Source organism: Coccinella septempunctata, chromosome 6 (assembly GCF_907165205.1).
Source record: "Coccinella septempunctata chromosome 6, icCocSept1.1, whole genome shotgun sequence".
NCBI classification, from domain to species: Eukaryota; Metazoa; Arthropoda; class Insecta; order Coleoptera; family Coccinellidae; genus Coccinella; species Coccinella septempunctata.
In genome coordinates, this window is record NC_058194.1 from 21,338,625 (window position 1) to 21,558,823 (window position 220,199).

At 33.6% G+C, this 220,199-nt stretch overlaps 26 protein-coding genes across 32 annotated transcripts; 10 read left to right on the forward strand and 16 right to left on the reverse strand.

Moving 5' to 3' along the window:
• Positions 1 to 967: 967 nt before the first annotated feature.
• Positions 968 to 27,858, forward strand: LOC123315612 (putative carbonic anhydrase 3). The gene is made up of 7 exons (XM_044901372.1): positions 968 to 1,269; positions 22,980 to 23,021; positions 24,514 to 24,663; positions 24,855 to 24,975; positions 25,431 to 25,536; positions 26,173 to 26,400; positions 27,480 to 27,858. The coding sequence occupies exons 1-7, from the start codon at positions 1,215 to 1,217 to the stop codon at positions 27,681 to 27,683; spliced, it is 906 nt and encodes a 301-aa protein (XP_044757307.1). The 5' UTR covers positions 968 to 1,214; the 3' UTR covers positions 27,684 to 27,858.
• A 407-nt stretch (positions 27,859 to 28,265) lies between these two features.
• Positions 28,266 to 32,666, reverse strand: LOC123315293 (serine/threonine-protein phosphatase 6 regulatory ankyrin repeat subunit B-like). The gene is made up of 4 exons (XM_044900942.1): positions 32,447 to 32,666; positions 30,871 to 30,915; positions 30,107 to 30,427; positions 28,266 to 29,797 (listed from the first exon to the last, which is right to left on the reverse strand). Exons 1-4 carry the CDS (start codon positions 32,499 to 32,501, stop codon positions 28,623 to 28,625), a joined length of 1,596 nt encoding a protein of 531 aa, XP_044756877.1. The 5' UTR covers positions 32,502 to 32,666; the 3' UTR covers positions 28,266 to 28,622.
• A 2,137-nt stretch (positions 32,667 to 34,803) lies between these two features.
• LOC123314713 lies at positions 34,804 to 37,120 on the reverse strand. Its single transcript, XM_044900023.1, has 5 exons — positions 37,047 to 37,120; positions 36,861 to 36,995; positions 35,878 to 36,802; positions 35,429 to 35,678; positions 34,804 to 35,138 (listed from the first exon to the last, which is right to left on the reverse strand). Exons 2-5 carry the CDS (start codon positions 36,944 to 36,946, stop codon positions 34,891 to 34,893), a joined length of 1,509 nt encoding a protein of 502 aa, XP_044755958.1. The 5' UTR covers positions 36,947 to 36,995; positions 37,047 to 37,120; the 3' UTR covers positions 34,804 to 34,890.
• A 118-nt stretch (positions 37,121 to 37,238) lies between these two features.
• LOC123314714 (NADPH:adrenodoxin oxidoreductase, mitochondrial) lies at positions 37,239 to 39,012 on the forward strand. Its single transcript, XM_044900024.1, has 4 exons — positions 37,239 to 37,522; positions 37,593 to 37,749; positions 37,808 to 38,023; positions 38,167 to 39,012. The coding sequence occupies exons 1-4, from the start codon at positions 37,386 to 37,388 to the stop codon at positions 39,010 to 39,012; spliced, it is 1,356 nt and encodes a 451-aa protein (XP_044755959.1). The 5' UTR covers positions 37,239 to 37,385.
• A 7-nt stretch (positions 39,013 to 39,019) lies between these two features.
• Positions 39,020 to 47,692, reverse strand: LOC123314711 (anoctamin-5-like). Of its 2 annotated transcripts, XM_044900019.1 has the most exons (15): positions 47,345 to 47,692; positions 46,985 to 47,166; positions 46,601 to 46,790; positions 45,825 to 46,030; positions 45,517 to 45,674; positions 44,762 to 44,852; positions 44,219 to 44,345; positions 43,337 to 43,489; positions 43,141 to 43,284; positions 42,882 to 43,043; positions 42,541 to 42,676; positions 41,469 to 41,674; positions 41,282 to 41,381; positions 39,445 to 39,620; positions 39,020 to 39,397 (listed from the first exon to the last, which is right to left on the reverse strand). In XM_044900019.1, exons 1-15 carry the CDS (start codon positions 47,567 to 47,569, stop codon positions 39,221 to 39,223), a joined length of 2,433 nt encoding a protein of 810 aa, XP_044755954.1. In that variant the 5' UTR covers positions 47,570 to 47,692; the 3' UTR covers positions 39,020 to 39,220. The 2 variants fall into 2 exon arrangements, with proteins under 2 accessions (XP_044755954.1, XP_044755955.1); XM_044900020.1 differs by lacking the exon at positions 46,985 to 47,166 and having other exon boundaries at positions 46,601 to 46,786.
• Positions 39,913 to 40,974, forward strand: LOC123314715 (tRNA (adenine(58)-N(1))-methyltransferase catalytic subunit TRMT61A). Its single transcript, XM_044900025.1, has one exon. The coding sequence runs from the start codon at positions 40,011 to 40,013 to the stop codon at positions 40,968 to 40,970; it is 960 nt and encodes a 319-aa protein (XP_044755960.1). The 5' UTR covers positions 39,913 to 40,010; the 3' UTR covers positions 40,971 to 40,974.
• A 383-nt stretch (positions 47,693 to 48,075) lies between the features above and the next one.
• LOC123314712 (sphingosine-1-phosphate lyase) lies at positions 48,076 to 51,444 on the reverse strand. The gene is made up of 8 exons (XM_044900022.1): positions 51,205 to 51,444; positions 50,918 to 51,133; positions 50,144 to 50,352; positions 49,670 to 49,906; positions 49,325 to 49,584; positions 48,883 to 49,218; positions 48,585 to 48,705; positions 48,076 to 48,483 (listed from the first exon to the last, which is right to left on the reverse strand). Exons 1-8 carry the CDS (start codon positions 51,350 to 51,352, stop codon positions 48,349 to 48,351), a joined length of 1,662 nt encoding a protein of 553 aa, XP_044755957.1. The 5' UTR covers positions 51,353 to 51,444; the 3' UTR covers positions 48,076 to 48,348.
• Positions 51,445 to 51,992: 548 nt separating this feature from the next.
• Positions 51,993 to 53,220, reverse strand: LOC123314974 (pyrroline-5-carboxylate reductase-like). Its single transcript, XM_044900470.1, has one exon. It carries the CDS (start codon positions 53,083 to 53,085, stop codon positions 52,141 to 52,143), a length of 945 nt encoding a protein of 314 aa, XP_044756405.1. The 5' UTR covers positions 53,086 to 53,220; the 3' UTR covers positions 51,993 to 52,140.
• A 1,276-nt stretch (positions 53,221 to 54,496) lies between these two features.
• Positions 54,497 to 76,823, reverse strand: LOC123315797 (moesin/ezrin/radixin homolog 1). Of its 2 annotated transcripts, XM_044901656.1 has the most exons (9): positions 76,677 to 76,823; positions 75,876 to 75,910; positions 67,034 to 67,213; positions 58,060 to 58,334; positions 57,523 to 57,753; positions 56,891 to 57,292; positions 56,543 to 56,736; positions 56,246 to 56,490; positions 54,497 to 56,137 (listed from the first exon to the last, which is right to left on the reverse strand). In XM_044901656.1, the coding sequence occupies exons 2-9, from the start codon at positions 75,885 to 75,887 to the stop codon at positions 55,973 to 55,975; spliced, it is 1,704 nt and encodes a 567-aa protein (XP_044757591.1). In that variant the 5' UTR covers positions 75,888 to 75,910; positions 76,677 to 76,823; the 3' UTR covers positions 54,497 to 55,972. The 2 variants fall into 2 exon arrangements, with proteins under 2 accessions (XP_044757591.1, XP_044757589.1); XM_044901654.1 differs by lacking the exons at positions 75,876 to 75,910; positions 76,677 to 76,823 and adding an exon at positions 73,563 to 73,721.
• A 1,560-nt stretch (positions 76,824 to 78,383) lies between these two features.
• LOC123315800 lies at positions 78,384 to 83,014 on the reverse strand. The gene is made up of 3 exons (XM_044901659.1): positions 82,993 to 83,014; positions 80,446 to 81,315; positions 78,384 to 79,857 (listed from the first exon to the last, which is right to left on the reverse strand). The coding sequence occupies exons 2-3, from the start codon at positions 81,300 to 81,302 to the stop codon at positions 79,848 to 79,850; spliced, it is 867 nt and encodes a 288-aa protein (XP_044757594.1). The 5' UTR covers positions 81,303 to 81,315; positions 82,993 to 83,014; the 3' UTR covers positions 78,384 to 79,847.
• Positions 83,015 to 83,354: 340 nt separating this feature from the next.
• On the forward strand, positions 83,355 to 84,576 carry LOC123315799 (NF-kappa-B-repressing factor-like). The gene has a single exon (XM_044901658.1). It carries the CDS (start codon positions 83,447 to 83,449, stop codon positions 84,353 to 84,355), a length of 909 nt encoding a protein of 302 aa, XP_044757593.1. The 5' UTR covers positions 83,355 to 83,446; the 3' UTR covers positions 84,356 to 84,576.
• A 1,037-nt stretch (positions 84,577 to 85,613) lies between these two features.
• Positions 85,614 to 88,649, reverse strand: LOC123315798 (zinc finger protein 2-like). The gene is made up of 6 exons (XM_044901657.1): positions 88,364 to 88,649; positions 87,504 to 87,791; positions 87,138 to 87,387; positions 86,598 to 86,796; positions 86,205 to 86,490; positions 85,614 to 86,088 (listed from the first exon to the last, which is right to left on the reverse strand). The coding sequence occupies exons 1-6, from the start codon at positions 88,535 to 88,537 to the stop codon at positions 85,864 to 85,866; spliced, it is 1,422 nt and encodes a 473-aa protein (XP_044757592.1). The 5' UTR covers positions 88,538 to 88,649; the 3' UTR covers positions 85,614 to 85,863.
• Positions 88,650 to 90,061: 1,412 nt separating this feature from the next.
• LOC123315358 (protein takeout-like) lies at positions 90,062 to 96,893 on the forward strand. Its single transcript, XM_044901022.1, has 6 exons — positions 90,062 to 90,216; positions 93,755 to 93,850; positions 94,227 to 94,365; positions 95,311 to 95,444; positions 96,148 to 96,297; positions 96,704 to 96,893. Exons 1-6 carry the CDS (start codon positions 90,159 to 90,161, stop codon positions 96,877 to 96,879), a joined length of 753 nt encoding a protein of 250 aa, XP_044756957.1. The 5' UTR covers positions 90,062 to 90,158; the 3' UTR covers positions 96,880 to 96,893.
• A 1,084-nt stretch (positions 96,894 to 97,977) lies between these two features.
• Positions 97,978 to 131,651, reverse strand: LOC123314847 (antichymotrypsin-2-like). 4 transcript variants are annotated; one of them, XM_044900230.1, is made up of 7 exons: positions 131,528 to 131,651; positions 130,247 to 130,358; positions 105,474 to 105,964; positions 102,770 to 103,064; positions 102,349 to 102,496; positions 99,606 to 99,755; positions 99,040 to 99,263 (listed from the first exon to the last, which is right to left on the reverse strand). In XM_044900230.1, exons 2-6 carry the CDS (start codon positions 130,349 to 130,351, stop codon positions 99,622 to 99,624), a joined length of 1,173 nt encoding a protein of 390 aa, XP_044756165.1. In that variant the 5' UTR covers positions 130,352 to 130,358; positions 131,528 to 131,651; the 3' UTR covers positions 99,040 to 99,263; positions 99,606 to 99,621. The 4 variants fall into 4 exon arrangements, with proteins under 4 accessions (XP_044756163.1, XP_044756167.1, XP_044756165.1 ...); XM_044900228.1 differs by lacking the exons at positions 99,040 to 99,263; positions 99,606 to 99,755 and adding an exon at positions 97,978 to 98,200; XM_044900232.1 differs by lacking the exons at positions 99,040 to 99,263; positions 99,606 to 99,755 and adding an exon at positions 98,498 to 98,725.
• On the forward strand, positions 119,117 to 129,335 carry LOC123314844 (protein yellow). Its single transcript, XM_044900225.1, has 4 exons — positions 119,117 to 119,245; positions 125,338 to 125,584; positions 128,052 to 128,552; positions 128,659 to 129,335. The coding sequence occupies exons 1-4, from the start codon at positions 119,243 to 119,245 to the stop codon at positions 129,189 to 129,191; spliced, it is 1,284 nt and encodes a 427-aa protein (XP_044756160.1). The 5' UTR covers positions 119,117 to 119,242; the 3' UTR covers positions 129,192 to 129,335.
• A 1,800-nt stretch (positions 131,652 to 133,451) lies between the features above and the next one.
• Positions 133,452 to 150,165, reverse strand: LOC123315994 (adenomatous polyposis coli homolog). The gene is made up of 17 exons (XM_044901905.1): positions 149,996 to 150,165; positions 144,556 to 144,691; positions 143,856 to 143,921; positions 143,570 to 143,758; positions 142,429 to 142,654; positions 142,156 to 142,371; positions 141,982 to 142,100; positions 141,192 to 141,380; positions 139,777 to 141,036; positions 139,412 to 139,620; positions 139,111 to 139,309; positions 138,929 to 139,056; positions 138,659 to 138,866; positions 138,022 to 138,269; positions 137,281 to 137,324; positions 137,031 to 137,222; positions 133,452 to 136,979 (listed from the first exon to the last, which is right to left on the reverse strand). The coding sequence occupies exons 2-17, from the start codon at positions 144,676 to 144,678 to the stop codon at positions 133,885 to 133,887; spliced, it is 6,711 nt and encodes a 2,236-aa protein (XP_044757840.1). The 5' UTR covers positions 144,679 to 144,691; positions 149,996 to 150,165; the 3' UTR covers positions 133,452 to 133,884.
• On the forward strand, positions 145,136 to 147,751 carry LOC123315995 (zinc finger protein 711-like). The gene is made up of 2 exons (XM_044901906.1): positions 145,136 to 145,757; positions 147,208 to 147,751. The coding sequence occupies exons 1-2, from the start codon at positions 145,627 to 145,629 to the stop codon at positions 147,749 to 147,751; spliced, it is 675 nt and encodes a 224-aa protein (XP_044757841.1). The 5' UTR covers positions 145,136 to 145,626.
• A 246-nt stretch (positions 150,166 to 150,411) lies between the features above and the next one.
• Positions 150,412 to 151,360, forward strand: LOC123314848 (60S ribosomal protein L7a-like). The gene has a single exon (XM_044900233.1). It carries the CDS (start codon positions 150,478 to 150,480, stop codon positions 151,291 to 151,293), a length of 816 nt encoding a protein of 271 aa, XP_044756168.1. The 5' UTR covers positions 150,412 to 150,477; the 3' UTR covers positions 151,294 to 151,360.
• Positions 151,361 to 152,069: 709 nt separating this feature from the next.
• On the reverse strand, positions 152,070 to 156,289 carry LOC123314845 (antichymotrypsin-2-like). 2 transcript variants are annotated; one of them, XM_044900227.1, is made up of 6 exons: positions 155,992 to 156,289; positions 154,096 to 154,215; positions 153,436 to 154,015; positions 152,929 to 153,134; positions 152,686 to 152,827; positions 152,070 to 152,292 (listed from the first exon to the last, which is right to left on the reverse strand). In XM_044900227.1, the coding sequence occupies exons 2-6, from the start codon at positions 154,207 to 154,209 to the stop codon at positions 152,162 to 152,164; spliced, it is 1,173 nt and encodes a 390-aa protein (XP_044756162.1). In that variant the 5' UTR covers positions 154,210 to 154,215; positions 155,992 to 156,289; the 3' UTR covers positions 152,070 to 152,161. The 2 variants fall into 2 exon arrangements, with proteins under 2 accessions (XP_044756162.1, XP_044756161.1); XM_044900226.1 differs by lacking the exon at positions 155,992 to 156,289 and adding an exon at positions 155,806 to 155,949.
• On the forward strand, positions 154,223 to 175,228 carry LOC123314841 (nose resistant to fluoxetine protein 6-like). The gene is made up of 14 exons (XM_044900222.1): positions 154,223 to 154,907; positions 170,388 to 170,573; positions 170,653 to 170,855; positions 171,284 to 171,477; positions 171,541 to 171,620; positions 171,921 to 172,114; positions 172,165 to 172,325; positions 173,260 to 173,428; positions 173,504 to 173,697; positions 173,783 to 173,909; positions 173,963 to 174,152; positions 174,284 to 174,426; positions 174,480 to 174,579; positions 174,894 to 175,228. The coding sequence occupies exons 1-14, from the start codon at positions 154,826 to 154,828 to the stop codon at positions 174,998 to 175,000; spliced, it is 2,130 nt and encodes a 709-aa protein (XP_044756157.1). The 5' UTR covers positions 154,223 to 154,825; the 3' UTR covers positions 175,001 to 175,228.
• LOC123314843 (GPI mannosyltransferase 3) lies at positions 158,768 to 163,018 on the reverse strand. The gene is made up of 8 exons (XM_044900224.1): positions 162,748 to 163,018; positions 162,478 to 162,688; positions 161,478 to 161,628; positions 160,198 to 160,479; positions 160,036 to 160,137; positions 159,556 to 159,741; positions 159,122 to 159,325; positions 158,768 to 158,988 (listed from the first exon to the last, which is right to left on the reverse strand). The coding sequence occupies exons 1-8, from the start codon at positions 163,003 to 163,005 to the stop codon at positions 158,898 to 158,900; spliced, it is 1,485 nt and encodes a 494-aa protein (XP_044756159.1). The 5' UTR covers positions 163,006 to 163,018; the 3' UTR covers positions 158,768 to 158,897.
• Positions 163,090 to 166,802, reverse strand: LOC123314842 (integrator complex subunit 10). The gene is made up of 13 exons (XM_044900223.1): positions 166,562 to 166,802; positions 166,439 to 166,506; positions 166,065 to 166,198; positions 165,808 to 165,923; positions 165,368 to 165,589; positions 165,060 to 165,163; positions 164,771 to 164,964; positions 164,487 to 164,660; positions 164,235 to 164,416; positions 164,008 to 164,178; positions 163,773 to 163,922; positions 163,618 to 163,712; positions 163,090 to 163,411 (listed from the first exon to the last, which is right to left on the reverse strand). The coding sequence occupies exons 1-13, from the start codon at positions 166,697 to 166,699 to the stop codon at positions 163,252 to 163,254; spliced, it is 1,908 nt and encodes a 635-aa protein (XP_044756158.1). The 5' UTR covers positions 166,700 to 166,802; the 3' UTR covers positions 163,090 to 163,251.
• A 766-nt stretch (positions 175,229 to 175,994) lies between the features above and the next one.
• LOC123315640 (RNA polymerase II-associated factor 1 homolog) lies at positions 175,995 to 178,426 on the reverse strand. The gene is made up of 8 exons (XM_044901414.1): positions 178,203 to 178,426; positions 178,052 to 178,144; positions 177,868 to 177,998; positions 177,361 to 177,802; positions 177,046 to 177,221; positions 176,789 to 176,989; positions 176,622 to 176,732; positions 175,995 to 176,541 (listed from the first exon to the last, which is right to left on the reverse strand). Exons 1-8 carry the CDS (start codon positions 178,277 to 178,279, stop codon positions 176,090 to 176,092), a joined length of 1,683 nt encoding a protein of 560 aa, XP_044757349.1. The 5' UTR covers positions 178,280 to 178,426; the 3' UTR covers positions 175,995 to 176,089.
• Positions 178,427 to 178,870: 444 nt separating this feature from the next.
• On the reverse strand, positions 178,871 to 192,928 carry LOC123315996 (A disintegrin and metalloproteinase with thrombospondin motifs 12-like). Its single transcript, XM_044901907.1, has 17 exons — positions 192,755 to 192,928; positions 191,705 to 192,078; positions 191,166 to 191,370; positions 190,127 to 190,266; positions 189,860 to 190,074; positions 189,473 to 189,625; positions 189,251 to 189,397; positions 188,455 to 188,695; positions 186,751 to 186,960; positions 186,365 to 186,461; positions 186,183 to 186,307; positions 185,481 to 185,598; positions 185,094 to 185,220; positions 184,546 to 184,666; positions 183,735 to 183,994; positions 180,138 to 180,402; positions 178,871 to 179,649 (listed from the first exon to the last, which is right to left on the reverse strand). Exons 1-17 carry the CDS (start codon positions 192,837 to 192,839, stop codon positions 178,912 to 178,914), a joined length of 3,621 nt encoding a protein of 1,206 aa, XP_044757842.1. The 5' UTR covers positions 192,840 to 192,928; the 3' UTR covers positions 178,871 to 178,911.
• Positions 192,929 to 199,326: 6,398 nt separating this feature from the next.
• Positions 199,327 to 207,460, forward strand: LOC123314792 (A disintegrin and metalloproteinase with thrombospondin motifs 12). Its single transcript, XM_044900142.1, has 13 exons — positions 199,327 to 199,735; positions 200,767 to 201,071; positions 201,637 to 201,839; positions 201,985 to 202,204; positions 202,314 to 202,678; positions 203,195 to 203,338; positions 203,396 to 203,636; positions 204,111 to 204,426; positions 204,582 to 204,709; positions 205,247 to 205,497; positions 205,559 to 205,673; positions 206,006 to 206,353; positions 207,075 to 207,460. Exons 1-13 carry the CDS (start codon positions 199,615 to 199,617, stop codon positions 207,204 to 207,206), a joined length of 2,889 nt encoding a protein of 962 aa, XP_044756077.1. The 5' UTR covers positions 199,327 to 199,614; the 3' UTR covers positions 207,207 to 207,460.
• LOC123314791 (DENN domain-containing protein Crag) lies at positions 207,234 to 217,043 on the reverse strand. The gene is made up of 16 exons (XM_044900141.1): positions 216,579 to 217,043; positions 216,102 to 216,429; positions 215,625 to 215,967; positions 215,100 to 215,466; positions 214,750 to 214,871; positions 214,004 to 214,177; positions 212,970 to 213,348; positions 212,755 to 212,917; positions 212,400 to 212,693; positions 212,182 to 212,342; positions 211,155 to 211,491; positions 210,808 to 211,098; positions 210,173 to 210,492; positions 208,927 to 209,427; positions 208,443 to 208,575; positions 207,234 to 208,121 (listed from the first exon to the last, which is right to left on the reverse strand). Exons 1-16 carry the CDS (start codon positions 216,874 to 216,876, stop codon positions 207,782 to 207,784), a joined length of 4,551 nt encoding a protein of 1,516 aa, XP_044756076.1. The 5' UTR covers positions 216,877 to 217,043; the 3' UTR covers positions 207,234 to 207,781.
• Positions 217,044 to 220,199: the final 3,156 nt, after the last annotated feature.

The following is a 220,199-nucleotide window of genomic DNA, read 5'->3' on the forward strand; positions in this document are numbered from 1 at the left end:
TTCTTGGCAACATTTTTTCAAACCTGAAACTTCATTATCAGTGGTTAAAAATGACGAGCCCGTCTAATTTTTCTACAGCGAGGAAAATATTGGAAAATTTTGCGTTTTATGTGTTCATCCATTCATTTCTAAATAAATTGCTTCTGCGTAAAATCAAATCTGGTGAATAAATTCACCATAGAGTACTTACAAATATCCTCAAATTTCGTTTTTGTTATTTTCAACCCTTAATAATGAAGTAAGAAGATTCATTTAATAAATTCATTGGGGTGGTCATTCACAAAGTGATAAGATCTATTCTACAATTAATTTGTAACAGATTTCTGAAATTCATTATAATTAAGAAGATTTGGGGATTCTCGAAATTGACTGTTTTCTGTTTGGGGATGTGAAATGCTATATTAATTCTGTTGCTATAGTTGTGTAAGTCAGATAATTTAACTATATTTTCTTCATTCCCCTTCACATGGATGGAATATTTCAGAATTGAAATAGACGACAAAGTCAGGACACCATTGTTGATAAACAATAAGGGTCAACAGGACGAACGTGGGGGTATGAAAAATAAAAGAACAAAATGGAATTCGAATTTAATGCTATAAAAATGTCTGGTCAAGGTTAGAATTTCATAACATCCTCTTATATGGGCCTCATGATTCTTCCATTCTCGTGTCCTCGTGGGTCATCATCATCGTCATCGTTATAACGGCTCTGCCCATTGATTTATCCATAAGAATATCGGCCACATTATTATTATTAATGTTTCACCTTTGCGGACGAAAAACGATAAAATTCCCATTCTAAAACATGAATGAAGGGTCTAAAGTATTGAAATCAAATTTCAGTGTTTCCTTTGTTCCGGTGAACATTAGTCTTAGCCATAATGATAACCCCAGCACAAATTGATCCGTCGATATAAAAGACGTCATTCTCTCCGGCATCCACGAGCGACAGTCAACGGAGGGTCTTCATTCTATTTTGAGATCAGCAGGAGCTTCTACACACTGATATCCTGCTCTGCGCTGCCTCGCAGCGTGAACTTGGAATAGAGTGTGATACGGTACTGTCACATTGTGGGTGTTCACTAAATATTCGCGAGTATATTTCGCTCAGTACAAAACACCGGCTGTCTATAATGTTGTGTCGGTAGTTTCGGGTACTCTCTCCTTTGAACGGGCGCTCTCCGGTTACTACATCCGACTTTGTGATTCACCATGTTTTCCAAACAGACACCCTACGACACTGCCATTCTCATTCTAGTGTTTTCGGGTGAGTTTTTTCCCAAATTGCACACAATGAAACAATGTGCAGTGACGAATGGATGTGGAATATATTTAAATTCAATTACTTTTAGGATTCATACGAAACTATAAAAAATTCAAGAAATATGTCTAAAATCAAAAAGTCAATTAAATTTCTTCATTTTCGGAATGAAAAAAAAATCACGTTATGAAACAATTGCACTAATTGTTTGTTTATTCTTATCAACAAAAACAAAGAAGCCAAGTGGAGGAAAACTTTAAAAAATTATCATGTCTCTTTTCATTTTTTAATTTATGAATATTTTCATAGAATAAAATTAGAACCCCTCTCAGAATTTCCAGATCCCGGATGTGAAAAAAATCAAAAACTCACGCACTTATGACTAAATGCAACAAATTTTATTTCATATGCAAATTTTTTGACTTGAATAACTTTTTTTTCATAGGAATCTGAATTAATAATTCTGTTCTAAATTAAAAAAAAAATTGAAAATTAACTGTACCATGGAAGATATATCCAATCATTTAAATGATTTCCAAGACAGGTATTTGGATGGGAATAAAAAGATTAACTTTACACCCCCCTAACCTAAGGAACGCAAACTTACCCTCCATTAACTCAAATCTTTTTTCATAAAAAATTGATTGATTGTTCAAATTTTTCCATATAAATGTACCTACAAACTTGAATTTCCTGAAGTTAAATGAAATGACACTTCATTCCGTGGAATTTACAATTAAATTTCAAGTACACGCTGAGTAGGTGCGAGTTGGTTATATTGTACAGGTTGGTGACAAATTCACCACTACTAACAGATAGAAATTTCGTTTCTACACCAATGATATTTCAAAATATCTTTATCTATATCTTTTTCCATTTTTTAACAATTTTTCCATTGAAAAAATCAAACTTTATATTTTAATTCGTCATAACACTCAGTTTATAAAAATACCCCACAACCCCTCGTTATACTAAGAAGACCATAAATATTTTTTCAATTGGTGTAGGTACTCACTATGTATTCATGAATTCGAAAATAATATTCTTGACCTTCTTAGTAGTACTAAAGGTACTTTTAAAAATATGTATTGTTAAAAATTTTCTTTTGAGTTTTGGACAAACTAAGTGTAATGCTGATTTCAAATACTATAATCAGTATCCCTACCGATTTGAAAATAAAATTTTCATGACTTACTAAGGATGACCGGGGGTTTTCTTGTGAATTTGTACATATTTTCGAATTTCGCCTTATCAATTCAAATCTAGACGAATGTATATAGAAAATCAGGTACTTTTGTAAATAAACGTTTTTTTCAAAAATCTATTGGAGTTGAGATGAATAGAATATTTCAAACCGCAATGAATATTTTCTGACATTGATAATCGTTAGGTTCTGCATATTGTCGTATTTCTTCTTGATTTCATAACTTTATTTATAACTCCAAAAATATTTTCAACACACGATTTTCAATTATTTAAATAATTTTTCACTTGAAAACTAAAATTTTTGGAAACACTTGAATCTTCATTCATTGCCAATAATCACATCAGATGTTCTTTGTTTATTCAACGTATCATATCTTTTTGATACGAGATTAATTCTTGATTCTGCATTCCTTCTGTTCAACGTGATAATAAATTCGCCAACCATAGATTTCCAATCCACAATCTTGAAAAGTTTTGATTTTGTATTATTCACATTCTTAAAATAATTTTCATGATTTTATCCATGATATATATAATAACAATTTAACATTTCCATTCATCTTGAATATACTCAATACATCTTCTCCATTTGAATAATTTTCCAGTCGTTGTGCAAACAGAATAAGGTATCGTGAATCAACAGACTTCTTATTCTCAGTATCATTTCATTCTGATCATTCTTTCGATTCACTTGCAACAAATTGTCCCTCAATTGACTGAAACGCAATACGGTAGAAATAATAGGAAATAAACCTTGAATTCAATGAAATGCGTTATGTCATTCCAAACACTTAGGGTGTTCTGCAGAAAAGTATATCTAAAATCCTTTGATATATTTTTTATTGCCAGTATAAGTATTCAAAATGAGAATAATGGTAAATAAGTTTGAATTGAATGCTGATACCTTCAGTATTCGTTTGCAACATTTCACTATATTGTCCCTAAAAATATTTTTTATCAACATAATTATTATAATGCATCTAATAATCTAATAATACCCCCACTTTACTCAATAACGCACAGTTTAAAGTATACAATGTTGAATCGGTTTTATTACATTTAATTAATTAATTCTTGAATATTCAAACTTCAAAATGGGTCATTTCTTTTAGTCAATTATGTGCATTAAATTCTAATCTAATTTTCTAGATGTTTGAATAACAATTTTTTTCAAGAATTTCATGAGTGATTTCCGTAGATGTATAGTATACTTTGATTCGATAAAGAGATAAACAAAGCTCAAACGCTTTTTATGTTGGGTGACAGGTTTACTGAATTCCATTTCTGGTAGGTATATAATATATAAAATTGATTGCATATTCTCCATTTATACTAACTAGCCGAATTTTATTTTAACCATCAAAATCTAAGATCAATATGTTGTTTTATTGCAATTGAGTTCCTCAATATCTTCTATATCAGCGATTTCAAGAAATATCAAATAGTCAGAAGTTGGCATCAAATATCCGTATCAGCTACCCATATTCCAAATGCATTATTATCTTGTTAGATAAATAGACAGGAATCGGAAGATAATCAAAACATCATGGATCGAACTATGGAGTATTCCTATTGAAATGGAATATTCGGTCCTAATGAACCTGACCTGAAAACTAGAAGAGAAATTTCTTTTATTCAATTACAAGTAGGTGGAACCTTTTGAAATTGCGCTTTATACAGGATGTGTCTTTGACAAATATCTTAACAGTAGATAATTGAGGTAAAAGAAACACTTTTTTCCTATATCTTTTTTTCCGATTCGGCCCTGATAAAAAGATATAGCCATTTTAAGTTTTCATAATGATCTATGCCACCCCAGGAAAAAAGAAATTACCTTCAGAGTAATAAGCTACATCTGTGACACTGCACATTTGTAGATCTTTTAGAGTTGTATTCAGCCAGTACCCAATTAACAATTTTCATAGATACTTTTTAATTTTTGACTATCAAATTACTCGAAAACGGCTTATTATACGAGAAAATATGAGGAATACTTTCATTTTACATAACGTTCAAATATTCATTAGATAGCATCCTCCTTAGTTTCAAGAGTTAGGTTCTTTGAATTTTTGGTATTTTTATGGCACGTAATGGTGATAATGAGAAAACTGAAAGACGTGGGTGATATCTTGTGTTCGAAAAAGATTCATCAAAAAAATAAAAAACTGTATTCCGAAATTCCTGTCATTCAATAAAACCGTTTGTGTGTTTATGGTTTTTCAACAACCTGTATCTTTTTTACGAAGCCGATTCAGAAAAAATGGTAGAGGAAAAAAGTGTTTCTTGCGACTTCAAGAATCTACTGTTAAAATATTTGTAGGAGACTCACCCTGTATAGCTCTTCTTCCTCAGCTTTGAATAGAAAAACGACTTAAAAACATCATATCTACTTGAGTTCAATAAAATTTATTCCATAACTATGTAGTCTTTTTTTCAAGAAAAATTGAAATGATATCTTGCAATATTTTTATTAAAAAAAAACATATAGTGCTCGAAACTGAAGTGCATTTTCATTTCATATGATCAACGTGTTAGTAAACATTACATTATTAAACAATTAACAAAATATTTGGTGAAACCTGAGTATCTATCTTCTGGTTTGAATCTAGATTCTCGAATCTTTTTATGCTCGTAAAGTTGAAACCTCAACCGATTCCAGTTCTCAATAACAGCTAAAGATTGTGAGCATCACAATCGCTCTTCAACGCCAAACCCATTTCTTAGTAACAATGGATGAAAATAATTTATACGGAATAGGTAAAAGTTGTATAAGTAGAAATGAAGCAATGTAGTTCATACAGAGAGTAAAATTTAATTACTGTTTCGACTACCTATTGAGAGTGAAAACCCGCTGAACAGTCAGTTTCTATTATGGAGTTATGTAAATCAGCCTACCGTAACTCTTCTAATTTGCAACTCTTGAATGACCCCAAGAATTTCCGATCTAAGATAATCATCAACAAACAAAAAGAATCCAAGACAGTGTAAGGTGTTATGAAGATGATTTTTTAACACCTGCCTGTACATTAAAGCTCGCATTGAAAGTGTTCAGCGTGCAGAAAACGACAGTAACAAAAATAGCTAGCACAAAAATAACTTTTATCTTCTGCATAGCGGTCTAGGTCAGCCGTTGGGCGAATATGTAGCCATAAACAAATCGTGGGTTGATGAATTGTCAAAGATAGAAATTCATCCCGCAGAACAACAGACTAATCGTTCGTTTATGCTTATTGAGGAGAACTGGTTCTCCGAATTTGATGCTAGGCGTAATACGAGAGTTCTTCACTTCTTCGAGAAGCTTCTTTTGTTCGGCGATTCTCTGGTAACAATATTACAAAATTCCATTTATTTTCAGTAAAAAAGAAGCATTGAAAATGTGTCAATTGAAATAGTTCATTTCCATATAATGAAGATAAATCCAACTTTGGACGCTGTATGACAAAAACCCCTCGATTTTATATAGAATAGGTTCATCATTCTCAAAGTGCCTCAATTGTCTCGTCAATATTCACACACATAGTCAGACGTAATTGTTGGGAATTAAATTTGGTATTAATTGGATAATTTGCGAACAAATTGATTCATTTCAGTGATTCGGTTAATTAATAATTTTCCTACAGTTACTCTCCGCAAAGTACCTTAAACATTTTGGGAATGATAAGATTAAGAGAACAAAGTTGCCTTTTTGACTAAAAAAAAAAACATTTTACGTAGAAATAGTGAAATATACTTGTAGTTAAAAAAATTTGTAATAAAGGTACAAGGATTTCTAGGCAGAAAAAATTTAATTTTTGTGAAGCAGTCCTGTATAACAATGTCATTGACCTCAAAATTCCAAATAAATTAATTATGTACGTTAAATTTTACTCACTCTGTACACATTATCAGTATCTTCGCATAATCTTCTTAACAAGATATAAAAGAAAAGTTGACCCATATCGATTCTGATATGATATCAGGGTTACTGTACTGATATGGATTCAAAGCGAACTTGAGCCCTTAAACATCAAAAATGCCTCTAATTGTAATTGGAGTCTTGAGAATTTTCTTTGGTTCTGAGAGTTTATGTTGTATAAACAAGAAACAATGGCTAAAACAGTCATTAGCCAATTATATTTTGAGAATATTTTAAACTTACATCGTATTCAAGAGAAGTTTGATGTGAAAATGAAGCAAAAAATACACAATTTATATCGAGCCAAAAAGCTGCAAATTGGTTTATATTTTCGCAAGTCTCTGAAATATTAAGACACGAAATTAATGAAAAAAGTATGGAAAAAGATGAAAAATTAATTTTTGTTTAATTATTTAGATCAAATGTAGTGTTATTGTTTAAGCCAAATATGTTGTTATACCTAATTGTGTTCATGTTGGATAGCTGTTAAAATTTTTTTTCGAATATTTTTGATTTTCCTTATGAATTAACGTTTGGTTTGAGATATGTTCATGAAATAATACATATCTCCAATTCCAATTCCATATTGATTCCAAAGGAACCTGAATCTAGTCAAAAATTGTCTGACACATAATGGCCATATGCAACATTACTTCATATGATTTCCATGAAATAAAGATAATTTAAGATTTCAATATTTGTTCTATGAAACGGTGCATAGGGCCATATATATTGCAATTCCATTTGTAAGAAAAAAATCAAAATACTGAACCTCGCATTCCAGTCTTATGAAAGTACACAAAAGGGAACGAAAAAAAGAGGAAGATTAGAATACCCTTGAACCTTCTGTCCACTAAAATGATATTGGAAAAATTTCAAACAATCAAAGTGATGAAATTTCTTTTTCTATTGTTGAATCGTGAGCCATGAATTAAGCATTGATTATTCGTGGCATGTTTCAGTTTGCTCTAAATAAATAACTCATCTTCAACAACTCCACTCTAAACTTCCCTATTTACTCTTCAATTTTTCCCTGAATGAGAACTATTCCGAATTCCGATCATATTTGAACAGTTGCATCTCATCACACATACATGACTTTCTGAGTTAATAAATTGGAATACATATACCTACCTCAATTCTATTGTCTATAATAAAGGAGTGAAATAAATATTCACCTTCAAACTATATTGTCATCCCTCTGCAGGTGTATTAGACAACAAGCGTCTACAATCTGATATTCAATTTTATGCATTCAATAATATGGAGGCTAGTGGAAATCACGAGGTTGGTCTATTCAGAATACTGTTATCATAAGAACCGTGTCTTCAAAGTATGCAACGGATTCCAAGTAGAAAATTACAGAGATAATTCGTTATTCATGAAAGCTAATTTGAAATTATTGACCGTCTATCCGAAAATATGGGTTTTGTCCACCAATGGGACATCTAAAAATATCTTCACTCTACGGTCTTTGGCAAAAAAATTACAAATGTTTTCAGCGCAATAATAGTTATTTATACAACAAGTGAGTTAAATGAATGTTTATTCATGAGAAGAAAGAAAGTTTAACCCACGAGCCCGAAGGGCGAGTAGGTTTATTTCTTCGAATGAATAAACATTTTTGACTCACGTGTTGTATACAAAATTTTATTCCATTTCGATTAGGATACGAATGATAACACTTTCCAGAAATTATCTAATCTTACCATGTGGTAGGATCTGTAGGTCACGGTTGGGTCCTACCGAGGATCCTACAGTCACACGAGAGCACACAGTCGCAATTAGCCGTGAAAATTATAAGTCTGTTCGCACTTTTCTTTTCCTTTTTTTTTTCTTTTCGTTTTTTCCCTTTTTTGATCTTTTTGTAGATTCATTCCCGGCAACGGGATACAGCAATGAATGAATGAATGAATTAATTCAATCAATAGGGACAAGATCAAGATGACGTTTATCTAGTCAAGTTCATGTTATTTTATTTCACTTGTGATTTAAAAAAAATTCATTTCACTGAATGGATAAACGTCAACTTACCCTTGTTTCTATGGGTTGAGTAATGTCGTGTATAAACGTCAAAATGGAATAAAATAATAAAAGATAAAAACGTTGACGTTGAGCTTTAAGTCAAATTATATAATTTTTTTTTTATTTCGAATTAACGTGTCTCGACATAAATTACATTATTGATGTTGCCGATACTTGATGAAAATCCAGAATAGTTTACCTTCACCCACCTGAAGATTCTATTGTGATAACGAAACACGTGTCGTGGTATGAAAACTCATTTCTTTGAAAATCATGTATACCTACTGTTTCAAGTTCAATTTATATTAACTCAATCAATGGAGTTGACCTAGTAAATGTGTGTACCTATTTACTGAAAATTAAACAACATAAATTTTGTAAGGTACGTTTCGAAAAATAAGTAATTTCTTAGTGATAAATGAGTACCTAGTAATTTAATGATACTGAATTTATAAATTATAACCAGGCATGTTCAATTTGCAGCGTTTTTCCTTCAAAAATAATACTATAAAGAAGGAACGACTGGGAAATATATTAAATAAGGATCATAACCGGTCATTAGAACCGGATGGAGGCAGTTGAAAGTCATAAATTTTTTATTTCTACCCCGAAAATTTTTACGAATAACAAATGTCATTTAATCGATGGATGACCTCAAAAATTCCATGTATGGAATTCTAAATAACTAATGAATGAAGAAAACAAGAGCTTGGAGGGAAATAATCGATAAAAAATAATTTTCTCAGAGTTAACCATCTGATTATGGTTTTTATGTTGAATGTCATCGATCTTGAAAGTGATTACCATTTTTAGGGCAAATTATTTATTGTGGACATCTTGTTACTGGAAATTAGTCTCCTACCCTACAAACCTGAATAAACAATGATATAGTTTTATAGAAGCAATCGAACAAATATTGATGATGAGTTTGAATGGAAGTATACTGAGTATCTACCTGCCAATAATATGTATATGTAATAAAATTATAAAATATCATGAATATTTTCTAGAAAACAATTAGATTCAAATTCGTTGAAATTCAGTAGTGAGTAATTAACTATGGATTTCGAAATATTACTAGAAGCAAAGTGATAAATCAATTTTATATTTTTGGCAACATGGAATTATTTCTAGAAGTGTTCAAATTTGTTGTTGTTGTATATCTGATCTAGTTCACATGTATTGTTCTGTACTTAACAATTATCAGTTTCTTTGAATGTACTTAAAAATATCAAATTACTTTTTTGGTCGATCTCGAAAAAAATCACATTCTATGTCGTAACCTTAAATTGAGAAGAAAACTTTTTCTTCCATTTTTGTCCACCAATTTCGGTGGTTCATATCGCCTACAAAATATTATGAAAACGAATACCATCTAGAAGAGCTATCTTTTTAAAGTGAAATGTATATTTCATAGTTATTATTGAATCTTATATTCTTATATATTTTGTTGAATTTTCTCTTTCGAAAAGACGTTGAAATATATTCTTCTAATTCCCGAATAATGTCAACTGCAGAACGTATAATTACATAGTATATTCTTCATAGCTAATAAGGATAAAAAAGGTATATTAAAATGAAAATTAAGACTCCCCATCAGACTGGAGTATCCAACAGACATAAAAGTCATTTTCGAAGAATCGCATTGTCTTTCAGACCACCTGCAGTGGCATATGGTCGATCTCTGGTTAAAACCATCACAACCATTAAATTTGTCGAAAAAAGTGGCCTAGGTCGAAAAGACTCATAGATAAATTATGACAATTGGGGTATTTTGAAATCAGAATTTGATATAAAAATTGTGCATTCTCATTTCGAAACGCAGGATGGTACCGTGGTCCACTATTTTCGGGCCATCCTATAAAGTCTAAGTACAGTCGATTCCGCCGAAGTTTAAATCATTCTCCTAGACCAAAATTTCTTAGAGTTATCCACTGATCGAGAACTGTTGACTACGCCTGTGTATGTATACAGGGTACGTACACTTTGAGTATGTTCTTCGAGATTGACTGTGATGGAAATCCCTTATACTGATTTAAAGGGTGTTCCTTATGCTTCTGTCTACTACGTCTCACTCTTCGAATAATAACTTTCCATCCCACTAGCATTTGAAATTTACAATAAAATACTAGTGAAAATCAATCAATCGAATGAAACATAATCCACTTAGAGACATGCCATACTACAAAATAATGAATCAACCGCATCAAGTGTGTAAATCGTGAAATTTCACTCCTGAAATGGATTTCTCGATTTCTGGCTCACGAAGTATCATTTCTGCGATAGAAATCAACATCATTCTGTCGTTCATAATTCATTCGATGAGTTATGGTCACAAATACAAAAAAACGCCTCTGAATTCTTTATAAGAACAATGACTAAGTGTTGACGTCGCGATATGCTTCTTCATTTATGTTGATTCCAAATAATTTCATCCTTCTCTAGGAACATTCCTAATGCGATCATCAGATATCTCATCAATCGTTGAACAGAACTAATTTGGGTATTTCGAAAAGCATGGTGATGAGGATAGCTTTCAATAAACAGCCTATTCGTGAATGACTCACAATTATATAAATTGTGAGAGTTCTCTAGATGATATTTTTCGAATGTTTTGAACGGATATTTTATCTGCTTTTTAATTTAGTCTGAAAGAAAATAAAAGTATAATTCCAAAAACTGGTCAACTGACACACATATACTTCAATTTTTGTTTGAAGAAGGATTTCACTTCTAGAAATTCATAACCTTGCCCAAAGCTCTGGAATGCAGGACGAGTGACAGATGATTTCAAACTTCTCCAGTTGTTAAATGAATCAAAACGGCTTTCATTCAAATTGGCTTGTTAGCAAATAAAAGCAGAATATACCGTTGCTTATTAAAAGGAATACAGAATATGAGAGACGCCCTTCATTCATTCTATTCATTTTCAGGTTCTCAAATGAAATTCAGTATTATCTGAGTCCATAAATTAACTATTTATCATTTGCGATCAGTGAATGTTTTCGTTTCTTCTCTGGGAATGTGTTGTTAAAAAATAGGGTAAATATGAGAAAGAATTGTTCATTTTTGACTGGTACTGTGGAAAGTACCGCAGCATCTATCATTTGAGTATGTATTTCTTAAACATTTGACTTTCGCTTTCTCCTTATTTGCCCACATTATGTTCGAGGAGATATTGATTCGGTTTTCTGTCGTTTTCTCATCACAAGTTATCTGTACAAAGATCTACGATTATGTTGGAGGAATAACAACAAAATCTTACGATGTAAGTTAAGAAAAAGGAGATTTCACGACTCTCATTTCCATGATATGGTTTTCAATTTCTGGGAGAAGTTATTTGAGCCTCTAGAATTATTATGCGAAAAATGACACAATCGAACCTACAACACTGATAAGTAGGTACTTGAAATACCTATGCAAATTTGTTGGAAAATTACAAAAACGTGAATATACACTTTTGTGTTAGATACCCTTCTTAATTCATCGACCTAAATTAATGTTCACTTGAATATTAATGAAATTGTTAGAATTATTCTAACTGAGAAGTACGAAGTACCACACAAAAAACTAGTACCTACTTTATTATTACGGCGGTAGAGTTGAATGATAATGATGGCTTATAAACAATAATGATACAGAAATGTCAAGACAACTGTCTATTTCCTATGCAAAACAGTGAATATTTAAAGGAGTAATTTTTGACAAAACGAAGTAATATTTCTGATACCAAATCTCACTTTCGAAGATTAATGCATGACAAATGAATGCCTTATAGAGTTGTTCTTTCAATTCTACATTCATATCTCTTAATGAATCTCTAATGAATTCAGAGCTTTGAAAGTTTGATCTTTATAAGAATGGGTTCCGAATATTTCAATTTTCAGATTTTATTGAAATGGAATCATGAAAATCATTGAAAATTTGATAGAATATTTTTGTATACTTAAATTTATAGTAAAAGATAAACAACTATCGAAAATCTCCAAACAATGCTTTTTTCCTTTTTAAGGTTAATCTCTCATTATTGAATTGAAAGTTTTCATAAATTTTTGCATAAGTACATCGAACAGAAATTGCAAGAGATATGGCTACTTTGAGTGATATTTATGAAGATCATTGTTGAATACATATCATGAATGCCAAGTATACAGTTTTATACCGTATAACTTTTTTATTGTGGTTTCTTTTATCTTTGAAAGATTCTTATCTTATTCGTTAGATACCTACTTTTTTAGGCGAACCAAGTAGAAATCTGAAATATTGAGAAAATGTGTGCAATTAATGACAAACTCCATGTCTTAGAGAATATTTTCAAATACCTAACCATAGGCATAGAAAATTCTACAAGTCCATATTCCAGTTCAAAAACACTGTTCTTCTCCTCATTTTTTTTTCACTGGTATAGAGCATGTCTGGGTCTCTGATAAATACAAAATTTTACATATTCTAACACAGCTTTCGTTTTGGAAATTTGAATTTTTTTTTACTAAAAAATACAGGAGAATTAGTGTATAGAAATAAAATTTTTATTCAACTCAAAATGATCTCTCATATGATTTGATTTCTGGATAAAAGGATAAAGGGCTTCTCTTCGCAATTTCCAACAGTAGTCGTTCTTCATTTCAGAGTCCTAGCATCCTCTGTAAATCTTGAATCTTGATGGAATCTCTCACCCGGTTCTTCACTGAAATCAACCATATTTTCTCGGGTCGGGAATTTTTGCACCGGCATCTTCTTCATTGATTTAAAATTTCTCTTGCCTTCCTCCTCGAAGTTGCCAATCTAAAATAAAAACAAGAGAGAAAAAAAAAGAGGAACTAGCAATAATTTTTATAATTTTCATCGAGTCTATTACAACTTTTACAATAATTTATTATAATATAGATAGATTTCTTGCAAAATCATTTTATTCGTTCATTTATTCATCATTGTTTATGTTTACAATAAAAAACTAATTCAAAACCGTTTTAATAAATATGTAACCAATTGAGAATACAATAGACAAAAAATAAGCGAAGGCAATATAGATATTTATTTGTTGATTCATTTATTTATTAACTTATTCATTCTGCTGGACATTTTACAAAAAGTAAGCCTCAAAATTATCTTCAACAAGGATACAATCAAATTCATTATTAGAGTTCGATGTAATACTGGGAAAAAGCAAGCTACAACATTTCGTGTCCTAAATTTCACTTTACTAGGACAGATAAGCTTAAAAAAAGCTTGTGTATAGAACTTAACGTTCTTTTATTCAATTTTGCGTCAGACATCTAGTGTGGTAAATAGCTCAAAAGTTTTCCTTAAGAATTCATCAAATTACACGAGGAAGAACGTTCTATTGAACGTTCATGATATTTCATGAGATTGAAATCACTGCTAATAAAAATGTTACAATCTAGTACATAAAATTTGTCACTTCCTCAATTATTACAATTTGCGAGTATGATATGAATACTAATGACGATGAATTGATATGGATAATTTGATGAATAAGATTGGCTAGGAGGAGATTCAATTGTGGCAGCTTGCAGAGTAACAATGCGATCATGAAAAAAAAATATCATCAAGGTAAATTTAATTGAAACTTTTCACCGGCTTTATATGATTAAAAAAGGGCGGGGAATAAAAATGGATTTTGGAAAAGAGATTAAGAAATATGTTATTAAATTTACAGTTTTTCTTTTAAACTGCCTCTGTTTATGTTGACATGAAGAAAACTCAACAACCCTTTAACCATATCATATAATAGATGGTACATGACAATCTCCTGAATAATTATTGTTTTCATGTTTCGAATTTAATCAATTTTGATCTGAAAGAAATCCTAGAATCGTTCAGACTGATTTTTTTATCATTACCCGTGTTATAATTGTTTTATGATCGATTGCACTAATCCAAATAAGGAACTAACGAATTGGTTGTTTTTTTTCTTTAAAAAAAAAATTTCTTCGCAATTAAAATTCAAATTTCACTGAAATATGACAAAATCATTCAAGAACATCAAAAAATTTTGAACACAAATACAAATACGAATGAATAAATTTGAATAATTGCAGCAAATCAAATTATCGACTGAGGTAAAAATATTTGAGTCTCACCATTTGTTTTATCATTTTTTTAATTTTCTTCTCATTCAAAGCATCACACAATATCAAAAAAGTCATTGCCCTCAGATAGTGAAATAAAAAAATAGGAAATTTCATTCGAATAGCTATGATTCAGACCTACACTATCAAATTTATATTTGTTGCCTGATTATGTAACAAAAGAATGGTCCACAATTTCATCTGGTACTCTGTTCAGTCACGATACCACCTAATCGCGTGATTTCAATAATTGAGCGGAGTCATTGTCCATAATCGTCGAAAACACTTGATTATTGATAGATCTATTAGAAATTAGTGAAAGAAAATAATTTTGAAGGAAAACAAGCAATCGATTTCTAGAATGTTCGGTCTCATAACAATCCAAAAAAATTGTAGACTGAGCTAATCGAAAATTTGTTGTCACTCGTTTTCCGATTCCATTTCCTGTCATTGTACAACGAAAACAATCCCTGAACTTTAAAATTTCCTTCATTCATCCCTCTTGGTCGCAGAAAGAAGAAATAAAAGGATTAATAACCTGTGGACAGTATAAACAAAAAAAGTCAACCGTAGACATTGATTTTTATTCATTTTGTCATCATCTTTACATATTTTCAGCAACTGATGAGGGGCAAAAGCGACAAAGAAAAATTATGAAGTCTGATGGGGACCGAAATCCCTAACCATGTGTCTTCGGATAACTTTTTTTTATTCAGTCCACACGTTATTATTCCTTTTATTTCTTCTTTCTGCGATCCAGAGGGATAAATGAAGGAAATTATTATCATCTTAATATTCAGTGATGAAACTATATTTTATTCAAAGATAATCTTTGAATTAAGATAATAATAATAATATTAAAATTGAATCATATTATTGATTTATCTCAATCTATAAAGGTTATCCTTTCTCAAATTTAATTGAAATTATGCAGAATTAAGAAATATCCTCTAAAATCAATATACCTATTTATTGCTTTACACTGTACCTACATTTATCATAAGGTCAACTAACGGATGCATTAGTAGTAAAACTTTCCATACTAATATCTTATAAATTCAAAAAAAAAATAACTGTGGATCCTGACCAAAACTAGGTATACAGGGTGTCTATAAACTAATGCGAAGGAATTAGGGAGATGGTTCCTCGATGAAAATAAGCAGGTGTAGTTCCTATAAATTTTTCTCGAAATCGACCTTCCTTCCAAGATACAACTCGATGACGAGTTGACAGTTTTTAATTTTTTTTACGGGTTCTCAAAAATGCTGAGTCATAAAACTATACATTATATGAAGCACTAAGTAGATGTTAATCACAATATTTTTTTAGATCTCATAACTTTATTATTAGGGGTTGAAAATAACAACGAAGTTCTATGAGGCTGAGAGTTGATGCATATATTTTAGCGGGAGGTAGTCCATTCTATGGAACAATGGAACACTTGAACGATGGAATGGAATGAACAGTGATCAGAACTGCTTGTAAGTTTTTATTTATTCCGAGAAAAGTATCAACTGTATCGAAATTTTGCAAGAGACTTTTTTTTTCCAGAATTGAATGGGAAACCATACGAGAATTTTATTTTTCGAAAATCTATACCGCGAAAACAATTTTTGAAGGAAAATCATAAAGGGTTGTTATTTTCAACCCCTAATAATAAAGTTATGAGATCTAAAAAAATTGTGTGAGTAACATCTACTTAGTGCTTCATATAATGTATAGTTTTATCACTCAGTGTTCTTCCCAGTCAACCAGTTTCAGTCACAGGGAAGTTGTTGGGAATTACCACTGTGGAAATGCGACTTCACAATGTTGATTTAAAAAAAGGCCACCAGTACTTACTGGAGAGTGCTTAATGTCCGCAACATCGCATATCGCGGGTAATTACCCAGTACATCACATAGTAGGTGTAAAAAAAGCACCCTAGACAGCAACTTTGCGACTTCTCATTTTGGAGGTTTTTGGAACGATTATTTTGACAGAATAAACTACCAAAGTGTATCCTCTATTGAAGTTATATTCATGTTCAATTTGATAATTACCATCGTGGCAATCAATTTGCACTCTATATTCGAGGCGTTCCGAGGAAAAGTGACCCAAGCTACAATTTTTCTGAAATTGAATTAACAGTAAGAACTGCCTGAAAATGAATCAAAATTTTATATACTCGTAAACTCAATTTCAGAAAAAATGTAGCTTGGGCCTCTTCAGCTCTGAACGCCTCATTTGTACGTACCCTGTGTTTACTCTTTACTCTTACCTACATATATTTCGCATTCTGCTCTCATCCTCAAAAGGGAAATTGAACAACTATATGAATTACTGATATCTTTTTATTCAAGATTAATATGTTTCATACAAATCCAAATATATAAAATAAAGAACATATATCTTGTTATAAATCTTCATTCCACTTCAGGAACGGCATGGTCCAGCTGAAGAAGAAAAAATCAGAGCTGTATTGATAGTAATAAATTGAGTGTCATGAAAAATCTAACAACAGTAGAAGGTGATTTTTTCCAGCACAGTATCTAAAATAATAATTTGAAGTTCTCTCGATGATTCAAATCAATTCCAAGTTTGATTTTGAAGGTTGTAAATGTTACTTATCACCTAAATTCATATGAGGTATGTTGAAAGTTGAACGTTACAAAGGTGCAAAAATGGGGAGGATAAGAGGGCCAAGAAGTGATCATGATGTAGTCATTATTTCAATAGGTTATATAACTACTCACCTTTTACTGCACGTTAATTAATCAATCAACGTCAAGTAACACTTAACTAAAACGAAATTTAATAATAGAACAGCTCGGTTAAAAAAATTATTCTAAAAATTCATTCATAAAGATTTTGTTTGTTCATTCTCTCAACACAACGCAGTCACAGAACGAAACACGTCACACCACGTTTTGCATAGCGGGATTTAGGTTATGAGTTAACCTCGAGACCACGTGCTGATAAATAGAACATTTCAGACAGTTACTGAAAGTTTTTCTTAGAGAAGTCGCTGGGTAGAGTTCATCGAAATTTATTCACAACACATCATTTCATGTTCTAAAAATATCACAGATTCAATATTTCAAAAATATCAACAGAGAGAAGTCGCATAATAGTAGCTATGTTCACTTCATCGGAACATCTCGATATGATGTTACATGCAACCACTAGGGATCTAAAGTTGAGGAATTCGCAAAATTAACAATATGCGGACGTTAATATCCACAATGTGAAATCTTAAGTACATCCATGAAACTTCTCAAAGAAGCGCTTCAATGCGATATTTTTGGGTACTCCCTGCGACTTACTGTTACATTTCTGGTTGACTGGGTTTAGAACCCGTAAAAAAAATTAAAAATTGTCAACTCGTCCTCGCCTTTCGAAGGTATCCTAGAAGGAAGGTCGATTTCGAAAAAAATTTAAAGGAAGTACCCCTGCTTATTTTCATCGAGGAATCATCTCCCTTCGCATTTCTTTACAGACACTCTATATAAGATTTCCTTTAGAATTCGTTTTTTCCACATATGAATACACCTAAAAATCGAAAAAGTTTACGTAGATTCTTCAACATGAATAGTAAAAGAGATATCCCATTTCTCAACAATTGGAGTTCATGCAGTTCAAAACATCCGGTTTGAGTGAAAATCCCCTATTTTATCACAAACATGAATTTCAAACTCGACTTGAGTGCACCAATCAATAATTTCCGTTGAGTGAACAACTGAATATTCTTCTATGAATTCAAAGGATAATCATGAGTTACACAACATTTTAATTAGCAAAAGAAAAACATTCTAGATTACAGGTCTCAATCCGGTTCTCATTACACCTCAGATGATGATCATGTCCTTAACGTAGGTTAAGGTTTAATTAAGAAATTATTAAACCAAATCAATTGGGATAATTCTTATACTATACAGATTTATACATAGGAACACAGTACTTCGTCAAAGCCACACAAGAGCAATTTTTATGTATATTGACCACGAAACGTTGTAAAATGGTCTTAATCACATATTACGTAAATTATCAGAAAACGTGGGAAAATTCCTACAAGTTTGTTTGTTGAAATAATAAACACAATTATTCATGTAAAAGGGCAATTACAGAGTCATACTTTCTTGTACTATACCTTGATTTTCGTCTACCAGTATTCTGTCTTCATCTGTTACCAAAAAATTAATTATAATTCTATTTGATATACAGGAAATTATAAAAAAATGTATTCAAACCCCGAGATTCATTAGGGGAAGTCAATTGAACCAGTTCTTGAAATTTCTCTAATTGGGAACTGAATCGTTTCTATTCAAGAAAGGAACAAGTATAATTTTTTTTCTAATAACTACCATCCTCTCTTTTTGACACCTGAGTCCTTTATGCGTCATAAAAATCACTAGGAATTTTTCGTGCAGATGCGGAAATAGCTTCAGAAATATATCGCACCAAAGCTTATTTACGTAATTTGATGTGAAACGATAAAAGATCTAAATTTATATATTTGTTTATTGTCAGTTCTGATCGGATTGCTGATGATTAACTGGAAATATACCATTTTTCAGTACGTTAATAAACGAAATGAGCAGATATATGATATATCAACAGGGATTACTGGCCTGATGATTGAATTCACTAATGAGTTATTGCTCTTATTGTTGAGTCAACAGGATCACATCATAAATTGCCAAATGAGAAAAAACTAAATCCAATAGGGTTCAAACTCTCTAGACTAGTAATTGAACGCGTCATTCATCTGGTCAAATTCCGTCAAAACAAACTCTGCAATATACAACACAGAAATTCATCATTTCCCTTATACTCAATATTATATTTCAAATCAGAACCCGGTGTTCATAATAAACTATTTTCTCGAAAATTGTTGGAAATAACTACCTAAAGTTTCGGTAAAAAATACAATAACAATCCTAGAAGTTCCATTCGAATCTTGGAAATGAAACAAAAACTGTGTTTTTTGCCCTGATGGTAATTGAAATAAAAAATTCATCGAGAACCTATTTAGATTGTAAGGAAAATCCTAACGTGTTTTATATAACGAATAGACAGATTAATAGACAAGCTGATCCATCAGGAGACAATAATAGAATAAGGATCGATCCTCCTAATGGTTTCAACTAATCGTTCAAAGAATATTTGCCGAAATTACATGATATGAAGAAAAATTAAGTGGGTTTATTGTAGACGCCAATAAAATAACAGTTAATCGAGAGAGTTACACCATAATTACATACTTATCCTACCCATTTCAGAAATTCATAGAATTTTGAGAAGTTAACTGATGAAACTCGTGAACCTAATTGTTGAGTTGGATCCATGAACAATTTTATTGCCTGCTCTATTAATTTACCAATAAATTCGTTCATTTTTATGTAATGGAATTCGTGAGAATATTCGCTTATTATCTTTCAATACAACGACCAAGAAAATCTAACACTGGTTTCCAATTCCAACGAAAAGTATATAGGGATTTATCATTAATCCTCTGAGATACTATTTCAATTGACAATTTTCTACACAGAAATATCAGGTGATCTGGATAAATTTCGATAAATTCAGTTTAAAAATTTCTTCCTTAAGTTTAATAAAAAGTCAATTTATCTAGAGAAAATGAACGTTCTTAGAATATAAAGTATTCAAGTAAAAGAAGTAAATCTTTCTTTTCTTTTTTCCACTTTTCGAAAGTTTATAAATTAAAAAGTTCTGAATAAATCATCACATACCAATAGTAAAAAAATTCAAATGAGGTAATAGAATAGTTCAGCTTTTTCACTGCAGAATTTCATTTGGAATTCCAAATATTTTATTCTTTCGACAAAGTTTTCGTGACACTTCCCGGACACACTTTTGGATCTATGTTTTCGTAGACAGAAATTTTCATAATATATTTTATCGATAAATATTTGTGTTTTCAGAAAGTACAGTTTTATTTTCCGAAACGAACATTGTCATTTGTGCGGCATTTTGGAAATACAGAACTTATTAACGAAATCGAAATTAACTGATTCAAGGTAGAAAACCCCATAAATCTATATTATCAATTTTTAACCAAAGAGGCGCCAAACAATTCCTAAGCAGATGGAAATACTGAGCGAGACACTTCATATCCTGTCGTCGAATACAACTTCTATTATTGCTATGAAAATTTGTTAACGCTCAATATTCTGTAAACATTCGAAACGAATAATCTATGTGGTTGACGCACTAGAGACTTGAAAGATTTTGGACAATGTAATTGAAGTCATGAAAGAATAGCCCTTAAAATATGTTTATATGCCAATATACTCTTAAAGTTAAAATAAAAAATGTCCTTTAGGTTGAGGAATTATAGACTTGTAATGTTGTTATAGTACCCATACTTAATAATAAGAATTATGAATCATATTCATGTCACAAAGATGCAGAAAATACTTAATTCATTCATTTTCCACATGTTATTGCTCTCACTTTTCACCAAACAAAACATACTAAGGGTATTGACACTTCAATCGCACAACAGTTATTTTCTGAGAAGATTCTTAAAATAAATCTTCATCTATTAGCGTTGTTTAGCACATTAGCAAGGTTTAATGACTTGATATATGATTATATCTATACCCTATACCGCAACATGAAAAGAACTGATGAATTTTCAGAAATTGTTTGATGGAATGAGACTGTGATAGAATAAATTAATGTATGTCTAACTTGCCATCTTGAAAACATACATTGAATAACTTTATTGGTAGTTTTCTTTCTTATGTGTCTTTCGAAATGTAAATACTAGACATTATCTTAAATCAATAGAAAATAGAAATCACTTCACGATTCATGAGAAATGTATAAGTATTTCTGGGTGACGTTGTTTCTGTATGAAGAGGTCAAATGAATGAAATGAAGAGGGAAAAACAAGACTGAAGGTAGTTGTTGGAACTTCAAATACTTCTCATAAATGAAGATTTTCTTCAAATTTTAGGTTTGGTGTTTTCCAAATTGCGGATATTCTTTCCCTTTAGTGTTCCTAAGATATGAAAAAAAACTGTCGAAACGATGCTACTCCCCTTATATAAATTTTGTTTTGATTTTCGTTTGGCAATGAATAAAAAACAATTAAACAAATACCTTTTGACATTCCATTTATAAACTGCACCTGAATTATTTCATTGGGCTGAAAGAGATTAATTCATTTTTTGATTGATTAATATTCGTATGATCATTTTCCAACGAAGAGTCCTAAAGAATTTGGTACGAAAGTGTAACTTAATATACCCTTTAAGAATAGTCATCAAAAGATTAAGAATGCCATTTGAAAAATTACCGATGTCGTCATATTCAAGTTTGGGACATGCTGTATAACATTTTCTTGTATCAAAAAGAGCGCAATCTAAAAAACAAACTTACCTAACCGAGCCCGAGCATAATTCCTATAAAAAAACGTTCTCTGATATAATTTATTTACTTCAAGTAAAAGATTCGCACCGTATAATAAACTGAACTGATCCAAAATTATCTTTATTCCTGAGTGACAATATCAAATTGGTGAGGTATTTTGATGGAAATGTAGTTTCATACAGCAAATCGAAAATGAGAAGAGTTCGTCTTCAACACTTATTTCAATTCAATTATAACACCATTTTATAGTAAATTCCAAGAAATTGGAAACTGGAAAAACATGCTAAAGTTATCATTATAATATAAATGAAATATTTAATAACATGGTAAATTTTTACTCATTTGTGTATTTTTCGGCAGTCAAATTAGATACATATACCTACTCTGGAACTTATCTACTGGCACCTTCGCCATTTTGCAACTTAAATATCGTTGAATATTTGTAAATTTGTATTACTTACTGGATTCATCCACCAAGTCCAAGTGGACTGTAAATTTTCACATCCTTGAAAACACGTAAAAACGATTTTACTAAACAAATCCACATGCTACGAATGCATAGCCAACTTATTTTACCATTAGAATGTCATAACTCAAAACTGCTTCATTTTGTTCGAACCCATTGCATTAAACCTAAGAAAATGGTGGAAGAATACTTAACTGAAATAATTTTTTGGCAAAAAGATTATTAGACCCTCGGTATATAAATGACGAAAGAACATCCTTCTTATATGTGCATTAGAATATTTAGTGCACTTACAAATGATTTGAGAAAAAAAAGAAAAACTTGGCTCATAGATATTGATCAATAATTTTTTATTGAAAGTAGGCATATTGTGTCAATTTCATTTGGTATTTGATAAAGATTCCTCGAGATGAAATTATTATTAGTTTAACAATGTTTATGGAATTCCAAAGAAGTTTTCAGAACAATATTTTAAAATAATTTTACATAAAAGCGGGAAAAAATTCCTTCAGACTTTTCGTTAAATCATTCTGTCTGTTGATCCTGGAATCAATTTATCTTAGTTCCTCTATTGAATATTGTTCTGAAATCTCTAATGGTTATTTCAAAACTTTTATTTTTTATCGAATATTTGCTTATTTTTCTTTTTCAGGTTTGGTAGCAACTGGTGAAGGATGGCATTACGGACATGAAGGTAAGTCTAAATAGCGTAAATTTCAGTTATGATATTTCACGAGAATTCTCTTCTCGAAGAGTAGTAACATTTGCGAATAAAAACCGTCATAATAGACATCACTTCAACCCTATATGCACAGTTACTACAAGCCTAATCTAAATAGGGAAAAGTTTCTTAGTTTTAAACCTCGATCTCGACCCAAAAAGAATGTGAAAGAACTTGTATATGAGTTATACAATATGGTATTATAGGATTTTATGTCTCAAAAGATTTTCTTGCCTAAAAAAATCTTCTTATTGCATTGAAACGGGGCATCTCAAATCATTCTATTTGGAAAACCATTCATTCATTCATTCATTCATTGCTGTATCCCGTTACCGGGAATAAATCTACAAAAGAAGAAGAAAAAAAATTCGAACAGACTATGGAAAACCATATATGATGAAAATTAGCCTTATCACGCTTATTCAGAGATATATTAATTCATCAAGGAAATGATCCTCAGAAAACAATACCTAGAATCCGAACCCGAAATAAAATTCCTGGAAATGAGTTCGGGAAAGTCGATTTTAAAATAGCTAGTTACTTATCGAAGAATCAAATTCAAACAACGTATACCTTTGTTACATGCTTTCAATGTTTTTTTATTAGGTTTGTAGTTAGCTAGGAAACATTGTGGATAAATTCGTGACAATTTGAGTTTAATCGTTGAAATCTTGATCGTTTCATCGACAAGTTTTAAAATAAAAACTCATATTCGTTCTAGTACAGGATATTTGTCTCACCAGTCATGTATTTAGTGATAGTGCATTGCAGTATTGGGAAGCTAATATGGCTCAATAGCACGCAATTCATTAGTTCATTTTCCAGATATCAGATCGACTTATCCTGAAAATATTTTAATATATTTAGGAATTGATGTAAATGTGGTGCCTGTTTTCACTTGATAAAAACAAATGCGTGTCCTCTAATGAAAGTCAATTGATCAATTATCAACGCATACATACACTGAATATTTTTTGTGAAAAAACAGAAAAATTTTAAATAAAAATCGTTCCATGAAGTAGGTATGTTTCAAGAATATAAGGAATAGAACTTAGTACATTCTTTTCCTCAAATGAATCTACCGTACGAGTATACTAGTATTGAGAATCAAACTGATCAATGAAACACTACATTTTTCGAACAATCTCTGATAACTTGTGGCAATTTCAAATCGTCAACTTTGAAGCTGTTAAAATTCTAAAAAAGCTGTTGGGAATATTTTGCGTTATTTTTATTTATTCATATATCAGTTTTCATTCTATGTGGAATAATTTCAATGAGTAAAAAAGCACTAAACTTCACTTTGATTGCCTATACCTTGAAAGTGAAAATGATCCAAAATCTCATTTTAATTTTTCTGATAATTCTCACCATCTAGTTTATCAGTCGACGTTTAATTTCGGAGACATTCAATATTGGTAAAATTTTGCGCTTTTAATTTCATGTACCAATTATATTTTTGTAGATACCTGGCCACAAATGTGTAGAGAAGGAAAGAGGCAATCACCCATAGCAGTGGAGAGAAGAAAGGCTCTGAAAAAAAATTTCTCGCCTTTTATTTTCAAGAATTACAACAAAATTTACTCCACCATGTTGAAAAACAATGGCCATTCAGGTATGTGAAGGTTAATATGTATGAAAAACTTCCCCAATATATAAGAATCATAAATGTAATGATAACTTTTGTATCAAATTTGAGTCATATTTCTGAGGAAACCCCTTTGTGATAGATTGTCTAGAGAAAAAACTTTTTGCAGCCATATAGGTACATACATACATACATATTATTATTTAAATCATTTACAGCCGAAGTGAGATTGAAAACTGATGAAGTATTAACTGTGGAGGGGGGTGGATTACAAGAAGTATATATTTTGGATCATTTACACTTCCATTGGCAATCAGAGCATGTTATAGATGGATATAGGTAAGTCCAACGCTTATCTAATCTATTCGATACTATATAAATGCAGTTTTCTTTTCAAAAGCGTAATTAAGAAGTCAATTTATTGGCCACGAAGATTGTTGTCCAAAAGGATCTTTCTCCAATCCCATTTTTTCCGTTTTATACAAAATAAAGTGGGAAAATTTCAAAAAATAAGTCGGACACAAGAATTGTTAATTCCTGTCCTTTATCAAGAGGTTTTTATAGGAATAACCTCCAATAAACATTCAAATGTAGCGCATTTTTGTCCCCTCGCACTCTCTCAAGTTCATTATGTTTTATAAATAATGAATACCTACCAAATAGCACCATTTTATCTCATTAGGCAGGTCAATTTTTTAACTACATAATGAATGGAAGGATTGACTATTAGGGTTAGTGAAACAACTTCTTTCCTGGCTTGTTAGGTTGAAAATTTCTTAACTGAATTATTTCAGATATCCACTAGAACTCCACTTGGTACATTACGGAAAATCGTATGGTAATCTCAGCAATGCAGTGGGACACGAAAAAGGAGTAGCAGTTTTTTCCGTTCTTTTCGATGCAAGTACAATTTTCTTCATTTTATAGTGCATAATGTTGATGTAAAAGAGTAAAAACACCTAAAACATTATTTAAAAACGAAAAGATTTACAATAAGTGATACATGCATAATAGAGTATATCATGAATTTTCGCTCGTTTATGTCAGTAAAAATTACCCATATGGAATGTCTACTATTTCCAAAATGCAAACTGACAATTATTTCATATCTACGGTAAACTTATGGAAATGAAACCTGCATCTCTCAAACAAAACGTAGAAAATGAGTGAAAAATTCAAGGAGTAAGGGTTTTTTTATGCTCGTTTTTAAAATCATTATCGAAAAAGTAGTAGTTTTATATTTTGAGTTATGAGTTGAGGGCCCTTTTTTGTTCAAAGTGTCTTTTACATCATATACATTTTTTTCGTAGGTACCCTCTACATATGAGTCAACGAAATTGAATTTCTGATGTGTAAAGACAGTTTTTTGTGATGGTTCAATTTTTTTTCTTTGGGAGAAATAGGTTAAAAGAATCGATTCAAATTTATTCAAGACTTTTTTTTGTCTTTTATAATTGCTAATTATGTGGGTGATCTCAATCTTGTAGTAATATAAGTTGATTAATATGCATATACCTAAATTGATCTTCTTTACAGCTTTCCCCAGATGATGACGTTGAATTCACAGTTCTTATTGCCCTCCTGGATAAATTGAAAGAAACCTTGGACCAAGGAGAGCGTTTGGACGATTTCCACATACACGACTATCTTCCTAGGGACACTGCAGGTTTTTATCGGTACTTGGGGTCCTTGACGACACCAGATTGTAACGAAGGAATCGTATGGACCATCTTCACGAATACCATACCTATTTCCGAATCACAGGTAAGCAATTTCGCTGTTAAATCCATCAATTGAATAATTAGTAATAAAATGATTTGTACAAGGTTCGACTAAGATCTCTAGCTTCTTTCCTACCGAATTGAAGGATATTCATACTTAGGCTCAGTTTATTCGTCCTCTTTATAAATTGTTCGTTTGTTGAATTCAATGACTTATTGTGACTATATTCTGGTATATTCATTACCATTCATCGTTCTGCTAGTTACTGAAGAGATACCGATGAGTTAATGTTGTTTTACGATTTATTGACAGCTATCGTTGAACTGTTCAATAGGTTTGAAACTATTTTTTTCGATCTGTATTTTGGCTTGTTTTTGTGTTTTAATGTGAAGGATTGAGTATTACAATGTTCGTTTTGAATTGTCACGTAGGTTATATATAGGTACTGTTATGGTTTGCGTTTCCCCAATATAATATTGTTTTTGTCTATTATTTTTTTTTCCATGCCATCCAAAATTTCCTAGCATCTATGATGAATAAATTTCTTATAAATTAACTAAAATTTCTTCTAATTCCTAGTACTCATTGGACAAACCAAGCTAAACAATATTATATTGGGGAAACGCAAACCATTGAACCATAACAGTACTTAATCCGAAAAACAAGAATGTGCAATACGTATACATAAAGTTTCTAGAATTGCTTTGGGTTTAAAAGAAAACGAACTTGAGCACCTAAACCGCAATCATGCCTCTTTTGCTCCTTTTCTTTAACCCTCCGTTTGCAATAGGGGTTATTATAATGAAGGGTAACTTCCATAGGGCGCCTACAATGGTTTTAAGTCTTGTTTTTTACTGTCCATCTCTCTCTGAAACTCGTGATGTGTTTAATCACGTCAAACCACTTTTTCGTTTGATTTGACACTGAAAGCAATTCTTTGTTGCACTAATTGCAAATTTGCCAACAACAGTTTTATGTCTACGAGAACTGAAATATTACTGATTTTGTTCGATTTAATCCAAATACTTAAATAAAAATATTGGATCCTAGCAAATGTATTGATCACGTCAGAAACATAACTTTGATTTTAATCTTCAGTTACTTACCATTTTTTATTTCAGGTGAGGATATTCCATTCTCTGAAAACAGAAGAACACAAGGAGTTGACAAAGAACTATAGACCACTTCAAAAATTGAACGGTAGAAATGTGTACCTGAAAGTCAGTCCCATCCACAAATCTTCTGGCGGAAATTCTCTCTTGAATGCAATTAATCGTGATATATTTTTGATAATTTCTATGTTATCAATGATTTTATTACATTGAGTATTCATTTCGAAACTAGTCATTACAACGAATGAAACAATGTCATGCCATGATATAGTTTAGTTACCTGAATGCGTGATAAAATACTTTGTAAATATTTGTAATAAAATTTAGAATAGTTTGAACAGTTTACAATAGAAGTGTCTATATGAGATATTAAATTATTTTGTGGAAACAAGAATATTTTTATTTCCAACCTCCTATCACACTTGAAATGTCCTGCATAAAAAACTCCATATAAATAATTCATCATAAAGCCTTATAATACCTACCACGTTCCATATTCCACGAGGGTCATATTCCTTCTTCAATTGCCCAAGCATTAGACAAATTCATTATAATCATTTTAGATTTTAAGCGTTGCTGTTATCATACTCTCGCAGGTTTTATACAAACTGATTGGAACCAGCCGTATAAAATGAACCGAAGTTTATCTCTTTTTGCATTTTTTCTGAATTTGCATGAGGGCTAAGATATATTAATTTTCAAATTGACACACAGTATAGTAGTGAATACTTCCATATCTATATATTGAGATTGATCAGTTTTTTGAAAAACTGTTGAAATAATAAAACATCCATGGTATAAAATTCTTTATTTTATTGATTCGGACAAATACCGAAATAATAATCGATCTATCTAAAAATATTATATCAGTCAAAATATCTGTTACATGAAAATCTTATTTCTAGCACAGCCTTATAAGAATACACCCGTTAATTCAATGGAGGGAAGACATATTATGTTTTCATTGATATTTATGGACAAGTACCCATAACCAAGAAACTGAGAAATCTTAGTATCTTCGAAATGGACTCTTTTTCCGCTTGTTTGTATGTACAAACATCATAAAACTCTTCGTTCGGCAATGAAAGATTTTAAAATAATATTTCACGAAACAAATCCAACAAGCCTAATTGAAAATCACAAAGCAAATACTCAACTCTCGATCAAATCTCTCCAGACCCAAATATCTTCCGTGGATAAACATTGAATTATATTTATAACGCAAAGATACGGCAACCTATTACAAAAAGATTCAACCAAATACTGGGTTCCAAACTCAACAGCCTTCCTTCTTTCCAGAACTGCATCGAATTTCTGTCTGATGTACCTTCCGTAAAATGGAAAAACTGAGGGCTCTAGATCCCGGACGTGTCGGACTATTTTCTGGTTTTTCGTGTACTCCTCCAATGTGGATCTATCAGCAAAATAGATGTCTAAATAACTGACAGGGTTTTTCTCGGCGGAAAGTATGTGAAGCTCTGTCAAAAGTTTGGCATGTAGAAATATGAGGTGTACGCTGAGTTCAATCTGTTCTATGAGTTCCTTATGAACGTTTCCGTTTGTGAATTTGTTCAGAGCAATATTTTTCATGATTTCGACGACATGAGGATACTGCCGGTATCGTAGGGCTATGTCCAGTGGGGTTTGAGCCATGGAGTTGAGCATGTTAACATCAGCACCGTTCTCGAAGAGGCAAACTATAAATGTCTCAGTACCAAAACGAGCTGCCTGATGTAGAGCTGTACATTCCTTTGAATCTCTCTCATTGACATCGAATCCCCTGCTTATCAGTATTTTAGCATATTTTGCAGCATTGTCGCCGAAAATACTCTCTGTGGCTAGCTCGTGTAGGGGTTTGAATTCCTTCGCGGAATCTTCTATTCTGCAACCAGCATTTAGCAGCTTCATCAGCACATTATCTTTATTGCAGGGATGTTTTATGATATAAAACAAAGGGGTATGCCCCTTCTTATCTTGAACATTCACGTCGCAATTGTTCCTTAGCAGTACATCGATACAACCTTTATCGATTCTTCCGCAAGCATAATGAAGGGGTGTTGAGCCTTCATTGCATTGAGCGTTGACGTCAGCACCGAATTTTATGAGGTATTCTGCAATTTTTGGGGATCCTTGTGCAACAGCTAAGTGTAAGGGAGTTTTTCCCTCAATGTCTCGTTTATCTGGACTGGCCTTCATTTTTAGAATTTGTTTCACCAACCTTGTTTCTTGCCGAAAGACTAAGGTATGCAAAGCTGTTTCCAACCTCCTGTTCAAGACAGCATCAGTCTGTTTGTGATATGGTAAATAAGCTGTTATGGTTCTTCTATCTGAAATAAACAAATAATGTCCGGAGTTAATTTCAATAGATGTTGAATCACTCCACAGATACAGTGATATATGTCGACTGATAGGTATAAGATGTGTGCATCATTTCAAAAATTCTGGTATTTCCTTCAGGAACTAAATATATGCTAAATAAGAATCATTTAGTTTGTTTGTTCCCAACCTAGTGCATAGAGGAGGGAACAATTCATTCAAATTGCGGATATTTCTAAAAACCAGCGACGACGTGACGACGATGTGTATCTTTTCTTGAGTTTTTAGTTTGGGAGTATTACGGAAATATTAAAACTTACCACCGAAATAAAAGAGAACATCAGCCAATACGCCCCTGTCTTTTTTGTACTGGAACATTCCATCACCTCCACATTTCATAATAGTTTCAAAAACTTCATAATTGATGTCTTTTGGCAGTTTTTTTAACGCCACTCCAAGAGGGGTTTCCCCCAATTCGTTCTGAACATTAGGGCCAATTTCCAAAAGAAGACTTTCCAGAAGCGGAATATTGCATTTGTCTCTACCTCTTAGACTGCATTGTTTGAACAGTAACTTTTTCTTTTCTGAGGGGGGTGATGATATATGTAATGATTCTATACATTTTTGGTCTATTTCTCCATCTAAAAAATATTAATAAACAACATTATAGTATCTAAAACCAGTTTTAAGCTTAAGCCGCCGAGTTCTTATTCATTTCTCTAGTAAAAATACAAATGACTTGCAAAACTGAAAGACAAATTTGAATAAGAAAATACAATCAATAATATTCATTATGGAAAATATGAAATTAAGAAGACCAAGTTGGAATTTGGAATGAAACTATATTGTAATAATTTTTAATTTAATATTGGAATTTTTATGAATTCGATCAAGCATTAAGTACAATAATTCCAACCGAAATTGATCAGAAATCAGAAATTTTTGAAGTGATGATGAACTTTAAATTAAAAATATGCATTAGCATTTCTTCAGATTATAAATACAAACTATAGTTTGAGATTGTAAATCATTTTTGTCAACATGCAATTAGTATTTCATTCTTGAATTTATTATAAATACCTACCTGTCGTTTCTCCATTATCTCCACTAGATCCAGGTTCACTATTATCTGTGAAATAAGATTAAATTTTACGAATTTTATTTATTTGCTCAATTATTTTTCAACAAAGTAGGTATTCTTATTTTTATTTTTTCAGTATTCTATACTTAGTTCTAAATTTTAACGGTCGATATAGGAGGGTACCTACATTTCAAATAGGTATGCACCCAGAACCCAGAACTGAAAGATTCTTAGAGAAGATTTGTGTCTAAATTGCAAAGTAGGTAGGTACCAGAATAATAAAAGCTATGGTGAGTGTTTGGTACCTACTTGAATGAATAGTTGAAAATTATTAAAGCTTCGTTTAACTACAAAAACTTGGTGAAATATTTGAACGTTGGCTTATTTCCGCAAACTAACGATTCATCAGACGATTTATTACAAAAGAAGATCGCCAGTTAACAGTTATAGTATTATGATTTTTGTAATATTTCCCATATAGATCATGTAAATTTGCATGATTCTGATATTTGTGTTAATTTCAGTATAAACAGTCTGGGTATATTTTCACTAAAAATCTTGAATAATTATATTTGCCTTCGATCGTTCAAATTAAATAAATACCCAAAAATGGTTCAAACTGAAAGGAAAAATTTTGGTACTCCATATAGATCGATTAGAGTAGGTAGCTAATGGTCAAACCGAATATCTTTCTGCATACCTATATATATAAAATCCTTCTGGGATAAACGAAGTATCTATACAGAAACAACTTCAATAATTTGCTGATGAAATGTTATACTCAAACTAAAAGCGAATACAAAAACAACATAATCGACAAGAATTTTCGAAGAACGCATTTCAATAGAAGCTATTACAAAAGTTATGTGAGAGACAACAAAATTACATATATACCTAGATATCCTGTTCTACATGATTATTATGAAAGAAAGGGGATAATAAAATAATTTAAAATTTCATATTGAGAGAATATTTCTAACATCAACTCAAAATTAATATAAAAGTACTGCACGACCAGTGCATGAATTAGCACTCTGCATAAATAGTTAATCAATGAGTAGATAAATACTCAATAATATAATATAATATTCAAAAATCTTTTTTTAATTAGCTATTTCCACTGTCTTTTGATGTCTAAATACTAGCAATGAACATTAAAAGAATCAGGTGATAAATTCTTTGATTCTTATCAAAACATTATCTTGTCTAAATGGGGATGAAAATGAATCATCCATCAGACAATATTGGATAGACATGAGCTTGTTTTTTTTTAGAAACAAAAATAAACAGCTCCCAAATACAACTTTATAGTAGTTCATGGGAATATGAAAATATTTCGGAAGTGCAGTTATGATATACATACTTCATTATTTCGATTAAAAGCATTATTATAAATATATAGCAATACTTTCAATAAACTCATAAAAAGAGAAAAAATTCTGCAAACAATCTACATATAAGAAAACATAGGTAAGATACCTACATCTCTCCAATGTGAGAACTGTACTTGAAAGGCAATAAAAAGGATTTATTTATGGTGTACAACAAATGAAAACTTCGGGAATGACTCATATATTACCTTGCGGCTCTCGTGGATCAACCACATGATTCGACTTTCGAAAACCAGATACCATTCTGAAACTTTTTCCAACACCAAACAAATCACAAATTCATTCTATCGAACTCTTGGATCCTGTATCGATCTAGCACAGGTAACGGTTTCCGTTGATACTGACCTCAGATTTCAGGAACACCTTCAGTAAGGGTGGTTTGCAAAATCTCTACGTGGTAATGCTTAATCCATAGGCGTAGTCAGCATTTCGTGCCAGGAGGGTAGCGAGAGAGAAACCTATAAGCGCTGGCACTGAACTATGTAGGTAGAAAATTTTTCCCCACTTAAGATTTTTAAATTTTTTTAGGAATGGGTTGAGAACTTATGGTTCCCAACTCATATAACCATTATAAAATTATTCGTTTCGAAAAACCATAGCGATTAAGGAATCGATGAGTTCAATTCAATTAAACCATAATTCCATATATTTTTTATTTTCAACTATTTGAAGGTCAATCTACAAATTCACGTTTCCAGATAAAAATCAATTAAAAATCATCGGCAAAAATCGATCAAGATAAGGGAGAAACAAAATCAAGTCTTCGTAGCAACTCGTAATATATAACGTTATATACGAGATAAATTATTAATTTTTTATTACGTCATTTCCATTTCCTTTTTACGAATCAAGTGATTCAAAATCAATGTATCGTAAAATCAGTCCAATCGTAAAATTATAATAATGAGAAAAAAAGTTGAATTCAAAAAAATAGCTAGTGTTATTGCTCTGATTAATAGAAGAAAAAGTAGTAAGTAGTTTCAGAGTCACAGTGTTTCACTGATAACTGACTTGACTGAACTTTTTAGGAAGAAATAGGTAGGTAAGTACACCTTCGAATTATAAACATTTTGAGTATTTAATAATTTTAATATCAATGATATGATATACTTACCTACAACCTATTTATACTTAATGACAATACTCAAAATTTTAACATCTCAATCCTAGTAGGTAGGGCAGTCATAAATGGTGCTTTTAAAAGTGTTCACAGAGACAAGAGACTTTCCCTTTCTCTATGAGTGTTCAACTTATGCCACATGCAGCCTCCATAACCACGTGGTATCTTGGCCGCTCGTGCCGCCATATTGCAAAAATGGCGAATTTAAACATTTCTCTGAAATCTCCGACACATCTTACTATCGTAGATTATAGAGTCTATCTTTGCTGAAGTAGGTACGATAAAACTATTCATAAAAACATAATTAAACTTTAAACTAGGGAATATATTCCAAAATTGAACTTACTAGCAAAACAATTTGCAAAGGAGGCCCAGAATGAAACATTGAAACATTCACAAATAGCTTATTCCCGTTCGGAATTTGTTGCCTGCTGTATATGTTTACGGTGTAAAAGTGACAAAAAAAGATATCTTAAATGGTAACGCTGATTTCAATAGGAACTTCTGGATATCGTGAATCCACCCTTGGATGCTTCAGACTGGTTGAACACGTGCATTTTACAGTGCAAGTGGCAAATTCATACAATGTTAGTCAAAGTATGAAATCAAGTTTCCTCTCATGTTACTTTGCCACTGTAACTGTTCGTCAACTGAGCCATCGAGTATATGTATGGCCGGCTTACAGGGTGATTTTTTTAAATGTTTCATTAGATGTATTCGAGGAAGGAATTGTAATACAGATTCAAGATGTCGGTTTTTCGTTTTAGAGTACATGAACTTCAATTGTAAAATATTTTCAAGCGGAATCTACTTCCGGTTTTACCGGAAACGAATGTAATTTCGTTATTTCAAATGTTACACCCTGTATATTTATACATATTCCAATTTTTCGTTCAATTTTACACTGATTTGATATATTATATGCGCAACCACTCAAGCGATTTTTGAATTATAGCCTGAATATCAAATTTAAAAAAAAAAAGATTGTCACAAATTAGAGTCCATATCTTCAAAATCCCTCATTCTAAGAATTTCTTTTTGCGGAAGGGGAACAAGGGAAAGTAAGTTGATACTGTTTCTTGTATAACTTATGAGGAAATATTATACAAGGTGTCTGAAACAGGGCTCCAAAGTGAGCCTCGATAAAACTATGATATCTGATTTTTTTCAAATAGCAACCCTATAATTTTGTAATTCCAATCGATTGCCCAAACATTTCATGCCCTTAAAATCAGTAGTTTCGCCGTTATTGAATAAAATTCGAATTTCAGGAATAAGTCAAGGTCTCTGGATGTACCTCTAATTTTTCTCTGGTAAGGCTAGGTTGTATTACAGGTTCGTGGTTTGATTAAATTTTCCACCATTGATTTCATGTCAAAAACATTAAATAATGAAAAAAATTGTGTTGAAGTGACAAGAGAAAAGTTTAATATAAATACTTTATTACACAAAACCAACAATTCATAAATACTGTATCAATTTTGTTGCAAAAACTAAACAATAAAAAAATATTCAATTCTCTTCACTGCATTCCTCATTCACAGCAATATTCACGTCATTGACAAGAAATAAACTTGGCACTTTCCATAATTGAAAAATTTGGTTCTTCATGTCTTTTTCCTTATTCTCCAAAACCTGAAGATCTTTTCTTAGTTTCGACTCGCGTTCTGTGAGGGAAACTAACTGCTGCCAAATTGCCTCTTGGGACAGCCTAGATTCTTCCAGACGGCACTTGAGAGACTTTATCTCCTTCTCCCTCTCTGAAAACAAAAAATTCATTAATAGTTCATAAATCAAGAAGGAATAGTTTTCATCACATTGAGGCTAATCCAAAATTTGAGAGAAAAGGTAGATCTATTTTGTTTGAAGTTCATTCAAAATTATAGCCCCTTTCAATGCTGCTAAGTTGAACCATCAGAGTATTCAAACACTTCAAGTAAACATTTAAAAAATAATATGAGAGTATTGGATCAAGAAACTTCGAAACATTCAACTAAAAATGTGAATGGATGAGGGAAACTGTTAAAAAATGAAAAAATACCAAACTTACTGGATACAATCAATAGAAGCTGGCTTATGGAATCATTGACAGAGCCACTTTCGTGATCACGATTTATACTTTTCTCATCAGACTTTTCTGAACTTTGGGAGTTACAACTAATTATATTCCCCAATTCCTTTTTCATATCTCCAGCAACAGATTGAGTATGCTGCCTTCCTTGAAGGTGCTCTCTTTTATTGTGGAGGTTATGAAACCACTGATCACATGTTCTACAATAAAGTTCCTCATTGTCTTCCTCCTGAAAAAGTATATTAGCATATTGATCTTGAATTAATAAAATAGTGGGGTTGAATTCAGACATTCATGACTTAGAGCCTGACAAATTGCCAAATTGGTTACAAGAGAGCTGGCAAAGCATGTATGTGTAAAAGTTTGCCTGCCCTACAGTAACCAACGATTTTGAGAATCCATTTGTATAAGAACTGTACACAACTTACATCTACTTCATCAGTTGCATCCATATCACTTTCTGAAAGAATATTGTTCTGCAATCTATTTCTCCTTTTTTTATTCAAATAAGCCCTGTATGCATCTGATTGTCTATATTTATGTAATTCTTCACGATATCTCTTTTTATCCTCCTCAGCTTTAGCAAGATATGGTTTTTTTTCCTCAAGAGTTAAACTGGACCATTTATTTCCTATTATTTTTGTTATTTCATGAAAAGCCAAGGCGCTTTCTTTGTATAATTTTCTTTGTTCATTAAGATATAAGTTATAACCTGTAGCGGGAGCTTTGGGAGGTAAATTCAAAAGCTCAGGCTTCCTCTTCCTCCCTTTAGGCCAACCACCCCTCCTTTTTGGAGGAGACCCAGCTTTATTTTCATTATTGACAGGACCTACATTTTTGTTTTTATTGAACGGAACAATTAGAGATGGACTAGGAAAATTAGCTACACTTGTATCTGAATCTGATACATTAGAATTAGCGCTGATGTCAGATGACGAGTGTGCTGGAGCTAAATTCACTTCAAGTTTAGAAATTTTGGCATCCTTGGTAACTGGTTTATGAGATAGAATACTGGGAACTACAGTTACAGTCTTATAATTGTTGTCAGTATCATCATCAGGTCTATAAATATTCTGTTTTAATGGTAATTTTGTATCGTTTGTAACTGAAGTGAGTGTAAAAACTGGTTGGGTGTTAGGTGTGGAGCAACTACTGATATCACTACATTCACTAGAAAACCCATCACTGTCGAAATTAAAGTTGAAAGTCCGTAAATGAATTCGTTCTCGATGATTAGTTGTTGTCAGCTTACTATCTTCTTGTAATATCAACTGAGAAGCAACATCATGTAGTTCTTCAACAGATAAATTTAAATCTGTTAGTAATGCTTCGTTCAAGGGAACACAAAGCAACCTGAAAAATGATCACAATCAATATTATAAGAATAATAAGTGCGATATAAGAAACGAACCCAGAGTCTGTTTCCACTAAAATTCCATTTTGAAGAAGATTATTCGCTTCATCCTGTGTTTCAATGCTTTCCTCTGGTTGTGCCATTTCAAAATTTGATCACTACTTATTATTTCGTTTTTGATATGCCTACATACTTCGCGAAACGTAAAAATGGAATATGTATACGTTATTTCATTTTATTTACCATTTTAATTTTTTCCATGTCGTCCAGTAACTTCCTATGCACGATACCAACAGAAAGAATAGTAACTTTGAAAATAAATTTTTCGGCGTAAAAATTTAATTCCACGAAGAGAAGAGATATGAATAAAATTAATAGAGTAAATCATCAATTGCGATATGAAAGAAATATTACGCTTCGACATGAGTCCTCATTTCTCATTTTGATAACGAGTAGGTAGTTCGTGGATGTATTTTTAGTTCAGATTGACGAATCAAGAAAGAAGGTTAATTATTCATAAAAAAGGGAATATTTAATTCATGATTTCTAATTTCCTCCTAGTTTACATTATAATTGTAGGACATGAATTCTCTTCCTAGGATATCAGTAGTCGGAGCAGGGCCTGCTGGATTTTATGCTGCCCAATTCTTATTGAAAAAACTAAAAAGATGCGAGATTGATATTTATGAAAGGCTACCAGTCCCCTTTGGTCTAGTAAGGTGAATCAAATGTAAATGACTTAGCCACGTAATTGGTTTCATTTTTTTGTTAATACTAATATTAATGCAGATTTGGAGTAGCTCCAGATCATCCCGAGGTGAAAAATGTGGAAAATACATTTACCAAGGTTGCAGAACATCAAAATGTGCGATTTTTGGGAAATGTTTGTCTCGGAAGAGATATTACTGTTGAGGAATTGAAAAAAGCTTACCATATTGTGATTTTGGTATGAAATTCCTTAGTATGGAAACAAGATTATTCTCATTAAAGATTTCATCTTTTAGGCATATGGTGCAGAAAAGAGTCGAAATCTTGGGATACCAGGAGAAAATCTCAATAATGTAATATCTGCTCGTCGAGTTGTAGGCTGGTACAACGGTGTTCCTTGGGATAAGGATTTATCTATTGATTTGAGTATGAGAGAGGTAGCAATAGTTGGCCAAGGAAATGTTGCAATTGATGTTGCAAGAATATTATTGACACCAATAGATGATCTTAAGGTATGTAATTGAGAGTTATGCCCTAATGTTTTTGCTGTTTTATCGTAATTATTGCATCATATGTTAATTATCAGCTTTGACTACAAAATGCTTAATCTTCCTCACAAACTTCGTTTTTGAAATTGATAAGCTTTTAATTCCAGAAAACTGATATCACACAACATGCATTGGAAGCTTTGAGTAGGTCGAAAGTTAGAACGGTCTATTTGATTGGTAGAAGAGGTCCTCTACAAGCTGCATTTACAATAAAGGAGTTAAGGGAAATGATAAAATTGAAAAATTGCAAAACAGAATGGATAGCGGATGATTTCAAGGATGTATCAAATGTAATAAATAGTCTTCCTAGGCCAAAAAAAAGGATAAGCGAGTTGATGTTGAGATCAGCTACTGAGAATTTGCCTGGAGTATGTGAAAAAAAATTCAAACCATTGTTTTTCCGCACACCTTTAGAGTTCATTGGCAAAAATCAAACAGTAAATAAGGTAAAATTAGGTATCAATATTTTGCAAGGTGAAAATGAGGATATAATGAATCAGAAAGCTGTTTTAACAGATTTACATGAAACTATTGATTGTGGTTTGGCTATAATTAGTATTGGATATAAATCAACTCCGATTGAAGAAAGTATAGAGTTTGATCAAAATTTAGGTGTTCTTAAAAATCATTATGGTAAAATTAGAAATGGGCTATATGCAACTGGTTGGGTGGCAACTGGTCCCAGTGGGGTTATACTCAACACCATGAATAATAGTTTTGGTGTTGCCGAACTTATTTTGAAAGACATTGAGAAAAATCCTTCTTTGATACAAGAAAGTAAACCAGGTTATGATTATGCACATTCTATATTAAGCCAACGATCAATTCAGGTGGTTTCTTGGAGGGATTGGTTGAAAATAAATGAATTTGAAGTTAATGCGGGGACAAAGTTAGGTAAACCAAGGGAAAAGATTTTAGACATGGAGAAAATGTTAGACATAGCTTCATCATGAAATGATTTCCTACATGTTACATTATTATACACAGCCTACTTGTTATGGCCCAGATTTATACTCGGGCTAGGGATTTCATTCACTTTTTGTATGAAATAGTGAGGTTATTTTTCAATAAATTCTTTATTTGTTCATGCTGCTGCTTCATTGTATTGTTATTTCTGAAATAACTAGATGGAAGAAAAGGGGAATCTTAAGATATGTTGTATTATTTTTGTTTTAGAGTACTTGAAGATTTCAAAACTCTACTTTGTACTTTTCCTTGAAGTAATTTCATTTTCACTTCTTTTGTAAAAAGTCTCTCCCTATGTAGTTGTTCTTTAACCCTCCTGGGCATCTCGTCCACAAAATAGTAAATTCCACCAATGATCATTAAAATAACATTCTGAAATTAAAAGGTCAGCAATTTATAGGATGAATTTTTTGAGTCACCTCAAAAATCATAACGAATGTGAATTTCCATATTAGCACCAAATAGTGGTCGTCCGTTCTTTCATATTTTTTTGGATGTTCGGAAGGATACCTGTAACCATGATAAAGGCATTCTGTGATATTCTCTTTTCCAGTTGCAATCTGTTGTTTCTTGGGCAAATCCTCGATTGCAAAGCCTATGGAAATATAGATTAGATACAACAATAATTAGTAGAGGTTCCAGTTAGCCAGAGTTGTCTCTGCATTTAGCAGTAGTCTCGCATAGTAAGTGTGATTTCTGAGAAAAGCACGTGGCCAATTTGTTGCGTGGAAAGTGGCTCTTTGTTTTCCTCTCTTTCATATTTTCTTATACATCTACAAATATCCTGTAGGAGGCATAAGAGATCATCAAATCCAAAAATCACAGGACAGGGGCCGTACAACATAGAAAAAGTAAAAGAACGAAATTTTTATCTATGAGAAATTTTAACCTCAAAAACAAAAATTAACCTCTTTGCCATCAGTTCTCGAATGTAAATAAAATTTAGGCTTATTTTAATTATTTTGGATCTTTATTGGCTTTCATAATGAGTTTTTGTGGCTATAAGAGTGAAATTCGCGAAGGTGATACAGTGATATTATATTTGACTATAAATCAATATTATAGTATAGAGGCTAAAAACACAACTTTGAGTAAAAAAGGACTACCAATTCAAAACGTTGTTCAGACACCTTACGGGTCCTTAGCATGTGGTGATTTAATTGGAAAAAAGTTTGGCACTAAAATTCAACTTAAGAAAGGTTGGGCGTATATTCTCCAGCCTACTCCTGAATTTTGGACCGAAATTTTACCTCATCGAACACAAATTATTTACACTCCAGATGTTAGCATGATTCTACTGTTTTTGGAATTGAAGCCTTCTAGCATTGTGATAGAAAGTGGTACTGGTAGTGGTTCACTTTCACATGCAATTATAAGAAAGATAAAACCAAGTGGACATTTATACACTTTTGATTTTCATGAAACTAGAGTAGAAATTGTGCGAAAGGAATTTGCAGACCACGGTCTCAGTGATTTTGTTACTGTTCAAACCAGGGATGTGTGCACAACTGGATTCGGTGAAGAGTTACATGGCAAAGTTGATGCAATATTCTTAGATCTGCCTCAACCATGGTCAGCTGCGAACTTCACCCGTGAAATGTTCAAAAGTCGTGGTGGGCGATTATGTTCATTTTCTCCATGCATTGAACAAGTACAAAAAATGTGTGGTGTTTTATCAAACTTGGGATATCAAGAGATACAAACTATGGAAATTCTTCAATCAAATTTTGCAGTTCAAAAGAGGAAGATGAACGTACTAAATTTGAATATGTTAAAAACTCCCAACCCAAATGAAAAAGAGAATGACAAAACTGAAAAGGAATTTTCAAATTTTGTCACCTCAGTACCACCAAACTCTTTACCAGGACATACAGGCTATTTGACGTTTGCTACATTTCCTCCTACTCATTCTATTTATTGTAATAATTTAAATAAAAATGTATAGTGTTTTTATTATTTTGTTTTGCTTTATTTTTCAACAGTGTTGAAACAGAGTCATGATGGAGAAATTTCGCACTTATGTCACTTGTATGTGTTGTTTTATTCTTTATTTTTGATGTTAAAATTAGATAATGGCTAAATAGCCGTAAAATTATCGATTGCAAATGAAATTATGGGACTTATTTTGAAAGAGGTTGGACCAACCAATTTTGAAATTGAGCTGTATACATACCTATATAGGTATACTGATAATAAGGACATATGTGCTTATCAAATTTTGGGATTACCCACTTGAAAATTTTCATTTTAACTTACGTGAAAAAGTAAAATTGAAGAAACCTTCTGTCCCTCTGTGATAAACAGCGTTGTAAACTACGCCTTGAATGAAACTTGTATTGAAAGCGACAAGAAAAGCCTGAAAATATCAAGCTAATTTATGCTAATCAAAGAATATATTGAAATTCTAATGTTATTCTATACTTGGAAACACTAAACAACTTACATTACAGACGATGCTGAAGTAAGATGCAAATTTAATTATATCGTTCCAAGCGCCAATTCCATTGATCATATTCGGCGCTGGTCTTCGATATCCTCTCACCAATTTTATAGCATCTGATCTAAACTCCATAAAGTTATTGAAGATAGCTATAACGCCAACAAGGGGAAAAGCAGCCATGAAGAAGGACACATATCCAAATTGTAAGACTGAAAAATAGTTAGTTGATGATGAAATGATACGATTTTGGAACCTTTATAGTTTGGGTTATCCATGTTTTCCTTGTTATCTGGTAACTTGGACGATTTTTATAAATTGGTTCTTTCGATACACGTTCTACCCACTGACAGAAAATGGCTGAAGACACAGTGCAAAAAAATGAATAGTTCAAAAACTCAATAATAAAATTCGTCCAAATTATTCACAACATTTTTTCGAAGTTGTAACCACAGTCATGCTGTTCCAAATTGTTCGTACAACCTTACCCAACGTAAAAAAGATGGGGTCAAAATACGGTAGCAGTAATAGCACTTTATCAACGGACAATGTCACAAGCACTTCCAATACCTCGCTCGATAGGCCAATGGTTCAAATTATCCAAAAAATTCATTCAGATTATCTCGATTGTACTGAACGCAAACAATGACGGTTTAGTCCATTTGTTTTATTTTACCGCGGCATCTTGAATATTTTATAGACGATTTTTGATGCAAAGATTTTATGGGGGATACCCTCCATAAAATAGGCCTTGACTGCACTAATATTGCACTATCCATTTTTTCAGAACTCCTCTTGGATCATATTATTTGCTGCCGTTTCATATATTAAGTTTGGTGCCGGAAGCTATGAGATTTTCAAAAGTAAATGGTTCTTGCTACGTAGCATGCTTTTTTTGAAAGACAGGGAAATCGTGAACATTGTACAACTGAATGAAAGCCAACACGTATATGCGCATCTACTCCCGTTGGCTTTGCCGATGAGATTTTGGCGATCGGCACAAAGCGGCATATTGTGGATGTAGCAATAAGTAGATGAAATATTAGTTATCCACTAGTTATGCCACTGATTCACTTACTCATCTCTGAAAATTCGCATGCCCAAGATTGTTCGTTAGTTTTCTCCAAATAATATTCTTTTTCCCAGGATGGCACATACATTTTTGTCTCAGTTACAGTTTTTGTTTGTGAAGCCGAAAAAAGCATATCTTTTATCTACAAATAGTCATTATTAGTATTTTTTCACATATTCATACACATTCATATTTGCTTTTTGTTTGTAATTGACGCTGAATCATTGCAAGATCAACAACCAAAAGCTGATGAATTTGAATGAGGCAATAGAATTGAATATAAATCTAAATCAAGTTGAATTTAAATCGAAACGTTTTTGCGTTATATAGATATCTCAATTTCTCACACATCTCGATATTGCTCCAAAAATATTTCCTCCTATACTTTTTAATGACATCACGACACATAGCTGGATAGCTAGAATCAATATGCAACCAGTTGGAAAACAATAATCCTTTTCAAATATCGCTGCTAGGAAAATAGAGTCAGGAGAAGCGTTGAGTTGCCCCTATAATGATGAAGATCGCGTTTTAAAACTTTCAATCATGTATAAATATAAGAATCAATTTTTGGAAGATACGAAAAACGAGAAAAAAATCACTTACCCTCAGAAATGCTGTGTACAAAATGGGAATATAGTTATTGATGAATCCAAAAAGATATATTTTACTAATTACGCTATCATTGTACTGCTTTTGAGTTTTAGGGACTTCCATATCTGTTAACCAAACTGAAAGTTTTATGTAGAACTAGAAAACATTAGGAGTAAAATGATGAACGAAATGTGTGTTGTCATTTTACCAATGAGAAGACTTTGATGAAAATGACTTGAAAAATTGAGTAAATTACAGTGGTCCAGAAGGTAGACATAGGTTCGTGTTCCGGATTCATGAGGGACATAAGCCAATTCTTCAGAAGAACGAGGAGAAAGACATACGACGAAACTAGTAAAACCTGTAAACAGCAAATATTCATGCGTAAATTTGCAATTGCAAGTTAAAGAAAATAAATCGAAAGTATTATTATACGCGGAGTGCGTTTGACAGTAGTGTTTTTAGTATTTTTAACTAGAAGGCCGTAGATCTCACTAATTGGTAGGTTTATAACTTTTAGTGAGATACACCTTTACGGGTTCATTCGCTCTTGAACCGGGCTCAGGCCTACGCTGCTCAAGAAATGTCGAGTGTTTCGTCGAGTATTAATTCCCAAGTTGGCCAAATTACCGCTTTTATTTAGGATGTTTCTGCACCTCAAGTTTTTTGCGGAAGAGACATTTCCTCTTTCATAACTTGAGATGAAATTCTTTCGAAAAATACCCATATCTGACGAGCAAAAAAATCTAAAACATGGACCCAAGATTCCGGTAAATTTCACAACTCGAAAACGACTGGATTGATTCTTTTACCATATATAATAGAAAGACTTCGTCACCCTTCAGATGATCATCAACGTGAAAATTTTCAACACGATAGAGATTGCAAATTGCGAACTCTAGCGTGATCATAACAATTTTTTCGAAAAATTTGCATAACTAAAAGCCGTTTTTCCGATTTCCAACCAAGTCAATAGGCTTCTAACACCGTGTATAATACTGCGTCGGGCAATATCATTCTTTTTTATGTTCTGGTTCTCTTCAGATCTGACAAGAGAAGACACGAGAGAGAAAAATTATTCATTTCTTACCATCAAAAAGACGATGAAATATGTGAAACTGTATCGTAATATTTTGATACCATGAGGGACGTAGGGTTCAACCTCCCCTGTTATATTGGACTTCTTCCTATAGGTACTTTTATCTTTGTAATCATACCTGCAATATTTAAAATTGAGAATTTAAAAATGGGTATAAGCTAATGAATTCATATCGATTAATTTCATTTCACATATAGTTGATAATGGTGGACATTCCGTAAATTGCATATTAATTTTCAAGAAATGTAAATTTTTGTCCATAAACCCTCCTTTTACTTAAAAATTCGTCGAGACCGAACGGTTGCACTGGGGTCGTTAACATTTCGAGATTTTTTACAAGAAGTTGCTCTTTCAGAATATGTAACCGCCTTCCGACTCCGAGAACTACTAGGTATTTATATAGGGCCGAGCTTAGAGGTTTTCAAAGTCGGAGAAACAAAATAAGTGGCGTTATATCCAATATTAGCACTCATATTGTCCCTATATTTAATGTTAAATATAAGTATTTGTCTTGATGATGATGAAGTTTTTTACCTTATCTTATATTCAACATCTGCATGATGAACATTCCATCTGACACTTAGAGTGCATTCTTTTCTCCTCCAGCTTTCAAGGAATACTGTAACTATGTTATTCAGACTTTATGATTAATATTTTATCGAATATAGTATATGTTGCGTTAGTGATATGGTTATTGCCATTAAACAGATGAAGATATGGCAATGATGCCTGGTGTAGACAAACTTCAAACACTCCTCGTTGAATTAGATGCCCGTGAGTTACTGAGCATTAGAACAAATTGCAACAAAGACCAGAACTACCATAGCTACCCTGTAGAGACGACTGGTACAGACATAAGAGTCAAGAGTCATAAACATCTGACAGAGCCAATTCAAGCAGGTTCCAAGCCGAGATATTTTTCTAGACTGATGGTATATGTACCAGCACCATTGAGAGGAAAGTGGACTGGAATAAGGTCAATAGAATCCCCACAACTACTGGCAAAGAGCGAATAAATGAAACTTGACCCTAATATTATAGGGCAGTCGCATACTTGGTGCGCCAAACAGGGTTCGCAGAAGAGGATCCTCAGATCAATAAAAAATTTTGATCTGTGAGAGGATCTCAGAATATTCAAACTCCAGTATAATATACTTTTTACTCCAAGGGCAGATAGTAAATGGTGAAATTCAGCTCATAGAGAGATGTGTATGTGTATAATGTGATTTTTTTTGGAATTGCAGGTGACCTAACATATCCTCGAAAAAAAAAACTTAGAATTACCATACCCCAAATGGAAATAATAACAGCATAAATCACATTATTGTAGTTGCCGATAACGAATTCAGCTTTCGTCGTACTACAATACTTGGATATACGTAATAATCGGCACATGTCTGTATCGCACATGGGACATAGGTATTCTTCAGACGAACACAAATCTTCTCTGGAAAAATAAAATGGATTTAATCTCTTTTTTAATGAAAGAGTAACTGTTATACGATCTAATTCAAGTCGCCATTTCAATACACGTGTACCATATATTGTTTGGTGATAAACATGGCGCTGTATTGCTCTTTCTGAAATATATACTTACAGAAATGTTGATGGATATACTAATAGAAGGATTCCATTGACGCATAATACAATTATTCCAACAATGGCTACCACAATTAGCAGATGATTGTAGTGTTCGAACCAAGCAAAATAAAATGCCATATCTGTACCAAAATATTTCGCTACCAAATTTATGGGTTGCTCTTTGTACCACATAGAATAATTGGCCCAATATTTTGTTAGAAGCTAAAATATTCAAATCACCATGAACTACTTACACAAGGATTATAAACCAACCAAGGATTTTATAGACTATAATCCTTGCTCAATGTGTACTGATGTTACTTATTGGTGTTTAAATAGAAGTACATACAGCGACCATTTGATATTTTGAACACCAGATCGTCATTGCGCACTATATAACGTCTTGGCAAATCTGCTGCCGATACATAGGGTATAAATTCATACAAACGCAAAAAATAGTGTGTCTTTCATATACCTTTTTTTGAGCAGCGTCTGTTTAGCTACAGTTCCCTGAAGATGGCACCTGAATAGAAATTTTGATTTTTTTCTTCAGAAACTAGAAAATTGCACTGCCAACAAGGCAGGCCAAACAGGGGCTGCCTGAAAAAAATATCAAATACCCACACTATTTCTTGACAAGGAATCACCCCTAAAATTTTCGCAATTATTCATTATTTACACCCTGTATATTAAGACATATTATATCTGTATACCTACCTAATATATATACATACCTTCCCGAAAATTTACACCCTTACACTGATAGAATTTCAAAGTACTTTCTATTCTTACCTGACGGTCATTCAAGTTCTCTTGCTTCACATCTGTCCATTGCCAAGGACCATCATGTAGAGGAAATGAATCTTTAATATAGCCGAGCTTAGTCATTTTGTCCAAACCATACACTTCTCTATCATCAATTGTGAGCGGATCTGACAGTAGCTTATTGAGCAGCACAATTTTTTCACAACTTGTTGGCTGTCTTGAAATCAAATAGATGAATGTGAACAAAGCAATTTCTAGTAAAACAGAGTTTTGGTTAATTGATAGTCTCCTCAATCTGGAGAAAAATTTCCAGAAATTATAGTGTCCAGTATTCAAAAATTATGCATACTACGAAAAAAAGTTTCTATGGAAGTCTGCTGAAAACAAATTTGGGATGATGAAAAATCATACCCTTTCCGCTTGAAAACATCTCCATTTTCTTTAGTCAACTCTGTTTTACGGAAACGACATCTGAAAAAGTTATGGGGAATGAAGTTATGTCCCGCATTATCTATATCAACATCATATAAATTGGCTAGATGTTTTATGACTTCATCTGTCGCATGCATTTTCAAATATACCAAACTCGAATCCTGAAATCCAATTCAAGAAACATTGTAAATGGTTCATCGAAATATTCTGATTTTTAATAAAAAAATAAAAAATCTAAACCCATTGAAACCCGGTCAAATCTGTCTCCTAAGAAATGGTGACTACAAAATTGATGCTTTTCCATTACCTATAAGAAAATCTTCATAAAGAGTCACTCACCATAACACCAATCTCGAATTCAAACTCAAGTCCTTGCAATTCTAAATAACTCAGATAATCCAAGACCTTTCCTAGTACTTCTTTTTTGTAAATAGCAGTATCTTGAAGTACTAAAACGTAATGTATCCTACGAGTACCATCGCGAAAATGGTATGGTGTTGGTTCGGTATCATCATCTTTTCTGAATTTACGTAAACTGAATAACTTCTGTTCTATCTCATGCATTTTTTCACATTGGAAGTTTTTTCCTTTTTGAGAGAAACTAAATGAAAGTTGTCATTTTCACCATAGAGATATTATATGTATGAAAAGCAGATTACGATTGTCGCAATTTCAACAGATTTTACTAGAAATGAAATATTTGTCCCAATAAATCCCCATAACTAACGATTACAAAATTTTTTGAAAGGGACTCCGAATTCCAGTAATTCAGAAAACTCAGCTGGCTGGATTCTGACCAAAATCATTATAGGCTTCGTCCCGCTTCAGATGAGCACCATCCTGTAAAATTTTTTTTCAAAATGTAGTGGAGCGCATAACAAGCGCCTTTAAGCTATGGAGGTGCTTGTTAATAAGCTTTACCCAGAGACTTTCTCTATGGCTTTACCCCCATGAAATTTCATGATACCGTCAATCATTCTATGTAGTTTCAACCAACATCCCTATGGTGTGGAGTTATACTCAATATTATGAGACAAATGAACCACCCCTTCTAAAAAAAAAAAAATATATATTGCATAACATATTTTATTCCAAAATAATCAATTTCAACATCATATATAATTTAAATCACGTTTATACCCTGAATAAGTACGTATTGCTCCATATATTTATAATTATTGTTCTTAAATTATATTATTTCACACACAACCACATGAAAATCTCCTTGAAATTGCTGCTTATCAATATGAAATCGTAATAAATGCTTAATAAAGTGAAAAACTATGTCCGAGTTTAAAAAAAATTGTATAACATAAATGGAATGTCGAAGAACACAAAAAGAATTACGTTGTAGAATTATTGCATTTCTCTTCCTCATCTTCACATGGATGGTAATACATTGCATCTATGTAATAATTGATGAATTCGCCCACAAGGGATCTATCGGGTACGATCTGCGCAGCTCCATAGAGCGCCAACTGTAAAAAAAGTCCAACTTAGACGACAATACACTTCCCAACATATTTTTTTTCTGATGTATAACGTATATTTTTAGCATATTTATTTGATGATGTCTTACCCCCCCTTCTACCGGTTTCTCTGGTTTCTTCATCAGCTCCCGGACAATGTTTTCAACATCGCTAATGAACTTCTCGGCAACTCCAGGTTGTGTATGTAAATGGGTTACTGCAAGATGCACACTAGAAACGGATTGGATTTTTTTATTATTCTCGCAATACCCAAACTGGAATATATGTTCTATACTGAATCGCTCAAATACTCATATTAGTGAAAACCACATTATTCAGTTTGTAGTTCAATTTCCATCAATTCATAAAACGGTTCACTTTTTCTGTATATTTTTGAGAGCCACCTACCCTGAAGGAAATTGGAGAGTATTCAAATTCCAACCAAGTTTTTTCATGTCCGTCGCCAGTCTATAAATTTCGAATATTTTCGAACCAAAGGCAACTACACTAGTAACAGGCTGTCCAAAAATAAAAAGTCCTTCCACTTGTCTTAGCCTTTCTTCGATAAATTTGGTAGTACTCAAAATATCCCTTGTTGCCTGTATATATCCATCTGTCCCAAAATATAAGAGGGTTGCCCAGCAAGTTGTAATGTTAGCTCCAGCTCGAGAACCGTTTACAGCAGGAGAACCGTACACACCACCTGGCCAGTCAGTGGTTACGGTATATTGGTAATGTCTAAATCTGAAAATGAAAACTTTTGATAACCACAATAAATCCGTTCAAAACCTTGTTTTAAGTCTGACAAATATTTACAAGGTAGTTGAGTTTTAGTAATTTCAATTCTTACTCTTTGTTTCTGTATAAAACTACAGAAGAACCTTTTGGAGTGAAAGCGTATTTATGTGTATCTGCTGATATACTAGATACTCCAGGCAGTTTGAAATCATACGGAGGGATGCTATATCCGGCTTCTTCCATAAACACTGTTAGAAATCCACCAAGGCAGGAATCAACATGAACAGGTATATTGTACTTTAAACCCAATTTTGATATTCCTTCTATATCATCCATGGTACCATAAGGGAAATTTGGAGCTGAGCCTCCAAGCTTAAAAACAAATCAAGACTTCAATCTATCAACCCGAACATATGAAAGTTTTGGGAATAAATAAATATATGTCGTTGTGACTCACCATAACTGTATTCTTAGTAATAGCCTTCTCCATCAATTTGAGATCCACCTTGCATGTTATTGGGTCTACAGGTACATATTTGATCTTTATACAAAAATATTGCGCTGCTTTGTCAAAAGCAGAATGGATTGTACGGGGTACCACCATTTCTGGCTTTTTTATTCCTTTTGTTTTTCTCATAAAATCCCTCCATGTTTTACAGGCCATTAAAATCGATTCAGTTCCCCCTGTTGTAACCTAAAATTATTCAATTTTTTTCCACAAAATCATTGTAATATCCAATGATTTGAATAGCAAGATACAAAAAATCGATTTGAGAAATCACATAACTTCAGGAAAGCCCATTCAGAAAAACAAAGTGCGGAAAAGTGTTCAAAAACCCACTCTAGCAAAAAAAGTAATATTGGTACAAAATTCCGTGATGTCACTTGAAAACAACTTTCGAGAGAAAGTTGCGTAGTTAATTGCACTTACAGTACCACAAGTTTCGGTATCACCATGAAACAAGTCTGCTGCCATCCTTATAACTTCAGTTTCCATTTTGCATACTCCAGGAAATACGTCACAGTGCAATGGGTTAGTGAAGAAAGTACTTTCATACACTTTGGTCAGTAGTTTTTGCCACTTGGGATCAAAATAATAGACAGATCCAGATACCAGCCCATCTCTCCAGTTGTAGTCACCTAAATTGAAAATATGGCTGATACAATGAAAATAAATATCAAGGGTTTCGTACCAGAAGGGACATTCACGAAATTGCGATAAAAAAATTTCATAATGTTATTTGAGGAGCGATCCAGAAGTGCTCAGCTGCTCAGCAATCTCAGCATAATTAATATTTCCCATGAAGTTCAGAAAGGATGAAAATACTCAGATTTTAAATCTACATCAGAAACAAATTTTTTGATTTGTTTTGAACAAAAATTTTTAATCTAGTTGGATATCTTATTACAGAGAAGGTGCTTAATAACAGGAAGATACTTGGATCTATTAACTGGTACATATGTATTGTAATTGAATTAATTTTTCAACTGAAACATGAATTCCAAAAGGGCATAAACAACTTTGAAATCATTTGGGGATGTATTAATTTAAAAATAAAGGTGAGATATTTATCCATATAAGAGCAGTATTAGCATTGTTGTAAACTACTCTTTATATTAATCACTTCTGAGAAAAAATGAGGTGATAGAATATTAATTACTATAATTGAGAACAGTTTGCAATTATAAATAAAGAAAAACTCACCTAATTTCAAATTTTCCTCAAGTAAACTTAGTATTTCTTCAGTTTTCAGACCTTTTTTAGGAAGGCCTCGTAAATAGGATAATTTCTTTGTCCTTTCACGATGATCATTCCTGAAAGCTTCTAAAACTTCTTTCTTCTTGGAATCAATTTCTTTTCTCACACTAGGAATGAGTTGCAAAAGATCAAAAAAAGTTCTTTTTCCTCTTTCCACTAAACCTTATAGGATTAGAATGTTATCAACTATATTTCACTATATCATTATTCAAAATAAAATATATAATACTTACTATCATCATCACATAAAAATCGGTAGAGCCAGGATAGTAATAATACTGAACTAGTGGTAATTGTTACTATATGCCATGGTTCTTTACCTACAAATATTTGATTAATTCCGATCCTAGCTTGATTCAGAGGTACTTTGACTAAATCCATTTTGAATCTATAATTTATTGCTAGTTACATCACAGTTTCTACTCTACAACAATCTTGGGAAAGTCGTACTGTTTTTGATTACTATCAGCTGATTTTGTAATCGTCAAGTTGATAAATACTGTTTGGTATCGTCATGCCACCTACCAGTCTTACCACAAACCACTACTTCAAATTATAGGGATCGTCTCATTAATTATGTGGGTATGCAAAGGTGTAATATCTTTGCTCCATAGTACCACAGCCGTCTATAGAGACGTCCTTAAAGACGGCTATGATAGTACCAAAGAGTAACCAACTCTTTGATAGCAAAGATTATAATCTTTGTTTGATAGTACCAAAGAGAATATGGGCGTAGTGTGTAGACAAGTAGGGATCAGATACTAAAATCGACTAAATTAATCTCCCCAGCTATAAAAAACTGGATGATTTTGCCACACAGCGCATATTATTTAATACACAGCCAATTTATAAAGACTTTGTTTTATGAAACTTTAAGAGAATTTATCTGAAAAAGATTCCTGTTGAGTTTTTCCATTTCATCGTATAATATATAGGTATGTTTCACTTGTAATGTTAGAATTGACTTTTCAAGTTGCATTCCAAAAATATTTATGTCCCTGAGGTTTGATTTGTACTCGGATGACACATATTTTATTTATTTCATTATGCAATAGCAATATTTAATCAAACAAGAGTCGATTTACTAACAGTAATAACAATACAAATAGGTACATAAGGAACTAGACTATTTTATTGTCTAGAATCACATGAATATAGTAATAGAAGACTTATTTTTCACTGCCTTCTTCAATTTTTCTCAATTCTTTTGCTCTCTTCGTTGCAGCCTCCACTGCATTCATAACAGAACCTCTAACGCCACCCTTCTCAAGGGCATGAATTCCTGCTATTGTAGTACCTCCAGCAGAACAAACCTCATCTTTCAATGTTCCCATGTGCTTTTCCGTGCTCATTACCATCTTACTTGCTCCTAGAACTGTTTGAGCAGCAAGTTTTGTTGCCATTTCCCTGTGCAAACCCATTCTCACACCCCCATCAGAAAGAGCTTCTATAAATAAATATACATATGCAGGACCACTTGCACAAACTGCTGCTATTGGATCAATGAAACGTTCTTCAACTTCAAAACATAATCCTGTTGATTCCATCATAATTCTTACCAAGTCAATATCAGTTTTTGTTGCTTTCTCTCCTGGGCAGTAAACTGTACAACCTTCCCCTATTAAAACTGGAGTATTAGGCATCACTCTTATTATTCTACAGTTTTCAAATGGTCTTAAAAATACTTCGAGATCTTTCACTGTATAACCCGCAAGTATGGAAATGAATAATTTATTTCTGACTTCATGTGCTCTTTTATCAACTTCAGTTATATCATCCAACGCAGCTTGTAGAAAGTGTGGTTTAACGCAGAGGAAAATGACATCTGCTTCTTTAGCGACATCAGCATTTCGAGTTGATATGTGAGCACCCTTTTGTTCCCATATATTTAAGTTTGCCTTATAGGGACTAGAAACATAAATTTGAGAGAAATCCACAATATTCTGCTTAACCATACTGAAACAAATAGCCTTGGCCATATTACCATCCCCTATAAAACCTATTTTCTCCTTCAATTTCCGTTGATTCTGTTGCGTTGAATAATTTGAAGCATATTTCATAATAATTCTGAAATTATTCCTGAAATTTCTTGAAAAATAGAAGGGTGAAAACATTTTTGTAATATCGTAGTTTTTATCCTCAGTTACTCGCACATTTTTCCAGTTCTCTTATTGCATTGCAATAATAAATTTAAATTCAAGATAGAGGAATCGTTTACGTTTAATTACATCATTGAACATTCTTTTGAAATTTTGTGCACTGAAAACCATAGACAAACGGAAAACTACAGATCAGAGACAACTCTCTGCTACATATTTGAAAAATGGGACAGGATCAAGGATCAAGGAGGGTGCAGTCGTAAAATATTGTATAAAATATGGAAATATGCATTACTGCATTATTTTAAACATATTCTCCTTAACTTGAGCCTCTCCGTAATCAAGGGCTGAATTTCTTGGGTTATGAAGGCTGAATTTCTGGAGTGCGTAAACAAGGCTGAATTTCTGCGGGGTGTAATAACTGAATGATTGTATTTCTAAAAATTTCATCTTTATAAATAAAAATGGAGCCCTGTTTTGCGTTGTCATCGCATCACGTGAAAACAGCTGATCCGATATGATTCAATTTTTTCTTAAACATTCCCCATACTGTTTAGAAGGTTAAAACATGATGAAAATTCAGAAAAGTTGCCTAGAGAAATCAAGAAAACTCATCAGAATTTAAATACTCGCACGAGTGTATGTTGGGTAGTCTACCCTTCACGGAAAGGTGATTGACATTTGCTGGCTCTCGACAGCTGACAAATGAATTCCGAATTAATTCAACGTTCTCAAGTTAATTAATCATTTTGAGTCTAGTGATTAATAAGTACATTAATTATTAGGTACTACCTACATATAAATGCAGACACTGCAATAAAAAGTCTATGTTCAATTCAAATGACAAATGTACCTAATATTATATATATATATATATATAAATGTTCTCAACTTTTTCAATAAAAAGTTTGAATTAAAAACTTTTCCACTTTTTCAAACTATTCTTACTTAATTTTTTTATGGGCGTGTTCGCCATCATTTGCCCATTAGATTGGTCAATTTCTTAGGAACTCACCATAAACATTTCTTCACACTTTACGACTGAGGGCAGAGAATAGGTTCTCTGAGGGTCAAGCTTCCTCCATACTTAACGACAGTCAGTATAGACCCCTTCACATTTAACGATCGCCAGTAAAGTCCTCTCCGTTACTTTCAGTAAAGCTGCAAGTCCAGTATGCCTATAGGATATAGCCCGAACGTCGTGAGGGAATTTCATATATTCAATAGGCTTGTTCGTAGAGTGGTTCACAACGGTTGTGAACTGTACAGAGCAAGCGCAAATGGATTTTTGCTACCCTAAAATGGAATTGCGCTTGCTCTGTACAGTTCACAACCGTTGCAAACCACTCTACGAACAAAGCTAATATGACGAGCATCCAAACGACGGACAAACTTTTTCATTATGGCATGTTTAATAAAAACATCATTTTCCAAATATGTTTATTAATGTTTTCATAATAATGTAATAACTACTGGAGTATGAATATGTAATTTCAAGTACTTAACAAACTTTTTCGTAAATGCTGATGTAAGAAGAAAAATCTTTTGATAGAATATTTCTCGTTCAACACACAAGGTGGATTATAAACACAAACCGAAAAACTTTGGATCATAAACCTATTCCAAGAAGAAAATACTGTTATAGAATAATTAAGTGAAAATGTGAGATAACAATAAATATCAAATATTATCGTATGGTTTGAAACATTTTCAAGCCTAAACCAAGTTAATTTCGCGATTATATCAAAGTAACAATACTACTGTGTAAATATCATCCAAACCTATCTAGAAAGGCATTATGGTATATAGAATAATTTATACAAATACAACTGGAGGTTTTGGAAATGTTGATCAATTGCTTTCACAGAAGTAAAAAAATAAAGTTAATCGATATTTTAAGAGACACAAGCAAGTTTCATATAAAATCCTATTTACAAGTAGGAAGCACCAGGCTTAGCCAGTTAATTTAGGAATCCTCTTCTCAAGTCACTCGTAATTTTGAGTTATGACTGGAAATACTTTTTCGTACTCAATTATTTGACATGAATCAGTTCAAGTATCAGGCCATCTCATTTATATCAATAAGTTCACATCCATGTTGAAGAAGGAATATATTAACCTCATTTATGTTTTTATTTACTGAATAAAATTAATCAAAATTGTTACAGCCAAAAGGATTTTGAGATTCCAGTGTAGGAGGAAAGTTTTTGGGTTTGCAACTTTCATATTTGGGTGAACCAAATGGCACTTGAATAAATTCATTATTTTTTTCTTAAATATTTCTAATGGAATGCTATTCTTGATTTGATAAGATTTGGATTCTGTCTTTACTAAAACTATTCAATTACAGTTATGTGGAGTCCACTTTGTTCTATAGTCGAAAGCTTATATTTCAAATATATCATCCCAAAAATGAAAAATAAGTTCATTGCGTTTATCCCCCTACTAAAAATGCAATCTGCAGCAAATGTAATAAGTTATAATTGAGATAAAAAATGATAAATATCTCGAAGATCAAATGATGAGGAATACAACATTCTGAAAAGATAATTTCCAAACTGAAAATTTCGGCAAAGTGAACCCACTTTACAGTAATTCAAAATAATTTTCACCAAATAAACATAATATTTTCTTAAACCTTCAATATATCACAATTACCAATAAATTTAAAAAATTTTAGTTCCAACTAAATGAAGAACATATGAAGAAAATTCTTCCAGTTATAAGGCCACTTGAATGAGCAAAATATCGTTTAGACTCTGTCAAACACTTATGATAAAATATACAAAATTGTTGTTACATCAATCTAGAGTTTTGATTGTTTCAAGAATAAGGTCATAAGAAGATCTATTATTTTAAATTAAAATGGATATGAGTGTTTCTATCAGTAATCTTTTGCATTTTACATGTTTTCAAATTGATCAACACGGCGTTTAGTGTTTCCTTTACGGATTTCTCTTAGAGTCTTGTATTTATCTCTGCCTTGGCGGACATTCTCTCTATGGATCTTATCCATTGCTGTTTCTTTAGTTTCGTCACGAGATTGTGCTAAATCTTTCTTCAATGCCTGAAAAAGAAAAATATGATATTTTAAAGTAATCAGGTTTTGATAACCAATAGGTGTTGAATGGATGAGTAATTTCTAAATAATTAAAGATAAATTTTTTCATGTTACCTGTAACTGATCTTGAAGACGTTCATTTCTCTCTGCTAAAGTACGTCTATCTTCTACTGGATCTACAATGCTTTCGTCAGTAGCCAAATCTCGACTGACATCACCATTGACCATCTCATCATCTTCATCATGATGGTTTTCTTCAAGATGTCCCTTAGTAGCATTAGCTAGCTGTTGAGCTTTCAGTTCTTCTTCTTTTCTTCTTGCTGCTTCAACCTCTTCTTGAAGACGCTTGGTCTCTGAATCTAAGATCAAAAAAATCATTTCACATTTTCCTTCAAATGTGTCAAATTTTACCTTTGAGCTCCACTTCTTCTTGGATACGCATAACTTCTTTCTGTTTGGCCTGAATTTCCTCTTCTAATTTTTGACGCTCAGCAGCTTCCATATTCTTGCTTTCTTCAAGTCTTTCCATCATGGCTTGGAGTTCATTCTGCCTCTTTTCCAATTCTTCTTTGGCAGCTTGTAATTGTTTCAGTTGCTCTTCTAACCTGATTAAGAAAAGGAGTTTAAGTAACAGATCACAAAGGAATGTTTGCCTCTTTATATGAGTACAATATAATTGAAAAAAAAAATTTTAAAGGAAAAAGATGCTAAAAGGGTATATTTAATGTTAAAATAGTGAAACAATATCCAAAAACTTACTTCCTGATCATTTCTTGAGCTTCTAATAAATTAGCCTGACTCCTCTCCATCTCTTCTTGCATGGATCTAATCCTGTCTTCATACTCTTGTTGTTTCTTTTCTGCCCTTTCTCTGGCAGCAATTTCCAATTGTAATTTTTCCCTCTGTTGTTGTTTAGCAAGCTTCTCCTCACGTGCTTGGGCTTTCATTTGTTGAACATCAATTGTGTCAGGTTTCCTTCTCCTCATATAAAGTTCATGGTTACCCATGCACAAGGAGAGAATCCTTTTATTTATCCTCACGCGGGGTGCAAAGAAAACGAAGTCTGGAGCTTTTTTGTCTATTGGTTTTATGATGAATTTCCGATCATTGAATGAAATGTTTCGGATTTCAGACCAAGGAAAACCTATTTTTGGAGTGAGCCTATAAAATGATGGTTAAATAGATTGTTGAGATTATTTGATAAGCACACAAATAAAACAGGATTATTTTCATAATACAATCATTTTACTTTCGTAAGACCATAGGCTTTGAAGTGAGGAATAAGTGGAGGTAAAAGTGAGAAAATTGGTTATCAGTTCTTAGCTGGAACTTTCCTGGCCTACTAGTTACTGTATTATAAGGTTATATTATATTGTAAGAAATAAACTTACTGGTCATCTTTCTCATAAATGTTCAACCCTAGTGCATCAACACCAAGATATAATTCTGTACCCTTTTTATTTCTAATTTCGAAATAATTCACTCCGTACATTTCCAAATCTTGGGCGATTTTCAAATATTCCATCATGGCGTCCTCCCTAAGCATACCTTGATGTTCTTTCCACCAGGTCATAATGCTTTGTTCCCATTCATCCTTGGACATTTTATGCTGGTCCATAACTCTGAAATTGAATATCCATATTAATAATAACAACATATTCTGTACAATATGAACAGAGTGAGTTATTGAAAGGGGTAATTATTTCCGTTTTTTTTTCCATTATTTGCCCAGCTAAGGTTTATTTGAAATTAAAAAATAAAAATAAACTGATCGAATTTTACTGTGAGCAGGAATTTTGTTGTGCTGAGCATCAAAAAGGTAATATGAGACACTTTGAAAATAACATCCCAATTAGATAATATAACGCAAAACAGAAAAGAAATGAATATGTAAAATAAATCATTATGAAGATAATATTTTTCCTTGCCTTTGGGGTAAAAGTCGGTCATTAGAAAGAAATCCTGCATTATGGGTGTTTTTGTTGTAATCCCCATGTCTAGCCTGAACAGCATATGATGCCAATAATACTGATGTTTCTGGTGGACAATATATTTCATCAGACAATATAGCGTTTTTGACTTGCAAATAAAACAGCCTCAGTGTGATATCCTGTATTAGTTCCTCGGCTACATCTTCTGGGTAGAATTTGGCTCTAAATTTGAATTGAAGAGGATTTTCCTTTTTGACATCCTGGCTCATAACCTAGAAAGCGAGATTGAAATAAACATCCATGTACTAAGATCCAATTCGTAATTCTCACAATACCATTGTGACTTTTTCACGATTTTTATAGTTTAAAATGATGTAATTTTTTTGTAGAACTATTTTTTCCTTAGATAACATTCGACCATTCAATTAGAACAGAAACGAGGAGAATTGGGGTGATAAAATGTAAAATCTAGAAGAAAGTAACACTAATGTGAATAGTTCAAACAGGGCAGAATATGATGAGATATGATCAGACGTTCTTGAAACAATTCCCTCCTACACTAACATTAAAATAAAAAAATTAATTGAAGCTGTTTGTTCCATCAGTATTGATGGAAGTAATGGAAATAAATAAATAAGGCCAGGCCACATGGTTTGGGTACAATTTATTGATTTTTTTGAAGGACAAAGATCAGAATAAACTGAATTTCATTTTTCTATTTGTAATAAAAATACAATCACTGTAACACAGAATACTTTTCAGAGAATTCAGTGGCTTTAAAGGGCACCTCGCAGTGCCAGTTTCTACTGTTGTCTATCTGTACAAACAGAGTCAAGTTACACCAAATAAAGAATCCTCGTGATTTTTCACGTAAAGTGACGAAAAATTTCTGAGAATGAATGTATCATTCTATTTCTCAAAATTGAAATATAGGAATATATCTTTTTCTGGAGGTCGATAAGCAGAATAAAAACTTTTAATTGTTTTACCACCGATTGTATTTTTGCATAAAATTAATGAGTGCTTGTTACGTCGAAGGCTTCTCGTGTGAAAACCTTGCTACTATACATTCAGTTAACATCGTTCATTAAAGATAAATTGATGTGTTATTGTCACAAAAAATCTCGGATTGTATTGAAGTAAGGAGTCCGTTATTGAAAAAGTTCACATTTACTTCAACCTTCCTGACATAAGGTCATAAGAAATTATTATACATTCAAACCTCTGAATGATAATTCGGAGAAGAGACTCGATTTTTACAGAATACACATGATCTATTTATGGGACTTAAAATATGATTGTAGTAATTAAGTAGTCAGTTGACTATACTTCATTCACTTTTATTTTAGCAGTCGGTTGGCCATGGAAATTCGACACATTTCACTCTGTATAGTACGAAAATGTGGGGTTATGAAGCTTGTCAAAACATTTTTGGGTTTTAAATCAACGCTATGTTGCCCGTTCTACGTAAAAGTTTCTGTTATTACGTATTTTATCACAATGTCGAATCTCTTCAGAAAATATGTGACGCACATAATTGAAGTTTATACAAACTGATTGAAGTCATACCAAATCCAGTTATTTGCATGGAAAATACAAGAGATCAGTATAATATCATAATATGCACTAGCTTGTGGAGAGTTGATGTTCGTTATCTTCTTTGGCTCACATCATTTGTAGATTTCAAAAAAATTAACTCCAAGATGAAATGCATATGATGCAGTGGTTGGGAATGGGTATCTCTCGAAGGAATTAACAGATATGTAATTACAAGAATGTTAAATTCTTCAACAAAAATCATCTTGCATCAATATAAGTAAGAGGAATCGAAGGAAGTTTCAAGTTAAGATGAACTTCACCTCTGAACAAAAATTTCACATGAATAAACAAGTAACAGGGCAACTTGCGCGTATTTGTGGCTATTTATCTTAATACATTGATGTAATAATAATAATTATAGGTATTTATTAGTACCTCAAGACATTTACATTGTGTAGGACAAGTCAAATGAAAAATAGAAAAATCCATTGTAGGGAACTTATTCTCCGATGACATTTATCGAAAATCCTGTAGTAAACTTTCCGCATTAATTCACTCAAACATAAAATTCTCAAATGCCACCACTTTTTTTGGGTCTCCCAATAGAAGGAAATTCTTTGTCATTCTCTTCATTCACAATCTTTCTAATTGTGGAAATATCCAGCTAAAATATATGTCGTTTAGATTCAGATGAAACATTATATAAATTCTCTTACATTGAATATGTTCGCTACCGTCTGACGTATTGTGGATTTCCGAATATCAGGGTATAACTATTTGAATGAGCGGACCTGAATTCTAAATAGCACTTCCTGAAACCCTGTGTCTTTTTTCAATCACTTTTGGCATTTTCGTAATAAAAATTGATATTAGTTGTGGCAACGGCGTTATGACATTAACGACATTTCATGAGTGCCAACCTAACTTCGTTCTAGTTACAAAAACTTGAGAAAATTATTTCATGGCCAACCGACTGCTAAAATAAACTTGAATGAAGTATAGTATCAAGAACTTATTCGAGAATTATTCTGGAGGTTGGGAAGGCATAATTCAAATCAGTTCGAGTTATCAAGGCCAAAGCCTGCTCCTAATACTTTTCATGCAAAATTTTTTGACCGAATGAACAAAATTTGTAAACATTTTGATCTTTCATAAATCCCATTCTTTCTACGTAAGTTTCGTTTTACAGACCTTGAAAAAAAGCTCTCGCAGATGAGATAAATTCCTATCTACAAGAAATGTAGAAGAACGATGCTTTCGCGAGGGTCATCGACACCTTGGTATCGCTGATAAATTGAAAAATTCTTTCAAATTTCTCTTTCACTTGAGTTGCTAGATCTGCGGCTTCAACAAGTAGAGAGTTATCCTATGAAAAATCCGTTCCTTTCATGCCTACTCCACCGGATTTCAAAACAATAACGCTCACAGTTTCCCGAATAGATAATTTCGAATAGGATAAGATATAAGTAGGTACAGAGTAGATTGAATTATGGGTGTAGGTAGATGAAAAGTTTCATTACATCCAAGTTGAAATTAATAATTTGCTTATCTAATCTAGCCTGCTATTTTCATGATAGAATAACTCAATTTTAGTTAGTTCTGAGAAATATTTTCATTCAGAAGATACATGAAACAAAATCCAGTTACTGGTGTAATATAATTAAGTCTTTTCAAATTATTGTTGCATCGCAGTGAGCGATTTTTTCTTACACTTTTTTGCATCGTCGTCATCGGTAGATTACGAAAGATATTTAATTACATAATGAGAGTCAACTTGGGCTCTTTATCAAGGCAACTTTTCTCACCCTTGCCTTGGCGTATCTTATTTCCAATAAAATCTCAAAAACTTACCAAATCGTCATCACTACTATCGCTCTCTTCCAGAGAAGACGAATAACGCTTCTTCACCTCCTTATAACATTTAATCGTTTTCCTCATAAACGAATCAGGCTGCATAAATCGACAATTTTTATTGACAAAAATCAAATTAACCAAAGTGGTAATAATTGAAGCATCATTAAATACAAAAGCGGGAAGTGCATAATTTTACGGATATTAACAGTTAACTACATGATAAAAGATGGGAAAGATTATTATTGCTAAATACGCGAATATTCCATTTTCCGTTCATAGTTGGCACCTATTATCGCCAAAGCATGAAATGTTCATTATGTAAGGATGTGTATATGTGTATTTTTATCCTATTGTTCGCTTGTGACGGAAAATATGGAATTATTTGTTCAATAAATGAAGGGTTTTCAAATTGTAATCACTCGTAAAGTTAAACTGGCGCAAATCAGAAGGTTTTCTCAAGCATTCCTCTTTTTTTAGGAACGTTCAACTATGAAGTATTATCTTGATATTTTGATCAAGAGGTTCAGTGTTTAGGGCAGTAGTTCCCAACTAGTGGTCCGCAAAAGCCAAAATATAGTCCGCTAACTTAGAACATGGAACATAATTCGAAGTCCGCGAATGATTTACAGTTTTTTATTTAAGATTCAACCGATGCTCTCAGACCAAACTGTTTAATATATGGCGTTAGTGAATAGAATCAGTAGTACAGTCAATACAAACTTGCTGAAAAATTTGAGAACGTCGCAAAAATATATTCATTTTTGAAGATAATAATCTTCGAGCTTCTATTTGCAAACTTCATTTGTGATTAAAGGTAAAAATTTCCAAAAAGATGGAATCAATTAAATAATCGTCAAAACCGAACGGACGCATTGAGCTCCATAAAATTTTCAGATTTATTACTAGAAGAGTTGCTCTTTCAGAATATGTATCACATTTCCATCTACGGTTATTGTTATCGATATCGAGAGATAATCCACTCGAAAGGTGACTATCGAAAAATTTCCAACAAGATGGAATCAATTAAATAATCGTAAAGACCGAACGGGTTCATTACAGGTGGTTTTTGCTAAGAATAATATAAAAGAGGTCTCTCGGTTCGATTCACAAAAATTTCAGAATTCAGGACGATTAAAAATTAAAAAATGAAATGCCAATATAACTAGATGATGACCTTGAAGAGTTCTCATACTTCGAAAGAGAAACGGACATCTGCTGTTCATTCAGAATGGTGAAAAAACTTCTGATGTAAGCATGAGGTCAGCACTGAATGAATCATGAAATTAAAATGTGCGATGAGATAAAACTTTTATTGTATTAAAAATAGATAAGTAAGATATGACAATGTAAACAAGAACGATGTAACCCACGCAAATGGCCACATTGAGTATTCTTCGCATGAATCCTTATGTAAACTCGATGATCTTTCATCCCATTTTTTCACTTTCATGAACTTGGCAATTGATGATGAAGATTTAAAACTGAATATTTTATTTTTCTTGTATATCTTCTTATTTGCGGAAGGCTGATTTCCTTTTACTGATTGTGGCAAATTATCGATAGAATTCTTTCGAGTACTCGACTAGGTCATATATGTTTCCGAATACATAAATTAGAGGTATTCATAAAGTTGATATAAAAAACACAACTTATTTTTCGAGCGTTTAGTTTATCAAAAACGGCTGTTGTCACCAGAAATAAACAAAACGAAAAATAAATTTCTAAATCAATTTATACGTAGATAATCATGGAATTATAACCAATTTAAATAATCATTTTCCAACCTCTAAAAAATTTTCCAAAAACTTCTACAATAAACTTTTCTTTGCATCATGAACATGCATCAAGTTTTCAAGGACGTAAACCACAATATTTATTTCACCACAGCTTGGCATTCCCAATATGAGAAAATGTTCTTTTCGCAAAATGACAGTTTGCAGATTCAACCAGGAATCAGAAGTAAAATATTGTAGGTACGTTTATTTTAAATTCATCTGAAACTTTTTTGGATGCCCTCTACTACAAATGAAATATGTTATGCACTAGCGCCTGTTTAAATGTTTGATTTTTGTCTGTATCTTGAACAAGATTTCGACGTGGATCAAATATACTTCAACTCTATCAGTTCATAAAATGCAGATGATGTTACTGATGTTTAAATTTTTAACTGAATCCGTAAAACAATCGTGTCAACTAAGATTATCTCTGCTTGTTACGTCAAGACGATGCGTTAATTTTGAAAACAAATATTTGAAGAGCTCCTACTTTAAGTCAGCTATAGGATATTAGACAAAATATGCTTCAGTGTAACGAGAGAAAACGTGTAGTTAAGTCGACCTATTTTGTATACCTTGACATGGTTCAATTGATACAGAATGAATAAAAAGTAACGCACAAAATTTATATCTTGGTATTAACCATTTTGTAAAATACTGCTTGAACAGGTCAATTTTTATTCCAAATTACGCAACTTCTCAGGTATTATTGAGGAGTTACGAAGAGCTGAGTTTTTTATTGCAACCCTAACTTTTTGTGCTATATTCGCCGACTATGTATAAATTGTCCAACCAGGTGCTGCAAATTGAAAAACTAGCATGAATAATCGTGAATTTCTACCACTTGTCTAATTAGAATTCGATCGCAACAAACATGAATCAAGGTAGAAGTTGCTATGTCCAACAAATTTGTTTGCAGCACATTGAGATTTTTTCGGTATACTTCCAGTTACCACCATCAAAACAGGCTAAGGGACCTTGGCCGATGGCCTTTTTGATTACGGAAAAACTAAATTTTGATTGATAGTTTATTTTGCCCACATTTATTAGATCGTCTGATCAATACCATCAAGGTTGGAATATTTGCATACATATAAACTATTTTCTAGAAGAAGTTAGTTCATTGTAGGAATTTCTATGAAATATTTTTTCTCCTTTCAACACAATTGGATAAAAGAATATCCATATAATTGCTTTGGACTTGTTCTGATATGAAAATTATAACTTCTAGTAACGGAGTAAAATTTTTTTAACTGCAAGAAATCCTTAATTTCCTTAAAACTACAACCCAATAAACAGTAATATGCAATATATAATAGTCCAACCACATGCATCAGGAAAAAAAATTAATTGACAATAATGATTTGAATCGAACAAATGATGTTCACGTGACGATACTTTAACGTTTACCGAACAAATTTTTTAATGAAGCAAGTCGAAAGAAAGTCTATAAAGAAAGTCGGAAAATATTGAAATATGAGATAAAAGTCAATATACTGAAAAAACTCAAAGTAAAAAATTCTCACGAAAAGAAGAAGTGAGTTAAAAAAATTAAAAGTGTGATATTATAGGGTGCTTTCATAGAAAATGGAACCAAAGTTGACTTCCCCTTTCTTTGTGTAATTCCATTACGAAATCATTGACCATAAATGTTGTTATAGAGTACATAGTCCAAAATTCACGTCCAACATAACCAACTGGGAAACGATGAACTTAGGTAGCCGCGCTTCTTCTCGTTTTATTTGCTAAGTCGGCCATGGACAGGTACCAGTCGTGTCAAGGTCGGCTGGATTTGAACCCGCTTCGATTTCAGTTTCATATGGAACGGTTACTATGAGAAAGAATGATTCATCCTTTCGTACGAAAAAAATTATTTATGACGGTGGACTTATGAATGAAGAAGAAAATGCAGAATAATGAAGAAAAGTGAATTCTGACTGGGGTATAATTTCTATCACAATAGGATCTGAGGAAAAAAATTTAAGTAATAGAGCTTGAAACAAGACTATAAAAGCCAGCGAACAAAATGACTCGTGTTTTACATTAAATTTGTTGTTTTGTATAATATTCGAGAAAAGAATACGAAGAAAACAAAAATCCATAACGATACTACTTAAATAAAAGGACCAATGTTGTAAGTAACGATTTGATAAAAAAAAATGGCACTGGCAATACACAAAATGACTCGTGTGTTCCATATTGCATTTGTTGTGTTGTATGACATTCGTGGAAAGAATACGAAGAAAATCAAAATCCATAAGTAGAAGGACCAAAGTTCGGTTGGATAAAAAAATTTGGTTTCACCGGCTAGATATTGTTTTCCAAGTAAGTATGTTATGAGGAAAGTTTTTCACGTAATTCTATGATATGATTTGTTTTCGTGTCCAATATTAGTCACTGAATGTATTGGTAAATTGATTTTTCAGTAGAGAGGTTACGATTTCTAAGTAATCTACACATACGAATGCGATCATTTCTGTTGTTTTCGGTATATTTTATGTCTTGCGGTGAGTCATTGCAACTCAGTCAGAATTTATAATATGATTACGTCATTCTAAGAGACCGCTTATCATAAAGTGAACCACAAATATGAATCTTTGCAAATGTGTTTTCATACCTATTTGAAGAGATAATTTGCATGTGGAATATTAAAGGTTGCATTTTTATAACCGTGAATTCAACTCAACTAGTATTGTTTCAGTAGAAAACTTGTATTTTAAGTCATTTCTTCAAACAAAGTTGTAGCTAGCTTATAATGACAACACATATTGGTGATAACTTTCAGTAAAAAGACATCCTTCCAAATTTTAGGAAAATTAGAAGAATTTTTTATAACTGCAGCTAATCTCTGGGTCGGTCTATTCTCTAACCCAACTCAATCATAAAATGCATGTCTATAGATATTTTTGCGATAAAAATCATTTTTTGCATTCGGAAACCTCCAATTTTTGTTAACATCAACTGGAATATGTTGAATTCTTAAAATAAGGTTATCACTCAAATCCACCGAATTTATAAGTAATCAGAGGCCAAATGTTTAATTATTATTCAAGTAGTATCTATCTTTCGAAGGATGACCAACTCAATATCTTCATAAAGGGCTACAACATGGCATATTAATTTCAAACAGAAATTTTCATATATGTAAACGCAAATAGTGAAATATTTTCCTAATCTGAACAAAGTATGTATTATGCGAACCATGAATCATACAGTCTAAGATAGTATGGGACACATTACAAGCAACGAGGAAATATTGTATTGTTTTCTGATTCATCAGCTCAAAAGGGAACTTATTCCCATTTCAGATTCTGGAGCAGAAAAAAAAATTTGTTGTCATGGTCCAGAGTTTATAACCTTTCTAAATGTAGGAAAAAATCGAATTACTGATCACTGATTGTCGATATTCTTTTTTTCTTTTCTTTATCACTTCGCGACATTGCCAATGTGAAATTCGGGTCCTGACGCTTGTTCTAATTCTCTCATTCTTCTCAGGACAGGAACAAAGGACGAAAATTCTTATTGCAAATGGTTTCACAGGGTTTTCGCATTTTTTGTTTTCAAATATACAATAAAAAACGTGATTGAATCGAATAGTTTGGCTTTCGCCGAGACAGTCCTCGGAAAAAAGACTGATGAACATGGATCCTACCTCTAGCATCTAGCTACCCTACAAGAACATCCCAAATTCATCTAAGGTGCTCGTTTGTAATTCTCGGGAATTCTGGCACAACCGAGCGCAGTGCTCTAAACTAGCCTGCTTACAAATCAACAAATTTGCCTACCCCATCTTCATATCTCACCTTCTTGTACAATTTGATCCACGTCAGGTCACCTTTTGAGTCTGTGTACTGCAGACCAAAGAACCAGACCTCTCGCAGACCGATGGTCTTGACAACCTGATCGAAGAGCTGCTTGCCGGACGTCGTCTGCTGGATCGCGAACTCCAGCTCCGCGTCCATCGTGGTTACACGTACGTTCATCTGCAATTGAAGATATTTCTGCATTAACCCTTCACAAGCCAATCACAGATTAAATTAAAATTCCTTCAGGGCAATTTTTTACTACTGGATAATATATGAATAGTGAGTCACTAGAGTCATAAGAAACACTTGAATATCAACACTGGAATGCAGTGTGAAATCAATCTAAAATAGGTGAATTTCAGTATGGAGCGAATATTCTCAGATATTTACTGGGTTTCAACTGTCTACAGCAAATTTAAAAAGCCGAGGAATACAACAGAAGTAGCAACATCTAAACACAACTGTAGACCGTTTTCGGGGTCATTGTCCCTCATTAGTACAGTGCAGTGTTAGATACCTCAACCGGAGGATGAGACCGAAACAAACCTCACTTACTCTGCAGACTCATACACCCATTCATGGCTCCCAGATTCTGCATGAAAAAAATAATGACATTCTGCGAAGGACTTAGGGAGATAATTCCTCGATGAAAATAAGCTCTTCCAAGATACAGCCTTTGGAAGTTGATGGCGAGTTGACAGTTTTCAACGTTATAGTTATTTTCAACCCCTAATTATAAAGTTATGAGATCTAAAAAAATTGTGTGAGTAACACCTACTTAGTGCTTTATATTATGTATAGTTTTATGACTCAGTGTCTTTTAAAACCCGTAAAAAAAATTAAAAACTGTAAACTCGTCATCGCCTTCCAAAGGCTTTATCTTGTAAGGGAGGTCGATTTTGAAAAAAATTTATAGGAACTACCCCTGCTTATTTTCATCGAGGAATCATCTCCCTAAGTCCTTCGCATTTGTTTACAGAACCCTGGATAACTATAGCCCGCAAATGCTTCGTCTTCCGAGATATAGGGTGTTAAGGTTTTACTTAAGGCTTGATCTTGTATCTCGTCTGAGGGAGGTCATTTTGAACATTTGTTGTGGCTTTGCGCCTATTTATTTATTAGCGTTATTTTCTGTTATTGTTCTGGTTCAATGTTATTCTATGAGATAGTTTTCGATAATATAATGAAGAAATGAAAACTACGCGTTAAGGTGTTTTATTTTTCTGCACGAATAGAACGTAGAATTAGATAATAATACTTGTTAGTTTGAAATATCCCATTGGCGTGCCATTTTTCTCTTGAAATAAATTGAGATCATGAGATCTGTATGCGTGCCAATGATGAATATAAGATTTTTAATTGCATGTCAAAAATTGCGTAATAACTACCTAAAAGTAGAAGTAAATTATTTAAATTTATTGCAGAGCACCCCTTGATTTTATGATAGCTACTCCCATGCGCGCTAGTGTGACGTAGCGTATGGCGATACCGAAGTGACCCGAGTACTTCCGATCTCCTATTGCACCTCCTTGACCAAATCTTCTTGAGAAAAGTAAAGAAAATTAGTCCAGCGAAGTGAAAGGGTACAACTAGCTAATCAAGACCAAAATGCCAAAAAAATGTTCTTGTAATTTCAGAATTGTTCACCTCACAATACATTTGTACCAAAATCGAATCATTACCTCAATTCAAAGTGTTTATTTATGCGAATATCTTCAAACCCATTGTATCCTCCTCACTAATCGCTATCCTTGAATATTAAATATTCCTTATGCAACACATTAAAAACGGCAATTTTCGAGTGGGACTTTCCTAAGATCCTCTTTCATTCTCAAGCAGAAGCAACGTGACCGCGATCTATCAATCCAAAGGTTCAACAATTGCATTCTAATTTGAAGCGGAAGATATGTCGCACATTGAAACGAGGAAATTATTTTTTTCCATTAGAAATTAAGCGAAAATAAGGAGTTTCTATTTTGTTCCGATTTAATGGAATAATTGTTCGGAAATTTACCAGATACTGGATGGAGACCCATCATATGGGCAGGTGGTGTATTTGAAATGAATTATCGCCGGAAGATCAACACCTTTCACGGTTCCAATCAATTTAAAATCGATTATTTGGACATCCTGACGAGTATCACAAATAACGACATATTTATGAGTTGTTAATAATCGACAGTAAGTATTGACCTTGAATTCTCTACGATTTCATATTTAAATAATAATGCATCGTGCACATTCAGCAATAAAGGAAGTATTTTTGAACGATGAAGTTTTTAATAGGGTAATTTGTAATCTTGTGTATGTGACTACATTCCCATTTTCTACTTTTTGAAACGGTAGCTTACGGTCAAACATAACAGTGAACATTTTCGTTGAATATGCAATAATATGGTACATTGAATTGTTGTATTTTGTATTCGATATTCGCTAAAAATCCATACTTGAAATTACTGCTCAAAATTTCAGTGAATGATAATTCTGTAGGAAATTTTCCAATTGAAGGCGTTAATAGGAGTCTACACCGTTTTAGTGGTCAGTTCAAAATGAGAAATTGAATATCTTACGTCAGAAACCACCAATTTATATGGGGTTTTCATTATAATTCAATTCAATCAGTTCGTCATCTCGGAAAGTCGGAAATTTTTTCATTCGTCGGACAGAAAAAGAAATAAAAAAATTTTTTCATTGAAGAACAAATATTCATTCATGTTATCAACTTTCCGAGGTGAAATTATCTCTTCTATGAATTTCCACATGAAAAAAGATCTCTAAAATTCTCGCTATTGGCTACAATCCGTATCCTAGTGAAATCTAAAAAAAACTTTCGTTAAGTACTGCCATTCTTTTGACGAAAATGGAAACTATTATAATATTTGTAACTTCTAGTTACCGTTCAAGTGTACCCTACATTCTGGTAGTCTTTCTGCCTTTACGCCTTGTACGGATGGCGAGAAAGTCCCGTGGTATAAACTCCTCTTAATGCAACGAACTGTAAGCCAGTTTTGAAACATTATTTTAGAGTTAGAAAAAACCTTTCTTTAAGAGACTTATATTGTCTAGTAGCTGATCGGCTGAAAGTTGAAAACCGTCAATCGCTTTGTCTTCCTCCAGTAAGTACGAAATTTAATTCGAGAATCCGCACCGACCCATTGAAATTATCATAAATACGGTGCAATGCCATCACCACGTGAAATGAATCTCATTGAGAATTAGTCCGATCAAGAATGGGGAAATAAATGAGACGTGATGGCCTAAATAGAATAAAATTCGTTTTGCGCGATCGTTGGCTATCGAGGTTCTTCGAAAGGATTCAATCGCAGTAAATTGGTTCTCGGCACTCATCCTATCACTATAATAAAACTGGTATAAATTTCCACGATCGAGTTTCAGATTACAAAGCCGGTCAGTGACTCTCCATCATCCCCTTCAGCGCCGAAGACTGATAATTGACAGGTTAAGGGGAGAAGTAATACCTTGTGAATCTCCTTGCAGAAACTGCATTTACTAATTCATGATTTGCTCTGTAGATTTTCACGCAGACGTGATTTCAGATTGGAATTAAAGGACAATTCGATGTCACTGCGTGTCGCTTTTCCGATTAAGAGGGGTCTACACCGTTATAGTGGTCAGTTCAAAAAGGAAAAATGAATATCTTTCGTCAGAAACCACTAATTTTTATGGGGTTTCCTTCAACATTCCATTCATTCAGTTCGCCACCTCGGAAAGTCAGAAATTTTTTTATTCGTCAAACGGAAAAAAAAATTTTTCATTGAAAAAACAAATATTCATTCATGGTATTTACTTTCCGAGGTGCAATTTTTTCTTCTATGAATTTCCACGTGGAGAAATTTCTCGAAAAGTCTCGCCATTGGCTACAATTCGTATCCTGGTGAAATTGAAAAAAGACGATCGTTAAGTGCTGCCATCTTTTTTACGAAAGTGGAAACTATTGTTATATCCGTAACTTTTTCTTATCGTTCAAGTTTTCTGGCAACACCCCTCTTTCTGGTAGTTTTTCCCCCTTTACGCCTTATACGGATGGAGAGAAAGTCCAGTGGTATAAACTCCTCTTAAGGATAATAGTGTCCATTCACTTTTATAAAAGCGTCGGTTGGCCTATGAAATAGCTTAGGCTGTTTAAGCTTTGAATTTTCAGTATTGTGGGTTAGTACTCAAGGGTTGAAGCCAGTCTCGGATCCTCACGAGGAAATGGACAAGGCTCCTGAGGTCCTAAGCTTATCGTCGTATTTGACGATCTCCTTAGGAATGAATAGGGTAGTAGAACAAAAATCCAATTGATCGCAGTTCTCAAAAAAACACTTCGCATCTTCCTAGTGAAATGATGAGCCGAAGAAGTTATAACAAGTATGGATGGTGAATCTATTTTGAAATTGAAGCAAAACCTATAAATTTCCGGCATAAGCAATTCTACCAGATAAATCGTCATCAGAATGATGCATCGCTATCCAGCAATCGAAGAAAACCTTGTAACGGCTAATGGATCCTAAACCGAGTCTAAAATTATCAATCACATTAAGTTCCAATAGATCAACGAAATTCAATAACGGATGTTGGTAATAGCCATCCGTGGCGTCTGCGACTAATTCGAAATGTATTATTCAATTCGTTACATGAAACCTTGGAACAACAAGCGGCTATACGTAATAAGCGCAAAGATGATCCAGTAATTTTCATTCATGCCGAGCCGTATCGATTATTACACGATCGGAGATGGCTTAAGTCAGATTGTCATCGGCGGTCAGGATGGAAGGCACCAAGCAATCCGACTTGACAGAGAGAAGTTGAAAATGCCAAAAAGCACATGGGTTTGTAACCAAGTGTGAAGCACAGCAATGTAAACCTCTAAATTGGCCACACACAGATCTTCCCTACACATTTCTCCCATATTTGCTGAACAATTAGTTTTCATAATCTCCAAGAGAAAAGAAAGATCTAAGTTTTATAAACGGCGCCTTGAACCATACGTCTATTCTTCCATCCCTTACCCTGTAAAAAGCAGATATGCTCAGTTCAACTGTTTATGCCAATAATGTTGTAATGACCCCACTATATTGAAGATTTTTCGTTTTAGTCCATAGGAAAACCTACGATCTGTGATTTTTGTAAAAACAAACCTTACTCAACAAGATCTGCGCGAAAATTTACCGCAATGAATCAATATCCTTCGTCTATGGAGAGTAGAGATGTCTATTCTCTATATACTCTGGTCTGTGAAACGCCCTGTACAGAGAAAACGAAGTTGCATTACGAGACTTCTCATGAATCAAAGGTCGACAAAAATAAGAACACGGCATAATTAGAAATTTATTTGTCATTACATGAAACATCTCTCAGAGTTTTTATTAATTATATCAATTAAACTTATTCATATACGTCCCGAGGTATATGAAAAACATTAGTGCTCAGTTTTTATCTTAAAACGAGGAAAGGGTTCACCTTGTAATGTCTATTATCCCAGATGTATCTATCTACCCATTAAGCACCTGCCAGACGAACGGCTGTATCATGAGCTTACTTGCGTGAGTCAGCCTGTACTGTGTAATACACGCGCAAATTGAAACACACAGCACTGAGAGCAATTTGTGTCTTACTGTCCTTCAGGGAAAATTTGTGAAAAGCCTATTGTTTTCAATTATGCGATATAGTTAACAGCCAGTTCCACAATCAATTCCTTTTAATTTAAAGCTTCTTTGAGTCCTACCAAAAAATGAAGAATGAAGGGACTTCAAATTGATTATGAAACTGGCTATTAGAATTTTCGTCACCATACTATTATATCTCTTAATCCAAAGAAATTCGGACTTCAAAAACAGAAATTTGAAAACCTAATTTTTAAATATTCATGAGATATATTGTAATGTAAAAAGTCAAACCAGGAAAAACTGGTTATATAATTTTCCTCAGTACATCTTTATTAATTAATAAAATATAAGGAAAATAATCGGGACTACTCATTCCTCCAACTCATTCAATCTTCGTAGTAAAATTCTCAAATTTTGAATAATAACTACTGATGTTTTCTTGCAACACTTCTTGATTCAAATTTTCTGAGACATCATGAGCACCTAAACCATTTATTGCTCACTGGAGTTGCAGATAGAATTCGAACTGTCTGCAGCTTTGTGCACTAGGAAAACGTATTCTAGTGAAGCATCGAAATTCACAACATTTACAATATTTTATGAACTATACAAACAAAAAAGGTGAGAGGGTAATTTAAATTGAACAATTAGTCGGATTAAAATGACTAAAGTATTGAATTTTTTATTGAAACGTGTTCATGTTTCAAATAATGAAGTATGTATTTCATAATATAGAAATTGAATATGTACTTCGAACAGGAGTCTTCAACATTATTTTCATGTGAATTCAGCAATGATGCAAGACAAATTTTCAGATTTTATATTATCAGGAGATCTGTTTGAGCGGTTCGCGCTTTTTAAATTCTCAAACTTTTGACCTAATACGAAGTTTTTTCTTCCGAAATGTTCAAACATACCAGTTTTCCGGACACCATAATGTCTGGTCCTCTAAAACTTGAAACAAGCACAAAAACAAAAATTCACCGCCGGCGAGAAAATGGAACCTCGAACAATATCAAACTTCGAGAATCGCGGACTTCCCTTCGAAGAAGACGGCGTCTGAACTGACTTGACGACGAGTGGGTAACTTGGAGCAACTCCTGCAGATGCCGTGCGCACCTGTTGCGAGCTATTCGAACATACAACCGTTGGACTCGAGTTACATAAACTACATTAAAAAAAATCTGAACATTTCGCGCCCGAATATGTACTAATAACACCGACAACAACTAGTTATGTGAAAAACATAGCGAGTGTAGTATGTTCAGGAAACATATTTTTCGTGATAAATATCTTTATTTCTCAAAGATATTGTTTCTAATATCAAGAACTGATGCCCGGATTCCGAACATCATTCTAGCAGCAACTTATGATCTATACTATACTAATTATAATCAATAGCTACTTCTTCAACATATTCAGAAATATGTACAGTAATTTCAGAGAACATAATGGAGAACAAAATATATTGGACGGAATACAATGAAAAACCTTTGGGAATATTATTTTAAAGCAACGCCTATTCCAAATTTCCGCTCTGATAAACATTTTTGGCTCATGTTTCGAATTTTTCAAGATTTTCACTTCATATTTTGAGTATTATTCGAAAGTAGGTATACAAGCAACGCATATCCCAAATTTTTAGTTTTCAATTTTTTTGTAATTTCATCAGTGAAACTATGTGTCAAAAAATTATCTTTGACAGCCTGCAAGTGAATTACCTTTTTGGCATATTATTCGCAAGCATAAAAGCAACGCCTATTCCAAATTTCATCCAGGCTTATGGGGAAGTAATACCTCAAGAATTTCCATTCAAAAACGGCATTCACTAGTTCCATTTACGCTTTCAATTTCTTACGTAAAGCCTTGATTTTTTTTTAAATTGAAGTTAAAGGACGTCTTGATGTCACCCCGTCTCTATTTTTCAAATTTAGTTGTTTTTTCATGAAAAAAAAAAGACTTGGACTTTAGTGTCAATAAATAAAACTTGTTTTCATAATCATTTTTCGATGGTTTTTCGACATATTTCGATAAAAGTAACGACGGCGTGACATCGGCGATTCAATTCTTTATATATAGCAAAGATTTTCATAGCGATATATGCCAAAATTACTCTGAAATTCAGGAAAAACTGAAAATTATTCAATATTCCTAATATTACCTCTCACGTGGTAATTTCTACTTTTCAACTGACTCAGTACGTAATTTAGGCTATTGCTCAAAGATGTGACGCATTTTCGTATTTGGGGTAGCAACCAATGTCGATCGTCTTGATCTCGAATCGTATGTACTACTTTCCCTTAACATTTTTAACACGTTTTCGAATTTTTCCACACCAAATTTTAGCTTGGCTCAACATATTTCGAATACATAGATGTATTCTGATGCGAAGCCGTAGAATTTCAGTAAATGAAATATAAATTTTTATATATAGCAGACGACTCTTTAGCCCAGAAATCAAAAAGCATCAAGGGTTTTTGAACACTTTTTATTCGAATGAATTCGAAATTATGAGATTTAAAAATCACCGACGCCACAGGCGAAACGGCTGCTAACTTCGCACCGGTAGTTGATAACACAGACCTAGGGCAAGTTTCTAAGTCAATAAGCCATTATTTTTATGCAAACGCCAGTTGAATTTTCTTTAATTTCTGTACTCAAACTATGACCATCATATTTTTGTGAATTCTGAAAATGTTAAATGTACAGGTAGGTAGGTAACTGTTGTAATACCCACATCTACGCCTGTTAGCGTCATGTAGTCCCCAAATTTTCAAAATATCTTGGGTTCCAGGCCATGTCTGGTTCAGACAAAAGGAAATATGGAAGGCATAACTCATTCCACCCAATAATTTCTATGCATCTCTTTGAGTGAGGTTCAAAATATCGCAATCAAAGAGTAACTCTTTGATCGCAATCTTCTAAAACCTAGTTTCAGACATAGACTCATGTGTCTATGGTTTTAGACATCTTACTTACTTTAGCAAAGTCGATAGCAAAGTAATATTGTATATACTTAAAAAGTATATATTGTTGTCCAAAAACCGAAAATCATTAATTATCGATTTGAATGATTCAAATGATAATTACGATGAAGTATTGGGAGAATATTGCCAAATTATTAATGAGTAGAGTGCGTAGACTACTGTGAAAGTGTAAGTAGCTAAATAAACATTAAACAGGTTTCACATTAGAATATTTAGAAAGTTGATGAAAATTCTTCCACTTACCGATTTCGGCATTTCGAACCTATTTTGAGTGTCGTCTGAAAAAAATATAAACGGGTTCTTGAATAAAAAATGATTGGAGAAATAATTACAAAATAAGTGGAATAAGATCAAAATATGCCTAATTTACAGCCTATATAAACCAGTGCATAATATGGACGTACGAACGGAACAAAAAAATATACTTTCTCATGGTTCATAATTATGATCAGAAAGTTATAAACACTCTGATGATTGAAGAACTATCACCATTCAATTTCAAGGATTTCTGATTCTTGAAGTAAATGTACAGGTACCTAACAATGCCTATTTGATATAATAATTCAATCAAACCGCATAGTTACATATGAAAGTAAAAATAGAGATGTTCTAAGTGCGACATCAAAACAATGCAAATCAGAGGAATTCAGATTTCGGTTGAAAAGCCAGAAAATGGCCATTATGGAAAAGTAAGCATAAATAAATCCGGTTATTTACTTAAGTTTCACGTATGCCCATTACTAGTTGGCACTAGTCATCACATTAGAGGTTACAGGTGATATAGGTCGTCAAAAACCACGGCCATTCAAATTAAGGAAATTTAAGCAAAATATTGTAATTTTCAGCTATGCTAAATTTGATGCAACTGATAATCTTTTTTATTGTTTCATTTATGTAGCGGTATCTATGCATACGAATGAAGCTATCAAGTAAGCACCTCTAGATGCATTTTCTAATTCTCTCTACCGGTATTGAAACAGTTGAAATATTGTGACGCTTACTGTCAAAACCAGCCAACTTGAGCTTGAAAACAATTGAACCTACCTTGAAATCAAGCTATTTTGTTTATAAAACTTTCAAAAAAATGCATTAACAACGCCTAAACTTAAACACTGTTGGGCTCACACCCTTTCTTCTAACATGAACACGACAAATAAATATGACAAAACGTCAACTAAGAATGGACTAAAGAAGTGAAAACCTCAATTTGTCATAGGACAGTGTCCTGCTTGAAATTGGATTGGCAAAAAACTCTGTTGCCAACCTGATTCACAGATGGTGCTTATTTATTTTGTTAGGGTTACAGCATAGACATAGATTTCTTTATGGGTTACAGCGACTTCATCAAACAAATTGATAAAGTCACTGTAAAGTTATTTTACACTGAACGTTTTACAGAACTAGTCTAGAGTTCAAGCTAAAAAATAGATAAATTGGTTACCGCTAGTTTTTTTATTCTATGGTTGTCGTTTTTTTCATTTACTTTCATTTTATTTTTAACTTATTATTAATATTTTAACTTATTCTAGGCCTGTTTTGGTTCGCTTTTAGGATGGTTCCAGAACGGTTCAAAACAGTCGCACATTTATTTATTCAGCGTAAGCTCGCGCGTAGCATGCGTGTAGCTTCCCACAACATTGCTGCTCCACTACTTTGAACCGATTCGGAACCGCCTCAAGTGCGAACCAAAACAAAGCTTATGTTTGGTCAAAGATATCTTGGTTTGATGTTCTGTGTTTCCAAGTTTATGACCACCATAATTATTATTATTAGTCTATGATGACCACATTTATTGTTTATTATTTTTATTTATTCGAAAAAGTCTGCACCTGCACCTGCACTCACGTTTAAAAATAGACTTGTCAGACGACGAATGACCATATGTACTAAGTAGACGAGGAGTTTGAAATAAAAAATTCATCAATCTGCTAGTATGGAAACCAAAAGTAAATATATCGACTTAGGAATCAAATTTGTGAAATCCGCTGAAAGTTCTTCAACTTCAAGCGTATTATCTCTGTACTGTCCTGACCTTAAATTACCTTGCGCTGGTCAGTGATGCTTGTAGAATTCTTTTTACTTCGAAGATACTTACGAATGACAGCACTTTAAAGACACCTTACTACTCTATGGCCAAAGATCGTGATCGTCTGGTTGTGGTAGGACTCCACATTACGTAGGCAACCCAAAGTACTTACCCTGATTACTAATAGAAAAATTGACGGGAGGTTGGGAGATTCGAAAGAAAACAACACATTTAAACCCAAACAAGAAACGTTTATTTCGGGTTTCATTGGAGACGATTTCCAATGTCATAGCTCTAGGGCGCAGCAGAGGGGAGGAAAAAGAGCTGCGAGAAAACCTCCCCTTAGAACAGCAACAACTACATAATCTACTATACAGGTATGATTTTACGTAGCTACGGCAACAGGTTCAACTGGCGAGAGAAAATCTCATGTGAAATGCACACTTGGTGGAATCAGTTACATCTACAGCTATAAGCTCCTTAATGATGACTCTTAACCGATACTTCAGTGAGATGAGTTACGTTCAGCATACAACAGTTCTGAATTGGGTAGGGTTCAGTCAGGGGGTTGTTGGAAGGATTAGACTCAGATGCAAGGGCATCCAGCCAAAAGGGTTGGAGACGCAGTTACAATGGTACCCGGCCTCAGGGGAGAGAGACGCAGCTGCAAGGGCATCCGGCCTCAGAAATCGACGCAGGTACAAGGGTACCCGGCCTAAAGGGTAAGAGACGCAGTTACAACGGTACCCGGCCTCAGGGGAGAGAGACGCAGCTGCAAGGGCATCCGGCCTCAGAAATCGACGCAGGTACAAGGGTACCCGGCCTGCAGGATACTAGGAAGGGCAAAATCCACAAAAGTTGTATGTTTGTCCCGTAACACAAATATGAATTATTTCCGTTCCTGGCTATCACGTTCAAATATGTCCTGTATTGACCAACTCCACCAGTGAAGAGAAAAATAATAATAATAAAAGAAAAGGATAAATGATAATTAAGGGTCCTTAATGCAATTACAGTATTTACCCTGTTGGTCGTACCTAAGTAATCGAATCATTGGCTTGGCTTGGGGACGCTTCAGTGACATTTACACGTATTCATAAGATAAGTACAAAAAATAGGTAGAAATTAAGAAATTAATATTATGAATATTATATAACACAAGCGCATCCACCATGAAACAAGTTTATTATAATAACTAGCCCTCAAATCATAAATGGAATAGAATTGGAAGCAAAAAGGGGTAGCGTCCAAAATGGCGTCTGGCGTCCCTATGACGTGTTCAAAGAAAGAAAAACTCAGAAAGTACGTTATTATCTACAATAAAGAAAATGAGTTATATTGTGTGTGAAGCACATAAAATAGAGACGGACGGAATTGGCCCTCGAGTAATTAACGAAATACTTTAACAATGAAAACTAATATGATGCATCAAGTACCCAAAACCGCATATTCGCAATAAAACCTTCAAATTAATTAAATAAGAAACGGTAATAATGAAATGTGTGGTAACTTACGTCTGGAATTCACTGAACAAAATAAAAAAAAAAACAAGCTTTGTCTTACTCAAAAATTCACTACAGAAAAAAAACTAACTAACAGGAAAAACCGGTTTAACTCGTTTCAAGAAAGGACGCTTAATGAATCCCTTCTTCATTAGGAATTTCTTGCCTTTTCGATCTCAAGTACCTACTTGAAAAAGAGCGTCTTCCAGAGGGTTCTTAACGCTTGCGCCATCTCCCCTTACAATTCAACAGCTAGTACAGAAAACCTTCTCTAACATTCCTTCTTACTGGTGGTCTTTGATGAAGTCCACTAGAGGGCAGTCGTTATGTCAATATTGAAAAAAAAAGCAGTCCACTACAGTCGCCCCTTTGAAGGTTCGACTCGAGGAGCACCATGCGAGGAGAGTTGGAGCTTCAACATCTATACCTTATCTGGATCAGTATCCCCAATTCTCCGGTCAGTGGTAGCATTTGTCGCTGGCCACACCATGACTGCATACTCACTCCTTGGCCATCCTGGATACTGACGGCTTACGAATATCGAAGTAGGTTCATCTGCCACAGTTGAGGTACTTCTGTTGGGTCTGGACGAAAAGAGTTGGTTCAACCTTTCTGGCGTTCCAGAAATGGCAGCATCCCTACTGTCCAGAGAATGGATAACGACGTCATTAAGTGTCACAGATGTCCTCAGGGTTCTCTAATGGAGAGAAAAAAAGATTAACTTCGGCAAAACTCAGAATCATGGGGTGAGCTATTGTTGAAAAAGTTTAGCTTCGCCGCAATAAGGTAGGCGACCAGATCATACTCCCTTGGTACAGTTTGAGCCTAAATCACCATGGCATCTACGAAGAGCGTCTGCGACATTGTTGCTGTCATTGAGTACGTAGTCCACCCTATGAATTGGTTTAGAAGTTCAGCAGGTTAGTCCCTGGTTCGAAAGTGCTGTGCCTCAAGACTTGGTTATCCTGACTCTCCTAGTTTCTAGTAAGCTTTCATATTGAGAAAGGCATAGAAAAAATTCTCTACTACTGATCTACTGATCTCTACTCTATCATAGATATTTACTATCCTACTCAATGTTTGTTGCTAGCAACGGAATATTTGTACATCTAATATAACTACGCCCCTACATTGTGTGAGCTTCGAAATAGTTATCGTGGTGGGTTAATATACAGATTGTTAATGTTAGATATCAAATGGCCATAAGTCAGTAGAACAAGCAAAAGCATTCATTCGACAGGGATGATGTAAAGGGGTTATATTTGTTAGTTTTTATCGCTTTTACTTTATGATGTTGTCCTGCCTTTCCAAAAATGCTATAGTGTCAGCCAGCGTTGGGTTGTCCAATGAGGCCCACAGTGACTGAACAGATGCATCGTACTGTTCAATTATTTCTCGCAGCATCGTGCCCTGTGACAAAGGTGGCGAGAACATACGATAACAATTGACTTGGCGGAGAAAGTGGATCGCCATGTCTCCGTCCTGTGTAGCTCGGTACTTCCTCATGCCTAGGCGCCGTCGTTCTTCATGTTGTTGATCCATAGACCAAAAAGCAGCTAAGAACTCCCGTTTGAAATCGTCATAGGTGGACCAACCATCGGAGTGGAATTCCACCCAATCTCTGGCAGAACCGTGTAACCTGGATTTGGCAAGGTTAAGATGTTCTGACTTCGGAGTATGAGTCAAGCTGAAGTGATCCTCTAACGCCTTCAAGAACCTCGCTGGATGATCCCGAACAGCATTCCGATAAGTAGGAGCCTCAGAATTGGAAGCGCTGCACTTCGCTATTAAAGACAGCGTCGCCTCCTGCCACTCTGCCACGCTAGCACTCAAGGATGGTCCCAGGGGTTGGGGGACAGCACCAGGGTTGTCATGACCACAAGTCGCCCGTGATTCCGTAGGGTAGGTCCTCAGAATGGGTGGTGCACCCACAGCTCTGTCCAAGACAGGCGAAGGAGATTCCGAAGTGTCTGAAGCTGTAGGCGTCAGAAGTTCTCGGATCGTTCGCAGCTCGCCAGCTAGAGATTGAAGAACCTGGGTATGCTGGTTCTGAAGTTCACGTTGTCGCTGGACTTCCTCCACAATGGCTCTCACTTCGCCCCTAGTCGCTAGCCCACTCTGGTCTAAGTTAGCATCTTCCATCTTGCGAATGAATCTGTACAATAAAGGAGTTAACGGCAGTTTAATAATTTAAACAAAGTTCAAAATGTTGAGAATGTAAGAAAAAAAAACAACAATTAAAATATCTATTGAATCTCTCAACCTCCACTTTCTACTTTCATTACAAGGATCCTGGTCACGGCACCACTCTGTACTGTCCTGACCTTAAATTACCTTGCGCTGGTCAGTGATGCTTGTAGAATTCTTTTTACTTCGAAGATACTTACGAATGACAGCACTTTAAAGACACCTTACTACTCTATGGCCAAAGATCGTGATCGTCTGGTTGTGGTAGGACTCCACATTACGTAGGCAACCCAAAGTACTTACCCTGATTACTAATAGAAAAATTGACGGGAGGTTGGGAGATTCGAAAGAAAACAACACATTTAAACCCAAACAAGAAACGTTTATTTCGGGTTTCATTGGAGACGATTTCCAATGTCATAGCTCTAGGGCGCAGCAGAGGGGAGGAAAAAGAGCTGCGAGAAAACCTCCCCTTAGAACAGCAACAACTACATAATCTACTATACAGGTATGATTTTACGTAGCTACGGCAACAGGTTCAACTGGCGAGAGAAAATCTCATGTGAAATGCACACTTGGTGGAATCAGTTACATCTACAGCTATAAGCTCCTTAATGATGACTCTTAACCGATACTTCAGTGAGATGAGTTACGTTCAGCATACAACAGTTCTGAATTGGGTAGGGTTCAGTCAGGGGGTTGTTGGAAGGATTAGACTCAGATGCAAGGGCATCCAGCCAAAAGGGTTGGAGACGCAGTTACAATGGTACCCGGCCTCAGGGGAGAGAGACGCAGCTGCAAGGGCATCCGGCCTCAGAAATCGACGCAGGTACAAGGGTACCCGGCCTAAAGGGTAAGAGACGCAGTTACAACGGTACCCGGCCTCAGGGGAGAGAGACGCAGCTGCAAGGGCATCCGGCCTCAGAAATCGACGCAGGTACAAGGGTACCCGGCCTGCAGGATACTAGGAAGGGCAAAATCCACAAAAGTTGTATGTTTGTCCCGTAACACAAATATGAATTATTTCCGTTCCTGGCTATCACGTTCAAATATGTCCTGTATTGACCAACTCCACCAGTGAAGAGAAAAATAATAATAATAAAAGAAAAGGATAAATGATAATTAAGGGTCCTTAATGCAATTACAGTATTTACCCTGTTGGTCGTACCTAAGTAATCGAATCATTGGCTTGGCTTGGGGACGCTTCAGTGACATTTACACGTATTCATAAGATAAGTACAAAAAATAGGTAGAAATTAAGAAATTAATATTATGAATATTATATAACACAAGCGCATCCACCATGAAACAAGTTTATTATAATAACTAGCCCTCAAATCATAAATGGAATAGAATTGGAAGCAAAAAGGGGTAGCGTCCAAAATGGCGTCTGGCGTCCCTATGACGTGTTCAAAGAAAGAAAAACTCAGAAAGTACGTTATTATCTACAATAAAGAAAATGAGTTATATTGTGTGTGAAGCACATAAAATAGAGACGGACGGAATTGGCCCTCGAGTAATTAACGAAATACTTTAACAATGAAAACTAATATGATGCATCAAGTACCCAAAACCGCATATTCGCAATAAAACCTTCAAATTAATTAAATAAGAAACGGTAATAATGAAATGTGTGGTAACTTACGTCTGGAATTCACTGAACAAAATAAAAAAAAAAACAAGCTTTGTCTTACTCAAAAATTCACTACAGAAAAAAAACTAACTAACAGGAAAAACCGGTTTAACTCGTTTCAAGAAAGGACGCTTAATGAATCCCTTCTTCATTAGGAATTTCTTGCCTTTTCGATCTCAAGTACCTACTTGAAAAAGAGCGTCTTCCAGAGGGTTCTTAACGCTTGCGCCATCTCCCCTTACAATTCAACAGCTAGTACAGAAAACCTTCTCTAACATTCCTTCTTACTGGTGGTCTTTGATGAAGTCCACTAGAGGGCAGTCGTTATGTCAATATTGAAAAAAAAAGCAGTCCACTACAACCTGCACCTGCACTCACGTTTAAAAATAGACTTGTCAGACGACGAATGACCATATGTACTAAGTAGACGAGGAGTTTGAAATAAAAAATTCATCAATCTGCTAGTATGGAAACCAAAAGTAAATATATCGACTTAGGAATCAAATTTGTGAAATCCGCTGAAAGTTCTTCAACTTCAAGCGTATTATCTAATTACGATCCTGAAAAATGCGATGCATTAGTGGATGCTGTATTCAATCAGCCTGGTATTCGTGGGCAACTAATAATATATGATGCTGGAACTTCAGATAATCCTATAGTTGTCCTTCAAAATTCTTTGTCAGTATTAGAATTACAAACTACAGTTAGTGTGGATCACAGGACACTTGAATATAACTTCTTTATTGGAAATGAATTGATTTGTTCCAGTGGAAAGAGAAAATTTTGCAGCAAGAATGAGGCGAAACATGAACTGGCAAAAGATGCTCTAGAGTTGCTTAAAAAAGATTGTTTTGTACTTGTTAGAAATCGTCATCACACAGACATCACGGAAGATGATTTGATGAAAAAATATGAAAGTCCATTGATATCAGAGTCTGACTTCAATAAACCAGGAAGTGCAGCACATAACATTATGCTCAAAATGGGTTGGCAGGGAGGTGGTTTAGGTTCTATGCAACAAGGAAGGGTTGACAATATTCAGGTGTATGAGAATGTTGATAGACAGGGGCTAGGAAACAAAAACATTATGAAAGAAGTCACAAAAATTCTGAGGGAATTTTCAAATTCGAATAAATTCACCATACTAGCTTTCGATTCATCGTTCACCAAATCTGAAAGGGAGGCTATTCATAAAACAGCTAGGAGATTGAATTTGAAATCGAAAAGTGAGGGTAAGCAAGATGAAAGGAGAATAACTGTCAGTAGAAAAATCAATCGTTCTGATATTGTTCGAGAACTTTTGAAAGCTGGAGGCGAAAGCAGCAGTTATATCCTTAAAATTCCAGAAAATTTCAAATATTTCAAATTGAAGTAACTTTACATTTCGAGTGTATTTTTATGTACAGTATTATAGGTTGTGAAAAGTACTAACAAATTATGAGCAGCTTTTAAGTTGGAATGTGAGATTGTAGGTTTAGTTTCACTTGATATTATGATCATTTAGTCATGACTGCAGCTCATGTTGAGTAATTTATGCTGATGAATAGCTATACCATACTATATTTTACTGCAAGGACATCAAGCATTTCCACACAAGTCTTGTTTTCTTTTTATAATTACCCTAATCGATTCCATTAAATTTCAAAGTCTCAACTGAAAGGTGACGCCAGCCGCGGGTAAAAAAAAGGCGGAATAGACATTGTTAACAATGGTTCAGTATATAAAAAATATCTTAATTTTGATTTGGGTTAGTCGAAAAACTTTTATTATGAAAGGGAAGTAAATTAAAAAGTGTGAAATAATTCATATCCGGTATTGAAAGTCCTGGTGTAATTGTTGTCAATTATTAGTACCACAGTACTACAAGGTAATGCAGCATTATGATATAATTAATGGTGACTATTTTTATTAGGTCATTTTAATTGGTGAGTTTCTTTAGTCCTAAACAACATATGACCGATTTATTCTCAATTAAAACAATCAGTTAATTTCATTATAACTTACGAATGACTGTGAAACGCTTGTCAAGTAACCAAATCCAATGTCATTTTGTTTGATCTTAAAGTTCTTCCCAAACATTTAAGCAAAAATTGGCGAAATAATATAATTTCGACGATATGAATATCGACAAGTGTTATGATCTGAATTGAGCTAGCCAATTTGCCATTGTCAAGGCCCCAAATGTAGTACGCTCCACCGAAGAAAAGCAGATGCTGACCATGGTTTCAGCCTCATCAGAGCAACATAGCATTTTTTTACGGTGGAGAACGTTTGGAATTGATGGAACTTTATTCAATGTTGGCGTGTTCTACTGGGTAATATTTACCTAGAGCGCCACCCAACATGAAACGGTGTCCGATTCAATCCCCTCCAGATAGAAACCAAGACGAAGACAATAGCATATGTCCCATATGCAGCATCTGCTTTTCTTCGGTGGAGCGTACTCCATTTGGGGCCTTGACGATGGCAAATTGGCTAGCTCAATTCAGATCGTAACACTTGTCGATATTCATATCGTCGGGTGATATGCATCTGAATTTATCCCTATTATTTTATTCATTGCCGTTAGGCGTTATCATTCTTCATTAATATAATTTCCATTTGTAATTAGTTTGTAAACTGACTCCATAAAATGAGACTAAATATTTATTGAATAATGGCATCTACCAAATTTTTTTACAGAAATAAAGATAAATCCTTCACAAACTTAAATTAATTATAAAAAACAAATTCTCATTATCTTTTTTTAATGAAAAGTGTATAATACTCATTTCTTTATCAAGATTTGTTGTAATTATTTATAAAAATCAAAGTATATGTAGAATAACCTAGTCAAAACTAAGCAGAAATTAAGGGAAATAAATAAAACATTTTTATCAATGTCTAACCCACATGTCCAGTTTGCCTGTGGTGCCTCTTAAGTGATGATTTATCTGTAAATATCTTATCACATTCCTGACATTTGAATGTTTTACCAGTATGAGTAACTAAATGTCTGCTTAAACCAGAAGCATGACAGAAAACTTTAGGGCATAGAGAACAATAATGTAATTGAATATCACTATCATCCGTCGTCATGTGAGTTCGTAAATGGACTCGAAGTGGTTCCTGGAAAAATAAAAATATATGTTTTGGTAAAACTTCACTCTTATTACCGATTTGAATGTTTTTTTTTTTCATAGACGCAGTATTTTCAATCACAGAACTGACAAAATTGTACTAACCTTTTGAGTGAATCCTTTAGGACAATGAGGACAGTTGTAAGGTTTCTGCCCTGTATGGGTCATGAGATGCCTGAATAAAATTTCCTTTTGTGCAAAACTCTTCTGACAGACCTCACACTGAAATGGTCTTTCCCCAGTGTGAATTCTCTCATGGCGTGTCAAAGCGGATTTTGTAGGGAACCATTTTTCGCAAATTCCACAACTAAATCCGCGTTGTTGCATATGAACAGATTCATGGCGTCTCAGCTGAATCCTTCGAGAGAATGACTTTGGACAATTTGGACACCTTTATAGGAAAAAAACAATTAACAGGTTGTGGGTAATAACAACGAATTATTCAAAACTATTTAACTATTGATACCATAGTTTTCAATAGTTGTTAACAGCTCTTACTTGAAAATTTCCAGTTCGCCATCATTATTTTTTTTATTGTCTTCTGCTTCAGGCATAGGTGGAGGAATTAGGTCAGTGGCATCTTCTGTCATAAGCTCCATAATAATTACAGATCCGTCCTCGGTTGTAATTTCAACTTGAGTACTTTTTCCTTCAGAATTATTTACTTTGAGTTGTATTTGTCCACTAAGTTTTAGTTCTTAAAATATATAATGGAATTAAATGATGGTATAAAGCCTGATCGGATAAATATGTGTTGCACAACTAACCTTTATTTAAAAAATTAGTTTTCAAGTAGGCTCTGGCACCTTGAAGATTGACAATTAGTGTCTAAATGTGTCGCCTAGCTTATACCACTACATTATTCAAAGAGTGAGAAAACATACTAATAATGATATAATTTCTAGGTAGGGTTATGTTTAAGCACACAACATCAGCCTTCAAAAATCCATAGCCTACTTGACAACAAATCTTTTAACTCATGTAGAGGAGATCTCTCATTTCTATCGGAAAACAGATTTGATATGTCCTTTTAATTACCTGGTTGAGAAGCTAAAGTAGCTTTAACTGCATCAGCAATTGCATCCAAATTATTATCATCTAATCCTTGTTGATTCTCATTGTCAATGATGAAGATATTAGAACCATTATCTGTCTGATCTTCCTCCATATCCTTCTTTACTTGATCCCCCTCTAAAGTACATGCATTTTTATTAATAAACTCCACTTCTGATGGTAAAGTAATGTTCTCAGGGTCTTCAGCTTCATCTGGTTGTTGGATGTATGTAACCTGAATAAAATAATCGATGAACAATTCATTATGAAAAATGTTATTCATATACATATATCTGAAATATAATTATATAACGACCAGATATAAAATTTATGAAGAAATAGATCACATACCTGCGCTACCCCTACTAAATCTTTTTCTGTTTTGATATTATCCTGATTTACAACATGAGTCTTAGGCTGTTGTGTTTCTGGATTGCTCTGCTCTTGAACAGACTCTTCCATCTCTTGATCTTCATGTTCAAAATCGATTTCATTACCTTCATCTTCACTTAAATCTTTGACAAGATGTCTCAATTTGGAATCAGAAGTCTCGCATTTTTTACGAAAGTTGAAAAATTTAGAAATCTGAAATTTGCATGGATGGCATATTTTATCTGGAAGACCATCACCTTCCACAACCTGAATAAAAAGTAATCAGAATTAATGATATAGAATTTTACTACATAAAACATGAGGTGATAGATTGAAATTGGACTAGTCACCTAATCGGATAGCTCATGATTTAACTCGGAGTCCCAAAAACTATTATACATGCAGAAATCGATTGAATGAGAAACAACACATATTTAATTCATATTGTGGCTTTAAGGTATAAAGATAAGTAGACTTCTTCAATGAGATATGGTGAACCCTTATTTTTGTTATAAAATATTATATGGAAATGAAATTAGCATATCACTAAGGATTGATATGCTTTTTTAACTTTGTAACTTTTTAACTTTGTAGAAAGGTCTACAAAGTTTTTCAATATTTTTTTTAAATGATCTGTATCTCATAATAATCCTTCGAAACAAGGGGATGCTAAATGTGTTGAAAAATATACATTATTCCCTAGAAATTATTTCAATTGGCAGAAGTCATCCCATAAACAAATAGAAATAAGGTGAAGGTGGGATGGGAACATTACAAGCTGTATTACAGGAACCATGAATTTCACAGGTTCCTCGAATATAGAAAAGATGATAACTCGCCTCCAGTGAAACACAAGCCAATATCCTTAAAGTTAAAGGAATTGAATCATCAATGCCAAAAATTGATACCAGTTCATTTTCTTTGCTCATACAAAGTCTACATAAATCATTCAAATCCACTATGACTTCCTCCTCTTGAACATCACTTGTTTTTTTCCTACTGTATGTTTTCATTTTGAAATATCAGAACTTAAGGTAAATCAGTTTCCTACAATTTGCACTATTATCGATAACAAACTTATTTTTGTCGCTCACTACTTTATCCCAAGCAACAAATGGCGGCTAATCTTTGGTCGAACCATAGAAATTTATACCTTGGCATTCATCCTAATTTGATGTGAAAAGATGCCTACTTATCAATAATTTCAAAATCAAACTAGTTTCCTTCGATTTGTGACTTAAACTTTTTAAACTAAGTCCAGAGTAATGAAAAAAAGTTCAGAATACATTGAATTCCAGAATTTCAACTTACGATAAGGGCATTTTCATGATTTATTAAATGCCGATAATGCAGATAACTATTTTCTTTTTGAAATGATCAGAGACACTCTATGGAAATGATTTTCATGATGATGATCATAGATTAACATGATTTTTTATTTTTTTTTTTATTTTTTTTTAATTCACACAATTGTGGTCTTAAGGAAGCTACTCAGGCGCACGCGTCAAGGGTAGACTCTCGAGTTAATGAGGGTAGAGTATCTGCTGAATGATATGATGGTTATATTGTTATATATGTATAATACATACTCATAACCATTTCAGTTTTGTTCATGCACAACTTTCAACCCCTACGAACCCTTTAATGGAGAAAAAAAATTACAAAGTGTACGCATAGATATTGAAAACTTCTTTGAACTAACTGATTTAAAAAAAAAATTTCTTGAAAATTTCTGCACGCCTGTAAAAAAGATACAAAGACCTTGCCACAAAAATACCACATGACCGAATTTCCCTATTCAAAAAATTTAGAGGGTTGATGGGATGGCACAGGGTGCAACAAAAATCCTTCAAAAACGCATAAAAATTTGGTAAAAGTGAAAGTCCTGTTTCGGGATTTTGTTGTCAAATATTTTTCTTCTGAGAAAATGAATTTGTTCCATAATTTTGACGCGCACTGTATATAAAGAGCCCCTGTAGGTGTACGTCTGAAGGACAAATCTACCTAAATGGCAAATCAACCTGAAGGTGAATGTACTCTAAAGGAGAATCTCTTCGCCTACTAATCTGCTAAAAAACGAACCTTTAGGTACACTTATTAGTTAGCTGAACAAGTAAACTAATAAAATATCTTTATCGGATAATACGTTTTCATTATCCCTGTTAAAGCCATGTTCCATGTTGTAGGTATAATTTATTATAGGTATACAATTTCCTAAAATTCGGTTTGAGGTCAAAGCTTTTCCTGTTTAGTGAAGAGAGTAAGGTTCATAAAGTATTTTCAAGTTTGAATTTTGGAAAGATTAAGCTGAACATATTACTATTATGAAATAGGTATAAATATAAATGTAGGTATATACAACAATCATTTAATTTCTACGAGATCTGTGATAATTCATCTACTATTTTTTGTTTGCTTGATTTATATCTGCTTCAAAGCCAATTATACAGAATCATTGACATGGAATCTTTGATCCTCGCTAATTGAATAGCGTAATATTTGTAATGATCATAAAAAATATAAGTTAATGCTGGGTAAAAAAATGGTAAAACAGATAAATAAATCTGTAGATGTTTTCCAAGCTCTTTCATACACAGCCTGAACTAATAAGCATCAAAACGTTTTTGAACAAAGATGAGGATTATTGTGTTCGTGTTGAGTTTGTTTGTATTCATTGAGGGAAAACAGTTACGTAAGTATTCGTTGAATATTTTCTGAATAGGTTCGATTTTAGAATTAGTTCCAAATATTCTGGGGTAACGCACAATACTGTATGGAGCTTCATCAGAATTAATGAAACAGCGGCCGTTTCAGGAGTGATTTGGGGAGGCCATAATTTTATATTTGGAATTCTGTTAGGTGTTTTTTGATATGAAATAGGTATTTTTTTATATACTTAATTGTAATATAAGTTATAAGTGTTTGGAAGAAAACTACTTTGAATCTTATATATATTGTTATTTGAAGGGGGAAATGGGAAATAAAATCATTTTTCGATATTCGAATAAATATGTCTCTCAAGTTATCAAAGAGCAATTCCTCTAGTATAATAAATCTAGAAATTTCATCGACCACCATCATCTTTTTGGAGAATTTTCGAAGGTCAACTTTCGACACGCGTGTATCTCCCAGAAAAACCATCGTAGATCTAAAAGTGATACATATTCTAAAAAAACAACTCTTCTATAATAAATCTCGAAATTTCATCGACCCCTTTCTTTTTCGGGATTTTTCGAAGAACTATTTCCGACACGGGTATCTCAGAAAAATCATCAGATATCTTAATGTGATAAATATTCTGAAAGAACAAGTCTTCTTCTCAATTTCATAGACCGAGACGTTTAATATACGAGTATTCCTCTGACCCTTTGACTCATTTTAAGAATAAAACAATGAACGCATGCCCTAAAAGACATAACTCAGATAATATTGTAGACATCTTTATAAAATTTGGTATATATGTCTTCTATGCATCAAAATGCATTTTGTGATGTAGGAAAATATTCATTTTCTCCACTAGTGACATATGCACGGGTCTTATATTGAATATTTTTGCAGAAAAAAACACTACCCCCTTGTTTTCTCTCGAAATAGAATTACTTTTGAGATCCTCATTCATTCTAATTTGGTCTCATGGTCATGGGTTTTCTTTGGCCAACGGTTTTCGCTTGAAAAAATTGAAATCGTTTGACTTCAAGATGAACTACTTAAAAATCTGATGCGGGGTAGAAAAATTGGTGCATCGACTGATAGCAAATTAAAAAGATCACATTTGGTCCAAATGAATGGGAATCCAAAAAATCTGTTTTCTTGTCAGATGCTCCGTTGTTGGTAGATTCTCCGTAGTAATAATCAAAAGAATGAACAAAAGCCATCTCGGCCAAAGTAGTATTTCAAAATGCATAACTTTCGCAATATTTCAATCTAATATAAACACGTGCAGTGAAAATTTGATTGCAAATGCTTGTAGTGTTCAGTTTCTGGATTTCCTTTTTTGTTTTGAATTACATTCCTTGTAAAAAAAATTGCAATTGGTTCAGAAAGAAATATTTCTGGTTCAAATTATCAAAATTATTTGTGGATGAAATTTCTTTCTGCGAACTACTCGCAAAGGCAAATTTATACGAAGTGTATTAAATATTACAAAATAGGTATAATAAAAGAAAGGACAATGCTTGAATACTAGAGCTGATACTATAATGCAATTCAAACTGAATAAACACTGAACCGAAGACAAATTATGTTTCATCAACAAAAAATGTATAGTATACCTATAGTATAAGATCAAAAAAATATCTCATGTAAGAAATGATGAGAATGTTCTTTCACTTAGAGGTTTTCTAGTTCTAATTGAAATGATAAAACAAAATAAATACCATTAAAAAAATTCTAGGGACCTGTTTACTATACCTATCAGTTCATTGGTCAATAATTTGCGTCAACATCAGTTCACTGAATTAACAACTTTTTCTATTTAATTCCTTGATTATAATTAGATGAGGACAACTTCCATTGATAGCACTTTTTATTGAACAGCGATTTCAAATATTTATTCGACTTTTATATTATATACCTACTGATTTTCTTTTTGGTAAACTTTTTTGTTACTGACACTAAAAATTATCATTAATATATAACAGCTTTCTGCGAAGATATGGGTTCAAGCTTTAATGATTTAACCGCAATTGGTCATTAAACAGCAGGGGAGTGGACCCAACAAACACAATATACAGCAACTGTACAAATACTGCACTACAAATGCCACCAGAATGCAGCACAGAGATTGCTGTACTGAAACTGCACAGTTTCTGTATTGATAATTCTGCATTTTCAAAACGCAGTTTTTGATATACAGTGACTGCACAGTTTCTGTATTTGCAATTCTTGATTTCAAAAATGGAGTATTTGATATAGAGTTAATAATAGAATATAGAATAATAATTCATAGGAATTCCTAAAACTTAAACATATACCTTCTTCAAGAAGTTGAAAATTCGATTATGAAGGTTAAAGAGACATTTCATAAACAGATTTAATTCAATAATTGAAGACTCCGTTCATTACCAAAATATGGATTATACCCATGATAGAAGAATACTTCATCGCACCATGGTGGTACCAGAATTAGCCAAATGATGGCATCACTGCTCTTGACGGTTGCGATCACAGGGTAGCATACACGTCTATTGCGGTGCAGCATACGCCAAACGATGGCGCCACCGGCGACGCATTACTCTAAGTCCTCTATGTAACCAGCGTTTATAGCAGGCACAATCTACGCTGCCTCGACGATTGTCGTAGCTAACTCCTATGGTTCATTAATCTCCACCCCTAAGAGTAGGCTATGTCTCAATTGGCGTGAAGTCACCTTTGCGCTTACCGCAAAAATACTAAGTGAAATTGAAAATTTCTGATTTGCAGAATAGTTTTCTGTTTATAACTAGGAAACTCTAATAGAATATTGTTTCGTAATTGCAAGTTTCGATATGGTTTTTACACAGTGACTGCTACATTTAAAGTGCAGCTACTGTATAGTTTGAGCACAGTGTCTATTGTATATAAAATACAGCTTGCTGTACAGTTCTTGCGTGAACAAACTGCATATAAAACACAGCTAACTGTACAGTATTTGCACAGTGACCACTGCATTTAAAGTACAACTTGCTGTACAGTTTAAGCACGTAACTGCTGCATTTGAAGTGCAGTTTTTGCAAAGTGAATACTGCATTTAAAGTACAGCTTGCTGTACAGTTTTAGCACGTCACTGCTGCATTTGAATTGCAGCTTGCTGTACAGTGGATTGCGATGCCATCGCTGTTTTTGAAGTGCAGCTGTGGCTGTATGTCGAATGCAGTTTGTACTGTACAGTAACTGCAAAGTCCACCTGGACATATACGGTCCTTTTTTGTGCAGTTATTGCATTACCGTAACTGCAGTCAATTGAAGCAACGAAGTACAGTTTTTGTACAGTGACTGCATTTCAGTGTTTGCTGGGGAGAAAAAAAATTATTTTTTCGAAATAAAATGAAATTGGGAACAAAAAATTTCGGCCCATGCATATTAAAATGATTTCCAAACTGAACAATTATTTGTCTACAAAAATCCTTCAGTGTTAATACAGAATATAATTAAATAAACAAATAATAATAATGAAATGAAGAAGTCAGAAAATTAGGTTTCAAGGAAATAAATCTCTAAATCCTAATTCTAATTAAGTCATAAATTTCTAGCGAAATTCATGCAGGATTTAAGATGTCCCTTGACGCACGATTTCAAACCGTGCTTTATAGAAAAAGGAAATGCAGCTATACCTCTTTTGGCCAAAGGTAAGTGAAGTAAAGATTTGATTTAAACAAACATAACAAAATGAATATAAGCAGTCCCTATATAGTCTCTGATATAAAATTTGAAGCACATTAATTTGATTGAACCTACCTTCAGTGAAGTCCAAACTCCTGCCTCAATAGAGGCATACTTATTTCTATATACCATGAGTTTTATTAATAGATCTAGCCATACCCAAAAATTCATGTTGCTTGCAACATCGTTTCTTTTGTAAATCTTATACCCATTTCCCGTAATAAAGTTTTTGAATTTATTTTAAGTTCTGCACTAAATCTTAATGTGAGAATGAAGTGAAAATGAAATCATTGAAAAAGTTTCAATGCTGAACCTTTAATTTTAAATACGGTAATTTTTTAGGAGTTCCCGAGTATAACATACCAAAAATGGATCCTGCTGAGATTCACCATGTCCAATTGGTTTCAGATCCATCCTTGTCTCTGAATTTGACTGACTTGAAGATATATGGCTTAGAAAATATGAAAATAATCGATATAGAGTAAGTTGCGAACAAGGTTGCAAGGTTTCAAAACGTATGAAGAAAAAAACAATTTCTTCATGATTTTATTGTTTTAGAATTTGATATATGTACCTACAGGGTGTTTCATTGGTAAATGAACATACGGTAATCTGAGCTAGGAGCTACCCTAGGCGAGTTCAAAAAACCCATATTAGATAGATAGGTCTAATGAATTCCATGACCGAGATGCAGGGTGCTTCATGTATTCACCTAAAATTTGAATTTCTCCTAACTTTTGAACCAATCAGTGAAGTTGGTTGATATTTGGAACCTTACACAGGTCTTGAACGATTTGTAACCAAAATGAGCAAAGAAAACATTTCTCACTTCGCTTTCCCTGGAGTTTCCTTTGAGCAAAATGACGTGCGGGACAATGAAATCTACTGAATCTCATTCTGCTCTTTTCAAATATCTCCGTCAAATCCAGAAATTTTGATATACGGGGTGTTGAATCCCAGCTTGGAAGATGTCATATATTTTTCAATTACGGACCTGGAATTTTTTGGAAATTTAAATGTGAATCTATCAACCTGTGCAAGTGAATCATATATTCCAAATATCAACCGACTATACTGGTTGGTTCAAAAGTTATGAGAAATTGAAATTTTAGGTGAATACATGAAGCACCCTGTATCTCGGTTATGGAATTGATTAGACCTATCATATATGGGTTTTTTGGACTCGCCTAGGGTAGCTCTAGCTCAGGTTACTGTATGTTCATTTACCAATTAAACACCCTGTATATACATATTGTCTATAAGACCTTAGAGCTACTTTTCGCCATATGTTTGGATAGAAAAATCGCTGTATAATAAATATCGTGATTCGTGATCCATGTCTTTTTCAAGAATTCCCAAATTTGTAGTATCTTATCTCATTCTTTATATGTCATTTCAATAATTTTCACAATACTATTAATTTCAGGGTAGATTTGAAGAGGAGGATGTTTAGAACAACACTAAGTGGTGAAAATATAACCGTCATTGGAGAATATAGTGTGAATGGAAGGATATTAGTTTTACCCATAATAGCTAAAGGATTTTTCTCTACATATTTGAGTAAGCTTTTACATATTTATTGAAACAGATAATTGTTCCCCTAATGTTTTGTATGGATACATGTGGGGTTTTGGACAAGAATAAATTTTTTTCAGGATTTTGCTTTCTCCAAGTAGGTAAATATTTCTATCCAGTTGCGTTTTTAGGTCAGAATAATGATAGTCCGATGTTTTTCTTTTCAATTTAAAAATATAATTAAATATTTTCAAATTTATTTCCATCTTCTCATGAGATGAAGTCCGTAGACTGCTGTGCATTCCATAAAATGAAAATAACATTACTGGATAATAAATGAACCAAATGCACTTCGAATAGCTACTAATAGATCCACAGAAACTTTTCAAAGATTGATTCTAATTTGTATGAAATAATGGTCGAACATTTTCTATATTCTGTGTTCTGTGTAATCTTCATGTGAAATATAAAAAATATTCGAAGTTCTTGCACTAAGCAAAATCAATCCAATGCTTTTGAAATTTCAGAAACATAATTGTAGTCGCAGTTCACCAAATTAAGAAATCTGATCAGATTCGAGCTGTAATTTTAATATACCTATGCATTCGATAAAATCGCGATTTCTATCATAAACGTATTTGAATACTTTTTGTATATAAGTAAGTGGATGAATGCAATGTTACTTTAAAAAATCAGTTCAGTCAACAAAGCTTATTAAATAGCTTAAAAAAATATTTTAACTTTTCAGAAAATGGAATATACATAGCTACTAAAATCGATTATATCGTGGAAAAGAATGGAGAAAAATATTATAATCCTGTATTCGACCCAATGGATTATCATCTGGAAAAAGTTGTATTCCATATAGAAGATTTATTCGGTGACAATAAAGAACTAGGTAATAATTTTTTCTATTCTATCTCTTTCTCTTTACTTACACGAGATCGATGATGGTGTCAGGTGTGGGCTAATCCAAAAAATAACCAGAATTCTGTTTGTTATGTTAGATAACAAAGTCTTTTTCACTGTGACTTTCCCGTGAGAAATTTGTACAGGTTGTACATAACTTAATTTGCCAATTTGCCTGGAAATAAGAACTCTGGGTTTACACTTTAAATCCGTCCGATAATTTATGGTAATATTTTTCATCCGGAAATTTAACAGAAATTGCCTATATTAATTTCATCTTCATATACCTCGAAGTCTTAGTTTCAATCTGTCATAAAAAATAAGAGAAAATAATAATGAAAAATTAATGACAATATTGATGTTAATACCTTTATATTTCTCAATTTTCATTTCAGGAGAGGAAGTGAATAAATTTCTGAACAATAACTGGGACATTCTTATGATCGAGTTTGGTCCAGAAATAGCAAAAATTATATCCAAAATTATCACGGACATTTTCGATAATTTGGCTTCTGTTGTTCCTGTGAAATATGTATTCTTAGATGATCCTGTATTCAAATTTAAAAAATAAATTATTGGAAATAAGTACTTATATCTTCTTTCACCGAAACAATGAGAAATCCAATAAAATTATAAGAGGTGCACTGACTTGAGATAATAAACAGTTTAAAAATACGAGTACCGTAGATTCGAGTGACTTGGGACGATTGTTGAATTCAACTTGTCATATTTTCAAAACGGTGACCTATTTGTATCTGAAAAAGATCTTCGAATATGCTTAATGACTCAGACTATTGATTAGGATATATACCATGCTTCAGAATTCAGAATTCGGATATGAATTTTGAAAAAAATAAAATATATCCTTCCCAAGTCATCCACCGATTTGGGAGGCTTGGGACACAAGTTAAAACCTATTGATTTCTCAACTCTCAAATGAAATAGGTTACTTGGGACGGTGTATAGTTTTAAAAAATTAGAATTTGTGATTATATATAGTTGAAATTCGGTAAGGAAATTAAATGATAAACCCCTATTACATAGAAAGTAAATATATTGCAACTCAAAGGTGAAAAAACTAAACAAAACAAGGCGACTTTGATTTATTTCATTCTTTGGTGATTTCTTTGTGGAAATAACGTAAATAATAATATCCTGCGAAAAATCGGCATATTTACTGCTGCCAATGCGCGGCTTGTATCTATTCGGCATTATCCCAAGTCACCCTATGAAACAACAAAATAAATAAATGAGATCCGTGTTATTGCCGTTTGATTTGTAAACAACCTTGTTTCATGACATATCCCAATATTCCACGTATCCAGAAAAAAAAAATTACACATGCACAAAGTGAAGCACATGTACAGGACACTAGAAAGTATAAGGGCCATCAAAAAACGTGCTTTTACTCTCGCGAATTCGTTAATTTTTTCCTGTCAATGAAAACGCTCTGGTCACGGCAAACTCAACAGGAATTAATTGTTAAACTAACCGAAAAGACGCTTCACGCTACACAATATTATAAGTTTGTCCCTTCACTCATAAATGGTAAGAAACAAAGAAATCTGATGCAAGGGGGGTAATTGTCCCAAGCTACAGAACTGTCCGAAGTCACCCGAATCTACCAGTACCTATAGCTATAGATTGTCCAAAGAAATAAAAACTATAATGTGCTTCAAAATTTATTAATTTAAGAATATTGGAAATCTGTTATCATATAGTTTATGGATAATGACGATCACCAAAAAATTATTTTTGTCCAGCTGAAAAACGACCAACCAACAATATTTCTTTCGATGCTTTGTGTGTTATGAAGAAGAAAAACGGTCTATTAGCATCTACAAGTATGACTCTGTCATAAGTAATAGAAGAATAAGGTACTGCCAGAATTGCTGAAAGAAATTAAATAAACTAATTAAAATCAACATGGCGAATATTCTAAGCAAGAATTAGGTATGAGTATTCGTTACCGTATACATTTATTGAATGAACTGAAAATGGGATATGAGGTGATTCTTAAGTTAAGTTATAGGTCATTTTAGTGATCTATCCATTTTAACTAGACCAAAATTAAAATGAATTATCAAGAAATCCGAAAACCGAAAATCTTCAATAACATATTACTTGTAATTAACAGCATAAAAAAACAAGCACCTATAGATTCAGGGAGAGAGAGAAATAAAAACAAATATAATTTGAAATTTATTCCATTTAAGACCGTTGACAATCTGTTATTTTATTGTTCGTTCGTGGATGATGAGGATCATGAAATAATAATTTATTTCAAGCTGAAAAACGACCAACCAATAACATTTCTTTCGATGCTTTATGTGTTATGAAGAAGAAAAACGGTCTATTAGCTTCTACTAGTATGACTCTGTCATAAGTAATAGCGGAAGAAGGTACTATCACAATTGCTGAAAGAAATTAAATAAACTAATTAAAATCAACATGGAGAATATTCTATAAGCAAGAATTAGGTATGAGTATTCACTACCGTATACATTTATTGAATGAACTGTATAGAAAATGGTAGGTATATGAGGTGATTCTCAAGTAAAGTTATTTCATTTTAGTGATCTATCCATTTTAACTAGACCAAAATTAATATAAATTATCAAGAAATCCGAAAATCAAGATGTATCTTCAATAACATATTACTTGTAATTAACAGCATAAAAAACAAGCACCTATAGAGTCAGGGAGAGAGAGAGAGAGAAATAAAAACAAATATAATTTGAAATTTATTCCATTTAAGACCGTTGACAATCTGTTATTTTATTGTTCGTGGATGATGAGGATCATGAAATAATAACTTCTTTCAAGCTGAGAAACGACCAACCAATAATATTTCTTTCGATGCTTTATGAGTTATGAAGAAGAAAAAGGGTCTATTGGCATCTACAGTTATGACTCTATCATAAATAATAGCGGATAAAGGAACGCCCACAATTGCTGAAAGAAAATAAAAGTAGGTAATCAAAATCAACATGACAAATATTCTGATAAAAAATTATAAGTTTATTCAGTACAGTACAAATTTATTGAACGGACTGTATAGAAAATAGTATATGAGCTATTTCTTTAGTGAAGTTGACTTATTTTACTGAACTATCATATCTAAACGAGACGGAAATTAATTACGATCATCAAGGAATTCCGAAATGATTTGTTTTATAATTCATGATGTTCATATATAATTATCCATAAAAAAAACTAGAGAAAATAAAACTGCACAACCATGTAGAATTAATTCGTTGAAGAAAAATCTTTAGACGAAATTTCGCAAATACAAACCAGTCTTGATGATACTCTATAGAGATGGGGAAGTTATACGACCAAGAAATAGTACTATATCCTCTTTTCTTATGAAATACAGGAAGGGCCGTTCAACTTTGAAATCAATGGGGCTCATGGAATTCTCGAAAAGAACGCGATTCAGTGCAACTGAAACAGAAAAAGTGTCAATATATGGCGATTAATTTAATCTGCTACAAAAAAAAAACATAAAAAAGATTAAGGAGTATAATGTAAAACAAGATTGAAAATATAATTCATTCGGCTGACCACTTTTTCCCCCAATATCTAGAGGCCTAGGTATATTAATTCAACTGGTTACATAAGAGGACAGGATTAAGAATACATTGAATTGTTGAGCTTGCAATTAAAATGCATAGATTGAGGATAATGTAAATTTTAGCAATTTCGGAATACAGAGTAATAGAGTAAATAAATGGGAACTTGAAAAGAGACGGGAGCATTATGTAATGAAATGCTCGAACAAGAGAGGAGCAAGAGAATAAAATTGGCTGATGAGGTTTGTATTTTTCCAGATCGGCTAGGGTTGGGAGTAAGACGTGAAAATCAAGAAGGCTAACAAAGAATAATTGTAGTGAAAGTATCAGATTAGATTAGGAAATTAAGGAGAATCAAAAACCAAAATTCCCTTGCATAGGGGGCAGGGCCGCCGCCAGACATTTTGCCGCCTAGGCAAAATACAATTTCGCCGCCCCCGCAAAATGATATTTTGCGAACTTGCTGTGACTATATTGAGTTTAAGTACATCATTCTTTATGGAATAACGTAGAACATGTTCAAAATGTAGATATTTAGAGATAAGTCTTTTGTATAATTTGAGATGCCTTAGTAAATGTTGAATCTAAAAAAACGATACGAAAAAAAAAGAAATACAAAAGAGTGGGTTAACTACGCCGGCGCCGGTATCATACATACAGTGAAAAGTTTGAAAAAAACTGACCTTCAATATGATTCAATTTGAAATTCTAAACTCCACAGGTAAAAAGATATATGAAAATCTACAACAGTCTCAATTCGTATTTATGTACTATTGTTAAGGGTTGATAGGTACTCTTGCTTCTCAAGTATTTTAAATTCCTCCCAGAAATGAATATTTCGAATTAAGATTGGCAAGCAGAAGATAAAAAAAACTTTCTTGAATTATTTGGAAGCCGCCCCAAAAACTGTACATTGAGTGACGTTTATCAAAGAGACCGACTGGCTAGAGTGCATTAACTCAAAAAAAGGGACAGTGAGAGGCCGCTGCGGCAGGGATATTTGCAGGCTGACTTCGATAGTTATTTATGAGTTTCTACTCATAAATAACTATGCGGCATCTTTGATCGTTTTCCATCTAGCGGTATTCCCCTTCTTTCTGGCTGAAATCTGAAATGCATTTTTATTCGGTACTTTGAGAACATATGTGAATTGTATGGCGACCAAGCGCAAAAAGCCGACTTTTCGATTTAACTCTAATAATTAGTAATGTTGGTCTTTTCGATTTTGTAGAAAAAAAAGTTTGTTATAAAATTGGTATCGTTTTATCAACTGATTTGCCGCCCCCAGAATGTGCCGCCCCGGCTGGGTGCCCGGTTTGCCGATCCTGACGGCGGCCCTGATAGGGGGAATAGGCGATGATAAAATTTAACATTCTGAGATACCTATACTGGGTATAGAACAACATTCATAATTTATAATAGATTAATTTTCATCTGTTTTCATCTTTCTGTTGTTCTTTTTCATTTTTCGTTGATCATTTACTATATACCTATAATAAACCATGCATAAACCAATTATATCTAATGTGATGATTAATCATATCACACTTGTAAGACAAGAATAAAATTGAACAAAATCAGTACCTATATAGAACTCCGGGAGTGTATTTACCAATCGTGTATCTACAAATTTCGGCGATTTCATGTTGAATTTAATATACTCAACTACTAATGATGCCCACGAGACCAACTAGACGAGGCTTTAATAAAGTCTCATATCTATAACTTTTTCATTTACCAATTTTCGAAATATGAAATCCCAAATTCACGGAGAAAAATGCAGAAAAGAGAAGATTTTTCGTTTTTAATTTTTTTTCCAACAAAAATCTTTTAAAATTTCTAATAGAATGATTCAATTAAAAATACAATACATAGATATTTTTAGATAGATTTCTTGTCAATGATAAAAAAATTAGGTTTGAGAGTTATCTGCATTGAATTTTCTTTGAATGGTTCTCCATGGTCTCCATATAAGTTATTTCAAATTATAAGACGGTGATGACTAGGGAGTATAGCAAGCCTAGTCATCTCACTCATTTCCTTTGCAAAAGGCATTTATTGTATTACTTCTTCTCTCTATATATTATATATCATCTTGGTTCAAGTTCAAACAATGTATTCATAAATTCTCAAAAAAAGCGCATCAAATTTCACGAAATTTTCCGACTCAACAAAATATTTCAAATCAAAACTGAAGGGAAAAAATTTTCTTCTTGAACTCAAACGATTTGTAACGATACAGATTATTTTACTACTAGAACTGGCGATAGAAGAACGAGAATTAAGAAATTTTAGGACAAAGATAACAAAATATTTGTTTGTCGCGTGACGGCGTGACCTTATTTTAAATCTGATGTATCTCAGGAAATGTATTCGTTATAAAATGAACTATGTATTTCGTTATTATATTTTATAGTAATTCGTCTGAATTGAAAAAATATATATTTGCTGGATAGCATACAAACCTGCTGTAGCAGCTGCTGCCTCTGTACCAGTTTCGGTAACGTTTATAAAAGCCTTTTGGATGACATCGCTTATTACCAAAGGTTCTCCATGAGAAAGCAGCCCTGACAAATCAGCTTGATCTCCATCGAATGCTTTCTTGATGCCGAGCTGAAAATGATTCGTTTGGTTACCTTGAATTGATTAAACAGCTGAGAAGTGCATTATTTTTGATAGAATATACATAAAATGATTTGTATTATATGTATAAGTTATCGATCGATAAAAGAGACGATATCTTGATACTCAAATTTAACCAACGTAGGCATCAGCTTTTATGACGAAAGTGTGCTATAAAAGGCATCAATTGGCGAATTTGGTTTTGCTGGATTGAATATATCTCTGGATATAAGTACAAAGATATTGAGCACATGCTTTTCTTACCTCTTTCAAAGCCGGAATTAGTTTGAATGTAGATTCAATCTTGAATTTAGGCAAGAAAAGGTTAACCCTTTCATAAGAATAATTCTGGGGCATCAAAACTTCATTCAGTCGGCCTTCAAGTGCGCTCAAACCTTCTTTCTGGTTAGGTAGAACTACAGTGAAGCTAACATCATCTCCTTCATATGGAATTTCCAAAAATTTCAGGTCCAAATCCTTATTTTCTGCATACTTTAATGTTTCTGTGAGATGCATAGTATCGACCTTTATCTCATCCTTCTCAGATTTGAAGAATGTCCTGTAAAAAAATCAATGGGTAATATCTAGATAATTCTGAATAGGTAGGTATCTGGTAGCACCATTTCTGAATGGTAACAAATCATTCAATGCAATATCTAGGTATTTACAAGTTTTACTGACTACACACAGTATAAAAAGGTGTAGGCATTGATGTGGTTTGGAATACGTAATATTGAATAGCATTGCATTAAATTCTAAAATTTTTTCTCAATCAAAAGTACCTATATCAAAGCCTAATCTACGGGAAAATTATTATGGAGTGGACTTCATTAGACATGTATACGTATTGTATACAGGCCAATGAACTGGTAATTCTTGATTGTGTAGTGCAAAAATCTTTCTGATACCTGTCGAGTTTCATTTCTGGAACAAAAAGATCAACAACATCTAATTATTTACCGGAGTTCTATTTATCGAATCCAATGAACTTTGAAGAAGATATTAAATCTGAATGAAAATGTAACTTCGGCGAAAACAAGATAATGATTCAAAATGATGAAAACAGCTTAGTTTTAGTAAAAACATACTGCTACAAATTTCTCAAGCGCTGGTCATCATTTTGCAATTTCATGTATTGCATGCAATATTGAATTTTCTCATTTCAGAGTGTATACATATTCTTTTAATCTTCATAATCGTACTATATACCTAGATTAGTACAAAAAAGAACATCAACTTAATTAAATTGCTGTAGCACAAAAAATGTGCTTCAAATTACGCGAACATGTGTGTCACGTTGGAAAATTTACGTAATTTTGTGGAATGAGATGTTATTGAACCTCATTGGGAAGATTGCAAACTCAAACTGTTTCCTTATGGACATGAAATTCCCATTCAATACTTGGCGACTAGTTATTTTCCTTTATGGATGAGAGGAAGCAGTTTCTGTTTTCTTTAAACGAACTTACTAATGAGAGATCAGTATAATTCGTTTGTCGTTCATTTGTAAAAATAATGTACCGTATGAGAAAACTGGATTTGCAAAGGAATGTTGCTATCAGCTTCTTACGTTTACCTATATCGGGTGGACCTTATTAGCGTGTATTCTCCAAGTTTGACACTTGACTGAACAACTTTCTTCATTGAAGAAGTTTCTAGAGGGAAATCGCATGAATTTTTAATTTTAATATTTCGATAATCTTTGAAGTTTGAATACAATAAAATTAAGAGATTCTTGTTTTGGAAACAGTCCACACATTTTCGAATACAGGGAAAATTCCCTGTAGACAGAATTTGTACAAAAAATCTTTTATTTTCATTCCTTGTGTTTCAGATGTTGAGAAAGAAAATCCATAAAAAGATTTAGGAAAAATAAATGCTCCTCTTGTGATACTCAAAAGAAATCTCTTAAATGCTGTCAATTGCTTTTATATAGGCATATTTTATAGGCATATTTTCTTCGGGAACCGGTTTGAACAGATGAAAAAAATGCTTTTCATTTTTCATATGGAAAAATATGGGTAAATAACTGTTCCCTTCATAAAATCAATTTCTGTAACCCATAACTCGCAAGTAATTAAAGTAGTGTTTCGATTGCGAAATCAAAACTCACCATCTGAAACTTAGTAACCGGTTCCATTCCTTGAGCAACAATATCTTTGAATATAACAACATAACAAGTCAAGTTGCTCCGTTTTATCATTACGCTAAATTTGATTTTTGAAACGATTTTTCATCTCAGACTTTCTCTTCAGATTAGCTGCTGTATTATGTATTGATATAATATAATTATATCAAGAGAGTGAGATGAGACTCTACAGGGTGTCCCAGAATGAATGGTTAATCCCAAAACACCTCACTGAACAGTGACTGAACTTTTGACATAAATCTATATACTGAATGTATTTGTCGACTTTCTCGATTGAAAATTTAAAATTTTCTTAAAATGAATCATTGGAATCTTTTTATAATTGTTATCAAACATATTTTTTATCGAACGGGAATTTTAATACCAGTACCAAATTGCTGGAACTGGCTATAAGTATCTATATGGAATTTCTGGCAGATGTACTTAATTCAGTTTCAGTTGTTTAATCCATTTTTTGCTGATTAGGTAACGAGCCAGTGAGTTATGAATATTAAGTTATGTTGAACATTCACAAAATATATCCTGTTTGGAATATCCAATGACCCAACTATGGAAAATATGTGAATGTTTATTGTTATTTCATTGGAATTTTTATTTAATTTTTAAATATTTTCAGAAACGTATTCAATGACCATATATTCTTTGGTCATGGCACTCCTTCTTCAGATAATAAATTGAAATTAATCATCAACAAAAAATGATATTTTATAAAATCACTATCCTTCAATCAATATTCGTTAGAAATAGACCATCCTATAGTCTCCAATTAAGAGATTTTTTAGGTTTGAAAGGAAATTTAAATAAAAAAAATGTAGTAACCTTTTTGAAGTCCCATAAGTATCGAAGGGTGAAGACCAATTGGCATTGAAGTAAAGGGCGTTCACCAAAATAAGTCTGGTCATTGCATTCAGCATGTCAGGAGTGATAAGTTTCTTTATTTTGTCATTAGTTTTTCCCTGCACCCATTTATTGATCGTTTCTGAGGCACTGACGGTATCAACAAAATCGATATTCTCCAGACCAGCATCGAAAACATCTTGGGCGAGGTTTTGGAACTCCTTGTTGATAGAGTAATTTTCCTTGATGTATATCTTATTCGCGGAATTCAATTTATAAAATTGATTCCCTTGGAGTTTAGGGATGAGAATCTTGAATGCTTCCTTCACTTTTTCGGGTGTATCAGGAAGATGAAGTCCTTTGGTTAACTCAAGAGCTGTGTCACCTTTCGCACCAAGTTGGGTTAACGCCAAGATGAGCTGCACAGACAGTGGACTCACGATCACGTTTCCAGGGCTATCTTTGATTATTTGCTGAAAAAAAAAACTCAATGTCAGTCAAATGGAATTCTTTGCTCATAATTTTTTTCAGTGCTCTTCCCTTGGAAGGATCAAAAAGTAAAAAAAAAAAAACGTGAAATCAGTGATTGCATTTTTCAATTATTTTCTCCAAAACTACTAAATCTGCGAAGTGAATTGTGATTTCAAGACACAAAAATTTTCGAAAATTGAATTTTATTCAGTAAAATATTTTCGTTTTTCACCTTTTACGAATGTCTCAAAAGTTATTCAGTAATTTTTGGAGAGGGTTGTTTCTTTCAACCCTATGTAGAATGTAAGTGGTATTGTAGCATTTATAGTATTTGACGATATTTTTAAAATATTCGGGGTGTCTGTAAACAAATGCGAAGGACCTAGGGAAATGATTCCTTGATGAAAATAAGCAAGGGTAGTTCCTATAATTTTTTTTCGAATTCGAACTCCCTTCCAAGATACAGCCTTTGAAAGGCGATGACGAGTTGACAGTTTTTAATTAATTCCACGGGTTCTAAAAAACACTGAGCCATAAAACTACATAACTACATTATATGAAGCACTAAACAGATATGTTACTCACACATTTTTTCAGATCTCATAATTTTATTATTAGGGGTTGAAAATAACAATCCGTTGTGATTTTCCTTCAAAAATTCTCTTATGGTTTCCCATTCAGTTCTGGAGAAAAAGAGAAAAATAGAAAAATTTTGATACAGTCGATAATTTTCTCGGAATAAATAAAAACTTACAAGCAGTCTACGAGGCAGAGAATTGATGCATGTATTTTAGCGGGAGGTGGTCATTCTATGGAACACTTATACGATGAAATGGAATCAGCTCTGCTTGTACTACTATTTATTCCGAAGTATCAAGTGTATTGCAAATTTTGCAAGAGACTTTTTTTTCCAGAATTGAATAAGAAACCATAAGAGAATTTTATTTTTCGACGATCTATCCCACGAAAACAATTTCTGAACGAGTTTTTGAAGGAAAATCATAAGGGGTTGTTATTTTCAGCCCCTAATAATAAAGTTATGAAATCTAAAAAAATCGTGTGAGTAACATCTACTTAGTGCTTCATATTATGTATAATTTTATGACTCAGTGTGTTTTAGAACCCGTAAAATTAATTAAAAACTGTGAACTCGTCATCGCCTTCCAAAAGCTGTATCTTGGAGGGGAGTTCGATTTCGAACTTCTTATTTTGATCAAGGAATCACAGATAGCCTGTATATCTAAAGTATTTTGTTTGGGTAGATAAATATTCAAAACTGAAATATCTATTCACCCTTTCATGGACTATTATTACATTTTGGATGTGAATCCTCACAATGAATTTTCTATATACTCGGATAATTAACATTGGAAAGGTCAGAAATCTTGAAGTCAATATCGGAATTCCATAAATATAACGAAATTATCCCAAGTTTAAGAAGAATAAACAAATTAAAACAAGATTGTATATTTATGGGGTATATTGCAATATAGATATAAAGTATATCTATTTACTACGACCTTAAGACCTTCAAGGTCGTTGAGTGGCAAAAGGAAACTATTCATAAAAACCGCATTTTGATTTACATGTTTATTGTTTTATGACAAATTTTTAAAAGGATCAAGCCTCCGGGAAGGGGGAAAAGTTGCCCCCCCCCTTGTGCCCCCTTGACTATGTCCATGATATTTACCCACGTTTCTTGTTCTGGATTTGGAAACATATGATATCGTTAGGTGATTCATTCTTTTCTGCAAGAATTTCAATATTTTCTGAATTGCAGTAACTGTCTCTGTAAGGAAAACTCATTCTCTGCAAATGGGTCTCGTAGGAATTTCAACTTTTTCTTTTTATGGCCGAATTTTTTCACTAAAAAAATTTCAAATAATAATTTTTGTATTCAGCATAACACTCAGTTATTCCAAACTGTATATATATGTCACATATCGATCTGTCATAACATAAACAAATTGAGGCGAAATTTAAATCTTGCGCTTTTATTGAAACGCCGTTTACTAACGTGGTAAAAAGTCACTCTGCATAAGTTATTTGGAAGTGTGATTAATTTCGATTTGTTAAAAAATTCATAGTTGATTTGAATAGGCTTAAGGAGAGTTAATTCAAGAATTATATATCCAGTTTATTCAACTGTTGCAGTCCTAATAAACATTACGCCCTTGTGTTTGCGTTACATTACAGGCAACTATGGCACACCTAGTTGCTGTATATTATGATATGTAAGTTTTATGTAAATTGAATTGATAATATTCCGCATGAATTTTACGGAAAACTATGCAGATTAGAGAACGCAAAAGATACTATACGATTTAACTTCTCCTTATTAATTTAATGGAAAACTTCAATATCAATTAGAGTAATTATTCCATAAACTGACTTCATTTTTAGGAGATATGGATATGAAAACATAGATTGGTCTCCAATCAGACCAGAGGAAAAATAATAGTTTAGCCACTCACATCACATCGAAGAAGATAATGAAAGATACATTATTAATTTATATCTCATTAGGACCATTCTACTTGGCCATATGTGCATGTTTCTGAATGTATATGCATGCATACTGATCTATAAGTATATTTTCTGATTGAGTTTATATGATAACCCTATTTCTTGCAATAGTCGAAAAATATTCATATTTTAGTTTTTTTTGTCAGATTGTGAATTATTCTCTGGAATAATTCACCCACTACTAAAGCCTCATTTGTGGGAAAATTAATGGCATTATAATGAAATAGTTCATCAATTTTATCATCCAATGATTGTGCATCTATAAATGGGTTAGGAAAATAAAATTCATTTATGGATTTATGAGGAAATTCAAAGGGAGTTAATTTATTTAGATTCAGAGATAAGCATTAGTATTCGATTTAAAGTAGGAAATGGAATCGAGAATTCACCACTCATATGGTCAAAATAACATATTAGAAAATTTTAAATCGTATCCCTCACTTCATTCTAGTCCACCTAAAAAGATGCTGACTTTTAAATTTGTAAAGAATTTGGTTATTTGGTATGAAATTGATTTAAAATTATTTAATTTTCATTCGTTCCACTTGTTGAAAATTCTTTTGTTGGTCATTGACCTCATAGCTACATAAGCAGATGTGCAAAAAAATCTAGAAATCTGTTTTCCAAAACAGTATAAGTACATATGTATAGCTCTGTTCAAATAAAATGAAATATTTTGAACGATGACCAACTGGTGAGAGAAAATAGAAAATTTACCAGTTTTGTTGAGATATCTCAGAATGATTGATATCCTTTGACCTAGAAAGAAATATATGGGAAATCTTTGTCTTTCTGATTGTCATTCAGTCGGTAAAATTCTTCGTAACTACTCGGAATAATTTTTTTATTCCAGTTAGCATTTTCACTTTCGATTTGACCCAACAGATTAAACGTAAACATATGTTAATATGCAAAACTTAGAAACGTATATATTATGATCTTCCTCTTCCCTAGGAAATAGAATTATTCATGAACTCTCAATAAATTCATAGCTTTCTTTTATAACATACTCTCAAGGTAAGAACTACAGAAATTTTGGTATCTACTCAAATTTGTAATGAAGTTCATTTCGAAAGAAAAAGAACGAAAAATAATTTTTCCTTATTGTTTCCAATTATAAGCCTATTTTAATCGGACAGGAAAAACTTCCAACCACCCTTGATTTTTAATTTCGAGAATGCTAGGTAGATATTTGAGTTCAAAGACATACATACATATTTCGATTAAATTCCCTGCCTTTCCTATTTGCCTATGCCTATTCCTATATAAGCTCTGGCTACGCCACTGCCAATGATTAACAATACAAGGGTTCCGACTGTTCATGAAAAGTAATAAAAGGAATTGTCTGGCCAGCTTCATCGCCGGGAGCTATTTATTTTAGTCTGAGAAAAATGTAATGAATTTTTATATAAATATTCTTGTTATGCCGACACAACGCGAGGTCAAGCTCCTCAAAGAAAACCTTGTTGAATAGGGAACCAAGGAGTGATCTCATTTAATTTTAACAGGAATTGTTCAAGGTGCACAGATATCTGGGTTGGACCACCTTCAACAGATTGGACACTATCAATATTATATAAATCAGTTTATTCAACTCCTTGTGAACTTGACGGAATAGAATGTATCAGATTCCGAATAAATGAGGAGTGTAGGTTTTTATTGACCTCCCGGATTTCTATTCGTCGCAACTTGCGAGGAATTGGTGATGGCCCGTCGAATCTTTTATGTAACACTGGTTTCATTCATTTATCTAATTGGGCATATCTACCTCCTTTCAAGAGAAGATACCTACATAATAACTTGGTCAGCAAATGGCCCCGAGCAGCTGAACCATTTAATGAAATTAAAAACTCTTTCAATATTATACAACACGTAACTTATTCTGCAAAGTAAAGCGAATATGGGTATCGTTTTCTGTGATTTTTAATGATTGTTGTCATAATTCGAATAGACACAATATTTTTTTAAACTTTTTGTTTCAATGTTTTTATATTGACTGAATTAATGCAATTCATCTTGAAAACTTCTATAGGGAAATTAATCTTTCGATTAGATTCAACTCCTCAGAGTAATAGATTTCTCCACAATATTGATATGGCTATTGAAAAAAATCTCAAGTATAAAACTTTTATTTCTAGTAGATGGTGCATGACAAACTCCTGGATTAAACATGAAAAGTTGCGTAATTCAAAATATAAATCACTTGTTTGAGCATTTTTCTACAGAATAGTAAATACCGAAGATATGAATATTGTGCGTTACTTTTTACTGAATATGTAGGAAACGCTTTCTTTGTGTAGTGGGGTATTTTCCTAAATTTCAAAATATATGTCATTGAAATCCTTATAACTCAAATATATGTTTTTAGAATTTTAACATATTGCGTTTTATCTGTATTCACTTACGAAAATTCTGATTTCAGAAGTGCTCTCTTATGAACATTCTACGTCATTTTCACAATCCGACAACGCCCGTCGAATCAATAAAGGTCATGAAAGTTTTATGATCATCATAGACTTAATAAATATCAAGTTTGGTGATCACATTTGACAAGGAATACAAACAGTGCATAGAAATATCAAACAATGACACAAAATGTCATCGTTTTTAAGAATATATAGACACAGATTACAGAAACAATTTTTTGAAATTTGTGGATATAGAATTGTACCTATATCTTCTTGATCAGCATAGACTTATAATACATGGACTCACTGTCACGTGACTTTTCAGTAGATCGAGGGGTTGTATGCATTAGAGAGAGAAGGGCTTATGCGTTTTGATCGAACAAGAAAGAGATGAACTGATTCCGTGTGGGCAATGTCAAAATCATATGATGGATATTAACGCAGACGTTGCCCACAAGGTGTTCATACGTTGAGTATTATTCACATTATATTTATTCTTGAATAAAACTCACATAATTTTTATATTTTCCATTTCGAAGGAATGTTAAGGAATTCCTGTTTGCCTTCTCGGAAGCTTGTTGAACATTTATTATGGAAAATTTTTACAATTTTCGCAGACTTTGCCCACAAGGTGTTGATACGTTGATTATTATTCTCATTACATCAATTTTTGACTAAAACTCACATATTTTTTGACATAATTGATTTCAAAGGAATGCTATGGAATTTCTGTGTGTCTTCTCGGAAGCTTGTTTAAAATTTATTGAAGAAAATTTTCGCATAAACTTGTGTTCTATAACCTTTTGACAGCTTGCCCACAAACTCTCCATCTTATTCAACCAACCGACTTCTCTCTCACATGCGGAGTCCATGTTATTTATAAGTCTATGTTGATCAGTTCCACTGTTGTCTAATTAACAAAAATTACTTTAGTGAAGGCATTCTACGTCACAAGCCTTTACATACTCGAAGTTTCGAAGGGTATATTTCTGAAATATCTTAATTTGGAAGCGAATCTTTTACGTGTTGGATAACTAATGGAAAAGGGTTTCCATAAATAATTTTAAATTCGATTTTGGAGTTTTAGGAAACTTGCCCGTTGCCTTATCACACTGACTCAAGGGGTGTTAGACCCTTCAGATTCTGGAACATTGACTTGAAATGATTATTTGACAACATCCAGTGCAAGCACTTCGGTTTGAAAAAACTTATGAAAGTCTGCAACTGCGAAACAAGAATTTTGTGTACAAACTAGACCGGTGCATTCGTCAATCTGCTACCATAGTATGAAATGTTTACTGCCATTTCAACCAAAAAAGTTCGAGATTTTGGGAGCCTAGTTTAGTTGTATCTCGAGTATGAACTGTAAATTATTCGAATGAGGTTAATCAATCTTCTAAAGGTTGAGTAGAAATAATGAACAGTACAAATATATTCGTCCTCGAGTATGGCAATCAGACAAAGAACTAATTTATTGTAGGAGATATTAACAATGGCAGCTTAGAACCGGCCATATTCAAATATACTTCGTACGAGACTTAAAGAAAAGTAGATATTCATAATGGACAAGAATAATTTATTACTCGATTTCAATATAGACCACATTGCTGCATAATTTCTGTTTGGCTGACGAAAGACGATTGGATGGATACAGGGAAGTACAAATTAAACACCATCAATGCATTAACCTGATTATCCATTATGTTGAAATCTGGTGACTAAAATCATAGATCTTTTTTTCCAAGATTAATGATCATTTGAAGTCTATGGTCAATTGTAATTCATCATGTTCAAGATAAATTTTTCTAGAAGACTATCAATATTATTAATGAAAAAGAAGAAATTTTTGTGTCTGCTCCAAATTCTTTATTTGAAATTGCGACATATGTTTCGGTCCTTACAAAATTAGGGCCATCTTCAGGCATATGTTTAGAATTATAACCGAAATTATCCGTCAAGAAAAGATGAAAGCAAATATGTCACATTTAAATAAAGAATTTGGAGCAGACACGAAAATTTCTTCTTTTTCATTAATAATATTGATAGTCTTCTAGAAAAATTTATCTTGAACATGATGAACTACAATTGACCATAGACTTCAAATGATCATTATTCTTGGAAAAAAAAGATCTATGATTTTAGTCACCAGATTTCAACATCTTTTCATTATTCTTTTTCATTATCTATCAAACTCCAATGAACAGGATGGATAACAGATTTGATCAATATTATTATTTAATTGAAATAAAATAATAATAATAATAAACGCAATTTATTGACCAAAAGGCCAAATGGCCATCGACAGTATTAGTCCTACAGCCAGGTAAGTTTATAATAATGAAATGTGAGATTGCACAATATTTGGAGATTGATTGTTTGAAAATTCTCCAGTTGTACAGATCAAAAAAATTATTTTGTACTTTTCTTTGTATGAGATTCATAGCCTGAGTTGGCCTGATCTGAGCATCTGTTTGGATGCTGAAGAATATCAATAAAATAAAAAAAAAATCAATTTTATACCTCAATAAGCGATAACCACTTATGGCATAAAATTATGGATTATGACATTTTCAGTTCATTTGTATGCTAATTCAGGAAACAAATGTTCGTCCAAGCATTAAAAAATCCTTTCAATTATGTGTTGATAGCTCACTGCATACTCAGATTCCAAATGTTATTCTGCAATTCGGTGATCCTTGCTGAAATAATAATTCTTGTATTCAAAGGAAATATGAATTACAAATTCTCGATCATTATGTGTCAATCGTAGAATGACCGGTAATTAAGGAAATTCAAGAACAAATTGGCAATTGACGATGAATTCTGAATGAGGATAATAAACATATCAATAACCGTCAATCTCACGATCCAAACGAGCTTTGAATTTTCCATCAGAGATGGAATTTATCAGCGGTATGCAACAGTTGAAAGCGCCTTCTGAACCGAAGATATTTAACACGAGTTATGAACTTGAACCTTGTAGTAAATATTCTAGATATTGACCACGAAAAAAATTATATTGATTTTACCTTCAGAATAATCACTACAGTTTCCATAATATATGTATACAATATCAATTAAACTATAAAATATTCGAATTTGATTAGCCTGATTTAAATATGTTCCTTTGTTTACTGGTTGAATCAATTCTGAAATTGGAGTACACATATCAATTCAGACTAAATTTATCAAAAGTAGAAAACGAAGAGAAAAAGAATTTGAATAAATTATTTCAAAAATAGATTCCTTATACTGTTTAACACAAAAAGGAGGAATCGTAGGAATAAAATAGCTCCGTTTCCGATTCACTCAAACTTAGGCTAACGTAAGGTACATGTAGTTTACTGTAAATTGTAATATAGTTGCATTTCTGCGAAATTGACACCTTCCTATTGTTAGGGTTTATTGTAGTCGACAGTGAAGCGTTCTAACCACCACGCCTTCTTGCAAAAATTTTTAACATTTTCGTCCCAAATATGGTACAATATTCAAATTCTCAATCGAGTCCTTCAAAGGGTTGAATCCCTTTGAAGGTAAATAAAGAAGTATTTGGACATACCATCAGAAATTAATATACTACCATGTATAAGAATGCATTGTGAGTAGAACACTATGAACGAAACATGTAAATGAATGAATAAAAATACAAGGAATATAAAATCTAGGAGACTCATTGAGTGTTTTTTTATTTATTCGATTTTTGTTTAATATTCTTTTTGAGGAATGCACAAGCTCTGCAAGCCAATTGAACTTGGAAAAAAGACTTTTTCTCTGAAACCAAGTCATTAGTATGACAATTGTAGTAATCCAAAACCATTCTTGCGACTTCAATGGACCTATATCGAAGGAAGAAAATAAGTGTAGTATAGGTATTCGAAAATATCCCCAGATCTTTTTGAGATGAGCTGAATAATATATTTGACAATATTTTATTCATATTTTTTCCATTCCTATAAGGTAGTTTCGACTACATCGATGGACAGATGTCGAATATCAAAAGCACTGTTCATGGGGTATGAAGTGTGAAAAATACTCGTTAGCACCAGTCCAGTACAATTCCATGCCTCGTTATTCATGATTACTCTATAATATCATTAGCACACACAATAATCACATTGTATTATTCATTTTTAATGAATCGATTTAATACCCTGAATAGATTCATTTGAAGAAATGAATCCTTGAGATGAAAAATAAAATTTGCTTACTGCTTGCATAATTCAATTCGAAAAGTACCAGCTTTAATGTGGATGCTATTGAATTGATTAAATCAATTCAATTGAACGAAGTTGCATTCAAAAGTGAAGATTTTTTTCAGTGAAGTTAGTGTCTAGTATTTTCTAAGGTCTCAAAAATTTGCGAGCTAATAAAAAAGTCTATACCATTCCAACTTAAAATTGAGACTAATCTAATCGAATTGGGATTAAACAAATTCAAAATAAGAATAAGCAATAAGCAATGGTAAACAAAACCGAATTGGGAATAGACACTCTTAAAATGGGACTAAACAATTTCATATTGAGAAAAGTCAATTTCAGTTTTATTTCATATTTCAAGGAAAGTGTTCTGAAGTAACTAAAAATCCAAATGGAGAAAAAATTTATTTTGCAACTCAGAGTTGCATATGAACTTAATCCATCTCTATTTTATGAACAATTCAATTGAAAAATTCAATACAAAACACTCAAAATTATGTGATCAGTACCTTCATTAGGTATTTGCCAATATTTAATCTCATTTTGAATGTGTTTATAGCCAATTATTCGATTCTGTAGGTATTGTGTTAACCATTTTGAAGTTGCTTATACTCATTTTGATTTTGTTGAATACCAATTTGAATGTGTTTAGTCTCAATTTGAATTTGAAGTTGAGAAAGTGTAGTCATCCCCAGAAAATATGGGAATAATCAATTGAAATTTACACAACGGGATTTCGCTTTTACAAGCACTCCTCAGTGGAGTGTTTTATGATTATTTCGACAGGAGCTTGAGAACTGATTAACTTGTTTCTCAATAAGTGATTTGTTCTTCTAAATCTAGAGTGACGCAGATATTTCCTAAAATATGAATGTATCACATATAAAATCGAGCAGATTCATTGGATAGTATAGATATATTCACATTTCCAAACCCATTGCTAAAATCTAGGGAAGGCTCTAGAAGCTATCGTTTTCAACGCATAACCATTTTTTCTTGAAGTGAAAGGAAATGAATTTTAATGAACCATTGAAATACGATATTGTTTACAGATTTTGGAGAGTGTATTTTTCACTCTGCTTTTGTGACAATTATAGAACGTGCAATGTATGTCATCGGCTTCTTAATGAATTAAAATTCCCCAATCGGAAACCCGTTAAAGAGACTGGATAAAACTTCTGGTACTGATGTAACACAGCAAAAATTACTGCAATTGAAAAATAACAAAAATACCTTTTGTTAAACGAACATATAACACTACCTATAATGGCTCTAAGCACCGTTTCATGAAACCTAGATTAAATTCTAAAACGACGTTTAAGCATAGAATTTCTATTAAATAAATATCATTGAAGAAATTAATCTCATTTAATGAAATGGTTCATACGGCCGTAAGAGTCGTACTATGAAGAAAATGCCTCACGACAGTGTTTAGCGATAATAGCTTTTTGCATTTCTTAAACAAACTGTAAATGACTTTACGGAACTTCGACGTATACCTTTGGTTTGAAGCCAATATTACACATTCAGTATATTCCTTTTCACTGAAATGTACCATTCTTACAATTTATTTCTCTCAATTAAACACACCAGCAAAATATGGCGAACAAAATCTCATCGAAGTTTGTAGATCGTTGTCACTTGAACCCTTCGTCAGATTTTAGATATTTTTATTTTCAAGTGTAGCTTGATTGTTCGGGAATATAACTGTTCATATGCTGTCACCACTAACTGCGTTTTTTTATATATACAGGGGTGAACATAAAAAATAAAAAGTTTTTTAGAAGACGAAACTATTTACGAACATTCAGATGTTGTTTTATCTCTTCTGAAAGTTTACTCCTTTATTCATTGAGATATATTAATTTTGAGGGAAAATTGGCTCACTTTAAATGGTTCATGGAGTGGACAGCATGTTCTCCGAACCATAATCCAATCCAGCATATTTGGGACATGTTAGGTAGAAGACATTAACGGTGTCCCAACAGTAGAAAATCGAGAGTCATTGGCAACTGCCCTAATAAAGGTTTGGGTTGATCTGTCATCTGTCTCAAAAGATTTGTATTATTCTGATCATAGGAAGACGATTGAATCGATCATAAGAGTACTTGCGGAAGGCACACAAGATATTGATCAGAGCCTTAAATTTTATAACTTGCCAATTATTGTTATTGGGTATGAATTAAATGTAGATGTATGTAGTTGACAAAAAACGAAGTATCCAAACAGTAATGTTTCCGACGAATTAAGCTACAAAAAAAGCTTAATTGGCCAAAGGTATAATATTAAGAGCAAATGGACTACAAACTTCGTTGAGATTTTATACGTTCGCTAATTTTGCCTTTGAGTATTCGAGTAATGGAACAGTTACCTACTATAATATAAATAGTACTCGTTTATTTCTTTATTACCATTAATTATTCTATCGTTCAGTCTCATAATCAAATTTAGTCCCTTTAAGCTTAAAGCCTCTGATACTGTCATTTTTAGTAGGATTAAAAGAAGCTTTAAAATTTAAGGGAATTTAAACTTGATTATGAAACCGATCGTAAAGCGGATAAAATTTAAGAATATTTGACTTTGAAGTAATTTATTCCCGGTAGATTCGGGTGACTCGGGACAGTCCTGTGTCTTGGGACAATTAACCCCTTGCAGATTTCTTTGTTTCTTACCATTTATGAGTGAAGGGACAAACTTATAAGATTGTGTAGCGTCTTTTCGGTTAGTTTAACAATTAATTCCTGTTGAGTTTGCCGTGACCAGAGCGTTTGAATTGACAGGAAAAATTAACGAATTCGGGAGAGTAAAAGCGTGTTTTTATGGCCCTTATATTTTCTAGTGTCCTGTACATGTGTTAAACTTTGTGCATGTGTGAATACGTGGGATATTGGGATATTAGATATGTCATGAAACAAGGTTGTTTACAAATCAAACGGCAACACGGATCTCATAAATTTATTTTGTTGTTTCATAGAGTGACTTGAGACAATGCCGAATAGATACAAGCGGCGCATTGGCAGCAGAAAATATGCCGATTTTTAGCAGGATACGTTATTTCCACAAAGAAATCACCAGAGAATTGAATAAATCAAAGTTCCAAGTCACCTATTTCATTTGAGAGTTGAGGAATCAATGAATTTTAACTTGTGTCCCAAGCCTCCCAAATCGGTGGGTGACTTGGGACAAGTATATTTTATTTTTTTTCAAAATTTATATCCGAATTCTGAAGCATGGTATATATCCTAATCAATAGTCTGATTCATTAAGCATATTCGAACCTCTTTTTCAGATAAAAATAGGTCACTCTTTTGAAAATATGACAAGTTGAATTCAATATTTTCGTCTCAAGTAGTCCGAATCTACGGTCTTCTTTTTTTAAATTATTTGTAATAATCAGGTTTTCTTAAATCTGTAGAAATATGCAAGGAGTTCCATTTAAATTGAAAAGTTGAGGACATTTCCAGTGAAATTGGACGTACAATAGTAACAAAAAATAAGCTATCAGCTGCTTTACTTGACTCCTGCAGGATTCAAATTAATATCCTCCTATTCTTTGATATTATCTTGGTTGCGTACTTTATCCCCTGTATATCGTCAACCTAAACTAAACTAGTTTTGCTCGAACATTCTCGATTGCCTGTAATATTAATTCAAAACTGATATGAATGGTCACTTAACGAAATTGAAATTGATCCATTCCATCTATAATAACCAAATCAGAACGAGATTTATATTACTTCACCTCATTCTTGAATCATTTAATTATGGACATAAAAAATATATCAGCATATAGATATTATAGGAAACGTCCAAAATCAAACGTAAATATTCACAAGAAATCAAAAAAAACGGAAGGCATTTTGGTCTAATGAATTCCATCCAATTAAGTTCATTCCACACAAAGTGATCGTCAACCGCCTTGGTCAGCAAGGATCCTTCAATCCCCTCTATCATAAAACAATGTTTTTTTTCAGCGATTTCATCGTTCGAGAGAGGGTATTTCGCCATTCTTAAAACCTGATCTAACCCCACAATCTCCATTCTTTTTGATTTAAAATTCTAGTATAAGCTCAGAATGATGATCGATATATAAAACGGAAAGTTTCACTTTCCATTGGTCACAGTTTGCTTAAGTGTGTGCGAGACCATCATGGTATGAGAAATTGGTTTTGTGAATTATTTACATCTCAGAATCGTTGCGGTCACTCAAAAGTTCTTCGGTTGTTAAAACCGCGAGATTCATCTCGCGCCTTGGGTGTTTCTGAAATGAGATAATACGATACTGCTGATGAGAAAAAAACAGGTTTTTAATTCCATGAAAATATTCGAAGCGATTAGGAATATTTTGTGTTGAATTCGTTTGTTGGATTACGGTAACTATTGAGGTTGTTGAACTAACCCTTTTGTGAGAGTGAGTGATTTATTTCATTTTTTTATTTTCTCATAAAAACATTCAGTTCTTAATCGTGTAATATGAGAAAGAAACAAAATTCGATAATCCACAATGATTTCGACAATTTACGAAATATCTGATAATAGAGTTAAATTTATATAGTTTTAAAATATAAAATTTAATTAAGGGGAAAAATGAACCCTTTCGTTATTTGTTATGATTGGTTGGTGTATTTAAATCCATGAAAAATTAAGGAAGAATATTTAAAAATGGAAGGAATGCACCTGCACAATCCGTCTGAGATAAAACAATTCATAGTTCTTTTTACATCGACCAGAATAGTTGTTTTATTAGACGTTCAGTTGTACATATTTCTAGAAAAGTATAGGTAACGCTCTGTACCGTTTTAGTGTTGAAAGTCAGTTCATTCTTAATTGAGTAATAATATTCTAGATTTCATTTCTAATCTCCGATTCAACTACTTCAAAATGAAGAAAAATTCTATTCAATTTATTTAGAATAGTTTGGGTTGGGCGAAAATTAACTTTTTTTCTGTATGGAGTAGTTTTTGCTTGTTCATGCTTATGATTAATTTTACATGAGTAACTGTCAGTTATTCACTAAAATGCGAATGGACAAAAGATTGAATTGCCTTCTTGCCATTCTTGAGAGGATGTAATACAGAAAATCTTCGTTATTTTTTTCTTAAACCTTTCTCGATGAGGATTTAAACTGAATTTGGAGTATGGGAATAAGTTTCCACAGATTTGATTCGGAAATAGTGAAATTAAAAAAAAAAAAATTTGACCAATTGAAACATCTGCTCTCTTTCTGCCTTACCATAAAAGGATTAAAAGGTCTCTTGACATCTCTTGAATAATCCAACGAAAAAGACATAGAATGATAGTCTTTCTGTTAGTTCCGTTAGCATTTTTGATATTCTCAGAAAAAAAAACTCTTTAGACTTTTTTATTGATATTGAGGACCCTGTACGTAATGTAGGAATTTCCCCTAAATTGTGCTTTTTGCTCATTGTTAAGTTTGGACCCTTTCCCCTCATTAGTACATCGCCCTTAGTAAGGACAGATGTTGAAATGGGGTGGTGTAATAGATCTTCAACACAATAAGAAAAATGGGGCACAAAATTAATATGTTCGGTATTTACTATTTTGTAGGAAAATACTCCGGCGGGTAGGTCTATATTTATTTTAAATTGCACAACTTTTCATGTATAAATGAAGGGTAGTTGAGTTTTTCAAATGGCAACCCTAACTTTTTGTACCAGAAATGGATTGATCTTTTGTTGCTATGAGGACATATGGGTGTTTTTCAATCCTTTCTTATTATAGGGATGAAATGCTAAATCCTTTTGAATTAGAATTTTTAATTGTTTATAGGTATGTATGATAAACACTCTAGTTATTGACATTTTTAAAGTGCCTTTTTCGCAAATGATGAAAAATGAAATGAGGTATCAATATAAGTATTTGATTTTTCAATTGTGATTTTTAATTCAGTAATTCATCAGTTACTTACCTGAGAAAAAGGCATGTATGTTTCCGATAATATACTTCAAAAACATCAATTACCTACTTCCAAAGTGTATGACATTGATCTCAAAATTATGGAAAATGAAAAATTGAAAAAAGTGTTATTGAAAAGCTCCAAACCATCCTCAGCAACAGAATGTCTATGCATTTCTGGCACGAAAAGTTTAAGTGGTCCAACCCCTCGTTAAGGTGTCATGACAAGATCCTCATTTATACATTATACATGAGAATTTGCGTAGTTTAAAATGAGAATTGACCTTTTCCTTCATCCTTCCACAAAATAAACAATTTCTACTACAAAACGTGGGAGGGTAGCTTTGAAATAAAAGGAGATAAAGTTGGAATTTAGAAAACTCAGTTATGTGGATAATTATAAGAGGTGGCATTTTTTATTTTATCTGAGACATTCAGTAAAAATACAAGTATGCAAATTGTTATATCTTCAAAACTATTGTCTCATAACCATTTCATTGGGCATAATGCATAATTTGCCAATTTATTATGTATCAAATGAAATCTGAAAGTGAACCGGAACATACTTCACAAATGATTATGGCACCTGACAACATACTTGTTTTTACATGGATTTCATTGGATTGGATATCCACGTGTAACTAACCCACGCAATTATGCAGCATTCGCTGAGCTTCAGTTTGAAAGCATCAAATCTTTGAAAATACCTACTTTCACTCATAGAAGTCTTGTATATAAATTGCCCACTTAGCCTCATAAAATCATTGAATTCGATCTTATATTTTATATACCCAAGGACACATTTCAAGTATAACATCGGGCATTTACTACTTTGTAGGTATTACGAGCGACTTCCGCAATCATGAAATGGCTCTCGTAAATCTGAAAATTACCATAGATTCATGATAGGTATATTCGCGCTAAGAATAAAGAGTAAGAAAAAAGTAACGCACAAAATTCATATCTTCGGTATTTATCATTTTATAGAAAAATGCTCGGAGAGGTAAATTTGTATTTTGAATTTCGAAACTTTTCAGGTATAATTTAGGAGTTTGTCATGCACCTTCTTCTAGGGGTGGGATAGTCATATTATCATTTCTAAGTACTGAAAAGTGGAAATTTTTAGATTTGTTAAAAACAACAACTTTGTAGACAAAGGTTATGACTTTCAAGAGTCTTGAAAAACAATCCACATCTGTAATAATCATATCGGAATTCTCGAATAACCTTGCGCAATATCGGAGTATAGCAATTTTCGGTTAATTGCTTGGTGGTGCGTTACGTCACATATAATTTCGCAGGGAAAGTTCCCATATAGGCTTATTATTAATTATAGGGATAAACAAGTAGAACAGATACCATTAGTCCAATGAAATAATTCTCCCTTAATATCTCGAATAATCAGAGGAGCAATGAAATGTAACGATTATGCATATCGACTGAGAATGTGATACCTACTGCAGGTTGTTATTACCTCAATTTATTATCGAATTAGCGCTCTTGCTCTTGCCCTTGCTTTCTTTAGACTTCGAAGTAATCAAGAGGTGTGAAATATTTCAGCACCTCATCAGGGTTTTATCTGGATCACCTCCAATTCATCACCTTTCACTGTGTTTTGATAACTGTTTGGAATTCAACGAAAACTAAACTGAACTCACTACCCGACTAGGTAGTGAGAATATTCCATTAATAATTGGTAATAAAGTAAATGGAGGAAACGTTCCAAGAAATAAGAAGTTTTAACCCAAAATTAATACTTATTAAATAAAATATTCATATATACGTGCAGGGGTAGATGCTGTTTTGATATTAAATATCGAAGAGTGATCAACAACTGTTTTGACACGTTCTAATATTTCTTGTTAGGGATAGTCTGATAGTTGTAAAACAAAAATAAGTCGGACTGCCTGGGTTTTTAAATTCTTAGCACTAAATATGCGTGACAATCCATCATTGTGATTTATGATGAGAATTACCGATATATTAAGGAAGGTATTCATCTCACTCAAAGTGATTGTGATGACTGTTCATACTTTGACTGATAGAGGGGTCCAACTAGCTAACCACTTATCTCTCAAAGTGATAAAGTAACGACACAGTTGATTGAGTGATGGATGTCTGTACTTTTTGAATCGTCAGAATTGTTGATGGTTGAAACATTTTTCTTGATTGATTCGTCTTCTTTTCTTCTGAAGAAATGTATATAAGTGGTGAAAAAACCCAACAACTTATGTAATCGTTTTTCTACCTCCATTAAGTTAGTAGAAGAGGATATCAGAGATGTTCTGTCAAGAATGATGGTTCGAATTTGCTGATGCCTGATTCAGTGCCGTATAAAGAAATCTAACCGTACAACAATTCATACAAGCATAAAATACTTCTTAAGGAGTTTTTCGCTACATTGATCAGATTTAACGGGTTGTCGATTACACTTACACGAGAATAAAGAGACAAATGATCTGAAACCTGCTCACGTACGTTCAGGATAGAAAATTAATATTTATTCTCCTTTCAAATCATAAATCTTAAAGTGCATTGGAGGAACGGCACGTGTTCATCTGAAATGGGGGAGTTAAATATGCAGTGAGCAATGAAATCAGATCTCATTTTTTTTTTGAAGAGTCATCATTTTGGAATAGCTAATGTTTCAAGTCACCTTTAATGGGTGAAAATGTATAAAGTTTTCCCGATCAAAACCGAATGTGTTGAGAACCAACTTTATGGTGGAAGCTCGTGATGGATGGAATTAGAAAAGTTTTTGAAAAAAAAACAGGAAAAAAATTATACAAAATAAGAAATTATTATCGTTTCCATATAGAAGGTAATGGAAAATTGTGATCACTTTAATGTTCTTTCAAGTTTTATTATCTTTCAAGTGAATATAAGTATAGTTCATAAAAAAAGTGTTGTTATGAAAAGAGCTACCAAACACTCATGTTACATGTTATAATCAGCAAAAATCAGGAAAATTCAAATTTTCCGTAGATTGATTCATTTAGTGGCTGTTCCCTTTCGTTATGCAGATAATATCCTATTTGGATGATTCTTCATTGAAAAAAAAAATTCTGCCAAAATTTGGATAACCTGTAAGCCAAATCTGATGAATAAGGAGGGTGTTCTGCTAGTAATTCAAACCCTAAATCATGAAATTTTTGCATGGCAACATGAGATTCGTGTGCAGGGGCGTTGTCCTGCAAAAACAAAACAGCTTTGGATAGCTTTCCGCGTCTTTTCTCTTCATTTTTTCCCGTAGAGTGGTCAGTAATGTCGAATAGTATTCTCCGGTTATTGTTCTACCCTTATACAAAATATCAATCATGATTACTCCATGGCAATCCCAAAAAATTGAAGCAAGAACTTTTCCAGCAGATTTTTGGACACGAAACTTCTTAGGTCTTGGAGAACCAGAGTGTCGCCATTCCATCGATTGTTGCTTCGTTTCTGTATCGTAGAAATGTACCCAAGTCCCATCCATAGCAACAATTCGGTTTAAGAAGTCTACATCGTTTTCAAATCGAGCACACATCGAACGCGATGCTTCTACCCTTGCACGCTTTTGATCAACATTCAAACATTTGGAGATCCATTTTGCAGCAATTTTTCTCATGTCCAAATTGACGTGAACTATATGATGACCGCGTTCGTATGAAATATTCAGTGCATCATGCATCACATATCGATATTTTCGGGGACTGACACAGAAACTGGCCTTCCCGATCGGTCATCATCTTCAATGGAAAATTTACCTCTTTTGAAGCTTGCAGTCCAATTTTGCACGGTCCCATACGAAGGACATTGATCACCAAGGCTGTTAAGCATATCTTCATAAATCTGCTTACCTCTTAACCCTTTTAAATACAGGTACTTGATGATGGCTCGATACTCCAATTTTCACTTTCTTTTAATTCATTGCGTAACTCTGGTTTACTTTTTTGACCTCAAACTTCACACTGTCACTTCTAATAATTTATTATTCGTTGCTATGGTAACGCAATAATTTATTATTCGTTGCTATGGTAACGCAATATTTTTTTATGCATTGAACTGGTCTAGGATAACTAGATATCAATGAATTACATTCTCGTAAGATGTAAGATAGCCAAGGATTTCTATTTTTCTGGAATAGTATAGAGTATATTTACCATTAATTCTGGGGCACCCTATATATTCGAAATATTTCGATAAAAAAGGAAATAATTATTTTCCATGCCTCCTCTGATGAACCCAAGTGATGCAATGATTCTGAGAAGCTTATTTTTCCAGGATAATGACCGAAATTATCAAGCATTTACTTTGTTATTGAGAATTAACAGTTCTGTCCGATTGCAGATTTCCATCTTACCGAAAGCAACGTTCTTTCGGACATTATGGTTCCTTTTGATCATCTACCATTCCGAGGCAACATACAGGCTCCAGGAAAGGTATGCATGGAACTACATCGATTATGCTTTCGACAGTTTCGATCACAAGATCCAGGCACAACTTACGCGAAACTACATTCCTGAAAACAACTTGCCAGTCGGAATCGAAGTATGGAACGACAAAATGTTCATTTCTGTACCGAGGTGGATGGAAGGTGAGTTTATTTGGATAATCCGCATCGCCGATCATTTAACACGTTAACGACATAATTGATTAAAAAGTTACGTCGATATGAACGAGTGAAACAAAAAATTCGATTATTTTTGAATTGGAATTGGAATTCTACGATAATGGAAAAAATCAAGAAATCAAATTGAATTGAATATTCATAGAATCAGAATTCAGATCATCTTTTATTTCGATTGCCTGTTACTCTCACTCTCAAGAGTACCTAAACACTCAATAACACAATACATAGACATAAATAAATAGTTTAGTCTATGACACAATACAATGTCTTCTATTGGTTTTCGCCGCTAAAAATAATCTTTTGTCTTTGTCTTTATCTCAGAATTTGATCATACGAAAATCACTCAATGTGGTATAGAGGAGTTTCATGATATGCGAAATCTCATACTGCTATACCTACCTATTATTCCGAGACCCACTAAACACATTTTTGCTGAGCCACAAAGTCTTTGGAATCACTGTACATCAAACGTGTATTTGAGTTCCTTGAAAATTGTTAAAAATGGGCATTCTAGCCCATTGAATTGAAAAACTTTCTTGTCTCTTAGTCTTCTTGTTCACATTTTCATATTTTTCACAGAATTCTCGCGTTTTATGAAAAAATTGCAAGAGACAAGACAGTTTTCCAATTGAATGGGTTTAACAATTTTCAGGGAATTCACATTTTCATGTTTCAAGTTTCACTAACCGTGTGGTTAATGAATCAAAACGTCATGAGACAGAATTTTCCATTTTGAAAAAAGGGAAATTTTTTTTCAATTTCCTTCGACCCGCGCAATGACTATATGAAAATATTTTTGGCAGGCTTGATCCTTCCATCTGGTATAATCTGTATAATAATCAATAATTGCTGTTGGTATATACTCATAACAGGATAACATTGTTTCACTTCCGAGTAAAATTCCTAATAAATCATCGCTCTATTCATAAAATATGAAAAGGTTGTTGTATTGTTTTCTTGTGCTTGTATCCCCCTTTGTCTGAAATCTCTAAAGTGTAAATTTCTGTATTTTTTTCTATGCAAATTTTTGGCCAGTTCTGTTAATATCCATCTATTCTATTATACCGAAAAATACCGATAACCATCAATAGTGTTTTTTACAGTACACCGCTTCGAAATGAGGAAAAATGTTAATTAATTGAAATACCAATGAAACTACAAAAATTCGAATAAAATTGTTTGTGCAAGAGTTTCTGCAAAAAATGAACTTTTCTTGGGGCTTGATGATGGATATAAATTCATTAACAATCTAAACTATGAATAAAGAACTTGTTTCTAAAGTTTTATTCAGCGAAAATCATGTAATCAAATTTGCATACTTTATAAACTGCTAATTACAATATGATACCTTAAACACGCTTAATTAGTAATGATTAATAATAATATCATTATCATTTATCATGATCGTTCTACACTTAATTGTCATGAAACTGAATTCAATCACATACAATAACTCGGTTCATTATTGATAATAATTTTGTATTATCGATAGTGAACTTAATTTTCATCGTTCACATTTTAAGACATGTATATTTCGTTGAAGAAATAGAAATAATTCACGTTTAATGATAAGAGACAGAATTTATTGATGATTTTCCGAAAATAACACAATCAAATTTTTATAAAGTACGAAAAATTTTAAATATTGATTCGATCAACGTGTGCATAAAATCCAATTTAAAACTCGAAACCCTTTTTATCTCATTCTTGAATTGTTTGATTGGTCTATTTTTCAAATGATTTCCTAGTTTTATAACTTGAACAAGTTTCGAATGAGCTACCTGGATGCGACATTTCATATGGATTCTTCCTGAATATCATGTACCTACCTACATATCGAAAGAACTAAATGAATAAAAATGAAGAGGATCATTCTTCTGTTTTCGAATATTCTTCTAAAGAAGAAATTACTCAAAAAATTCTAAAGCCTTCTGACAGATCACAATGTTTTATATTCGTTTTGTGCAATCTATCAACAGTATACCAAAATAAGTTTAGATGAAAGGCCATGACACCAGAAAATAAACGATTCCTGAAGATTCTTAAATCCTATTGTAACTATCAATCATTAAAACCCTCTTTATCGAAACCTCAATTTCAAACAAACAACACCTAGAAATTAAATCTTGGATTTATAACAGCCTGTAGAATGCTGTTGAACTATTTGAATGAATACACGATGGTTACTATAATCAAATTAGTTTCTCCTGTAATGTTTGAACCTAGAGGTATTTTATCTGAAGAGATACCCCTAGTTAAGAAAATGTTATGTTTATCCCCAATATAATTTTACTTAAAAGTATTACTACTAACTCTTCAAAAGTTTGTGATGAATTCAAAAATTTATTTGAGGTGCAAATTTTTCCCATATTTCCTATCTTACAGAATTAAATACCAGGTTGTTCGTATTCCTAATTTCCAATATTTTTAGGAGTACCTTCCACCCTCAACTACATATCGCTCACAGACATCAACTCCAAATCGCCTCTCCTCATTCCCTATCCCGACTGGAAATCGAACGAGCTAGGAAACTGCAACACCGGTATGAATACAGTATACAGAATCAAAGCCGACGAATGCAATCGTCTCTGGGTTCTCGACACCGGAACCTACGGTATTGGAAACACCACACAACAGTTATGCCCATACAGTATCAACGTCTTCAACCTGAGGACAAACCAAAGGATCAGACGATTCGAGATCCCAGCCGAACTGATCAAGGAAGGCACCTTCATAGCAAACACCGTCGTCGATGTTGGAAAGAGTTGCGATGATACTTTCGCTTATTTCAGCGATGAACTGGCCTACGGTATGATCGTTTATTCTTGGGCTGAAAACAAGGCATGGAGATTCAAGCATGGGTATTTCTTCCCCGATCCATTAGCCGGTAACTTCACCATTGATGGATTAACCTTCAACTGGGATGAAGAAGGTGAGTTATGAATTCAGTTTGGACACAACCAGTTCATCTATATGGTCCATTAGTCATTAGGAAATTGCTTGTTAAAATTTGCTATTATTTATTCCATAATTTTCAGGTGTTTTTGGTATGTCGTTGTCTCCCCGTTATGTCAGCGGTGAAAAATACCTCTACTTCAGTCCTTTGGCAAGTAACAGGGAATTCGCAGTATCTACAAACATCCTACGCAACAGTTCGAAGGTTGACGACAGCTACAACGATTTCATAGCCTTAGAAAGCAGGGGACCAAACTCCCACACCACCGCCAGAGTCATGGACGATTATGGTATTCAGCTATTCAACCTCATCGATCAAAATGCCATTGGTTGTTGGAACTCGCTTCTACCTTACCACCCCAAGTACCACTGCATCGTTGATAAGGACGATGTAGGCCTTATATTCCCTTCAGACGTTAAAGTTGATGCTCACAGGAATGTCTGGGTGATGTCGGATAGGATGTCAAACTTCCTTCAGGCACCAGAAGGCCTCAATTACAACGAGGTTAACTTCAGGGTGTACATGGCACCTATGAAAGCCTTGATTCAAGGCACAATCTGCGATGTCGGTTTGGAAGGCAGTCGCAGTTATCACGTCAACGAGTTGTTCGAATGAGATATTCCGAAGAAATTAAATTTTATTTATTGTTAATTGTAAGTGTTTTGTCTTTGTAAATTGTTTTTGTTTTTGTTTTCACTAAGATTACTTCTCTGGAAATACTCGCGATAAATTACACTTCAATAAATTCTGAAATTGTTAGTTTTGATCTTTCATTATAAATAAATGTAGGTATATGAAATATTGTAGGCAGTATAGCTTTAATACAAGACGCTATACGAAAATATCGAAAATTTTCAGTTGCATGAGAAAAATTCATTGACAGCTAGATTGCCAAGTATGAAAAAAAGTAGGTAAGTATAAGAATGTTGTCTTTTTTGTTTTCTTACACGAACATGGATTGCTCACACAGATATATCAAACTAATTCTAATACCTATATATAATTCAGGTATCAAGACCAAAAATCTCATTACTGCTCCATGCAATGACTATTGATGAGAGAGATCAATGAATAGGTAATTATCAATTCTTTTTGATGAAAGATTAGATGTTTTCCATTATGAATGGCAGCTCTAATGAGATCTCTTTCATTAAAAGTTCGGATATTAATGAGAATTATCGTTTTCATCTGTCCAATAGGAAAATAAATTCACTAGATATTAAGTGTACAATCGAACAAAACCAGTACGGTATCGCACATTGTCACAAAAATGTTGTTATATAAACCTGCTTATTATCTCTTTATATGCATTTGGAAGTGATTGTTATCAATATTAAATTATCATTCAGTAATAACCAAAACTTTCTTAAAAATTTCAATTTCTTTTCATATTTGCCAATTTCAGTTATTAATAGATTTCAAAAAGACTCTCGTTATTATAATTTGATTTGAGCATAACTTTAGAATAAAAATATTCAAATGAATTAATTTGTGGGTATTATCTATCTAAAATTTGCGTACCGATAGATGAGATCTCGATCTATAGAAAAATTATGAGTGCTTCCAAGAATTGAATAAATAACGAGATTTCATTTTTCATTCCCGGATGCAATCATTAATCATTAGAAATGAAATGCTCAAACATAAAAAAAATTATTTATCAAACAAACCTGATATAACGATGATGTAAACTTGATATTTCCTTGCTGAAGATCTCTCAAAGCATCATTAGCACACACTACTGCAGCGAACATTATTAAAAGAAGGATCTTCATTTTTTTCCTGGAATGAAATGATTGATTAACTGAAATGATTATCTTAATGATGTTCTGAAAATTCTACATAACAATTCGTTTTCGTTATATTAATTCAATATTTTCACCACAATGCGGATGGCAGAAAATATGTGAACTTTTTATTCAGATATACTAAAAATCTTCTTTTCTACAAACGTGCGCGTTCAACCCTTTTCCCGCACCCATTTCAAGTCGCAAAGTCACTTTCCCAAACAGATATCATTGCATATGAATTAATAAAATCAAATTGGATCTGTTTCGTAAAATGGATATAGGTAATATGAATTACACATATATATCAAAACCGCTTGAAGAAACAAATACTGTTCCTAACTTTACCGGAAATCGTCTTTTCATGTACTCAACTGCTTGCCCGAACTTGTTAAGAAAATAACTATTTCAATTTTGAATTCTCTGATTATAAAAAAATGGACCCATGCACATTTGGAAATTCTGATTTCGAAATAATGAAGTGATGTTTCGTAATGATATGCGAGATGTAGGTATGGGAAAAATTTTGCATTAGGAAATTACGACAACTCTTCAAATTTTTGCACATTACAAAATAGAAACATTTATTTTTACTGTATATAGAATGAAGGAGTTGGGGTAAAGTGAAGGCTTTAAACTGATCAAAAACGAACTACAAATTTTCAAAACAAAAAATGCTTCAAAAACTAAAAAAAGTACACAGCAAAGGGGAAGAAATTCTGTGTATTTACTCCAAAACCGATATTCTTCAAGCGTATTCATTCGTCAGACTACCATTACTAGCTACTTAGTAGAAGAACCCTGAAAAACGGAAATATATTCATTCTTGAATTCGTTATATCAATCATTATTTTCAAATTTTTCAGAAGCATCATCGGCCGGCACTTTGAGCTTTACTAAGAATTTAGAATTAAATGGATCTCCTCACACCTGATGGTCAAAGCCTGTTTTACCTCATCCATTCATTACTAAAACTTCCATATTCATGAAAAATTGAAAGAATTACCCACAGTTGAAAATTTTTTTCTCTATTAAAATTTTCATTCCATCGTTTCAAACCAAAACATTTCTTATTTGTTCTTCGAAGCAAGATTTTTCCCTATCTAATACCGGCGATCATAGCGGTGAATTTTCATCAGTAGTAAAGATTATTAGTATACTGACCTTGTCCCTAGCAACCTGTTAGCACCAACACCGGACTGAAGTAGAATTGAAGAAGATCAAGTTTGAAATCTTCGAAATAATCCCCACTCAGTAAACTGGTCATAAAAGTTATTTATGATTTTTTTTTAGTATCAAAAATACTTGTATCAGGAGTTGTACCGAGTCGATGGCCTTTTAATTAGGTATTCTTGTAGACTCTTACAATTTACAAAGACAAGACAAATTAGTATTCCCTATAAAAATATGAATATTGACAACGAAACGTCCATTGAAATCTCTAAAAGTTCTGGTCCTCAGAACAGAAATCATGGAAAGAGAAAATATTTCAAAAATAAAAAGGGCAGATATTTATGTCCAAAAATGTTTCCAGGTGCGAATAAAACAAAGAAGTTCACTTTATGTACGTGGTAAGCTTTCGAGTAAAAATGATGGCACATTTTGTAATTCCTACATGAAATCGTGAAATCAGCCAAGAAGGCAACGCAAAATTTATTACCAAAGAAATTTAGGGATACTTACTTACACTGAAAATGGAAAATTTATGAATTTGATGAATGAGAACTTATAGCGCATATTAAACTTGAAAACATCGCAATCTCGTTGAAATATTTTTTCTTCAAAATATTCAGTGGTGAATAAGAAAATGAACAACACTAATTACCATAAATAAACAGCATATTTGAAACATAGATCAAAAGAATATCAAATAAAAGAGTCAAAGTGGCAAATATTCTGTCTAGAGGCAATGTTGTGAAGAGAGATTTTGATATGCTCATTGTCATATTGGTTTCCAGGTTTGCCATTCGGCAAGAAATCATTCTCCATATCTCGTAGAACAATCCCTTACCTCACCTTTGGGGATCGTATATATCGCCATAAGTCCTTAATATCGAAATGTTCAAGCCACCACCGGCCAGGCCAGGCCAGGCCAGATTGCTGCGCGAGCTAGCGTCTCAAGATTATTTATAACAAAATCAAATGGATCTCGGCTAATAATACTGCCAACGTTTCCAGATCCCTCTTCCGAATTTTCAAAAGTGATATTAGGTTAAACAAAGACCCAGTTATTCCTAATAAATCATTATATTCAGGTTTCAGATTTTTTTTCTCAAATGTTTAAGACCTTTGCTGAGCATTGAGAAGATTCTCAATTCGTTCTATTTTCGGTTCTTCAACCAAGAACACGTTCCAAGAAAATCCCAACGAATCCTTCAAACTTCCAAGCTCGTGATCATAACGATCAAATCAAACTTATGCATCTTTATAAGAATACAGATGCGCATACTTCCGCGATTGTTTTGAGTTCCTCACTAAGCTGCATCCCAAAGATTATAGAGTACTTTATAATCTTTGGCTGCATCCACATTATGCCGCTGTGTGCCGATCGGCAAAGCCGCTGTGTATGTTGATGCACCAATCAGAGCGGCTTTAGTTGCAATTTAGACTATGCAATTTGACTGTGTGTGTGTGTTTGACTTTAGACTGCTTGCAATCATGTTGATTTGGATGCGTCTTCTCTCGTTGGCTTTACCGATGAGATTTTGACGATCGGCAAAGTCGCTCGGCATACAGCGGCATAATGTGGATGCAGCTAAGCACCTTTACACATTTTCAACGCGACTTGTTCGAAATGATCTGGCAAAGGTTCACGAGCCTTCAAAAAGTTGCATACACATTATACCGAGCGGTTTTGCCTTCCTTTGATGGAGATCGAAAGTTCAGCGATTTTTCAGCGGCACACAGCGACATGTTGGGGCAAGCCGACAATGCATCCACATACGCAGCTGTGCTACGCAGCGGCAAGGCCGCTCGGCACACAGCGGCATAATGTGAACGCAGCTAAAGGTGTTCAACAGGATTTATTTTAACTTTTTTAAATTTTGAACTTTTTCATTATCCCAGTCAAAAAAGTATAAGTCAAATACATGGAAAACTGAATTTATTCTATAAATGCTACGATTTCTCATGTAATATCTACATAGAGTACATTATTTGAATAAATAAATTTACAAATCCAACAAATATTTAAGTATAGGACTAGATATTATGGCCAAACAATTTTCATAAATAAAAACTATAAATATATACAACTTAAAAATTAGATATTCAAAAGTTCATCAACTAGATTAATCATGAAACACAAGGAACACATAAATGGCTAAAGAAATTAGACATGCAGGAAGAATATTCAATCATAAAAATTTTAAATGAAAATAGAGCTATTCAAATAAATTATTCAAAAATAAGTATCAATTATATGAATCATTATATTCTAGGGTAAGAATTTAAAAAACAATTAAAGAAATTAGACATGCAGGAAACTGAGAAAAACATCAATGAAGGTTAAAAAGTCGTATTCAATTGACCTCCTGCCCTCTGAGATTATCTTCATTATCATCCAGCCCAACAAAGGACCCTAACCTAGAAATACGTTTTGGCGTATTACTTTCTTCTTCACTTGGAACAGCGTTTGAATTCGATGCTTTACTTGATGGTTCTACCTCTGCTTCTATCCATTTTTTACTGTCTTTTTTAGTTACAGTCTTCTTTTTGCTTTCTTCAATCTTCTTCCAAATACTCGCTATTTTACTTGTTACTTGCTTTTTAGTAGAATTTGACCCGTTTAAACTCGTATTGCTATCTGATCTTTGGTACTGAATTGTCTTTTTTATTGCACCACTTTGCTGAACCTTTTCAGGTTCACTTTTCAAGCTATGGCTCGATAGAGAGCTCTGGATTCTCCTGGAAAATGTATTTTCACGGCTGTCGGCACTCGTAGAACGATTATAAATTTTTATATTCGACGGCTTGGAGTTTCTATCAGAACTAGCCGATTTGAAACCAGCAGATCGAGGAATGTTACTCTGTTTCATTGACATTTTAGGAATGGAGCTTTTGATGGATCCGGGAACAGGTATTCTTGTTACATCGGGATTTTTTCCTTTACTCTGATTGTTATTAGCAGGGAGGTCGTCCTTTGTGAAAGTACCTTGTCGCTCTAGTGGCTTAGGCGGATTTTTCTTACAATCAATTGCAGGTCGAGAATTACTAGGTTTGGTGTTCTTCTGTAGTACTGGGGAAATGGTAGTCATTTGAGAGACACCACTTCCTGAGACTGGCCTGCTGGTTGGATTTGTAGCTTTACCTTTTGTAGGAGGTCTTGATGCTATTCTACTAGGCTTTGACTGGATAGGTTTTGGTGTCGTAGTTTTGAGAGTGGAAGTCACATTTTTAACTAAATTTGATGTCACATTCTTAACTGGCTTTATCGATTTTGGAGTCACTTTATTCAGATTACTTTTGGAATATAATGCTTTTCTTCTGCCCCTTATTCCTTTAGGCTGCTCATCAGCTTCATTCCTGAGTTCTTGGACTTTTTTCTCGTCGGGTTTCACAATTTTTGGCTTTGGAGGATCTCTAATCACTTCATCATCAGAAGTAATTGAGCAATTTTCCAAAGAATCACCTAACTTGTCCTGTTCAGGTTTCTGAGGTTCATTAGGTGCAATGACTGGTATATTATTTCTGAGGCCCCAGCTCTTGTGATAAGTTCTGTAATTGACAGAGCTTCCAGAATTGGGTTCAGATTCATCGTCATTCGATACAAGGCTAATTGTTTCACAGTCAAGTATTTCGTCAAGATTAGTTTGAGCATCCTTTAGAGTTCTCACAACTTTGTTTGCTTCTTTCTCCACCATAAGATGCATTTCTGTATCATCAGCTATGGCGCATTCCCTCGCTAATAAATTAGATAGGGCTTGTGAGTCTTCAAGTGTTTGGGTTTTGAAGCGTTCCTTATTGGTCAACCTTCTTTGCAAAATATTCTTTCGAATAGAAATCTTAGATTTAGCTGGACTGGGCTCTTTAGAACTGTCCGATTCAGATTCCTTTTGTTGTTGCTGCATATTCAGATTATGGAAATTTGGTATCTGACTAACCTCCAATACTTGAGTTTGAAACCTTGACCTCTCACTCAATCTCCTCTCTTTCGGTGATAATTTGGAAGACGTCGAGTCGGTTACGAATGCCTGTGGGGCATTCACTGAGTCAACATTTTGCGAAGCAAATTTAGTCTCATCAGTTGTTATTTCCCCTCTTACAACAGGGAAACCATTTGGCACTTCATTCGAATTTTCTTCTTGATTAATTATGCTATCCTTCATCACCATTTCTGCTGCAATGATATATGTTTTGTATCTTTCTTTAGCTAATGCACGTTTTTGTTTGGATGTTAAACTCTTGTTCAAAGATTTTTGCCTTTTAGGAGTATCTTCACTACTACTAGCACTGGACTGAATCGGTGTTATGCTATTTGCATCAGAGAATTCAGTTGCGTCATTTTCAGTTTGTAAATGATTTTCTGTAACATGTGTCAAACAATCTTCAAACATTTCTGTCTCTGTACCTATCGAAGTAGTTGCTACATCAGCTAAAGAATTGCACAAGTCAGTGACTGTCACACTTAGTAACTGGCTAGATGAATCCAAATTTAGAAAACCGGAAGGCATTTTAGAGGAAACATTTCTATTTGAATACATATGAATTGGTCCATTGATTATAAAAGCCTTTTTCGAATCTGATATGTCATTTGAGTGTGTCGGAATACTCCTATTAGTTCCTCCTTGATTTACAGAATTCATCTCCTCCTTGAAAGTCATCTGATGATTAAGATTATCAACACTGGGATTATGAGATAGAGAATGATTTAAAGCCCTCTTCACCATAATATTAGAGGGTAAAGACTTTTTTCTTGTCATTTTAGGGCTGCCTGGTTTACTGTCTAGAAATCCTATCATGCTATTTGATAAGGAATTCAGATGTGATGGTGGTTGAACTTGGTCAATTTCAAAAGAGACCAAACTATTCACACTTGATGACATGTCAGCTTCCTCTTTGAAAGCTTCGGCAATCTTAGTAGCTTCCATTGCAATCAATGTGGAATCTGTCATAGTGGTTGTATTGAGAGATGAAAAATCATTTGAGACTATTTCAACTTGTTCCACTTCATTCGTACAGTTTAGGTCATTTTTCTTGGATGAAGTATTAGTTTCACTTTCACTATTAAATGATACGACATTTGGGGCACTTACAGAGATGCTTGGAAAGGTGGCCTCGTTGGGGGAAGAATTTTCATCCCAAGTGTTATCATTGTTACTACTTTTATACAAAGAATCTTTATTCTGCAGATGGGAAGATGCTTGTGAAACCAATTCGGCTGTGAAACGATCTAAAGATTCGATCATTGCATCTGGATCCAACATTCTGATATCAACATTAGCCGAATCATTGCAACTCATTTCAAGTCTTTCATCCTTCTTATCACTGAATGCCATACAACTATTTCCAGGAGAATATAAAAATTCAGGACTAGCATCCAAAATTTTGCCCAACGACTTATTTGATTCACTTTTTTTTACATTCGTCGATAGATTATCATCAATTACCGATTCACCTTCACAATTCCTGCAATGAAAATCATTATCATTACAAATAAATTATATGCCTATGCTAACAAACCCGAGAAAAAGTTTGTCTTGGGCATCATTTCTGGCCACTTTTGTATCAAGTTCTGAAGATTCAATGGAATGTTCTTGTGGTTCAGATGCATATCCAACAGAAATATGGCGGGGAAAGCTACTAGTGGAACCTACAGATGTTTCATCAGTGATATCTTCAACAAAGATTCTCGAGGTTTCTGAAAAATAGGCAATGCTTCATTTGCAAAGACCAGACAGAAGTGCTCAATTTATTACCTTCATCTTTGTTGTTTGGGGACAGACTCAATTGATTGATTGTTCTGTAAAAAAAAATATCTATAATATTCACCAATCAACTGAATGTTGTATAGGAGAAGGTAAAGCTCATCAAAATGAATCGTTTCACCAAAAATCGCCTATATAATAAAAATATTCAAGATGGCGTTGTTATAATCCACTGAAGTTTGATGCGAATTAATGAAATTTAAAGTACGGGATTGTGGAAGGCGCAGGCCGCGACAAAAAAAACCTTTAACACCCTGTATCGAAACATATACACGTATGTATAGTGTTTTAATTTTGAGCATTACATTTACTAGCGTGTTTTCGAAATAAAGAAGTTTTAGAAAAATATATTCACTAAGATGAACATAAATTGAATTATATTCAAATTTGAAGAAAATGTAGAAATCATTTTTTTATAGAATGGCTCTGAAACCCACATTACAGCTTCATACTATTTGACTATCATCCTTTGTTGGAATATTCATGTTAACAAACATTAAAAACAACAACATATTTAGGTTTACAACATGAAGTGGCAAGTAATCATCATTCCTATAAAGTCCTGATGAGAAGTTTATTGTGAAAATATGTGGGAACCAACAATCTTTCAGGTTTCTTCTAAACTCCATTTTCAAATTAGATTCCACGTGCTATTACAATAAAGTGTTTCCCAATCAAAGCACAACGCAAATAAAAACGTAAACACGCCATTAGATCGATATGTTTACTCACATTTCGGATTCTTTGGAGATGGAAAAGCGATAATCGTCTGGATCAGCAACGCTACTGAATGTTTTCCGTCTTTCGAAGAGTAAATCGTCATATTTTCCACTCAAATCCTTATTAAGCACTTCGGCGGCTTCACTCGTTCCCTCCGTTCTCATATTACTTTCTTGTTCCGAGCAGGTTGGTCCGTTTGCTTCCGCGGTTTTGACATGTGTAGCGTTACTAATTTGCCTCGTAGATACTGGCTTATCTATCTGCGGATTGAGAATAATCACGTTGGAAAGTTTGCTATGAAGTGGACAAAAATGCTTGAAGGTTGATTAAACGGTAAAAAAAAATTGATTAAAGATTACGCTAAATATTTTCTTTCAACATCTTGTATATTGGCTATTACACTGTACTATTGTCAGATAAGCTTTACTTTAATATATATGGGCGCTTTAAACTTTTCCTTATTCCGAAAAATTTTAAATGTTGAGGATTTTTTTGGAAAAAACCCCCAGGAGAAATATTCAGAATATTTTGACCTTCCGGTAGAACAGCAAGTTGAAGAGGTATGAAAATATATAAGGCAGAGTTTTCCGTAAATGTGTAACAGGCCTTCGCAGTGACGCACCCTGTAAAACAACTAAAAATAACTTACCTCATCAACGTCTTTAGGAATTTTGCAGCCAATCAAAGACTCGTTCGTCTCGAAGTTCATGTTTGAAGTTTCATTTTTTGTCACTGATTTCATAGGGGAAACTCTAGATGGCAGTCTAGACATTGGTATTCCACTATTTCTGGAAAACCTCTTCTGTGGAGACTTGCAACTCGCGAGTGAGCTCTTCATAGTGTCCAATGAAGGAGTCCTGTTTTGAAAATATTATGAATATCAATGATGACATTTTTCTCTAATTCCAGACGTACGTACCCAGAGATTTCCTTCTTCTCACTGTAATCTGTGTTGGACTTCTTCTCCCTCCCAGTGTCTTGCTTTTCACTCAAATCATCTAGGAATTCAATGTTATCTTCGATCGATTCCTCTTGATTCAAAATATTCTGAAAATAAAAAACGACAACTTTTTTGTTTGGTCTAGAGGACGTTAAACTCACTGGTCTTATATCTGTTGATGCATCTGACATGACATTGGTATCATCCACGTTTGATTCAAATGAATTGTTCCCTGTTTTGGGTTGCGGAATTGATCTTGGTATTGGCTGGGGTTTTTCAAGTGAAGCAAATTTTCTTGGTCTTGGACTTGGTTGCATTTTATGTACTGGTAGAGATGAAATATTTTCTTTCATTGCGGAACTGAAAAAAAAATTATCAAGTCAGAACCACAAAATAAATTGTATCACATTTACCAATATTTAGTAATGTTAAGAGTAATAATTATTGAAATAAAGGTTTTACCTTATATCATCATTGGAAAATGGTGGTAAACTGATTGCACCATTAACATTTTCTATGTCATTATCTTTCAAGTTGGTATTTTCGTTGCAGGTCAGTTCATTTTGCAATGAAGTGAATTCAATTTTAGACGTACTTGATCTAGGTTGAATCTCAGAATCGGAAATATCTTCAGTTGAACAATGATCTTTCTCATCCATATTAGCAACAATCTGCAAAAAACAGGTTTAAAGGTAAAGATACTGAAAAAAAAATAGAATAATATAAATTGAAGTAAATAAGTAGTTACATCAATTTACATCATAGTCGCTTATTTCAATCAAAATGATCGTCTCAGCATATCTAAAAACTAAACTTTAAATACTTACCTCTTTATTATTTCTCTTCATCTTATGTTTGTCATTATCGATGTCCTCTGTGTGCTGAATCTTATTGCTCACCCCAGAGTGTGCAACATTTCCACTTTTATTTAAATGACTTTCCTTTTCTGAATATTCCAAACAAATTTCTCTCGACTTTTCAGAGTCATTTTCAATTCCATTTAAGGGATTCCTCCTTTCCATTTTAGTAATTTTGGACATTTTAGAATCTGTAAACTTATTTGTTGTAACAGTATGTTTTTTTGGTATTCTCTTTCCTAATGTTTCACCTTCAATATGGTCACTATTTTTGGTTTTAATCGGTGTAGAGGTACATGGATTCTTTATATCAGAAATAGCATATGGCAGACTAGAGGATCCACTGCTTTGGGGTATCCTGGATTTTTTTTCACAACTAACGTTAACATGACTGTCGTTAATATTAAGACTAGCATAGGAAGTACTGAAAGACTCATCAAGAGTAGACTTAGAGTTTAAAGGTATGTCTCTTTGGTTATGTTCATTTTTGACTTTCTTTTTGTCAGAAGGTGTGTCTAAATTATCGAAAGTTTCAGTTAAACTTTGGTCCAATCCTTTGAGTAAAGCTTTTTGTTTTCTGACACCCAATGTGGGCAGTTCTGGAAGATCTAGGGAAAGGGCAGTCGAATCCATCTGCTGCACTAATGCATAACCTGGCTTAGCTGTAAGAAGATTTTTCAGTGCTGCACTGGACCCCATAGCAATCATTTTATGCTTGGAGTGGTTCAAACTTTTCAACATAGTTGGCGCACCAAGTTGCCACAGTAGTTCTTGATCTGTAGCGTTTTTAGCCGATAAATTCCAGAGAGTTCCACAGGCATTGCTAACTATAGTTAAACTTGGTGACTTGAGTTGATCTAAAAGAATTTGCAAGCAATTGTGCTCTCTCAAAATTTCCCTGTAATCATCCCTGACTGCTATTTGACTCGAAATGTTTCGAAGAATCCCGCCCGCGTTTTCTATTATAGCCAAAGATTTAGGAGCGGATTTATACAAAAGCATTTGTATTAAAAATTCTAATGCGCCCTTAACAGCACAAATTTCTGACTTATTCTCTGTGCAATGTGCAGATAAGTTCCATAATGCAGAGAGTATGGATTTAAGGGTATTCTCTTTATTATCAAGCATTGCTGACTTCATCAGAGCCTTAACACTTCCAATTTCTCTCAAGATTTCTTTACTGGAGGTATCTGCTCTCCAGGATAGATTCCGCAGAACACTGGCGGTCACCTGTAAATTTATATTACAAAATTCAAGAGTCACCTCTGCAAAATTAAACAAGAAAAGCAATAGTAATTCGTTGCTAACTGATATTTTGCCAAAAATTATTCAAAATTTTTCAAGATAAAGTGAGCTACGTGAAAAGGTGTAAAAAATAATCCTACCTGTCTCAATTCATCACAGGGGTTTCGCAACTGTACCACCAATGCTTTCATGAAATCTCTATAGGAACACAGTAAAGCTTTATTTCCACTATCACCAAAAGTGAGGTTAGTTAGTGCCATACATGCATATCGTCTCATCATGATACAATGTGTATCATCTGAAATACTACCATGTGTCGAATGTTCAGCCTAAAAAGTGTGAAAACGCTACAATAAGTCAACTGGTATAATAATAAGATTGAATTTAGTCTCACTGACGAAAAAAATGCTGTGCACAATGAAGGTAGAAATTTTATTCACCCCTTGTTAACAAAGCCAGGTCCTGCAAAATTTCGAATTTTTGTCCGAAAAAAAAGCTGTCTGTGTGTTGAGTGTGTACCGCTTTGTTTTGAACACACTACAAGTGGCAATTTTGAAGCTATCGAGCTCAATTTCGGCGGGATTATGCGGAGCTACTATCCCAAGAAGCCTATTGATTATGGTAGAAATTTTTCAAAAAATTGTTGTAGGCAAGCTACAGTGATACAATTTATCGATGTGAAAATCAGCGTTGGTGCTCATCTGATTTTGGTTATAATCGATAAAACCGTTTTCCGAGTTTTTTTAAATTAACCGGAATTTTGGATCCCTTTTCAGACATTTTTTGCTCGTCAGGTATGATGCTTTCGCAACAAAAAAAATAGAAAAAATCAAAATTTTTTCAGTAGATATTTTCATTTCAGAAGATGCTCAGATTTCATCACTAACCTGACATTCCCCCATAATTAAACATACAAAACATCTGACTTACTTCTACAAGTTTTGCGATTGTATGAATTCCTCCAAGCTGGCATATAGCCTGTCTATGTCCTTCATCAAAGGACAGTTTCATCAAATGGGCTATAGTCTGTACAGGATGTCTATCACCGTCTGAAAATGTACAGTTTAGACTGAATACACAGTTTTTCCATTTTCATACTATTACCATCTGAAAGATTCTCACATACAAATTCTACGTCATTTATCAAGGCCTCATTGTAGGCACAAACAGTCTCCAGTAACTTAAATATTCGAATTTCTCGCTTTCGCAATTTCTCATCAGTTTGAGAATGAACAAGATTATGTAGAGCTTGTGTAGCTTTTTTTCTTGTTTCAGAATCTCTATCTGACTGGACTAGTTGTACTAGAAGGGGAATGCATCCTAGAAAAAAAAAGAAGCATCATACAGAAGAAATTAAACATTAAGCGAAAAACATACCAGATTCCCTCATTGCCAAACAGCTCTCAGGATTTGTACTGAGAGCGAATAAAGTTTCCCCCATATCTGCATGTTCCTGACCGCCTAACATAGCCAAAAGGCTATAAACCATATCTACTTTGGCCTCTAGCTGTTGGGAAGATCTCATTGATTTTTCTGTTGTGATTAATACTCTTTCCATTGGAGCACCCGAACTAGAAGCGAAACTCATTACGCTTGGCATCTCCTGGAACGACACGAAAAGGAAAGTAATATTTCAGTATTTCAGTTTCTGGTGAAATACCAGAAAGTTACAAACTCTCATTTCCCTGAAATAATTTTCGTTGTTTTCACTACCTTTGTGGAAATGAGTTACCTCAAAAAATAGGGTCGAAAAATTTATGTATAGAACAGAAGTCAATACAAACATATTTACCTCAAAAAAGTCGAATGAGGTGGACATAACTCGTAATTAAAAATAAAAAAAATTTTTTAAATTTTCTAATACTCATACCAAATAATCAAACGGTTTCAATTCACAAACTGACAGTGGAAAAATTCGGCTCTAAATTTAATAATTAAAATGTAAATCGATTATCGTGAATAGAAAATTATCATTTATATTTTGGTGGGTGAAGGCTCTTCCAACAAAATAATCGATAACAAAGTTCGCTGGCATATCTAGGTATCTTATCAGTTGCATCTTTATATCTCTTGTTACTTTTAATTGCACGATAAAAACAATAAGTTTCTATATTAAAGATCAACTTTACTTTATAATAAATTGTGAATCACATATCAGGCAAGAGGCGTATTCCATCAGTTGATACATATCCTGTAAAAATGGATTTATGCATAGTTCCTAAGAACCAAGACCTAAGAAAAGAACCAATCTAATCGGCAGACGACGATGACCTGAACTCCATAGGTCAATAAGATTGTTGGCTTGTTGCTTTCTTAGGTCTTAGTTCTAAGGAACTGACTCATGCAGTGATTGCAGCCACAGCGACATACATGAACCCTATCTGCGCATACGTACATGTCAATATAACGTTTGCGGTAATAACGCGACACTGCAATAACTCTCTATTAACTATGTTTCTTCATGAAAATTTGCTAAATTTACTAAAAGTTTTCTTCGAAATCATAACATGCAACCTACCATTTGCCGATGAGAAGGTGGTTGTTTGATAGTGAGCGTGGCTGGTTCTGAATTCCACATCGTTCCTTCGACTGGCCATGTGCCATGATACAATGAAGATGAACCTCTACTTTTTTGACAAATCGGTTCGCTACTGACCGAATGATGGGCACTGTGAGCAGCTAGACTCTCATCATCGCTGGTTTCAGCCTAATATACATATGTAAATAAAAAAAGAATATTCATAAATTAAGAAACAGATCAAATTTCACCTGCTTCTTTTCATTATTTGTTATATAGCACTCACATGAATTGAGTTCTTTCCGGGTACGTCCATTGTGCGATGTATTTGGTCCTCCTTCACATTTTGGTCCTATAATAATTTATTTTTCATTGCAAGTTTTTATCTTTGAATCTAAACTAAATTTTTCGCTGAATCAGAAATTAAACGTCTTGAGGAGCAACGATTAGCTACATAACTGCAGATTCATAATATATTTTTTCAAACATTCTTACTTGGAAGCATTTCGAAAAAATGAATCTCCACATTTAATTCCATTTCAAAGAAGATACTCATCAGTTGGGATTAAATACAATATGCCATATACTGAGAGAGGAGAGAATCCTATTTTTAGCGAGTAGATGAGTTTAGATAAGTTCCAAATTGAAGATGGTAAAGGAAGAGCACGCTCTATTTCTTATTTAAACATGTATTTTGATGATCTAAGCACATGAGTATTAATTTTTTTCTTTTTTAATAATCAATTTGTACAGACGCGATCATCAAGATGTTTTTGTGAATTGTGAAGGCGAAAAACAGTTGTGAACATTTTTTTGCCCTAAGCCCTAAGTAAATATGAGCAATCTGAGGTATTTCTAACATCATTGTTTCTTTTTTATTTAAATTTTATTTTCCGCCTCTTCATTTTATTTTATTTTTGTACTGTGAATGTGGAAGCGTAATAGTCTTGTTAATACATATAAGAAAATACATAGCAGTGCTTTACCTGAGGTAAAGATGCATCTCCAAAGAGAAGGGGGTCGACTAGTTGTTGTACGTGCTGAGCTTGACGTCTCAAGCCCCGCACTTGTGCCAACAAGGCCTCATACTGAGATACTGGTAAAGACATCACCTTGCATTAACTGAAAGAGATTGAATAATTATATAATTATAATTAGTTATAAGAATTAACCAAAATCAAAGAAGCCTTCCGATTTGACTACCCAAATTCATATAATGTAGGCCTGTTTTGGTTCGCTTTTAGGATGGTTCCAGAACGGTTCAAAACAGTGGCACATTTATTTATTCAGCGTGAGCTCGCGCGTAGCATGTGTGTAGTTTCCCAAAGCATTGCTGCTCCACTACTTTGAACCGATTCGGAACCGCCTGAAGTGCGAACCAAAACAAAGCCTGTAATTGATTGATTTTTGATCTTGAGAATAAGATATGGTCCTTCAGCTTATTACGCGACTGCAATAAAACAATAGTGCGCGCCTAAGGGTTGGCTTATGCCGGTAACTTATTCCATGGCCAGTCGAAAAATATAAAAATTTCAGATTATGTAATTGCTTTATCCACAATAAAAATTGACTGCGTCAACATTTTTATACAAAAAGTAGGTAAATACAACGGGCGAGACCGCGTTACTTTTTTCTCAATCTGCATTGGCTTGTAATAGTACTTGATTAGTATTTTATGCCTTAATCTTGAGACGATACCTTATTCAATTGTGCCAATAATACAAGTACTTCCTCAACGAACAGAAAAATATCGCGGTAATAATTGTAGATACGCAAAAATGTTGAAAACCAAACATATTTGAAATCTAAGAAACATAAAAATACAAAAATATGTAGGTAAAAATAATATCAAAAATTCATACTTATATGGTAATAGCAGTAGTGTTCTCGGCCGAATTGAAATTTCAGGTCTTCAGTGAGCATGCGCAAATATAAAGACATAAAATGAAATAAAAGTAGTAGCAGAGCACAAGAAGAGTTCATTTTCAAAAAGATACCAGATCGAAGATACATATTCATTCAAGCAGTTGAGCAAGTATAGTTGATTATTCTTCAAAATGTTTGGAGAAACTGTTTTAGTTATAAACGGGCAAGAATATGTTGAAATTGAAACAGAAAAAGAAGACACTATTGAACAAAGTGTGTGTGAAGTGGAGGAGGATGATGATAATACCAGTGGTGATAAAAAGTAAGTCTGCACGTCATTAAATGTATTAGGAGTATTGCTTCAAAGTCTCGTAGAATAATGGGGTTCACTTAGAATTTTTTTTTGGCATCCTATACGGGTAGTTTAGGTCTGAAAATATCATATCTGAACAAGATTTATATTAGGATATTATATGAGGAAACAGATTTCTCTCTCTCATCATTTTTGTATTGCACATTTGCTGACCATAAGCTGATATATTTCAATGGAATCTTCATTCTCATATATTTGAAAAAAAATTTCTTTTTATGCTACTTGATTCCAGTTTACCTTCATTTTTTTTTTTTTTGAACTACATCAATGTAGTTATATTATATGAGGTGATTCATCCCCGAGTATCATCAATTTTCAGTAAATTTATAATATTTGTAATACCGGTTTTTATTGCTCAATAGATTGAAAGCTTGATTTTTTTCACAGAATAAATAATTTTGAGAATTAGGATATTCTGCTATTGTGTCCTTCCGAAAAGCAAGAACATTTTTAGGCATAATTGTCACAAAATAGTCCGAATATTCTGTACTTCGTTGTCAGCTTTTTGTATTCATATTATAACTTTCACAGTAATTTATAAATACAGTACAATCGCGTTAATATGAACACGCGGTCATATGAACCACTCCGTAATATGAACACAAAATTTTTTGTATGGAGTACCTTGTAATATGAACAAAGTAGAATCTCACTAGTATGAACTTGTTGTAACTTGTCTATTTTATTCCAAGGAATGAATTTGTTTTCACGATTTATCGTTAGTTTAATTGTGATACTTACCCTGAAAAACATACATGAAAAAGCGGTTTTATCGAAATTGTTCGCGAAGTCTAAAAACTCAGTCTAAAATAACATCTTTTTTCTCCACAAAAGATAAGTCATTATAATTAACTTTAATTTTTTATTTTTTGAATATCTGATGGTTTTTCTTTTTCAGTAGACATTTTATGTATAATTTTCATCGATATTTTTGTACTCAGTAAGAAAAAAACCTAGAGAACCTGTAAAAAAATCATTTTTCTTGACCTTCAGAAATATGAACAGTTCCTGTAATATGAACAAGCCGGAATTTTTTGTGTTCATATTAACGCGATTGTACTGTATATCGACCATCATCTTGCTGAATATGAATTTCTTCAACAAAATGATCAGAAATAGAAAAAGAAGCTATACCTTCTTGAAATAGATAATGTAATTAGGAGATAAATCAATCAACCTATTTCTGCGGGTGTGTTTATCAAATGCAATTCTCTAATTCATTCTGAATTGCAAATATTTCGAGTAATTTCATTTTGGAAACCGAAGCCATTATAAATTGGTTAATCGGGCAACTAAACTCTTGTGATACACGCTGCTGGGTATTTTGACTTATTATAGGTACTCAATATAATTAAAACTGTTTCAAAGATTTTAAACGTTTTCTGTTTTTTTTTTTCAGTACTGGGGGTCTGGAAAAGTCCGATTACGATGAACAGTATTCGAATGAAGAATGTGAAATAAAAATCGAAGAGGAAGACATCTACAAGCGAATCACTAAAAGAGAAGCAGACGAGAACAATATTAATTTCGATGGGCAATCAACGAAAATTTTGATGAGGCAGTATAGTGATTCAGCCAACGTTGATGAGCAACTGAAATTGAAGGAGCGTAAATGTGATTTCACTACTGGAGAGAATTCTTCCCTAAAAATTCACATCGAGAGTGGGCATTTGAATTCGAGGGAAAACCAGTGTCACCTATGCGATTATGCCGCGAAACGAAGAGGTTACTTGAAGGTTCATATTGAAAATGTTCATATGAATCTAAAAAAACACCAGTGCGCTATGTGCGATTATAAAACATGCGTCAAAAACAGCTTGAAAATGCACATAAGCTCCGTGCATTTGCTCATTTGCAGCTCAAACAATTCAAGTGCGATTCGTGTGAGTATATCGCAAAACGGAAATGCACCCTTAGAGACCACGTGGAAGCAGTGCACTTGAACTTGAAAAATCATAGGTGTGAGAAAACAACGTTGAATGATCACATAAGTACAGTTCATTTGAATATGAAAAAACACGAGTGTCATGTGTGTGAATATAAAACGAATCATAAAGGCACCCTTAAAAGACACATTCAAAATGTACACTTGAAACTACAAGTGTAATATAATATGTTCTGTCACAAAAAACCATGTATGTCTTAAAAAACGCATCAATTCTGTACATAACGAAACTTGATCGATCACTATACCCTCATCTATTTAGTTTCTGATTTCTTTTTATTATATAATATTATAAAATGTAATTATATTTTTGTAAAATAAAATTTTATTCCATGCAAATCGAATGAGACATTTTAATCAAACTCATACTGTTATCTAATAACCTTCCGATCATGAGGATCCGAAGACAAATTAATTTTACGGCATTTTGCTAAGCATGTGCAATAACGACCTGATATTTCGGGAAAGCAATATAAGCAGGAAATTTTTTTATGTTTTCATCAGCTCAGACATATTAAAGTTGAAAAGATTTCAGAGAATGTACTACAACTTAGCATAATAACTAATTATATATAATATAATGAATATTATACTCATTATATATTTTTGCTTGAAATGATTTGTGTTTTGATACATATACATATTGTCAATTTCACCAGTAGAAACATTGCTGAAACAAAGGGAGTTTGACAATTATATCGCGATGTTCCTCAATTTTTTTAAAATATGTATACGTCGACGTCTGAGAACCTCGAACCTTATATCGCAAATAACGTAGCATTCTTCTCCTTCAACATGGTGCTTAAGTTTGATACCCACGAATCACGTGTAAAAAGTTACTTTTATATTTCTAGGATCAACTTTTCGATTGAAATTTAGGTCACATGACCAGTAATTGCTTCAATGTTCTGTGGTTTCAATATATAGAAGAATCAAAGTGGCAAAATCAATGCATTCGATCGCAAAGCCCTATTTCAATCGAACAAAAAATCAACCCATTCAATGTGGTGTTTATTAGTATTTAATATTCAAAATTGATTCAAGTACACTCGTGAATAATTCGCTTCTAAACTTCTCACAGAAACATTTTGCGTCATGAACTTCTGATTTAAAAAAGTCCAAACGGGGATAATTTAGATTGCAATTATAAAAAATATCGCTTTGATCAAGGTGGTAAAAAGAGGCGAAAGGGTATTAATGGTAAAATGATTTTTATTTCATGAATGGAATACCTGCAACTCATTTTACAAAAAAACCTTTTTACTCAAACTTCACTGTATAACTTTTTATTAATTATTATTATTAAGTCGTCTACACTTTTGTTGTTAAGTATGTATTTTCATTCTCTAATAATAATAATAATAATAATATATTGTGTAAAACCTATGATACATCATCACACATGAAAATAATGGATATAAATTATAAATGAACGAGTATTATTGGAAATAACTGGATATACTTACCTTTCACGTTCTCAACAATAAAATCACTGATCAAATTCAATCATCTCTTCCTGTCTTTTTACAATTACACAACTACATGAATGTTTTCCCATGCAGGATTCTTTTATGAAATTAAGTTTTCATCTTCGATTTCAAATCTCAACTATGAAACTATGATGATAAACGATGCCTAATTTTAGGAATACCAGGTATTTTGTAGGTCTTCATAATTTAAAATTAACAAATTCTCGCCAAAATTTCACAACAGTCCGGTTGAAATGACTTGAGATTGTACAGTACAAAACTGTGATGTAAATTAAAAAAAATTTCATACGATTTAAGTTTTAATCATGTTGAACATATTTTCACCATAAAAACATCAAAACATTGACGATTTATAGGTTACAGCACTGCATATGACGCATAAGAACCTAAGGAAAAAATCAATTGAAGTTAACATAAAATATCTGAAAGGTGAAAAATATCTCAAAATTCTCATATTTGTCAACTTTTATTCTTTTACAAAAACTTGTGCGAAATTTCGTCGCAACGAAATCAACTATCGATTTTATGATTTCGTGGGGTGTGGGAAGCAATTCGCTAATAAATTACATTCACATTCAGCAGAACATTATAACATTCAGAATCAACTTTCCGGTTAAAAATAAAGATTATTGAAAATCACATTGGAGACATTGATATTTTTTTCATTCTTCAAAGAAAATAATATAGAAAATTGGAGCTGATGAGAACACCAATGAAAATTCAGCCGACTTTGCCATTGAACGGAATCTTACCATCATCCTTCCCATCGGTCCGTTTCCACAAATTTTTCCTGTTACGGAAAATTTTCAACACACGGTGTTTTTTTATAACTATTGAATAACCACGAAAAACATGTCAAAACACAAAACAAAACTCGACATTTCAGAACGCAACCACGCGTTGTCGAACTGTTCCGAAATTGGACGAAGAGCAGGTGACTGGTTGGTTAACAAGGAAACAAAACATTTATAATGTAATCTCCGTTACCATTAATATAATTTTAAAATTTGATCTATAGAATTAATGATATCATCATTGAAGAATTTATGTTTACTGTTTACTTTTTATTTAAATATTTAATTTCCTTCGATTAAACTAAGACTATTTTGTGTGAAACACACAAAGTTCAGTGTTCTTCTTTGGTCAGTTCACAAATCATTGTTGCAGCTTCTATGAATATTCCTTTTGGTTAAGGTGCGTGCATCAGGCGTGTTGTTGAAATAATTTTTTCAATATGGTTCAAAAAAAGATCAAAAAGAAGGTTGGGAAGAAGGTTGCTGCAGCCCCCCTTGCTGTAAAGAAAGTAGAGCAGAAAAAAGAAGTGAATCCCCTTTTCGAGAAGAGAACGAGAAATTTTGGTATTGGACAAGACATCCAGCCTAAAAGAGACCTCTCAAGATTTGTGAAATGGCCCAAGTACATCAGGATTCAAAGGCAGATGGCTGTACTACAGAAGAGATTGAAGGTACCACCTCCAATAAACCAATTCACCCAGACCGTTGACAAACAAACTGCAACTCAGTTATTCAAGCTTCTGGAAAAATACAGGCCTGAAACTGAATTACAAAAAAAGAACAGGTTAAAGGCACGAGCTGAGGCAAAGGTAGCCAAAGGTACAAAGAAGGAAACCGCTATTCCTGCTAAACCAAATACCATCAAAAGTGGAGCGAACACTGTAACTAAATTGGTGGAACAAAAAAAAGCACAACTCGTTGTGATTGCCCATGATGTAGATCCTATTGAAATTGTTCTCCACCTTCCAGCCCTTTGCCGCAAAATGGGTGTACCATATTGTATTGTTAAAGGAAAAGCTCGATTAGGTTTGTTGGTGAGGAGAAAGACCTGTACTAGTCTTGCTCTTACCCAAGTGGACTCTGGAGATAGGACCAACCTTTCCAAACTGCTGGAAGTTATCAAGACCAACTTCAATGATCGTGGCGACGAAATCAGGAAGTTGTGGGGTGGTGGACTTCTTGGATGTAAATCTGCAGCTCGTATCGCTAAAATTGAGAGAGCAAGAGCCAAGGAATTGGCACAGAAACAAGGTTAATTTGATTAACTATTGACAATAACATGCAATTGTTTATAATAAGGTATAAAATAAACAGAAAAATCATGTATAGTGTTTTATTCTCCATATTCATTCGCCTAAATATTTCCTCTTTTATCTCATAGAATTTTTCGTTTAGTGTGTAAAGATAATAATGATGTACCTTATATATGACCTCTTGGTTAAGGACTCCTAGGTATAAATTACAATGTCGATTTTCATTGATTAATCGGTTCAGTATGAAAAAGGGCATCTTCAACTCCCAATTTAAAATTTTTAGAAAAATGACACGAAATTATAGTTTTTCAATTGAAACAATCTTTGATAAAAGGTCATTCAACAACCCCTTGAACTGCCATAGTTATGCTATGCCTCAGGGCTTTTTGTATAATAGTTCCATAGAACTATTTCAATTTTAATAGGATCAAATAATCAACACCAATTGTTCTTGGTGAAACATTATCACGAATTATTTAAAAAAAATTTCGATGAGGGAGGTTTCATAGATGATATAATTAACTTTTTTATAGTTTTACTCAGAATTTGCTACTCAAAGTAGACATGAAGATTGTTCAGTGATCACTTTGTTGAGTTTCCAAATATATTCTGTATGAAATTCACTCAATTCGTCTGAATTGAATATTTCACCAAAGGAAATATAGGTTTGCATGAAACTTTATAGTATACCATGTTGACTGCTTAGAGCCCAAAATAATGTTTGATTGTTTTTTTTTTCACCAGATTACTAACTGATTATTCTCAGGAATATAACATTATACAAACAGATATATTTATTTAAATAGTCAACTGAATTCACTTAAGTGAATTCTATTGTCAAATATTGTCACATGTCACATAATTACACTAATTATAGGTTATTTATTCTTCCTCCAAAAAGAACCACTTCATTCAGTTTCAAGAAGAACAGGAACGGACGATCAATTTTGATTGTACGTCTCACTAATCTTCCGAATCCTGCGCTCCTCGCCATTGAAATTACTGGAAAAAAGAGTTTTTGTGAAATCACATCCTATATATATAAATTCAAATTCATGCAAAAACTGTCATATTCAATTTTATAAATGGAGGCAAATATTTGTAAAATCTAATTAAATCTCTACACTCCACATAATAATGCCTCTTATTATACTTCTATTGTAACTCTAAAGATTTGCACCAGCATCTTTTCCTAAACCTCAGTTTGCAATATATATGTATATAGAGAAAAAAAACTTTAATTCCTATTGTTTTTCTTAGTTATCCAAAAACTGGAACTTAGATCTGATTGTGATTAAAAAAGGAAGCCCTTTCCAAATTAAGCAAGGAGTAAATAAAAATCGATCGATGTCAGTGTTTTTCTCTATACAGATAGAAATGAAGTAGAATATTTACCAGCAGTTGATGCTGCAGCTTCGGTTCCCTTCTCATCTACATCCATAAATACTTTTTGAACCACGTTGGAAACGATTAATCCTTCTTGCAATGATATACCACTAAGATCTGCATCTCTATTGAAAATTTTCTTCACACCAAGCTAAAAAATGGGATAATAGGGTGAATATTGTGATAAAACCCCATCGAATAATGTCTGCTTATTTGATTCACCCATTCAACGGAGATACCGTAGGTACTCACGTTTTGTAGTGTTTCCACAAGATTTAATGAAGTCTCCACCTTGAATTTTGGTAAAAATAACTTAATGTTTTCTTTTGTGAAATTTTGGAACCTTAATAATGCATGTAAGTTACTTTCCAAAGAATCCAATCCGCCAATTTCATTGGGCATGACGATGGACAACACAGCTGGTGTTCCCCTGTAAGGCAGCTCAACAAATGTTGCTCCTGCAGAAATATACAAAATTTTACGGAGAACAGAACAAATTTTGAATTTTGTAACTAACACATTGAAACTTTTTCTATATTTTACGTAAAGTATTGATATAACGTCTTCTAGTTGCGTACCAGAGACAACTCTGCAGAGTTGGTACTACACTCTTCCCCTTCAACAAGACGGTTGTTGACTATTTCCACGAATTCCGGTTAAAAAGCGGTGTCAATATTTCTACAACCACCCTTTTGATTAAAATTAAGATCAAGCGTGACCAGTTATTGATTTAGTATATATAGAAAAAGCTTATCTCACCTAGCGTTTCATCTTCAGCAAGTCTCAAGAAACCAGTAGTTTGCATGGTATCAACCTGAATGGTTTCATCTTTCGATTTATGGAAATCTAAGGGTTTCGTGTCTTCTGCTTTGAAGGGATGCAACCATTGTCCTTTGAAATATAAAGCGTTCACGAGAACAATTCTAGTCAATTCGTTCAACAAATCTGGGCTAATCAAATTCTTGATTTTGCCGTTGGTTCTGTCTTCAACCCATTTGTTTATCTTACTGGAGGTCTTATCGGTTTCTCCGAAATTAACGTTTTCGACTCCTGAACCAAAATCATTGGTTGCCACTTCGAGAAATTCCGGAGCAATCCCGAAACCATTTTCTATATAAATCTTGTTAGCCGAATTTAATGTCACGAATCGGCCGTTTATCATGTAAGTCTGCAATAGTTTATATTGATCTTTTATTTGTTGGGGATCTGATGGAAGATTCAAACCCTTTTGCAATTCAGTAGCTGTTTCGCCTTTAGCTCCTAGAGAAGTCAGAGCCAGAATCGTTTCAATAGATAAGGGACTGACGATCAAGTTACCATTATTTGTTTTGATCAATTCCTAAAAAATGGAAAAACTGATTAAATCTATGCTATATATTCGATTCAGCATTCTATATGAAAATTACAAATTAATTCTACCTTATAGAGTCTAGCTGAAAATTCATTATTTCCTTTAGCGACTTCTTTGAGGGCTAAATCTTCCATTCCATTAGTAACCACTATGGTTAGTAACAATAGCCCAATGATCTTCATTTTTTCCTAAAAAAATCATAGAAAGTTCCAAGATTAATCCATTTAAATAATTTATGGATTCAGACAGCACAAAGGAGCAGGGGGGAGATTATTTATAATATTCAATTCTAGATTGAACTGATGACTGACAAGCCATGAGAAGACACCCAGTAATATTTCTAATCGCATTTTGATTAAATATAGTAAGAAAAGTTTTTGTCCTATCTGTAAGTTGATCATCCTGGTTTTTATTAATTTTCTTTTTGATAATCTTCAGATTAGGCCTTAAAATTTTTTGTTCAAAAAATACCGGTGATCGTCCCAAATCAGTTTGAAAATCCGTTGAAGCTGTTCTTTATGTTACGAGCAAGATGATGGACAAACAACAATTAAGGTTGCATTTATTCATAATTAAGGCCATAGTTCTTAGGAAGGCTGCATAAGCCAGCCATAACTCGGCGAGTTTGATAGAGATTGACTCTAGTGCGCTGGTCTTTCAGAGTAATGAGTAACAGATGCATAATACTGTTGTTATCATTTCGAGTGTTATCTCCTTACTTCTGGACACCAACGTAGAGCCGATTTTGGTCTGGTGTTCGACAGCACTGGAACCAGGAAAAGACTATGATGATGCGTGATGAATCCAGATTCCTTTGGACTTGTACACATGGCAAGGGTGAATAGAAGACATGGCGACTTAATTTTTTTGTGTGAATTAGGTATGTGCTTTGCATTCTTGGATACGATGGCTTATGAATTAATGTTCGTTTTGGTTTCCATAACATATCTGTCATACCTATACCGTGTTGATTGTCATACCGCTGATTGAAGTATAATACTTTAATGTCTTTAATAAACGCCTATACATGATGATTTAGCTCACCCTTCAGGTACACATCAAATATATGAAGGGGAAATAGATCAACTCGAAAGAAGTAGGTAGCTATGCCTGGACGTGTAATTGAGTGCATTTATTTTATGCACTGTCAGATCGATTTTCTTATTTTGTTGGCTTGAAAACTATTAAGATATCCTATTATTACTATCATGTACCATCAGTTGTTTTTATTTTAATATCAGGATATTTATTTCCTTCAATGAATCTATTCTACTAAAGTACCACCGATAAGAATTTGATGCGATTTTCGAACGGGATTTGGACTGGCTCTCAGCTTGACCTCAAAAATATCCTTTGTCCAGCAGTGGTGTGAACTAAACAAATTTTTATTACATTCTGGAATAGATGAATGGTTGTTTTGATGATACCTAAATTTATTCAGAATAAAATATTATATATATATATTTCTCAGTTATTCTTTAGTATTTTCATGATGTGCATATTCAATGGACTGTTTTAGTGGTACCTTCGCCGATGTAATCTGAATTATGCAAGATATGATTCTCTCATTGAAACCATAACTGGACTATTTGGTTGGAATAATTCACTTAAAAAAATAACAAAAAAACCAATAAATTTTTAAGGAATCAGCAAATTTATGGATTGAAACTCTTCGGAGTTTTATGTAATAAATATCCCATAATCATGTCTGAATGAAATCAATTGATAAATGAAATAATCTAGAATATAAAACCTATCTGGTTTAACGATATACTGACCTTCGCCATCTGAAGTAAATAAAAAGCACGTTTCATTACGCTCTACATGTAATTATTCAAACTCGATTGAAACAACTCTCGCCAATAACAATACTATTCGATCCAACGATTAGAATAATTCAATTTTCGATAATTAGTTGAATGGAGTTCAGTGGAAAGATATTGAAGGTAGAAGAAATGACTCACTTATTTGATGCGATTCCCAACGAAAAAATTCACTTAGCAGACGACGTGACAGAACAAGACTGAATCAACACAACACAAATAATAGCAGATTAGCACCACGAACATCTAAACACAAACCTCATTTTATCTGCATGTGCTTGTTTTGAAATGGTGAGAAGATAAATTTATACGGGTGGGAAATTTGTGATAAATATCGCCATCTGCTTCGTTTCGGGATGGGAAAACGGATTGGAAATCACTTTCACATTTCCCCGAAGCCGACGTAAATGCATAGTGCACTATGGACCCTGTTGGTGATTCAACAATTTGTGGATTTTTCCCACGGAAGAAATTGCATTGTGTTCACAAAAGATCATAAGCAGGCGAGGTATTATTTGTAACTGGGAAAAACATCATGTATATCCTCCATCCTTGAAAGCGAGTTTGGTAATACACGGCTCAAAAATTAAAGTGGATATTGGAGAGAAAACTTATTTTTGCACTTGAATCAAATTTTCTCTATTACAGTACATATATACCATATATGTGGGGAGGCGCATGGTTTCGTATTACAGGCACACAAAATATGGTCCTCATGACTCTTAATGTTTCTTAATTGAAACAAATTACAAGAAACTCATTTCTCGTGGGTGTATGATTTTTTCTGGTCTCTATATGTGTAAAATTCAGCTATTCAGTTTTTGCAACTCATGGTGTAGTATCGACTGTAGATTAATTGTCACGAGTTTAGAAGCCTTCCAAAACTTGGAACAATCAAAGTGTTGGTTGAACGAAGGATAAGCTCAGCAAGAAGTTGCTGACACTCTCTGGGTTTCGCGAACCGCGAAGTGTAGTTAGTAAAGCGTGGAATCGCTTTAGTACTAGTGATGTTACTCATGAGGATGGAGGAGCAAGATATACAAACGTGGCACAAGATCGGCTAATAGGGTTAACTGCACGACGAAATCACTTCTTCGCAGCATACTTAATCAATAGCCCATTCCAAGCTACCGTTTCTGGTTAAGCAATCCGGAATAGGAGACACACACAGAAATTGTATTGAACATATGTCAGGTCTGCAATGTCACAGCAATTACACCGCTCAGCTGACCCATCGAAGGCAATATAAGAGCTCGCTAATGCTTTCAAGGACATTCGGTCAAACAGTCCTCTAACTATTATTGATAACCTCATTGACAAAATGCCAAATAGAGTAGGAGCACAACGGAGAGCTATAGAGGTGGCCCCACATGATATTAAACCTTAATTTCAAGTTCGAATCTTTTTAGGCGTGCAGGCACCATCAGGTAGCATTTTGATTTTGTTCATTCATCTGCCGCATTATTATTATTGCCCTAAAGCGTAGTCTTGCATGCTGTTGCCATTTCAGTCAAATGAAACCATTTTTCATATTGCATATAATAGTATAAAGACACAGCTACTGAAATGAATATTACAAAATTACAAATGTGATTTTTGAGTCATTTGAGTTTTCCGCCCATCGTCCAAAAATGTGTCAGAAAAATATTTATTTTGAGTATTATTAGCGTAATACGAAATATTTCAAGTTTTTATTACTTTCAATGATGAATAAATATATTAAAAATAGCTTGGTTTCAATAATTTGTTCCCAACGTTCCCTTCTCAATAAATGAAAATATAGTTTCATTCTGAGAATAACATGTTATTATCGAACAAATAATATGGCATAGGTACTTACCAAAAACCGAATGGAGTATCATTTTTACTGCAAATAAATGCTCAATATTAAGTCGAAACGTGACAACGTGACCATGCATTTACGTTAGGCGCGTGATATACACAAATAAAAGGCAAATTTCAGCAGTAATTTGGAATTGGTAATAATGTACAGGATGCTCTTTTTATACAAATTAGTTTCAGTAACTTTTTCTAGTAAAGAAGGATACTTATTATTATGTTGCTGAACCACCCAAGATTAACATAAGCGTAGGAAGTCTAGCTCAAACTCAAATTTTTTAATGTACTCTGGAGTTGATAAAATTTCAAAGTTCGTTTCCGACGAAAAAAATTTTAATAATTTTTATTACGGAAACGTTAACAGATAGAGGTAAATATCAACAGCTGTTCCATCAGGAAATTGATAGAGATCCTTGAAATAATATTAATTATATGCATGCAGACTGCCACAACTTAAATCGATCTTAAGAGTTTGGAGAAATACACTGAAACCAATTTCAAATTGAATGGCGATCAAATTTTATCGTACTTTATCTTTGAGATATCTTTTAAGAATATCTTTAATTCTTCATATTGCTATCCCTGGGAGCCATAAAATTGTTATTTTTAGGTCCAGTTGTGGGTGAAGTAGTCCACATACACACCCACTGTATACGAATCGTTAAAAATAATGAATCCAAAAGAATGTTTCGTTGTTAATCACGCATTATCAAAACCGCGCGTGAACTACCATTGCCGGTTCCACATCATTTTGATGCCACATCCACGGGTATTCGCCTTTTTTTATCAAATCATTCAAATGAAAATTTTTTCTATGATTTCATAATAATAAGTTAATGCAAATATTTCAACAAAATTTTCGACCAATTTACGAACTCACCGTATAAAAAGGCTATGTATCAGTTTACACATTTTTCATGTTCTCCTGTATTGAAGAAGAAAACAGCAGATTAACATCGTATTGATGAGCATTATACAGAGATTTCTAGTCGTTTAGTCATTGCTATACGCATTATTTTGCCTCTACCCTTTTTCAGAAATGAAATGGTTCTAAAAATACGGAAAATAAATAGACAAATATTGATAATTGTTTATTTCACCAACTACATAAGTTTCGCTTATTTTTCTATAGACTTTCACACACCAGAATCGAGCTACAGAATCAACCGCCCTTTCCGAAGTTTTCTCTTCAACTCTACTCTTCACGATCAGAATTGTAATTCGTGGACTAGAATACGAGTTCCAAACTCACTTGAAAGAGGTACTTCAGTATGAAAAACATCCACAATGGTTTTGTACCTGAAAATTACTTCCAATGAGACTAATCCATAATTAAATATGTACTGAAACTAAAAAATTTAACTTCATCAAGCGTGGGAATGATTTTATTTTGATAAAGCAGTCGATGCTCGAGTGCTTTAAGCCTATATACCTGCTTAAAATATCCGATATCCTTGGTACCAAACTGTTAAATGTAATAATATGGGAAGGCAGTGTTCCATTTGGGGGATAGTGCTGCCGAAGCCATTTGTTAGGTGAATTATAAAACTCTGTTACCTCGTCATCTTTAATTTCCGCGCCATTAAAGTTTGGATTGCATGTCAAGAATCTCGTTGTAACATTTATATGTAGATGACTGAAATAGAACAATATAACATAACGCTTTACTGAAAACCTCAGATATTCCATAAATCTGGACATTCAGAGGATGCAATACGGTTTTTCTGTTGTATCAATTTTTTTCGTAGAAGGCTTTGGTTAACCACTGATCTCATTTTTCCACCGGAATTATTTACATATTCATCCATTCACATTGAACATATATAGAAATCCTTTTCTTTGAAAGAAAACTAAAAAACATCATACCTATACATAGGTGTTGAATGACAAGGCATAAGGAATAAGAAACTGGTATTTGAAGGGTCTTTTTGAGCAATTTCTCTCAAATGTGGCATTATGTCCAGTGAACCCCTTTGATGGACCATTCCTAGATAATAAGCTGGTACTGCATTGCCAATGAATAATATAAAAGCAACGGCAACCAAATTTAATCTAAAAAAAGGAGAATTCTTAATGATACAAATCTGGCAAAAAATTGGGAAAAGTAATTCAATTTTCATTTCTGTTGCTGTATTCATTTAATGGTGCACTTGTGATAAAGATGCCAAATGCAAGATTAACCAGAAGTAAATCGCCATTTTTTATTTTCGAGTTATAAAAAATAAATCAGGGACTTTTTATATTTGTCATACAAAATTTTGATTTCAATGAGGTGCTTGTATTTCAAAGACCGCATTTTAGTACAGATTCGGAACATTACTCGTTACTCGCTGTATAAATACTCACGTTTTTACTTTTCTGCTCCAAACTGCCAGATACCTGGATGTAATGTACAACACTAGAGGTAGCAATGGCATCAAAAATCGAAATTCCTTATGAGGTAAGTAACTAAAATAAAATATGACCCTGAATATAAATCAAAATTCAATAAAATATTGTTTAATTTACCTAAAAACACCAACAGTGAATACGATTGTTCCTAAAAGGACCAATTCATTCTGATGGATTTTCCTGTTCTTCAGTACGACTAACGAAGATATTAGAAAAGGCATTAGATGGACTCCTAGAATTGCTGGCAAACCGAACGACATATACCAGTACCAAGGAAGGGTGCCATAAGAAGTTGCAACATTCTTTATTATATTGTATTTGAAGAATTCATAAAAAGTTATTACGAACGACTTTTGTGCTAATGAATCCAGAACAGTTGATGCCATTAACAATAATGTACTGGAAAAATCAATCTGAAGTAACAACTATACTATATTACTTCACGAAAAGAAATTCAAAATGTTTTATTGGTTATTTGAATATGTAGGTTGTATAATAAGTTTTTTCACTATTACTTCTACATTTTCGAGCTGAGGTTGCGACAGGATTCAGCAAGTTGAACTCTACATTGGAGTTAACCTATAGAGGCTTACTTTAGACTAGAATAGTGCCTAGCATAGCTCCACATATGACAATATTGATCACTACAGCGATTTGTTAGGCGAATGCAAATTATGCGTTAGGTGTATTCAAGTAATGTGATAAGCATTTCGAAACCGTATCGCTTGATAGCTACAACAATACAGGGTAATTGCAGAAAATTTTAAAACAATCGGTTATAACTTGCAGATGTTTCGAGCCTACAGGTTCTCCCCAGTTCAACGTAGCGACGATGTTTTCGGGGAAAAATTAAAGTTTGGTCGATAGCGTTCTTTTCGAGTACCTGGTACTCCCGTGTCTAGCGCACCTGATATGACTTGAAGGTATTTTGACACCCATTTTATGATCTAAGTTCTTTTTACGATGGTTGAACTGTGCTATGGTATACCCAAGTACCTAAGTATATATTAATTCTTTCGCGCCCGAAAACACCAGTTCCTATCCACGCTTTGGTCTTCAAACCGTCTCGTGTAGAAGGTTTAGCCGGAAAAAAAAAAATTGTATCACTATTTCGATGAGGCTGCTGATTTCGAAGAAAATATTTTCATTTTCAATAATCTAGGACTGGTTTCAAGTGAGACCAGTTTAACGCAAGCTACTAATATACAATCAGTGAATAATTAGTGTGAACAGCAATGTCTATTATCCTATATTGAATAAGAGTCAAACTTCTATTTATTTTCTATTAAGTACTTATTAGATTTTTTATTTCAATTTTTTTTGTTATATTCGTTTATTGAATTCGATAGTAACAATTTCATTCAACATAAGGTAATTATACAAATAATATTACTTACCCAATCGGAATATACTTTGTGAGGATCAAGAATGACCAACTGTGTTTTGTGATGTGGAAATGATAAATACACAATGGAAACCACATAACAGCAGCAGTTGGTCTCACAATACAAATAAATCCTACTAACCAGAGAAAGTGCAGCTTTTCATCTGCAATAAGAAAGTAGTTCTCTCAAGCCAATGCTTATGATCACATTATATTTCAAGAAAATATGGAGTTAAAATGAAATCGTTTCAATAAATTCCATGTGAGCATCTCTATTGTACAAGAATGTGCTCGTAATTTTCAATGAGATATTTTGATTTCTACCCTTTTTACTGAGGCTAATTTTTCACAAGCCACATTCAGATTCTTTCTACTTTTCTACTTCTGTGGAATGTTTCCAAACATTTCAATCAATAATGTTGCTGCAGTCTGCCTCTTTTGTTATTTCTTCTTATGCAGTGCAAACTCCAGGATGATCGAAAGCCTTTAGCCCATATATGTATAGGCACATTGTTCCTTAACAAAAAGTTGGAGATACAGGAAGCGTTTCCTCTGACCATAGGAATAGTGGGTGTTAGGTTTCCTAAGTGTATTTTGTTTTTAACTCAGTAGATTGCTACATGTGCACAGAATGTGTTGAGTAGTTTCATTTGTGCTCCTGCACCAATGGCACAACCAGCAAACTCCATTTTAATCAAATGGTGACCATTAAATCACTAATCAACCATATATATTCTTTCACTAAGTCACTCACAATACAATTCTACATTATCACTCGCACACTTTTATACAATGTACGCACAAAAAAGCAGTCATGCAACAATGAAATAAAAAACTCTGTTATGATAAAAAATTGAAAAACTGATGTGCAAATTTCAAAACGCATTTTACAATTTACATAACACTAATCTATCACTAGTCAAGGGAATAATAAAAAACGAATGCACAGTAAAAAGCTGTCATACTACCATAATAGGTGAATTTTTCCATGTTGGTGAAATGTATAAACTAACCTTTCCCAGTTCCCGGCCAAGGGAACAACGACAAGGCAATTGTAGAAATGGCAGTTTCGAAGGAATTTATTAATGTTCTAGAACCCATATAGAATGAAAACCATGAAGTGGCTATACAAAAAACTGCCCACTTTCTTCTGCCGGTCCACTCATAAAAACATATATCAGAGTAGGCAGTAAGTATTGCTTGCAATATCCTTGGTAGGAGAATCTTCAAATAAAATTTATTCAAAAGATGTACCTGCCAGACTTTTTACAGACATTACTTACAATTAGAGTTGCTGTGTCCAATTGTAATATGGCCAGTAATTTGTATAAAATTGTGAAAAATACAGGGTAAACATAGCTTCGTATGCCTTTTTCCCATTCCCATGTTAAGTAACCATAACCAAATACAAACTTGTGAGCAACTTCCAGGGATTGCCAATATTCGTCTGCCTCATAAAATGTTCTAACAAAAAACACTGAAGCTATTCTTAGAGCCAAAAATACCAGAGGTACACCAAACGCTTCAAACCTGAGTGCCATACTTGTTGAAAACAACTAACCCCCGATAAACATGTTAAAAATTATACATTAGCGTTATTGAATAAGTTCAATAAATTAATTTAGTTTTCATTAACCAAAAGAATTCTTTTATTTACATTATTACAAAGTTAAAACAATTATAGGTTAAAAAATTAGGTTAATTTTTTCAAATCATAGAAATATATGAAATTCATTATCTTAATAGTAAAATTCAGTCTTGGACATTGCACACGACCAGTGCACACACTACACTAGTGCTTGCAAAATTTGGCTTCTTTCATGAGTTAAAAATTTGAAGAGCATATCATCCAGCTTCTCATTACTTCTCGCGACTTGTCGACGAATGGCTTGTTTGATTTCTTCTTTCGCACCTTTATCAGCACCACGAGTTCCTATTCTTCTTTGACTGAAATAAAAGGAAATATATTTAGGATAAACTCAATTTTATGAGTTGTAACTCAAGTATGAGCTGAATTTCACCCCCCTCCCCATCAAAAATATATATTACAAATCAAAGGTAAAGAAATTCATGACAATCAAACGAAAGTGGACCATACACAAGCAATACAATGAATCTATCATCCTATCTTAGATCCATACATTGTAACTTACCCTAAGTGGGGAATAATTTCCAATGTAATTTGACCACCCTGAGTTGTCCATAAATAAGTCAACTCTTCTAAAATATCAACATTTATGATGTAATTCTGAAAAAATTTATAAATTATTAAACTTAAAATCAGTGTAAAAGGCAAGAGACTTAATACCTGGAATAAAGGATAATGAAAGGAACCTTGAAGTTTTATTTTCTCCATAAGTGGGGGTATAAATTCATCCTCCTGCGGCCAATCAAGCTGAGTAAGAACTAACGCATGTCCGATAGCAAATTCATGATAGTTATTGTCTAGTAGATTTTCCTGTAAAAGAGCGGAATCCCAATAAGCAAAACATCGTCAAAGATGAAAAATAATAACAGAAAAATCAAGAACTCAAATAACTTACAGTTATACACCTGAGCAATAACTTGACACCATATTGAAGGACTGCAAGATGCGTTAATGGTAGAAAATGTAGATGTCTGTGTGACCCACCGACAATTAATGTTGTACTGATATTTCCGGTATTTTTAGTGGATAATAAAGGTAGTATCAGAAGAATTTGTTCAAAGCACGCCTAAAATTTGAAAACATTAAAAATTTTATATCTTTGAGGTCAAAATGTATACATACAGAATAATTTTTCTTGACATAGAAGATGTGAGCAATCCTAATACTTTTAGAGATTATTTCAAAATTGGACTTTTGAAAGAATGATAAAAGTTCATCAAATCGCCCTTTATAAACCATGTAATCGGCAATGAATCCATTTAAATACGGTTCAATCTTGAGAAGGTTACATATTTTCATGAATTCTGAAAGCGAATAACAGTTATGAAAAACCAATAACATTTCAGCAGGACAAATAATGATTTAATCAGTTACCTCTGTTCAAAGCTTCTGAATTCGATAAGAATTCCCAACAATTAACTAACATGAAAAAATTATTGACAATATGTTTCATCTCAGGTTTTTCAACAGAAATATGAGGAAACAATTCGGTGTCATTCTTTCTACGTTTGAACTTAGTTTCAATTGATGGAACTGGTAATGTAGGATCTGAAATCATAAATGGTGTTTCATCTAAAGCAGATGTAAAATTTTAATGTATCAAGTATTGTTGACTAGAGTATCCAAATAATTTATGTGAAATCAAATCAATTAATCACCTAAAAATCCCTCTACTAAAACATAAGATGTGGGAATTTGCCCAGGACTGGATTCAGGAGTTGTACTGATGATATATTCATCCAAACAATATGAGAAGAATATAAACAAACAATATACCATTTGTTTCTCATCTATATTCGAGGGTTTCTGTTGACAAAAAGTGAGTACTTTCTGCCAATAACCTTCTTTGGACCTACAATAAAAATTCATCTCATGTCCCTAAGACCTAACATGAAGTAACCTTATTTATTTTCCATGTATTGAATAGGAAGAAAAATTTAAACCTACCAGTTAGTACCAAATGCTATCAAAGGGTCCCATTCTAATTGCCTCCCGATAAATTCAACGATGGAGAATAATTTTTGCCATGCACCCTCGATTTTTATATCTTCCTGTAACAATTATTATAGATAATGAAAACCCATAAAATAAAAAAAAATTTCAAAACATTCTTGGACAAATACCTTTTCCTTAATGAACAACTAAAATATCACTGTCAAAGATTCTCCTTCTAGTGATTGAAATCAACATCTGTTATAAGTTTAATTTCAATCATTTTCCAGCCAAAATTATTATTATGATGAAGTAAGCCTCACCTGCTCTATATTTTGCATAAAACCCAAGGAATGAAGATAAAATTCTATAGCTTTGTACAAAATTTTATAAAGCACTTTTGATGAAAGGTCCAATTTCACATTCTGTTCATTAGCAAGTAATGGTAACACATCACAAATTAGTAATTTTCTGTAGGGGTTAGATGGATAGCTACCATTATGACAATGTTTTTCAGCACTAATGAGTGTGTCCACCAGTTTTGACTGAAAAAAAGACACTTTTTTGTTAACTATCATATTTTATGACATGTTTTCCAATAAATGTGTAATATATTACAAACCTCTGTCTACCAATAAATATTTTTATGTGATGAAATTGAGTATAAAATTAAAAATCCTTCACCACTTCTTTTAGTGTTAGACCATTGGTTTAACACTAAAGGATCAGTAGTGACGAAGCACCTACTCTTATAGAAACTTACCCCATAACTAGAGATTGCAATGGGAAATTTTTGAAGCAATAAAAGAATTAGTTTACAATGTTCCATGGTATCTTCACAGTGATTTGCAGTCAATAATAATAAATGATGTTGTACATCTAGAAGAAAATTTGAATTTGGTCAGTACATTTTATTCTTGGTTTTCAAGAAAAAATTTGGTTTAATTATGATTTGCATAATTAAGAATCTGAAAATTGTTCCTAGGATATAATATCTAAATTAAAGTCATAACACCTCACCTGAGGACATATGCTTGAACATTTCACATAAAAATAGAGTCTCACTATTAGTATCTTCACTTTCTGCCCTTAGTGCAGTAGTTAACGCTTCTATTTCTTTCCATAATTCTTCTTTCTCTTGAAATTTCCCAATTCTGAGGACAGAAATGTATAGTTAGATTAGTTATTGATCCTCAATGTTAGATTTTGTGTGTACCGATATATGTATGCATAAGAGAAAAGATACAATTTCAGAAGTAAGTACTCAGTGAATTCATGCAGACAAGCAAATGCAATTAAGTGAATAGCAACTATATAACCAAAAAAAATATTTTTTATATGCTCTAGATTAGATGAACAATCTAAAAACTATTAAAATTAAGTAATCGACTTACATTTCACTAAAGCATTTAGCTGCCTCCTTCACATTACCAACACTCTTTTCAATGAGATATGCTTCAAACTGAAATGAGTTATTATTATTATAAAAATCCCTAAGAGTTGTTTCTCTTAACTACCTGTACTGTGAAATTTGTTGGATACAACGTTTTAGCTGTAATCATCCATGCTTTGGCTTCATATATACTTGTTTTCAAAGCCTCTCTGGCTCTACCAATTACATAATCTTCATCAGATATCTCTAAATCCAAATCCATCTTGACTCGAACAATTCAAATATATTTTCAAACTCAAAAACAACAAAATTACAAATGTCAAAACAAATTTATAGGTTATTCTACACAGTGACTCGGCTACGTAGTACGTAACTACGTAGCCTAGTGGCTACGAACGATGCTTCGGCTACGGGTACTAAACTAATGTTTTGGCTACGAAAAATTTAGCCTTCTACTCCTACCAAAGAGGAACCAAAGAGGAACCAAAGAGGTTCCCCTTTGCTCCTACTCTGCTATTTTCTATTCTGGGCCGATCTGGGACTGTCCAAAAGGTAAACAGGCTTTCTCAAAGAGACAACCTGTCTCTGCCTTCTCTCATATACATCAATACATCTAAGGGAGATACAGGTTCTAGCTGTGGTCCTGATATGACTACGAATTCTGCCCCGTGGTAGCCGGTAGCTACAAAGATTACGATTAGGATGCTTACTATACACGAACACGATACGATAGCACTAATAAGGGAATCGGTAAGGCTACAACTTGCGGCTATAAAGGTTACGGGTCGAAAATTAGGAGATTCATTGTTATTTAGCGGATTGGAACTTGGGCTAGAAGTTTTCGAGAGAGATGTAAGTTACAAAGGAAATTTAGCATCGAAGGCTATTTGGTTTAGCCTATAGGCAGTATATTATTTGATTATTTCTAAATCCGCCTATACTCGGAGAAGCAGGTCGCATTGCGTCATCTCAGATCAAAGCTTTCTTATATATAATACATAGCTTTTTGTTAGTTTACATATTCCAAGTTGCAAGGGCGTAGCCAGCCGTTGGACTAAGGTGTGCCAAAACAACAAGCCATTGTGCTAGGCTAGGGGGATAAAAAATTCTTCCTAAACACCGTAATATGATTTTCGTGTTTTAAGACTAATTTTCAAAGAGACCAAGCATCTAACTGGATGGAAGGCAGCTGCCCCCTGCCCTGCGGCCCCCCATGCACGCCCATGTCAGATTATTTTAAAAAGAATTGTAGTAATGAGGTTACCCTTTTATTGAATGTATGAATATACACGTGTTATAATTGTATGTGGCAATGTCATGCTGATTGGACTCAAACTGTGGACTAAATTTGAAAGTGATCATTTGTATACATCAGCAGTGAATGATTAACCAGATTGAATGCGATTTCAATTTATGCAATAAATTTTTACTTATCAATTATTCAATGTCAGTATATCGGGAAAGAATATTGGGTCACCGCATGAATGGAATAGATATAAAATTTCAACTATTTTTTTAATCTATATTATCAAATTCTGGCATAATTGCTAAGAGTAGGTAAATCTGAAGTTATCGTGAGAAGATCTCAGCTCAATTAGTATAATTACGAAAATACCTAAGTATACCTAAGTAAGTGATCTCAGAATTCATTTCTAAAAAAAAACAAAAAAGAAGGTTTATCCATTTCAACTAAACTTAAAGTTTAAAGTACCCTCCACTCCTTGTGCAGAGTGACAAAACTGCTACTATGAAAAGTTGCATATTTTAAAATAAAAATAGATCTCTGCTCGAGCATTTCTGAACAAAATAGTAAAAAATACCTCAGATATGAATTTTTTGCTGTCAAGAATATAATTCCATAGTTTTTAGATAGGAATATGAAATCGAAGTCGAAGATTCTTTTTTGATGGTTAAAAAATCATAAAAGTACGTCTTTCGATATTTTTAAAAATTCATACGCCAGAAGCGTGTATTTTTGTTATATCATAAGATAAAAGTTTCAGAATAACTCCAGTAAGTATTTCTTTTTCTTGATCATTGAGTTGAGGCATCCTAGAAGTTATAATATGTATAGTTACATCCTATAAGCCTATAACATATGTTTCAATAATTATACATAGGCCGCATGGACGCAAATAACGCGCAGCGTTGAAATACTTAATGTTGAAGATGAAAATCGTCTTCCTTAGATGTTCTGAAATGAAAAAAGTGCTAATAATCTATTGAAGAGATGGAGTACCTATAGAAAAATAACCATTTCCATACTTAATGTTTGCTGCCGATCCACTTTTCCCTTGAAAATTTTATTTTGACTTAATGCAAGCAGGACTCGAATACCCGTTGAAGTTGAAGCTTGATAGAAATATCATAAATAATTATTATTCTCAATGCATTCTCAAGGCGAAGAGAAATTGAAATTGAGAACACATCGAGAAGGAATAAACGCTTACTAGAACTTCGATATAGAACAATCGTACACCTAGACCTTATATCCCAAACCCAGTAACCCTTTTATTCATTTAGTTCCCATTGTTCCCAATAAATAAATTAACACTGTTTATGGAGTCAATGTAGATTAATAATTTTCTGCCAGTATTGTGAAATAAAGTATTCTTATAATGCAAGTCGCAAGGGCCGAGATTTCAGTTCGCCAATTCGAGATGCTTGGGAGAGTTCTGGTTTTATTTATTTGTATTTCGTGGTGTAGTGCTTTTAGCTGGAATGCAAGTAATGAAACATGTGAAATTGACATTCGATGGCGAACAGGTAAGAATATTTTAGGGTTGCGAATTTTTACGAGTGATTAATTTTTTTTGAAGGGTTATTGAAAATTTCCTTTTTCGTAGGGTAGTTAGTTCAATCAAATTTTTATTTCAGATAGTTCATCAATTAATACCTTACGAGAAAGATATGTCATGGAGTACAAAATACATAAAAAAGTAAAATTTCGAATTCAATGAGTTGTGCCATTTCATCCCTATAATAATAAAATGGTAGATAAAAACTCCATCTACCCACAACCAGTAGCGGATCCAGGGTGGGGGGGGGGCACAGGGGGCACGTGCCCCCCCCCCAAGACCCAAAAATTCTTTCCTCGCTTGCACTGAATTTTCATATGATTTTCAAACCTATTTCCGAAAATTTATATACCTCAGTGGATTCAAATAGTCCACCAAAACTCGAATCTGAATGCGACTACATATTTTGTTTTATATTTTCGTGTTATTACTTCTCTTATGGACTACTGATAACCGTTTTTTTTCACTTTATCTTGAGAACAGAAGAAGCCTAAAGATGTTCGTGCATTACCATAAAAAAGTATTTTTTCAGATAAGAATAGAAAACTTTAGGTTAGGAGAGATTGGAATAGGGGGGGGGGGGTTGTGCTCCCCCAAAATCGAATCCTGGATCCGCCCCTGCCCACAACTTATATGATGAAATGGTTGATAAAAACCCCATCTACCAAATCAACCTCAACAAGAAAATGTCTATCCATTTCTGGCACAAAAAATTTAGGGTTGCCATTTAAAAAAACCAACTACACTCCATCCCTCGTAGAGGGTGCATGACCAGCTTCTCAATTATAAATTGTTCGATCATTTTTCTGTTTGCAAAATACAAATACCGAAGATATGAATGTTTTTTATACTTTTCACTCACTCTGGTTCATTTGTCATAATTTTCTTATTTGGCATTGGGGTTCGAAAATACCTAAAATTCAAAATCTGAAATTTTATACTCTACGCCTTCCTTTATCGGAATCTTCAAGACTCACTTCCACTGTGAATATTTCTAAGATTCGTATGCCTTTTTTTCGCATTTGGAAGTCCATAATTGGTTACTTCTACGACTCTACGTCGTCATTTTTGTACAAAATCAGACAATATTATCATTGTATAAAGACCACCAAGTGGTCTTTATACAATGATATTATTTACTGTTTGTTTTAGATTTTCCGAACAGTTTAGAGCAGGTCGAAATCGTCTCAGAAAATGAGGAAAATGGCATTTTCGACTTATGGAAAGACTTCTCTCTGTTTTCCATGGACAATGTTTCCAAGATTTCTGATGAATGTGCCTTAGGAGTGGCAGAATTAATCGAAGGAATCAAAAAGAACAATATTGATTATTTGAAAAGTATGTTGGAACTTCAGAATTTTTCACACTCTGGTCTTCTTTGGTAAAAATTTAATTAATCTTTTTTTGTTTGTTATAGTGTTCGATGCCACAGGAAAATTACCATCGGGTATATTACGTGGAAATGTGAACCAATTCGGAGATTTCGACGAATGTCTGAGTGTTGAACAAGCAAAATATTGTTTGGCAGAAATAGATTTGGAATCGAAGTGGAGACCCCGATATAAAAACTATAAAAATTTGGTTCATTCGCATTTTGCAATAAGGGAAACGTTCGATGACGTAAGCACTGTTTATATGATATTTTCATGAAATTATTCATTTGTACCTTCTTAAAATCGACTTTTAGGTATTCGATTTCAATAATTTGAACCAAAATTACGTATAGTATAGCGCATTTTTGATAGTGATAAACAACTTGAGGAATCTTTTCCACATTGCCGTAGTTCTTCATAACATACTATCCTATCTATATATACAGAGTGTTCCTAAATTGAAGGTACAACTGTACTAACTGAATTTTTACGAAAATTTGGATTTTTTTTTGAGAATTTCGATAGAATCGTTAAAAAAAATTTCTCGAAATGGGTAGCAGATACGACAAACCCCAAGAGACCAAAACGTTTAATATAACACAACAAAGCTTTTTTCTACATTTTTTCAAATTAAGGCGCGTGCGACAAATGAGGCTTTTAAATATATATTCACAGGTCAAACACAGAGTGCCTGGATTTTCCATGATACGATGGGGCTTTTGTATTCCACAAAAATGTTCTTCTAAAGATCTGGAAATAGCCTTGAGAGAGAAATTCCGAATAACCTCCAGAATAAAGCCAGAAATGTGTCAAATATCACCAATGAAAGCACCTCTGCCTGAAATGAGTTACGGGGATATTATAACTAGGTGATTCATAAATTTTTCAGAAATTATAGGTAGCCATACCACGGCTGATTCATTATTTTTCAGATATCTGTTTGGTGTTGTTTTGTTCCTCACTGTTCTAGCAACATTAAGAGGTGTCTACAATCTGAACATACAAGAGAAAAGTGAGTAGCTGAAACCTAGATTCACTTCACTTATCGCCATATTTTTTCATTTCAATATTAATTTTCTGCAATCGAGATAGAAGGAGCATTCTGAAAGATTTTCTTACCAAATTTTATCGGTTTATCTCGAATAGTTACGAGAAGATTGAATATTTTATTATTCCCTGTATCTTCAAAACAGATTTTACACGGAATTTCTGTACTGAACAAACCTGTACTAGCAAATACGTCTTTTTTTGAAATACCCTCTAGAAATATGTAAATTTTTTAAACTAAAAGTTTATTAAAACCGAATTTCAGATAAGTTTTTAAAGCTGGTGGATTGTTTCAATCTATTTGACAATTGGGAAGAATTGACTACAGTGAAGGAATCAAAAGATGAAGTTAAAACTTTACATGGGATGAGAGCGCTTGGGGCTTTAGCATTGATTATATCGCACAAAACCATGGCACTCTTTTATAACCCCTATATCAACAGATCAGCGATGTCAGAAGTAAGTAGAATATCCACGTTATCTGTAATTTGTCTGACTATTTTTTCGAGAATTTGGGTATGCGATGGTCTGTGATTGGAAGAACTGCTATACTCTATACGGATGGTTTTATGCTGATGAGTGGTTTTCTTACCGCACGTACACTATTCAAGGATCTTGATAGGAAAAAAACCTTCAATATTGGTGACAAAATAATTTCGAGAATATTCAGGTGAGTAACTGAGTCTCGCATCTGGTTAACTAAGTAAGTGTATATGGTATAGGACTGTTTTACAATTGAAACGAGTACTGACAAAAAAATGTTGTTTATGCACGTTTGCAACAACGAATTCAAGCCAGTATTAAAGTTAATGAGATTTGGCCAGTTTCATAATCAAACTTAAAGGCCCTTTAACTTTAAAGCTTTCTTTTAACCCTACTAAAAATGACACTAAAGGAAGCTTTAAGCCTAAAGGACTTTAAATTTGATTATGGAACTGGACGTTACTCATTTATCTGATTTCCGCATTTACCGGAGGAATCACGAAAATATGTATGATTTAACGTTAAGCACGCCTCAAATTATTTGGTTCAAACGAGCATGAACGCACAAGAAAAATGCGGACAATAATAACCCTTCCTATACCAAAAAATTGGAAAAAAACAGATCTAGGCTAAGAACAAACAACAGAACAATGATGCCCCTATCGAAAGATAATAGCGAAATATCGGTTTCGCTCTTCAGTACCGTGTATAACTCCCCAACGATGATCAAATAAAGCACACAAGATGATGAACTTTTGTTGAAAGCCAGCACATACATCGAAGCCCAACCAAAGATTAACTTCCTCTTTAGTCCAACATTTATTCTAGTCTAAATAGTCATTTACTTATTATTGTTTCTGTGGGTGATCCAAACCTGGACTATAATACAGAGTCGGGCACAAACATTGAACTCAATAAAGAAATTGAGTTCAATGGACGTCTTTCATTGATTCTTCTGTTGCTTTGAAACTCAAGCGTCAGAGAAAAACTCTTATTTAAGAGTAGGTACAATGTGTTAAATGTGTACCATTTATTTACGGAACACTAAATGATGAATTTTCGTCTTTTTGAATACATATGTGTAAAAAACACACAACACAAAAATTATTTCGATTTTTCAGGATTTCACCTAACATTATCGCTGTGATATTGTTTTGTACCTACATCTTACCTCATCTTGGGGCAGGTCCATTGTGGCCTTTGGTAGTGGATCATCATTCTCATTTGTGCAAGAAGTACATGTGGCGTAATATGCTTTATATTCACAACTACTTTCCTTTCCAAGATATGGTAAACATTCAGATTAAAATCAGAGATTAAGTATTACATTATATCAAGAAATTTATTCATCCCTTATTTTTGCAGTGTCTCACACACACCCATCAAGTTGGAATAGACATGCAACTCTTTTTGTCTACACCGCTCATCATTTTCTTCCTGTGGTCTACAAGAAGAATTGGCGTACTTTTTGTCGGGATGATAATTGTTGCTTCCACATTTCTCAGATTTTTTGTTACTTGGTATTACAACTTGAGTCATGTTGTTCATTTTGGAATAACGTAAGTATTCCATTTAGAATACTGAGAAGTCTAGGGCTTAAAGCCTAGGGAAATCTTTCATATATTTATCATGAATATATTTCAGAATAAGTAGGATGTTCGATACAGCAAATTTATCGTATATTTTACCAACGCACCGGGCGACAATATATTTCATGGGTGTATATTTAGCATATATGATGAGAGATAAATCTTCTATTAACCTATCAAAGGTGAAAACTCCAATAACTTTATTTTTTTGAATCATTATATAGTCTCATTACAGAAACAACTAGGGATTTATTGGACCTTCTTTATGCTCTTGGGATTCGGGACCTGGCTAGGTCCGATGCATATGTCTCATCCTGGCTATGTCTACAACAGATTGGATGCTGCGCTATTTGGTGCTATATCACCAATCACTTTCGGTAGTGCTTTGGCGTGGACAATCTATGCTACTGAAAAGGGATTTGGAGGTAGTAGATGATAATAACCTAAATTTCTTTTAGTATTTTTAATTAAAAATATTTTAAGTAAGGTTTTTGAGTTGGCTTCAATTAGAAAAATATGAAACTAAAATTTTTTGAATCAAGTTTTTATATTTCAGGATTCCTTGGTGCTGTTTTAAGCTGGGATAAATTCAAATATTTCACTAAGATCGCATATGCTGTATATCTTGTTCAGTTTCCTCTATTTTTTTACAACGTTGGGAAAACTAAACACGCAGATGAATTTTCTATATCTGAAATGGTGAATGAAGTTCAAACGATGTATGCTTTTTTTTAAATCTTTTTTCACTTCAGCTTCAAGTGACTGAGACATTGGCGGTTATAGTCATTTCCGTAGCACTAACCATTTTCATTGAAATACCCTTCCAGAAGTTGAAGATGCATATTTTTCCAGGTAAGATTATAGGAAACAAAGGGTATTTTGTGAAAAATCTGTTGACCTTACTGTAAACCACACGAATTCGGGAAAGATAATTTACACATTAGTTGGGAAAATTATTCTGTTTCTAAAGTAGCGTTCCCACACCAGTGTGCATAAGGAGACACTTGAAATGAGTGCGAGGAAGTAGGCAAAAAGGCACGAGAGTAAAACAAAATAAGATACAAGCAAAACTCTTATAGCTTAGTTGCTGCTATCATTCAAGGGCACATCATATACCCATCTTGAAGTATGCTCAGTTCGAAATTAAATCTGTTTTTTTTTTTCAGGAAAAAAAGAATTAAATGATGCCAAGAATGACATCACAGATTCAGATCGAAAGGAAGAACATATTTTTGAAAAATTAGCAAACGGTTTCACAAAACTTCACTATTGATTGCACACAGATTGACATATTATTAATTTGCTTTATTGAATTCAAACTGAATTCGTTAATCTTATGTTGAAGTTGATAGAGTACAGTCTCTATCAGGAAAAGTATGGACCCCTCTACACTCCATATCTTATTAAACACATGTGTTTAATATGTGTGTTTGTCTATGATTCAAAGCCAAACTGTTTTTGACTAAAATTCCAATGATAGACTGTTTTCTTGTTGTACATACAATCTTTGTAAATAACTTATTTAATAAATTAAAACCATTTTCAATAAAAAAGTGTTTTTCTTAATACGTTAAGGTGGGTTCTTAATACGTTAAGTTGGGGATTTTCAATTGACCAATTTGAACATGGATAAATGTTTCTGTACACTTTTAAATTTTTTAGTTAGCATCTACTGCCTTTGGAGCAAATGGACGTTTTCATATGATTCCTTTCCGTTGGATTTTTCGTAGAAAATAGAAGAGTCGCTATAATACATTTAATGCAGGATTTACTTATCTACAGAAGCTTAGCTTAGGGCCAGACCCCCACTTCGCAGGATTAATCTTTGATGGTGAGTCATGAGATGATGGGTATGTTGTCGAACGTAGGAGCTTTCGGATGTTATTCACCGCAGCAATCTTATCTCATCTACAACATAGACGCCAACAAATTGTCAATTTACTGAAACTCGTCTTATACACTTTCAACCAAAGATTATAGAGTTAGGTTAACTCTACAATCTTTGCTTACAACTGTTGTTGTTGGTTGCCTATCCTATAACCGCTCTACTTTCGCCGATTGATTTCTATATAGGTTAGAATTCGCAAAGGTTCTAGAGAGGCATCGAATTCTCGAGTATGCCAGAGAAGGCAGAGACGTATTTAGGGTCGTTCCTAACGATATGTTTGGTAAATAGTTGAAGGCTAGCTCATACAAAAGTATTTTTTCCGAATCTGGCTGATTCGGATTGAAAACAGTTCCCTGAATTATTCCCAAAACTACAAATATTAATTTTCTCCTTTATTGAATACTGTTTAACATAAACGTCTATACCAACATAAACTCAAGAAAATATGGTAATATTCTTCAGCTTAAAAATAATTCACTCACTATCAGATTTACCACTGCCTGATTTTCCACTGTCAGATTCAGAACCTGAAGCAGACCTTGACCTGGACCTAGCGGGAGAACCCGATTGCGACCTTGATCGTGAGCCAGATTTCGATCTACTTCTTGATTTTGATCTAGACGCCGATCTTGATTTTGAAGGTGATTTGGATCTAGATCTTGACCTGGAAGATCTTGATTCAGAACCAGATCTAGAGCCAGATTCTGAACCAGAAGCTGACTTTGATCTTGACCTGGACCTTGAACGCGAAGCAGACTTAGATTTGGACCTAGAAGGCGATGCCGATTTGGACCTCGATTTTGAACGTGATTTAACTGGTGAACCAGATCTTGACCTTGATCTCGATCGAGATTTAGATTTTGAATGAGACCTGGATCTTTGCGATGATCTAGAAGATGCTCTTGAGTTATGTTCTTCTTTCTCTTCTGAAATAAACAAAAGATTTCACATACATTACGAGTTTTCAATTGGAATTTTCACTTTTCACATGTTATTGCCAACTTACTTTCATTCTCATTATTTTCCTCATTTTCTTGATTTTCTTCAGTCTCCTCCTTGTCATTCTTCTGCGTGTTATTTTGTGGTTCTTCTTCAACTTCTTCTTCTTCATCATCACCTTGAGGAATGAAAAATATTAAGAACAAGGAATTTTTTCATTTTTAATATACAAACCTGGTGGTTCCAACTGCTTCTCCCTGTATCTCTGCATTCTGAATTCATTTGCGTCCATTGGTCTATGTTTAACTACTAATCTTGTATTACTTGGAGGTTGTCCCACTTTTTGTCTTCTCTTATTCAATCTAACTCTTGTTTCAAGCTCATTATAGAATACTCCATCTTGTCTCATTACCAAGAAGTAATTTTCTTCGTATCCTAATGTAAAGTTAAATATGAGTACAGGACAGAAAAGACATTTTTGAAATATTCACCTTTACTAGCTTTACTCTTCACATTCCAGTTGTATTCCCTTGCCATCTTGTATTCATATTCTTCATCATCTTGATATGGTATTTGATTAACAAAATCTTCTCTTCTTTTAGATAGAGTTTCTTCAGTAGGCAAGAAATATGCAACAAACTGTTCACCACTTTCATCCATAACACCTCTGAAAACATTTTAAAAAATCAATGTTTAGTGAATTTTTTTTAAATAATTACTTTCATCGTAAGTCAAGAAGGAAAGCTTTGGTTTGTAAAGACATTTATAGACTTGAAGTTTTTTAAAGGAAAATGTAAAGTCCTTGCCTTATCATAGCTTGAGACATCTCTTCTATCTGTGCTGGGACTTGTTTACCAACTGGAGCTGGATCCGAGTCGAAAATGACTTGCGCACAAGGATATTTCCATAAAGCAAAATCGGGGAAGACAGGTAAAACTTCAACTGCAGTAACTCCAGGCTTGCTGTAGTGTTTTTCAATTTTCTCTTTAGAATCATCGAAAGTTTTTTCAATAGCTTTGATTTGAGAATCACGGTCCATATATAATGTTTCATTTTTCAAATTCTTCTTGATACTATAACCAACTTTAGCTTCCACCTTGTCCATAGTTTGAGGCTGGAACCTAGTTTGTTCTGTGGAAATATATTCTGTACGACGCAACCAAGATACAGAGCGGGCATGATGTCGAGATCTCTTTGAATCTTGAGGAGTGAGAATATCTTCCTCTAATAATTTCTCATCAGCTGGATCTGAAATATTCGAATAGGAAATAGAAGAATTATACGAACATGAAATCAATTATACTGAAACTCACCTAAAACTGCTCCTGGTTCAATCGCATATATATCTTTATTTATAAGATCAATTCCAACACCCATGTCATGTTCAGTTAGTACTTCATATCTATAATTTCTTTCTAAGGAAGTTGGGTTGTATTGTATAAACCTGAAATTATAACAAGCCTGAAGGAATGCTTGAGAGTAAATTCTGCAACATACCTCGTAGCATCAAATGGATAAGCAAGAAACTTTAAATCGAATGGAATGTCTGGCAAAGTGTTACAATATTTCACTTTACATAATAGGTCTGATCTGAAACAAAATAAGTACAAACTAAAACTATTTAATGAAGAATTGAAGAATACCTTACCTTTTCTCTACCGGTTTGGAAACAGCTGGAGCAGGGGCTGACGGAGGGGTCGCTCCTGTTTGTATAGTAGGTGGCATTGTTAATATTCCAATTGTTTAGAAATTTGTTTCAACGAGACGTCAGCACAAATCTAAAGGAATTCTAAAGCTTTCATGATGTTAACGCGGTGAACGAAGGACGAAATGTCAACTTGTTTATTTGAGTTTAACCTACAAATCTAATCTGACATTTACTGACATGACAACAGAACATAGAGAAATTGACCAATTTTTCATGAAGAGTCATGACGAAAGTTTTTTATATCATGAAAGCGCCAGAAACGGTTAACTTGTTTGTACTATGGAGGATAGGGAGACTCTACCGTCCATGGCTTCATAAATTACTCGAAAGACGCCGACAAAACAAATAAGATGAAACTGGACTGTCGACCAACTCAACTGCTTGAGAATATCTGCAACCCCCAGATGATGTTCAAATTTTGCTCGGAGCTTTTACTTTTCCCATTATTGAATAAATGAATCCAAACAAAAATTATATCCTAGAAAAGGCTCCTCGGTACATTCTTAAATATAGTATCGCAAAAAAAATTGTTTTTTTTAAGCTGCTCCTGAGCATGCTAGAGACAGGAGACAGCTCCCTAAAGCCAGATGGCACCTAAAAAAGCAAACTTCATGAAATAGACTTTATTCAATTTCAAAATAACAAATTATTATGGTTGGTTTGAAACATGACCCAACTTCCGTCTTATTTTATTGGTTTCCTTTTTGGCCTCTTGACCAGATAGAGTCTTCGCTTCATCCACTAAAATTTCATCGCCGAACTCATCACCCAACTGTTGAAAAGCCGAATCTGATGAGTTCATTGTTAAGGATGTTTCTTTGAAAGGAACTTCAATTATTTTGGACTCAACATTGTTCTTCTTGTCCACATACAAGTCCCCAACGTTTACCTTGACTACTTTTCCATTAGAATCCACTGATTCATATGGTGTGAAATGAAATTCATCACATATCGGTTTTACGGTGGTTACTTTGCAAATTTTATTTTTTTTATTATTGAATAGCTTTTTATTTTTAATTTTGACGTGGGACGAGTTGGAGGGACACTTTGGTCTCGTTTCCTTTTCTTCACAAATATCAGGAGAAGGAGAAGATATGTTTTTTTCGATATTATCATTATTACATTCATCCTCCACTTTTTTCTCTTCAACAGTACCAGTTATTCCTGTTTTATTTTCTTGCTGTACGTGTTCTTCTTTAGGGTGTGTTTTAGAACATTGAGTGGTGGATGATTTTTCGTGTGCGATGGATTGCGAACATTTCGAATCTTTCTCCGACTTTTCTGTTAAAGTTTCCAAATCCTCAGGTATTTCTTCACAATTAAGAATCTTGGCTTCCATTTCGCGTAGAGAATCTATGTCATCTTGCCTTCGAACTTTTTTCTTAATCTGAAATGAGGAAGAAAAGCATATACATATTTGCTGAGAACCTCAGGGTTTCTTTCTTAACACCGCAAAACGCAATATCTCAAAAACATATTTCTAATAACGCATATTTAAAAAAAAGAATGCTCAACGATATCGCTTGAACTGCTTATTTAATTAGGCGTATGGTCCGTATATACACATTTGGTAACCGAAAGTTACCAGAGCGGTTACTCTGGTGACTGATATTGAACCAAATTGTCAGGAATTCGACATATACGGACCGCCCACTTACTAACCAGAAGTAACCAAAGTGTATATACGGACCACAGCCTAGGGAAATACAACTTTTCTCTGTTTTCTACCTGCGCAACTTCAATTTCGGAACATGCGGGAAGCACGTCTCCTGATTTTAAAGAAGGGTGTTCAGTTGTTGTTCAATTTCGAAAATCAGTTCGAAACTGATTAATGATGCCCGTCAAATTACAACCAGAAATTCTCATTTTACTCACAGCATTCAGTTTTTTTAATTGTCTCCACACGTCTCTGAGTTGTCGGTTAGGGATTCCTAGGGTTGTCCTTCTGCGGCATCTGCAAACTTTCACAGCGTTGCATAGTTCTTTTGACGCCGGTATAGGACCGCTGCACTCGTTATCATCCACCAAATTTTCTTCCGCACCTGGATGCGGCGATTCTTTCACGCACTCCACATGTCTGGTTCTCACCCCAGATTGGAAGGCGCATGCGTGACATTTGCCCCATTTTCCAATTCGCCATCTGCAGAAATTGTTGCTAGTGAAATCTTTATAGAACCCATATCGGACCGAAACTAAAATTTTTTCATCTGTATGGAGTGTCTAAACTGAAACATGGCATACAATTATTGAAGGAGATGAGTTTTGGAAAGAATTTCGCTTTCCTAACTTTATACCTCTAGTATCCAAAGCAACTCATCTAGTTTGTAAGGGACGCAACATTTTTTATCTTCTCAAGCCTAATGAATGGCATCCATTACCCCAAATCAAACCTTTTGTATGAATGCTCACGTACACTAATTACCTACTTCCCCAGTGGTTGTTGGGATTCTCTAATGAGTCATCAGGTCTAGACGGCGTTACAGCGGAGATTTTCAAAACCCTGGATGAAGACATTCTCAATAGTCTCCTAACACTATTCCGCAAGATCTGGGAACAAGGAGATGTGCCACAAGACTCCAGAGACGCTATATTTATCAACCTCTATAAGAACAGAGGCGATACGTCAAATTGCAGCAATTGCAGGGGCATAACGTTGCTTAGTGTGCAACTTAGTGTGTTGCAGACGACTGCGCACTAATCGCTAGCAGCCCAGAGGATCTACAGATAAAATCATCATGTTGGATACCTATATACGATATATACGATATACGATATATACGATGCTTTAGGCCTTAGACTCAATATTGACAAAACCAAAATCCTGGTAAGTCCGCCAGAAAACCTTCAAACTCGTGGCGGCCCGTCAGGGACGGCAGGGTCGGCAGTGCCGACCCAAAATTTCGCGAGCAGCAAAAATGTGAATTCTCACTTGTGTAAAATAATAATGTATTAGAAATTCTCCAAACATTACATAGCTCTCAATAAATTTTATAAAAATATTAGGTATATGATATCTGATATCAATGGAATATGGAACTCTTTGAAATACGCTGTTTCAATTTAAATCCTACTCGCTCCGTAGACAAAATACGCTCATCTCCAATCGAGCTATGAAGACAGCGCCGCAGATGCCTTCTCTAGCGACCGAGTGACCGACCGTTCGTTCTGTTCATTCTAGTACGGCATGCCGGATCTAGATTGTAAACATATCGAAGGAGCGCTAATATCAATGAGTCAAATTGCTTCAAACTTGAATAATTTTTGTTGGAATTTCATTCGGATAACAATTAAAATTAGATAAGCCTCTTATTTAATATTTTTTCCGCCAATATCCGATAGTTTCAGTTTCACATAACAAATTACAAGAGATCGCTGTTATTTAAAACGAATTTTTAATGTATTCGTTAATTTTTATAAACGTGAGTGCTGAATATATAATACTAATGAAATTTTGACAATTTTTTAAGACCTTTTCAAAGAATAAAGGCCAAAACTATGATGAAAGTTGATATTGTTGGCTCAATACTTCGAACGGTGTAGGACATATAGGTCCGGCAGGCAGCGACCAGTGTTGCCAACTCCAAAAATTCCGTGTCCCTAGATTCAACGTCAAAAGTCGCTAGAAAGTCGCTAACTGACTTCTAGGTCCGGGTACAGAATTTTGTTTTAAGGCTACTAACAATTTGAAAAAAGGGGAATCACAGTCTGGAGCAGAAAGGACATGTGAAAAGTAATTGATATAGAATTATCACTTAACATAGGTGTACGAATTTTTAACAGTTTATAAAGCAAGTAAAATACGATTTTCACAATTATTTATTTTCCTGCCTTCTTTTGACAATCAATCAAAAAATCACAACTTTTTTCCCAGACTACTTTTTAAATACATAAAAATATCATTAATATCAAATGATCCAATGAACCATAAAAATGCGTCATCGAAATGGCTTCAACAATAGGTATATAAATTATAATCGACCAAACATCACTTCATCGTCATCACTTAGGCCCTGTTGTATAGTAGTTTTTGTTCGAAACAAGTTTAAGTCTGAACCCCATTGTACAAAGAGTATCAATACAACAAGAGGTTTCACTTTGCCTATTTGCAAGGGAAGATTCACCTTATTCTTTCATATAGAGCCATTTACAGCGACCTATCCAACAGACGTACTCGTTCGCCATTGCATAGATCGGTTCTGATTTATACTCAAACAGTCGTTAGATAAGTCGTTAAATTATTTTTGTCGCTAAAACCTTTTTCTTGTCGCTAAGACATAAGCAAAAGTCGTCATTTCTAACGACAAAGTCGCTAAATTGGCAACACTGGCAGCGACCCTGCCGACCCTAGAATGCCTCTCTTCGGTAACTCGAAGAATGATCGTTCGGGATATCTCGATTCTATCGTTTGCGCTCGAGGTGGTGTTAATTTCTCGCAATTCTCAATTTCGTTAGAATGCACTTCTGTTTGTTTTTCCAATTTTATTTTATGGATAAGCATTTTTAGAGTATTTTTATTTGTTATATATATTTTCGGTTCTTATTTTCATATTTGTTCCGAAATTATGTTTATTTTTCAAGTGGTATGCAGGGCTAAAATAGTTATTTCTCAATCATTTTTTATTTTCCGGATAATCTTCAGAGATTATTGAAACAGAAACAAAAATTTTGGCGAAACTCCACTATGAAAAACTAACGCACCCAGTGCAGTACCCCATGGTGATGTGGAAACCTGCATAATACATAGGTATAGAAATATTTGAAAAAAAAAAATATATATATCTGCCGACCCAGGATAAATATGCTCGAGCCGCCACTGCTTCAAACAGATATCAGCCTGGAGGATGAAACTCTAGAACAGGTCGTGCAGTTCAAATACTTGGGAAGCTTCATAAATACTAGGGCTAACCTGGAAACGGAAATACACAACCGTATCAATTCGGCATCACGGGTATTCTGGAAGCTAATGGACAGAGTATTCTAAAATCACGACCTCAATCTGAAGACCAAGACAGCTGTTTACAAAGCAGTGGTCCTCCCAACGCTTCTTTACGGACACCCTACAACGTCATCTAACACAAATAATGCACATCAGATGGTTCCACAAAATTTCAAATGCAGCGCGCGAGTTGTATAACAATCGAGACTCAAGGCTCAAGTAACGAGGGCCCGACTCAGATGGAGCGGCCACATTCTGAGGATGCAAGACACAAGACTCCCCAAATCCCCAAAATAGCTCTGTACGGCGAATTCACAGAGGGAGCTCGGAACCTGAATTCAAGCGCACTTTGATTTTATCTATAATCAACGTATTTATTCATTGTAGGTTTTGAGTTGATTCATAGTAAAAAACATATATATTATAATATATATGTTATATTTCTTAACTCCATTTTAAGAAATATTTTTTGGAAAATATTTTAAATATGATGTGCTGTAATAATTATAATAATGAAAATTGTTGTAAACCTCTACCTTGTGCGACATGGATGTTCGTTGCACTTTCTTGCTTCTGTTGTTATTCTCTTAATGTGTTTACAGTAACGAGGACTAACTTTTCCTTGCTTCTCTTCTACACATCCTATTATGGGTTCTTGAATACCACCTTCACAATTCGCCGAACATTTTTCGTATTCAAGTACCTCCCAATGATACATGCCTATTCTTCGGGTATCCGTTATCATTCTTGCGTATCGGTATTTGTATCCAACGGTGAATGGTTTGAAGAAACAAACCTGAATTATTTCAAGTGAATATTGAATGATTGAATGAACACTGCTCAAAGAAATCCGTACAAATATCGAATTGTTTCCTTCTGAAAATCTTTTTTTTTTAAATCTCTTCTGAGATGAATGTCATAATTGCATTCAACAGGCAGATATGAAGTGAGCTATGGCTACGAAAACTGTGAATGAATTATTGTGCAATAAAATATTGTCATTGCAGTTCAATTTGATTTTTTTATTAAGACAGCAACAGTTAAAAGACTATGATAGTGACTATGACTCATAAATAGATCCTTAGTGCCTTCTTTTTGGTATAGAGCTCTTGTTACTAAGGCTTCAGCTTCTAATGTTATGGACACCAAGGATACAGGAATTACGCGTAGCAAGGCTATGGCCATTGTATAGGTATATAAACCATTCATTTTATTTATATACAAAATTAACCCTTGCTTGGCTTGGCATTAACAAATCACGCGAATATTTCTTCTTTTTGCTGCCATTCTGATTTGACAAGATATTTATTATAGTATACCTACTGGAGGTGTCGAGTTAACACTTACATATAATAGTTTGTGAGTTGCCAAAGGTCCTTTTATTACTAATAATTCTCTATCAGGTTCTGGATGTCTGTATAAGGCTTCATGTCCATCGATAGACATTGTTATATCTGGAGATTCTTTGCTACAAACATTCTCGATTATTTTCTGGATGCCGAAAAAAAACATGAATATTCACATGAAATAATGAAAACGTTAAATTAAGGGTTAACCAATTGTATAATTTTGAATAGTGAGGTCTTTCTATTTTCGACTGAAACATTAACGTCAAATTTTCCAACCCCAAGATTACCCCAACCCCAGATTTATTTTTCATTCGTTAAGAACAGTCTTTAAAAAAATGGGAAAACATAATTTAAACCCTTACGCAATCGAACACAAAATGCATACACGCTCAAACTTTTTTGTGAAAGAAATAATAGGGAGAAAATTCCACATAGTCCCTTTCCATCATTTCATTAAAAAATTTTACGAAAATCGAACATCGGCAACACAATTTCATTTTGTTGAAGGCTCGAGTTTTTTCCCTATCTGGATTGTTTGTAACTTACTGATCCCCGTTCAGCAGAAACCGATTACTTTTTGTATCTTTCACAGCTATAATGTTAGGTGACGTGCCCAACTCTTCAAACATTATATTTCTACTTTCTGCGGGAATTAGGGCTACTTCTTCATAATCTGAAAAATATATTTTTGATAGAAGAATGATTAAGTGCAATATCTTTAATTTGGGTTTCGAGGAACCCACATGTGATTTTTAGAAAACAAAATCCATGCAACAACGTGTGAGATATTTTTGGTTAAAAAACTTATTGTCTTGTTCATAGCCGTTGTTAGATACTTAATAGAATTCATGATTTTCAATAATTTTCATAATGAAACTATAGTACCTTTTTGAGAAAACTAGTACCCACCCATCCATTATGTAATTGAATTACCTTGTCCAGTATGATTGTAAAAATTTTCTATTATTTCACATTCTGTACCGTCTCCATTGCATATACCGCATATATCATCAACTGCATCTGAACCAATCAAGAAGTCACACCCAACTTTCTGAAAATTATAACTCTAGTTTTAATATCTTGAACAAATACAGTATTTTTTTTCTTCATTTTCGTTTTTCTGCGATATGAAAAGAATGGGCCTAGAATATTCAACCATAACTTATGTTATGGTGAGTTTATGCAGAACTACTTATAACTAATACCAATTTAATTGGCAAATATGGCGTGCACCTGTTTGCCATGACCCATGGTTTAGGTAATTAGTTCTTATATGGCAGCCCTGCATAAACTCACCATCAACAAAACTGTTTCTCCTATTCCACCTCAGAACAAGTTGCGACTTGAGAATAGATAAGCTTCGAAACAGTGTGAATTTTGTGGAGGTAAGTGTGGCAGATTTACATCATGCTTCATTGGACAAATTCAGAAGAATTCTGTGAAATATTGGGAGACACAGACATACCTCTAGTGGCTTTTTCTTTTTTCAGAATTTCATGATTATAGAGTAGAAAGTTAGTAATTCCATGGCTATTTTAAGACCGCCCTATTGTTTGAAAATGACGTCATTTCATTTCAATTTGATAATCATCGTATATATCATAAAAATAAAGCAAGTATTAAAAATATACTTACCGTACATTTTCCGGAAATACAAGTATCCTGGGTGCCAGGTTTGCAAGGTGTGCCATCCTTGGCACGAGGATGTATTTTCCGTATTATACCCTCATCATTCATACAAAATAAAACGCATGGCTCATCTGAAAATCAAAATATCATTTCTATAACATCCTCTGAAAGACATCGCAACCTAATACCATCTTTGAAGTAGGCCCTCCATGGTCCTTCGGATGATTTTGTATTTCCTTCGGCACACTGGACGTCTCGAAAAGTAGGATCACCCGGAGGACATGGCTGAAAAATAATACTTGAGAAGAAGAGAGTTTATTGCGATCACAAGAATTTCTTTCACAGATCTAGGTTATATGAAAAAAAGTCAGAGGTTACAAGATTACGAGTAGGATGTACAATGTAGGTTTATAACTGGGATATACAAGGAAATCATTCACATGATGAATAAATTTTTTATAGATATACATATTTCTATATATCCCATATCGATATTTTGAATTCGCATTTCGGCGATTCAAAAAGATAGTGTAGATAAATATTATACACTTCTTTTGCTCAATTTCTCCCTTACTTCCGTATTACAAATCCAAAATTTCTGCGATTCTCCAATACAGTAGCGTCCACCATTTGCGGGAATAGGATTGTTACATTGCCTTTCGCTCATGGTAACACCACCACCGCAAGTTCTTGAGCAGGTTGTAGGTGGACTCCATTCGCTCCAACCTCCATTTACTGCTTTTGGTCGTTGTCCAGCTTCGATGCATTTGGTTTGAAAACACCACTGGAATATGATACGAAAAAACCATGATTTTGCCAGCATATTGGCAACTTTTATTTCAACGAATTTACAATTACTTTTGAGAGTTTTGCTGTTGAGTATAGTAAAATAATGTTGGATATAATGGAGTTAGTTTGAAACTGCGCGTTTTATTGCTGATGAGTTATTTAGTTGATTTTGTACTTTCTGCTTTATCGTATTCATTCTCCTTCTCCTCCGAAGAAAAATCCTGTTACAGAGATTCCTTCAGCACCCCATTTTGATATTGTGAATGTTGTCTCAAAAGAAGCCATATCAATGGATTTGAGTGAAAAATTTTCTTGTGAACTCCATGTTTTGTTGAAAGATGAGGAAGGACCTATGTTATACTATACTTCAAAATTATATCGGATTTCTCTGAGCATTCTTTTCCACACCACCCATGAGGTAGAATGCATGGCGCGTTTTTTTTTACATGGTTTCCCCAGTAGGCCTAATCCATGCGTTGTCAATAAGGATACTTCGTTTAATTTCGAGACCTCCATTTTCATTGCCACTGTACTTAAGGCATGATTTACTTCTTCAGCATTGCAAGTCAAATTTTTTTAATCTTCCCATCAGATGAATTCTTCGCGCCTAATGTAACCTCTCTTTTCTGATTGATTTTCCTATTTATCTTCAGGTTTCGTCCGATTTTTTCATAATATCAAAATATGAAGTGCTAAAAGAATCACTGTTCAGGATATATTTCAGAATTTCCCGCGTTTCACATCAATATCAATGATTTATCAAGCTTTTCTTTGGCTTTCAAAATCGAGCACTATTTTACAGCTAGAAATTGGTCCCCATCGATGTAATATTTACGTAAATGACATGAATATTATTATTTATCGATCAACAATAAGATTGATGTGGATATGTGATATGTTACAAATAATGACCGATATATTTATCCGAAACCAATAAAATTTTCATTATTTTGTTAACCTGGATTATAAATTTGATATAAATATATTTGATATTGAGGCAACTTTAATTAGCCCTCTTTTCCTGAGGGTTCTGACTTACGTATTGTTGTACTCTTTAAGACCAATATAACGAATTTGGTAGGTACAGGGGCCTGTTTGCCCTAACTGATTTTCAACTTTTCACTTAGCACTTTTCAAATGAATTACGTTTCAAGAAAAATATTCAGAATTAAAAAAATGAAGTGAAAAGTCAATTGACAACTGAATTGAACTTCGCCAATATCATAGCAAATTGCGATACGACAAATCTGACCAAATGCAAACTAAAAGTTGTTAAGTAGTTTGGTTCAACAGGTTCCAGACCACAGGAGTTTTTGACGATTTAGCAGCACTCTTTTCAGACATTCGAAAGTATTTCATTAAAATATCCCTTGTATTTGTATTGAATCTAGTGCTGGAGATTTCTGTTTGGTGGAAACCAAACCACCAAATTCAGGAAAATCAAGATAATGATTGGGTAGGAATATTCATAATAGATAAGATAAGTTACCTTATTTTCTCCACATTTGGTACCGTCCACCACAGTTTCGCCAGTACTAACACATAAGGAACCGTTGACCCTGCAGAAAAGCTGCTCACAAAACGTTTCTTCATTAGTGGTTTCTAATCGCGATCCAGGAAAACTCATTTCGCATTGTGCTTGACCATCGTATATAACTCCTGGTAAAATATTAGTCTGCTTATATAGGGAGACTTCTGGTTTATCGAATAGACATTCTCCCAACTCGTTTCTGGAAACAAATTTTTTTGATTATGTTGATGACTATAACGAAAGAAAGAATGTGAAGGAGGAGAAAGTTATTGCTGTTGCTCATTTGTCAATAGGCTGTAAGAATGTTTTCGAAAACTTCCCCTTTTTTCCTGTTTCGTAATGAGAAATAAATGATCTCTATGGGGGATTTTTCACCAATACAAGGGTACTGTAGCGTTCCTCCAGCAACTGAGGAACATCATTTGGAAGACCAGAGACCCTCCCGGTTAAAAGAATGATTTTAGCTATCATATAAAAGGCAAAGGAAGTTAACGCCGACATGGCTATTGACAATAATACGATGGAAATTGGACTAAATTCAAAGTTAACCATAAAGAACGTGCCGCCATCGAAGGGGAGTAGTGATAGACCGGTTTCATTCCTATTAGAGCTCATCAGTATACCATTACTCAACCAACGATCAAAGGGCAAGGAAACACTAACTTCTTAAAAATGTCATGAATTCAAATCGATTTTCGGAGAAACTCAGTACCATCGGTTAATGATAAAGGTAATATGAAAGAAACTCACTAACTCAAATAGATCCTCGATGAACGCCCTGCTGCATGGCGACCAGCGAAGTGTATGTACATGCACAACAGGAGACATGATGAAGTATGAGCCATCTTTGTCTTTCGCTTTGCATCCTGATTCTTCTGGATCATCATGGGCACATCCCATTCTGGAAAATAATAATAAATTCTCTATCTTCTGTTCTGTATATAGGTATAGTAATGAACCAAAATCATTCACTCACACATGACCGAGTTCATGAGTCATAACGTAACCAAGAATAAGGCCAGTATCCTCGCTGATAACACAGGATTTCTCTTCTATACAAGGTGCTCCGATATATGACAATCCCATAATACCACAATCAGAAGAAGAGTTTCCTTCACAAATGTCATGCCTATAAGTATTTATTTATTTTTATTTTTTTCATTTTATGTAATTTTTTATTTTTAAGTAATTCAAAATTTTTATCTTATCTACATATCCTTAACAAATGTTTAGTTGTTTCTTCGATAGTCCCCCTTCAAGAGTAATTCGCGTAATTTTTCGGAAAGATGACAACATATAATTTATGTAGCAGGAACATTGGAGTGGTCATATCGAAAAATCCATAAAATTATTCATAAATAACCTGGTAACAAGCACTGCTATATCATGATGATTTGGGTTCTTTATGTCCAAAGGATTTATCTTCTTCTGCCAGTTGCAGAAACTTTCGAGAGTGTTATTCGCATGATTCGATATAGCCAAGTCAACCTCCTCTTGCTCCTTCTCCAAGTAAATGATTCGCACCACTTGTAAGTCTATGTCGAAACCAATGCTTGGATCACGAAACAACTCGGATACCTCAAATGAAATATGACTGAAAAATAATTCATCTGAGACAGTGAGTGCTCACCATATTGATGACGGTCAGAATATAATTCTCGATCTCGTGAATACGCTTATGAAAATTGACGAATTTCTTGTCACAAACAATCAGCAGTTCCAGATACCTGTCTACATCGTCCAAACTTTTTGTATCTCTTCTACGATTTCCTATGGAAAAAACATTATCGGAGGGGGTTGTTCACATAATTTTGTGAAGATTTTTCAAGTGATATAGGTACTAACTTAAATGTAGCTGTGTTCAGAAATGAACATAGGTCAAGCAGTACTGAATTGAATTTTTTCTTATATTCATCTTCTTACAATTTATGATAATAATGTTGCCTTCACATTCATAAGCTTAAAAAAAATGGACAAATCTTTGTTTGAAACTGGCGAAGTCCAGATGTGTTATCGCTCAAAGGCTATCTCTTTCATTAAATCTGCTTTATAAGATCATCTTTTTTCTTGAAGTTTCCTAATAGTTAAAAAGAGTTAAAACATTTATGTCGGCTTCTTGGTTGGCACAAGCCCCTTTTTCATGTAATATCAATATGTTAATGAATATAGTTTCAAATATTTCACTACATCAATACATAATAGTGTACGTATTAAAGGCGTCAATACTCGAATAAAACATGTCTTATATTTACCATAACGTTTGAAACAATACATGGATATAGATACGAAACAGAATAGATTTATAGAACAGGCATCTGTTATCCGATATGCATATGCAATAATTATTCATTTAATATATTTCTTCACGGAATATTGCAAAATAAATATGTTAATAGGAAACTAGGTAGTCGGTAGTTATAATTTATACAAGTTTCGCTATGTCGGCTATGTGTATTAGACAGAACTCTTTCTTGAAGCATATCCGAGCATTTCGACTATCAGCTATTGTGAGGATTATCATTTTTCACGCTGAAAACATTTGTCCAGAGACTCTGATTTGTGTTTAATTGTTCACGCTGAATTGAAAGATATCAGTATCATATCTTTCTTTTAGAAGATTTCAATAATGTACTGTAATTACTGTAATTATTGGTGCTAGAGGTACTTACTCGAACGGAAATTACGTAAGGCGCGTCTTTTTAGATTTTCTTTCCACGATCTCTTCCAGTCGTTGGTTGTTCCACATTTCTTTTTACCCCTGATTTTATCTTCCTCTTCGTACACTAAATGGAGATGGTGTCCATACTTGTTTGCTCGATGATCCTTAAGAGGCTCGATGAACAGCATTTTATCACCGATTGTCATAAAGCCAGCCTGCAATTGAGCAACCATAACGATAACCGATAATGTTGCCTTTTTTGGGTACAATATTTTAAATGCTTTTCATTATCAGATCACGATTTCGTTAATTGTTCATTGTGGGGTAGAAAATTTTCTCTTTACAAACACGACCAACAATTTTAGAATTCAATATTATCAACCGATACATATAGATTCGAGAAGTCATTCGTTTCATAGTTGTTGGTATGAGTTTACCAACACAATCCCTTACATTTCTAGAATATAACTGGTGAAATAAACTGGATAATTTTTTTGTGAAAAACGGAAATTGGAAATGGTCATAATTTACTCTTCATCGTTTACATACCAAACCATCACAAGTCGAAAAGGCGACTCTTGAATCTGGGATATTTCTCACAATACCACTAAAATGGCAGAGCTTTTCGGTGTTAACCTTGTTGATATCCCTCTTTCTTATTTTCTCATTCGGTCTTCTACTTTCGGTTACTGCATCAGGAGAAACGAAATCATGATTGGGCCATAGTGTCACATGATAATTCTTATTTAAAAATCTTATTCCATAGTTCACAGCTTCATCATCATCCAATGACCTCTTCTTCCTCGAGCGAAAAAAATTATGTTTGAAGAACTGCGGTATATGAAAAGTTAAAAATTCTCCACGCTTTGTCAATTTATGTGGCACTACTAGATTGTATTTCTTTAAGTTGGATGTGTAATACCCTGAAAAATTAAAAATGGATGATTTCATATGAAAATATTTTCATTAAATAGTCTCCATTAAAGTAATACATATTTTGAAAACTATTAGATTAGAAAAATAAAATAGTTTCAACCTCTCTGTATCCATTCTTTTTTTTTTCCGTGATGATTATTACACTTTAATTTCCAGATTCAATATAAAAGAACGGGCTTCTTAAATATAAATATTAAGAAAGATAAGCTTAACATATCTATGAAGAAGAAATTGCATGATTATGTTCTCGTTAAAAATAATAATAATAGAAGAATAAAGAAGTTTCAATACGAAATAATTTCAAAGTAAAAAAAAATCATTAAAATTACTGAAGCAGTAAGTATTTTTTTTCAATAATTTCAATTTTGTTCCAGTAACATCATAACAATACTACTTTGCTACTTGTCAAATAATGCTCTTTATTTCATCAGTTGAAAAAATATTTATTTCTCTTCTAATTTCACTTCTGAATAGTTGTACTTTAAGTGCTCATGGATTAGGAATGGATAAGAGTGCTATTAATGAATTTGCAATAACACTCCAGCTTTTTTAAAGCCTTTTGATAGAACTCCATTAGAAAAAATTTTGAAAAAGAGAGTAAGGTTCGAGTAGATTTTTGATTCGACTCTCTAGACTGGAAATTTTGAACTAAAAAATACTCACCATTTAAGGATACCTCGTCAGAGTGAAGCACAAAAATAACAATAGATACAGCAATATGTAATAACGCTCTTATACATGATGACATAACTTTGTAATTTCTTTCTAATATTCATAATTTCTTGACAATTCTGTTTTCTGTGATTTTCGAAAGTGTTTGAAACTTGCCATAGCAAAATTAACTGCGTTTATGTTACTCAATCATGTATTAGTTCAGTCTTGAAGAAACGGACCGAATTGTTATCTGCTATAATTTATTTTCTCAATGAGAGTTTTCATTAAGATTCCAATGAATTTCCAGATTCTAGAAAAATTCAGTTGCTTATGAAATGAGGCTAGTGGCCGCAGTGATTTACTTTCGACAAGAGTATCTCTCAGAAAAATCATCGTTGAGCCAAATGTGATACTAATTCTAAAAAAGCGACTCTTTTAGTAATAAATCTAGAAATTTCATCAAGCTCGGTGCAACCGTTAGGTCTTGACGAATTTTTAACTGATCCCAAGTTTTCTGGGATTTTTCGAGGGACAACTTTCGACACGCGTATATCTCCCAGGAAAATCATCGTAGATCTAAATGTGATAAATATTCCGAAAAAGCAACTCATCTAGTAACAAATCTTGATATAACAATATTATTTCTATTTATAACATCTTTTTTTCGATAGCAACAATTAAATTCATTCACTTCGTTTCATTTGAGTAACAAAAATGTCCTTAAAGAATTTTTGTTGATGTTATATCCTCATTTCTATAGTTTGATAAAAACTATAAAAAGAATTATTATGAAAAATATTTACCTACCTATTAACGTAACGTGGAAAACAACGAATTCGTAAATCAATACTGATTGAAAAACAATTCCATCTAAGAGAAGCTATTAGTTTGAATAATGGTTTATAATTATACATCATTCACACTTTTCTCGACAGCATGAATTCATAAAGTCACGAATGCTATTAGGAATGGAGCTTTGAAGTTCCGCTTCAATGAATGCAGGCGCCATGTATGGAAATCGTGTGAAATTTATGACCGATTCTGGTAGATTGATATGAACCTTTTAGTTAATAAACTGATAATTATTATGAGGTGGCAAGGACTATTGTTATCGGTAAATCTTTTGTAAATCGTTAAGAGCGCTGAAGGATACAGAATGATTGAAGCCATGGGCGCGAGCTCCTTTGAGCGCAAAATTCCTATTGAATTAAAACCTTATTTATAATCATAAATGGATCAAGCCCTCATTGGTAAGGCAGATACTTAACATACGCCGATAAATAAATCAACAAATGTTACGATCTAAATCGAACTAACAAACTACAAAGTATTACCAGAAATATCATTTTGTCGACAAAAAGTAGCATCTACACTTAACATTTGTTGATTTGATTATCGGCGGATGTTATGCATCTGAATTAATTTAGTTTATTATTATTATTTCGGCATTCCTATCGTTCTGTGTTAATCCTTGTTAAATCCATGAAAGACAACTCCACTCACCTTAAACCATAGGTTGGTGTGCTGTGTCTCTTTTCGGAGTGAAAGGACCTTACGTTTTCGAAGAGTAAAATGTCACTGTCACAGTGACTTCCCAGTTTACGATATGGGAACCTTCCTACAGCCTGAATAGGGAAAACTTGCTGAAGAAGACGATGTGGGTGATAGCTGGTTCGAACAGCATGGCGTTATAGCCCACACAGTTCGAAATTCTTTAGCTTTTTGAGACAGGTCTTACTAGGAGGAGATGTGGGGTAGCCAGCGCGCTCAACTGACTTGAGCATTTGCGATTTCTTTCTTTTGAACTACCTTAAAGATTAGATCTTCAAACATCATCCACACAGCCTGCCAAAACTTCATGCATTCATTCATTGCTGAATCTCTTTACCGAGAATAAATCCACAAAAAGACTATCGGTGCGATCAAACTTATAATTTCTTAGGGCTAGGGCTACTTGCGAATGTGTGGCCTATGACTGAAGAGACCCAACCGTGACTACAGATCCTTGCACACTCTGGGCATGGATAGTCACCAAACAGATCTGGCCGTCGCTGTATTCTTCTCGAGTCTCCATTATAGCTATGGACCAAAGACCTCCACTATGATCTGTATAACGCTAGTTGTTCCCAGTTATGATTGGCATTAACTGATTTTAGGGATTGATGCAGTATGTCCTTAAACCTCTTATACTGGCCTCCTGGTTTCCGAGCTCCCTCTGTGAATTCGCTGCTAGCGATAAGTGCGCAGTCGTCTGCGTATTGAAGTTCCGTGATAAACTTTCGTCCAGTTTCATAATCGAATTAAACGTCACTTTAAGCTTAAAGCATCCTTTACTGTCATTTTTAGTAGGGTTGAAGGAAGCTTTAAAATTAAGGCGACTTTAGGTTTGATTATGAAACCGGCCGTAAGTACGGGTTTTTGCTCTGAGGCGCTTCAGGTTAAACAGGCCTCCTTCAAATCTGAATCTTATCCCAGCAACTCTCGCAGGCCTGCTCATGTCAGCAATTATCGAGACAGCTATGGCGACAATATTGAACAGTAAAGGAGCTAACACGTAGCCTTGTTTTATCCCAGAGTTGGTTAAGAAATGGTCGGTTGTAGATCCAGTATGCTGTAGTAGCGGTGTTGTTGGTATGGAAGCTTTTACACACTGCTAAGAATTTTTCGGGTACTCCAAGGCGTCCCATGATTTTCCATAGCGCTCTCCAATTCAACGAGTCGAAGGCCTTACTTAAATCCAAATAGGCTGTATAGACCTTTGGTTGTTGTTCACGGGCCTTCTCTTGAAGCTGTCGCAGTGTAAAAATTAGGTCCACCGTACCTCGATTTGGTCGAAAGCCGCACTGGGATTCAGGTAATAGCTTTTCTAAGAGTGGAATCAGACGATTAGCCATAATCTTCGAGAGAGTTTTACCGGCCACACTGAAGCAACGATATGCTCCTGGAATTGTTGCAATTTGACGTATCGCCTTTGGCTACAACTTAAGTACTGAAGAACCGAAGAAATACAAGCCATACCGCTCGCTATATGCCGAAAAGCGTTCGAAATAAAAAAACCGTTTTTCTCCATTTCACCATTTCTTATAGACCTTTGAATTAAGTAAATTGGCTCCCTGGATTATACGTCTTATGCACATTTTCAGCTTGGCTTTGGTATGATCCACTTCAACCTTTACGGATCTCATATAGCAAATGTTGAAAGCGCGATTTCTCTTCTCCTACTTCACTACCACAATCATTTATAGATCAATGATATTTAATTTCATCTTATAAAATAGGGCGTAATCAAAGTTGAGCTCAATGAAAATCCTTTACGACCCAATTTCTATATTATCATGATGAATTCAGTGTGAAATGTGATCAGTTTTCATCAATCGCCAAAGTTCTTGTATATATTTACATGAATGCACATGACATGCCATAAAGAATGAAATGGAATCATTATCGAATATTATACTTGTTTATAGATCAAACAATTCCGAACGATCAAGGATGTTATTGAATTCGAGAGTCAATGAAATTGACATTCTTTCAGATGGGGTTGCAAGGCCATCAAAAATCCCATTGCAAATTTCAATTCCCGATAGCGAGTTGATAACAGCGCCGGAAATGAACACTCCAACAACGTTTCGATTCGAATGTCGACACAATCGATCACAATATTAGAATGAGATCTACTAAATTTAATTAGTAGGTAGGTTTGTGATGAATTATTCATCGTTGATTAGGTGAATAATATATTATCAGTGGCGTATATAATTTCAACAATTTCAATTTTCCACAATAGATAAAGTGATCAGAAAAAAAAGCTTGAAGAAACAAGAACAACTAATATTCCAATAAGCTGCTATCCATACTATAGGTAGAATTGAATAATAAAAGAAGAGAATAAAACACTTGACTAAGTTTCACGATTTTTAATTAAAATATTTGTTTACACGCGTGTTTCGGGTTTTATACCATTTTCAAAACTGAGTACATAAATACAGAAAGAACACATGCATATAATAATAATCAAATAACACATGTTAAAATCGGAGATAGGCGTAAATCTAATTGATCTTTTACAATTGGGAGATTTTGTTTTTGGGCTGAAGATATTTCTAGGATTTCTAAAAGATCTGAACTTTTACCTTTATCACCTTTATGTAGAATTTTTACATTATTAAAATCTATGAAGTGGTTGAGAGTAATACAATGATTAGAGGTAGAATTTCAATGACACGTCGATGTCGGACATTATTCACTAGTTTTCCCCTTCAATGGCTTCAATTGAGTCATTTTCAAGTTTGAAAATTCAAGAAGTGCCTAGTTATAATGAATATAAGATATTTGACAAGATTCAATGAGTTATTAAATGTGCTAAGAATAAGATAAGTATGTAGTACCATTGAGTATCAAACTCAATACTCAATGGTAGTACTAATAAGAGATCGCTTTTCAAATGTCTTGGTCTTAACATTTCTACTTTCTACTATTACTCCGATTCGTGAATCATTTGTTGTTTTTTTATTATTTCAATTGTTATTATTATTATAGAACGGTCCACAAATAAACAACTCGTTCTCATAGTAAAACAAGGCGGATTTACGGGGAGTAGGTATCGAAATCCATACGGTCTTAGGTCATGTGAATTTTATTTCAAAGATTATCTGAGGTGATACCCCTCCCCCGCATGAAAAATAGCTATATCCGCGATTTTCGTGAAAAGTTATTACAAAATTGCATAGAAAATAAATTTTCCGACATTCTCAGCAGTTGAAATTGATAACAAGTTTTCACTATCAGAAGTCTCTGTTCTTTCGTGAACAACAGGAACAAAAGCAAAAACAACAACTCTGCTAATCAAATCAGAGTGAGATTAGATAACTAGTACCATTGAGTATTAAACCCAATGCTAGTAGGTACCTAGAAATGATAAGAACAGGACCAACAAAAAAATATTTGAAAAATGGCACCAGATTCAAAAAGATTATGTGGAACAATATTTGTTTTCATTCAGTTATTTTCTTTCACATAAATGAAATGCTTGATTGAAATGAATTGTTCTCTTTTCTGTGAGGTCCGAAGTTAAACCAAGTTCCGTATTATATAACTTCAGGTTTGGAAGATGTTATCAATATCAATTATCAATAAGATCATTCAAAAATACATAGGGGTATAACAGACCTCATTATGAGCTTTTCATGTTTTTTTTTTTTTTTGATCTGCCATTTTGAACCACATTGCATTTATTTTCAAGAAAGATAAAGAGCAGTTTTTCACCTAATATTAGATACTTATATACAGAAAGAACGAAAACGAATAGTGAAAATATTTAAAAAAAATAAAAATAAATGTGTAGAATCTGATGCGTTTTTTTGTTCTGAGAACTAAAAACGCTCTCAATTGTAGACATATTTACACTCAGTACATTGAGTTTAATACTCAATTTTCCTCCTAAGAAAACAGAAAACTGACAGAAATGAAATGATTTATAGAAGCGAGAAAGGCAAAAAAAAAAATTGTGGATATTCTCTTCCCTTGCCATAACTTCCGTATGAAATACGCCTAGGACTAGGTAAATTCAAGTCCGAAGGTCTATATACGACTTACCTTACGTACCTGTTGATATTTTTTTTTCACGAAAATCTTTACTTTTGACAAGAAATTACAGGAGACCTCATATCTCCAAAATGAATGAAGCTATCAGAGAGCGTATCGTAGGTATATGGTTTGTATGCTATTATATTAGTTGTGTATCATTTTATGCGTTTATGATTGAAAGTTGTAATATTTGTCGAGCACTTCACTAATTGACTCAAAACCTGAATGAAGAAAGGCCCTTTTCTGTCTTGTCAGGCACTAGTACCAATACGGTCACAGTGACGTTATAATGGCAACTATTACCAAAGCAGTTTTACTGGATAGGGTTCAATGATCTCTGATTTAAGGCCAGTCGAATGAGAGGTGAAAATGAATGTTTTATTGCAATGGTACCTACATTATGTACCTAGTAATGATCTACTAATATGCCGTTTCACTAAAGGTAAGCTTTGAATGGCCTTTACGATGATTAGAATGGGTCGTTGAATGGCTTATGGTATTTCTATATACAGAAGGCTGCTCTTCATTGGAATGGCCCATCAATTGTGCTCTTATTATTGGTTTAATTGAGGTATAGTATTAGATGGTTTCTTTGCCACTCGAATAATTCAAATGGTTTGATGATTTATCTCCTTCGGATGAGGTTGTAGAATTTTTTCTTCTACTCATCCTACGAAAACTTAGAGGTGTATTTTTGTGGGAATTTCAAAGAGAAAATTTCACTTCTTTGTTCGAATGTTCCTTCATGCCTTGATAAATACTGTATAAAATGTGTATTGTTTCTGAACCAAATCAGATATTTAGTATGCAGACCTGGTATAGGTCATTACGACTCATTAACAACTTCCCATTTATGTCAGAGATTATCTCCGCCACTGTCACTACAATTTTGCGGAATAAAACAACGGATGTCTGACGTATTATCGGCATAATGGTAATCTCCTGATCTCCATTTTAACAAATGTTCCAACCAAACGGATTTGATTTATTCATGTCGAGATGCAATTCGATAAAATCTCTAAATTTTTGCCATTTCTCGGAAATCCCCCATCGAACAATACACCTTCGATCGTGACTGGCCGTTATTTATTTTTATTTTATTCAACATTCGACGTTCCCAGTTCACCTCGTATTTTACAATACTGTTCTTTCGAAGCGAAAAGCTCTCCTCCAGAAGTTGTTCGTTATGCAACGGGCTGGACGACAAAACGCTAAATGAGTTTCCTCCTGAGTTTTGGGATGGGTGATTCATCTAGGGATATCTTGTGAGATCGGTCTTCCTTATGATAAAAATAAAAGTGAAAGTGTGGGAGAGGATGAGATTAGCCCAGTTTTTTTGGCTTTATCTGTTAGTGGCAACATCCGATTGGCTGAGGGCGAGCGCTGCAGCTTCCTCAACATCCGGTGAGCATTTCCAATTTAAATTTTTCCATTTTCAACTCAATTTTTTCATTATTTGTTGGAAGAGTAAATTTGTGTATAGGGTATCATTCATGTGGGGCATCGTCAACAAAAGTACTGATTGAAGAATATAAATTATCGCAAAAAATAAATATATGTTGTACCAGAATGAATGTATAAGCCTTAAAACTCCTCAAACCTACCAGACAGGCGGTTCGAATAAAATACACAAAAATAGTTGAGGAAAAATTGAAGGGGTGATTCTTTCTCAAAAAATAGTGTGGATCTTTCATATACATTTTTTGAGCAACCCCTGCGAAGATTCAGCTCACAAAAGTTGACAACAAATAAGCAATTTTTATAAATTTTTTTTTTCTTGAAAACCATAGAAGACATTCTATGGAAGCAAGAAGGCAGTTAAATTTTTGGTTTTTAAGAAGAAAAATTTGCTTTTCCAGTGCCATCATTTGGGAGCTGCATAACAGGGCTGCTTAAAAAAAATCATATTTGAAAAACAAACACTCCTTTTTGACAACGAATCACCCCCTCAAATTTTTCGCAACTATTCGTTTACACCCTGTGTATATATTTTTTTCAAATTAACAGTTTTTCCCACGACACGTTGACATGTAATTACAAATAAATAAAACCCATCCGTTTGTGCGTGGTAGGAAAAGCTGTTGTCATTTTTTGTAAAGAAAATTTCAACTTCAGTTTTCATCGTTAAATCATAATGTGGTGTATAAGATTTTATATTATGAATGTTTAAGCATACGTTGAAGAGATTTTTAAACCTGAAAACTTCAAGAATTTTTTTAGGTATCTATAAGATAGCTTCTCTTGAAAATTTTCGGAAATATGTGCACCTCAAAGACTAATCCAGTTGGAATGTTTGGTGTTCTAATTGAATTGAACTAAACGAACTTATTTTCTATCCTTTTCGAGATATTTGCTCAACCTTCAGCAAAAACCGTCGTATATAATTGTTGGATTAAGTATTTTCTACTGAATTCATCTATATTTCTCATTATCAGATGATGTTGTGAGCCATGTCACACCAACAAAAGTAACAAAAGACGGATCTTTCCTCACAAACAATTTAACGAGTGAAGAGGATGAAGATTTAATACATTACAAAATTGCATTGGAGAATCGTTATCACTTGTTGGAAATGAGAAGAAATTGGAACTTCATGAGTCCATCAATGATATTAGAAAAGAGGAAACAGAACAAACATGAAATTAAAACGCTCAACGAATTGCAATCAAAGTGTTTTTTCCAAGGAAAAGTTAAAGGGAAACAAGAAACCTTCGTAGCATTGGCAGCTTGCAATGGATTGGTAATGCGAATCATTTACTTTCTACATATATTAATACCCACTTTTTAATCCCAAACAGCAAATAATCCGAGGGAGAAATGCTTTTGATCAAAATCAATCGACTTTTTATTATTTTTCTATACAAGATAATAATAATTGAATAGCTCCCTCAGGCGTAGTTATTAATAACAATGAAAGAAAAATTTAAGATAATTTTAGAAATTACTCACCTACATTGTGCTACAGGTACAAAATGGCGAATGCACTTCACAAGGTGGAGGTACATACATCCCCTGTATTCTTATAGTTTTAATATTTTAATTATTCATTTTATTTTAATGCAATGAAAAATGAAGTTCAGGACAATCGAATTCTAACCCTTTTGCTGTATAAAAATCTAGAGTTAAATACCCACACAGCATACAGCATCATTAGATGAAGATGAATAAAACCGACGATATAGACATATCGGAAAAAAATATTAAATTTTTTAAAGTCTTGCTCGAGTCAAAATCACATTTATGTTCAAAACAATTCTTAAGAGTTTTTCATTTGGTATGACAGTAAAAACTGTTCTCCCTTTAAGGTAGGATTGATCAGAACAGAAGATGGAATATATTTTATTGAACCAGCCCATAATTTCGATAACAATTCAATCGAAAAGGGTCATAAACATAAAATCATCAAGAGATCGTCAACTCAACCGAGATACTACAAAAATAAAAGACGTAAAAAAAGAAAAAGGTTACCGAAAAATTGTGGCACCCGAGAGAGGAAAAAAATAACAAGGTAAAGGATTATCTGCCAATTTTGCAGATTGTTCCATTAGATCTGGATACTCTTCCTCACTCTTCTATACTCTATACTTCATTTATTATGAGGAAAATAACATCGAAATAATTATAAATCAATATTTACTGCAACAGTATTTCAGATTGCATTGGGGTATCGATAATGGAACATCTTCCACAGGAAAATTATCGATCAAAAAATATAGAGAGATATTGAATAGAAGCAAAAATATTCATAAAAGAATACGAAAATCTATCAGTAAACCACACTATGTAGAAGTTCTTCTAGTCGCAGATACAAGTATGGTGGTGTTCCATGAGGAATGGGATCTTACCACATATCTCTTGACCATTATGAATATGGTAAGTAGTCCTTCTATTATGCCTTCAATTTTGCATCCTATAACTGAACCACTATAGGTAATTATGCTATGAATACATAGCTCTGAGAATGACAAGTTTTATTGTGCAGGTTTCATCTTTATACATGGATCCCACTATTGGAAATATGATCCACATTGTTGTAGTTCGAATAATTATTATAGAAGATCCCCTTGCTGAACCAGATCTGAACATTGTGCCGAACAGTGACAAAACTCTGAAAAGTTTCTGTCAGTGGCAGAAAAGAATGAACCCCGAGAATGATTCTCATCCTCATCATCATGATGTAGCCGTACTTGTAACTAGGAAAGACATGTGCTCCTCATCTAACAGCGGTTGTAACACTTTGGGCGTTGCCCAAGTTGGGAGTATATGCAGTATAGAAGATAATTGTAATGTCAATGAGGATAATGGAATCATATTAGCTCACACTATCGCTCATGAAATTGGTCATAAGTGAGTTTCAGTTTGTACATTGTATAATTTTGCAGGTTTGTATGATACTCGGTATGATATGATATTTAAATGAATGGATAGAAGAGAATACAGACAATTCAGACACTAATTTAAATGAGATCGTTCAATTTGTCCTCAGACTTTACATGGTGAATCTACATTTTCTTGTCAAATTTCAGCTCGATAGCTTCAAAATTGCTACTTGTATCGTGTCCACAAGGAAGCGTTACTACACAAACACATACACATATAATTCTAGAGCGACATACATCACAAGCATTAACGTGGAGCTATTTCAAAAAATCTTCAACAGATCAAATTCATACCAAATCTGTCTCTTGATACATTGCTTGGATAAACCAAAGAATTGAAGTATTGTCATGGCCAATACAGTCTCAAACCTGAATTCGTTTCGTAAATCTCATTCTTGAAAACACTTTCCATTTAAAAATATTCTCAAACGTTTTCGAAAATGAGGCTTTGGACCGAAATTCAAGGTATTCTCAATATTTTCAGTTTAGGTATGTATCACGATAGTGAAAGAATTGGCTGTAGAGCAAGGCAAGACGTACAACACATCATGACGCCAAGTTTTCAAGCGGAAATGGTTGGGACAGCATGGTCATATTGCAGTCGAAGAGACCTGACAAACTTTCTTGAGTAAGTTAAATGTTTATAATACAACGGGACATTTGATGTTTCGCTTATTATTTTTAGTAAAGGAAGGGGGCACTGCCTTTATGACAAACCAGAAGAAGTGGTCGCATTTGGTCACCCAGAACTGCCACCTGGGGCGCTGTATGATGCGAATTATCAGTGTAGACTTCAGTTTTCGGTGGATTCAATTGAATGTTCCCCAAAGGATGAGATTTGTTCTCGTTTATGGTGCCAAGTGAATAACACCTGCACAACAAAACTCTTACCAGCAGCGCCAGGAACTAGTTGTGGTAAGCACAAGGTAAAGAATATAATTGATTGTTGTATCCATTTGTTCAAACATGTTTTTCATTTCGTTTATCCAACTTATCAAACATATTATGATTGAGATATTCCATATCATAAAGAATATTAATGATTTTTGTAATTCTAAATAGCTCTCGAGTATAATAAATATGAATTGGGTGAACTGCATTCTTTGTGCCTGTAGGAAAATCAAAATAGGGCAAAGGGGCGAATTTTTCATTCTTTCTTATCATTCTGATGCTTGATGATAATATTTTGAATCTCGATAGCTCTCGGCACTGCTGGAATATTGTCGAACAGGGGCGTATCGATATAAAAGATACGCACGGCGGATCCCAAGGGAGTTAGTGTCCTGAATAGAGAGAACAGTTTTCTTAACCTCGCACATTCTATTTGCCAAAGTATAAAGAATAGTTGGAAACAATAAACCAGTGTATGATCTTTTTGTTCACTCAACTCGTTTTTGCAGTGGTGCCAAAACCAGAAATGCGTGGATATAATGGATCCCCCAGCTCCGGTGGATGGTGGCTGGGGCGAATGGGGCTCTTGGAGCGAGTGTTCAAGAAGTTGCGGTGCTGGTGTATCGATATCTGAAAGGAAATGCGACCATCCGGTTCCTTCTGGTGGCGGAGAATTCTGCTTAGGATTGCGAAGAAGATACAAAATGTGCAATACAGAACCGTGCCAGAAGCACGCGCCTTCCTTCAGGTCAACGCAGTGTTCTCTCTACAATAACCACACGTATGAAGGAAAAATATATGAATGGCTTCCTTATTTTGAACTCAGTGAGTGAATGCATTTACTCAATTGAAAGTGGCTCATCATTTTATTACAAAAATTATCACACAACTATATAAAGTTGGAATCTGTAGTGATTCCTGCTTACATTCATATTTTTTTTATTGAACATTTTTTTTTTTCAAAATAAAAATTTTTCCAGCCGAACCGTGTAAATTATATTGCATCGACACAAACAACACAATCATAATGCCCCTTGGAGACTACGCTCAAGATGGTACCCCATGTAAAATTGGAACCAGAGATATTTGCATAAGTGGTGTTTGTCAGGTAATTTTTTAATATAGAGGTACTCATAGTTGTATGGTGATAATTTTGTAGTCATTGAACTCTAGGCATTTTTCTTAAGAGTAACGCACTCAACGCTCATCTATACATTTAAGATGAAGACGCAATAACTAAAAACATCTCCAGTAGTCAGCTTTCATAAAGCAGGCTTAAAAAAATGGAAATGGAATCAAAGATAAAAACTTTATATGGCAGCCATAGCATGCTTTATAAAGTAGTAGCACGCTGACGCAGAACTTCTTCACGACTCATTTTGTACAATAAAAATCGTTCTATTTCAGACTATAGGATTGCTGGAATACATTTCAGGCAATGTCTTAATACATTTTAGGCAATGCCGACATATAAATACGCAATTTGCCCAGATGCGGATAATGAATAAAAGAGAATTGGAAAAATACTTTTTATCAATATTTAGATCACTGACAAATAAATGTTTTATATAAACAAAAAATTGCGAATATTTGAATTACTAATGAATCTGATACCTACTTTAAACTTCATGCATTAATTTTGTAGAAAGTAGGATGTGACTGGGTTGTGGGGTCAAATGCAACAGAAGACGAATGTGGAATATGTGAAGGGGATAATTCGAAATGCAACATTTTCAAGGGAATATATTCAAAGCAGAGCATTTTGTCGGGATATAGAGAAGTAGTTGTTATACCTTCAGGTGCAACAAATATCAAAATAATGGAAACAAATTATTCCGATAATTTTATAAGCATAGGCAGTGCTCTCCAAAAGAGATTCTACCTTAATGGAAAAAGGTAAGAATCACCATTGGAATTGGATTTCATATTTTACATAATTGATATTTTTTATTTTCAGTCATATCTCTCTTCCTGGGGAATATTCCATTGCTGGATCAACATCTTTGTATGAAAAAACTCCAGCAGAAAAGATTACCATACCCGGACCAATTGAAGAAATGATAGTAGTTCTTGTAGGTACCACCTCAATTATATTCATCCATAAGCGGATTGAGAAATAATAAGTTTACAACACAGCTCCTATTATTGTTGAAAGTTATCCAACTGCAAATTCGAAGTTAAACGGAGGCTATACGCTTAACAAAAAATTCAAATAAATTTTATGATCAAAATGGCTGTAGCCTAAAACAATTTTTTCGAATCAATCCCTAACCAAAATAATTAGTCATATTGGGAACAGGCAAAATAATACCTATAGTAGATAGGCATAGATACACAGGAAGAAGTTTAGTTCATATTTTCATCATTTACTATCACATATATCTTAATTTAATGATTATTTCAGGTGGTTTTCGTAGGGAATGCTTATAATCCAGGTATCCATTACCAGTATTCTATGTTCAAACCAGAATTAATTAGAGATGTCCAATACAATTGGGCCTATACGGAATGGTCTCAATGTTCCGTAACCTGCGGAGGTGGTATTCAAGAGAAAGAGCCTGTCTGTAAAGAATACCTTGCATCCTCGGATCAATACGTATTAGATGGTATAGCTACAGCAGTTGACGAGTATTACTGTGAACCAAATGAAAAGCCTACCAAACTCACCAGGACATGCAATGACTGGTTATGTCAAACCCACTGGTGGGTTGGACCTTGGCAGTCATGTCCAGTTGTTGATTGTATGAACGCAGTGAGTAAAAATACTTCAATCAATAGCAAATTATCACATTTTGGTAGTTTTACTTTACACATTCACTAACATCAAGAATATTGCTCAACAGGATGGCCACAGCAAAGATTATATAGTATTATATTATATAATCTTTGGGCCACAGATAACTGAGTAGAGGATCTCATTCCCTATCTCCGTACATGGAACAATTTAGCTGACGTTATCAGGCCTGCAGAACAGAACAGAGATATATCTTCTATATCTCTGCTGCAGAAATGTTCGTAAACTGCGTTTTTGCCTGCCGCAGCTGCAGCTAGAATCGTCTATAATCTGGACGCTTACTGCAAGAGTGACTAGTAGACGAATGATGAAGAGTTAGTGGCGAACAGACAATTAATTTGAATTCTGAAAAAGTCAGAAGAATTTCCATCGGTCTAATTGATTGATTAATCCATCGGTGATATTTTGTTCATGTAGACTGACAGTAGACCCGCGTGCCGCTGTTTTAGGTAAATTCTATCGATTCTAATCAAAACTGAAAAGTGTCGATATTTGAGAATTAAACTAATTCCTTATTGAAAAAAAGAACTGGTTCAGAAAATTCAGGGAGACCAGTATCGAACTTTCATTTTTTCTTATGTTGCTCCCATAATTCTATTCCGACCTCATCCTTTCATGTTTATCTTTCAAATGAGCATGGCTTTTTGAGGGACTTTATTCAGAAATAATTTTTTTTCAGAAGCAACTTATGCGTAAGAGAAGTGTCATGTGCGTGGATGGACAAGAAGTAGCACTCCCAGACAACTTTTGTGACAGGAAAACAAAGCCTCTGGAATATGGACCTTGTGAGACACTTCCAGTTTGTGATTGACACTGTTTAATATTATAACATAAAAGATATTTTTTATAATTTATTGAAAGATTTATTTAATATTTTTCATTACAAATATTAATAATCTAAGAAAACTTAATTTGGTTCAAAATATATGATAAATTAAAAATTGTGAAGTCAAATACAGTATGCTACTTATAAATTAATTTGAAAAACAAATTTCAACTATGTAAAGCAAAATATCTTGTATAAAACTTCTGTTGAATCATCAACATATTTCCAAATCACAGACACCTGGAATAACTTATTTATTTCAATGAAATACAATTTCCTCCTTATTAATGTACAGAAAGTTGAATTTTCATTCAGTATTTCTTAACTAACGATTATGTCTTTTATATCCATGAGATTTCACACTCATTCATATTCAAAGTTGCTTTACTTTCAAGAACAGATAACTGAGAGAAATAGAGCAGATGAAAAGCTTCTTAAGAGAGGTAGTTAATTAGCACAGTGCATTTGTAAAAATGTTTCATATAAATAAAAACATTTTTATTCTCTTGCAAATTAGAAAAATTGTATTTCATTGCATAACTCACTAATTCAAATATGATTTAAGGTAGAGTCAACGGCTTAAAATATTGCCTACAATACAGTGAATTCAAACAAATCGGTTTATCCTGTTTCCTCACGATTTTGCTGAAATATTTGTTCTCAGGTCTCTCGGTAAGCCGTGAATGGGCAGAAAAATATTCTTTATCAAACATATTCAAATCAATTTGACCTCTTCCTAATGCTTTACATGCTAAATATAATATATCTCTGTACAAGGGGTAGGGAATTTTATTTTCACATACAAGTTCCTCAACAAGTTTTTCTCTTTCGGCAGCCAAAAGTTTGATGGGCTCAGTCAAGTCATTCAGTCTGATATAACTGATAATGTTCTGCATGAATCTGTAAGAGTCAATGAATTGAGTTTTAGGAAAGCAGGTTTTTTGTGGATAAATCTTAAAATATGTAGAAAGTCGTCATTTTGTTAGAGATACCATTAATAACTCAAGATTGGCTAGAATCAAGGAGGATTAGCGCTTTTATTGTATAGTATAAGCCGACTATCTTGCAAATGGACATAACACATACCACTTGCATAGTGGTATAACAAAAAAAACAAGTCAATTTGAGGAAAGCTTTCAAGTATGTTTGAGATAAAGTGATAAATTTTATGAAATTGGGGTAGCCACACATGACCTAATGCATACAATAAATTCAACTCACATTTTTGACATCATCTTTGGGGTTGAAGAGGAATAATCTCTGTGGTCCCAAAAGACGTACATTGGTGGTTTATCGCCATGAAGTCGTGGTTGATCCCATAAGCAGGTAACACTCACAGGTATAGATAATTGTTCTGTGAAAATAAGAAATAAGAATTCCTTGATCCAACAATTATTTAAAGAAAGACATATTCTGCCATACAAAGCGGAAGTATGTATAAAGAGGGAACTTCTGCAGTCGAAGAGCTGTTAAGACAATTCAGTATATACTTACTATTTTTCTTCTTTATAGCTGCATGTAAGAAAAAAATTTTGTAATTCTGATTTCGGACAATTTGGAAAAAAATCAATAAAGTGAACATATAAGGCTGACGATTCAAAAAATAAAAACAAGTTTTGCTGAGAATATTCTTATACAGGCGAATTCAATATTCATTATAAGAAGAATTTTACCAGCTAGAATAACTTGCAAAGATATAGCTTGCCTTGTGCCACTAATTCTTGAGAAAGAGGATCAGTGCCAGCTTCAACCGGTTGCATGTAACTTCCATCCAAAGATTCCAGTTCTTCGCAATTTTCAGATTTTCGTTTTCCCACCTTGGTCTTCAAATATAGATTCGGCAGAAAAGTCTGTAGATTGATTCTTTCAAACACCCATACAAGATTCCAATAGATGATAGGGTGATCAGTTATGAACTTGACTTCCGTCAAACACAGGTCGCCTTCTTGAAAGATTATATTTTCCAGTTCTTTACGTAAAACGAGGGGATTAAGATACGGCACACTGAACGGATCACAGACAGGTATATTTGTTCCCATTATCGTTATGGTTAGGAGGGGAACTGTGGGTTTCTCACAGTTTTGACAAATCGTGTTCAGGTTCGAATCCTCGGCGAACCAATGAGCCATGATATCTTCATCGTACAGAATATTCATACAGTGATGACACTGTGAACAGGATGTGAGGCATATGTCCAATTCGCTCCCTGGAAAATGGATTCAACAAAATAGGTAGATCAGCGAAAGCTTAGCTACGAAAATCGATAGATCTACCCTTTCGGGAAAATTGTGGGGGAAACTAATGGGGAATTCTCCTCAATTTTGGTTATCACAGCACAAGCAAGTTTAAACTGAATAATTATGAGTTTTATTCATGAATTCTTCAAATGCACCGCGGAAACTATTCAAAATCATTCTTCAAATATGAGGTTTTAAAATTTAAATGGCCTTGTTTCTAGTTTACGATTTGGCAACAGCGCCCACTAGGAAATAAAAAGAACAATGCAACCGGCCTTAAAAATCCCATAAAATTTTACGACCTTCTTCGTTCGCCGCAGACTTCATAGACAGCCATCTTTGTCTATCTCATGAAGATAGTGTATTTGCTGTCCTTTATTATCAAGGCATATTTCAGTCGATGTTGCCAACTTGTGCAATAGAAACGAAACGCTTCAAATTTTAAACACCCATTTTTATTTTTCGTTTTTAAGTACATAAAATATTTTTTTGAGAAATGGTTATTTCTAAATGTGACGTTTCAAAGATATCTCATAAAAAATACATCATTTTCGTCAGAAGAAGTATTCCCTATTAGATTGGATGAAATCATTCTGAAGTATGGAACTATCATTTCTACTACAAAGGTAGATCTGATCTTATCAATCTTTCTTATCCATGCTGAATATATTTAAATGTGAATGTTCGCCTGGAATAATAGTATATTTTATTCACCTGAGTGTTTCTCATTAGGACATGGATACAGAGAAGACGGCAGCTTTTCCTCGATATCTTTCATGGGTGTACAATTAACCTTTATGCTATCAAAATCTGTAGATATTTTCCTAACTCTGTTTTCATTGCCAACATCTTCATTGGAGAAATAATTTCCCTCTCCGTTTCTATTGTGTTTCACGGGCGTTGAAGTTGCTGACGTCGAAATAGCTTCTTTTATTTCATCCAGTTTTTTCACCATAGAATTGGCAGCTGATTTTATCGAACTAAGTCCGCCCTGAATCAGTTCATTTGATTTCTTACTAGCAAGACTTGTAGTACTGAAATAAGTAGGTATTTTGGGTGAACATAAATCGAATTACCTGACTATGTATTATGTTCCTAAAAATTCAATTCGATACTCGATAAGCATCAAAATATTTACGAATTATTCCCACTTTGACGTTGACTTATTAAGGTTATCTATGACTTATTATGATAGATTGAAGGAACTAGCGAGCTCGTAGATCTACCTTTTTTGGTATATTCGCCTTTTTGGGCTTCACACAACAGATTCTTTAACTAGGTACTAGGTTTCAAATTCATAAACCACTAAACATGGGTTGTTTTTTTAATTGAATCTAAAATGGACCTACCTGAAACCTATTTTAATACTTGAGCCTAAGCTAGCCAGACTAGAAGCAACAGTTGACGCGGGAACTGTCTCAGACCTTATCAATTTGTTGTTGGCTGGACTATTTTCGAAAGTGGCAGACTTTTTTATTGTTGTAGATTCATATACGTCGCCATTGGTATTCGAAATTTTAGAAATTTCTTGCATATTAGGAGATACGGCCTGAGGTATGCACCTGACGGTGAATTGTTCATCCTCGTCATCTAGAGCTCCTAGTGGATCACTGAGTTTTAAGCAAGAAGATAGGCTGAAACTGTGAGGAATTTTCATTAATCTTTCTGTATGAAAATGAAGAAATTAAACACCTACTTGCTTGAGCTGACAATTCTATCATCATTTTGAACGCCCATCGTATTACTTTTAGAACCTTCTGGACCCAAACACTTCTCGTTTTTGATGGCATCATTGGTTTTGTCCAACAATTCAGGTTCAATGAAACTTTCATTAGATGAGCAATAATTTGCAGTCTCTTTATCTTCACATGTTGCATTATCTACATTGTCACTGACAGATTGGAATGAACCATAAATATTACCCCTGAAAATATTCCTCCCTAATTTCTCCAGCAGGGATTCAGTTGGTAAGTTTTCATGAGAGTCTAGGGAAGAATGGGATGGAGTTCTATCATTTGGTTCTAAACTCGAAACTGAAAAAAAATCGTCCTAAAATCTCTAAAACTATATACAAGCTTTTTGAAGTGAAAAAAACTTAAGTAGGTACGTTATACTAATTTTGAATGGGTAAAAATTCATGAGTTCGCAGAACAGATATATGCTCTAGTCTAGATGTGAATAATTTGCAAGCCTATAAAGGAGCTTAGGAAAAAAATCGTCTACACCTATTATAGACAATCTCCAATCGATTAATAGGCGCCAAACTCTTCTCGAAGGACAATATGAAGCATATGCCATATGTCAAAATAGCTAGTGGCTTTTGGTTACTGTGGGGTAGGCAAAGTGTTTCTTAGCCGGTCTGTGTAAAAGTTTGCCTGCCCCACAGTAATCAACAGCAACCAGCTATTTTGATAATTCGTTAGTGTGCCCCATATAATAAGAGGGCAGAGTGTTTATTGCATAGAAGCGGTGTACGAATATGAGAACTCCTCCTATATTGAGCAACCTCCAATAGATTAATAGGCGCCAAACTCTTCTCGAAGATTAATATTATTTTTCAAAGTGTATGTCGTTTTCTATTTCCAAAAGGAAATTTACGTATTCTTCACATGCTGACGTCTTCTATCATTATAGAAGATACATATACTGAGTTCTGCTCAAAGGATTTGACATTGGTAACTGTAATATTAGAAGAACTGAATTAGATTTTGAAAGAAATTTACCTCCATCAATTGAAGATGTAGAATTCCTCATGGATTTTCTTTTACCAGCCCATTTGAAATGAGCCGCCCCCAACACAACGTTACGTAGTTTGTTCCAGAGTAACTGACTAGAAGAAGAGTGTGCCGGCCATTCTGCTTCCAAGACGCATCGGTTATAAAGTCTAAAGAAAATATGAATGGATGAACTATAACACGGAGTACTTGAAAGGAGCACTTACCCATAAGTTAGAGCATTTGGTTGTAGGCCAAATTTCTTCATCAGAACCAACAGTTTTACAGCTAGAAGAGGTCTAGAGTGCTCACCACACAGCTGTATCATGAGTCTGTAGCAGATTTCATCACATGCTAGACGTAAATGAGTAGCTCTCACTAAAAGCTCATAAGCTTGCTGAAGAACAATTTTCTCTTTAGTTGGGTTCAGAGCTAATACACTTGGCAACATCATAAAGTACAATGTATGGCAAGCTCCACACAAACACTTCGCCCAAAGATCTGGAGAACGTGAACATTTTCTGAAGAAAAATTTGATTAATAAATTAGAAAATTTTGAATAGACACAATATGGTCTCTCACCGAGCGAATTTTTGGGCAGTTTTGATTTCATGATTCGTTCTTCGTGCCATCGGTGATCCAGGCAAAAAAGAGTTATTGTTGAGAGCAGAAGAAAAATTACTTTTCTTTTTACTGTGCAGCAAAACTGGATTCAGAGTGAAATTCTGATAAATTATTGGTGTGGCTGAAAGATGAGGCTCAGTTTTCATCATTTGGTACTGCTAAATTATACATACTTAAGGTTGGCTCTGGTGGTAGGATAAAGTTAGTTTTATCGCTTTTCACTATCCCATCGTGCTCCACCAATTTCACATCGACTTCCTCACTCATCAGTTCAATACATTCATCAAAAAATGATAAACCTTGATCGTCGTCCACAAAACTTCTTTCTTCAATGAAGCGACTGAACATTTGTGTCTTAACAAGTAAACTGAAGAATTTTTGGTTTGACTTGTCCCTACTCTTCAGGAAATCTGTTAATTGAAATAGCGCTTCTGTATCAGTAGTGCCGATCGTAGGAGCTTTAGTAATTGGAAGAAGATAAGATTTATATCCTTTCAAAATTAATACCATGAATTTCAAGAATGCCTCCATTATTTCGAATTCTACAGCTTGCTGCAATTTCATTGCCATTAAACATTATTCGCTAAATATAAGTTGGTTAACCTCAGTTCCAAAATAGTGGTCATATCAAAAACTGTTTTAATGCTGGTTTCACAATAATTAGGAAATAAATTACGATGACTAGTATTTAAATACAGGTTTTTATTTTTTTTCATCTAAACCTTTGTCATAAATAGAATGGAACGAAAATGCCAATAATAATGCCATAATAAATTTTCTTTAAAAATTGGAGGCATGTCAGCTATACCTATGCCTTTTCCAAAACTTCCTGCAAGACTTTTTTTGCTTCTAATCTTGAAAACTATTAAGCTGGTGTTTACTACATTTTAGCAACCTCGAGAAGAAAGAAAGATCGCCACAATTGAAATTCAATTGGTCAGAAATAATGTTTGATTGAATGGTGCAAGATGTTGATTCATCCTATAAAAATATTTATAAATCCGACACTTTTCATTAAGCTAGAAATTTGAATCCCAAATGTACCATGAATATTAATAGTAAAGTTGTTAAAGCCAAAGTTTAAAGTCTTCTAGTGAGAATAGAAATGTTCAGTTGATATTCAATGAGAAACATTAAATACAAAAGGAAATTTAGATTAGTGACAACTATTTGAGAACTGCAGTCTGTTAGATGAATGTCTACTTACTTCTTTTTTACGTTTTAAAAATTCGGTTTCGATATTCTCTTCAGGAGGCTGTTCATTGCTCTCGGTATGTAATCTCAATCGATGATATATTGCCTCTAAGGTGGCCTTCAAACATTTGGCAGCTCTTTTTGGTAATAACTTTACGGATAATAATTGTCGTTGATGTTCTGCTACCTACACAACACAATTATGAAGATTCATAATACCTAAGGTGATTTATAACTAGCTGAATGCCATGAGAAAGAAGAGGACTGTAGAAATGCAATTGCCCAGTGCGAGAATAATTTCATTACACAGGATAAAGATTCATATTTGATTTGGACAACACACATTCGCAAAGCTAATGTATGAGAGTACCGTCAAAAATAAATTGTGCTTGATACTTGAGAATAGAGTGCTGGCACAAATGTCTGTAACGTATGAATAGTTTATTACCAATTGCGTTTATCTGTTATTTTATGTGCTGGTCAACTGACCAAGAATATCTCTTCTGCTAACTAATTGTAAAGCCTATAAAGCAAAAAATATATTCCAAAACTGTATTCCCTTCATGCAGGAGTAATTTATTTGTATTGATAACAAATAATTGAAATTTTAATTACTAATTCAACGACTGATGTTCTAATCTTCAATTTTTGTCCTAATTCAAATTTCTATCAACTTAGGCAAGCAAGCAGTAACAATCGTAGAATAAGAAAATAGGATTTTTTCTAGCAATTGAGTATTAGAAGTTACACTACACTCACTGTTATAATATTTGTGTCAAGATCTACACAGCTCACATCAGGTGGGGGATCGTGAAAATCAAAAAATCTGGAGTCTACACCAACTAAAAATGGTAATGGAGCATGCAGCACTTCTACCAATCCTAAAAAAAATATTGAACCTCACAATGTTGCGTTCATTTAGAGTCCCTATAAAGATTTTACGAAGTAAACTTCTATAGAATATCCATATAAAATTTAACCCACAAAAGAAATAAAAACCTTTAAATTACATGTGGGATTTGTAAACTTTCTTGAACAGAAATTATTTCATATAATTGTGAATATGAATTAAAAATAGAAGTGTTAAAGCGTCATCTATATTTCCTCACCTAATGGACAAAGAGGTATGTAAGGGCACTGCCATTTAAAAGGAAACAAGAGGGAAGATACTGCCTCTGCTACTGAAGTCAAAGTATCTGGCCTGAGAGAATGGATCAATATTTTCTGCTCTGTCAATATCAATAACAACACCTGAAGGCAGTTCTCGGGCCCTAAATTAGCCAGCAACTCTCTAAATTTAGCAGCGCTTCTTGGCAATGGAAGATCATCAGGTTGTGTGAAAATGGCTTTATCAAAGGGATGTTGCATAGAGAGTTGAAGTAATGTCCTTGGTTTAGGAAAAGGAACTTCATCAATAAGTTGGACAATGTAAGATTCGATAGGCACTAGTTGAGGTTTATTGCCACATACTACATCCTGTAAACGTCATGAAAGAATTAATTACACAGAGATTAAAAGTTATGAAAAACCAAACTGCAGTAGATAACAGCAGATTTATATTGAAGTTTTAAATGCACTTGTATAAATCACTTGAACTGGTTATATAACTTTTTTATACAGAAGTCAATACTTACATATAAAAAATACAACCAGCCCATAAAAGCATCAGAAAATGGCCAGTGGGAGAGTACACAGATACTCTTATTTACATTCAGTATTTTGTCAGAATCATCTTCGTATTCAAGACTTTCTCTTTGTTGTTGTGTCAACTGATTCTTTGGAAATTCTTCATAAAATGTGATAGCAGATCCATATATTTTAAATTTAGCGTCAGAAACGGTTAACACAAAACTACTGAAAACAGGTTTAGGACGGGATGCTTCCTTGGGCCACACCTCTAGAGTGGCTCCCATTGGCAAACAGAACAAAGGCACAGAATTTGGAAAAGGAAAATCACTCAAATCTCCCATTGGATACCTAAAAACATCAATTCAATTCTTATGATAGAATAAAACAATACATTTTCTCTCTATTTATGAAATTATGTGGGTTGTGTAGATGTAAGTAGTAAGATAAAAAGAAATTGAAATAAATTTCAAATCAATACTGACCTGGACAGAATCTCTGGTTTATAAGTTATGGACTTTGCTTTGTTCATTGACTTCTTATAACATAAAAATACATCACTACCCACTATACCCTTGTTTAAGTTTTTATTTATACAACAGAAGGCATGTGGCGGAGATTCTCCCTTACTGGCTATAACAACACATATATCAGTAACAACAAGAGCATTACATGGCATAGTTGGAAGGCCCCTCCTGTATGTTATGAATATTCGAGATGTTGAATTGTTTACATTAGCAACATTACCACCTACACTTTCTCTCACTATTTCTGCATCGGACATTAAATACTCTTTTCCCTCATACATAATACCTAAAATATATTAAGAATCAAATCCTGATTTTCAATCACAAATTCTATAACTATGTTTATTCCACTTGTAAGATTACATACATCGATACTTTTCATTTGTATATCATATAAATAAATAATTTCATTAAATCTAATTCTTAATTTCCTACCAATGTCTACTAAGGGTGGCTTATCAGTTCCACGTTTGTAACAGATGTAAGATTTGTTTGTTCGTAAACTACCATCATTTAAATCCGCATTTAGCCCCGTAGGTGTATAATTGATTATCTCCCAACCTTCAGGCAATTTCTCATTCAAACTGGGAAATATCACCCCAATTTCAATAATAGGAGTCTGACTATGTCTTGTTTTTGGTTGTCCTTCTGAAATAAAATTACTATCCAATAATTCAGGTTCATTAGGTAATCCAGCAACAACAAAATAATCGGCAACTTTTTTTTCCTCCATTTCGATGAAGAAATTGTTATCGGTTTTGCTCTAGAAACAAAAATGAGTGAGTTATAGGTATTAAAACATTCTTTTGGTATTTTGTTTTTCGTGTCTTTTTATTTTCTTTTTCACAACCAAATCCATAAATTTTTTTTGTTTGGATGACACCTTGACAGATGACTTGTTAATCAATTTCTTTTTCTTGTCCCTGATGAGACCTCTTCTAAATGCATAGGAACTTTAACGTTATGAATTAATGAATAAAGAATACTAAAAACCATCATAAAAATGAAGATAATTTTATCATAAAATTATCTTCATTATCAACATACGACATACGAAGAAAAACGCAAGGGTTTCCCGTATGACACAGATCCAGATAAGAGGGTGGATTATCAAAATGAAAAATCGAATTTGGAAGTTTATTCATATATAGTTAGTATCATCCTCCGTTTAAACAGAATAAATAGATATAAATATATTATTCATCCGCCATATATCTCATTGCTTATGGCTTTTTACTTTTTAGAAAGTTGACTATTTTCGGTCTACTTATCAGCAGTATCAGCATTCACAGAGATCATATCTCTATAAAATGTAACAGTAGTACACATATCTTCTTGGAATGTTGAATGTATTCGTATTCTCCTCATCAAAACTCTAAATTATTATTATGAGAGTGCTTGAAAAATTAGCTAGTTCGCCATCTTAGGTGGTCCGCCATATTGCACTCATAATGAAGTCATGTCACTTTCGAATTCTTCACAGCAAACCTTTTCATTTAACAAGTATTTTAGGTATTATGAGCTACCTAAAAATAAGGAGTCTGTCATCTTGGGCCAGTGAACTCTAAAAGAACTCAAGTTCTTTCAGAGTTCACTGTCTTTTGGGATAGCAGCCATATTGTATATTTATAGATCGGAGAACTTCACCTCTAATCATGCAATTATTGTTATCATTCATTATCTACATGAAACCAAGAATAACGAGAGAAGGATGAAAGTTGAACAGTTTGAAACAAATGGGACAGGGACAATACATTCAATGGTAGCTATAGCTCATCCGTGTGCCAGCGGCTTCTGTTTGTTGAATATCCGTTGATTTATTATGTGGTTTGCCGCCAAGTGTTATTCATCTTTGCACTTTTTCACCTTACTGATGAGGGCCAAAAAGTCCGAAACACGTGTCTACCGTTAATATTTTTTAAAGGGTAGCGTCGTTGAATTTCTTCTATCTGTTTCAAACTTTTCCATCGTTATACTTCATACCTTCATTTCATGCAGGTACCTATATGAAGTTTCGTGAAATAAATTTTATCGAAACTTTGGAGAAAACTGAAATTTTGGCAGTTTTCATATCCCATCTCATGTCTTATGCATGAAAAGGATCTATAGAACAAAACCATTCACTGGACTCTTGCAGTTTGCGAAACCTTCGATTCGACAGCTGAAAGTAAAATATATAATTTTAGATCATTTCTTTATTACACTTCACCCAAGGTAGAACGAGGATTCAGCAAGGACAATTTCCCAATTCTAGGTTTGTCCTTCGGATAATTTATAGACTATAGAGAGCAGGATTTGACGCATACTTAAAAGCAGTGGCGTGTGGAAATCCACCTATAGGTAAACCTATAGCTACCTACCTAATTATGAAATTATCAAAAAAATTAGGAAATCAATTAGGTAAAAATATAGAATAATAATGAAGGATTGCTACTTCTTCCGACAAATGTCTAATGGGTTGAAAAGTGAATGAATGAAGAGTCATTCTGATAGGCTGTAGGAAAGTCAAATATCAAATGTAAAAAAGTCTGAATATTTACCATAAAAAAAGTAATATATATAGTAATATAGTACTCTTTATAAAATGTCTTCTGAAAACCGTAATAATATATCCATGATTTTTTTCCTTTCTTTCAGTAGAAACAAATCACCAAAAAAAAGAACCCAAGGCGGAGACAAAACAGTACAATTTAAGAATTCATTTATTCGAAAAATTACCGCTTTATTAGAAAAGAAAAATTTAGTGTCCTGTAGAATTTTCATTCATTTTAATGTGACAAAATAATCGAAATTTAATCTATAAGTAAGTAAATAACATATAGGCATAATAGGAGAGTGACTAAGTATCCACCGATAAAATAAGGAGGGATATTTTGTTAATTATTTCATTCAAATAAGGTCCTTTTTCGTTATTTGATTATTCGAGAAATTAAAAGTCAACTGAAAATATTCTTGTGGTTTTGGCTGTGTTTGATGATTTCTTCTGTTACTAATAATAATAATAATTATTATAAATGTTATGAAGGAGATTCATTCATCTAATATAGTCTTACACCTGAACCACCTTCGGCGTATTCGCCATTTTGCAGCCAATCCAGAATTTACGACAATTCAAAATTAAACAATTTCCAATGTTTATATGAAAATATCGACTGATACAAGTCATACGAACAATCACTACAAGTTATTCTATTTAATTCCCATCATTCATCCAATAGATAACCACGCTTATTTTATTAACTGATTATGACGTATGATTCTTGTGTCAAAATTGAAAAATCCAAGAAGGTGCAATATGGCGAAGGAGATTTGTAATTATGGACCGATTCTATTCGAAAATGGTATGTAGGGGTTTTAGGGAACGGAGATTTTGATTCTTCTGACAGAATTGAAAAATCCAAGATGGCGGCTCCAATATGAAGAACTTGTTTAACGCTTATGACCCGATTATATCTAAAATTGGTATGTGAGGATCTTCGGGGTATGATTCTTTTCTTGGTTATCAAATGAATAATATGAGTAAGATATTTTCGTGTATCGTTGATTCAATAAGAACCTGAGACCCTGTCAAAATAACGGACATTTGCTATTGTCAAATTAAGTCTACGAAATCCGCTAGATTTTACGAGTACATCAAGAACGCGGTTTGAATATTACGGTTCATAATAATCGAGAATAGATAGTAAAAGCGATATGGATATCAGTAACACTCCTCCAGAGCTGAGGGAATTGAAACTACGGCGCCATAGCCGAGACCAGTAACTAGATGAGTATTTACTCATCTCGCCTGCTTGTTAGCCTCGGCTGCGCCTTGGTTTTCAGGCTATATAATAGACAGTTTTGTTTTGAGTTATTCGCAATTCGCCACACTTATTACCTATTGATGGTTCTTATATAGATAGACCCATAAATAAGCGTATGCTGCGTATGGTCCGTATATACACATTTGGTAACCGAAAGTTACCAGAGCCAGAGCGGTTACTCTGGTGACTGATATTGAACCAAATTGTCAGGAATTCGACATATACGGACCGCCCACTTACTAACCAGAAGTAA

Excerpts from the sequence above, each read along its gene's own strand:
- LOC123315612 (XM_044901372.1), top strand. The coding sequence starts at position 1,215 with ATGTTTTCCAAACAGACACCCTACGACACTGCCATTCTCATTCTAGTG. Across the intron at positions 23,022-24,513 it reads ATGGCATTACGGACATGAAG|ATACCTGGCCACAAATGTGT; the intron begins GTAAGTCTAAAT and ends ATATTTTTGTAG. Across the intron at positions 24,976-25,430 it reads CATGTTATAGATGGATATAG|ATATCCACTAGAACTCCACT; the intron begins GTAAGTCCAACG and ends GAATTATTTCAG.
- LOC123315293 (XM_044900942.1), bottom strand. The coding sequence starts at position 32,501 with ATGGTATCTGGTTTTCGAAAGTCGAATCATGTGGTTGATCCACGAGAG. Across the intron at positions 30,428-30,870 it reads AGATAATGGAGAAACGACAG|ATGGAGAAATAGACCAAAAA; the intron begins GTAGGTATTTAT and ends AATATTTTTTAG. Across the intron at positions 29,798-30,106 it reads TGTTCTCTTTTATTTCGGTG|ATAGAAGAACCATAACAGCT; the intron begins GTAAGTTTTAAT and ends TGTTTATTTCAG.
- LOC123314713 (XM_044900023.1), bottom strand. The coding sequence starts at position 36,946 with ATGGCACAACCAGAGGAAAGCATTGAAACACAGGATGAAGCGAATAAT. Across the intron at positions 36,803-36,860 it reads TTAGTGGAAACAGACTCTGG|GTTGCTTTGTGTTCCCTTGA; the intron begins GTTCGTTTCTTA and ends ATCATTTTTCAG. Across the intron at positions 35,139-35,428 it reads GCTTCTATTGATTGTATCCA|AGAGGGAGAAGGAGATAAAG; the intron begins GTAAGTTTGGTA and ends TTTTGTTTTCAG.
- LOC123314714 (XM_044900024.1), top strand. The coding sequence starts at position 37,386 with ATGAATTCTCTTCCTAGGATATCAGTAGTCGGAGCAGGGCCTGCTGGA. Across the intron at positions 37,523-37,592 it reads GTCCCCTTTGGTCTAGTAAG|ATTTGGAGTAGCTCCAGATC; the intron begins GTGAATCAAATG and ends ATATTAATGCAG. Across the intron at positions 37,750-37,807 it reads CTTACCATATTGTGATTTTG|GCATATGGTGCAGAAAAGAG; the intron begins GTATGAAATTCC and ends TTCATCTTTTAG.
- LOC123314715 (XM_044900025.1), top strand. The coding sequence starts at position 40,011 with ATGAGTTTTTGTGGCTATAAGAGTGAAATTCGCGAAGGTGATACAGTG.
- LOC123314711 (XM_044900019.1), bottom strand. The coding sequence starts at position 47,569 with ATGCATGAGATAGAACAGAAGTTATTCAGTTTACGTAAATTCAGAAAA. Across the intron at positions 45,675-45,824 it reads GTATATCCATCAACATTTCT|AGAAGATTTGTGTTCGTCTG; the intron begins GTAAGTATATAT and ends TTATTTTTCCAG. Across the intron at positions 44,346-44,761 it reads GATGTTGAATATAAGATAAG|GTATGATTACAAAGATAAAA; the intron begins GTAAAAAACTTC and ends TAAATATTGCAG.
- LOC123314712 (XM_044900022.1), bottom strand. The coding sequence starts at position 51,352 with ATGGATTTAGTCAAAGTACCTCTGAATCAAGCTAGGATCGGAATTAAT. Across the intron at positions 51,134-51,204 it reads ATTTTTATGTGATGATGATA|GTTTAGTGGAAAGAGGAAAA; the intron begins GTAAGTATTATA and ends TAATCCTATAAG. Across the intron at positions 49,219-49,324 it reads GTTTTATACAGAAACAAAGA|ATTTAGACATTACCAATATA; the intron begins GTAAGAATTGAA and ends TTTCATTTTCAG.
- LOC123314974 (XM_044900470.1), bottom strand. The coding sequence starts at position 53,085 with ATGTTTTCACCCTTCTATTTTTCAAGAAATTTCAGGAATAATTTCAGA.
- LOC123315797 (XM_044901654.1), bottom strand. Across the intron at positions 58,335-67,033 it reads GGATCAAATTGTACAAGAAG|GTTATGAGCCAGGATGTCAA; the intron begins GTGAGATATGAA and ends CTCGCTTTCTAG. Across the intron at positions 57,293-57,522 it reads ATTTATGAGAAAGATGACCA|GCTCACTCCAAAAATAGGTT; the intron begins GTAAGTTTATTT and ends ATCATTTTATAG.
- LOC123315800 (XM_044901659.1), bottom strand. The coding sequence starts at position 81,302 with ATGGAAGATGCTAACTTAGACCAGAGTGGGCTAGCGACTAGGGGCGAA.
- LOC123315799 (XM_044901658.1), top strand. The coding sequence starts at position 83,447 with ATGGAAACCAAAAGTAAATATATCGACTTAGGAATCAAATTTGTGAAA.
- LOC123315798 (XM_044901657.1), bottom strand. The coding sequence starts at position 88,537 with ATGAAAACATACAGTAGGAAAAAAACAAGTGATGTTCAAGAGGAGGAA. Across the intron at positions 87,388-87,503 it reads ATTTAGTAGGGGTAGCGCAG|GTTACATACATCCAACAACC; the intron begins GTATGTGATCTA and ends TATTTTATTCAG. Across the intron at positions 86,797-87,137 it reads TACTTTAGCTTCTCAACCAG|AACTAAAACTTAGTGGACAA; the intron begins GTAATTAAAAGG and ends ATATATTTTAAG.
- LOC123315358 (XM_044901022.1), top strand. The coding sequence starts at position 90,159 with ATGAGGATTATTGTGTTCGTGTTGAGTTTGTTTGTATTCATTGAGGGA. Across the intron at positions 90,217-93,754 it reads CATTGAGGGAAAACAGTTAC|CGAAATTCATGCAGGATTTA; the intron begins GTAAGTATTCGT and ends ATAAATTTCTAG. Across the intron at positions 95,445-96,147 it reads ATTTTTCTCTACATATTTGA|AAAATGGAATATACATAGCT; the intron begins GTAAGCTTTTAC and ends TTAACTTTTCAG.
- LOC123314844 (XM_044900225.1), top strand. Across the intron at positions 125,585-128,051 it reads TGTACCGAGGTGGATGGAAG|GAGTACCTTCCACCCTCAAC; the intron begins GTGAGTTTATTT and ends CAATATTTTTAG. Across the intron at positions 128,553-128,658 it reads CTTCAACTGGGATGAAGAAG|GTGTTTTTGGTATGTCGTTG; the intron begins GTGAGTTATGAA and ends CATAATTTTCAG.
- LOC123314847 (XM_044900228.1), bottom strand. The coding sequence starts at position 130,351 with ATGAAGATCCTTCTTTTAATAATGTTCGCTGCAGTAGTGTGTGCTAAT. Across the intron at positions 105,965-130,246 it reads TTACATCATCGTTATATCAG|CAAATAATCAAAGATAGCCC; the intron begins GTTTGTTTGATA and ends TTTTTTTTTCAG. Across the intron at positions 102,497-102,769 it reads TAATTCCGGCTTTGAAAGAG|CTCGGCATCAAGAAAGCATT; the intron begins GTAAGAAAAGCA and ends AATCATTTTCAG.
- LOC123315994 (XM_044901905.1), bottom strand. The coding sequence starts at position 144,678 with ATGTCTTTACCAGTATCTCAGTATGAGGCCTTGTTGGCACAAGTGCGG. Across the intron at positions 143,759-143,855 it reads CCGGAAAGAACTCAATTCAT|GCTGAAACCAGCGATGATGA; the intron begins GTGAGTGCTATA and ends TATGTATATTAG. Across the intron at positions 139,310-139,411 it reads TTTTCCAATGATGATATAAG|TTCCGCAATGAAAGAAAATA; the intron begins GTAAAACCTTTA and ends TTTTTTTTTCAG.
- LOC123315995 (XM_044901906.1), top strand. The coding sequence starts at position 145,627 with ATGTTTGGAGAAACTGTTTTAGTTATAAACGGGCAAGAATATGTTGAA. Across the intron at positions 145,758-147,207 it reads AATACCAGTGGTGATAAAAA|TACTGGGGGTCTGGAAAAGT; the intron begins GTAAGTCTGCAC and ends TTTTTTTTTCAG.
- LOC123314848 (XM_044900233.1), top strand. The coding sequence starts at position 150,478 with ATGGTTCAAAAAAAGATCAAAAAGAAGGTTGGGAAGAAGGTTGCTGCA.
- LOC123314841 (XM_044900222.1), top strand. The coding sequence starts at position 154,826 with ATGAATCCAGATTCCTTTGGACTTGTACACATGGCAAGGGTGAATAGA. Across the intron at positions 170,856-171,283 it reads TAAGGGAAACGTTCGATGAC|GTCAAACACAGAGTGCCTGG; the intron begins GTAAGCACTGTT and ends ATATATTCACAG. Across the intron at positions 171,621-171,920 it reads TCTGAACATACAAGAGAAAA|ATAAGTTTTTAAAGCTGGTG; the intron begins GTGAGTAGCTGA and ends ACCGAATTTCAG.
- LOC123314845 (XM_044900226.1), bottom strand. The coding sequence starts at position 155,841 with ATGAAACGTGCTTTTTATTTACTTCAGATGGCGAAG. Across the intron at positions 154,016-154,095 it reads TTTCAGCTAGACTCTATAAG|GAATTGATCAAAACAAATAA; the intron begins GTAGAATTAATT and ends TCCATTTTTTAG. Across the intron at positions 153,135-153,435 it reads TGCTGAAGATGAAACGCTAG|GAGCAACATTTGTTGAGCTG; the intron begins GTGAGATAAGCT and ends ATATTTCTGCAG.
- LOC123314843 (XM_044900224.1), bottom strand. The coding sequence starts at position 163,005 with ATGGCACTCAGGTTTGAAGCGTTTGGTGTACCTCTGGTATTTTTGGCT. Across the intron at positions 162,689-162,747 it reads TGGACACAGCAACTCTAATT|ATTCTCCTACCAAGGATATT; the intron begins GTAAGTAATGTC and ends TTTTATTTGAAG. Across the intron at positions 159,742-160,035 it reads TGGAGCAGAAAAGTAAAAAC|ATTAAATTTGGTTGCCGTTG; the intron begins GTGAGTATTTAT and ends TCCTTTTTTTAG.
- LOC123314842 (XM_044900223.1), bottom strand. The coding sequence starts at position 166,699 with ATGGATTTGGATTTAGAGATATCTGATGAAGATTATGTAATTGGTAGA. Across the intron at positions 164,965-165,059 it reads ATAGCATTTGGTACTAACTG|GTCCAAAGAAGGTTATTGGC; the intron begins GTAGGTTTAAAT and ends TTTTTATTGTAG. Across the intron at positions 163,923-164,007 it reads TATTGCTCAGGTGTATAACT|GAAAATCTACTAGACAATAA; the intron begins GTAAGTTATTTG and ends GCTCTTTTACAG.
- LOC123315640 (XM_044901414.1), bottom strand. The coding sequence starts at position 178,279 with ATGCCACCTACTATACAAACAGGAGCGACCCCTCCGTCAGCCCCTGCT. Across the intron at positions 178,145-178,202 it reads TCCAAACCGGTAGAGAAAAG|ATCAGACCTATTATGTAAAG; the intron begins GTAAGGTATTCT and ends ATTTTGTTTCAG. Across the intron at positions 177,803-177,867 it reads TGAACCAGGAGCAGTTTTAG|ATCCAGCTGATGAGAAATTA; the intron begins GTGAGTTTCAGT and ends CGAATATTTCAG.
- LOC123315996 (XM_044901907.1), bottom strand. The coding sequence starts at position 192,839 with ATGTCATCATGTATAAGAGCGTTATTACATATTGCTGTATCTATTGTT. Across the intron at positions 184,667-185,093 it reads TTTCTGCTGAACGGGGATCA|CAAAGAATCTCCAGATATAA; the intron begins GTAAGTTACAAA and ends GAATGTTTGTAG. Across the intron at positions 183,995-184,545 it reads CAACTCACAAACTATTATAT|GTTTGTTTCTTCAAACCATT; the intron begins GTAAGTGTTAAC and ends GAAATAATTCAG.
- LOC123314792 (XM_044900142.1), top strand. The coding sequence starts at position 199,615 with ATGATAAAAATAAAAGTGAAAGTGTGGGAGAGGATGAGATTAGCCCAG. Across the intron at positions 201,072-201,636 it reads TGGCAGCTTGCAATGGATTG|GTAGGATTGATCAGAACAGA; the intron begins GTAATGCGAATC and ends TCTCCCTTTAAG. Across the intron at positions 205,498-205,558 it reads TTCTACCTTAATGGAAAAAG|TCATATCTCTCTTCCTGGGG; the intron begins GTAAGAATCACC and ends TTTTATTTTCAG.
- LOC123314791 (XM_044900141.1), bottom strand. The coding sequence starts at position 216,876 with ATGGAGGAAAAAAAAGTTGCCGATTATTTTGTTGTTGCTGGATTACCT. Across the intron at positions 210,493-210,807 it reads AGTATTAAAATAGGTTTCAG|TACTACAAGTCTTGCTAGTA; the intron begins GTAGGTCCATTT and ends TACTTATTTCAG. Across the intron at positions 209,428-210,172 it reads TCCTAATGAGAAACACTCAG|GGAGCGAATTGGACATATGC; the intron begins GTGAATAAAATA and ends TCCATTTTCCAG.